General features: G+C 39.5%; 6 protein-coding genes and 1 long non-coding RNA gene across 16 annotated transcripts; 4 read left to right on the forward strand and 3 right to left on the reverse strand.

The window, feature by feature from the left end:
• Window positions 1–6,786: 6,786 nt before the first annotated feature.
• SAP18 (Sin3A associated protein 18) lies at window positions 6,787–9,932 on the forward strand. Its single transcript, XM_056501335.1, has 4 exons — window positions 6,787–6,988; window positions 7,206–7,315; window positions 8,667–8,789; window positions 9,458–9,932. Exons 1-4 carry the CDS (start codon window positions 6,875–6,877, stop codon window positions 9,612–9,614), a joined length of 504 nt encoding a protein of 167 aa, XP_056357310.1. The 5' UTR covers window positions 6,787–6,874; the 3' UTR covers window positions 9,615–9,932.
• Window positions 9,933–17,827: 7,895 nt separating this feature from the next.
• Window positions 17,828–27,304, reverse strand: SKA3 (spindle and kinetochore associated complex subunit 3). Of its 3 annotated transcripts, none has more exons than XM_056501347.1 (9): window positions 27,102–27,304; window positions 25,564–25,628; window positions 24,699–24,864; window positions 22,409–22,817; window positions 20,626–20,729; window positions 19,749–19,936; window positions 19,337–19,552; window positions 19,078–19,199; window positions 17,828–18,211 (listed from the first exon to the last, which is right to left on the reverse strand). In XM_056501347.1, exons 1-9 carry the CDS (start codon window positions 27,202–27,204, stop codon window positions 18,178–18,180), a joined length of 1,407 nt encoding a protein of 468 aa, XP_056357322.1. In that variant the 5' UTR covers window positions 27,205–27,304; the 3' UTR covers window positions 17,828–18,177. The 3 variants fall into 3 exon arrangements, with proteins under 3 accessions (XP_056357322.1, XP_056357341.1, XP_056357332.1); XM_056501366.1 differs by having other exon boundaries at window positions 22,409–22,814; window positions 27,102–27,301; XM_056501357.1 differs by having other exon boundaries at window positions 19,749–19,933; window positions 27,102–27,301.
• Window positions 27,305–27,322: 18 nt separating this feature from the next.
• On the forward strand, window positions 27,323–28,852 carry MRPL57 (mitochondrial ribosomal protein L57). Of its 2 annotated transcripts, none has more exons than XM_056501433.1 (2): window positions 27,323–27,402; window positions 28,384–28,852. In XM_056501433.1, exon 2 carries the CDS (start codon window positions 28,389–28,391, stop codon window positions 28,698–28,700), a length of 312 nt encoding a protein of 103 aa, XP_056357408.1. In that variant the 5' UTR covers window positions 27,323–27,402; window positions 28,384–28,388; the 3' UTR covers window positions 28,701–28,852. The 2 variants fall into 2 exon arrangements, with proteins under 2 accessions (XP_056357408.1, XP_056357399.1); XM_056501424.1 differs by lacking the exon at window positions 27,323–27,402 and adding an exon at window positions 27,534–27,917.
• An 838-nt stretch (window positions 28,853–29,690) lies between these two features.
• On the reverse strand, window positions 29,691–78,561 carry ZDHHC20 (zinc finger DHHC-type palmitoyltransferase 20). 5 transcript variants are annotated; one of them, XM_056501377.1, is made up of 13 exons: window positions 78,349–78,555; window positions 60,794–60,820; window positions 55,974–56,068; window positions 51,734–51,854; window positions 50,376–50,445; window positions 49,230–49,262; window positions 48,272–48,392; window positions 41,858–41,990; window positions 40,126–40,252; window positions 38,828–38,917; window positions 37,622–37,737; window positions 37,126–37,203; window positions 35,018–35,038 (listed from the first exon to the last, which is right to left on the reverse strand). In XM_056501377.1, the coding sequence occupies exons 1-12, from the start codon at window positions 78,464–78,466 to the stop codon at window positions 37,166–37,168; spliced, it is 1,089 nt and encodes a 362-aa protein (XP_056357352.1). In that variant the 5' UTR covers window positions 78,467–78,555; the 3' UTR covers window positions 35,018–35,038; window positions 37,126–37,165. The 5 variants fall into 5 exon arrangements, with proteins under 5 accessions (XP_056357360.1, XP_056357352.1, XP_056357369.1 ...); XM_056501385.1 differs by lacking the exon at window positions 37,126–37,203 and having other exon boundaries at window positions 29,691–35,038; window positions 78,349–78,561; XM_056501394.1 differs by lacking the exon at window positions 60,794–60,820.
• Window positions 78,562–83,918: 5,357 nt separating this feature from the next.
• Window positions 83,919–222,619, reverse strand: MICU2 (mitochondrial calcium uptake 2). The gene is made up of 12 exons (XM_056486588.1): window positions 222,369–222,619; window positions 148,413–148,560; window positions 123,720–123,751; window positions 123,534–123,609; window positions 118,807–118,854; window positions 114,862–114,944; window positions 108,819–108,881; window positions 100,223–100,320; window positions 92,271–92,442; window positions 91,878–91,986; window positions 89,368–89,525; window positions 83,919–89,085 (listed from the first exon to the last, which is right to left on the reverse strand). Exons 1-12 carry the CDS (start codon window positions 222,597–222,599, stop codon window positions 88,981–88,983), a joined length of 1,323 nt encoding a protein of 440 aa, XP_056342563.1. The 5' UTR covers window positions 222,600–222,619; the 3' UTR covers window positions 83,919–88,980.
• A 20-nt stretch (window positions 222,620–222,639) lies between these two features.
• On the forward strand, window positions 222,640–228,989 carry LOC130250685 (uncharacterized). 2 transcript variants are annotated; one of them, XR_008840029.1, is made up of 3 exons: window positions 222,640–222,729; window positions 224,934–225,200; window positions 226,034–228,989. It is a non-coding gene; the product is annotated as an uncharacterized LOC130250685 (long non-coding RNA). The 2 variants fall into 2 exon arrangements; XR_008840030.1 differs by lacking the exon at window positions 222,640–222,729 and adding an exon at window positions 223,205–223,404 and having other exon boundaries at window positions 224,934–228,989.
• A 17,030-nt stretch (window positions 228,990–246,019) lies between these two features.
• Window positions 246,020–274,582, forward strand: FGF9 (fibroblast growth factor 9). 2 transcript variants are annotated; one of them, XM_056499317.1, is made up of 3 exons: window positions 246,020–247,476; window positions 253,815–253,918; window positions 271,769–274,582. In XM_056499317.1, the coding sequence occupies exons 1-3, from the start codon at window positions 247,200–247,202 to the stop codon at window positions 272,012–272,014; spliced, it is 627 nt and encodes a 208-aa protein (XP_056355292.1). In that variant the 5' UTR covers window positions 246,020–247,199; the 3' UTR covers window positions 272,015–274,582. The 2 variants fall into 2 exon arrangements, with proteins under 2 accessions (XP_056355292.1, XP_056355301.1); XM_056499326.1 differs by lacking the exon at window positions 246,020–247,476 and adding an exon at window positions 250,147–250,486.
• Window positions 274,583–288,358: the final 13,776 nt, after the last annotated feature.

The following is a 288,358-nucleotide window of genomic DNA, read 5'->3' on the forward strand; positions in this document are numbered from 1 at the left end:
ATGCACAAATTTTCTAGGACCTACTGAAGCTACTGTTTGTGGGAGCCAAAGTGATTCTGCCTCGCATTGTGCCTATAGCACATTCTGTTTTACTGGCACTATTCTGACACTACCATTAGGATTATTTCAGTGTTTCCACTAAGCACCGTGTCTCTGAAGAGCCAATGGTAACCAAGCTATCAGAATTCATTCTGGACTCAATCAACACATACTGTAAATTCCCAGCGATGGTCAATTCCCTTCTTTGAAAAAGATTGTTAGAGTTAATTGATATTGCATAGCATTCAGTAAAGAATTTGGATTTATATTGAATTATTCAAAATGTTGTGGATAATTTATCACAGCCAGAGCATTTTTGTCATTCAGAAAAAGAAGACAAAAGAGACCAAAAAGAGAAAGAGAATTGTGCTTCTTGACCTTCTTGTTGAGCAACAAAAGCTATTTCTGCAAGGCAGGTGAGTTGTCTCAGGGTGCTGAGGCTTTGCTTTGTGCTTGATAAAGCCAGCCACGTGGAACTACTTATTCTGGAGAAAAGTTTTCCCTGACTCTTTATGATGGAGCTTCTTGAGGCAGGACACATGTAATGGCTTGCACGATATCATCCCTTCCTATGAAGGATGCACTGCTCCCATAAACCTTTTGTGGGACTCTGTGAGCCCCAGAAGGAAGTCAGAAAAAACATGCCTCTTACTGGGGCTGCCAGAGAGGATTTACTTGTCAACAGTTCCCTCACCATTGCAGAATCAGTGTGAAATCCCACAGATATGGGAGGTTCTTTCTGTTAAGATCCGTCATAGTGGGGCAGAAAACAGAGAGGGAAATACCTGTTCTTGGCATGCAGGATGCATCTTTATCCATTTACTATTTTCATAGGTTCAGTGTGTGCCACAGACTGGAAACTTCTAGGAGTGTATGGCAAGATAAAGAGAAGTGTAGCCAGTGAGCTGCATATAAAATATGTGTATGTTGGTACACTCAGTTGGATTTTTCTTTTTAGGAGAAAAAGTTTAAGTACTTTAATATGATTCTTCCATGGGAAGGGAAAATAAGGGAATGTGTCTATCTGATGGAGACACTCACCCCTTCCTCTTCTCAGACTTTTGTGTCCTGTTCAAGGATAGCATCACATTAATCCAGGAAGCATGCATGGAAGGGATTTATCTGCACAGGAAATGTGGAAGACAATATTAAGGACATCTCTTCCAGCTGCTGATGTTGGGAGGGAACACGCTGGCTTTGCCATGGAGGGCACTTGGAAGACAGTGCTGTTGCCTCAGAGCAGCTAGCACAGGGGTGGTGGGTCAGACAGTCTCTGTGTCCCCAGGGAAAAATCGGTTCACTCAGTGGATAGCAGCAGCATCTGCAGCTGGGGAAAGCATCGGCAATGAAAGTAACCTTCACACTGGCTTGGTTTCTCACCACTGCTTCCAGCAGGAGCTGACCCAGTGAAGGAGAACCAGGAAACACAGCTCCCAGGGAGCGCAGGCAGGGACCCATGCTGCTGACCCAACTATCTGCAGTGAATTACAGACTGACCAACTTCCAGTGTTGGTTGTCTTCTCTATAAAACACATCTCTTACACAATTTTAAAAATTTCCACTTATTGAAATGACAACCCATTTGTTCCTTCCTCACAATGTACGGACGTTTTTGTACTGAGGTAATTTCAGACAAACAGTAGGGGGCAAATCAGGAATCTATGGTAGAGTATTACCGAAGTTATAAAAGCAGTTTATTACTCTATTGTGTGTCTAAAATTTCTGGAATATTGTAACAGATGTATTTTATAGAGAAATGACAACACGTTTTAATGAAATCCAGGTTTAAATTCTGGCAACATTTCCTCCTTAATTTTATATTTTGTAACCAAGTCTACAACTCCACCAGGAAAAATCAATAGAATATTTAGCACACCTCACCATCTCACCTTTACGGGTATTTGTACAGAGAAGAAAATATCTCTATGTGTTAGACCAGGAGATACTTTTTCTTTACTTGAAACTGAAGTCTGTTTTCCTCTGCTGAGAACTCCAGTTTGTTCTGACTCCCTCCAGATGAAATTCAAGCAGTCATTACAATTTCTTTGCTGGATCTCTCTTGCATGAGCTGTACTCTCTAGCTGATTTAGATTGTGAGCAGTTTTGCACCGGATCAGCGTGAAGTGCTGTGGCTCTCCAGCTCCCTCCCTCACACTGCTCAGGGGGTGCAGGCAGGGTCACATCCTGCATCCTTTATCACTGCCCACTGCAGGCAGCAGCACCATAAGGAAAAGAAGACAGATCCCCACTGTTCCCATCTCCTGTTCTACAGGCCTGTGGCAGAGCTCAGAAGCAGTGTGGACATCCTTCTGAATTCCTCACACTCCCAGGTATGAGGGATATTAGTCTCAGCTGACTTCAGATAAATCACAGATGTAGGGTTTTTTTGTTGTTGTTTGGGGTTTTTTGTTTGTTTGTTTGTTTTTAAAATATTACTGTTCAATCCAATGTATTTGAATATTTCTAACAAGAGTAAGCATATCTGATAAATTTTATTTCTTTCTCAAAAGTATGTGGATGCTGCAGGTTTCTGACAAACTACTGTTGATATCCAAAATGAACAGAAGTAACAAAAATGTGAATGATAACGCTTATCTGTCTAATACATTATTCTTTGAATAGTTCTTTCTGAAACAAAAAAAAAGCATCCTGAAGATACTCTTTTAGGAAACACCTGATGTGGAATAATTCCAGCAGAATGGCAAGATCATAACATTTGGCAATGAACCACTTTCAACTTTAATCAAGTTCTTACACAGGCAGGTATGAGACAGCTTGTTTAAAAGGCACAGCAGTGGCTCTGCCTCTGTGTGCCTGGAGCAAGCACAAGCCTGCACATTCTGACTGCTGCTACTGCCACATTAGCAATTAAACCATTTCTCAATGTTGTAGAGCAGTTAATCGCCCTGAAAGCATTTTTATTAACTTTTGGTCCTTCTGATGACTTTACAGAAAAAAATTAAAATAGGAGAAAAACATATATGCAATTATATAAAAGTATATATTCCTCCCAGGTAGCTAAGTCTTGGTGCTCCTTAATCAGGATGCTGCCTCGGGGGTCTCTGTAGACTTTACACCTCCAGTGCCAAAGTCCTTTTCTACATCCCAGCCCCACCAGTCTGTCCTGCATTTTGTGAGCCCAAATCATCTAAATTCAAAACAGGGAACAGAAACTGAAGCTTGTATGAAAACAGTGTAATTGTCTAGAAGTACTATGGGCTTCTTGAAATTCACACTAACTTTGGTACAAAACACAGGAAATTAAAACACTGTAGTGAAATTACTGCACACAGAGCATCCTGAACATAAAAGCACACCTATGACATAAACATGACATAAAATGTAGGAAATACTCGTGATTGCATTTGCAAAGAGGTGGTGCTTGTGTTCTTCCTCCACCAGTTAAAGCTGGTTTGCAGTAGAAACTCCATCAAATTTGAGACTTTGGTCTCTCAATTGATTGTAAAGATGTTTGAAAGTTGATTGTCCTGTTGTCAGAATAGGGTAGTTGAACTTTCCACAATCAAGATAAAGACTAAGTCCTCTATCAAACAGGCTTTATGGGTTACACATGCAACCAAGAAAAATTAAGGGGCTGTATGTAGTCCTGGTTAGAAACAACTCAGAAACACAGCCAATTAGCCAGAAGTCCTGTGAGCCTTGAGAACCTGGAGGTAGTATGCTGCTGAGGTTAATTCAGCTTCCTTGATCTCAGAATCGACACACTCATAGGTCTAAAATGTTTGGAGTGCCTTATTCTGGTCATGCTACAATTTTTCTAGTTCCTGGGAAGTTTGTCTTGATGGTTGATATTCCAGACACAGCTATGCCATGACTTTCTGTATCTTCCCAAGGACATTTGTTATTTGCTACAATCCTTCTGTTCTTCCTAGAAAGTTTCAAGTTACCCCATACCAATTGCTCCTTCTGTTTTTCCCTTTCAGTCACAAGTTACTCACAGTGAGTGTTTTGTAGGCCAACGGGCTCCTTGAACCACAGTGCTCCTCTCTAAAGGGCTGTGGCAGCTTTGCCCAGTCCCATATCCATCTCATTCATGCCTGTCCTCGATGCCCCAACAAACAATTCACAGTTTGCTATTGAAATAACCACTTCCTAAAGAACGTGTGTTAACAGTACTAAAAGGGGCAATTCACGCTTCCAAACCACTTGTCTCCTGCTTTACAGGCATTCACAAAAAAAAGTTCGAGTGATATTTTGGGCCTTCACAACAACAAAGGCTGGAGACTTGCTCCTATGCAGTCTTACCCTGCCTCACCACCACCGAGGATCTTTCATTTTCCTTACTGCGTGCCCTATATATACATATGTGTGTTTACATGTACAGACATTTTTTGCATGGCACACAGGGCCCCCGAACAAGCAGAAGAAACCTCTCGCCCCCCAAAAACCTAAAAAGGGAAGGTGAAGCAATAAACCATCCTGCTACCACCAAAGGGACACACCTCCTTCAGTCTTATTCTCTCCCTCCGCCTCCCAGCTGCTCCTGGACATGCACTTCCCACCACTCACCTTGCGCCAGGTTAGGCAATCGTGGAATCAGTTTAGAAAGTGTCGAGTGAAATTAACTGTCAGAGAACCAACCCCCACTAGATAGTTTTCTCTTAAATTGTGGAACTTAACTTATTTTTGGAAGCATCTAGTGAGAGTCATGCCTGGCAGAAGGGAGGGAAAATCCCGTCACGTCCTCTGGCAAAAGCAAGGACCAATTGGACCAACCCCAGTACACCTCAGCCTAAACCTGTGGGAACCCAGCTTATGGTGTTATGCCTTGTTTAAACAGACAGCCCCATCCCTAGTAAAACCTGCACCCTGCAGCCACATCACTGCAGTTACATTTTCATTTCCAAATAATTTTCAACCTTTGCTTCCAAACACGTGACACAAGAATCTAAGATTTTAGACCGAAAATGAATTGTGTTGATACAGTTAATGCATAATAAATTAATGCTTTGGTTTACTTAAAACTCAAGCCCACTAGGATATTTTTCACATAAATAATGTACTCCAAAATTTCTATCAGAAGGGACTACTCAGATTGGTAACAGAAATGTGCTTTATTTGTTACAGCTGTTCCCTTACAATATTTGATATAAATTCCTTTGTTTCAGAAATGGTAGCTCACACACAGAGCCCAAAGTGAATATTATCATGGCAGATATAATTAATTTCAGCAGAGTGATAAACTGAATTGTTTCCTGGGAAATCAAATTCCACAAATGGTGGCAAGGCGGAGTCATTGCCTATGGTAACAAAATGATGATATGCTATAATTTAATGTAGATTAAAAACTCTATAACACTATCCAGACTACTACAAAAAGGAGTTAATAAAAACTGAGGGTCAACTGTAGTAAGTTGCTGGTTCTCTCACCTTGTATTTGGTGAGCAATAAATCAACATTTTAAACCAAATACTGTTGGTTATATTAGAGTGAAATGCAAAAGCTTTTTTTTTGGTAATACGGACTCATAAGTCTTTTTCTTCTTTATGATGTACACAGAAACACAGTAATTTAATATATTTTTATAATATTTATCTCGCTTTATATTTTTATAATATTTTTCTCCCCTAAAATTTTTTCAGTAAATAATACCTTTGAAACATGCATCTACAGAGTTCGGAAGAGTGAAATCAAACATCACCCTCAGAGCACAGGTATTCAACACCTACAACACCTTAACAAGCACTTGCTTTTTGCAGGTGCAGAACTTAGAGTACTTACTTCTGGTGCTAGGCTTACACTCGGGACAGCAGCCCAAAGGCGCCGTGAGCCCTCTGAGTCCGGGACGTACAGTGCACAGCGGGACCCTGAGGCACAGCTCCGGCGGCACACGGGCTGCTCTCTGCTGAAAGCACCAACAGGGAACTGTGTGAGGAGTGCGGGCACACCGCAGTAACAGAGCATCAAACACGGCTTGAGGGATGGCAGATGGGAGAATGTGCGGTGTGAGGACAGGCTGGGAGAGCTGGGATTGCTCACGGAGACGGCTCTCTGTGTGGGAATGCCTGGCGGGCAGGAGCAAAGACTGACAGCCAGGCTTCCCAGCGATGCGCCGCCACAGAATCAGAGATAAAGGGCACAAAATGACATAAGAAATGAGCTTTTTTTTTTTTTTTTTTTTTTTTTCTCTCTCTTCTTTAACTGCAAAGGCGACTGAGCACCGGAGCAGGATACTCAGAGCCCAGGCAGCCCTTGCCGATCCTGCTTTGGGCAGGGCTTTGGAACGGGCAGCCTCCTCCAGAGCTCCCTTCCAGCCTCAGCAAATCTCTGAGCCCCTGATATGTGATTATTTTGCACCTGCAAGCGCGCTTCTGCTTAATTTTACGGAGAAACTTAATTTTGTTTTACTCTTAAAATGAGAAATAAATTCCGAGCGAAATAATCCAAGCGTCAGCTCTGTGATAACAACTGAGCCCATCTCCCCCCACCACTTTGAGTAACAAGCAACTCTGGACATTTGAAAAAAGCTATCAAAAAAACACGTATTCTGTATCCTTTTATAGATATTATATATTCTCGCTTATTTTGTAAGACACAACCGCGGACTCAAATTTACCCTAATAAAAGATTCCACTTGTGGGAAAAAGAAAAAAACGTAAACGGGAAGCGTATGCATTTGGCCTTTTCCTGAATGCAATATGAAGGGAAACTAGATTCCGAGTAACTTCCCGCTAGCTCCTATCAGCGTGCTGTTACTCACAGCGGCGCACTGAGCAGCGCGGCCCGGAGGGAGAGCCGCGGCTCGCTGAGGGAAGGGCGGTGCTCGGGCCTGGGGAGGAGCGCGCCGGGGCCGCCCCGCCCCTGCTCTCGCGAGATGGGCGGTGCGCGGCGCGACATCCGGGAGCGGCGCGGCAAGATGGCGGTGGAGTCGCGGGTGACGCAGGAGGAGATCAAGAAGGAGCCGGAGAAGCCGATCGACCGCGAGAAGGTGTCCAGAGTGCGGCGTGCTGGTGCCGCGCCGCTTCGTGGGCCTCTCCAGGGGGGACAGCGGGGGTGGGGTGTGCTGAGCGTCTAGTGACGATATGAGGCCTCCGGCGGAGGGGGGGGGGGGGGGCGTGGCGAACGGCTCCTCATCCTTAATCCCCATTCCTGCGGCTCCTCGCTCCTATCCCAGTCCTCATTCTCATCCCCGCCTCATCTCACAGACGTGCCCGCTGCTGCTTCGCGTCTTCACTACCAACAATGGGCGGCACCACCGCATGGACGAGTTCTCCCGCGGCAACGTGCCTTCCAGCGAGCTGCAGATCTACACCTGGTGAGTGGCACCTGCTCTGCGCCGGGCCCTAGGGGCCAGCGGGAGTTGTGCAGGAGCGGGACACGCTGGAGACTTTTAGCCGCCGCTGTGGAGCGGTTCTGGCTGCGCCCTGGCAGCTGCGAGGGGCTCTGGGAGCGCAGCTCTGCGCAGCAGTGAGCGCTCAGCCGCTGAGACTTAGTGCGGCTGAAGTGCCCAGTTACTGCCGCATGCAATCGGTGCCTTGTGCTGTGGCGATGCTTGTCGCAACACATCTACTCAACGCACAGGTTCCCCTTTAGTGCTGGTGTGTATTTTGTTCCAACAGCCCCATTTATCCAGTAGAAGTAGTTGTCCCAGAAGGCTTGAAATGTGTGAATGGTTTGCCAGACCCTTCTGAGAGTGGAATAATGAGTTTTGTTTTTGCATTGCCAGGTAGCAGTGCTTTAACCAGGGCTGCTTTTTATTGCTGCCAAATTTGTTTCGGAGAACTGCCTGAGTCTCCATTGCAAACACATTAGGTTTTGTTTATAGTATTTTGGAGAATGCCTTTGAAAAGGAATTATGCTGCTTTTTAAGCCCTTATGATGTTTGTCAAAGCTGTAACTCATACGTTGTGTAGTTGAAAAAATCCATTTTTGTGGCTACCAAGGCATGCAGTTCTAATTTACTTCTAAGTGGGATTTATGGACTCTAACCAGGCTGTTGGTGGTGTCTGAGTTGTTTCCCATCTGCAGAAGTCAGAATGGGCATTGTCTGTCAACACACTGCTCCTTGGTTGCCTGAAGCTTGGAATGAGTGCACAGTCTGTATGATTAGAGATACTATGCTTGTGATGACTGAATGCTTCTGTTCTTGAAATTCTAGACACGGAATTTAGCCCTGCTGTGGTTGAAGGCTGGGTAAAGGAGTGCTGCCTGCTAGGGCAGAAATGGCAAGCTATTTTATTTTTCTGCTTTTTTTGTATTTCCTCTAATAATCTTACTTTAATACAGATGTCAGCTTAGATGAGGAAACTCTTACACTATGCCTTGTATGACTGTATCAAAAATATAGGCTCCTGCTTTTTAAATGGTAATTCTTCAGAGAAACCTGGAAATGCAGATGTTGAAATGTGTACAGAGATGAAGTGGTTAATCTGAATATAGCAGTGAATCAGACATGTTTGCACTAGAGCATGTTGCCTCCAGTGTGCAGTAAGTGGTGAATTCTTCCAGGTGTTACGATCAGTGGCTGTGGACATAGACTATGCCAAGGCACAGAAACGTATGTTTAAGTTGTAGCAATATATTGATTCCATCTTAAATGTTTTCGGAAGTCTTTTTTACTGTTCCATTGAGAGTGTGAAGCACTTTGGTTTGTTTGTTTAATCTAGGATGGATGCAACTCTGAAAGAGCTGACCAGCTTAGTGAAAGAAGTTTACCCAGAAGCACGGAAGAAGGGCACACATTTCAACTTCGCAATTGTTTTTACAGATCTCAAGAGGCCTGGCTATAGGTAAATGACATTTCTTCTCTGAGTTAATAGGATACTTTGGGCACCAGAACTGTAAACTATTCTTCATTAACACTGATTTAAAGTTCAGAACCCACATACCAAACTTCTGAAGTTCTGTATGATGACTGCTACAGCCTCTCAATAGTGCTTGGTGACCATCCCTGTCAATGTGTTCCCAAAACTATGAACTTCTGTGCTTGAAGGCTTTGGTTGCTGTACTGGCAATTGGAACATAACCCTCTAACTTGAGCTAACACTTTTTTCCTAGTAGGTCTTGCACCTGAGTTATAGCAGTGATCTTGTTGCAAGTTTTTCTCTTCCAAAATGGCATGAGCTAATCTTTGTCAGCATCCAGTGGATGTACCCTGCTTTGGAATCTGGTGGGGTCTTGTGCTTTGTCTGTATGGCAGTGGGTAAGGGGTTCTCACTAGTATTTAACATAAAAGGGTAGAAGGCTCCTTGGTGCTGTCAGAAAGAGCATTTGGTGTGGCTTTCCTTGGTGCACCCAGGACTGCAGAGAAAAACCCCAGCATTTTGAGTACACAGCCACACATGTGCAGTGCAGGGAGTGGCATGGGAGGGAGTCATGAGCCAATGCAGTTAGTGTTTTGGACATTTGGAGAGATTGGCCCGTGATAACTAACTTGCCTTTCCTCTGATACTCGCAGGGTGAAGGAGATTGGCAGCACCATGTCGGGCAGGAAGGGCACAGATGACTCCATGACACTGCAGTCTCAGAAATTCCAGATAGGAGACTACTTGGATATAGCAATTACTCCTCCAAATCGTGCACCACCCCCATCAAGCCGCATGAGACCTTACTAAAGTCTTGCTTCTCTTTGTATGATTCCATATTCTGTTTACTCCTACTTGCTGTTCTAAAGCAGGCTTATTTTTTTGCTTTTGTTGCTAAGCACCTCAAGAGATAGCTGAGTGTTGTAGAAGAAAGTTAACTCTTAAACATTAACTTTAGTTTGTTTAGAAGAAACCCCTTCAGCAGCACCATCATCCTATCCCTGATTGTTATAGTTTGAATGGTAAGTTAGTGTGTCCAGTGTTTTAAAGGCTTCTGTGAAATACGACCAGGAGGGTTATGGTATTCTGTAGTTCTGTCTTGTTTGGAATAAAAACTGATGTTACTAATCTTTTGACTGTTCAGTGGTGTATCAATGCTCAAAGCTGCTCTGTATTAGAAGTTACTTATATTGCTGGGGGGTTTTGAGGGTGTTTAGCAGGCAGCTTCTAGAATCTGAAAATGGAGGAAGGGGTATCTCAGGGATCTCACTTGTCCATGGGTCAACTAGAAGACTGGTGTATGGCGTTGCCTGGTACCTTAAGGAGCAGGATGAAGAAGGGGTGACCTATGTCTCAGCAAAGTGGTGCAGGGCGGGACTTAGCTCAGTGCTTGCCAGCTTGACTCCCTCTGTCACTGCAGGAGGAGATGCTGAGATGTGCAGGTGCCTCTGGTCTTCCAGCAGGGTCCAGCTGTCCTTGGCTGATTGGGAGCATCCAGCTGGTCCAGGCAGGATCAGGTGCTTGGTTTCTGCACTTGAGCCCCTGTGTGCTCAGACCAAGGCAAGGGCAGGAGTAGAAGCAGTAACTGCTCATTAGAATCTCCACCTTCCTCACCTAAGGCCTGAGCAGAGACTAGGACTGAAGTAAATGTTCCTGTCTGCTGAGGACAAGGTGTGCTTTGTGTCATGAGCTGGGGTCTATATGTTTTTTTTCCTGTCTCAGGAGTCCCTTGGCTCAGTATATCTTGAGGGAATTCTGCCCATGGTTTAGCTCTCTTCTGACCACATTCTCTGGGTTCTAAGTTAGGGAGTTGCAATTTCAGCCTTCAGGAATGTCTCTCATTCGCAGAATCGCATCAATCTGAGTCACTTCTCTCCTAAGACTGAAAGGTTCTCCCCACGTTTTTTTAAAGAAAAGACCCTTATAAATGCTGCTTATTACTTATTGCTTATTCCTGAGCCTGGAAGTGGCAGTGGAGCCGATTTACTGTTGGCAGAGCTGGCATGGGTGGGATGTTTTTTTGTGGTGCAGTCACTTCTGGTGTGAGGCAGTGGTGCTCCAAATACTGCTGCTGTGGGAGACCCATGTGTGGGAACAGCCCAGGGACTTGTGCTACCAGGGACAGACTTGCTCAGGTTGGGGACACCGGACAGACAGAAAAGCAAAGACCACTGCTAAGTGGTCTCACTGATTGCCCTAGGGCATCATCTGTCCTGCAAAATGAGTGCGGTGAGTAACCAGCATATAGTTACAGAATTGCACAGCTCTCATGAAAGGGAGGGACAAACCTGCCATTAGAGGTAGACAGGGCATTTCCTCAGTTTTGTGTCCTGGTTTTTGCTTTAATTGCATTTAAGGATAATTCTTAAATGTAGTCACTATAAAAGGCAACAGCAGTAACTGAGCCTGTGTCTGTGACTCTCAGCTGCTCTGGGATGCAACTTGACTTTGCTGCTGGAATGGGAGACATGGCCAGGGAATGCTGGTGCCTGCCCAGCTGGCAGAGAAAAAACATCTACTGGCTTTATATGTGGTGGCCCATGAAGCAAAATCACCAGGAAATGAACATGCAGAACTGCCTTCAGTAGCAAATACTTCATTCAGCTTGTTTGGTTGAGGAGTTTACCTTCCCTTGACTGCCATGAATGTATAAATCTCAGTTGATGTCTTCCCTAGCTGTTTCAGCATAAACATCTCGAGATCTCTGGCCCTCAAATCATACAGAAAGGTAATGCAGAAGTACAGAACTTATTATGGGAAAAGACACTTGAGAGAAAAATGTAGTTCAGGTTAGGGGTTTCCTGTATCAATATATATCAGCTGGCAATCCAAGCTGATGGCAGCAGCTGTGGAAGCAGATAGCACCAGGGTGCAACCACCCAGCTGTGGCAAGAGGTGAAAGGAAAGTAAAAGCTGTCACCAGCTGAGCTAGTGAACAGGAGAGAATTCAGTCACAGTAACCTGGTTGTGTTTGTCTCTGAAAGCTACAATAAAAGTTGAGGAGGGATGTCTGTTCCTAAAAAGAGCAAAATATGTAGAGCACTGTGGTTTGGGGAAATTAAAACATGGTCATCACCAGTGAATAATCCTGTCAGGAAGTGGTGTAGACAGCACTGCATCCAGATTTGTCAATCCCCAGGATTTGCTTTGTAGGCAGCAATTTGATGAGGAATTTTTATTCCTCATTAAGGCAGCTGGATGAGGTATTTTCCTTTTAGTTTTTTGGATCCTTGAAAGTCTGTTACATATCTACAGTGTCAATAGCAACCACTTCTCCAAAGCTGATCTTCCAGCTGAGTAAGACCGAGTACTAGGATGACAGCTCTCCAGAAAAGGTTTCCTGACTGACATTTCTCAGAGGTAATCCCTCCCCTGCCCAGCCCAGACTGCTCTTGTCTCCTGCCCATGTCCTGCCAGGGATACCACACCTGCCCTCACCTCCTTTGCAGGTGTCTCTCCTCTTCTCCCTGTCCTTTCTCAGCGGCCATTTTTCTTTGCCTCTAACAAGTGACAAACATCCAGATCACTCCCGCAGGTCTCCAGCTTGTGTTCTCTGGCCTCTGGCTGCAGCAGCAAGCCCAGTGAGCTGGGCTCCCTGCCAGGGCCAGAAGCATTACACATCCTGCCAGTGGGGTGCAGCACAGTCAAACAGAACCAGCTACAGAACCAAATTAACTTCCCCTAATTTCTTTTTTACCTTCAGTAGCACCTACCAGAGGCTGCCCTGCTCCCATAGATTAGGCTTCTTCCTCTTTCTGTGTCCCTTCTGGTGTGTCTTTGCTGCCTGTCTAGGTTTGGCTTGTCATGAAGGACTCTCTGCTGTGGTTCCCCAAACAAATTTCACTCTTAGTTCTAATTTTTCCCTCTCACTTTATGCACCGAAATCAATGGGTTTTTTTCAATCTAATAAACAGAAAAGAAGGTATATATATAAAAAAAAAGAACAGCACTGCAAGTAATGCAACAGCTAAGGTTCAAGCTGCCAAAACCAAAGCAATCCAGTTATCTGCTGTTGTCTAAGGGTGTCTGGACTTTGTGCATGGGTTATAAAAAAAAGAGTATCAGTTCCTCCTGAGGAATGTGCCTTTCAAAACACCCACATGGTGTTGTGCACCTGGCACAAACACCTGTCAGTGATGAGGAGGTGCCTGGCTGGCATACTGGGGCAAGGTCCTAACTACCTAAGGGCTGGGTTCAGAGGGGCTGGGGTGTTTGGGACCCTCCCTGGGGTATTTCCAGTCTCACAGAGCTGACAGGCTTAAATAGAGACAGCCTGACACAAAAACTCAATTGACCCCCTCAACCTTGTGCAAATGAGAGCTTTGAGGGCTCGTGTGGGTAAGCTCCTCCAAGTGCTGGCTGAGCTGTCAATTCCCCATGCCATTTTTCAGGCAAACATGAGATGGTGTTTTCAGACTTAAAAAGACTTGGGGGTCTTTAACAGGGGCCTGAAACTGCCCAGGCTTTAGAAGATGTGAGGGGAAACCACAACAGTGGTTTCAGGGAGGGTATTTGAGGAAGATCACTAGGCACACAGCAGTCCCTGACCCCCAGGTGCCTGCTCAGCTGGGGCTGTGTAGAGTCCTGTTGGGGTCTGCTGGCAAAACATGCCTCACTCCTGCTGCCTTTGCCTTAACAGCTGCTCTGGAGAGGAGGAGGCTTGTGCTAGAAAAGGAGAAGGGAATCATGTGCTTCTATAAGTACTAAAGGTTTGAAATAAGTCCCACCAGCCACAGCAACATACATAGCCAGGAACAAACCACACCACTCTGCACCTATGGATAGGGCTCTCTTCCAAGCGTCAGCTCTGTTCTCTACAGCCAGATTCATGGACAGCCATCCAAGCAGGAAGAGGGGAGTTTCTGAGGAGTGCTGGTGCTGTGGTGAAGCAGTGGAATTTCTTCAGCTGCCACTGAAGTCATTATGGAGGAACAGCCTTAGGCACCTTACCAAAGCAGCCGGACAGACAGGATAGGATTCACCCAGCCAGGGAAGGAGGATGTCATGGCTCCCACACCCATCCTTTCCCTTCTCATGCCCAACAACTGCCAATGCCTTTGCAGGCAGGCAGTGTTTTGGGTCAGGGCAGAGTCTCTGAACAATTTAATCCTGGAAAACAGTAATTAGCTCCTGGTGGTTGGGCAAGCAGGTATGGATTTCCCTACAGCCACAACTGCAGTGACGCAACCAACAACCTATGGTGTGGGACATCCAGCTGGGGAAGGAAAGGTGAGAACATGCAGAAGGCCTCAGGTTGGTTTACTACTATTTCATAAGCAATCATTAGAGAATGTAACCCCAGGGCTTTAAGCCAGGAATACATTATACCAAAAATTATGAAAGTATCTGAACACCTTCCTGCCAGGTATTCTGCAGACTATGCTTTGCCTGGCCTCTCCTCAGGATAAATGTCTGTGTGACAGAGCATCTTATTCCATGGACATTTCCCATGCAGACACATTTGTGCTACTCTTAAAAAAAACTCTTACACTTGAGTTAGGCAAGACAAATTCAAAGAAATCCTGGATCTGATCAACTCCCTGCTGTGATGTCAACTGCCCCTTTGTAAAAGTAGGTATTAGTGCAAGAACAGCATAAGGTTTTACATTTAAGTTGATCTAGGCAGCTTCAGTCAATGTCTTCCTGGCAGAAAATTGTGCCGCTTTGGACATGTGATTCCATAGTGTGGCCACTGGATATTGTCTTTTCCCATGAGGAACAACAAGGTACTCCTGAAATAGAAGGCAGATCCAACACCAGCTACAGCTATTCAGTTATTGATGGAGAATGTGCAATCACCTTGAGTGTGGAACATTTGAATAGTGACAAAGCAAAGCAAATAGGACATTTTACAGGAAATTTAAAGCATCCACAGTGCTCTAAAAAAACAAGGAAGCCTGAACTCCAGTTATTGCTCCAGTGGTTAATAAAATCATCAATAAAAGCACAAGCGACACACTAGAAGTAATGCTTGTCAATTATCCGTTTGACAACCATCTGGGAAGTTTAATTTCACTGAGAGACCTATACTTGTGTTCAACCTCAGGCAAAGTATTTCCCAGATAAGAAAGCACTGACCACCTTATTAAGGGGCTTCCTGGGCAGAACAATTAAGATGCTCCTTTGACAACAAATGGGATTGGGGGAGGAACTTCTGTTAGCTGAAACATTTGATATACTTTAAAAAAAAATTAAGAAGCATAGCAAATGAAGGAAAAGTAAAAGCTATGCTTTTTTGGTTACTTCCCAGATGTTTTTAAATACTGAAAAGCAATTTATTCAATCTTTTCTGAGAGCAAGCACTGCAAGGATATGTGATTCCCTTCTCGTCCTTCCCTTACATATAATCCAGCACTCACATGGGCAAAAGCTGAGCTTGAGATTACTGTTGGGAAGGACAAACTAGAAGGGAAAACAAAATAATTAGCCTTTCAATGTCTTGGCAAATGAAGAAATCTGTTGTAAAACCATACAGCCCCTAGATTATGTGCAAGGGAATTGGTGAAACAGCTTCTAGTGGAAGCAGCCCCCAGTCAAACTAAATAAAGCACAAACAAAACCATACTCTGGCAACTTTGCTTGTTTTCAGGTGATGACTGTCTCTTACAGAACCACTGTGTTTGCTACTTCTGTAGCTACTGTTTATCCAAACTGCACTTCCTGACAGGCCAATGCTGTTGAAGAGATTCACCCCACAACAAACCAACATATAAAATTTAAGTTCTTTTGCATCATTCCCACTTTGATATGTTATTAACGATAGGCTCATCCAGCTGCACTCTTTCTCCAGCAGCAACACTGGCTTAAGAGTTTTACCCTCCTCTAGCCCCATGGCTACATCCTTGGTTATTCCAGTGTATCAGACAGCAACACAACCACCTGTCCCACCCCCCCCATGCTACAGCAGATTGCATAGGATTGCGTCCAGGTGGGTTTTGAATATTTCCAGAGAAGCAAACTCCACTGCCTCTCTGGACAGCCTTTTTCAGTGCTTACACTTTCACTTCTGTCATTTCCCTCTCTCACTCCCATTACTCAAACGACTGTTTAGGAACATCTTGAAACCTAAATGAATTTTAAAGGTGAAGTATGGCAAACTAAAACTAGTTTTTGTTTTGCTGCCGTATAATTATATCTACCTCAGAGCAACGCTTTGCCTATAAAAAAAAATACAAATACAAACAACAATATTATGTGTATTGAAGTAATATTGCAGGCAAGAAAAACTAAACCGACACATACAACTTAATTTCTTGATTCTGAAAACTCTCATCCATGTATCATGTCACAATAGCTTGAGTAGACCAGAAGATTTTAAGGTTTCAATTGTCATATTGAAGAGAATTTGTATCTCAAAATATTAATTGAATCCCTTTCATATTAGTTAATGATATGTAGCAGAAAATATTAATAGGCAAGCAAAATTATACAAGAGCCTTGCAGTGAGAACCCCAGCACTCCAAGGTACAGCTTCACAGTTCCCTAATGGAGGAAAGGACAGTAGAGTGCTGAGTTACTCTCAAATTTAGGGAAAAGACTTTGCTAAGCCCTTTTGTGAATTTCATTAGTTGAAAGCAGGGGGAATACAGCAAGGTCTGTGACAGTAGTGTTGCTTGTTTCATTTCATGTTAAAAGGATGTCTGGCTTGCTAACTAAAGTAGTCATCAAGTGCTGCAGAGTGAGACTTCAGGCTGTGAAATCCCTCTGTTTAGTGCTGGTAAATCTGTCTGGTTGAAACCTTCTTGCTCTGGAACAAGAATACTTTCTACCTTTTCAAGGCCATGAAATTCCAGAACCAGCATTCACCCCACCATGTGGTTTCAATCTATGAAGAAGGTGGAGGCAGGTTTGGCCTTCACTCTCTGAAGAGGATGAATAGAACAAATTAGTGTTCTTATAGGAGACACCATGCATTTGAGACAGATTTATGTAGTATTCAAAAGTGTTAATTAAGTTCACAGACTCACACATTAATACAGACATACTTTTAAACAGAAACTAGCATTTTCAATGACTGTGTGCTCAGGTCAGAGCTAGTAGAAAAATCACCTTCTCCAATTAATTTGATGTACACTTATCCTGGAAAATGACTGTAATAGCAGGAAAAAGGCACCTTTACTTGTTAAGATTTAACCAAGACAAGTCTAAGCTAATGAAGAAATGCTTGTGGACATCTCTAGATATTTGCATATCCTGAAGACTTAAAAAACATGTTGAGCTCACTTCAGAAAAACATCCACTTATCCCCATCTCCTGGGACAATCTCTCCCTTCTCATGTGTTGTAAGTTTGCCCTCATATAAATGACAGAATTTCAGTCATCAACTGGAAGACAAATGGTAAGAACAGTCCTGGAGTCACTTAGAGGAATAGCTGACACTGAAAACAGCAAACTGGCTCCAAACAAGGATATGGATCTGGGTTTTCTAGTGGAAAACAGTAAAAGTGCTGGTAGAAAAAAATCCTAATTGCTATGACTACCAAAAGAATGCCAAACAGCTCTGAGAACTTCAGCTTGGTCAGCTACTACAGGGTTAGGTGTGCACGTTTATAAGTGACACCAGCACTGAACAGAATACACATGGCAGCAGCAATTACTTAGAGGCCTGCCAGCAAATTCTTCCAAACAGCTGAAGATACATATAACCAGTAACAATGGTACATTTTCAAATTATTCACAGGGGAGCCAGAGTCACTTTCCAGGACTACAAATAAACCAGATGCATAGCGCTGATACTATGTTGATGTATAAAGAAAGAACCAGCATGGGAAATGCCTGTCTGCCAGAGAGATAACAGTCCTTCTGATGCAGGAAAGTGTCAGATACATCTTAGCACTGCAGAAAGAACTAAAAGCTCGGAAGTGCTTTAAACAGTAAAGCAGGAGTTACTCTTCCAATACAAAAAAATTTACTTGTTTCTGTTGAAGATACCAAATACTGTTGAAGTACCAGACTTCAGCCTCAGCCCTGAAACAAGGTAGAGTCACCAGACCAGCCAGAGAGCACCACTTTTTAAAGCAATATACTGGACTTTCCTTTTATTACAACTTAACTGCACTCTTTACAGCAAATGCAATCCTACACAACAAACAACTATCACCTTGTACATGGATCTCCATTCCTCTTTGAAATGCAGTATATTTAAAACCTCGCAATACATTTTGCCAATAATGTCAGTAGAAAATTAAGCACAAGGTGTTAGTTCAAACAAGTTTATCCACATAATGGATAAAGAACTTTTCTTCATTAAAAAAGCCTTTTCTCAGTATCGGTCTTTCTGCCCACCAGTATTTCCTTTTGCTTTTTGAACTTGTTATGATTTGGTGATAAGATCCATGAATGTGAAAGCTTCAACATGGCCTTCAGTTTGATTTCAGATGTTTGTCTTGAAAACTCGATGATATCCTCTGAAAATATACCCAGATGTATTCATGAACTTATTTAAATTGTATTTTGGATTAGCAGAAGACAGTAATATTAAAAACTTGTCTTTTTTATCTTGACAACAAAAAATGAAGGGTCAGCTAAAGTGAGATTACTCACTTGGAAATGGATTCCAACTGGCAAGTACAGTAAAATACTAACTTTTATCAGTCTCACTCTGGGTTGTTGTTCCTTACATGTTCCTTGTACCTCCTATTTAAATAATCTCTACAGACACTAAGTTTAACAGATAATCAACAAGCATAATAGATACTACATTGAATCAGGAATATGTACACTTTGATAAAGTTGCCATAAAAGTTTCTTTATATTCAAATTGATGGTGTTCTTTATAAAACTATAAATTAATTGTTCTAATTGTTAATTCAATTGTTCTAAGATTACTCATACTTGTTGCAGCTTTTCATTAAAAGAATTTTGTCTTTACCAAAACAAGTGTGAAATCAATTCTCACTTAGATACTTTTCACCAATTTTTTTTCATTTTATTGTCTAAATTTACTCAGAAAGCATTCATTGGTGCTTTGATGGCCAAAAAGCAAAGTATACCTACAGATAAACATACAGTAAAATTCTGCCTTCTCCCCCCACTTTTTTTTTTTTTTTTTTTTTAATTTGGGAGGATCCAAACAGACCATCAGCTATAAGATTTGTTCTTTACAAACAGGTAGTTATATACCATGCCAAAACCCAGTCATTTAGTCATCAAAATAAGAGCTGTTTTGATAGCTGAAGAGCAAGCATCTACATGAATTTCAAAGTGCATTAAAGCTGCTTTGTACCTCCTACAAATTAAATTACTTAACCACATTTGTAAAATGTAATCATACCTGTTCTCTTTGTTGCAGTAATCAGAGGAATCACTTTCATATCTTAGAGTATTTCCTGCCTTGTTTTCCATTTCCTTGGCTTTAGAAGAGGCATCTACCTTATGATTATATTGGGAAAGCATCTATAGGAAACATTAAACAGGAATAAAAATAATTACATAAGAACTCAAACCAGACGGATTACAGGGACAATTAAGCCCTTTTCATTCTAACATTGTGATATTAAAATTAGTTAGGGGAAAAAAGCATATTAGCTAACCTTCAGAACATCATCTGGTATCCTTGTTATTTCTGGAGGTGGAGGAGTATTGAGTAAATGGTCATACTGTTCCAGTTTGGGAGGGGAAGGGTCCCTAGAGTGTTTAAGATACTCATCAGAGCTTGCAGCAAAAGGAATTCTTTTTTCTTTGTATGGTGTATCTTTTGCATCATTCTTTGTCACTGACTCAATCTTCCTCCCTGGTGTTACCCGCTCCTGCAAAAGAAGTATTAAATGCCTTCAGTTAATTTACTTATGTTAGATATTTAGTAAATGTTCTTACTGAATTACTATTAGAAAGAACTTTTACAGTGACATAAGAAAAAATAGTATTGGAAAAGGATCCCAAACTGACATTTTAAATCTGCTTATGACAAAGTGTGTGAAAATGTACATAATTGCTATTTACTACCTTAGCTTCTGCTTTTAGCCATCTTGTTTGAAAATCTGGACACTGTGGTGTTGCTGTATTACTGGGAAGAGGCAGTTCCTTTGTCTCTGGTGACCTTGATGACATTGTATTATTTGTTTTGGAAGAGGACTTCACATCAGGAGTACAGAACACAAATACCATAGGAGAAGCCATCCAGTCAGCTGCTGCTATCAAGCATGATAGAAATAAAATTAAAAATATATATGTACACACACACATATAACTATTATTACCAGTTCCAGTTTAATTTTCTTAAACTTGTATCCTTGTAGTTGGTATTTTGCTTGTTCCATCCAAATCATAGTATTCCTTAAAAGCAGCAAAGTAGTTATTCTAGTCCCACTACTGAACATAACTGAAGAAGCCCAACTTAAATCAGCATTGCTTTACCTTCTCATTTACCCAATTGTCACTGTTTGCCTCAAGATTTTTAAAATAACCTATTTCTCCTCTCAAAGAAGTCTTAGCATTACTCTTGAAAGTCTTAAATTACTGTCTTGTTAGCCCCTTTCTTTCCTGTCTTTAAACAGATTCCATGGGTTTTCTCAGGAAAAAAAGGGCTAAGTTGGCAAAACAGTATTATTATTTCAAATATGGATAAGCTGTGGTTACAAAATGCTTGATTCCTCTGCATAATTCCAATTGGATATGAGTACAAGAATGAGGAAAAATTTATAGGGAGTGAGAAATCTTCCCATAGAAGCCATCAATATTTTTTAGACATTACTACTCATACAATGACTCACCCTGAATTAACCATATTTAACCAGGATCACAATTTAAGTTAACCATTGTGTTTACAATTGCATTCTGTCAAAATGCATATGTATATTAATTTCACAGATTTTTAACTTACCATTCTCAGCTCTCTTACTTGATTTTGATGCAGGAGTAACCATGACTTCCTTGACTGCCATCTCTGGCAAATTCCCTCTGTTTTGGTCTCCTCTTTTAAAGAAACTGAAAACCAAATCCCCAATTAGCTCTCAAGTATTTTGAAGAAGTCACAATTAAAGAAATATTGCCAGCTTAATAACTTTTCTAGTATTCATTTATGAATATGCATGTAAAAAATTAGTTCTCAAATATGAATTTTTTAGAGATTTTTTCATCTGTGATTCTACTGCAATTTGTGGTATGCAAATGTTCAGCCTAGCCACAAATGATCAAGTACACTGAGATTTCAACCTAAGGCATAAAGAAAAAACCAAACCCAAAGCAGATGTCCAAGGTCGGACAGATGCCACAGATGATCAATTCTGTGTTAGGGGCTTTACTCTAAACTGCCCGTTAATATGAACCTATGAAATTAAAGAGAAGAAGAGGAAATATTTTCTGCTTTTAAATTAATAAGGGTCTTGCAAACAAGAAAAGATTTTAAATTGAATTTTAAAGTTTAAATAAGATGGTTTATCTAAATCAAATACTATAGAGTTTCTAAGTAATTTTAGTAATTACATAAATATTTAAAAGCAGAAATACCAAAATTATTATAAAAGAAAAATTAGTGATTTCAAAGTGACAAGCTATTTAATATCTATTCCATAACACTGGAAACAGAAATTTTAAAAATTATTTTTTCATATCCAAGATATTCTAATGAAAAAATGGCATAAGCACTTAAGAGACAATACCAGGCAAAAAGTAGAAGCTTACCTAACCTACACACAAATCTGTGTCTTTAAAGAAAATTATTTTAAATGTTTAAAAAGTAATCTTAACTATTGTAACCAGATTTAGATCTTCTCTACAAAATGCCTAAGCTGAAAAAAAACCCCCAATAAATAGTATAGGTAGTATATGAGGTAGTATAAGATGCAGTATGTTTTACCTTGATAAACACATTTCAAACTTTGGGTTAAATAAGAAAGTAGCTTTTCAAGTTAGTTTTGTCTTCAAAGTCTCAGAGACAGTTGAAACCATATGATAGTTAGTTTTTACAATGAGTAGAACCAGTAGATATTTTTAAAGTGGTTTTCACACATGATCCTTGTTTTCCAAACAATTTCTCTAAATATCAAATATTTAGGTACTGTCAGCTTTTAAAATGGAACTTATTGCTAATACTAACTATAAAAACATGACCTATTAACTATACTCATGACCTCACAACTGCAAATATTTTTCTTTATAATTAGAAGAGTGAAAATCTAGAGAAGTCTTTTCAACAGAAGACTAGAGCAAAAGAAATAAACTGTAGGGTGGGGTTTATGTTAGAGTCAATACAGTGCTTCTATAAATTTACTGAATGCTTTACAAACTGTTTTCTGTTTATATTAATAAAGTTTCTGCAACCTTTACACTGGCTGTGCAATATCTATGGCAGACAAGCTCAGGCCCAAACCTTTGGTTAAGGAAAATGACAGATCACACTGTGTTTTTCTCTTTGTAAATACATTGTGTATGGAAGAGTCTTATGGTGCTAAGTAAGGAGCACAGCAGATATATTTCATGTCAGCATCTGGAACTGAAATGGGTACATGAAAAGATGTGTAGGGAGTTAAATGACACAGGACCCAGCACCTGAGAGATAACAATCACTCACCTGAAGACAAAGGCAATAGGAGTGAGAAATTAGTACAGCAAGAAGGAAATACAGAAAATTTAGTAGAGAAACAACCTGAACTCCAGTAACTTACTTTTTGATTGCCTGAGTTTTCTGAATAAGTGACATGGTATAATCTTCATTCATACACATGGTATATTCACTAATGCCAAAGTGTTCAAGTTCACACTCGTCATCCATCTTTAGCTTACATTTCGGTGTTTTGGGCAACGCCCGGGGCGTTGGCAATTTTAATGGAGTCTCACTCTTTGACTTTTGTTGACGTGCACTTGGTGTGTGTTGGGTTTTCACCACACTCCAAGGCCTGGAGAAAGCCAGTTGGGAAAGACCAAAATCAGAGAGCTGGGGGCTACGCAGTGGGTCCTTGGACAACAGTGGCTTCTCTGCAGAAGCAGATAGGTGAGGTATATCATTTGCTTTTTCTTCATCAGATTTATTCTCGACAGACATTGCTGATTCACTGTTAACTTCATCCTCCTCTTCTTTATAAAAACAAAAATTAAAAAAAAGTCAGAAGTTTCTGTTTTAAGAATTTGTAAAATAAATGGGGACATTTCCCCAGTATTAAAATTTTTCTACTTGTCGTAAACAATACATTCCTTCTTTCACTTCAAAGTACTGAACCTGAAGCTACAACAGATATCAAAAGCTCATATGGCTAAGCTATATTTATAAGTCACACATTTGCTGAAACTCATTCTGTAGGTAAATATTATTTCTAAGGAAAATGAAATTAAAAGATTTTTAAATAAGTGTATTTTTCTCCCTGCATGAAGATGGAAATATTTTTGGGGAAAGGGCAAAGGCAGCACACGGTACTAGAATGCTCATTCTTCAGAAAAACAGTATTGAGGAAAGGTTATGAAGCAGCAACTAAAAACTTACGAAAGGAGACAGCTTTTATGATAACAAGAGTCCACTGCAAAAATATGTAAATGTGTAATTTGTACAATTTTGGAGTTAGATAAACTAAAACACTTGAGAATTTCTGCATGATGTAGTAAGTAAAGGACAATGAATCTGGTGAACAGTCTGGAGCACAAGTGCTGTGAGGAGAGGAGCTGGGGGTGTTTAGCCTGGAGAAAAGGAGGCTTGGGGAAACATAATCACTGTCTGAAAGGAGGGGGTAGCTGGGAGGGGTCGGCCTCTCAGGTAACAAGTGACAAAACCAGAAAACACAGTCTTAAGCTGTACCAGGGGAGATTCAGGTTAGACATGAGCAAGAATTTTTTCACAGAAAGGATAATTAGACATTGGAACGACTTCCCAGGGAAGTGGTGGAGTCACTGTCCCTGGATGTGTTTAAGGAAAGGGTCTGGTTGACTTGGTGGTGTTCTGCCATAGGTTGAAATTGATGATTCAAAAGCCTTTTCCAACTTAATTGATTCTGTGAGGTGGGTAGGGGGAAGGAGGCTATTTAAAGTAATGTACCTTCTGGTGTGCAGTGGTATTATGTCTTCAGATACACTTAGCTTAAAAATACAACTTTAAAAATAATTTAACCTTGTAGCTCTGTTTGGAGACTTCTTTAAAGGCAAAAACAGCATAGGAAGGTATACTATAAGAAAACATCAGAGCTTTCTGCCCTTTCTGTGTAAAACAGCTACAGGAGCTTAACCTGGACATCAATATGGTTCACGACCATAGTTTTGTTTTGTGTAATGACTGGATAATGCTCAGAGATGGTTTAGACCCTGTCAAAGGCTTTTTGAAGCCTGATTGGGCCCTTGATACCCAAAGGAATAAGTGGAGTATTGACAGGTGTAGTACTTTAACTCATTTGGCGCATTGGGATTTTTCAGACAGCTGAAAAATGTGCATTTTCTGACTGGATAAAGGACCTCCTTATCCTCCAATGATCAAGATGCTACTGCTTGTCACATGCCACCTAATTCCCAAACATTCCTCCCTTGTCTCATTTGTGCTATGAAACAGACATTTTAAGACTTTCTCTAGGGTGATTTAATTTAATGAAACCATCACATGTGAATACAAACTGACTGAGGTGCATCTACAGTAGTGAATGAGAATAGTGAATATATGAGAAGCTGAAGCAGCGTAATCCTCAGGGTTATGAAAAGATGCTTATTAACACGTTTTCTGAATATAATTATTACTAAACAAGCCAACACACACTAACCTAAAGGCATGCCAGAAGATCTAATTCCAAGTGTTTGTGTTTTGGTTTATTCTTACTGCACAGCACCAATCACAACAAAATCTTTTACCCTCTGGATTATTATAAAGCAAATAACATGGATGTATTTGATCTCCTAATTAATAGAAATATACACATAGCTAAAGAGAAACATTTTATAAAAATGATACTTATCTTCACATACTGTAATGACAAGAAATATTACCTGTAGATTCTTTGACAAGTGGTTTGTAGCCATATTTCTGGAACAGCTCACTTATTTTTCCAAGATCTGCTGCATTTCTTTGCATCAAGATTTCACTTGCCTTCATAAACTCATTAATTGCTTTTTCCTCAGAGTAGCTTTTATCAAGACTGGCACAAACCTCTTCCTTTGGGGACAGAGAGGGGAACATAGAAATATTGGATTTCAAATAATCACATGGTAGTTGTTTACACATGAAGCATTTGGGGAGTAAGCATTCAACTGCAATTCAGATAAAGATAAGCAGTGAATTTAGGTCTTTTCTATACCTGAAAACCATCAGGTACCTACAGAATGCCAGGAATATATAGGGCATAAGTGTGTGGAAACTTTTAAAAGTAACTGTAATGATAGTTCACAATACAATAACTACTTACTGGTAACCTTGCAAATAAAATCATATGATTTTACTCCAGAAAAATACGAGGTAACAGCAATTAGTTAGGACTCTTACTCCATATGTACAAAGAATTAGAGCAGAGCAGACGGTAAACCTCGCTTTTATATCACTTAATTATTTTTATATTGCTCATTTCTATAACCCATTTTTTCTACTTCTGTATAAGAAATAGACAACATTTTTCTCAAGTTTAACTGAATGGCTGAAGGTACTGAAACTTCTGTGTAGATTGTTTTTTTTCTAAAGGCTGGTCATGGAAAACAAGCAAGCTTATCTTTTTTGTTGGGAGAAAGTGTGTAAAAATAAGGGTTATAACTGCTGACTAACAAAGCTGAATTGTGGCTTAATGGTCAAAACAGAACCATAAGTTTATGGAACATGTACACACATGCAATTTTTCAAGAAGGAAGCAAGTTAAGTTGTTACCTTGTGAGTCTCGATGTTGTGATGGAGGTCATGCAAGACTGCTAGTGGAGATTCATCTTCATAGTCTTCAAGACGCACGTTCACGTTAAAGAGTTTAGAAAGTAAAAGAGGTGTCACAGTGTTTTAGCATGAAAATAACATTCTACATGGGAATGCAATTTCCAATATTAGCAGCTGAGAGGCTGGACATGAGCTGTCAGTGTGCACTCTCAGCCCAGAAAGCCAAATGTGTCCTGGGCTGCATCCAAAGCAGCGTGGGGATTCTGCCCCTCTGCTCTGCTGAGACCCCCACCTGCAGTGCTGCTCTGGAGCACCTCTGCTATGAAAAAAGACTGAGACAATTAATTTGGATTGTTCAGCCTGGAAGAGGGGCTACTTCAGGATGAACTAACTGCAGCCTTCCAGTACCTGAAGGGAGCTCAAGAGAAAGGTGGAGAAGACTTTTTTACATGGAGTAGTGTGCACGTATTGACAGAACAACGGGGAATGGATTCAAACTAAGAGGGAGAAGATTTAGATTAGATATTAGGTGGAAGCTCTTTGCTGTGAGAATGATGAGGCTCTGCAACAGGCTGCCCAGAGAAGCTGTGGATGCCCCATCTCTGGAAGTGTCCAAGGCCAGGTTGGATGGGCCTCTGAGCAACTTGGTCTAGGGGAAGGTGTCCTTGCCCATAGCAGGGGGGTTGGAACTAGGGGATCTTTAAGGTCCATTCCAACTCAAACCATTCTATGTTTCTATAATATTAGAGATGTTGAATTCATACATTAGAGAGTCAATATAGTCAAAAGCAAAGGCTAGTTCCTGTCAGGTACCTCGCACAGCAAAACACTGCTCTTTGTACAGTATGATAAACTCCACAGAGAAACTGCCCAGGTTTCCACTTTAATGTTGCAGCTAAGACTGTGTATGACAGATATTGATAAAACAAGTAGGTCCCTGGGCTGTCAAGAATTACTTATGTTAAGATTTTATCCTTAAAGAGCTTGGATGAAAACAAAAAAAAAAATGTTCTAGAGATCAGTAAAAAACAAATCTCAGTAGAAAATTGAATTCTTTCATTGTATTTGCACGTAGGCAGATGCATTGCTCACTTACACAGGGCAGCAGTCATTACTTTTTTCACTGGGAACCAAGACTAATACAAATAGTATAAGAGGCCATCTGCTGAGTGACAAAACATAGCACAGAGATAAGCACAATTAAAAGCCCGAGCTATCTGTCCAGAGAGAGAACATGCCCTGCAAATGTTTTCCTATATCGGTCCACGAAAAGAAGGAGAAACTAGAAAGTGACTCCCATTTCAACCCAGTCATGCTGTTTTTCTCCGTGATAAAAACTCAGCCACACGCGCACAAAGGAGCTCAGAGAGACAAGGAGACGAGGAGGAGGCCGAACAACTCCCAGCCGAGCAGCTCCCAGGCTGACCTCCGGGCCCACCCGAGGCACTCCCAGAGGAGCACAGGGGGACAAATCGAGCGCGGGGCCCCGAGCAACAGCTGCGAAGCCACCAGGCCCAGCCGTGCCGTGCCGCTCTTACCCGCGTCCTCCCGGCGCATGGCCCGCTCCAGCTGCTTCACCTCCTTCTCCACCGTGAGGCCCAGCTCCCGCAGCTTGCCGAAGAAGCCTGCGGCCACGTCCATGGCTCCGGGCGGGGGAAGCGGCGCTGAGTGAAGCCGGGCCGGGCCGCGCGCGGCTGAGGGGATTCAAACCGCCGCCAGCGCGAGCGCCATTGGCGCGGCCGCGCCCCGCCCGCCGCCGCCTCCCGCGAGAGCCGCGCGCCCGCCCGCCCCGCCGCCGCCATCTTGGCTCCTGCGGGTCCGCAGCGCCGGGGCTCCGCGGTGAGTGAGGCCGGGATGGAGCTGGGGCGGCGGGGCCCCGCGCATCCCCGCCGCTTCGCTTCTGAATCGGGCAGCTGCACCGTGCGAACGGGGTGGGTTGGCCTCTGTTAGCGGCAGTGCTGGTGTGTGCCGCGGTAGAAGTGCGTGTGGCTTGGTCCCGGCACCGAGGCCGGCAGAGTTCAGGAGGGGTTTGAACAGCTCTGTCGGGCACATGGTGTGGCTCCGGGGGGGGTCGTGTGCAGGGCCGCTTGGACTCCGTGATCCTTGTGGGTCCTGTCCAACTCGCCTATTCTGTGATTCCCTAAAGCTGATGAAATGCGAAACCTGGGCATTAACGGGTTTGGGACTAATGAACAGGTTAACGAAGAGCACTTGTGTAAAGTCTAAACGTCACTGGGCCTTTCCTGCCCCTTACAGCCAGCGTGTTGGCGCTTTCCGCTTACGCACTTGGTCTAATTCAGGAGATTGTTTTGATCTACCAACCAGATTTCCTTTTGGTCAGGATACAAGACTAGGTAATTACACACTAATAAGCATATGGAGAGACTGTAGTTCAAAACCTAATGCTGAGGAAATGCCAGATTTGGATCCAGAAGACAGAGCTGGAAATAACTCTTGTTTTGACAACACAGCTATTTGAAGAAGGCAAAAGCAAAGTGAACCCTTCATTCTGGAGTATCTATGACTGGATTTTTCTTAAATAATTTATGGAGGATATGCTTTAATTGCAGTGAAAGGATAACTGAATAAATTCTTAAGCTACATAGATTTCATTTCCCCTTCTCGGGTTCTTAAGTTTCCAGTGTATCTGGCCTTGTGCTGCCTGCTGTGTGTGATGGTTTGTGAGTACCAGGTTCTGAGCTTGAGCCTTCAAACCAGTCAGCTAAAAGGCAGTAAAGTGCAGAGCTTCTGATCTTTCCTGTCAAAGTTTTATTTTTGTACCTAAGGTAATGACTATTTTATATTCCTCTTTGTTTTAAGGCAAAATGTTTTTAACAACAGTATTACTGCGGAAGAGAATTCCTGGAAAACAATGGATTGGGAAGTACAGGCGACCGAGAGAGGTTACCATTTCGATGAAGCAAGCAATGATCCGAAGGTTGGAAATCGAAGCAGAGAATGAATATTGGCTCAGCCAACCTTACCTGACACAGGAACAGGAATACAAACACAACGCAGAAGAGAGACGTGCCAAGTGGGAAGCTTTCAAAAGCCTGAAACAAGCCAGGTTTCCTGAGCACAGATACATCAGCGATCATTTAAACCACTTAAATGTGTCAAAGAAATGGACATGTTGAACAGTACAGCATATTTCTGTTTGGCACATGTCATGCACTACTCTGGGATCTGCTGTCATACCTATTATGGCAATTCACTGTAATTAGGGTGGGTGACAAATGAGACTGTGCTATGGTGTACGAAATACTACATTAAAAGTAGTTCTCTGGAACAGTGTATGTTTTCTTATTATTGCTTTGTTAGAGCTAAGTTCTTTGTGTGGCTCTCTACCATCTGCCCACCCTCTGTTCTTAAGGGCTTAAACAGCAAGTTACCAGGTGCAGTGGTGGTGATAGATAACCTAGTTTATAGCTTCAGTGATTGCCTTCTGAAAGCCTGGAGAACACTCCTGCTGTGTTGAAAGGACTCACCTGCTGGTACTAGCCACATGGCTTGGGCTCTCTCCCTTCCTCAGGGATTGTTCTGTGTACACCAGTATTTGAGACACAACTAGGACACTTGCCATCAGGCATGCAAGGACCAAGGGGAACTAGAACTGCAGAAACAGGGGGATGAGGGCCAGAATTCGTGTAATGTTATAAAATGTTCCATTTTTTAATAAACTTTCTGGAAAGAATTGTTGATTTTAACTGCCAGTGTCATTGTCATGTCAGTGTCACCTTGGGTCTTACAGCTCTCTTACAGAGATTGCTCCTGATCTAAAAGGAACATGGCTGATTCCTGTTTGAGCAATTGACTTCTAAGTCAGGCCCAGTGTCCTGAAGGAATAAGAGTTAGCCATAATTCAGGCTTTTTATTTCCCCACAAGACCCAGTGACCTGGAAGATGTGTCAAGAGTGAGTGTAATCTTAGGTTTGTTGCAGCTGGAGTGTAAAAACTGGAGCAATGGTGCAGTGTTTCCCATGTAGGCAGTTTTTCTCGCTGATCTAATACACAGATGCTACAGCTGAGCACTTTACAGATTCTTTCACATACTTTTATTAAGTTGATGTTGCATTCACTGATGAATTCAAGTGTCAAGTCCATTCATATCACTTTGGAAAAGAGGCTTAAAATGGTACTTTTTTATTAAACATGGATTATGCTTCAGAGAAGTATGAACAGGTCTGAACACTGATGTACAAAATATTGAATGCACTTTCATTGGTTATAAATGGCTTAAGAGAACTTTATGGAAAAGTATACATACAGGGAAATTGCAAATACAATTAAAACATGAAGGAACTTCCAGGCAAAGCAATGTGATTTTGTATTTAATTAATTTATAAAAGCCCGTTTCAAAAAGTTACTTCAAGTATTAAACTATAAATGGCAACGTTTTCTCTGTGCATAGGATGAGTCCTATCTGTAACGTACAAAAAAAACACAGTAAGTGCATCATTATTACAGGTATCTTTTACACGTCCTCGTAAACTTAAATACCGCTCATTACAAGTTTAGGCAGCACAATTAAAAATAACTTTGTGGAGTGAAACAGCTGGGACATTGTGATTAGTGCAAATGTTGATGACCCTTGCTGGCAAATACAAAAGGAAATGCAGAGATAACCCAGGGATGTTTTATTCATCTAAATTAAAAACAGAACAGACTTAACAGCAGGAATGCTGCCTCTTTCTGGGATAGCTTCATGATTGTAAATCATTGTTCAGGAAGATTTAAGTTTCCCACAATAAAGCTGATACCAGGATAAGGGACAGGAGAATTCAGAGTACCATGCTAAGTGTCTTGCCAGCTAAGCAGTATAAACAGAAGAGAATCAGCATGTCACCCCAATGCTTTGGTGACAATTAAAGTAATAAAAATACTTAATCTCTGATAGATCTGTCTGACTGCTGAGCATGAGCTCTCTGTTTCTTAGGACAGGGGCTAGGAAGAAAGATGGGGAAACCTCCCAAAACCAAAGAAAGTGATCCTGTAAACATTATCAGACTTCACTACCTAAGGGAAACAAATTCAAGTAATAGCGTCAGAAAACAAATGGCCAAACACCAGTTTTAATCTGCATTAAAACAAACCACAACTCATAGCTTCATGACATTTCATGATAGTTACATAATTAAAAATGTGTATAAAAAGCTCTATATACAAAATAAATTGATAGAAATGAGTGTAACAAATGTGCTCAGTACTAAATCACTTCATGTGCAGCTGCTCTCTTTGGTGCCATTTAGGGATAGCAGAGCCTCTGAAGCTGCTCACCTTGCTGTTTTTTTTTAGGTACTGCAAAAAGACATGTTTGTGAGCTAAAAGTAACTGCTGTTTGGAGCCTCTCTAAATGCACAATCATATCCCCCAGTCAGACACAATTTTAGAGGGTGTCCTTGGAGAACATACACTATGAAGCTCAAAGCTGTCATGGTTTTGTTGTTATTTAACTTTTAAATAAAATTCTGGTCAGTCAGTGCTCCAGATCAGGCAGATTTGGTCAATCTGTGTCAGAATCAGTGCATTTACTGCAGTAAATCTGCCAGACATTAACACTGCTGCAAATGCTGCAGTTTGCCTCCTCTTGGGGCTCTGCTTAGCTACAACTGGACCATACTTCAGCTAGATCATTAAGTCCTTGTGTTCATCCTCAGTGGTATTGAAATTTATCCCAACCCAAAAGATTTAAAATTAATAAAGAAGAATCACACAAGACCAAAGGAAAGAAACAGTACCTGAAAACTGTAAGTATTCAGCACTCTGGAGAACAGGACCAGTTTGTAAGAAGAGCATACCAAAAGTAGCTTGGTACTTGCAAATTCCACACTCAAGAGACAGCTTTAACAAAAAGGTTACCATGATTTCTATTCAAATCACTAAAAACAGAAGTGCCCAAACTTTCTCTAAAGTAACTCTCAGATTATTTAAAATGGAGGTTTTTAATCACATCCGACTTGTCTCAAAATAATACTGTAGGAAGTCAATTAACGACAGAAACCTACTCCTCTTCCTGCCCTCCTCCCATAATACGCTTTTGGTAGGCACAGCAATGACATATGTGTTGTACATTCTGTGACTAAATAACAGTAAAAAAAACCCCAGTATTGTGTAGTTTTAAGTAATTTCTATTTATGGATTTTCCTGCCTCATATTCACAGGGATTGGTTTGTTTCAAGACATTGCAGAAAAATGGAGGATAAATTGCACTGAAATCCTCCGTCAGGCTTCTGTCCTCAAACTGTGAATTTAAAGCCACTTTTTTTTATTTTTGAAATTATGTAGATTTTTTTAAAAGAGAAAAGCAGTAAGAAAAATGAAAGCATTTTCTAATTGCAGCCAATGCCAACTATCCTACAATAACTACTACACAGGGCTTATAGTAGTCATTACTTTAATGGATCTAAAAGCTTAAGGGCTGCTATTTTTAATGACAACCTAGGTATTTTCAAGACTCCCTGATACAGAGTAGGTTAAAGCACAAGGCCAGCATGTACAACATGGCCTAACACCCTAAACAGTTATTTTCTCAGGATCTACCCCCCTTCTGATCTCCTGACCATGGGCCAAAAGTGCCCCCTTGCTGCAGCCCCTGCCTCTGCTGGCAAGAACACAACAGCCAGAGAGCCATCCTGCTCCCTCATGGACTTTCTGGCACAGCACAGCCTAGGGAGCACTCAGGACAGAACCCAAAGACACAGGATGACATTCTGCTGCCTTAGCCATGATACCTCCCCCAAAGCCCAGGCATGCCTAGGTTAGGAAAACCTAACCCCCCCATCCCATTCACTGGCATGCCCTTAGGAGTTCAGCAGTACAGTTCCCTTAGAGAACCTAATTCCTTTAAATCAGCCTGGGGTTTCTTAGTCCCCAGGGGAAAATATAAAAGGGGTTGGGGGTGGTGAATGGGGAGAATCATCTTTGAATCATTTTACTATGTTTCATATTTGTCAAAGTAACTTTCGTAATACTTGTTTTTACACCAACAGTAACTCTGGCCTCGGAATTATCCTAAGGCCACTGCTAACTCTGGCCTCGGGATTATTCTAAAACCACTGCTCTGTTTACCTCAAATATGAAGAAAAATCTAGGACAAAATATTCCTGTGATCTGCATAAACTTGTCAGAAATATCAGTTCCTCATGAAAATGTCCATCAGATATACAAAGGAGTGGTTTCAGAAGAGAAGCACTCTCTAGAAAATGCACATGGAGATAGCCCAGACTGCTTACTTGCAGTTTTTCCTGTAGACTCACTATCCTGACTAAAGAAATCAAACAAGTTCCCCTGATGTTGGCCTACAGGGTACATATATTCATGGGGGGGGCGTATATGAAGCATTTTGGGGAGTGAGTGGGGGGAGCAGAGACCATATTGCTGACTCAGGAATACTTAGGACTCTGACATACATTTTGCTTATAGTTCTGCTAGATGATGTCTGTGCATGGATGAGTTATTTCAGTTATAATACATGGATGCAGAAAAGCCAGATGATATCCCAGGCCCTCCATGACAGTTCCACCAGTGTTTGGGGCTGCAAATTTTCGTATTCAGAACAATCCATTTGAATGTGCAGTCTTCCTTCTCTGTTACCTTCCCCAAGAAATTTTGCTGGTGCAATACTGCTGAGAGCTTATGTTAAGATGGGCACTTCTCACTTAACATTTGAGAAGAGAAAGCTAAACCTTTCAGATCAATGTGTAGCAAATGTTTTTCTATGTTTTGGAATTAGCAAATGCAAAATTTCTTGTACAAAGTTTGAAGAAACATTCTGCAACTTTTATAAAACATGCAAGTTTGGACCATTGCTTCTGTCTCAAGAACATCCAACAGTGAAATCATGTTCATAGGTTCTCAAAGAGTTCTTGTTCCAGAAGATTAATATTTAAGAAAAATTTATTATATCCAAAGACAAAAAATACTTATTTTAAACCTTACAGAATACTTAATACCTTAGTATTTTCATCATAAACATATTTAACTCAAGTAGCAATCAGTCTGGGAGGCAAACCAAATAGGTTATTTTGGATTTGATCATCAATTTGACTACTACCTTCAGTCTGTATCAAAAGGGCTCACATCTGTTTGCAATCAGCATCAGCTGAACATCAGAAAACTTACAGAAAGAAAAAGTCACTTTTTCCAGGTGCAAAATTCCAATACCACCCAAAGATGAGTTAGAAGTCTTCTCTGTAGAGGAGTGAGGAAAAAAAAGCAAACCATGTTGTTTGCTGTAGGTCTTGAGCTAAAGATGGGATGGACTTGATTCCTCACACAGGAAACACATTTTGCCTTTTTTTGAACAGGTACATTGCTGCACAAAGCCATTGGTCTTTAGCAATTTCAGTATCAATTGAAAGTGGGAGACTAATTTTTCAGTGTGCTAACACAGATCTATGATCCAACACTAATCTTCTTTTAAGTACCTGATATTTGTATTAGAACCAATAAAACATTATTAAAAAGATAAAACAAAAGTATAAACCAGTATTTATAAACCATCAAGAGTCCCATGGAAAAAGCAGTACTCTGCTGGTTCTGTTTTCTAGCAACACACAATTGCAAAATGATTTTTCTCAGGGGTACTTTACCATTTTGTTGCTGTCTCACACAGAACACAGCAAACAGAAAATGTAAGAACAGTTAATTCCTTTTTGGACTGCCTTTTCCTTGTATGCTGACTGACAATTGTTGGAAAACAATAATCTATGCTTTTTTCAACTAAAACCCAAGTTTTCCTCTTTGAGCTCTGTCCTTGGTATGGTTAAATAAATCAAGTTAAAATGATGATGAAGCTCAATCCTATAGCAAAAAAGCAACACCCAAGTTAAAGGCTTTTATGTTGTTGGCATTGCCTTGACCCAAAGCACAGCTAGTAAAAGGAACCCTCAGTCCCAAAAGACTTGGAGAGCTGTGATCATGGGGTAGACTGGTTAATAGGAAGAGAGGAGAAGACATCATCCAGTCCCTTCCCCATCACCTGGCATCTGAACTATGTATACTCCCACTTCAGACTTGCTGACCATGCTCTTGGCTGACTTTTTTTTTTTCTTCCTTTTCCTTTTTTTCTTTCCTTCTGTACTCTGGAGACCTGCTATGGAAGTGACTTCTGCAGTGCCTAAGGTATGAAGTTTGCCCGTGAGGAGGTAGGAGTCTCTGCAATCTACCCCCACCACTGCAGCATAAAAGAAATGCATAGTTCCCACTCTGGACCTTGTGCATCCAAGCAGGGCACTTCTGGATCTGGCCCTTTGATAGCAGTATATAATTCAGTGTTGCATAAATGCACATTAAGAATCTTAAGGCATCTGTCTTAACTTCCCTGCTCTGCAATAGTGCTTACAAGAATCCATTGTACTGTGCAGAAACTTGAATTTCTTGTCTCTTCCTAAAATGTTCATGTTCCATTTTGATCTGCTCAACTTTTTCCAAACAAAATTAAGTAATATTCAAGCTCAAAATGTGTTGCAGAAACCTAGTGAAACAAAAAAACATAATTAATGGAATTATCCAATTCGCTTTGAAAAAACACATCATAGTGCATTACACAAATGCACCTGGGTAAAATGATTTTCAGACTTCTGATTAAGGTAAGTAGTTAAGGCAACTTCAACTCAGATATAGCCTTCTGGGAGGTGTGGGTTTTTGTTTCACACTTCTTATGTTTTAGAAGCTTATCAGTGCTAAGAACATCAATCCATCACCACTGATCTGCATCTAAAGTATCCTGGTTCCCTGACTGGCAATTCAATTCTTCAATTAAATTGATAGATATGAGGACACAAATGTTAGTTGCCTAGGTGAGGCTGAGGAACTGGTTGCCTTCTCCAAGTCAAGCTCTGTACACTAGAATAAGCCATGACTTTGCTTCTGCTGTGTGTTATGGGCCCAAAATTTAAAAATACAACTATTGTCTTGTTACAGGGTATTATGGAAATGCATTGAACAGATGCTGGATCTCACAGCTAATGTATAGGTGCCTAGAAATGCAGGACTGGAATTAACCATCTTAGCCTAAACTGCAATCAAATCCCAGTGAACTCAGAATGGTTCAAACATTGTATTACTGAGATAATTTAAGGCAACACATACACAAATGCTTTTGCATTGGGTACAATTATCCACTTTTATTTATAAAATTTTTAAAACTAACGTAGTTTAGGCAAGTGTAACACAAAGTACAAATTTTTCCTTTATTAAATCTGGCCTCACTTTAGGAAGAGAGGGAGGATAAAAAAGAAATTAATCTGAAACTATTACCAATTAATTGTCTAGCTTAAAACAGTCATCTATGCTCCCTCTCTAGGTCAGTGGAAAGAGAGATTAAGATCTTTCTATAATACCCTATCAAAGGCTGCTGGGATGAGCTGCTCTCAGAAACTTCTATTCCACTCCAAGAAGAACAGAAAAGCCTTCGTAACCTATTTAGATCAGATTAGGTTTTATATAGCTGGAGGCTGAAAGGAACCCCTTACTTGCGATATTCTTTTGCACATTTATATAGCATTAAGAAAGGTTGGAAAGGGGAAACTCACCATTGGTGAGTTCTCATGGTTGAGTAGGTTTTTCAGAATTTGTAACTAACTAGTCTAATGTTGGTTTTGTATGAGTTTACACTGAGCAGTCTGACCAACATCAGCCCAAGCATCACACCATCACCCACAAGGACCTTTTAGAAAGATTTTTTTCCTTGAAAACAAACCAACCCCATCCCAAAACTGTAATTCTAGGCCAGAAGACTTTAAAAAAAAAAAGTAATCCTAAAATTACTGAGATTAGTAAATTCAAATGTAGTGCTTCATTTCTGATAAAAATGTGAATTACTAGCAAAAATATCCCCCCCCACCAAAAAACCCACAACAACAAGAAAAGAGGAAGGGGATAATGAGTCAGCTCTAGATTCTACAGCTGTTAGTTGACTGAATAGGATTTGTTTCTTTTACAGACAGAAAATCTTAATGGAAGCTTATAAGCTCACCACAGCAGAAAGTCAACACAAAAGAAGTCTAATTTAGTCATTGGAAATACACCAAGAGAAGGTTCATATATGCACCAGCACTCACTGCAAAAAACATTCCAGAAATCACTGTCAGTTCCAAATATGACAGAGCAGTCTGTATGTAGAGACCTTTATTCACTTACTGACTTTCCTTCCTTGTGCACATGCAGCTTCCTAAAGAGCAGAACATGGCTCACCAACATATGACTAAGAAAAAGACATTGAAGGAGCTCTTCCTCAAGACTGTGTTTCATCTCAGAATTGTATTTAGCATCAGATTCTTTTCCCTGGCCAGGTAACAAATCCAGCACTACCCACTTCAATCTAAATTACAGGATTAATCTGACTCATCCCAGGCCTAGCCAGCCTATGTTTCCTGCACTACAGCATAACTCCCATTCTTGCCTTCTCAACAGCCATTCTGAATTTTGTTTAGACTTTGCTATTACTCATCCAACATCAGAGGACTCCTCTGCATTCCATGACTAGTTGAGTTTTGACTTAAAGATGCCTGTTTTTATTCATACATGTACAGAAACAGCAATCAATTATGTTAGTCTTACCTGTTCCTCATTGAGATGGTTGGTTAGTAATTAGCTGAGATCAGCTTTCCAATGAAACTATAATATGCTTTTTTGCACCTAGAATGCGAGAGAATCTCAATTATGTGTTTTTGCAGATTTGCATAACAAATAGCAGAGATATCAAACTAGAAAGCACCTTGATCGTGTTGTGCCTATTTTACATAAATATTGTCCTCCCCTTAACCAAACATAAAAGATCCCAAATCTCAGAACTGAAGTGCAAAAGTGAGAATTATCCATCTTAACATAATAACTAAATCTGGAGCAGAGCATGGGATACAAGTTTCTTTAGTTCTAAACAAGATACTTTAGTTCTAAACATGCTGACTTGATTCCATGAAACATGTTTTCTTCTATACCACTCCAGCCGATTCCCAAGGCCTTTCTTGGCCTTAAAAAAGAAAAAAAAAAAAAAAAAAAAAAAAAGAAGAGAAAAGGTAAAAAAAAGAAACCCCACAACAAACAAAACCACTACCTGATTTCACATTTTCCTCTTCAGGGCCAGTTTCCACCCACTGACAATCACTGGATAGCAATCGATTTTGTGATTCACTGAGTGGTCGAGTAGGAAAGGACTGATTGGCTACAGAGCTGAAAAGTAAGCAAAGTCAACAGGAATTCCGTAATACCAGTAGCTGCTTCAGACATTTTTAGAATAGTGAAGTTACTTAAAAGCAAAGCAAATCCCTACAGTGCCAATTGGAAATGGCTGCCTGCCCCCAACCCTAATTCCTCTACAGGCTTGTTCCAGTCATCAGTCTAAAATAAACTCCTGACACAGGCCACTCACTTCTAATGGAAAAAACCCACGGATTGATACACAAGAAATGGCACCCTGACAATATCAGTGCCACACAGCTAAAAAGAAAACCTACGCAGTTCCATCTGGAAGAGCAACCAAATGCCATCTTATCCCATGCAAATGCCAGGGCCTTCTTCTGAACAATCTTCCAAAGGTAAAAGGATACTTTGTTGTTTGCACAAGGGTCCTGTTCTTGTGTAAATTCCACAGGTTATGTTGCATTGGATATTGCCTTTGAATCCTCTAATGTCTGGTAACTCAGGTGAGAGCTGTTGGCAACAACCTTCAGCTTACAAATTCACCAAACTATGCAGAAGACTTCTGAAGTGGCAAATGTAAACACCCCCAGAAACTGCACACAGAGACTCTTGTCTCTTTGAAAACACATTGAAGATACAAAACATGCAAATTTGGGAGGGATAAAAATGAGCTAAAAATCCCAGCATGAGAGATCTACTTCTCTTGCAAAGTGTCTCAGCATTATTTGTTTAAGCGTGCTCAAGGAGATGAAATACAAATAATACTTTGCCTTTCACAAAAAAACCAAACCCAAAACAAGCAAACAAACAAATGAACAAACAAACAAAATATTTTTTTCCACTGGACAATTATTCACTCTTCTCTAGGACTTTTTTTGATTGTTGTTAAGAGCCAGTAAGCTCTCTTAATTTCTGTATTACTGCTTCCTTAGAGCCTTATCCTCTGTTACAACAAAATCAAGACACTGTCAAGTTTTTAGTCTTAATCCAGTCTATCCTTCACTGAATACTTACAAACTTACTCTGAAGATAACAAGAAGCATAAAGAATTCAAAAGCTAATTTTTTCTCTAGATAAGTACTAAACAGTACAAAATCAGTATTTTAAGTGCTATAGTTACCTTTTGGCAGGTTCATTTTGGCTTGAGACTGCAAGTTGCTCTGGATCCATAATCACCAAACGAGTTGGGAAATTACATCCATCACCCAAACTAAATGAGAAACAAAGACTCAAATCACTGTTGGTAGTTGACTTAAATGAATTGAACAAGGACCCATGCAAAAGGCAAAGGCTGCAGGCCCAAGTCAACTACACCTGAGTGCAGTGTTGAACTCCAGACTTCAGCAAGGCAATTCTACCACTAAATCAGAAGTCAATTAATTAAATCTTGGAGCTCAATTGATTCCCACCCCATCACTGAGTATGGATTGCTGTGCACAGCACAAGATTTCAGAAACACAGATGTATTTCTGCAGATTGTAGCCCTAATCTTCCCCCAAACCAGCATGCACACATGGTAAGACTCTGGTATTTACAACCCCAGAATCTGTATCATAAATAACATTCTAGTGGCCATGCTTTTCCCTTCACCCATAATTTTGAAATTAGCTAAGCCTTCTTTTAAAGTTTATCAGGATAAAATATGGTAGCAAAACAGATCAAGCCATCTACAGTGGAGCTTCTGTCTTTAGACACATGGTAGTTGAGCATACAGCTGAGTCAAGCTGCTGTGCTGCTTGATAGCAGACCTCAGCTTCACAAACAGGTTCAGCAACATTTTTACCTGATACACAGCCCCTCAAGAGCAGTGTTGAAACACAGTTCCTACTTCATTCTGCTGAAATCTGGTACTGGTGGGAGTGGGCAGCACTTCAGTCTTGCTTCATCAAGCAAGCCAGCCTAATGCTGGCCCAGCTGACATTTTAAATCCAGCATTTTTCATCATATCAGATTTTTCTCCCTATCTGTTTTTTATTTACATGCACTTTCTTAGTCAGCTTCCGATTCCTGAAGTGTCATCTACAGCAAAAGGAAAGCTGTCAAGTTTTTCCAGGGGCAAGAAAGGGTGTTTTTAAACTGATGTTATTGTGATGCAGCTGTTTGATCTCCTCTGAGTTGCTGATTTCTGCTCTATAATCACTGACTACTACTAAAAGGTGTACAATTTTTGCAATATACTTCTCAAAGCTTTCAAAATTTCTGCATTTAAAAGGCTCTTGTCAAGAAGCTCCCTGTCTTTGAATGAAAACTCTGTGTAGAGTTTGATAATTTTCTCTTGCACATTTTCCCCGCACCAATATTTATTGTACCAGATATAAAAGTTGGCTTTTCAGCTGTGCTTTATTTTTTAGTAGAAAGGGAAGCAAGGTGGAAGTCATGGAATCAATTCCCTAATTCATTACTGTTCAGACTGAATACCTGGTAAAGATAGGCAGTAACCAATACTTCTTTTCATCACCAAAAACCTCCCTTAGATTTTTGCTGCATCCAAGAGAAAAGCCATTTTTATCAGGACCATTTCGAAATGTGGGTGCACGGAATGTTTCTGTAAAATAAAAACATGCAATTCCTTAAACCTGTAAGGAGTCAGGGAACATGAAGAAACAAACTCAAACTTCTCTGCTTTGCAAACAGTTTTGGGCAAGGTGAGGCAATCTTGATGTATATTTGAGGCGGGGGTGTTGGGGAGAAGAAAAAATAATCTCAAGTAATCAGAGAAAAAAAATCACAGGGTTAGTGAAAAATAAGAAAATCAGGTAAGCAGAACAGTTACCTTGTCAACTTTCTCTCTTTATATTTAAACAAAACAAAGCTAAGTACCATCAAAACTGAAACAAAGCTAAGGACCATCAGCATGCCAAAGAGAACCATATACATCCCTTATTCCTTGGTAACTTGCTCTTCTTCAGCCTTCTTTGAGCACAAGACTTTCCCTTTTAGGAGTAATTTACCATAAGCACTGCTGGACCTGAGCCCATACAGAAGAAGTTTTTCCACATCTGCCAAGTTAGGAAGCTGAATTAAGAGCATCCAGTGCTATCAGAGGAAGATGAAATCTATTACATTAGAAACAGACATACCATGAGCTATAACAAAACACCATCATTTTTCTACTTAGTCTAGTTATACCCTTGGCCAAGAACTGAGAGGACTCATTGCTCTCCCTCCATACCAATAGCTTGTCATTTTATGATCATGATCCAGAAAGCAGATGAAGTACTGTGTTGCCAATTATGACCACTGACTTTTGGGTAAGGAGTATGTTGAAGTTTTCTTCAAAGTTAAAAAGAAACTGAATATTCCTTATCTGTACATATGTTAAAAGAAAACCAATTCAAATAACTCTCCTGTCAACCAATCAGAAAAAATCTAGCAAAACTTTTCTAGTTGAAAATTATTTTACTTTTAATCAACCCACTTATTTTTGAGGTTAGAAATTTAAATTCCAGTGAAAGATAGAAGATTTTGACTTACTCAGTTGTAGAAATACTCATCAGTCCCTGCCCCCCAGACACTGCAAAAAACACTCTCAAGTGTTTCCTAGCAAGAACTTCAAATATTTTAATTAAATGCACATAGCTTGGTTATGCTGATCAATGCCATCTAAAATGTTTACGCATAAAATTGTGGAAATTTCTTATTATTTAGGAAATGTGCATCAGTGTTTTCATTTTTATCACACTTTTATATGCCACTTCCTAATAATAAGGCCAGTTTTCTTTCACAGGATTTAAGAACACTCATTTGTATCTAGTTCAAAATGTAGTACAGGGTCATGTACAGGAGAGCCCTTGGTAAGGGCTACCCAGCTACTCAAAGTATTAGAACAACAGAGTAGCAAGTAGCAATTGGGTTACATACTTCACATTTTAAAACCACAACAAAAATGCATGGTGCCTCAGAGGTCTCAAAAATACAAACAAAAGAAATGAACAGTCATTCTGAATCTGAATGCTTGGCTCCAGCAAAGGCTGCCCCCACAGGCTTCATTTTCCCATTTGTTTCACTCTTAATTACTTCCACCAAATATGCTTTTTATTGCACAGTATTGAAAAAATCCACTTATATGTGATGACATATCATGTAGGCCTCAAATTCTGAATTGTTGTTTTTCTGGACAAGGAAAAGCTCCATATCCCAATGAACTGACCTATAGTTGATCTGTTTTTGCCAACTAGCCAGCAGTGGTAGCTGAAGAGTGACAGTATGCTGATGAAGAACATGGCTGCCACAAAGAAAAGGAATAGTACGTGGAACTTTGCATGGGTATCTGGCAATTCATTCTGGGGAAAAAGAGAGAAAGAGATTAATATGTTAACATTTCCTAGCAACTAAGGCAGTATTGTTGCTGAACATTTCCTGCCACACCCAGACTGCTACAGGTCTTTTACCTCAGTTTTTGCCAAGAACGAAAAGCAGCAGCCCAGCTTTCCTTTGGTGTCATGTTAAACTGGAAAACAATAGCATTTGAATCTCATGGGTACCCCTACCCCATGTTCATTACTGTGAGTGCACATGTTCATCCGTGGTTTTCAAATGCACAGTAGGGGGCAAGGCAAAACATTTTCTAGACCAGAAAATTTTCACTGTGCAGCCACAGCCAAAGAGACATAGGGAAAATATGTCCAAAGTCACTTCCTCTAAAGGGGAAAAAGAAGTGTAACTCCTGCCACAAGGTAGTAATACTGAACCTAATTCTCAACTGGTATATTGAATGTAAAAGGTTGTCATGAACAAGTCCTAAACAAGACATGGGATAGGTTTTCAATTGATGACCTCTAATGTTTAATAAACCAGCATGTACCTAGCAAAACAAATTTGTCACGTCTGACCAGGTAGAAGTGAATCACCAGAAATCTATGTGATAAACAACAAATTCAGTATAATCACCATAAAGAAACCAACGCCCACCCACATCAGATTGTCGATTCCACCCTGAACTATTTTCAGACTTCCAATTTCAAAAGGCCAATGGGATTTGTTAGAATACTATTCCAGCTCTATGTTCTCAAAATCACAGCACTTTCAAGCAGTTGACCTTTAACAACATTATGAAAGCAGAAAGGCTATTTTTACTCAGCTGTTTACTTAGCATTACTGCCATTATTTTTTCCATTAGCGCATTCAGTACACCCATTTATCTACGGCTGGCTTTCTTTAAGCTAAAACACATTTCAATTAAGATCAAGTGCACGCAGGTATATCCATTTCCCTCTACATGGCTTACATTTATATAGGCAACAGATTACTAGTCTCCTTCCTTCTGTGATGATGTAAATACCTGCCATGAATTACTGGACTAGAAAAATTGTAGTAGTAACAATATTTAAATAATGACAGCAATATTAGATTTTACCTTTGGACAATTCTCTGCAGCTTTCCTGTGGCAAAGCTTTGCGCAAAGAAAGACAATTTATTAAACACTAGTATTAAGTTAAGACAGAGTGTTTGAAAACAGCACAGGCTTTGTTCAGAACAAAATGGTTGGTCTGCAAATGTGCTCTTGGATGTGCCAATTTCCACAGCACATCAGCATCTTTAGCCCCTGTTCTCCAAGAAAATGAAGAAGTACACAAGAGCCCGCTACTAACTTCCAAGGGCATGAAATTTTCTATTAAAGCATAGAAGTATTGGAATTCAGATTGTGACTGGATCACTTTCAAGTGGTTGCTCAGCTTGGACAGCATGACTCTACCAATTTCCTTCTTTGCCAATTGTTTCCATCACAAGTAAGGTTTATGTGATTATTCTATATGATGAAACCATTCACAAAAGTCTGAAAAGCTCAGAATACCCCTGAGGTATAAAGTAATGGTTTATTAATTACAAAATCTTTCTGACTTTGGAACAGATCCATTTATCATTAGATGTAGTTTCAGTCAAAACAATAAAAAATAAATTGCCATTCTTTGCACAATTTTCTTAATTAAAAAAAGATCAGATAACAAATCAACATAATTTTTCTTCTTCCTAATTTCCTTCAAAACTGAGCAGTTTGTAGAATGTATCTTTAGTGTAACACCTGAAATTGAACCAGTGCTTGAGAAAACAAAGGAAGAAACAGGAAAGCTGGATTCAAATTAGCTTTTAAATTCCAAACTTTATACCTAAAGAGTGGTATCTCGGCTAAGATGCTTGCACTTACCTAATCTGTTGTAGGCAAGATGTGTGGCTTTTAAATTACACTAATATGTGCAAAAAGCTTAGGGAGAGCCCAAGCATCTACATTAGAGTCAGGCAGATATACAGAGCATTTTCACAAGTGCTGGCTCTTAGGAGGAACAGATAATCCTACAGTAAGCACATGACAAGCAGAGTCCAGCTTTCTATACTGTCATTTAAGTTCAGCTTCCTTTTTACTGGCTGTTTTATTATTTACTGACAATTCATGCAACAGTCTCTCTTCCACCTGCAGTAAGGATATGCTGTGTTTTGTGATCCACTGAAATCCAGCCTAGTAAAATACTCCAGTTGCTGCTTATTCCTAAGCTTAGTGTTGAAGCAATAGTAACTCTTTCTACCTCAGAGCACACTGCAGTGTTCCCCAACTGCCCACATGACTTTTGTAACTTGAATTCCTATGACTCTTTTGAAATTACATATTTAAATTAAATAATTCTCTATAAGGAATTCTCAGGAGTTAATTTTGATACTAAAAAAGCAGCAGCAGCTTAATTTTTGTGTGTTCTGTGGGTCAGAAAATCTAAGTTTATTTCACTTGTATTTTCCTAGACTAGCAGCTCTGTAACCTGGAGGATTTTTTGACTTATGCATAATTAATCTGCATGATCCCCAGGGAGCATTTACCTCTTCTGACTACCCAGTTTCAGCTACTGGTTGTAACTTCTTGAATGACAGTTGCAGAACTGAAGCATCTTTCAAAAAAGACCAACTCTTTACTGGAGAGAAGCATCCAGTCATTGAGTGTGCATAACAAGCTTATTCACAGTGGAGTTCTAGCAGCAGTCCTCGTGCCCCCCACATGTGAAACGAGAGTGAAACTTCATACACTGGTTGTTTAAGATCATTATGCTCAGCAGCAGCACAGAAGCAGAGACTTGCAGGTGAGAGAGCTGCAGAGTTTACAAAAGGAAGCAATTTGCACAACACAATCTGGACTACTTAGCACAGTAGGCTGAAGCTAGTCACTATTCAAGAGTCCCCTAGAAACTCCTTCACAAACAGAGTAATTTGATTGGTCTCAGGTCACAAAACCCCTCAAACAAAAAAGTGCTGTCTCAGCTTGATTTGTTCCTCATTTTTCAGTAGATAGGTTTAACATAATCTTTGAAAAAAGCTCAGATCTGGTCTACATCCTTAGTATAGGCAAGAGGAATGAGTTGTAACTAATGATGCAGAACCACTCCTTTTTTTTTACTCCCCTGTTGTTAACACAACCAAAGTTTTGCAGAAGCACATGCTATCAACCCAGGACATGGATCACATCCTTTATTTAGCTATCTTTTATTTAGTTCAGGATTGAAAATTTATTTGGAGGACAGTGAAAGACACTGAAAATGACTGGAAAACAATGTTTTCAAGGAGGTGGCAGAGCAGCAAGAATAAGACTAGACATAAATATAAGCTGGGAAGCACCACCATACACTGTGTAAACAAAGGCATCAAGCACTGGGCGTCCAGCCAGTGCTGGTGTTTGTGTCAAATACATTTGGTTAAACTGACATTTTATCTTTAACAATCTCTGAGGTAGAAATAAAAATGTCATGAGTATAGAAAAAGCAGTTATGGGCATACATAAATAAATAAATCAATCACATTCCCCTGATCTACAAAACAGATTTTAACATCAGCATTGGGGTGCAAGCCTTTGATAAACATTTCCAGCCAGTGCAGTTGTTCCACTATTGTATGCACAGAATCTATTCCTTTCTCCAGCATTTCTGCATAGAGCATGAAATGTGCTGTGTAAAGGTCTTGCACGTGCAAGTGAGAAACACAAAGGCTTTCTTCAATAGAAGAATTTGGTAGGTGTGCATGTCTCACAATGCTTCCAAGTATCTGCATAGGAGCATTATGTCTCTATGGAAGTATTATCAACAGTCCAAAACAATGAATTGCTACATTTGTGTAGTTAGCATATACACCTCCACAACCTCATTCATTACAAGTTCTTCCCCCAGGCTACATTCCCCAAGAAGCAGTCCATACTTCTTTCCAATACTGGATATATCCAGCAGTTTGTTGCACAGTCTCCGAAAATCATCTGTGAGGAAGCAAAAAGTAAGCACTACTTTCTGAAGGTATACTGTAACATTTCCTATAGTCAAGCTTTGGGGAGAAAAAACAACATTGATTTGCCCAGTTTTAGAGCATGATGCTGATAATACCAAGCTTGTAGGTTTTTAATCCCCATACAGCCGTTTACTGAAGAGTTGGACTCAGTGATCCTTGAGGGTCCCTTCCAACTCAAAATACTCAGTGTTTCTGTGCACCTAGACAGCCTCAACAGAGAATGTCCGAACAGCAATCTGTCTGATGCTGTAGCAGACAAAGCTGAGCAGTAGCAATATACTGAAGCAGTCTACAGATAGCACATGTCAGCAGCATTCTGCTTTGGTTTGCATACAGATGTAGAGAGAACCCTGAAAGAGAGCATTTGCCTAAAAGCTAATGTACAAGAGACATACAAAACTTTGCAAGCCTACATGATTATGAAGCTGTCACCCCTTTCTGGCAATGTAAATCAGTTAGAAGATCAGGAGAGTCTTAGCTTTGTGAAGTGGGTGACTTAATATGAGTAAAGTGAGTCAGAGACCTACTCTACTGATAAGATCAGGGCATTACCAGATTCTGTCATGGAAGTATCCGGAATGGAAAGCAAGTACACAACTACATTGTCTATTGTTACATTTCAGAAGTAGCTCATTCTTGCAGGAAGCATTTTTAACAACTGAATCAATAATAAAAAAATAATCCCTCTTAAGTTTACTTCCTCTGCTCAAGAGTCCACTTCAACATTGTGTCCGATGAGCTTTGGAAGAGTCCTGCTGCAAATGTTTGTATTCAACATTGGTTCATTGTAGTTAGCTGTCCTGTGGCCTTTTTTGCTGCGCTAACAATTATAAAGTAAGGTAACAAAGCAAATTATTTTTGCTTTTTTTGCTCAAGCACTGACTGGTAAATGTGAAAGAGTGCATCTACAGTTTCCTTAGAAATTGCATACAAATCACTGGAAAGCAGCCAGGCAGATGTTTGGAAATGGCACATTCACAGATTGAAAATTTAACTATTTACAGCCAAGCAAGACTGAACAGTAAAATCAGACCGCTTAATTTGAAATATCTTTCAAGCTACAACTGATAAACACATTTATGGCTTTCATCTCACAGTAGTGACAGCTCAATTCCCACATGGCTCCTTGCTCTCCAGTAACAGGCTGCTATACAGAACTGACAAGTTAAGAGAAACACAGTACTTTGGCAGATCAGACCCACAAGTTGAGATGAAGACCAACTTTTTTGCACCATTTATCTTACCTAATGTCAGCTATCTCAAGGTACAGCAATTTTGAATACATGATCAAGCTTCTCTTACTCTGACATGGCAGCAGCCTTTTGCTCCAATAAAGCAAATATCAATATCTACTGTTGCAGATAATTACTACTTTTCCCAGTTACTCTGACAGTAGCCAGCATCTAAGAAATAAGTGGTGTTATTTACCCAATGATGTGATTAGAGACCCTTCTACTTGTGGTAATTTTTTGCACGCTCATTAAAGGAAACCGATTAAGGGAATTCTGCCACTAACACTTCAGCCTAGAGATAGGAAGGCACATTACAAGTTTCTGCAGATGAAAGGGAACAGCTACAGAAGGCACTCTATTCAGCCTGGAATGTGACTGGAGCAAAACTGATAGGAGCAATATAACTGACATACAAGGATGGTTGCCTTCACATAAATGTTATTAAACATACTGAGATGGATGTATGTGTATTAACCATTTGACAACTGATAACAGTTGCAAGGAAGATGTATAGTACTGTATATATCTTAGCATTCTACTTATACCAGATCACAAAAGCCACTAATATGAAGTTCAGACATGCCTATGTAGGGACTCCAAAATGGAGCTCAGACAGTTCCCAACAAATTAATCTGCCTTATCTGGCAGCAGATTATCCATAGACAAGTCTGAGAAGACAAAAATATTAGTATTTCACATTTGTCAGTATTTTTATCTATCTAATCATACATATATATATTTGATTGTTTGATATGGTCTGTTCCTTCTTTATATATATATCTGTATCACATAGTCTCATAAAAACCTGAGCTGTGCCACTCTATATTGATGAGGCAGAGAAATTGCACAGTGTCCTCATCAAAACTCATTCCCTCAGTTACCCTTCCTGGGCAGTGTAATACATTTACTTCATCAAAATTCAAAAGGTTCTCCTGCTTCAGTCACTTTGATTGATGTCATTAATGATAGTGAACCACAGAACAGAGTAAATGGTGAGTGACAACATGCTGATGCAGCCTCCAATAACACATGCAAGATTAAACAAATGAAAAACAACCAAAAAAAGCCTTAGAACTTACTGTCCAAAACTTTATGAAGTACTGCAAGACTGTAGCAGCAACAAACAAACAGTACAGTAAGGAATACATTAAAAACAGGAGGAAGAATTTGTAGTTAGAAAATCCCACACAATTATTCACCCTAGAAGGAGGGGAAAGAAAAAAAGGTTACTAAGGTATACAAAAAATAAAACAAACAAAACCCCACAATACATTCAGCTTTTGCAGAGCAAAATGTGTATGATGTCAGTGGTACGTCTAAAACATTCTGGCACCAGTGTTTCAGAAGCTTTTTAAGCCACTGTTTTGAAGGAAATTTCTTTTCTGAGGCTGAATGATTTGGGCCTCTCACAAATTTTGTCCCCCATGATTCTGTAGGACAGGACTTGAGCTGGCAAAGCATTACAATACAGATAGTCTGTACAGGAAGCAATTCTGACTACAAACTAACTGCAGTTACCACATAAAGTAACATGAACCTCACCATCAATTCAGTGGATGCTGCTTTGGTTAAAAAACCACCTCTAAGTCAACTACTGGTAGTAATGTTTTACAAAGTGATAGCAGATAACATTTTTACTGACTACCAGTGAAAAGAAATGCAGAAGAGTCTGAGTGGGTCATACATATCTAGAATCGAAAAATGAATCTCCCATTGCAGTGGGTATCTCCTCTCCTGCTAATGTAAATAGAGTGTGAACAAAGAAAAAGAAATGCAAAAATAACCAAAAAAAGAAAAACAAAAGAAAGAAATGCCTTTTCTCACAGGTCTAGTTAATGCCAAGGTTTCTCTATATAAGGAGAAACTGCACAGTTTGGATGACTGGGCTTCCAACTCTATGCTCCAACACACATTAGGAACAAGATTTATTCCCACATAATAAAGAACTGTGAGAATCAAGGTTTAATTCAGAAGTGCATTTTTGAAGCAGTATCTAATCCATCACTCTTATACTAATTTTTAAAAAAATAAACTTACCATGGACAGTGGTGGTCCATTTTTAATACACATCTGAAAGAGAGAATTTTCAGCAAGTTAAGACAAAAATACTTTTTCTAAGACACGTAACTTTAGCTTCTACAGTTTTAGGTGTTTTTTTTTATTGATTGATATTTTTTTCAAGTATTTTGCCCTACTGTATGTTTTTCAAGCTCTTCTCAATCATACCAATTCTCTATATTAGAGCAGCTGTATTTTCACCAAAAAGGACCAATTGAGATTCAGAAGAGTTATGAAGAGAATTTATTAAATTAGCATGGGGAGCATTACTGAGCAACACTGCGTATCAGTTCATTAAGCCACACTAGTTTTATGTGCACACAGAGAAAACAAATCCAAAGGATTTTTCAGGGTTGTGTGGATAAGGTGTGTTAGCCTGGCATTCACTTCAACTAAGTCTACCTTTGGGCTATTTTTGCTACCATTTTGTTTGCTGCTTGCCTTTTCTTTTTAAAGCTAATGGAGGAAAAGAACAGCACAAAGGGCAATTCGAATAGTTCACATGCCATTTTAATCCAGTTTTAATGTAAAGGAGGATATCAGACATTTTAGACACAGAAACAGTCACTGTATTTACTAACAAATTTGATTTTAGCCAAAAGATGTGTATTAGGTTCTTCAATTAACGAGATTTCCTCAAGCTCAGCCTACTGAAGTCTCACCCACAGCCTCAGCATTCAGTGCCTGTGCAGACTCCTCTGATGACTCACAATGAAAACAGGGAATAGCAGTGATGCATTTGAAATATTAAAGGCATGTGATTCTACTGTCAATTTCTGAGATAAATATTTTTAGCATTATTAGTAAACCACATGTTTCAAAGCTAGAGAAACAAGATACAATGAAACAGTTCAATAATAAGCTTTTGCTCGTGCTGGTATTTCAGACCTACCTTCCTTTACTTTCACTCCCTGATTTTTTACTTTTAAATTGATTTATTTTTTAATATAAACTCTGTTTTACACAGCTACAAGCAGGTTTCCTAGAAAGTTCTGCCACTTTAGACAATAGGGCTGCACCATAATATTGCACTAATGGAAGGAACTGACCCACTGAAGGCATGAACACACTAAAGTGATGATTGCAGGAAAGAGAAAATCTGTAATTCCAGATGCAGTCACTTACACGTCACATGCAGAACAGTGGTGGCAGCGGTCAGGTTTGATCAGCTGGCATCGATCACAGTATCTGATTGCTGTATTTAAGTGCAAGGGTCAGGTCAGTAGAACTCATTTGATTTTATGAAAGCTTTTCCCCCTTAACATGGAATGAATCTTTAAGGAGCTTCCTTCCCTCCCCTGCCACACCTGCTCTCACAGACTGTCATACACCTAATCTCATACGATGTGTAGTTTTTATTTTTTAAAGAAATGTAACATATGAAAGTATTCAAAAGAATCTCTTACTACTCTACTGAGTCCATTTTCATTTACTCTTTGATTCCCAAGTCTTCTCATCCTTCATCCTCTGGCACAGGGTACTAAGGCATCTCATTTTCAGCAAGTCAACCTTCTGCACTGGCTCTCTCTATCCACTTCACCAAACAATGATCTAGCAGACTGTTCAGTAAATCAATTCTTCCTCATCTTTCCTGGATATTTTTAAACAGACCTTCAGGTTTTTCCTCAAAGGAAATAAGACATCAGCACAGGCAGCTTGAAAACAGGAGAAAAGCCAACACATACAGCTAAACAGAATTTATAAGCTTCCCAGATCACTCCAGAACTTAAGACTGGGATTCTCTTAAATGGAAGCTTGAATTCAAAAGAACCAGGTGTCCTCAGACATTGTTTGGAAAAGTCACAGTAAATGTTGGCAATGGTCATTCCGAGTATTTTATGCTTTTGTAAAATCTCTAAAGGGTTGCTAGTTTCAAGAAAGAAAGATATAGACACATATAAAAGCTATAGATTTTTAAAGAACATGTATATGCATGAGACAGCACTTTCTTAAGTGTTATAGATCTATAAATTAAGATCCATAAAATTGAATAAAATGCCTACATATATTAAAAGCAAATCCAGAAATAGTCCATAACTAGATTTGTACTGAATTGCAGATGGGAATGAAATAACATTTGTTTTTAAATTTCTAAAGTATATTAAGATCTTAAGTAAGTTTCTCCTCCTGCTGAACCAAAACAGCCCAAAAAGAAAAGTTTAAATGGGGATAAAAGTGATTATAAAATTGAGCAACACATTTGAATTTCCCTATTTCAAGCTATCTTAGCTACATTTCTTTGCTGTGTTTATTTTTAATTGCCACAGCTGGAGATAACTGCTGTCATCTCTCTTCTTACTAGAAGATAATTTTTTTTTAATTTCAAGTAGTGGCTTTAGGAAAGGACTGCTGTTTCTGTCAGGGACAGAACAAATAACAAAACATCATGGCATTTGCAATATGTGCTTAACATATTGTTCATTCAATGGCAACAAATGAATAAAAAGCAACTTCAGGAGCATAGAACTATCTTTATATCTCACCTCTCGATGCTGTTGTCGTATAGATAGGCAAGTCTTTAGCAGCTCTTCTCAAAATCTCCTGCTGGGATTCTGGTCTCTCTTCTTTTTCATATTGTTCTTTATCAGCTTTTGACAAACAGAACTAAGAGGGATGGAAAAAATGGATAGGAGGGAAGAGATTAATTATTAGTTTGTTTTCCAAGAAAAAGACCCTTTGGGTGCTATCACCCACTGACCCAAAAGCACCATTTAAACAAAAAGAAGAGAATGCTTCAGGAATTACAGAAGAGCCTTAAAACTCCTTGTCTCTGGGTATATTTTCAAGAAAACAATCTTTATCTCTGTTCCATTATCTATAGTATTTTCTCTTCAACACAAGGGAACACAGAGACTCATGGTGAGCTTCAAGGTGCAAACTTTCCTTTAATTCCTGATAAGCACAAATTAAATAAACTGTGAACAAAAGGAAGGTGCAACAGTCCTTTGCTGCTACAAGGCACTGAAGTTCTTTTATTCCACTTCCTTTCTAATACAGAGAGGGGTACAAACCAGATGGGGGGGAAAAAAGGCAGGCAGGGGGTGTGATGGGCTTCACAGTTTCAGCACAGAAGCTGAAAGAGTTTAACTGGAATTTTAACGTAGGAATAGTGAACACTAGTCTCAAAATTCTTAAGTTGTATTGAAAGCAACTTCAGCAAAGCCTGTATAGTTTGAGAACATGCTACAATTCTGAGTAAAACCTGACAAGCATTCCTGTTGAAACCTCACTGAAATGTAAGCCTTTACCAGGAAAACCTGGAGAGCTTTTCCTCATTTGTGAAACACTTAGTTTGGTATCCGCTGAAGCAGTATTTACCAGTAAGCCTCACAAACCCCTGCATGCTGACAAGGCCCTGTGCACTGGGGGCTGAAATGACTATTTTCTTTGGTATTTTTCTGTTCCAAAGCACTTCTAAACTCTGAGCTTCCTGCATGGACAAGAGCCCTCTTTATAAGCACACACAGACAAAGCATTCATGGTAGAGAGTGGAAAATGCTATGTGTGCAGCTGGAACAAAAACTGGCTTAGTGTGGTTTAGTATGATCGTATTTTCCTACCAAAAACATATGCACGATTAGTTCACATGGATTTTCCTCTCATCCTGTACTTTTGCCTCTTTTGGATTACAGTCAGTTGGCAAGCAACAACGAAGACTCCACTTACAGCAAGGAGGAAGCTGTAAGACATTGCTGCAATTTCTCTGTGCTATTTCCTAACCCAGAATTCAAGCAAGATGCCTCACAGAATCTAGTTACGCCTCCTGTCACATGTAGTATCATCCCACTTATTGAGCCTACGCACCCTTCAAGGCTGAAACATGAAACATATTTAAATAATACCCTTTCAAACAACCAGACACTAGAATTAATCTACATGAAGGGTGAAATTAAAGTTTCACATTTCAGCTATCCCCAAGAGTTTGACCTCATTATTTAAATTTAATCGCTCAGATATTTATTCAAGCGTGAAGACTGGAAACAATCACATCAAAAGTTTAAGGCAGATGAGAAGCATCATTCCAGCAAGCAGTGGTGCAATACACCTTAATCCCTACTACCCTTGTGAGTCTGCTAGGTGATGCAGGTCTCTGTGACCAGCAATCAAGCAGAGGTTGCAAGAAACATGAGAACTCCCTCTAGATGACATTTCAAGGCAAAACATTAGTGCACAGAAAAGGAACCAAATAACAAGATTTAAAAATTTTAAAATTTGTCCAAGTAACATCATTATTACTCCAAAAAATCCTGGATAGGATTTTGGTTTTCCAAAAAGCTACATTTCTGTTTTAAGTTCAGAACTTAATAGGGCTGTGAGACCACAGTCTCTCAGACAATAGCAGGATATGTTCAAAGACATCAAAAGTTGTCTGTTACTACACAGCAAACAGAATTCCCAATGAGGTTCAGCAGTTCTTATTGAAAACAGAAAGAATCCCTTTGTTTCCTTCCTCTTTCTGGATCTTGTATAATGCTGATTGTTCTTTCTTAGGAAAAATGTACAGGGATTACCCTAAGACAACAGCAGCTGCAGAATATTTTTTTTAGTTCAGTAGTAAGATCGCAGGATGTTATTTGTTTTGCAAGTATGGCCAATTTGAACAACTAAAAATATATACATTTACACTCTCAAACAATGGAGAGATTCTGAAGTCATGTTTGTTTTTAAGTATAACCAGCATAAATTACTCACTGGTACATGAACAGAAGGGATTTGCCTAGAAACAGAAAAAGCAGTGCTGGGTTTTTAATTTGGTTGGTTTTTTGCTTTCTTAAAAAAAAAAATAACTGAGTGTGTTTTTTTGTTGTTCTGGTGGGAGAAGTTTTTTTGTCCTTTTTTTCATTTAAAACTAGCTGTAGAAGAAAATTTTATTAAATCTGATCTGTCTCCACAGTTAATATACAAAAAATCCATTATGTGCCATATGCCCAAGCCATCCCTTTCACTTGCTGAATACAAAAAGCCTGCTACATCATCACTGCAACTACAGGAAAAGTAGTGTCAGAATAAGTTTGGTATTGATGAAGAATTCAAGCATATAGTAAAAGTAACTAGGCATTAGAGTTAACAGCAGCTCTAGTTCATATATCTTTATAAAACTTAGAATAACACCATTTCGACCACATTTTAACTAGTTAATCTGCTTAACTTTACAATTTTCCTGCAAAACCATTCCAGAAAAAGAAAAACCAAATTACTCTGAAGCCAAGCCAAGAGTTTAGCAATTCATTGAATTATAGAATCATTTAGGTTGGAAAACATCTAAGGTCATCAAGCCCAGCCATAAACCCAGCACTGCCAAGTCCACCACTAAACCACATCCCCAAATGCCACATCTATACATGTTTTCAAACCTCCAGGGGTGGGGATAAAACCACTTATCTGGGCAGCCTGTTCCAGTGCTTGTAACAACAAGCCTTTCAGTGAAAAAAATTTTCCTCCAATCTAGACCACCCCTGGTGCAAGTTGAGGCCATTTCCTCTTATCCTGTCACTTGTTACCTGGGAGAAGAGGCTGACCCCTCCCCACTGTCAGGCAGCTGTAGAGTGATGGGTCCCCCCTGAACCTCCTTTTCTCCAGGCTAAACACCCCCAGCTCCCTCAGCTGCTCCTCACAGGATTTGTGCTCCAGACTCTTCATCAGATTCATTGTCCTCTACTTACTACATCATGCAGAAATTCACAAGTGTTTTGAGGTGTTTCGCTTTATCTAACTCCAAAAATGTACAAATTACACATTTACATATTTTTGCAGTGGACTCTTGTTACCATAAAAGTGTCTCCTTTCATAAGTTACACCCTTCAACAGCTACATTTAGACTTTTTGCTTAGTTAAACAGCAGAATAGTGTGTAGCTTTTTACACTTTATATTCTATAGCTTTAACATACAGATCTCTAAGCCATAATTAAGCACTACAGAGCAGTGTTTGCTTTTTCTTCCAAGCATGGGAATAACTCATCTCAAGAATGTATAAGATTGACATCAGCACTGAATGTCCATCTTGCTGAAAACAGAATAAAAATTCAGCCCCCACAGAGCAACCAACACCTCAAACAGTTTAGGCAGTTTAAAAGCTTTGTAAAAACAAGAAGGAGAAGAGCAATATTCTAAATGCAGTGCCAGTATTTAACCCTTACATATACACACATTAGAGAAAATAGAAAACAAGGTAATCCATCCCAGGCTTATTGGAATTAATATGGTTCTTTTTCAAAACAAAACTACTTCATGCATTCTTTTACTATTATATAAAGCTTCTTTAAGTAGTCCTATCTCAGTGTTCCTATACCTTAACCTGTGACTAATAAGTGGGTTCAGTACTCCAGGTCATAAATATACATTGCATTACTACCCTTTCTTACTCAAACAACAGTCAAAACTGCCTAAAAAGGAAACATAAAAATGCTGTCACTGTATTTAATTTGTCAGTTTAAAAATTCCAGGTTTCAAGCAAGCTACTTCATAGCATATCACTGTACAAGACTGCCAAACTTGTGATGATTTAAACACACACTTCGTATAAGGAAATGTCATTACATAAAGCATATGGTATTTTAAGAGTAACTTGATCATTTTCATTCATGATACACTGTCATGCTGTTCTATTTTAGACAATGTGAAGGGAAAGGTGAATCATGCAGTACTGCAAACAAATTTCATCACTGAAAACAGTTCAGCTATTTATGAAAAAGGCATTGACATTTTCCTAACATTATATTTACCTCATTAGAGGGGGTTGCAGGAGATGTGAAAATTGTCTTCCCATAGGACCATACAAACATGACGAATGACAGATGAAAAACTACAAGGTAGACAACTGCAATAAAATACAAATAAGAACTTGGTGAATATAGCTGAAAAGAACAATAAATAAACCCCCGATCTTTGAGGATGGCTAAACAACTACACTTAGCACTCTAAGACTGTTAACTTAAAAAAATTAAATAAACACCCACCCTCACACCCCAAACGTGATGGCTGCTCTTCCTCAAGGAAATAATGTTTTTATTATAGATTCACAAAATGACCTTGAACACTTCCAGGGATGGAGCATCTACAACTTCCCTGGGCAACTTTTGCTGCTGCCTCGCCAGTCCCACAATCAAAATTACTTCCTTAAACTTAATTTATACCTGCCCTCTTTCAGTTTGAAGTCATTCTCCCCATGTCTCTGTAACATGTCTTTCCCCAGGACTCCTGTAGTCCCTTTCAGGTAGTGGAAGGTGCTATAAGGTCTCTCTGGAGCCTTCTCTTCTCCAGGATAATAAGCTCCAGCTCCCTTAGCCTGTCTTCAGCTGGAGAGGTTTTCCACTCCTCTGATCATCTATGTAGCCTCCTCTGGACTTTCTCCAGCAGGTCCATGCTCTCCCTGTGCTGGCCCCCAGAGCTGATGCAGCACTGCAGGTGGGGTCTCAGCAGAGCAGAGCAGAGGGGCAGAATCCCCTCCCTCCCCTGTTGCCCACATTGCTTTGGATGCAGCCCAGGACATGTTTGGCTTTCTGAGCTGCAAGCACATACTGCTGAGCCACGTGGGACTTCTCATCAACCAACAGCCTCGTATCTTTCTCCCCAGAGCTGATTCTCAATCCATTCTCTGCCCAGCCTGTACTTGTGCTTGTCCTGACTCATGTGCCAGACCTTGCACTTGGCCTTGCTGAACCCCAAACCCCAGAACTGAACACAGCCTCACTTCTGGCATGTGACTAATCTTTTTGAATAAAGATGATGCTGTAATTCTATTCTAGATTATCACAAAGTAATTGATTACTTACTGACCTACATAACTCAATTTAATTTATACTTCTAACAGAAACAGCACAGTATTGTGCCATTACAGAAGGCACTGGTCATCAATGACAGTCAAAATTCCCAAACAGGGGTTTGGAGAGTACACATCCTCTTATGCCAGATGTGAATTAAAGATTTTAATAACTTTCTTCTTTCAAATCATCTGAGAAATACAAGCTGGAAAAGTCCTACTACAGTCACAATGGCAACAAAATGTAACTGGCTTTAGGAGGGAGCTCAATAAATATTCTAATGAGTCTGCATGATATCTTAAAGAGCAGAAATCCGGACCTTATGACCCAGGAAGCTCCTTCAAATCTTGTTTCCTCTAAAGTTTTCTTTTATCACTTGTCAAGAGGAAACAGATCAGTTGTGCCAGAACAGCAAGTCTTAGAGAAGTAATATTAAATATTTATATTATCTTCATTTATATTATCTTCAGTTGCAGTTAAGTAGAAAATTTGACCTACTTTCTCTACAAATAGAGTCTTCTAAGAACTTTAAGAAGCTGTATAATGTACTTCATGGATGGCAAAAAAGGCTCAAAATTTTGGGAGCCTCCAACAGCTCAGAAAATGCTTGTGCACAATCACATGGGTTTAATTTATCATCTTTCAGGATTTTTCATTGCAATGAAAACAAACAAACTGCACTTGAGCTTTCATTAGAGAATTATTCTTTTTACATTTGCCTCGACTCCTCCAATCTTAGAGGTAGATTTGGCAAATTTTCAGCTGTGGAGCTGACTGAAAATGCCAGAAACAAAACCCCTTTCTAAAGCCATCCTAAATCTGTGTCCTGATTGGAAAGAACTTGTGTATTACTGTAGTAGGCATTGCATTATTAGAAGTTGTCTGTTATTAAAAACATGCTCTACCTTCAAACAAGTGGTTAAGCAATTAAAGCATGAGAAAATTGTGTGGAAGAGAGGAGAGAAGGACATAAAACTAGTGGAATCAGTGGCACAGATCAGAACTTTGGTGGAGAAGAGGGTGGGAGAAATTGAATAGAAGGAAAGAGGAAACGAGATACAGGGGAGGGCAAGGCACAGCAGAACTAGCTTACACAGTAAAAAGTTCTACTCTGTCCATAAAAATCGTGCCAGAATTCAGATTCTTTTGAAGGATTATTTTTAGTGCACACACAATGCGTCAATCAGCAGGACCTCAAGGCTTTGTCACAGGTTGTAAATGCCCCTAAAACACAGAGAATAACAGGGACCATGGGCAGCTGCGTCAAGAGTACAGATCTGTGCCAGTGCTACCACTACTTATTAGGTAGAGGCAGCTATTAAAGAGCTCTTCATGTAACTGAGCTCTTGCAATCTGTCATCATCATTAAAAGCCAAGGGCTGGTACTCAGTAGCCAGTGATGGACACCACCCAGGGAAAGACCCTGCAATTGGCAGTCATGCTCTACTCTAGATAAATTCTTGCTTCTCTTCCTACTTCCCATGCTGCCATTCCTACTGTGATTACACGTAACTGTCCTGTCAGTGCTCCCCAGGAAATGAGAGGGAGGGAAGATACCATTTTTAACAGCTTTACTTTAGCAGTCCATCTACCCACCACTTTGGGTATCAGTAGCTCCTCTAGACATTACTCCCTGAAGCATCTTGCATCTGTCTCCAGTACAAACGTAAACCGGATTCTTTCCTAGTCAGCTCATTTTCTTGTAATTACAAGCTAGATGGAAAATACAACAAAAACCTCAAACTCCAGTATCTGCCAGTTTAGCCAGACTCAGAGTCACAAGGAAGTCCTGGCTAAACTAAGACCATCCAGGATTCGCGGTGCCATGCTGCAACTAAGTGAAGTTGGTTCTCTTTAAAGGCACTGATGTATACTATACCAAATTTATGGCCTCAGGAAGACAGTGTCTTAAGACATGCTTTCAGAATCCTCTTAAAATATGCTAAGCCCTCCTAAGATTTACCCTTAACATTCTTTTCTGAATCATTCTTAACACTACTTCCAAGACGGAGTCAGATTACAGAGGCAATAACATATAACAGTAGTATATTACACTGTTAACAGAAATTCAGAGTTGACTTTATTCCCCTATCCTAATGGATATAAAGCTAGACAAGAATATAAAATTACAAAATAAAAAATTAGCCTTAATGGGGTGAAGAAATCACCACTAATTTAATCAAAAGTTGCCATTATATTCAAATCATTTTACTGTAGTACTTATTACACTGAAATCTGGAGCAAAATACACTTGCTAAGATGCACATTATTGATTTGCATTGCAATGTTTCTGGTACCTTGGTCTTTCAACTCTTCTGATGTTGATTCCTGGATATTGTGAGCTGGCTTATAAGAACTTTAGAAAACTTATGCCAGCTTTCTTTTCAAATGAAAAAAGACTTTATGTGTATTTTTAAAATCAACTTTCATGGTTGACTAATTAATGCATATAGGATGCCTATGACATGATTCAGAATGGGAGGTGCAAACTTCATGCAGGTGACAGCTATTAAGAGCCTAACTGGTTCCACTGATGCTGTTACTCTCATTAATTAATCTTGCATTTTCCTTCTCTAGTAGATTTAGAAGAACCTGTTTCAGTCACATAGGCACTGCATTTGAAATAGAGATCTGACTATGTAACACAAATATTGCTCTGCCAGACTTCCTTAACTAATACATAGATCTTGCCTTTCCAGAAGAAATTAGAAAGTAAAACTTATTCATCTACAGGTCAACAGCAAGTGCAGCAGCAACTTGCAGAATTTTGTGAAGTCAAGGTAAAGCCCAGCTATAAAATGGGATGAAAAAGTCCAGTGTAACACAAGCTCACATCTTACATGGCTTACAGTTTATTCTGAAGATTTTCCTACTCTTTCAGTTCTCCATTAGAAATTGAAAAACAACAAATTCCATCAAGATTCCTTCTTTTTACAGTGTTCTGGTAGATGTTCACCAGGAAGAAAACTGCTAAGATTAGCTTCCAGTTCTGTGCTCTTCTGCAAAATATTTAAGAGATGAGAGCTTTTACCAGTCTGAACCAACCAGCCCTCTGTGGATAGTAAAGTGCAAATCTGTGCTTAGTCTACCACTCATGTTCCCCCATAAACTGGAATAAACTCCCAAACAAATATCCCTGCAACAATATGCTAGAATTTTTTTTTTGTTTGTTTGTATCTCTGTCACTGTGCACTACTACCCATTGTGGAATATACCTGCTAAAGCCAATATGAAGGTTAAAATTTCTCAAAACAAAACCTCAAACACTTGACCTGGAAATTTAAAATTATAATGTATAGTCTTTTATAATGTATACTTTTGAAATGGTTGTGCTTTACACAATTCTAACTACTCCTTAAGAATGGAGTTCTGAGAAATTTGGTAAGCTGTTTGGAAAATATTAAGCAGTACAACAACAATTCATCCAGACTTCTTCCAGAAGTCTTTCGGGTCACAGGCCTAAATAGAAAATGGAATTGTGGATGTGCTGCAGTTTCTTCTCTCCTCTCCTTTTTCTGTTTTTACTAGGTACCCATTTAAAAATAAATACAAACTTAAATCATAGTTGCATTACTTGCATTAGTCACAGGTCTTGTCATCATCCCAAGTTTGTGATTTTAGAAACAAAACAGACTCAACTGTACAATATTTACCTTGTTTCTTAGCACTCATCTATTCATTACACAGAGTTCACAAATAAAGGAGTACATTTAAACTCTAAGTCCCTTAGGACTGCATGCAAAGCAGCTATTCACATCTTCATAAAAACTTTTAAAAATTACCTTTTTCGGCAGTTGAAGAAATAGTAACTGGAAGAGAAAAAAAATATTGTTAGGTAAATTTGTACAGAATTAAATAATTGGCTAAAAAAGGTATTGACTTGTTCCAAAGCATACTTCAGGTGTTAGCAGAGCCTCCCCACCCAACACTGGAGTGAAACAGGAATCAATATTTCTCCTGCCAGCCCTGGATGCTTAGAGAATTACTGAAAGAGCTGAAGGGATGCAGTTCCCTGGGCTAATGAAGTGAGCACACTCCACAGACAATAAGACAGAATTTATGTATATTCCCCTTCCTATATGCAACTAACTTGTTCTTCTGAATCAAACAGGCCAACAGGTGTATCACTGGAAAGCAGAAAATGAAATTAAAAGTTTTGACAAAAATCCCTGTGAAACTGCTACACTTAACCCACTTCCTTAATTTCTCCCACCCTGACTTCTCTCTTCCTGTCACATACCATTATTTGCTTTTTTTCCCCCTGACCTGAATTCTTTGGGCATAGTTAAATCTCTCCACCTCCACATCTCCCACGGCCTCATCTCCTTTCATGCCAACAGCAAATTCCATTGTTCAAATCTACTTTGTATACTGCCTGACTAGTACATCTTCCTGCCCTCAGGCTTCTCCAAAACCTTCACATTCAGTTTATCAGTTCAGGGATGATGCTGAACAGAGAGCTGCAGTACTTGTTGGTTGCTGTGTTCATATCACTTCCTTTGCTGGAACTCTTCCTTGGACTGAATTACTGAAGTTCAATGAGGAAAGGATCCTTCCTGACTCCAACTTACATGGTAAATTTAAGCTTCTGGTTGTAAGCATGAGCAAAATCTTAACAGACCACACTGTGCCTCCTGCAGTTTACCTCATTACACACACACATTGCTTCCCCTCTCCCAGCTCTGACATTTCTACTGTCATTAACCTGGGTAACAATTCAAAAGAGCTTTCTCCAGATGCACACTAGACTCTTAAATCTGCATTGCAGACTTCCTTCTGAAGGGCTGCTTTGTTACAGAGGTGCCATTTGACACTTATCTGTAGATATCCACAGAGAAAGGGTCTACAACTGTATAATGCACCTGTGCCTCTTTTTATGGGCAACAAGAGGCATAATGAGATGGTATCTCAATGTGTAGATGACCTCTTTTTTTGTTCAGACATTTCTTGCCTCCATCCCTCTCCATTAAATATCTGTAGGCAGAAGCCTCTGCAGAGTTAATGGAAAAGGTTCTGGTTCCTTCCACCTAAAAATGAGGAAAAAATTACCATTTGGAATAGAACAATGTTGGTTTCAAACTCAAGGAGGTCAATCCTAAAGAAAAGCTTCATTTACTATTAGTTATGAATACTTGCACTGCCTGCTCCCATCTTTCTGCCTGAAACTCCACTGCATGCTTCAGAAGTCAAATTATTTTTAAAGCAAATCCCGTGAGTGTTTCTGCTTAAAATTTTACTAATGTATTATTTCTCCAGTTAACATGTTTCCAACAATACAAGGAGAAGATAAAAATTATTTTAAAAGTGAAAAGTAAAATAAGCTTGCAGAGTATGTTTGTTTTACTTAAAAATACTAACAGTACTTTAGATTTAACTTTAACTCATATCTTAAATAAACATCTTTGCACATATTCATTCATAAATATGTATTTCCTTGGACAAGAAATATTTAAAAGTTCTTAATTATCCTCTGTTGGGAGCAGGAGAACATGGTTATCTTTAAAACTTCAGGAAATCTGTTTGGAAGTAATTCTGGTTAAAGTACTCCTTAATTTTTAGCCTCATTTCTGCTCTCAGCACAAAACAAAGCTGTGAGACAAATCTGATGTTTGAAGACTCAAGACAATGAACCGTTTTACAAGCAAAAATAAGACAAAAAGAAAAAAAAAGAATGTTTTATCACAAGTGGTACTTCACTAAAAAGATCCCTAAATAGCATTCAAAAAATTAATTAAGCTTCACAGCACCAGGAAGATAATTTCTCTTTCATACATAGGTCCCTTAGGTTAGAATGCAGTTATTAGACTGTGTAGAACAATCTTCATTTGAGAATCTCCTGCAGTCTGAGGAAAAGTCCACATGGAAATACTTGTGATTTTTACCCTGTCTTAACATCCTCAGATGAAATAAAAGATGTCCTGATCTCTTCTGTCTCAGAGGGTCAAGCAAGTTAAATATTACTGTTTCTACCCTTTTCACTGTTCTAATGCCCACTGTCAAGCAGACTAAATGAACAATAACCCTAGTAGTCCAAATTCACTCAGCAGATGGAACATGAACAGTTTTACAGGATCTTTATACTACAAAGCAAAGCCTTTCTTCACATAAGTTAACAGTCAATCTTTATGTAAAAAAGACTTTCAAGTATTTGCTAGGCCGGTCATCTAATGAGAAGCTTTGTATCATCAAGAAATCAATTCTTGCTTTTGAACTCTTCTACATCACCGAAAAAAAAAACCTCACAGAACATGACATTGCCATTGTGGGCCCCATCCCTAGCTTGCAGTTCCAAGTTTGCTCACTATTATTTTTCTCCTCTGCTGCTTCTGATGTTTAGATATGGCTGCCAGCTCCTGTTAAATTAGTACCATTTTCACTTCAAACATTTTTGAAATATGGTTTCTTGTTTAGGGCATGGGATAGGGGAAAATCCCAAGGCAGCACTGACTTTTTGCTTATTGATTTTTTTTGAAAACCAAATAAACGCTGCTTATGATTTATATGTTAACCTCAGGATGCAAGAGCATTATACTCTAGACAGATGCATCAGCAAAAGTCAGTGCCTTAAGCACTGCAATCAACACAAACTGCCCATGATTCAGAAACATAAGTGGTGTAAAACAGCTGCTCTTTTGAGGATTTTAAAATATATTGCCATATCAGTCTACTGCTCAGCTATAAAAGGAAAAAATATTCTTTGGATTTGTTTCTTAGTATTAAGTTCCTGGTTTTGTTAGAAGACTTATGCAATTCTGGAAAGATATTGCCAGGGAAGGATAAAACATGACCAAGACAGTGAAAGCTGCAGTTTAGTTCAATGCAAAGAGCTCAGAAGCAGGCACTTGAATGCTCAGGCACATGGAGTTTCCCCTACGGCCTCAGAATTTCAGAGGATTCAACCTCTCAGTGCTACAGCACCAGGGGAGCTGAGCAAAGTGAACAAGCCCTGTCTGACTGACTGCAGTGCAGATACTGCAGTATCTCAGCTACTTCAGGGTTTCCAAAATCAGTCTGAGGAAGGAATGCAGCAAACCTGCTTGTAAAGAGAGGTAGACAGGCCTGCACTGAACTTCATGCTGCTGCAGCTTGCCCAGGGATGTACAGGTGCAACACACTGTTAGCTGGTCCACTGAGCAGCTTACCCTCTGGATCTCCCAACGTTTTGGTTGAACGATGAAGCACATTATTTGAAGCATGTGGGTTCACTCTCTACAGAATACTGCCTCCAAAATATACCATACAGCCCTTATTAGGCTGGATGCAAATGTACTTCATAACTCTGTCCACTTAGGGGACAAGCCAAAATTGCATGTTTGACTTTCACAGACTTTCTAAGTTGTCTTAGTTTTGATTTAGACACCTAGCATCACCCCTGGCAAAAAAAAGACACTTTTTCCTTTATGGCTCTAGTTGTTAGTTACACTTTCCTAGATATTCTTTCGCACATTATTGTCTGTTATCTTTCATCTCAACTATGTCATAAGAGGAAAGAGGCAGAAATTTTATCACAGTTTTATCACAGGAAACAATCCTGCAGACACAGGGACATTGTTAGCTGTATAACAAATGTAACTGGGGGAAAATGTCACTTGTTGGAAGTGTTCCTCTTGGAGTGTGAACTGATAGAAATGTCAACTTCAGAAGGCTTTGAAGCATTTTTTAAAGCTGCTTCAAGGAAACCTCTCAGAATATCTCATCTCTGAAAGAAAAATATGTTGGGGAGCTGGTGTGCTTTTAGTTTCAGGTTTATTTTCAGGATTGCTATGAAGTGTTCAAACATCTTCCAACTCACTGCTTAACAGGAAAAAACTAAATCTCTCTATTCTGAGGCAAAGAGGTGCTATGGTCTCCCAAGACCTTGCAAGAGGCATGCTAAAAGACATTTGCCTTCAAGCTTGGAATAAACTCCCTCCCCCCCAATCCATCTTCCTACTCCCCTAAAAGGCGTGTTCCAACCATAGCTAGATATGCTTCTTGCAGAGGAGGAAATTCAACTCCAACTAATATAGAAGTATAGAAAGGACAAGAACTGATCTTGTTACTGAAGTGCTATGCCTACTTCCCCATCCACGCCCACAGTGGCTCTTAGCAGGAGTCATACTTCAGTTATTCCAGCCTTTCCACAAATTTCAAAGTAATATTCACATTTTGGTTGATGTTCCTTAAGGGTGGGAAGAAGGAGTGCTAGAAATGCATTGCATCCCTTCACCAGATGCACAGCCTTAACTTTTCTCAGCTTCTAATGAAAAGAGTACAAATAAATAAATAAACACACACATATATATACATACCTATACATACACACACATATATATACACAGACACCCATATTTTCAGAAGTTACCAGTACTGAAATTCAACAGAAACCCTCCGCAGGCATTGCCCTGTTAGCAAAGGTAAGCACCACTAACATCACCTCAGCGTTTAATTTGTTCAGAAAATGGCATTTTATTGAAAGTGTAACTTAGGTATATGGTTACGTAATTTCCATTTGCAAACACAGACCTTAATCACTCACAAGAAGCCGACAGAAACACTACTTACTGATACAAGCAGCACAATGAGCAAATTTCCTTGAGCAAATACTCACTTGGCTTCTGTTACAGGGCAGCAACAGAACACAAAGACCTTAGCACTTCTCCACCGTTCTCTAAAAGCCTAATTCTGTGACCTTCCCACACCAGGATATTTCTCATTTCCCAACTGGCAGGCATTCACTAGGTGCTCTCCTCCCTTAACAGCTGGGAGTTGTTTTAGAAAAATGACTCAAGATGACTGAGTTGACAGTTTCCTGTAGCCAAAAGCCAACGCAGAAAGATGTTGCCAGGTCCCTGCTAAAAGGCTATGGGGCTCCAGGAATCACACACTCAATTGCCACCATGAATGTTCTTTGCAGAAATTTGAGTCATATGAACTTAGAATTACTTTATTTTCGTATGGTGCTAGATTGATGTATTTCAACTTCAAATGTCCAGAAAGAGGACACAGCTTTCCCCACTCCCAGTGCACTGCCAGGGGATTAAGAAAGCAACACTTTACAGAATGGTGCTGCAAGAGATGCGGCTCCACAGGCCTTTGTGCCATTGCCACACCACGTGCCTCAGCAGCAGCACTGCCTGGGACTGCTCTGCAGCACGGCTGAACCATCAGCCAGGTCTGACACGATGCCTGTCTCAGAGCTGCGGCCTGTGGTGGACAACTCTTGCTGCAAGGGTCTATAAAGTTACCCCTCCTAACCATCTACTCACTCCCCTTGGGCTGACAAACAGCAAGAGTGAGCACTCACCTCTGCAGACACTTGGGGCCATGTTTGAGCTACTGATGAATTTGGTGGCTGCTACACTACAAGCTTGTGTGACCACAAACAGCAGGGCATTGCAGGGGAGAAGGGGGATGGGCAGCGAGTGGCCTCTCACTGCCCTGGGTCATGCACAGTCATGAGAGGGGAAAGAAATGCTGTCAGGGCCTTAAAGCACATGAGCCAGAGCCCAAACTCCTCACACACCCTGTGCTCAGCAAGAGCACTCAGAGAGTTGCCTTGTGACTTCAAGTGATCACAAGATGATGCCTTCAAAGGCACTGCAGGTAGTGTGTATGTGTGAGAAATCTAGGGTGGGAGGAAACAGGAGGAAGAAATACAGCCAGGGAAGAGACACTGGTACAAAGGGGGATGCTGTTTAATGACCACATTTCCCATACTCATGATTGCCATGCCCATTGGTACAGGATTCAAACAAGCATTATCACAGGGACAGGCAAAATGAATTAATATTTCAAACAAGGCAGCTCAAGCTGCACTGCAGAATGCTTCTGTTACTTGTTACCAGCTATTGCTATGATTTGTTTTATGGTTTAAACAATATGAACATGATTCTTTCACTAGAACAGGTAATTTAGAGCAGCTAGAGGCTTGCTGCCTGGAAAATACTCTCTTATCACAATAATAAAGCAGCTTTTCATTTAGCCAAGGTCTTTTCAGCCTCAATGCAGAGAGTACATGCATAAATACAAACAGTCTACAGCAGAAATTAGCATAAGCAATGCAAGACACTTCTTGAGTACTGAGTTACATTTAGCAATGAATTTAGCTATGACAACTGGGAAGATTTCTGCCATGTATTGTGGGAACAGTAAATTCTGTGCTACAACTTCCACAGTTCAAAAGCATAGCTACAAAGGCAGCTGACTTCTGGAACCCACAAAATCCTCCAGATGGCTCATTACCTCTGCATCTACAAAATATTCTTGAAAATTATACCAAAGGTCTCCTGATGGTCTTTTCAGCAAGGGTGCCTGCACTTTTAAAATGACTTCAAAACCAAGAGTTACACTTGGTCAGCTCGCAGCAGGAATGTGGTCAGGTCTTAACCTCAGTCTTACACTTGTGTCCACACCAACTATAGTGTATTAAGAGATTTATCAGCCCAAATAACTAAAGAATTTTTCTAAATGTGAAGTTAGCATTCAGCTCCAGCAATGCACCTGGTCTGCTGTACCTGAAAAGCCCTATTCCCCAAGAAGCACTACTCACTTTTAATTTACCATACTTGCTGAAAAACGCCCTAATGTAACTTGACTTTCTTCAGCTATTTAATGACTATTGACACTGCTAATTCTATTTGCATTTTAATGGATTTTAAATCCTAGAATTACTTCTACACACTTGCTTCAGCTGGTTACTCATATTACTAGACTTCATTCAATTCTTTACCAAAAATTCTGCTTTATCATAACAGTAACAGCTTTATTGCACAGTAGCATGGAAGTGCTGTGCATAAATTGCTTCCTATATTGCCTTTAAGCTATCAGACAGAGCCAAAAGAAAGCCTGGTTTCTTCTTGAAAGACAAAGAGAGCTCTTACTTGCATCAGTCAGTGAGCTGTGCTCTCTCTGGCCCATCAGGGAATAGGAAAAAACAGAATTGACAGAAAGGCATGGAAACTCAGAAGCATCTGAGTGGAGCTAGCTAATGTCCACACCACTAATTATTTACATTTACATTTGAAGGAGGGGTATTTATCCTCAGGCTGGTCAGATCAAGCTCACAGTAACACTACACTCAAGTATCTGCACATGTGAAAATGCTTCTTGTATTAGGAATAACTCCAGTAGTTCTGCAGCTGACACTACTAGGACACTTGCAAGAGACAGCAGTGACAAAGAGGATAATCATCTGGTGTTGACAAACACTGTACTGTACAGAGCTGTCTTACACACCCTGCACAAGGTCAAGTGCTCTGCAGGAAACACCAGAAAATGTCAGTATACTTAGAGCAAAAACCAAAGCAAGCAAAAATGCCACCCAACCAACACACATCTTCATAACAGTATTTTTCAAGTAGTTAACAATTTACCAATTATTTTTGATAAAAAGAACATTAATTTGCAGTTTGTGACTGCCAGTCAATACCTGCCTTGAATATAAAGGTCACTTAAAGGTGACTGTCTTATGGCTCAGGACATTACTACTAAATCCATTTACTTCTACACCAGACAGATGAAAATAAGCAACAATCTTTATTTATCCATTCCACACAGCTGTGAGATTTGATGGCAGGAGAGCAGAGGTGCCAGTGTGCGGAGAACAAAAATTCTAGACACAGCTGCTGTGACCTGCAGACCTGAACCTTCATCCAGCAGTGAGAGCAGTCAGCAGCCAGAAGGGACCTGCTTTGCTAATCAGGCACCTTCATGTTTGGCTTCAGACTCTTCCAAAATCAATTGTTTCCTTGCTTACTTACTGGCCCAGCTGGCAACAAGTGTTTCCCCAACTGTGAGGATAAAATCCCCTCCCAAAACTCTGTGGATAAGGATCTTCTTGTAAATCTCCTTACAAAGTATTAGCCACTCTGTTTTCTGAGAGGAGGATTTGCTGTCACCAAGTTCACTGAGTAATGGAAGAAATCAAGCTGCCCATCAAGCTGACCTCCTCTCATGCATTATGTCACTGGATTCCCTAAATGAAGTTCCAAGTTTGCAATGTTAAATATGGAACTACCTATGATAAGAGCTAATTTTCAGCCAGCAGTACATTGACAACAGAGCAGTCAGTAACGTAATTTACATGAATTCTTACCAAGATCTTAATAAGCCAAGCTCCTGGACTCATCCCTTTAAGAAGGTTTTATTTTGAAAAACATGTAATTTAAAAACAAGTATTTTAGCTGTGGGAGATTAGTGACGGGGCACTCTTGTCTTCAACAAACTGGACTTGTAAATGCTAATAAATATTCAGTATTTTTTTTAATTATAAAAATATTTATGGATAAACAAAGGTTTAAAGACTTCCCATGGTGACTTAGGGAATCTGTTCATACATGGCTTATTAAGTTGATTGATAACAAATGCTGCCATCTTTTGACGCTGGAGGCTTTGCTGCTTGTTCTTTTTGTTAAAAAAAATGTTATACATTAAACCTTACTTAGACTGAAACATTCTGAGACAAAGCTAGACTGTAGGTAAATCGACACCCTCTAGTTTCTTTGCAAAAAGAAAGAAATAACAGCAACTCCCCAGGAACATAAAAAAAGATCCAGATACTGCAGAGGGAAAAAGACACTGGAAATAAAAACACTGAAAGTTTTGGACAGAGGACAAGGTCAGATGGCCACCATTTTGTTGTGGCAGGTCTCATTTAAGTATCAGATTACTTAGGAATATGAAAAGGTGACAGCACAAACACTGTACAAGACACTGCAAAGGGATTTTTGGATACTCCAGAACATCTAGACTAAATCATTGATAGTAGTCCAGAGTATCAGAGTAGGCAAGCACACAAAAGAGCAGAGCCTATCACCCAAGAGCTCTTATTCAGTAACTATTGCTTCCAGCAAATAAATAAAACCAAAATAATCCTCAGAGGTCATCTGCCTGCTGACAGTTCACCACATATTCTAGGAAAGTATAAACTCAGGACTCTAAGAACTGAAATACTGCAAATCCTAATGGAGTGTGTGCCAAGGGGAGAACAGTTCTGCCTACTGCCCCTCAGAGATACACTAGGGCTCCCATGGCAAAGCACTGGATGTAACACAGCAGGGCTGGCACACTGCCTAACGAGAAACAAGCAGGGCTTGATGCATGCATGGCTCCTACCAAGAGAATTAACTTCCGTCCTCTTCCTAGGCTTAACACAGTTGCAAGAACATCCTTGGTTGGAGGTGAAGTACTCCAGTGGGGCACTCTGGTGGGAACCAAGTTTGTGATGTCCAAGAAAGGACTGCTGCTGGTTTAACAAAAGTCAGTGATCACAGTGAGTTGTGGGAAGTTAGATCAGGGGAGTGATTGCTTCTAAACACCTTCCACTAGGTGTGAGCTGGCCCAGACCCTTGAACATGTTTTCTGCTGAGAGGATACACAGAAACATCATTTGGGATGGGACCAGGGTGTGCATCTGCTTGCCTAAAGACTCCAGAGAAGCTGTGCAGGAAGAAGAGAGCACTGTCACATGGTAGGAGACTACCACAAATCCTGGGGCAGGAAAGCACAGCTCCTGAGGCCCTGCATGTGCCTAAAAGCTTTCCCAGACCATTGTTTCTGCTCATAAACCGATTCCTGCTTCCACTCTTAACTTGGGTTCTGCAAGTGTGAGAAGTAGTGAGAAAGACAGGATATTTACAGCTTTGAGGATGTTAACAGAAAATAGCCACACAATAGAGAAAAAATAACTGAATCTAGTAGTCAATCGTCTTAAAGCTTTCCGTTGTCAAAATTTATAATTTGTCTAAATTATTAATTATTACAGAAGTTCAAGCCTACTCTCTGCACCACTTGCTGCTTTAGCTTTATCTCAGCAGGTATCTGCCATGGAACACAGCCATAATATCTCTGTATGCAATTACAAAGCTGAAGTCAAACTTTAAAAAAATACAATGATTTAACCCCCCCGACATGAAACTAAGGAGCAGCAGATTAAATAGATAAAAATACACACAGAGGGAACTTCCTCACAAAAATCCTATGCATACTTTGTATCCTTTTTCAGATACTGTAAAAAACCCACTTGAGTGTTAATCACAGGATTTTTCAAAACAGAACAGAAGCCAAAGTCAGCTCCAAGTTTTGGGCTCCTTTGCAATATTCAGAGTAAATCTGCAGGTCACAAACCAACAGACGTGAAAACCTTCAATCAACCGCAAATCAATATATGGAAAAACACTTCCTTTCTCTAATTTTTTAAAATCCAAACTTGACAAAATTAAAAGCAATGACTGTTTGTCATGAAGAATGGTACAATAACAGGTTCTCTGCATTCACACTCAATGACAAGGCATTTGATGAGGTGCTTGACCTAAGTTTTAAGTCTACCACACACAGCTGCAAACCCCCTTACACAACAACTCATCAGTTTATGATTTATTTTATCAGTTTAGGTCTCCTCAAATAATGTCTGTTTCTTTCAAGGTTACTTAAATTTAATCTAAACTTTGTTTCATTCTCTCTGCACTGGCATCTTGCCCAATTCCAGATGAAGTACTTCAAGCTCTAAATTTTTTTGTCACAAAAAAGTTTAAAAACAAGGAAAAAAAACCCCAACCAAACACAAACAGCTATCTCTGTTCTTAGCACTTCACAAGAGATGCATAAAAATCCCCCACACTGGAGACACACATGGAGATGCACAAGTGAAATACCACAAACCAAAAGCATGCTTCTTTGAAACTCTATGTAGATTATATGATTAAAATGGTTCCATGCTTCACATTTAAGACAATGCTGTACCATCTACAGCACCAGAGAGACTGCTGCAGAAACTGCAAAGGCAAAGCATACTGCCCTTGTGATCTACTTGTCTTTGACAACCTCACAAGACAATTTTAAGAGTCAAAAGAAAAGATTAAAAAGGGATAGATAAGCCATTTGGTCTTTTGGGAAAAAAGGAAAAGTAGAGGTTTAAAATGCTGCAGAGGGGGAACTTGACTTTTAGCACAGATAAGGGAAGATGGCCAGAGATTAGGTATTCCACTGAAGATTGTGGGGAGGAAGGAAAGCAGAAGAGTGGGAAAAATCTGGTTTGTTTGTTTCTTGATGTGGGATTGGAGAGTTAAGCATATCCTACAGAAAACAGTTTAGTGACAGCAGAAGGAGGTAATATTGGGCTAAAAGAACAAATGAATTTGTTGCAATCTCATTATCCCTTTTATACCTGATTCACACTTTGGTGGAGGCTCGGCTTACACAAAAAAGTGGTCTGTGCTTACTTCCAAATGTTTCTGTTACATTTTATACATTCTAATGAGAAAAAAATGGATACCTGTCCTATTACCGGAAGATTATGCACCAGCTGGAAGAAGTTAATGACTGAGATCAAAACTCCATAAATGCTGTTTCAGGAACCCACAGTTTGTAGCACTTGTAAGGAAAGTACATGTTAAACCAGCAGAAATTCTTACAGTTGTAGGAAACTGCTTAACAAACAGTGATGTACTCAATGGGTGAAAAATGAACAATTTTAGGCAGACAATTAGAATCTTACTTCCATTTTCCATTACAGTCTCGAGTTCCAGGAGTAAAAGCAGGTCCACTGCCATCCAAGTATTTAAACTATCACAGGTATATGAGAACTAAGCTCTGACACCCATCTTTAAACCCTGTAAATTCTTTGATTATAAAAAGCATATTACATTAACTCATAAAAATATAAGCCAGTAGAGAACAAAGTTTTGATTACTGAAATTTCAGCAAACAGAAGAACCTGAAGTTCACTGTATGTAGAGGGTCAATGACCTCAAAGCATCATCTAATGAAAATAGATGCTTGAAATTCTGGTCCTTTTAACCATAGTGTCTTGTAGGAAAACAGAGACTCATAAGTGATGCAGGAACATAAAACCCCTGATTAAAAATGAAAGTGACATTTAAATCACTGCTCTAACTCTAGAGGCATACAGAAATCTCCTACTGCTGTTACCAGAGAAAAATTGGACAGACATTATTTACCATAATACTATGCTATCCAAGACCTTTCAAAGCAAGAAGAAAAGCTTTATAGTCCACATCTAAAAGGCAATCAGGCAGCAATGAGTGATCATAGCTACAAGAAAATAAAACCACAGGAAAGTTCCTGCTTTAGCTCAGACACTTACCCTTGCTTTCCCTAAGTCCCTCCTCTACCCAACTCCAAAACCATCCTGCCCATGGGCCGGTTTCAGACAAGTGCTGAGGCTCAGGGTAGGTCTCACACAAAGTATGTACAATCAAAGCTGTACCATCAAAGTGAGTTTCATCAAACCTATTGGACAGTAGAAGAGACAAGCCCAAACTCCCTGTTAGCAGAGAGCTGCTGTGAGCTCAGCTGCTCATTTTCTGCCTAGTCCCCTGAGCAAGCTAAGCAACACCAAACTGGCCACTGCAACACACTGCTCTTTGACCAAATGGTAATTAGGGATCAAGGAAAGATGCCAACTACTGCAGAGCTGTCAGGAATGGTTTAGCAGATGCAGGGGCTGGGGCGGGCACTGCAGATCAAGGGCTGGGAGGGAGAAGAGGGATGGAGTCCTGATGACAGATGAAAGAGCAGACATGAGATAACTCCTCAAGAAACCAGGCTGTTGCACTTGGAACAATTTTTTCATTAGAGGACTGCCAAGAGAGCAGATTGTATTTTCATATAAAAGGCACATGCCCACCTGTCCCTAAAAACTAGTATGACCAATACAGTGCAAGGCACCATAGAAAATAATCTGCTCAGCTGAGTACTTAGTTTTCCAATTATCTGTAGCCAGTTTGAGTATCTCAACAGGAATTCTATTTATAATAACAGAAAAGGTTCTCATTTAAGATGATAATATGCATGCTTATGCTGAGAGATTACAACAAAATTAAGTGTATGCAGAGTGGTTACATTTCTGTATTTTTAAATTAATGAGAGGCACGTAAACATAGTTAACTAACTAATGATCTAACCTGTTTAATTTGCTTTCCTTTTCTTGACAGGAAACCCTCTTTTCCTACAGGAATGCCTTTCACATGTTTAACATGCAAATGTTGTACCTCAGTGCTGATACTTCAGGTTTTTCTGCAGTTTGAAATTAGAACTGCTGTTGGTATTACCTTGCCACTGCTTGAGTGATATAATGCATTAGCATTTTCTGTAGAGATTTATTTTGGAGGAGGCAGATAGAATTACCTTCTCTCTGTTTATGCAACAGACTTCAGATGGGAGCATTACAACAGATCACCATGTGCTTCTCATAAGGGCCATACTTTGGGGAAATCAGAGCTGGTTCCCTACTAACAAGAGACACTGCAGTCTTGTGGCACAGCAAGAAGTATAATTTGTACTACTAACATGAAGTTATTAATTCGAAATTACAAACTGCTTTGTTCGCCAGGATTTTAGATACCCTAGACAATACACTGTATCAAAAAAAGCAAACCTTCTTCAACTAGATGCTATGAAAAGAATACACAACTAGTTACTCCCATAGCTTTCAAAATCACAGTTTACCACACTTTGCAGACCCTGTAGCATGAAAACACTCATTCATTCACAAGCCTACTAAGTAAAACAAGCCATTATTCTGAAAACTCCTGGCTCAGGAGAAGAGTCAGGACTGTGATTTTCAGAAAAAGTAGTCTTCAGTATAGAAGTAAAAGGCTAACCTGATCAGGATTTTTAGTTATTTTTTTCTTTTTAATAACACCAGTCACTACACTTTAGCTAAGAACTGCAGACAGCTCAAAGTTAACTTCCACCTCTTTTTCTCAGTGCAAGACTGCACTACCAAAGCCTGCAAATGTTACAGCAAAAGGGTTGCCTGTAAGAAATGAACTGACTTCACCCACCAACTCCGACTACATGTGACAAAACAGTGTCTTGTGTGACCACTCTCTAATCAGTCTGCATTACAGACCACCACCTACAAAAATGTTTGGGATAGATAATAATATCCAAGTCAGCCGCAAATGAAAGCAAATCATGAGACAAGCGCTTCACTCTTTCTGAGCATCTGAGGGATGTGGTAAGCAAACACAATCAGTCCAATTCAGCAGCAGCATAATATAGCCATTGTTTACAAAAGCAATGTTAAAAGGAAAACATGTTTTGATAACACAAAGAACACATGAAATGGTTTTAAACTAACAAAAAGCCATTTTACAACATCCTTTATGTAGTGCTAGGTGTGTTCTCTTGCAAACAGAGCTCTGGCCAATTTATGCATGAAAAGAAATAATCCAGTAAGAAAGTGTTCATTGTGATTTTTCTACTTCAAAACACTTACAGCCCTCTGAATGAGACCTCACCTTCAATCTTTTGCAGTTCCTTCAGCTACACTGAATTTTTACACTGTGCTGATATTCCCTCAACTTAGACACATTTGGCTGTTTTTGCCTTTCCAATTAGCTTAATAGCTAATTTACTTGATGGGTCACAACTACACAAAAACAAGCCAGTGCTCAATATCTTCAGAGAAACAGAACACTGACACTTCCCATGGAAGAAAAACAATAGACAAGCTCACGAGTCTCCTTTTATTTCATCCACACCGGTCCTCCTTGGGGTTCACAGCCAGTGTGTAAGTAATATAATTTAGGGTTATAGAACAGGCATAACCCAGTAAATACATACTAGGAGTGAATTACAGGGAAGCCTGAGTCCATCAGGCACCAAAAGACATTGAGCAATATGCGAGCACCCCATCAGAGGAGGGTGGGGCAAGCAGCACAGAGAAGCAAAACTGAAAGGAAAAGGGTGAGGTGACAAAAGAAGCAGCCCCAACTTTACCATCTTCTACTTTATGATACCACACTAAGCCTGGCTTTCCACTTGATCTACTAACTGAGTATATCTTCAACCTTTAATAAATAAAGAAGGAGTACAAGAAAAAAAAAACAACAAAAAAACCAAACCAGGAAGAAGTAATATTTCGGGAAATGAAGGCTTCCCCTTTTCCTGTTTCCTTGTTAGCATCACATCTGAACAGTTCTTGGTTTTTTAAGAATAAACTTTGAAAAAAACCACTGGCGTCTGTGGGGCTTCAATTTCCCTTTTACCCAGTATTTACTCGAAGTTTTCTATTGTGTCTCCTCTTTTCTAAAGCTTCTGTTCCTCCATCTCTCTTTCCTTTACGAGGCACACACTAGTCCCTCACCAAAGCCACAAGCCCTGCTTCTGCACCCGCCCCATGTCAACATCAGCACAGGCCAGCCTCATTCATTAGCTGCGTGCTGGAGGCACATCCGTGCTCTTCTTCGTAGTACACAGTGCTGCCATTCCCAAAACAAACAGAACACAGGGAGCACCAGCAGAAAGAAATCAAACCTGCCAAGACAAACAGAAAATCCTGTATTTTGCTACAAATCCTCTCAATCCTGGTTTGAACTCAACCGCAGAGGAAAAACACGCAAAGTAAAAAAAAACCACAATACCAAAAAGACCCAAACACAAAATCCCTTTCCTCTCCTCTCCCTTGGTGAGATGAGTTTTTCTCAAGAGTGTAAACAAAATTCAACAGATGAAAAACAAACAACAAATACCTCCAAACTCACAACAGAAAAAAAACCTCACAAGACAAATAAAATTCTTGGTTATGAAGCATGATTTAGATAAGTAATCACTGAAAAATTCAGTGAGAGTGACAGAAGTCAGTAAATATTTTGCTTATTTAATGATGTTTTTTCTTAAAAGCCTGTATGTGCAGACATTAATAGAGCTGATTTGTAAGCAAAAAGTGCTTCCAGAAACCAGACCTAGAGATGTAAAAGCTTTCACATCAACAGGAGCCAATCCTCCCAATAATTTTCACACAAATGAAACCTTAATGAACTCACAAGAGCTCTTTGTAGCTTCTCTATGTCCACGACAGAGAAAACCTAGTCCTGATCTACTCTGTGATCAAGACACAAAGCTGGGACTCAGAGCTTGAGGCTCTGTTCTCAGTTCAAGCAGAGACCACCTGTGTGACCCTAGGCAAGTCTCTTAATCCCTGAGTTTTTGTTTTGTGTTTAAGAATAGCCCTAATCTGCCTTTTGTCATACTAATTAGACTGTAGTGGGTACAGAAAACTTGTAAAATGTGAGTCTATAACCTCACACAGTCCCTTTCAGGACTACTGTTACAGCTACCCATGCCCCAGACCTCCAGTACACTGACTCAAATTTGTTTCAAATGTTTACAGTTTTAAGCATGACTTCCCAGAAAACCTTTTTATTCACATAAACTGAACAATAGTAATTTTGCAAGTTTGGATACACTGACACATTTGCAACTATCTCATGTCAACACTTCACACAGTACCTCAACAAGCATTATTTTATAGCTATGTCTCTATTTTTTAAAGTTCAAATAACATTTTTGCCAGTGGTTCATGTTCCAGATCTCCAAATACAAAAGGCTGTGAAACAACATCAGCATACAGAAAAGTTATCCAAAATACAAAGTCATCACAGAAAAAACCGAACTGATTATTGCTAATGGAAGGCTGCTGATACCCAGATATAAAGTACATCCAAACATTTTTTTTCTAACTAGGGATATCAAAGCATGTAGTTTACATAAATATCAAGTAGTACCAGGACCTACAGGTACTAGATAGACCTATATGTTGCTTAAAATAGTTCTTAATACTTTTAAGGCTCTTCTTCATTTCAGCTTCCTTACTTAAACACGCCAAATGCTCAATAACCCGTTCCTTAGTTCTCTTACGCTGCTTCCAAGTTTCAGCAAGTCTGATGAACACTGCACATCACAGTTCCCCTCCATTTACCCTGACCAGAGAAAGCCAACATCCTCCTGAACGGAACTTTCCCCCTAAAGACAGTAAAGGGTAAATATCTCCCTGACCGACATCGGCTGCAAGTCAGATTTATATAAAGACGAGTCCAGAAAGCCTGGATTCGGCCTGACAAAACCCCGTAAGCCCTAAATCCTTTCCCCAGCCCGCTTAAGTTGGATATTCCCAGCCTCATAAAGCTTCAACTGCACCGGGCTTCTCAATGAAAAGGAGGGAGGGGAACCCCCTATACACCCTTAAGGAGTTATGTGATACATCAGATGGATGAACCACAGTAAAATAGAGGGGAAACTCCTCACGACGAGACACGAGGGGCTGAGCCCTGGAGAAGTCCCCGTCCCCACACGAAGCACCCTGGGCCTCCTCCTCTGCCCCAACCCGCTCCCCGCATCTCCACAGGCGGCCCCGGGCCGGGACCCGCCGCCATGAGGCACCTGAGGGCGGGAGGACAACAGGTAAACCCGGCCCGGAGGGAGGGAGGGAGGGAGGCAGGGCTCAGGGAGAAGCGAGCCCGCCGGGGCGCAGGGGAGGAGGCGGCCGGCGGAGGGTCCTGCCCGCCCGGCCGGCAGCTCCCGGCGCCCGCGACCCTCCCGGTGCACTCACACACACACAGCTCCACCACGTAGGCGTAGTAGGACCAGGCCACGACCAGGGCGATGAAGGCCACGGGCACCCAGGCCAGCACCTTCTGGCAGCACTTGAGGACGTGGGACGGCGCCATCTTCCCTGCCGGGCACCGCGGCAGCGCCGGCGCTGCGACGGGCGGGCGGCGGCTGCAGCTCCGGCCGCCGCTGCGGAGCCGGCCCCGGGCGGGCCCTGGGCGGGCCGCAGTGGGCGGAGAGGGGCGGCCCCAGCGCCGCCGCCGCCTCCCTCCCGGGGCGCCGGAACGCCTGGCTGCATCACGGGCTAGGGACGGGAGGGACCTTGGGGATCGTCCCGTCCAACCCCCCTCGCCAAAGCACGGTCACCTAGGGAAGGTGGCCCAGGAACGCGTCCAGTGGGTTTGGAATGTTTTGGTTACTCTGTGACCTGCCTGGGCAGCCTGTTCCAGTGCTCTGCCCGCTCTCCAAGGAAAGTTCTTCCTCATGTTGAGGTGAAACTTCTTGTGTTTTAGTTCATGGCCACTGCTCCTCGTCCTGTCATTGCCTGGCACCATCCCTTTGGCACCTGCCTTGGAGATATTTATATGCATTGACGAGATTTCCACTCAGTTCTTCTCTAGGCTAAAGAGGCCCAGCTCCTGGAGTCTCTCCTCATAAAAGAGATGCTCCAGACCCTTAATCATCCTTGTGGCCCTCCACTGGACCCTCTCCAGTAGCAACTTGTCTTTCTTGTGCCGAGGGGCCCAGAAGGGGACAGGGGGAGGATCCCTCCCTCGGCCTGCTGGCCACGTTCTTCCCGGCGCATCCTTCGCCATGGCCCTCGGGGGCCCGCAGCCCCCCGCCTCCCTCAGCTCGCACCGCCGGGGCCATCTCGGGGCGAGAGCCTCCTCCCGCCGTAAAACCTGCTCTTAAACCTCCAGGCTCGGCTCTTTTCCGCGCTCCTGGCCGGTCGGTGCCGGGACAGCTCCGGGCAGCGCTGCTGCCTGCCCCTGCTCGCCGAGCATTTACACTGCTCAAACAGCCTGTTGGCTGGCGTTAAACGAACCTATACATGACTATTGCTATTTGTTTTATCAGCTGATTTATTTATTTCCTGAACGGCGGTCAGCGCCTGACAGCTGCGGCCTCACCGCGAAGTCGGGCGGGCACCGTCGCCGGCGCTGTCTTGCGGGGCTCAGCCTCTAGAGTGCCTGAAATCTTTAGCCTTAGTCTGGCACTGCTGTGAGTGGGATGCCGGGGTCGGAACGACCCGCGCCATGGCAAAAAATCCCGTCTCCCTGCCGAGCCAGGAGGTGTTCGAGCCGGGAGCGCGTCCCGACCCACAGGCCGCTCCCGCGGCGCGCCCGCGCCACCTGGCGGCCAAGGCAGGGGCCGCCCGAGCCGAGGGAAACGGAACGGACCATCCATAGGGAACGGACAGCATCCATAGGGAACGGACAGCAACCATAGGGAACGGACAGCATCCGTAGGGAACGGACAGCATCCATGGGGAACGGCAGCATCCATAGGGAACGGCAGCATCCATAGGGAACAGACAGCATCCATGGGGAACGGACAGCATCCATGGGGAACGAACAGCAACCATAGGGAACGGACAGCATCCGTAGGGAACGGACAGCATCCGTAGGGAACGGACAGCATCCATGGGGAACGGCAGCATCCATAGGGAACGGCAGCATCCATAGGGAACGGACAGCATCCATGGGGAACGGACAGCAACCATAGGGAACGGACAGCATCCATAGGGAACAGACAGCATCTCATCCATAGGGAACATACAGCATCCATAGGGTAAAGACAGCATTCCATCCATAGGAAACAGACAGCATCTCATCCACAGGGAACAGACAGCATCCATAGGGAACATACAGCATCCATAGGGAACAGACAGCGTCTCATCCATAGGGAACATACAGCATCCATAGGGTAAAGACAGCATTCCATCCATAGAGAACATACAGCATCCATAGGAAACAGACAGCGTCTCATCCATAGGGAACATACAGCATCCATAGAGAACAGACAGCATCCATAGGGAACATACAGCATCCATAGGGTACAGACAGCATCCCATCCATAGGGTACAGACAGCATCCATAAGGTGAGGGGTGAGGCTGGAAGAGTTCAGAAGAGTGCCCTGAAAAAGGCCTGGACACAACAGGGCTGGGGGCAGCCCCTGGAGCTGGTGCGGTGGGTGGTGGCAGGGAGATTGCCTTTGAGGGACAGGGGCAGTTGCTGTGGCCTTGCCTGATCACAGAATCACCGAGGTTGGAAGAGACTTTCAACATAACAACTGTCAACCCAGCACCACCATAATCACCCCTAAACCATATCCCCAAGTGCCACATCCAGACTACCCTTGAACACTTCCAGAGATAGTGACCCCACCACCTTCCTGGTCAACTTATTCCATTGCCTGACTACTCTTCGAGTGGAAAAAAATGTTGTTCTAGTATATAATTGGAACCTTCCCTGGTGCAACTTAAGGCCATTTCCCCTCACCCTCACCTGCCAGTGACAAAACAAACACTAAGGAGAGTGATCAGGAATTCAGAAGCCTGTGAGCCTTTTACAGCCCCATCCCTGGAAGAGCCCAAGGGCAGACAGGATTGGACCATGAGCAACATGATCTAGTGGAAGAGGATTTGAAATTAAATGGCAGAGGGGTTGAAATTAAATGATCTTTAAGGTCCCTTCCAACAAAGCACTCCATGATCCTCTGAACAGCTAACAGGGAGAGGACATCCCGGCCAAATGACCAAGCCACAGCCTCTGTATGTGTGGGAATGTGTGTGTGTTCATATGGGTATCAGAACAGACAAATGAAACAGCAACCTGTGGCCCTGATGTACACACTAGTTATGGAGCAAGGACATGTGCCCAGGGATCATGGAAAGATGAAGATCAGTCTGGGATCAACTCTGGGTATGAGCATGCTTGTGCATGCTGTGTGTATAAGAGCAGGATCAGACAGCAGGGAAGGGGATTACAGATTGTATGCAGTAATGCAAGGGCTGCAAAAGAAAGGGACTGCAGCAGAGGGAGAGAGCTGGTGTAAGAACTTGGTGTGGCCCATTCTTAAAACAGAGCTGTACGGTTACATGGACGGCATCTTGGTTTACAATGTCTAGCCACTCTGACAAGAAGTACTGACAAGGATGGAGCAGTTTGGGTCTTGGTCTGATGTGCAGGTTAGCACATCAGGAATATAGTTAAAATATTCCAATTCCTCTAACCTTCAGTAATAGTAGCACATGGGACATGCTTGAGTGGTGAAGATGGCAGTGCTGGGTTAGCAATCGGATCTGAGGAACTTAGAGGTCTTTTCCAACCTTAATGATTCCATGATTTTGTTTCTTAAGGGTATCAAAACATGCCACAAATGCTGGAATGTGCTTTACCTCAAGATCTCACAGGACTGTTAACACTTGGCCTCAAGACAACGGGAAAGGATTTAAATTCTTGGTGTTGAAATACTTGTTAATGATGCTTTTAGAAGTACCTGATTTTATCTTAGTTTGATACTTCTATGTGCTTTTAATCATTTATTTGCTGTATTAGTTTCTTAATAGTGCATTCAGTGAAGAGACATTGTACTTCCAAGCCTTCAGAAATCTAAGAAGGGACCTGGACCTGGGAAGCAAAGTTCCTAACAACTTTTACCAAGCACATGCTATGTGTAGCAGGCTGTTACTGTTCATTGACCATCCTCTTGGTTGTGCTTCCACCAACTTTCCTGACGAAATCCCATGACCCTTCAAAATAAGCACAAATCCTGACATGAACACGAAGGAGCACAGCCATGAATAAAAAAGCTTGGCCAGCAAATAGTTCACTATGCTAGGGAAGATGTGAGGGAATCCAACATGATCCTCCCTATCTCCCTGCTGATGCTGACTCCAGCCTCCCCCACAGAGGTATCAGTGGAGCCATGTGCATGTTGACATTCCCCCCTTTTAGCAGGTCCATGCTGAGCTGCAGGAGCAGCCATTGCATGTGGTTTGGATGGAGTCTGATGCTGGCAAAGCTGGAAGCTGACATGGCCAGTATTTCAGTTCTGGGCAGACACATGCCTTGGGTAGGATGAAAAGCCAGGGGCTGCACCATAAACCTTTGACAAACTATTTCTGACCAGCTACTATCCAGAAACATTTCCGTGCAGCATTTCCATAATGTCAGGAAGTGAAGTGAGACTGAAGTAAACAAGGATAACACCAAGGTTGTGAGGTGTCAGAGAGGGACTATTTATCCCCAGACAGTGCCCCCCACTGAGGAGTTTTACTGCACAAGAAGCCCCTTGGCACAGCTGGCAGGAACTATCATCTTCTCTACCAGGACTTCTTGAGAAGAAATCAGCTCCTTGAATAGAAGCTAAGTATGATGGAAGGAAGCTCTGCTAGGAATTGCAGAGCACCTGTTTGGCTTGAAATGGCTGCAGTGCAGCTTGTGCAAACTTTGCTGCCTCATTTGTCGGGGGTGGGTGGGGGGGGAACAAGAAATGGCATTTGGAACAGACTCTGGGAAGCAGAATAGCAACTCAGAATGCCATGTTGTGGGAATACCTGCTGACCACACACTGGATCCCACAACTGTCAAATATTGGAAAAAAAAGAGGCATCTCCTGTCCATTTTCATATCACACCTCCACTTCTGGCTGCCCACCTGCTTTAGCCACATTAAAAATGTGTAAGAGAAGTTAAAGATTTCCCTTTGCAGTCTCAGCACCAGTTAGGGTCTGTTGCAGTCTTCCAGATGTTTGTTGGCTCCAGAGCAAAGCACTGCAAACACTCCTGTTACTCACAATTTCTCTTGTTACTATTTACAGCTTATAATTTCCAACAATTTAATCTCCATTTTGCTTCTGTATTCTTTCCCTCTCAAAGTAGCTCATCTTAAATTCCAGGATCATGAAATCCCCAGGCAGAAGGAACCCAACCTCTTAGACGGAGACTGACGCAAAATCATAATTTGTCTCATTTATTCTTTGTAATATGAGACAAATCAATTTAGTGGAGGCTTTGCATTTCTGATGTACACATAAAGACAACTGAGATTTGTATTTGCTTTTCACATTCCAGTACAGGTCATATAATCTTGTACACAACAACTACCATTGATCGCCCTTGTCTGCATTATAAATTATGAGGCTTTTGGTCATTTTGGCATTTTGGCCTGACAGCATTTAAAAAAATCCCTAATTTCAGCCATATTGATTTAATCCTTGCTTGCCTAGCACCCTCTTGTTCAGTGATATTCATGTTTTCTAATTTACTCTAACAGCTGTTTCTTCTAGTAACATTTCTTTTAATGTTAGGACTTAATTAGTCTCCTTTTCTAAAGATTAGCATTGTATTTTGGTATCCTTTCTTTTCAATGGTAAAGGTAATCTTCTACCCTGTGATTCATCTGCCATTGCTCTAGAAATTAACCTGCTGTGCATTATTGAAGCGAGGTACACAATATTTTCAGTAATGTTTGCTTGTTCCAGTAGTATCAATTTCAAAGTAGATTAAAACACAGTTAGAGGTCACATAATTTAAAACAAAAAAATCTGTATCCTGAAAAAAGAAGAAAATTTTAAAACACTTTATTGAAAATTCTTACATTAAACCAACTGGTTTTCTTTGGGAGGATTTAGAGCTACCAGTTGCTCTATGGGCTAAAATTAAAACTGGCAAATTTCCCCTGAAGCAGGTGACCTGAGGCATAGTGTTGTGGCAGAACATCTTTGCAGAACATCCTTTCTCCAGGAAAGTGCTAGTGGAAGGTTTAGTCCAGCGAGGCTCATCTTCTGTGCTTCCTCCGCAGCCCATGGAGACAGCCCAGGCCCTTCAAGGCTATTTCAGAGCAGTGAGCTAGCATCTGAAATCCCAAAAGAAAAACTCCCACACATTCCTCTGAATGACCCATGGAATACTCCTCCTCCCAGCTTTTCAAATCAGCCTGTCTGAAATCTGGCCAAATAAACCCAGCCATAACCAGTGTTCTGCAAGGTGTTGTGTCCATTCTCCCACACCTTGATGCCATCCATTTGGTCAGCCTGGAAAGGCAGGCCAGCCTTCTGCCAGAGGCAGAAGAGAATCACAGAATCATTTAAAAAAGATTTCCAAGACCATCAGCTCCAGCCATTAACCCAGCATTGCCATGTCTACCACCACTAAACCATGTCCCCAAGGGCCACATCTGCACATCTTTTCAACACCTGGGATAATAACACAAGCGCCTCCCTGGGCAGCCCTTCAGTGCTTGACAACCCTTTATCTGAGTATCCAATCTAAACTCAGAGTGGGCACACAGGTGAGGAAAAACACGGCATTTGACTCCTCAAAGGAGGTGCTGTGGCTAAGCCCATGCAGGTAGGGCAGTGCTGAGCAGGCTCCCTGTGGTGCCAGAGTGCAGGAGCAGCAGCGGGCTGCCGAGGACAGCAAGCAGAACTCTGCACTAGGGCACTCCAGTTAATGAACTGGAAATACTATTAACTAAGCCAACACCAGCCTAATGGGAAATCTGTCTACACATATGTTGTATGATTTTTTTTTTTTTAATATTACTGAATCAACTAGGAAGTGTTTAATAAACAAAGGCAACAGGAAACATTCAAATAAATGAATGAAGAGACATGCACTTTTTTGCTGATTAATTCTGTGCATGCTTAAGTCTCTCAGGTTTTCTGTTCTGCAAAGGGCTTTTGGCTTCTTGTTGGATGACATCAGCTTCTGTAGCCAGCTGGGCACTAGAAGAGTGTGTCTACATCTGCCAGGCTCATCTTCATGCTTCCCTTGACCAACTGCATTACAGGAGCTGTTGGGGCAACTTCGATCTCAGTAATAACGACCACAACATCATTTGGGCATGTATTTTCTGTTTAGAGTGACTGAAGGTTTTTTTCTGCATTGGACTACTTTCCTGACCCAGCTGTGACTATTTTACAGGAAAAATTAAAACTGAAGGTATGAGGCATGCTTGCCCTCTCCTGTGTGAACTCCAGCATGAGAAGAAAACTGTATTTTTAAAGTTTGATGTACACTTATCAATCCATTTCTATGTTTTAGTTGAAGTATGGTCAATATACTGAATTTTATATTTCCTCTAAGCAACAGGGTTGTTCCCATTCTTGCCCTTTATTGGGCACTGATTCTTTTTTCATTCTATGCACTGAACATGTGAAGTGCCATGAAACCACAGTCCATGGCCTGGCTGTTTGTCTGCTATGCAGAACATGTACTCCTCATTGTTGCCTGTTTTGTTAAAACCTGCCAACTTGGTTGGAATCCAGAGGGACTTTTACATTTAGAAAGGGACTTGTACAAACTGAGACACCAGAATTAATTTCTAGAAACAATCAATGAGTTTCTGTTACTTCTAGTATACTACACTATATTTTTGCCCTTGCTTCCTTTGGAAATGAAGAATAAATGGTTCTTCGACATTATCTTAAAGTAAACAAAGAAATGTAAAAAAGTCCTATTATGAGGATACAACAACTAAAATTCTGTAATGGAGTTATATGCTGTGACTACACTTACTTTTGTGCATTCTTTTGATATGTTTTATCAATTTTTGAGACTTCTGCAATGTGCAATGTCTTCATCTTTATTCCATGTAAAATTCAGATGCAATGTGGTAGATTAAAAAAAAATCAATTTTATTTAGCTTTTCTGTATATTTCTGTTCAGAGGAAGAATTCTTAATGTTAAAACAAGTCACAATTGTTATGTTTAGACTGGTAGCTGGTAAAAGCCTTAACTAAATTGTGTTTAGTATGCTCACAGACAGGCTGCAAATATCATACAGTGACTAAAAGGAACTAAAACATCAAACACTTAAACTATAAAAAATTTCTTAAAAACCAGGGTTTATCTAAATACATAAATATCTCCTTCAATCTAAGATACTAAAAATGAGAAATTATTTTAAGACTGTTTTATAAAGCATTTGAGTTGACAAATAAAAATAAACTTACAAATTAAACACATAGTCTGATTCTTCAAGCCTGATGGACAAGTCATCTCTGGCCTTTAAAGGAGTTCCTTCCTGGCTGCACTTTCAGGATAACCTCTGAAAATGATTCATTAGCCTATTTTAATTTCCAATCAAATTTTTTTTTTTTTTTTTTTTTTTTTACTGTAGACACAAAATTCGTAAAAAGCCCAAGCATATCTCTTTGCTTTTCCTCTGAACTTTACACCAAAGCTTTTGCTGAAAGATAAAACTTGAAATCCCTGAAAGCAGATACTGCTGATTGCACAAACCCAGATAGAAATAAGCACTGAGGAATTAAACTTCTAGATACACTAAAGATAAATGAGTTGATTTTTCCAAGAGAAATCCAAACAGCTTGTAAGAAGGAAATAATTAGTAAACAAAAGAAACCACAAAAGCAATAAAAAACACAACTTCACACAGAATAAAATATTAGGGAGTAATTTCCACTCCAGAGTAAAAATGATTTGCCAAAATATTAACAGCAACAAATAAAAGGCAGCCTTGCATTAAAGCAGAGCTGGCACAAAGCACACTTTGGGTGCACACACACACTTTTGTGCCATGGAAGCTCTTTTTCAATAGTGCCATTTTTTCTGATAATTTGGTGAAGTGCAGCTGGCTGTGGTACTGTGGTGCCAGTCCTACTGCCCCACCTTTGCTCCCACCACCAGAAGCAACAAACAATTTCCACACACACAAAGTAAACCAGCCACCTGCTATCCTGCTGCACACATAGCACTGCATGAGCTCAGTTTCAGGGGACGAGGCTGAGGTGTTTACTGCATTTGGATTCTCCCAACATGGTTAATTCCATTTGGATTTTTTCCTGGGGGAAAAGGGATCCTTGATGGTCACTGGTACCTGATCCTCCACACAGTCTCAGGACATCCCCACAGCCATGGTCTTGTTCTGGGTACATGTCCATGACAGGACTACAAGCATTTTCTCTTTAACAATTTTTTTTAACTTTAGATGAAAGCTCCAAGCTGAGGCCATGAGGAAGAGTTGCTTTGCTGGCCTCTCACTGTGTTCCCTAGGAGAGGTCACCATGCCAAGGCTTGGGCACTTGGACTTGTCCTCAGCACAAATGTGACAGCTACCAACACATCAAACAGATTCTCAGTAATCTCAGTATTCCTTAGGCAGGACCTTTACGGTTTCCCAGTGCATTCTCTCCTGTCCCTGCACTGAGTGAGAGCTGCCCCAATATCTTACCTACCATGGAAATTTCCCCTCTTCTCACAAAACCCAAAGAAATGACCTCCAAGCACCACACGTTGAGCTTATTTAAACTTTGAGGAAAACATCTTTGTTGTAATGCTAAACAGATGGATATTAGCTCACTGAGTGGTGAGATTTCTTGGTTATTTTTCTTGAGACATCTCCCTAGTCCACCTTTTGAGTCTATTATCTCTGTTATCACAAACCTGTCCTGAAAGGTTATGCTTTCACCCAGCCAAGACCAGTCAGACAACTGAGAGGGACAAAGAGAAAGGACCTTTTACAGCTTTACAGATAAGTCTATCTCCTATATACTGTGGCCAGCCAGGAAGAGTGATCTGGACCTGGCTACTGGCTCCTGGGATTGTAAAAAAGACAACATGTAATGTGCACACCTGTGTACACAGAGATGCACCTTATGCTATTGCTAAAAAATGTTCATCTGTAATTTCTAATTGTTAGTATTGATTTGTTCTTCCTTTTAGTGTCTAAGATCTTAGGTCTAACTTTGCATTTGGAGTAATAAACATTTGTATTTGGTTTTTTATTGGACATATTACCTCAACAATGGCTTATTATAACCTTGAATTCCTGAGATACTTCAGGTTTCCCTGTCACAACCTTTAGTGAGATAAAACAACAACTTGTTATGCATTCATCTTCTGTAATACAATTAAAGCATAATAATCATGAGTCAAACTGTAGCTACCACTGTGTTTGACAGAATTAAGATTTTTTTCTTCTCATTTATACTATGTGGAAGAGGTCTGAGACACTCAATGCACACTCACTGATCAATCACAGCTTTTAAAACCTGCATCGAGCCTATCAGTCTTGTATTTCCAGTTTAATATTAACACCCTGAAGCAGATATACCAGACATCCACATAGGAACTGGTGGAATCCAGCACCAGGAACCAGCCCATGAGCAGACTGCCATAATGAGGTGTGAAATTTACTTTTTGATTTAGGATATCTTGGTTTAAAATGCATTGTGCCCTGTGGACCTCTGCCCTTGCTGAAGAAGGAGAGCTGCTGTGTTAGTGGCTGAGATGATGCTCACTCCTTCTACAGGAGATGATACTGCTGTGACTCCTTGCCTGGGGCCATTTTCAATCCTGTGCATCCTGTATCCTACAGTGCAGGGTCAGACTCCACAGAGTAGTAAACACCACTATTCCCCAGAACAAGAGTACTTCTCTTTGGAGGTCAAAAGTGGTACCAGTTCTGTAAACCAAACTGATTGCACTGGAACAATTGTAAAATTATTGCATTAGAGTCTGTGTTAATTAAACTTTAACTATAGCTAAAAAAAAAAAAAAAAAAAAAAAAAGAAGAAGAGCATTTTTGATTTAGTTATTATGTAAACAGGAAAGACAAACTCCCTTAGAGAAAAACCACTTAAGCAAAAGAAAAATGGACTGCTTTAAAAAGGACTTTTCCCAGTTTGCTTCCACAGTTCTTTGACTTCTTTAATGCTTTCTTTTTTCACACACTTCCAGAAACCTTGCATGCCTTGCTGCTGTGGTACCTGTTGATAAAGTTAAAATGTGTTTAGCATTTACACAAAAATATTTCTTTCCCCAGACTGCCTAAATACAACATACAATGTTGTGCTGCTGCTTCCATAGTTCATATGTGTAATATCAAGTTCTTAGTGGCAGCACTCCTCCCAGATTCATATGCAGTAAGAACTACCCAGTTTAAAACAGTATCTTTTTCTATTCATTAACTCTAACTGTGTTTCTACAGACATTTACAAGACAGTAGCAATCATCTGTGGAATTTACAAACAATTGTATCAGCTTGTTACCCTCAAACCTCGATGAATTCGGTTCCTCAGGACTCCAAGAAACTCGCTGTGGCTGAGGCAGTCATCTCCATCTAGATCAAAAATCTTGAAGATGGTATCCAAAACATTATCTGACAGATCCTGTCCTGTTGCCACCTTCACTGCTCTCTTGAACTCAGCTAATAAAGACATAATATTACATCACAGGTGACTGAAATTGCAAAGAAAATGGAAAGCTTATAAATAGTAGGATTCTGTCCAATTTACAATGGCTCATGGGTATCCTAACTGGAGAATTTGGGATGTGTCAACTAGTAAACTATTAGGAGGCCTCAGTTCATGTGTTCCTGAGCTTGCTTCTTCCTTTGTAATGCTATCTTTGTTAATTTTATTATAAGCTTTAGCAATGCACTACTTCTCAAGAAACAGTACAAGTAATAATTTTTGTTAGATAAAAAAGAGAAGTTACATACTTTTGGCTGTTACCTGTTCATAGGAATGGTGTTTGACTCACTATCCTCTCATAAAAAACCTTACCATTCTATCTCAAGCTAGTTTCATGACAATTCATTCTGCAAGAACACTTCTCCTCAGAGAACAGGTTATGATATGCTCCACCTCAATGAACAATCTCCTCAGCAACTCTGCAGAAACACAGACCATCAAATGGTCAATGCACTGCTTACAGCTTACATGGTTTTATGTACCTGTAGTTCTGGTTTTGAGAGAAGTTGGCTATCTCCTCTTAACTGATGTTGAAGAGTTACAGAGGATTTATGCCAGAAGAAGCTGCTGTACCTCTCTGGAGATGTACTTTCCTCTTCAGCTCCTTTTTCTTCTCTCTTTACACCACCATGTGTAGTATAGAAACACCCACTATCCCCACTTTTGGTCCTGTGGTGCACAGAATTGGGATTTTTGACTCAAGGAAGATGAGGAAGTGTGTGGGGCTGCCACAAAACAGCAGCTCATCAGAGTGAAAGGATTATTGTTTACTACAGCAAGCACAATCACAGCACATGAATTGGACGTGTTTTAGAAGGCTTCATGGAAGTGTGAATTTCAAAAGGGAACTGTAGGTTATTGAAGTATAGCAGTATTGTAGATTATTACAGCAAGTTGTCCAATGAAGTCATAAATGTAATATTAACGTGGTTCTGCTTTCATAAAAAATGCTATTTATAAATATGTGCTATAAATATGATTAGTTCTGAAGCTTATTAGAGGGAATAGAATTCCTGACATAGCTCTCATCTTTGTGTCTTTCAACAATTCAGTATAAATGTAGTTGATTATTTTACAGTTGGTTGAAACAGACTTAAGTTTAAAATCCTTCTGTAAAAGAATACATCACAACTTGAAAAAAACGTAAAACATGAGATGTTTACAGTCATCTTAATTTTGCCTTTGAAAAGATGTTAACTGTTTCCTCTCTTGAAGCTGAATTTAAATCCAGACATGGCACTGTAGTTTCTTTAACATAACACGAATAAAAGAAGATCTTCTACAACAGTGGGGCACAACAATCTTCAAACAAAGAAGGGCCACCTTATTAGAGAAAAGATGAGTTGCGAACTCAGAAGAAAAAGAAGTCTAGAATAAAAAGAAGGACTAGAAGTCTTATTTTTAGATAAATGTCCACTGTTCTTTGCAAACAGCAAGACAAAGAAGGAGAGATTCAGCCAGATTCAGGAGAGAATTAGACACATAGGCATGTAACATCCATGAGTAACCTCAGCAGCTGACTGCTTTTAATAACAGGGGAAGGAAGCCACTCCACTCCTCAAAATCTTTATTTTAAATCCCTCTTTAGAACATTGTTTCTTTTTGATGGACACAATTGCATAACACATCCTCCTCAGCATATGGAGGACATGGAGTGAGTCCAGAGGGGGTCCACAAAAATTATGTGGTAATTTTTGGGATGGAGCACCTCTTCAGTGAAGAAAGGCCAAGAGAGTTGGGGTTGTTCAGCCTGGAGAAGAGACATCTCAGGGCAGACTTTATTGTGGACTTTCACTATATCAAGAGGGTTTACAAGAAAAGGCCTGTAGTGGCAGGACAAGCAAAATGCTTTTAATCTGAAAAAGGGTAGATTAAGACTGTAAGAAAATAAGGAAGGATAAGGAAGAAACTGTACTAAGTTGTGGCTGTCACACCACTGAAAGTGTTCAAGGTCTGACTGGGTGGGGATTTGATCCAGTGAAAGAGTTCCTTGCCTACAGCAGAGGGTTTGGAAAAATGACGTTTAAATGTCCCTTTCAACCCAAACCATTTCATGATTTTGCTTTAGTCTGCTGTGATTAACCCATGACATCCATATGACAGCACATTAGAAGTTTTTAATGAAAACATTTTGGAAACTTAATATTACTATTTTTTCATGAAATAGAACCGAGTCCAAATATAGAGCAGTGTAATATTTTTGGAGTTCACTGTGGTACTTTGAGTAACTCATTTACATTGATTCCATAATTAAAATGAATTTTTTTCCTTTGAAAAACCCCATATGAAAGGTGTACAGCACTTACCCCGCTTGACAGGACGATTGGCTACAGTAAACATCTGCATGGCGATAGAAAAATCTTCCAGATTATTTGTAAACTTGCAAAAAGTCTTGAATTCTTCCAAACTGATGTTCTAGAGTATCACAAAATTCAGATGATATATAAAGAATATGCATTCAAATCCCAATTAATCTATGTCATTATATCTGGTCAGACTTAGTGTTTAGCTGTGACAGCCTACTCATTGTTGGTATTTGTAGTTCTCAGCTGGCCAAGTATCATTGCTCTTACTTGTATAAAATTCAAGGGCTGCAATAACTCATTTGGCAACTGGTTATCTCATTAGATAACCACATTCAAATGAAAACCTGTGCATACAAAGGAGGAAGCAAAACAAAGCATGCTTTGGGTACCAACCTCTCCTGCTTCGATTCTGTCTTTCACATTCTGCCAGTAAATTTCATTGTTTTCCTCATCAGTGAAGTACAGCAACCATGCTGCAAAGTCTTCTTTTCTCATGAAGCTCATACCCTTTGAAAACTTGATGAATTCCATTTCTTGGACTTCCGTTTGCAGATTTTCCATGAATCTAAGTGTAAACAGATATTATCCACCACTTGATACTTCCATCCCTGTATCACCACTACTACCTTAGCTACGAAGTGCAGCAGACACCAGCTGTGAGCCACAGACACTTTGGATACTGCTGTTTAAAATCCCCCCACTGGTTTGATTTTCCCGGGGCTCGCGGATGTTTCCAGGGCTGCATTTCCACAAGGACACCAGCAGGACGCGCTCTCGGCCTGCACAGGTGGCTGCTGCCAGCAGCACTTGGGGACGCCTTGGACATCTCGGTTTTACTCGGGTTTAAAAACGAGCAGATAAGGAGATAAAAGAATCAGTAAGGCAGCAGCATAATGAATGAATGATTGAAAAAGGACACGGTAACTGAAGGCCTGACACATGATTTATGAGGTTTCATATTAATAAGAGAGGAATGACAAGACTGCAAAGTGCCTAAAAAGATGAGGCCATAATAATCACAAAGGTGGAAAAGGAAATTTGAAATCATTGCTGTAGGAGAAGATGACTGAAACTATCACAGATTATAACTACATAAAAAGGTTTCGTGAATCAGTTCTGTGCTCACTAGAGAATAGATTAGAGAGGATTACAACTGACTTGTGCAGAGTTCAGAAGAGCACAGAAAATGTTGCAGGGGTTTGGGAAGGTAAGAAGTGAGCTGTCTGAAAAAGGAAAGAGTCAACATCAATGCTTTTATGAGACACCCATTATTTTGGGAAAGAAAGAAAAAAGTATTACCAGAAGCAAGTAATAACAGGTACAGAGTGTAATTATGAGTTGTAGCTTCAAGTTTCCTCAGTTTGGACTACATGGCTAGTATTAATTTTGAAAAAGTTAACACAGACAATACAGCGTGATGCATTTGGTATTTTCCACTTCAGAAATAGGGAAATCCAAAAACAAGAGGTGATTTTAAAATAAAGGCTAAAACCAGTGGTGCTTACCAGAATCCCCTCCATATTTCTAAAGAACCCTGCTGCTTTATTGAGTTGCAGAAGTTATTGACAGGAGAGAATTAAACACTCCTATATTGGGACAAAGCAATTAATTGGAGGACAGCTAAGGGTCTGTGTAGCCAATATCAGCAGAGGCTCATTTGCTCATCAGTGTTTGCCTGGCCTCACTGGGTTTGAATTCTTCCCTTGAAATTACAGCATTTGAGTCCACACAGCTATCTTTAGTTCTTTAATGAGATCACTTGGACAATTAGTAGCTTGAAGCTCTGTGAAGTCTATAAGGGGTTAGCTAAAGACTGCTGTTGCAGCATATGCTCTCCTGTATTTTTCCGTCTAACAGGTAGAGCTGCACATACAAATAAAGGGCCAACTAAGACTTCACAGCTCAGGACATGCAGGTAAATGAAAGCCTGATGGTGGAGGTGAATTTAAGTTTCAGGCTAGGGCTGAATTAGGTTAATACTGATGAGGGGTACAAAGTGCTGCCACATTTTATATGTGCCTTTTTCTGGTCTAGTCAAGGGGATTCTACAGTACAGCCAAACACTAAGGTGTTCCTCCACAGTCCACCTTCAGACCTGACACACTTTCAATTCCCCCAGCTCTCCCCCTCAGAAGTGGATGAAACACCAAAGGACCAGGCAGTGCAACCAGAGTGACTGGGTAGCCCTTTGTCTTGCAGAGTGGTGAGAGCTGCCTTGCACAGCTTGCAAACCACTCTTCTGTTTCAGGCCCAGCTCCTGTCTTTGTAACTCACGAGGAGACCGCTGCCTCTGGCCAGCAGCACAGGCAGTGTGTGCCAGGCACACGGGCTCCATGGGCTAGCACAAGCAGCCCTGCTGCACCCACAGCTCCCAAGAGTCTCCCCAGGTCTTGGGAAGGGAGGTGCAGAGGGAGAGAACAGCATGGACCTGGCATGTAGACCAGGCATGGAGTCAGCCCAGCAGACTGAGTAGGGCCACTTGGCTGCATTTTGAGACTGGCCAGTCAAGGCTGTGCAGAACAATTTCTTTGACTGTAGTTTCTAACTTGTGTAAAGTCTAGTCTGGAGGAGGAGAAGTTACTGAAAATGAGGTCACTTAGAGAAATATGCCCAAAACTTGGATGCAGGGAAATGAGACAGCATGTTTTATTTTCTTGGATTTTTATCTATGAAAGGTGGACATACATTGCAATAGACTTAAGGTCTTGAGAACTGAGCTATTTTTCTTGGGGAGCAACTCTCAGTCATTTGCTTTACTGGTTGCTAGTCACAGGCAATGACATAGAAACAGTTTCTTCCACCTTTTCTGAATATTGCATTTCCTTAAGCAGACAACCCTTGGTGACCTGGCCTCTAGCTGCACCCAGTAAAGGCAGGAAAGCTGAAAGATGAATCATTCCTACATGATGAGGAAGGAGCCCACCAAGCACACATCAGCCTGCTCAAAGGGGCAGCAAAGTGCAGCTTCTGCACCCTCTTCTAATTGAAGTTCATTTCAACTTATAGGCTTGCTCCTGGCAAGCCAGAGTGGGAAGCTTTCTTGCCATATCAAATCCTACTTGGAGAAGTAGCTGAAATGTGCAATTTAAAATTTATGTGATAGTTTCCCATATTACAAAAATTAAAATACTATGAATCATCGCATCAGCATTCTAGGTCACTCTTATTCCCAGATGTGAGAGTTAAAAATCCTAATGAGGTTTTTTTTTAAGTGAAAGTTATTAAAAGTTATTAAAAATAACTTTCTGGTTAGGAAGTAAAACTTAATACATAAATGTCAAGACACCACTAGGGATACTTGCTTTTGTATCTTCTGGATCACAGTGCAAGGAGTTTCAGCTGTGAAGTCCTCAAAATGTATCCAGATATTAGAAAAAAAGCACAGAAATTAAATTCCTGCTCTCCCAAAGTCAGTAGGATCTTGGCTGGGGACTTTGTAGGGAGTCAGAATTCAAGTACAGGAACAGGATTCTGATTGTACATATGCTATACCATTAAATAAATTATTATATTGGGAATACTCTTATGCTATAGTAAGTTGAAAATAAACGAAAGCTCTAAGTTTCCAAGTAACAAAAAGGAGAGGTAAACCATAAATTATTAAGATGGGGAAAAGGCCAGGAACAGAGAGCACTTTCTTTAAGACAGCCCACTTCATCCACACTCTCTAAAACACCCACGTTGAAGGCCAATGGCCAAATTCGTTATCGTGTTACAACGGCATCCAGAAACCTTATCAGGATTTATCCCTCATTTTGTAATGGGCTCCACTATAGAAAGAGGGAGTCTCCTAAGGCTTTTGGCAACTCAGCTTTAATAGTGTTAATCCACCACAAATAGAAGCGAAAATGTAATAGAAGAGGGGAGTCCTCAGGAATGCAGCTATTCCCCCTCCACGTAGAGAAGTGCTAGCATTGTATTCTTTATGGCACACAAAGAAGTAGATTTGAACACTAAATGAAATGTTAAGGAAAGTTTTTTCTCCACCTCTTGACTCGAACTGTCTGTGCAGAGCTTTAACACTCTTAATACAGAACTGACCAGTTCCTGTCACACTGAAGGGAATCTAACAACAAAGAGAGTGGTGGATTTACCACCCCAGCATTTGTACCATGCTTTGGTTCCTCTTAGGACACCAAAGTCCTTCTGAAGAATTGATAACCCTCTCTGCACTGTGGCAAACCAGTGCAGGTTGCCTTTTTTGCAATCTGACTTTTAAACCTGAATGTCTAGAAAATCTAAAAAAGGCTTGACCATTAACCTTCAGAGAACATTTAGATCTATGCTTGTAAATTCAGGTTCGCAAGCGTTAAGACAGTTAATCAATCTCACCATTTTCAGAATTGCAAGCAAAACTCTCTTTGATTTACTGTCCTTAGTATTTCCAAACCAAACAATTCACTTTCATTTCTAAGTGTTCTGTGGAAACTAACCAAGCCACTCTCTTGCTAAGCTCACAGGAAAGGAGGAAAAATATTTTTCTCAAGCTCTTTACTAAGTATTTGGGAAATAATCAGATTGAGTTATGACAGAAGTATCATGAAGCCAGATTTTGTTGCTGTTCTTCCCTTTCTCATTGCCTGATCTTGCTGTAACTGAAATAATCTCTTATGTATTATGGCTCTCTCTATAGATATCTATCACATAGATAAAACTGTAGGAACAGAAACATGTAAGAAGGCAATCATACTCTATTTCTGCAAAGCAGTTCTAAATCCCCAGATGAAAATCACTGAAAATGTACAGGCTGTCATCACAGCAGAAGCACAGAATGCTGGCTGATGATGATACCTGAAAGAGATCCTGCATCCATGCACTGGCACACACACAACAGTCCCCCAGAACTGCCTGCAGTGGAGTCCAGCCTGGATCATTCTGGCTTCTTAAATGAAAGCTTCCAAATAAAATGTATCAAGGAATTCAAAATACTGAAGGAAAGAAACAGGACAGATAGGGGAAAGGCATAGTTTTACAATTTGTGACCTTTAATCTAAAGCACAAATTAAAAAGAACCATAATTAAATAATATTTCTGGTACAAAATTCTATTAACTAATGAAAAGTTTGGAAGCAAGAAATCAAGTAAGAAAATGACATAAACTGGATTGAAACGTTAATTTTCCTCATATGATTAAAAGATGCCCATTGTTTACCTATACTGGGAAGTACTTTTGTGGTAAGACATCCCAGAAAAAATACAACAATCAGAGAGTTTTTTGAATATTCTTTCCATACTCTCTGCACTTTCTTTTTTCATTCAAGCAGAATGTGAGAGATTTAAGCTTGCTTGGGGACAGATTACAGAAAAAAAATCACAGCAGTCGTAAACTGTTTAGGGAGTGAAATACTGTCTCCTCTTTTATTTGGGATTAGACATACTTAAACAGGATCAGTAAGGGACTTTCTCCAGGGGGAAAAAAACCCCAGTGTCTGTCAGGAAGAAATATTTCCTATACCTAGAAAACGAAATAGTTTTCTACACAGAAAAAAAAAAAATAGTACATTTGATATAGTTGGAAATTAAAAGCACAAGTTAAATTTTTTTTTGGAAGGAAAAGACCAAAAAATTATTTCTGTATTAAAAACCAGGAGAAATCCACACAAAAGAATAAAAAAGCCTTGAATTCTGGGCACATTCTCTAAGACAGGACCTGGGATTAGAAGATGACATTATTGTTGAGGTGTAACACCTGAGTGTTATCACCTGAAATAGAAACTTGTTCAGATCTTCTGAGAAGAAAGATGGATTCCTGTATTAAATCTACCTTTTTTGTTACATGATTTTAGGCTTAATGCATATTCTTCTACGTTTTCTTAAAATATTACAGGAGAATACTTTTCCATCTGTATTTGACTAAGAGGCCACACCTTTAGTAGTGATATACATAAACATACTCCAGAAATGTGTATTTCCTAACATTTTCCAGGGAAACATTTGCTTTTGAAATCGTAAATTCTTATTAATAATTACTATAATGTCCTTATGTGAAGTACAATACAACTAATAAGAACTCATCCAGCAGTCTGGAGCTGAGCATGTGTTCCTTGAGTCCCACCTTAAGAAGCCTGAAGATCTCTGCAAGTACCTTTACATCTGATGAAAACACTTCCTGAGGATTGTCTCTGTGTATCAATACTTGTGATTTCCCCAGAAGCAAGCAGCAGCTGGAGACAAATGCCTAACCATTTTCCCTCCCTATTCTCAGCGTGCCTCCTGTGTTCAGGGCAGTAGAAAAAGAGGCACAAGAACTGGTTTACATGAGCCTCACATTGCCCCAAGAGATGAAGACAGCTTCCATTTTCTTTGTGCCATCTGAATGCAAAGAAAGGAGAACAGGGTAAATTAATTGCCCTGGTATATCGACTGTGGCTGTCAGACATTTTTAAAATGTTTGGACTGTGGGCTAAATGTTTGGACTGTAATGCTGGTATACATGTACATACAGATGGTTGCACACTTACAAAAGGATTTTTTAATGCCAGACAAACTGAAAAGAGGGGGAATGAGGAAAATGTAAGTAATTAATGAGATGAGAACAGTAGTCTCAGCTTTCAGAATTCCCATGTAAATACAGTGAAATTTCAGAATCAAAACATTCCCATTTTTTGGGGGGATTATTTTTATATTTTTTTGTGGTTTTTCTTTTTTTCTTTTGGGAGGCTTGGTGGTTTTTTTGTTTTGTTTTGTTTTTTAGTTTTAAGGACTCTGCGGCACACCAATATCTGTGTATTTAACTAATGTGACAAGTTTTAGTGCGTCCTAATCAAACATAATCACCTCTACTTTCTACTAGGTACTACACTGATCAATGGAAAAGCTTTCTAGGCAAGAACTTGGAAAATGATAAAAGCATTTACCATCATTATTTTCTGCTTTTGACAATGATCTATGTCTGTACAGCTCATCAGTCATCTCTTGTAAAAACAGTGTGGCACTTTGATCAAACAGCCAACAATAGCTTCCCGCAGAAGGTAAATTGTTATGAGAGGCCATCAGATAGAAATCACATTTTCTCTGAACAATAGGAACCCAGAAATGATGTGCTTGATTTACTTGCAAATAAAATCATGTGAAAGGTGATATCCTTGCAGAGGTTAAAAAGACAGCGATCCTTTTATTCACCTTTCTGCGTGTTAAACAAACTCCACTGTCACGTTGCAGCTGAGATGGAGTGTCTACGTAGTGATAAAGAGGCACATTCCAGCCCCACGAAACATAACTGCCACTGGTGAAAAATTACCTGCATTAAACCTTACACTTATCCCACAAATTTTAAGAGCAAGATGTGGGAGTTTGATTTTGATTACAGGCCTCTATCTGTGTGGCAGGCAAAGGTCTTTAACCTATGCGTTCTGAATGTACAAGGTACATAGTTTCATCAATGTCATGCCTCATTGGGTCAATGTAGGATTTTATCTAAAACCTGAGGCTTTTCAGTTTACACTGTATATGCAAACACAACCTTTTACTGGTGCTCTCTGCCTTTTGTTTCATTGAGAGGATCTATGGTATTTATAGAAAAGGGAGCTGGAGACATCTTAAACTTATTTTACTCACTTAGATTCCTATTGAGCTGAGGTCTTCAAAAGGGAAAGGTTGTTTATTTGAAGACTGGTATGTAACAGAGCCACTGGAGCCAAACACTTTTTAGTCTACTGATTGCAAAAACATTCATTTTTAAGAGGGCTGCCACACATTCTTCACTTCTGAATACAAACTGAAGCAAAACACATTATTCTACTTTATTTTTGCAGTCAGTAAATGACTGATTATTTTTGTAGAAAAGGTAATACTGATGTAGATAGCTTCTCATAATTCCATGCTACATACAATGTGTGTGCTATGTCTGCATAGTCCCATTGCAAAAGTAGTTCAAAGGGTAGAGGAAAAGGCACTGGGAAAGTTTCAACAGAAGCTGGAATTTGAATCAAGTGGAGAAGTTGCCCATAGCTTACCATAACAGTTGCAATGGGAAAGGAGGTATCTCAGCTCAGAAAATACTTTTTAATTGATCAGAAGTCACTTTTTTGGTGATTTGGTCACAAAAAATACTCATGAATCACACTGTTTTAAGGTATGCCACCACCCAGCTGCCAAGAAGGGGAGTCTCAACCCTCCTGACCCACTGCTGCTAGGAGTTATCATAGTGCTCAGCTCCTGCAGACAGCAGACTCTAGGAGCTAAATGGGGGGTTCAGTCATCCAACATCATAAATGATCTCCACCCCATTGCTCAGTTTTCTGAATCAGCTCAGTGTGATGTCAGATAAACGCCAGAGTTGGGGTAAAGCACAGGGGGTAGCAACAAGACCAGCTCCTGTTAGGCTTGCCTAGCTGAAAAAATACCTGAAAAACTCGGAAAAGCGAAGTTTGTCCTTTCCTTGTTTTCCAAAGAAATGCACCAGCAACACGGTATTAACACCACAGCTGTCCAGTTCTGTGTCCTATAATAAAAACAAAACTATGTGACTGTTACGCATTGCATGATCATTAATATTCACCTGAATCTAAAAATATTTATTTGAACTAGAATTTCCCAAGAGATACTTGAAATTTAATAACTGTTCCCAAAGCTATCACACAGGATATTTCAGAGTTGAACAACTCTTCCACATTGACTGCTAATAGCATATTACAAGCTCTGCTTCTAAATACTCTGTATGAACCACCATCAGTGCATTTTATTATAATATTTTATCATATTTATTATTAAAATTGAGAAGGTTGCAAGTTGAATCTTTTAGAACTTTTATTCTTAGGTGAATAGAAGGCTTAAATGAAGTTAATATCTGTAAGGAACTTCTTAGTTATGCATTTTTAACATGTTACAGCCATTTAAAAACATTCATTATAGTCTTACAAATGAAGCTAGGAAAATGCCAACACTGACAATGCCCTATTATAATACAGCCTTGAAAGGATTCTTGGAAATTTTTAGGGTTAGTGACTTTTCTATAAATATTTTTAAAATCTGAAGAAGAAATTCCTGCAGAGAAGGGATACACACTATTTCAACTCAATCTTTAATAAGCCTAAACCCACACATAATGCTAAATATCTGTTCTATTCTTCTTTCAGCACCAACATACTGGCATTTCTTTGAACACAACAAAACACTAAGCAACATGAAGAGAGAATTTTTTTAAAAGTCTGTAGGGATTTCAGCAAAATATTCTTATGACATCTAAATAGCCTCTGTGTCTTTTATCTGGTTGAAGAGGTAAGATGAAAGACAAGAGTCTATTCATAAGATTTAATACTAATGGTTATTTAGCTTTCAGCATCATCAATAACAAGTCCCATTAGTCCCCCATGTTTCATGCTTACTGCATACATGACACAGTTATTTTGTAGTTAAAGCAGTAACATTTATCATTTCTACTACAAGCTACAGTTCACCAAATGCCAGTGATATGAGTTATGTATGAGTGAACCGAGAAAAAAAACACTTTTCAAGCCATATGCAAACTGTACTTACTGAACTTTTATCATTTAATTGCAGGCAAAGAATATTTAAAACCCACAAGATCCCTCCTTCTGAAGTTTAAACACTTCAGATTACTGTGAAGACTGATGCATAAACATTGGTATATGCTTTTTTGAAAGCCAAAAGTCAAACATTCATGTATGCTTATTTGAAATTCAAACTCAAACTATTTATATCAGAATGCAAAGTTTTCTAAAAAGAAACAAAGAAGAATCCACATATCCCTCACCGAAGCCAGATTGTAATCTGGTTTTTGTGGGATTTGCTTACATGTTTAAAGGAGACTTGAAAAATGCAAGGAATAAATTTGCTAATGTAATTTAAAGAACTGAATTAATGATTACACCATTTAATGCTTCTAATTTAATTACTCCATATTATAATCAGTGTTGTATTGAAAACAAACTGTTTAAAATAACCTTTTCAAAACTAAATCTGTGGCAGCGAAAGTTTTTTCTCTATTAATGTTTCTCTAGTTACAAGCTAGAAGGAGGCATACAAACAATACTTACCTCATCTTATCTAAGATGACAAAGCCTATCCCAGGATTTATAACAAATATGCATCTACTTGCTGGCTACCTTCTTTATCAGTTGAAATTCCACAGTGGAACTGGCAGATGTCCAAACACTATGTTAGTGAGAGTTAAATATATTTTGAAACTACAGAACAGTACAGTTCTTTAAAGCATAAAATGCAACAGGAGACCACAGAGACTACACCTTAAGGGTAAAATTAAAAAAAATTGCTTTTCCTAGAGTTAATGCTATTAAATTAAAGTACATGTTAGTACATAATTCCTTTTTGTCCACAGAATCATTAGGAGCTTTTGCTGCTGATCTGTATAAATTAGTACCGACATGACAAATCCTTGTTAGAAGATAATGAGAATTCTATTAATATTTCCAACACCTTGCCCTTGTGAGCTTGGGTAAAAGAATAGCTTTCACTTGGAATGTCTCTCTTGGCAATTAGAATGAAATGGTAACCCAATCCCAGGCTGCAGAGCAGACCAGACTGGTAGATTTGAGTCACTATCTAAACTGAGTGAAAGTTTGTATTCTGGTGTATCTGGCTGCTTCAGGCCCTGGGATGGTGCACCATAGAACTCTTTTGATCTGTGCATTTTACAGAAAGCTGAGGCACAGAGTGGAAAAAGAAACCCAGTGATCTGAGTTTCATCTTGATACAAGTACAGGATGGGGCAGAGACATGTATCACAACTGGGGAACTCAGACATGTTCCAGGGTCCATTGGTTCAGACAAAGAATCCCAAAGACCACACAATCTGATGCCACACAAGTCTATGAACTAATGAACATGTGTGTACATATTACAAACATAGGCTAATTTTCCTGGAGAAATGTTAACGCCTCCTACACTTTTCAAAAGTATCATGAACTGCTGAATTATGCAATTATTCCTTTTTAAGCAAGATCAGATAACACAAGTTATTTCCTTATTACATTACACAGGCTGTTAACATAAGAGGCCTGATGCTGCAAACACTGAGTCATGGGCAAAGACCTACCTAATCCTGTAGCTCCCCACTGAGCTTTTGACATTTAGGACCTGATACTGCAGCAAGTACCAACAAGTGCCAAGAAGAAACTTATCACACAGTGAGATGGGATTTTCAGAATAATGTATCTAACTGATTTTCAAAACTCATCTGAAATGTTAATAGACTTTCTGTCTCTAGATTCTCACCACCTTTCCTTGCAGAATTTGCCTGAGGCATTACTGGAAAGCATTCATTATGATTAAAATCTGCAGTGCTTTTCTTGTTCTCTTGCTTGCTTCCTGAGAAATGGTATTTGCTGTGCAATGTCTTATTTCACCAGAAATTGTAAAAATAGTATGTACTTTGGATTTCATATTTTTTTTTTAAGTTAAGACAGAAGGAGAGTGAGTAGATGGAAGAATGGCCAGAGAAGGGAGGTGTCTGCTAGTGATGTCCCAAATCTTTCCAAAGGTAAGACTGCATCTTTGCAATTTTTTCTGACTACACTTCTCTGAAATCATCTTTGTTTTAAAGGTGCTATCTCAGTCAATTCACCAGGTCAGGCTTCTATTCCAGCCTAGCTTCACACATTGCTGAAGAATATTCAAGCTTTCTGCTGTTTTGAGAGTCTCCCAGATGCTGGGATATATGCTACCACTCAGTTCTGGTAAGAAGGTTTAAAAGATGTGTCTATTAACTAATCCTAACAGTTACAGTCAGTCAAAAGAATTGTAAGCAGGCCAGCGAGTGGGACCAGGAGATCCAGATCTCCAAAAGCAGTCCTTTTTGGCAAAGCCCAGACAGTCTCAAGTGGGCCCCAGAATGAAACTATGTATTTTATGATAAATCAACTTTCATCCTAATGTAAATCCACACTGAAGTTCTTTCAAGTTTTGCAATGCACATTCTTACTAGGTAGGATTCAAGAATACCTTAGGTCTGATGCAGAAGGGCTGAAATGTTCACAGATTATTCTACAGATGTAACAAACAATCTTTGAGAAGTCTGACGGAACATCTTCTAAACAACAAACAGCATCCAATAACACCCATAATTCCTATTAATGGAAGGATCAGTTGTTTTCTTACTGACAACTAATGCCATGGAATCACTCTGCTGTATACTTAGGGCCTTTAGTAATGAAGAACATGTGACTTCATGAACATCCTCAGGTTTCAGTGCATCACCCAAAGCTGTGCATCAATTCATAAGGAGGTACAGAATAAAAACAGCTTCCAGCCAACCAGGCTAAAACTATCTGAGAGTAGATACTGTAGGAGATACTTTAAGCCCCAGATAGAAACAGGTTGAAACTTGTTGTGAGCAGGCTGACTGTGCCAAGCAGTCAGGGAATGGCACTGCAAAGCCCGAGGTGCCTGACCCATGCCCTGCTGGCAGCCCAGGAAAGCAGCTCCTACACACAGCTGGAGACAGCTCCTCACAAGAACTCAGGCCCTGCCTCTCTGTTGTGACATATTTAAAAAATATAACTTTGCACCAAAAGAAGAGACTCCACTACAAGGACCCTCCTTGGGAGGTGTGATGTGCTATGAAGTTCATTCTTTTGATCAAGGCAGACTTGATCCATCCTCAGTATATGTGCAAACCCTCCTGCTCTTGGTGCTGAAAAGGGCTCAGGTGTCCTGTCACCAGCCAGCCCCCATTCAAATATGTTTCTTTCTCTCTCTTGAGGTTACAATGTCATCAGACCATATGGAGAAATAAAATAATTTCCTTGTCCATGAGGCAAAAAATGATCCAGCACTTTTTTAATAGCCTAATATTTTGGTGCCAGACAGTTTCATTCTTTAGGGGGTTTACCTGTCTGGAGAGCTTTCTTTAAAGCATAACATCACACTGCTCCTTCGTTTACAGTATCTAAAAGCTTTTCAACAGAATTCAATGTTAAATTGCTGACACAAAACATACATATTTATGTTGGAGAAGATAGGTGAAGAAAAAATGTGCACTCCATCTGAACTGAGAGGTTACAAGATTAATGACACTCTTTGGGGAGGGATATTAATTTTAGTCTTGGACTAGATTCTTGTAAAATTTGATGTGTTGCACCCCTGTTACAGAGTTCTGCTGCACTAGAAAGAGCATAGCTCCCAACCACCATCTCCCTTCAGTTTTAGGCAGTCTTTAGTTATACTGAGCTATGCAGACTTAGAAGCACTGGGTAGAAAACATTAAACCAGTCAGAGATTCTAGGGAGCAGATAGGCAAGTTATGACGACCTGCACAGTTCCTGTGGTTGAGGAGATGCATCACAATTCTGCAGTGTCCAAAAGTCCAAGTGTAAAACCTTGTCTTGACCAGGTAAGCAGAGAGAAACATGTGAGTGACTATTGTAATTTACTTCTTTTAGAACCGCAGGACAAAAAAAAAAAAAAAAAAAAAAAAGGAAAGTAGACAGGCTAAAACAAGTTAAACTCAAATAACAGGAAATTGTTCATGTGTGAGTCTCAAAGTACACTGCATATAGTCAAACTCAATTTCAGTTCATAAGCTTTCTGTTTAAAATAGATGAGTAGCTGTGTCTCCAACTACTAGTTAAATGTTAAAAAAAATCCCCAATCATACTTTATATGAAAATGTATTTACTAGGGAACCCAGAAGCATATCTTTAATCATTTGGAAATGAGACAATGCACGTCTTTCACAACATTAATTTCATTTCAAGAATGAATATAGAACTGTATTGTCATTCCTTTCCCAACAGCAGCCGTAAGTAATTTATAAGTTTACCCATTACATGAAGCATATTAAATGAAAGGTATTAAAAGTACTTGATAACTCATTAATCTAAATTGAAGGGCACGAGAACAAAGTCTCTGACCTAGACAACTGGTCTATCCTGTAGATATTAGCACTGTTGTCACAGCCAGGACACTAAAGCACTTTACACTGTTAGAGTATCCTTTTAAGGAACTCAGGGCAGTAACACAAAAGAAACAGGTGCTGTTCACCAGGCAACACCTTTTCAAAATAAACCAAATCTTCTAGTCATGCACTTTCCTACTGTAATCTAGATCACTTCCAGGCAGGGAGCTTGGCTCTCCTCTTCCATGAACCATGGTCATGTGTTCAGCTGGATGTTCCATATGAAGAACAGTTCTGCCAGGAAGCCAGATGGAGCATTTCCTCTGGCCTATGGGAGGCTGTTTGAGCTGAGGCAGCACTGCCTCTGCTGACTTCTGCACCATCTCCTCCAGTCTGATTAGGAAGAACCAGGTTCCAGTGTTTTAAGTCTGCCTGCAGCTCTCCTTCACTGTGTGCACCTCTGCTATGAGACTGCCAGATTGCTTGCTCCGCAAAATTCAGCATGAAACTTCCCAAAAGATGGAGCCAGTTAAAGCTGGGCAAATGTTATTTTTTTTTTTTTATTTTGCTTTTCTTCCAGCATTAATTGTAATACTGGAAAAAGAAAAGTCCTCAACTGAAGTATATGTATCTGGGTGGATAGCCAATTCCACCGTAATCCCATACAAGGGGCACTACTATGTGCTGAAAATTTGATTTTTAGGCATGTAAGTCAAAGTTTCTGTAAAAAGGAAGAGATAAAAGCACCCTGGGAAAACAGCAAATTGATTTTTATTTTCCTTATATAGCAACTCGGTGAGTATTAAATGGTCTCACCATAAAGTAAATAAATGACTGAGACCTTTGTCTACACACTGTACAGGGAAGACACCTGGATATACCTGCTGGTTAAACAAAGCTGCAGACTACCATTTAAACTGTATTTTCCTAGGTTGGTGACATTTTCCATCTGGTGTCAGAGACTGAGTTTACTCTGAAAAAACCAGCAAACTCATATGCAAATTGAGAAAAGTGTCGTGGAAATAAAGAATCATCCCAAACACCAAAATTCTTTCAAAAAACATTGTCAACTTAAACCCCATATTTTTGTGCTTCATCTGTTTTGCTTAAAGGCAATACTATGACTGCCATAATTATAAAAAATAAAGGGCAAAAACATATCCCACAACTAATCAGATTCACTGCTTACAAAGATAATAAATTTTTTTATAAGAAACCAAGACAGGAAGGAAAATAATAATTAAGAGAGAAATGTGATAATTTAGATTTTGCCATGTAGAAATACAGAGACCAGAATAATTTCAAGTAAGCTGTATTCCCCAAAGCTATTTAACCCTTCCTTCATACTAGAATTCCATTTATAATCCTCTAAGAAACTGTATTAAGTAACATTTTCTGGTTACAATAACTTCAGATTTTTCTCAATGAAGAACTCTGAAGACAAATTCTGAAGCAAGACAAAAACAAAATAGAGACATTCCAGCTCAGGTATTTAATTAGCTCACAAGAAGCTTATGTGTTTATAACTAATCTGTCCAACTGTATCAAGGTTTCTCTGGAAATTTTATACTACAGCTGTGCATTCATGCAGAATAAAGATCCTTTTTCTTTCACTGTCATGGCAGTTAAGTCTCAATTGAAATAGGTTTTGAGGAGCAGACAACCCTATTAATCCTAGCTATTTTAATCTGGTGACTGATGAAAAGATTCAAGAAAGGAGATGGTTGTTTGTCAATCAAACAATTTTTAACTGAACTTTGAATATACACTGAGGAAGGAAAACTTTTGTGAATCAGTTTATGCCTAATAAATTTTAAGGGTGTCAGCAAAAGCCACTTCCACTATTTCCCCAGGTATGTGAAAAAGGAAAGAACATGAGTAACTCTTTGTAGAAACTGGTGATGCATAATTTACAATGCAGAGTCCTGTATAAATTTCTTATTGAATGCTTCCAACATGAGCAGCAGCTGCCTCATGCCCAGTGTAAACTAGAAGTTTACAGCTGAAATCAAGTTACTGATGTAAGCAGCATCTTTTAGTAGCAGATGGAGACAATCCAGCTGTACTCTCCCCTTCTTTAGAATCACAGAATAATTTAGATTGAAAAAGATCTTCAAGATTATTGAGTCCAACCATTAACCAGTACTGCCAAGTCCATCACTAAACTATCTCTCTCTGCACCACATCCACATGTGCTTTGAACACTTTTAGGGATGGTGATCCCACCACTTCCCTGGGCAGCCTGTTCCAGTGAATTTTTTTTCCTAATATCCAATCTAAACCTCCCCTGGTGCAACATTTTTGCTTGTCTCATCACTTGTTACATGCTTCATCAGCTTCATCTGAGGTGTTTTCAGTATGCTCAGGAGTCCCCTTCTCTGTTCCCAGTCTCAGTCAAGTTCACCCAGGCTACAAAATATCCTGTCTCTGTGCTGACTACAGACTCAAGAAGAGACTCTACGTGAGAAGAAGGGAGATTGCAGGTGGCTAGATTCAGGGGAAAACAGAAGAGAGCAGGATTTCACCTGCCCCTTTCATTGATGAGATATATTTACCATTTGCTAGTGGTCTACAAACAGTGAAACTTCTTTCCCAGCTGGACAATCCTACTCTAGGATTGTTTCTTCTGGCCTGCCTCTATACTGTCTCTTTCTGGAAGTGGACTTAACTAAAGTAATTTTTGCCTTTGTCACCTCAGTGACAATACCCACATTTCAAACCAACTCAGAATGAACTGATATCATTGCAACAGCAGCACTTAGGTAAGCTTAAGCTATTGATTTCTGCTTGGAAAGCCTTCTATTCTCATATGGCAATATGGAGTTCTTCCTGAGATTTTCATAAACAGAAAAGAATTATTTTGAAAGAGAGGCTCATGGAAACCACCCAACCAAGTGAGTACACAGTCATGAAACACACTGATTGCATCCATTTCATTAGAAGGCTCAGAAATGACAAACGTTTTTCTTCCCCAGTTAGAAAGCAGTTGACAAATCACACCCTTTCATTTAATTAAAGCACTAATACTTAGGCTTATATACTTATCTAAAAACTCTGAAAAAATAACAAAGTTCATGGGAAACATGATGCTGTTTTTGTAAGGAAAATGTATTTTTGTTTCATACCCGAAGAATAGTTTCGTCTCCAGCTGCTTTCAAGTCATCTTCCTTCCCAATGATTCTCTGTAGCTGTGTTTGTTGAAACATGAGAAAAGAACAGGAAAATTACAAATTTCATCGCATAAGAGTCTTCTTTTTCTGAATCTTGATTTAATTGCACCTTTTCTTAATTATACATTTCTGCAAGGTTCTCTAGTCATGACAAAGTATTTGCATACTTGAGGGTATTTTGATATTTAGACACCCTTTTTCCTAGGAATGTCTTATTTAATGTGGTTAATATACCCAAACATGAATCTATCTCTTGCAACCCAGTGCTTACTCTATTTTTAGAGGAGATTTTCTTGCACCAGAAGCTTAGTTTTCACTTCAGAAGATTTTGAAAGTCTGGGGTATAACATCAAGGATCATTCCAGAAATAAAAATTATCCTGATTTTCATGCTGTCATTCTAGATAGTTTTACACAGTTCTGTTATAAACATGATTTTCTGGACATGAAAAACATAACTGTTCAAATGAGGTACTACACAACTAACAATAAAGAGTAATTTAATTAAATAAGAAAACATTTTTTTCAGAACTGGCATTAGGCAGAATGTGGGTTGAGTTTTCCCCTTCACCCCCAGAAAAAATTAATCTTGAATGTATTAGCTAAGAAGGTTTTTAGAATTACTGAAATACATAACTTCCACTGTCTCAAATAAAGCTTTAAGTTAAGATAAACAGTGCATTAATTTGTAGTACTTAAAGTATATCAGAGCTGCAAGGTTTCTTTGCCTGTATTTCAGCTTCAGAGATGTACACTGCCACAAGAATGAGTGATTTAATACAGCACAAAGTACACTTACCTTTTAGACATCAGCATGAATCCTCAAAGGACAGCAGAAATGAAAAAACAAGGGACTTAATATATTTCAGCTAGAGATATGGAATTAAACTAATCACTCTGGATTTGGTCACTTTAAAAAATGCTTTTAAAGTTCAAGGATTTCAAAACTGTTGGTTTGCTTCTCAGACATTTCTGAGTGATTCCTCAACTTGCTCATTAAAACTGGAAAAAAGTTCATTACCAATTTTCCAGTCATTATTCGGGGGAGGTTTTAAATCTCTCCTTTATTTTTTTTTTTATTTTTTTTTTTTAATTTGGTGTATTCGTTTTTGGGGTTTTTTTAGATTTTTTTGTTTCTCAGAGAAGCAGTATGGGCTTGTAAATAGTAAGAAAAACATGCTATCTATTTGTGTTGCCAAAGGTCATCCCTTGGACTTCAAATTTTGAGTAATTCATCTATTCTGGGTTTGTTCCGGTTTTTTGTCCTCAATTTTTTGGTTTCTCAGGATGCTTACTTTCTGTTATTAGTTTTAAATTGCATGTCTTGATAGTATTTGCCAAAAGAAATGCCATAAAACAAGGCAATTAAACACAACTTGTTCCTCCAAATTATCTTAATTTTTGATCATTTACAAAACAAACAACTAGTACAGTAAAAGCATTATGAATTTCTACACAGCTAAATAGCATTACAGAGCTCTGGGTAAAACCACAACTGCTTGTCCATATTCTCACTGAGAAATCACATTTTTTCTTAACTGAAAAATCAATCATTTGATACATAAGGAATAAAACTGCAAATATTTTCCAAAAGGAGAAAAAGATTTTTTGCTCTTGTTTGGATTTTATTTCTAAAGGACTCTTACAAAAAGAGCACAGACACACAGTATAATTATTTTCACAAGTATCCTGAAAATTTTCACTTATTGTTTTCTTGCATGGTGTGTAAATTCTTAGAGTGCTTGAAACTATTTCCACAAGTTTGTTGATTTTTTTTCCAGCACAGTGCAGCAACTACTCACATAAGATGAATTCTGCCCTCAAGAAATGGACTCCTCCATGTAACATTCATTGGTATTTAATATTTATATCTGCTTACCACTCACTATAATAACAGCTAATTTAAAGATAATGAGACATATTATGCACAAGTGAAGCCTCTACTAAAGACAGAAGTAATCTGTTGTTAACAAGCCTTTCTGGCAAAAAGACTATGTCAATCTTAAAAAAAAAAAAAAAAAAAAGGTGTTTTTGCATCTTCCAGTTGCTGGAGAGACATGAGTGCTTGTGGATGCTCTAAGACTACAGAAGTGCTCTGTGTCACAACTGCTGAGTGTTGAGTGCTGGCTCATTCAGCCCTAGATGAAGCTCTACAATTATTTTGTGGTATCTGCTCTCCAGCAGAAATGTACAAGACAGTCTGCTTAGAAAGTCTAAGTCATATAGCTCTTGCATGTGCCATCAGAGCCACTCTACCTTTACTCCCAACAGTTTTGAACTGTCATTAATTTTACTTAGATATCTTTAATCAGGACAGATTTAGAGAGTTAGGGAAATTCCTTAATTGCTGGGGATTTTGGGAACTTTGGTAGCCTTATTCTTGGTGTGAGGTCTCAGATTAATGTGCATGGGTTATTATGTGTCTGGAAATCCCCCTCACCGAGTCTTAAGTGGATGTCTTGGAAGAGCAGAGTTCACAGAAGTATCTTATTGTCCTCACAGAGATGCAGATAACGTGGCTGTGAGAAATGAATTCTGCACTCTGGCAGGGGCTGATTAAAGGGTGGCAACTAGCATCTGTGAACATGCCATTTCTGCCTTGTCTTTTTCACCCTGGAGTTGCAGGGCAAAGCAACAAAACCTTCTTGGCCCTAATACTGCAATGTCTCTTGTACTGTGACTGTTTACCACTGAAACAAGGATAAAGCAGAATTACAACACAAAGAGAACAAGAGTATCCATAAGAAGGGAGTGACTTTTACTGGAAATGAGGAAGATGTGCAATGAAATGGAAAGGCTATGGAGGACAAGATAAACTCCCTTGTTGAAAACATTGGATTCAAGATCTTTCCCGAACATCCATTTTTGTTAGCAGAGAACACGGGGAACTCTGCATGTCACACTCCTGAAGTACCTGATCCATACATGTTTGAACAGCCTGTATTCCATCACATAAGGCAGGCACTGAGGACTGGGGTTGGAGTTTCTTATCACCCGTCCCCCTTTCCTGAATGACCTGCTCAACACATCTCGTGCCTGTTCATCCAGGAACATGCGATAATTGAAATACATACAATTCAAAGAATGATGGAACACCGAAAGGGAAGTTCTTATCTCAAAGACTTTACAGTCTAGACCAGCAGTCAGACTCTACAGTCAGACAACACACACATACATAGATGTCTAATCAGTAAGATAACGATGGGAAGTGTGGAGCACAAGAGGAGACAAAGCAAGAGAATGAACTAGCAATGAAATTTCTTTTCCCATTGCACCTTGCCTACAGACACTGCTTCCTCACTATCCTTTTCCACTGCATTTCCCTTACATATATTTCCTGATGTTATTGTCAAATATAGTGTGAAAATCACTATCAAATAGTTCAGATATATTTTCCTAGGATGCCAACTGGGACAAGACAAATGACAGATTAGCCACACAATTTACTGATTTATTAGCTATCCAGAAACTTTCTAAGATGCAGACAGAACTAGAGGATGGATACAGATTAACACACGTACTTATTTCCACATTCTTATATTGCAAAAATTTTATTTTTAAACCTAATCTATAAAGTTTTCTTGAAAATAGTCTCCTTTGTAAATGTTAAGAGAACAGTCAAGGGAGAAAACTCATCTTCTGACTAACTTGCATCCTGTTGGACTTCTTAGAATTTAATGATTCTTTAGAGTTGACAGAGTAATTTATATATTTTTTTTACCACTCTATGTTATTTTATCAATACAGCCCAAAGAGGAAATGCAAAATAACAATCCATCTAACTAGAATAATTTTCATTTTACTTGATTGCCTCTACAGAAATAAAATTATTTTTCATGATTTATATAATGTTTTCACCTCTACATTTGATGACTTTCTATTATTTATACTGGCTGATTCAATTAGAATTACCTGAAATGGCTAATGATATTAAATATATAACATACTGCACATCTCCCCAAGAGAGCAGTGCTGTGTTTCTCTAAGAATCTCCTTTTTGCTTAACTGACAGTACCTTTTTAAAGAAAGCACTGCTAACATAGCATTTTGGTGCAGAGGCACTACAAGCTGAACATGTTCACTTGTGTTCATGGAGTTACTTTCACTTGTAACATACTGTTTTGCAGATGAATAATACAGCTATAACAGACTTACTTTGGTAAACAGGGCACTGCTAGTGTGGTAACAATTCACTATGACTGTAATTGGTTTAGTAGGTTAAAAATACAGGCTTTACTAGAATTTTATTTCTTTTTAATCAGCAGAATAATTAACACGTTAACAGAACAAATTCTGCAAAACTTAAAGATCTGGTGTAGCAACAAATGGGTGTAGGGCTGTGCTGCTTTTGGCTGGGATAGAGTTAATTTCCTTCATAGTGGCTGATGTGGGACTGTGTTTTTTATTTGTGCTGAGCAGTGCTGATAACACAGAGATGTTTTTGTTATTGCTGAGCAGGTCTTACACAGAGCCAAGGCCTTTCTGCTTTTGTACTGCCATGCTGGGGAGGGGGCTTGGGGTGCATCAGAGGCTGGGAGAGGACACAGCCAGGACAGGTGACCCCAACCAAAGGGACATTCCAGACCATCTGACATCATGCTCTGTGTATAAACTGGGGGGAAGGAGGAAGAGGAGGACATTTGCAGTGATGGCTTTTGTTTTCCCAAGTTGCCATTACACATGGTGGGTCCCTGCTCTCTTGTCAATGGTTGAACACTTGCCTGCCCATGGGAAGCAGTGAATTAATTCCTTGTTTTGTTTTGCTTGTGTGCATGGCTTTTGCTTTTCCTATTAATCTGTCTATATCTCAATCCATGAGTTTTCCATGTCTTACCCTTCTGATTCTCTCCATGATCCAGCTGGTGGGGGAAAGAACAAGCAGCTGCCTGAGGCTTGGTTGCTGCCTGAGGTTACATCAAGACAAGGGTATCTGCAGGTTCAGTTAGGGGCTTCTGGGAACATAGCTCTTGGAAAACTTGGTCTAATTTCAAGTATTATTTTCAAATAGTACTACTAAGTCTAGAAGTATTTTTGCAGCATTTAAAATGACTCATCAATTGTAACCCTGCTAAGAGACAATTCACTGAAAAAAAGGTGTTCAGTGCAAAACATGTGAACATCTATTCTATCCTTAATTCAGAGTTTAAGGCTATGAAATTCACCTAAATAAATTTTTGCTAATTTCTGTATCAACAGGTCCATCTTTAAAAGTTTTAGATTTTAAGGCTCTCTAGAGATGCGAGTTCATGATCAGCTTTAAAGTCATGCTCGTGACAGAAAATAATTTGAATTGTAGTAGCCATGTCAGCTTTCTAGGAAATTGTCTCTCCACTCACCTCCAATACAAATTAAGGATCTGAAATAAGATGAGGGATTCTATTAAAAATTATGATTATTAATTCTGCATTCAACTTTTGACAAGAAGTACTTATTTAGTCTCCTCTTAAATATTTAAAAGTTGATTAAGCTATATAATTAAGCCTATTGTTCTTAATAACATCAGAGCAAGGCTTTCTTAGTTTTTGAAGTATTTACCTTTCTCCCCCATAGTTTGGATATATAGTGTTTCTCTTCAAAGTGTGAATTGATAAAAACCTTTCTGCAACAGCAAGCAAAATTAATAAAGACCAAAACATGATGGTGAATTAAAGAAATTATTTAACATATTTAGAAAACAAAAGACTCTTCCAGATGATTATTTAAATTAGCTTATGGGATTAAGGGATATAGACTAATTCCTACCTTCCCAGTAGCAGATATTTCCTTACAACTCTAAGGAACATTTATAAACATTTATAAAAGTGGATTCAATTATGGTAAGTACTTCTATCACAATACTTCAATATGTGCTCCTTGCATATAAAATATTTTAGTAAGCATGTGATCATAGACTGGACTGAAAAATAGGCTTGATGATTTTAATGAATCTTCATGGAGCAACTATAACCCATGGATCTATTTAAATGCTTTAAAATTAAAACATATGTAAATACACTTACCTTAAAGAATTCTTTCTTTTCAACTTGTTCATTGCCATCTGCATCCAACATTTTAAAGGCAATCTGAAGTCCAGTCCGGGGCTCTGCAACAAATTGCAGAAGAACTTTATTGAAAGTATCACACACTTACACTGGTACTCAAATACCAAATGTAAAATGAGTATTGACTCTTTCAGTTCTCCATTATGTTGTACATACATGGTATTTCCAGTGAACCATACACACCCCTTCCAATATGAATGAACTGTTTAAACACCTTTTTACTATAATTTCAAGAGATAATTAATGCAATGGCTAAGTAAGAAATGCCAGCAGTGTCTATGTACAAGCCATGAATGTCCATCTGACCCCAACAAAAATACTGTATCTCTTACTGGATATTCCCAAAGGATGTCTCTATAATCCCATGTCACTTCTGCAGTCTAGCTCTGCCTTGTTTATAAGAGCTCCTTTTCTGGTGAGAAGAGTGGAAAACTCTTTCTGGCTGTTTTTGACAAAAGAAGGCTTTGCTTGACTCCCATCAAGATGATTTTTTTTCTGGAATTCTACACAATTTTACTCTGCATTTCCTTCACTGAATGGATGTTTCTTTTCAACACAAACATGTACTGAGTTATGAATCCTGATGACGCTATAGAAGCATGGTGTGTTTTGAGCTCCTTCCCACAATTTCCTGATCTGACTTCACTTACAGGAGGTGGCCTTGATTGCTAGCAAGCCCACACAGGAGCAGCATGCTGCTGAAATGTAGCTACAGTTCACTGTGGTAGCAAACCCTTATCCCAGAAATCTCTAGGGCAGGTGAATTAATGCCACAACACAGCCAAGTCAGGCATTAATTGAAAGCCCAGGACTTACTGTCTATTGAATATATTGATGTTTTCAAGAACAATGCTGGACTCATGAGGGCAGTGAAGCAGTATCTCTAAATCTAGTGTCTTCACAATTTTGCTTCTGGAAATATATTCTTCTAGTTGCATTCTGCAAAGTTTTAACCCTTGCTTTGTTTTTTTTTTTGAGAATCTTTTTGCAAAGGGAACAAGTTAAAGAAATATTCCATTCCTTTTAAGTCATAATAAGATGGTTAAAGAAAGTACTATTTTTACATCTTAGAAATAACTATATCTTCAGCAGTCAACTAATATTCTATGTGAAGCAATCTTGTGATGCAGGGGTATTTTATAAATACCATTGAAGTCTGCACAACAGAGCTGTCCCCAGCAACTGGGTTGATTTAATACTCAAAACTGGCTTCTTCTCCATGGAAATGCCACATGCTAAATTTGCGTTTCTAGTACAAAAGCAAGAAAAGGCTATCCAATAACATATTTAGAGAATAAAAGTAATTGATGTATTTAATAGCAATTCATACCATCTGTGTTTCAGTTTTCAGATAAGAGAGCTGTTAGTGAAAATATAGACCTAAAGCTGCTTATACTGTTCAGAGATGACATACTTATCTGATATGATGTAACCCCAAAGGTATGTGTTCGTAAAATAAGCACAGTTCAAAGACTACCACAGATATATTTGTATTTAATTAGAATCAGGCAAAATTCCAAAATCTGAACAGAGGAGCTTCATCCTGGCTGTGAGGGCAGGTTAGACCTAGGTGCTTCCTCTCCTAATATTCCTGCATTGACCAAGCTGTCAACTTGTGTGACTGGGTAATTGAAACAAAGCTCTAAGTAAAGATGACAACTTCAGTTCCTGGGCTTCTTCACCAGGCAGGGCTTCATTAACCTATTGCTAGAAATGAAATTCAGTACAGCATTGGAAGAAAAAAGATAGTGATGACACAAGGCACAGAGAAAAGAGAAAAGAAGGTCATGGGGGAAAAAATAAAACCTTTGTCTGTCACAAAATTACATTTTCAAGTTCAGTGTTTTTACAGACTCTGATTTTGTACGACAGGCAGCATGGTCTGGTCAACAGTGTCCTGGAACCAGGAATCTGATGACTCTTTTTACATTTCCCTATTGCTCAGTTGGTGACTTGGAAGTAATTTAAATATTGATGCCTGCTTTAAGAAATCTCATATTAATTCTCACATGTGGGAGAGACAGGTTGTGTAACTCGGGGCTGACTGACAGGGGATACTTGTTAGGCAAAGATAGAGGCACTAAAATTTGTTGACATTTGCTTTCAAAGTGATCAGTATGAAAACCTTCTGTGTAACCAAAGCAGCAACATTACCACTGCATTTTTATCCTGCATCAAAGGACCTTTGTTTTTGTGGTTCAATACATTCCTATATAAATTCTGTGAAAAACAATGTTACTTGATTGTCTGGAGAAGTGGAACAACTTGCTCTGATACTGTTTCAATTTTCTAACTGTTTTAGCCAATAATTCAGCATGAATTCACTTCCATAAATTTCTAAAGACAGAGAATCTTTGGCACCTATTTCTGCAACTTCAAGATATTCTTCTGAAGTTATAATTTGGTTGTCACAGTTGTCCTTTTTTAACACAAATTCATCTTTTTCGAGTTGCAACAAATTTTTAAAAACCAGTATCCTACCTGGCTAAACTTCTGTCTCTGATTTTAAAAGCCCCTTAAACACATGGTATAACTCATGTTCAAGCAGTGTAACACAATCACCACTGCTGAAGCAGTGTATTTGTATGTTAAACCTTAATGCATATCTATATATAAATAATTTAATACTGTGTACTAGCTGAAGTTGCCAGAGAGATTACCCACCCTTCATCCTGTGCATCAGGAACTAATGCAGTTCTGCTGAGAAAGGAGGTAAGCTGCAGAAGGGCCATTTGAATTGTGCAAAATGTGCATAATGATGGAAGGCTGGATATACTGTCTCCACTCTCTGGAGATCAACAGTACTTGTTCATACTACACCATGAGAGAGTGGATTTCCAGAGCAAGGGAAATTTGTCAGTTTATTTAAGGCACAGCCATGGATCTTGCAGCCATAGAAGTGATGAGTGTCACATAGTCCGTCAGGAAAGAAGTGACTGCTTCCTTCTCTCCTTTCCCCATGCACTGATACAATAAATCCATTATGCCTGGCTTTGTCCCTTGCTGAAAATGTTAGATCTGTATAAGTCAGTCAAGCAAGACTGCATGTGGATTATTCTGTGGGCTATTCCATGGACATGCACATGGACTACTTCACTCCTGCTCCAGGGGGTCAATATGTAATTCTCACTGACACATCAAAATTTCGCTAACCTACACGTCAGAACAAACCAGGGGGGTGGCAAGCATGGCACAGAGTAAGTACCAGTCTATCCCAGATCACTTCCACACACAGAACAAAAAAATGCCTGTTTCTTGCAAATAAAGCAAGTACCAAACAAAAGCTGTATTTTAAAAAAAAAATTGTCTGAGAGGAAAAGGAAGGAATCAAAGTAGGAGCGCAGAAATACATGCACAATACTTGGAGGAAATAAAGTCAAAAGGAACAGAGGATAAAGAAAAAGGAGTTAAAAGTCAGACAAAAAGATCCTGAAGAATTCTGCTGTTTATGTATTGCATCCATTGCAAATCTGAACACAATAAAAATGAGCAACAACCTTTGAGACACTACAACAGTTTTTCACACCCCTGCATGAGCTATACTAATGTCTCATTGTCCAAAATTACTAAAACAACTATCCAGAAGAAAAATTATTTCTCTTCCCATCCAGTTCTTCTTCCCCTTATTAAGTGGTTCTGTAACCAATGTCTCTCCCCTCTCAGAGGATTTTAAAAGACTTTTCTGATCCCATGGAGTACCATGATTTTTGAAGTATTACTATAGGCCAATGATGACACTGATGTCCATTTATATTAATGCATTGTCACTCTATATACAATAGTTTTTTATGTTTTACCATAATGCAGAAATTTAGAAGCTAAAAAATATCAGAAGAAAAGTTCCTGGTAAACTGTTAGTAGCTGAGTATTTGTGTCTATATATTGTAAATATATAATACTTACTTGTGAGAATTGTCAGCAAAAACAGATACTCTGCATAAGATATCAACCCTGAAAAAAAAGTTAAAAAATTACTTGTGGAAAATCCAAAAACTTACAGCAAAATTTGAAAGATTAAATCTTACAAATATAAAAAATGTAGTTTGACATTGTATTAAATATGTGTATTAAAATAAGCCAAGTTACTAAATTTTTCACTTCTGTTTGTAGTATTCTGAAGGTAAAATTCCCTAACCCGAGACTCATCAATGTTCATGTCTAACCAAGAAAGTAAGGTTTATTTAGTATTAACAAAAGCCTACACTAAATCTTTGGATTCTCACTGAAAACATTCAATGTTTATATAAAAGGCAAATAAATTAAATGTGCTTTGTCACATTTAGTACCTGGGAGGAGAACTACTCTAACATTACCCTGAAGGATCAAAGTCCTCCATCCTTTGGCAGGCTCGCAAAAGGCGGAGAACAGCTTCCCTCTAATTCTCAAGAGAACATGGCAACACGCAAAGCTGCCAAGCTGCTAGATTGTGCTGATAGTACTGCTGGGCCCTGTGCCAAGAGGAGCCTTCTTATTTTTTTTTTAAATAGGAACATGTCCTTTCTACAAGGTGAAAGTATTTCCCCCCCTTTTGAAGGAAAATTCCAGTGTTTTCTTTTGAAATACCGCCTTAAGTGAAAAGCCTGAACAAACACAAAGATGTGATAGCGTCAAAATAGAGTGTGCAAGCTAAAGATAGAGAGTGCAGAATGAGGGTGGCTAAACAACAGAATCTGAACCATCTGCCCTGCAATAATGTTTGGGGAAAAAAATGTAAAGGGCTTTTTTATAAATCACTTTTCAAAATAACCAAGCTACTTTTAACTTGTGAGCTAAACATTGTATAATGCTCAAGCTGCTTAAAATAATGAAGTTCAAACATGCCTATCTCTGCAAAGATAAACTATTTTTGTAATTTATATTTAGTTAATTGATAGATAAGGAACCCATTTAAGCTTCAGTGATAAACAATTAACTTCTGATAAACTACTATGCAGAAGCAACAGCATTTGTATTTGACCTCAGATAGTGACTTAACACTTCTAAATACCAGAGCTCAGAAACACTAAATTGCTAAATGCAAGAGTCTGAAAACCCGAGAACAAGTCTTAGTTAACGGGAGGTCTAATGCTGATCCTGTTGCCAACACTCTGGTTCCATACCTCAGCTTTCCTCTCTGTCAAAACAGGACTGTTTACCCATCATCCCACATGAATTGTGTAAATCAGCACAGTCTACAATCATGTAATACACTGTGGAAATAAAACACCACTTTCATATCAAAGACTTAGTCTTGCTTACAAGTTTTAGCATTTCTGTCATTGCAAGAATGCAAATTATTATTTTCATTGCTGCAAAACTTGGAATTGTATTCTTAGATTAAACATCTAGGTTTCTACAAGTTCAAAACCAAATAAAGAGAGAAAGAACTCCCGTACCACTTTTTTAGCTTAAGACAAGATTAAAAACAAAAAAGGGATAGAAACAAATAGGGGGTCAAAAGAATTCAAGCAAATAGTGTAGTAAGTAGTGATCAAGATTCCTAATTATGTATTGTGTGTGACACAGCAAAATAATGTTCAAGGGAAGAACATAAAGGAAGACAAGGAGGCAATTTCTAAGAGCTGTATAGAAAACATCTCCAAGCCAAGGATTGCCGTGGTGTCAGTTCAAAGACCCCTGACTGAAAATGCAACCACCAAGCAATGAAGGACAGCATTACTGGTCAAAGAGAAGTGGGAGTCTGCCCCTCAGCTATCTTGAGATGTTCTGCATGGGGATGGTCTAAGGAAGACCTGGAAGCTGAACACATGCAGCTTATGCTAGGTAAAACTGAACAAGGAGAGCCCAGTGTAGGGATACAAAATGAGAGATGAGACACTCAAAGAAGTTGTGAAAGAAAACGTGTTTATCAAAGCTTTTGAAAGGATATTAACACGGCAGATTATGGTTGTAAAAGTCTGAGAAAAAATAAAGTTGTAATAATTGAGATACAAAGTATTGAGCCCTTAGAGAGTTTTAGCTTTATAGCTAGACAGGGATCATTATACCTCATAAAATTTTGCAGAAAGAATTTGCATAATTTTTACAGAAACGGTAAGATATGAAGAAAAGATCAATTTAAAGACAACACTTTGCTGATGGGCTCAAGGGAAAAGCACCTGAATTGAAGAGGGCTGGAAAGAGAAGCCTTGCAAGAAATGGCAGGAGTAAGATACAGGCTCTGTTTTCATCATCTTACTGTAAACTAATTGAAAAGTTGATATAGTGAAATTGGTAAAAAGGCAAATATAATAAAAATATGTAGAAATATTCTGGATTGTTCTCTAAAACCTGACTCAATGCTTTAAAGAAAATTCATAGCCTGCCTGATATTTTCTGGAAGACTGATTGCACTAAAATAATTTATCTTAAGATTTTTAGATTTGTGGACTAATCGCCATAAAAAATTTTATTTTAATTTTATTGTCCTTTTACTACATGCAGTGATTGGCCAACTTACCTCATCCATGAAGTAAATGAAATATTTTGGTAATTTTCTTTTTTATTCTACAATAATCATTACAGAGGTACTCAAATTAAAAGATGTAATGTGGGACACTTTAAAAACCCTAAATAAAACAACTCACTGAAAATTAAATTAATATCCAAGCAAAATTTATAAGATAAAAGCTTCACACACTGTTGAATGAGTCAGCATACTTGCAGCCAAGAATGTGAAGTGTGCATTGGCAAAATACTGTCATTTTCTAAAGCTAAAGGAACCTTCCTTAACCCTCCCTAGAAATATCTGTCCTCAAACTTAGTAGCAAATGCTGACAGTACAATATTCTTATTGCTGAATAAATCATAAGTTTACTTAAAAAATATGACACACATTTTAAAACTGCCCACTAGAAGGCAGAATCCCCTAGCGTTACATTTTTCAAACCAGACTGATGGCAGTTTTCCCTCTCCTTGACATTTAAATAACAATTTGAAGGCAGTTAAAATAACCTCAGCTAAACAGCTGGACAGGGGTAGATTCATTATTCTGGTACTTGTAAAAGCGTAAATATTTTCTTTTAAAAGAAAATTAACATTTTTAAACAGTAATAATAATACTGCATCTCAAAGCAAAAGCATCCAAGTCACTAAACAGGCATCATGACCAAAAATTGTAAAAACTCTGTTGTGGGGACATATGGATGACTGCACTGAATGTTTCTGCATCATCTCAGACTCCTAACTGACCTTTGAAGGACAGAGATTCAAACACACAGTGCTAAGCAAGGGCAGATCTTTGCTAGAATGCAGAAGACACCAACTCTGAGCATATCACTGAGCCCACTTTCTGCCAAGCACTCAGCTGGGAGAGGTGCAGTAAGAGAAGGCTGCACTGATTTGCGGTTTCCAGTAAATTTCTCTTGGTGGATTCCTGGTTTTCCCAGGCAGCATGCTCTGGGGATTTGCAGCGCCCATCACTAAAAAAAGAAAGGCTCTAAAACGGCAGGCAAAGAGAGAGAATATCCAAAAATTCAAGACTGAGAATACTTTAAGCCAAATCCTGGGAAAGCATATGATGATTGGAAAAGGCAGGGAATGATTATTTAGTCATTTAGAATCCAGCCTTTCCCAGGATAGGAAAGAATTGTTAATTTGTTCAGAGATGTTTCAGGACTTTTGGGGCATGCTGGGGCTTTCAGGAGCATACTGAGAATCAAGGCACCCAGATGGAGACCCTTGCAGGTCTGCACAAGGATTCAAGAAATGAACTGCAGGCAGAAGAGGCTGTGAGGCTGAAGGGTAGGAGAAAGGCTACAAGCTGAGATTGAGGGCTGCTCTCTTGGCACAAGCTTCCATCTGTGTCTGAGAATCTGCTGTGCATGGAGAGAGCATGGCTCATGTCTGCCAAGGAACTGCAGCAGTGCAACAGCAGCTTTACTTTCCAGAAACATCCACAGGATAAAGGGCTCAGGCTGAACTGTACGATGCAGAAAGTTTGTGAATAGGCACTGTCGGTCTTTCTCATTAGTTTGGGAATTTTGGTCTTTTGTTACTGTGAAATGGTTAATTGCTCATCTATTTGGTTTTCTTGATCCTCTTGCTTGTTTTCTCTCTTCAATTAATTTATGTTAATGAGATGTTTATTTGGTGTTCTTTAATCCCCTGTTGTTACATTAACAATATCCCAGCTTTTAGTTTTTTCTTTATGTAGTCCAACACAAAGTGGAAATGCTGGGTGAAAAGAAAACAAAGCACATCAACACTGTGAAGGGTCACAGAGCTGCTGAAGAGGGAAAAATAAGTTCAACTGCTCTTGGAATCAGGGATACCACTTAATGTAACTAGATACAAATTCTATTTTTATTCTAAGTTGCCATGCATTTAAGTTATATAGATGAACAGTCAGGTAATTAACAAAAACTCTTAAAAGTCCATTTTGCATTCAAGTCATTCCTTTAGCCCTTTTCTCTTCCAAGTAGGCTTTTCAGTTTCTTTCATGTCTCCTCCTGCACCTCAGAAGGGTTTAGATTCCCAGCCTCTTTACTCTCTCTTGCGTAACTGAGAGATTTGCCAAGGAGGCAGCTACTGGCTAGATAGGGATGAAGCAAAATCCATGAAAACGTCTTTGAAAATACATTCAACTAACTCATACCATATAATGAGATAAAAAGCAAGATGTATTTTTCAGTATCAAAAGTGTTCATTACCTTTATCACCAAGCTCTCTAAAAAAGTTCGGTCCTGGTTTAGCTTTGGCAACATACACCAGTGCAGCATCTACCTCCTTTAAAGACACAAACAAGAAAATATAAAGCCAGTTTTGAAAGAGACAATCACTTCAGTAACAGAAAGAATGCAAGTTCTTTTGAAGAAGGAAAGGAACATTTTGCTTACCTTTTTTGTCAGTTTCTTGGCTGAGGCTTTGCCTATAATAAAAAAAAATCGTCATTATTCAATAACAAACTGACTTTGAACTTTGATCAGGTTCTGTGGCATTTCTTCAGATTTTAATGGGGAAATGCTAAGCAATATGAAACAGAATATTTCGCAACAGACAGTTTGTTTCTAATTCCCATAATGATCATGAAAGGACAAGATTTAAAAATAATATGAGCAGTCTGTTCAGATGTTCTCTCTGCCTAGATTAAACCACAGCCCACTTTCATCTCGATGTCCAGCTTACTAGTATGAATTTGCATAATGCGAGCGACAAATGTCGCACAGATTCCAAAGCAAGACTATACAGCAAGAAACAGCTGTAGTATTTACAAAGGGATTTCCATGCACACATGATAGTCCTTGAAGTGCAGGTTGAGTATGTGAAATCTAAGAAACACTAAAAAAAGAAAAAAGAAAAAATAATGAAACTGTTGATGTTTCTATAAAGCAGAAGTAAATTGAACAACACTGCTTTCTGAAAGAGTATCAGATGAAAATCATGCAAACTCCTAAGTGCTTCTTAGCAGGTTCAAGTATATACACTGGAACAGGGGAGCCACTGGCAGTACATGTTATACTCCTGTGTAAATCACATTTAAGAAGCTGCAATGTATCAAGACTGGAACATTTCAGCTGGTTAGGCAGGGATCACAGAAACCAAATGGTCTTGGACCTGCAGGAGCTGTGCATGTCCCTATCTCCTATCTCTAAGCCTATCTCCTCACACCGTTCTCCAGGCCCTGTTGTCCTTCACTGTTACCACTCTCAGCTCATCATGCTCTTCCTTCATCACCCTCATCACCTCTGGATTCCAGCCAGCCTTTCCCTCCTATTTATTCACACTGAGTAAGCACAAACTGAGCCACTTGGACATGCTCTGTGGACTGGTGCCCCTGTGTGCAGCAGCCTGCTTTGCATCACACTCAGTCTCCAAGGTTACTTTGCTGCTTCACAGGCATTTTGCATCCAAAGGGTCACCAGTATCTGGAAATGGGTATGATGGAGGCAGCCTGGTGGGCAGCTGTCAACGAACATCTACCAAGCATTTTCACAGGCCCATAATTTGGCCACAGATGGAGGTGCTTTGTCAGTAAAATAGCAAATTTCCATAGTGCTGGCAAATGGCACGCCCAGCTGCAAGGAGTCTCCACTGGCAAATTTTGGCTTGGAACACCTCAACCAGCACTAGCTCATTTTTTAGCACAGGCAAACCAGTACCCTGGCCTCTGCTCCCTGAACTAGCAGTAACAGTTTTGCTGATAAATTCCTCTCCCCGCATCCCCTCCCCCAAATCAGCCTAAGGCAGACACCTGGCACATAACATTTCAACACAAATGTTTAAGTTTGACAAAAGTTATAAGCAACTAAAATTAGGGTTTTAATGCTGGAGTGTTGAGTGACCCCAACAACAGGTGTTGCCAGTGCCACCTGTTACTGTGGATGAATACATTTTTGTGCAATGCCTGTACATACATTTACACCCATACACACACACACACACACATATATAAAACTCCATAGGTAGACACCTTCTAAGTAAAGCAACATGTGAAATCCTCTACTTTGCCTCACTTGAGACAAAAGAAGTCAGACTAATAGCAGACTGGGAGAAGCAGCAGAGTCCTGAGCAGTATGATGTAACACCACAGTTAATTTAACCCCAGTTCCTGCTGCAGAGCATTTCCATGAATGGCTGTTTAGCAAATTAAGTGATTTAGATCTCAGCTTTGAAATGTCACTGCTTCTGTACAGCACATTTCAATGTGAAACTGAACTTCATCTGTTTTTTTGGCCCTGGCAGACGCACCTAGAGATCAGTCTTACAGAAGGGAATGAGTCAGGCTGTAGGTCTATGAAAAACAGTATCTGAAAGAGAATAGGGAAAACCACCCTGCAATGTTCTTCACTGTATGTGCTCCTTGTACTTGCTGTCTGCACTGAAGCCAGCCATATACCCTTATCAGGTTAACAAGAACTCCATTCATTTAATTCTCCTGGTTAACCCAAGAACTTCACATTTGGATTGGCACCTGCTATCAAAGCACTGTACTGGGGAGTAGCCTTTTGCCAGCATCCAGGAGGATGATGAACTCTGCAAGCTGGAACAGCAAAGGCATTGATAAGTGGTGCAAGGTAAGGAGAAAACACTGGGAACTACAGCTGAGACAACAGTTGGCCAAGTTTGTGAGGCTCTACACTTGACTGAGCCTGTGTTTCTCTTCTTTGTGTTGCATTCAGCACAACACTGAAACTCTTCAGCTACAAGGTTTCGGGGAACAACATATCCTTACTGAGAATTACTGTATCATGACAAAAATTAAGAAAGGAAAAGGAAGGGAAGTCTATTGTAGACCTATGGAATCTTTTCACCAGCCAGCAGTTATAAATGCAACTGCCTAGAGCTCACAGAAATGGCTGTGGCAGCCATCAACATCTGCCCTCTTGCATCCAGCAACAGCCACCCTCTGGAAGATATTTAAGATGCTGACGTGTTGACTGACCTCTTTCAGAGGTGAAAAGACAGCAACAACAATGATACAGAGATGCTCATGCTACCCTTGCATGGGTGAAAGGACTGGTAGAGGAAAAGAAGTCTTTGCTGAGTGGCAGAAGAGAGAGAGAAGAGTCATAATCACCCCAAGACATGGTGAGAGGCAGCACCAGGTGGGTCAGAATTGGTTCCTGCAGCGACTGGACGAGAGGCAGCTGCTACAGTAAGACAGGAAAAAAGGCAGGAGAAAAAGGGACAGATTGGGAGAGACACAAAGAGATTTTTACTTTCAAAGCAGTAAACACAGCAAAGTAATAAATATGAAGTTTTCTAATGGTGCTCTTCCCACATAGACATATGTCAGCAAGCATGTGTACTGGAGGGTAGGAATTCTTTGGAAAAAGTACCCTGACACTAGGGACATTAGTGTTATCTTTCATACTGGGATTTCTGTAAGATATTAGAATACAATCTTATAATAATATAATAATTTAAACTGCAGCAATAATTGTTTAATGTTTTCTAAGAATTACATCCAGTTCTATTTTATCGGTACTGTCACAATATAAAATCATGGGTGAAGACTCAAATCTCTGTTTTCACTAGGAAACATACTTCTTGAATGCTATTTTAGCTCTTGGTGCTTACTTCCTCAATTTATTTACTTCCTAACAGTGAGATCCCTTTAAACACCAACAAGGAAAGCTCTATTATTATCAAATGTGCAGCCCTCTGAGGAATCAGGTTTATAAGACTTTGTGTAAAATAATTAGAAGGTTAATTTCTCTCTGTAGAAGATACACTGCAAAGGTTTGAACAGTTTTCTTAGCCAGTTTGTACACTGAAGAAAAAAAGTGCCCCTTTCTTCCTATGATTTAAATATTGGTGCTATCATTCCTCACACATGACTACAAATATATCAGGATCTAAGTCTCTGAGGACTACAGGCAATAGATATAATTATTAGGGACTATTTAATCTAATAAATAAAAGATCTGTATGATTCAATTTTCTTTAGTTATATTCCTTTACCTTACTAGACTCTTACTAATTGGAAAATTAACGACACAATATAAAACTTGCAGTAGTTAGAGTCTTACTTGGATATGAAAAAAAGAAACTTGGAATTTTTTATTGTTTTGAACTTGAATAAATGAGAACACCTTTTAATATTTTTCCTATAGACCTGCCACAACTATGATGGCTTAAAGGACAGTGAGTATTTTCAAAGGTCTCTACATATTTTACAGATGCAATCACCTAATTTTCACCACCTACAGCATATCCATGAAACAAAGAGGTACAGAGACACTTTTCATGGACAAAAAGGCATTTTAGTTTTTTAAGTTGCATGAATACTGAATCTACTTACAAACACACAAGTTCTGTGCTGTTAGTCAAGAAAGTTAGTTGACAACTGTAATTAAGGAAACACTGCCAAGAGCAGCTCCATCAGTCTTAATTTGCCCTCGGCAAACCTCGGTGTTTTGTCACTTATGTTTCCTACAATAGAAGTGTTTCCATCATGTATCGTTTTTTTTACACTAAGACCTAGAACGGACCTGACATCAATGTTAGGATTACTGTTAGGACAGGGCTAAATTAAACAAGGCTGAACTTGCACATACAGTAACACCCTTTTACCCCTGTAGAGCTAAGGAAAGGCTTAGATCTGACAAAATATGTTTAGATTCAAAGAATGAGCAAAAACATGAAGATCGACAACTGTAACAACAATAATCAAAGGACAAAGCAAAAGTAGTTACCACTATTTGCCAGAAAACATAATTTTACATGTCTGCAATATTGCTCTCTTTTTTGTAATATGGAAATTTAAATCAAATTTTGAATCAAACTCTCTCCACAGCCTGAAATCCAAATGTGAACAGTTAAAAGACAGGTATCTTTTCCTAGAAGAACCAACTCCTGTCCTTTTTATCAGGAAAGTCACTAAAATGGTTTGACCTGAATCTCTTTTTAGCTCAATTTCAAACAGACAAAATTACAAACAAAAATAAAAGAAAAAATGACCTCCCAGCTTTTTCATTTTGGATGGCATTCATTGCTATCTTTGCTGAATATTGTCAGGTTCAAGGTCATGCTGAAGTACTATAAAACAATCTGGGTTTTTTTAAGAAAAATTAGGATAAGAATAACATTAAGTAAACACACAATTGAAACTCTCATTCTGCAAAATGATGAGTGAAACAAACTTTTAAACTAGATGGGATTTCAGCACAGTCCTAATCTGAGGATCAGGGCATTTTAAAAACCACACCCACTGCATGCAGCTCATGCAGTGGCCTTTACAGCAGAGCCCATCCTGCAGCCTTGCCTGCCATGGGAACAAGAATTTGTATTTCTTCCTTATAACTGGCTGCCAGATTTCATGCAAGCTGAACTCTGAGAATCCTGCACCAGTGAGCTGGGTTAGATAAGAATTGTATATGCTGATTTCCTTGGGGAGATGCTGTTAAAATTTCTGTTTAAATTAGCCTGAAATAGAAGATGTTTGAAACTCAATAGCTTGTACTTAATTCTCAGCTCTCTTAGATAATTTTAATGTTACTGGACAAACATGTTATATTAACAAAGTGTGCCTTTTTAACCTACCTTATTTTTGTTCTCATTCTTTAAAGCTCTTATATGCATTTATAAAGTACTTACTACTAATGAAACCAATAAAGGACAAAATTTCAGTCAGAAATTAGTTCTTTAAGGCCTCCTTTTGAAATACTGGTGATACTGGAGATAAATTAAGGATAGCAAAAAAATCTAAGTATTTTTGAAAGCATGACAAACCAAGAGGTCAGATTGCTAGGCTAGCTCCTGGCAAACCAATATCTGAATAATAAATGAGCATGCAATTTAAGTGAATTAAGAATCTACTTCAGCTAGAAAGCTTTTACTGAACTACCGCATTGCAATTATGGAAAGATAATTGATAAAAGTAATTTCAGTCACATGAATTAGTAAATTGAACCACCTGAATTGAATGCAAGTATACCCAGTGGAAAAGGCAATTTGCAATAATAGAAGCTTCTGCTATGCTTTACAAAACAAGCTTTGCATCTGTCCTTCTTTATTTAAAGCAATTGCTCCTCTGAGGAAACAAGAAATACAGAGTGCTGGGATGGGGCCAGCACTGGCAAATCTCCATTTCAGAAGAGCAGTTGCAAGTCAATACCAGGAGGTTTCTCAATGAGTCAGGCAGCCCCGGGTAAAAAGGGTGGGATGCTGATGGATGCAGGGAGGAAACATCAAAGGATGACACAGTCTTTTAGGAAACTGAAACAGACAAAAGAATTAAGCAAGTTTTCAAAACCTCTTAAAGAGACCATGGCACCAAGTCACCAGGAGTTCCAAAATAACCAAAGGCATCAGGGTAAAAGCAGATGCTGTGGTGCCCACTGCAGTGCTTGCAAACAGCTCAGTCCTCACTGGGACTGTAGCAGGGATCTGTGGGAATGGCAAGGAGAGCAGGGAAAAGCCTTCTCCTTAGATATTATCTAGGGAAAATGACATACTTCCGGATCTGCTGTCTCTAATAACACACCCAAGGCTGCAGGTAAGGAAAAGCTGAGAATATGTTCAAACTTCCAAGCTTACCACAAAATTTGTACTGCAAGGACACACAGGATACAGAAACAACTCCCGAACAACTGGAGCAGTCTCACAGGCCTGTAAGGGCAGCCCTGCAAAGGGAGTATGTGAAGCCAGCTAACACTTCATGTGAAACACACAAGCAACAAGAAGCCAAGCAGAGAGCAGAATTGCAGCTGAGCATTTCCCCACCAGGAGAGGCTGCCAGTCCTCTGGGCAGGCAGAGCTCAGCACTGGAGGGAGCATCCAGAAAAAAAAAAGTGTCATGTGAAATGCAAGTCCTCCAACTCCCAAATAAGCACCACATGCTTGGTTCCTCTGGCTTCATTTAGATGTCTAAAAATTAGGTGCCTAAATCTGAGTGAGTGATCTTTGTGGTGCTTTGCTGTAACTATGATGGTGTGAGGAGTTACACAGAAAAAGGTTTATAATTAACTTTGAAATCTGCTGCTCCTATTTCAGATCTGAAGAAGAGCTCATATGCCCAAAAGCTTGTCTAATTTTTCCAACTTAGAGCAGCAACTGGTCTAATAAAAGATATTATCTCTGCAAACTTCATCCTGACTAACGACCCTAGGCTCCCTTTATAGTCAAGACAGAGACACAGACAGAGAAAGAACAGTTTATTCCAAATTGAGACAGGTGTCCAATCCAGGTTTTGCACTTATCTGTTTCCTTCTTTTAAAGAAATGCTACAATTACTTCCTCTGACCTGACATTCAGCTTTAATATATTAAGTTGAGCAGGTGAGTCCTCCTGCAACCAGATAACCCACACTGTGACTGCTTTCTGTATTTGTTACACCTGTAACTTGTTTTTCCAACCTCCTATCTAGCAGCTCAATGTTAGCAGAGCTAAGGGCATGTATTCTCTGTTTTAATAAGAACTTAATCAGATGCAAGGACAAAGTTTACACCAGTTCAAGAGATGGAATGGCTTCATAATTGCAGCAATAAAGCCTTATAAAGGACAACTAAGGTTACCTGGAAAGAGCTGTATCCATAATACATGCTTCTGAGACCAGAAGGGTGGAGAACAATTCCTGCAACTTACAGAGAACACAATGTCTGCAGTTCAGACTTCTAGGATACATGGCATTTCCTGACTGCACAAAACCATGGACCTTCCCACAAAGAGCAGGCAAGCAGAGCCACAACTCCCAAAAATTCCTGCTACAACGTTCGAGATTGTAGTCAGTCTTATCTAGCAAAGAAAACAGTATAAGCTAGACTACACCTTCAAGAAGATTTAACTAAAGAACTTTGATCCAACTCTGAAATAAAGAAGTTAAAATTCATGTATCACTCTCTTTTAAGTCTTCATCTCATATTGTTAACAAAACCTAGTTCTTAAATACTACAGATTCAGAGCACATGCTAGGTTAGGATACTAACATCAGATGAAGGTAAACTATTATGACAGCCTCCTAGCACTAGAGGCTTAATTCTGTTCCTCTACTAGGCAGTGTTAGAAGTCATGATCCCTGGCCTAAGAGTTCTGCAATCTACTTTATGGCTAGAGAAGATTATTATAGAAGAACAAATAAAGAGGAGTAATGCGGGAGACTCCTGGATTTCATCTTCCCCAACAGAGTAAGGAGAACAACAATGAAATGACACAGTTAAAAGTATGACTGCATACACAACTTGAACAAGTTGCATCTTAATTATAAACAGAGATTAATTTGGATTCAGAATGAAAATGTGTGCAAATCCTTCCACAATCAAAATGAAGGAGGAAAAGGTCAACATCTTAACAAAGCCAGAAACTTATCTTACTATGCAACATTTGATTTATGCTTATGTACTCAATATAAAGCACCCATTACCACAGTAGCACCACTCCTTTTGCCTCATCCAGCCACCACTTCCTTGACAACATGTATTCTGAAGATCTTCCCTGTTGATAAACTGTTACTTTTCATATACACCTTACAAAATGCAAAAAAAACCCCCCAAACCTCTTAAAGACTAAGCATAAGAATATTAAAGACTGCTTATTACAAATTGGATTCTCTTGCTGGCAAATATAACTGAGGTACCAGGTGGAGAATTCACCTGTTGTGTGGGAATTTATTGTTAGGATAAAGCTACTTTACTAACCCTGGAATAAAGAAAAAGAGGACATGTCAGAGAGGACCATCTTTTTCACCTTTTTGCTCTGATACAATTTATCCCCTAAGGAGGAACTGCAAATCATTTCAAACTGCATCAAATTATATGAAGTAAGTGTATGGTTTATTACTCTTTGTGATGTACTGAATACTCCAACATGAAAGAATTATAGATAATGCCAGAAATAACCACATGGATCAAGTACTTTGTCCTACTGCTCCCAGCAGACTTTGGCTCATGCATTGTCTCATTAGTTCAGATGCACACAAATACATATTCACACATTTGAAAGATAGTATAAATACTAAAGTTAGTTTGGACAATGGTTCCATGATTTGGTTTCAAAAGACAATCAAATCATTAAGGTTAGAAAAGACCTCTAAGATCACTGAGTCCAGCTATTAATGCAGCACTGCCAGGTCTACCAGTAAACTGTGTCCTCAAGTGTCACAAAACTTTTGATCACTTTTAGGGATTGTGATTTCCCTGCTTTCCTGGGCAGCCTGTTCCAATGTCTGACCACCCACTCAATGACGAATTTTTCCCTAGTACCCAGCCTGAACCTTCCTTGGTGCAATCTGAGGCCATTTCCTCTTGTCACTTTTTACCTGGGGGAAGAACCTGACCCCCTGCTGGCTCCCCCCTCCTGTCAGGCAGCTGCAGAGTGATGGGTCCCCCCTGAGCCTCCTTTTCTCCAGGCTAAACACCCCCAGCTCCCTCAGCTGCTCCTCACAGCACTTGTGCTCCAGAGCCTTCCCCAGCTCCGTGTCCCTTCTCTGGACACGCTCCAGCCCCTCAATGTCTTTCTTGCAGTGAGGGGCCCAGAACTGAGCACAGGATTGGAGCTGTGGCCTCAGCAGTGCCCAGTGCAGGGGGACGGTCACTGCCCTGCTCCTGCTGCCACACCACTGCTGCTCCAGGCCAGGATGCCATTGGCCTTCTTGGACACCTGGGCACACCTGGATCATGTTCAGCTGCTGTTTGCAGCACCCCCAGGTCCTTTTCTGCCAGGCAGCTTTCCAGCCACTGCCCCCAGCCTGCAGTGCTGCCTGGGGCTGTGACCCCAGTGCAGGACCTGGCACCTGGCCTTGGTGAACATCATTCAATTGGCCCTGGCCCTTTGATCCAGCCTGTCCAGATCCCTCTGCAGAGTCTCCCTGCTCTCCAGCAGATCAACACTCCCATCCAACTTGGTATCAGCTGCAAACTGACTGAGAATGCACTAGGTCCTCTCATCCAGATCATCTATAAAGATATTAAACAGAACTGGTCCCAAACTGATCCCTGGGGAATGCCACTAGTGACCAGCCCCCAGCTGGTCAGCACCACTCTCTGGGCTTGGCCATACAGACAGTTTTTTACCCAGTGAAGAGTGCAGCCCCCAAGCCATGAGCAGCCAGCTTCTCCAGGAGAATGCTGAGGGAAACAGTGTCAAAGGCTTTTCCAAAGTTTAGGTAGAACAACATCCATAGCCTTTCCCTCATCCACTGGGCAGGTCAAAATTGGTGAAATTAATTCAACTCCTTTGTTTATGAAATAGTTTGCTTCTTAAACTTATTCATCCAAGCACAAACTTCAAACTGTTGAAATTGGTTATTCCTAGTGGAACAGAAAGAAAAAAAATCTAATGATTTGAAGTAATTTAAACTTGTAAAATTAAAACTGGAATATTAAGTGAAAAAATTGTATTTATTAATGGTATCAGCACGAAAAATGCAATGGTTACTGTAATTCTCTTCAGATATAGGACATTTATTGTGCTTGTGTCCAAGCAGTAAATAGCTGACATATCGGTGCATCTAGGCAATTTAAATTACTGCAGTGGGTAAGCAACCAGGAGCATTGACATTTCACATAAATTGCATGGGTTCTCAAGAGTACTGTAAATAAAAATAGCTACTTAGATCCAGTTTATGTAGTAGCTCACTTTTTTTTTTACTGGTTTTCCTGTTTCACCCTATCACATATCAAAATTATTTACACCATCATTAATGCTTTCTCTTTTGTTATGTTTTGGGGTTTTTTTAAAGATTTACTTCCATTACAGCAACATGCAGTAAAAGGTCTTAGAAATATTGCCAAAAATATTCAAAGAGGTGACAGCTGATTGCAAAAGTACAATGGAATTTTACTAGAAACATCAGTTAGGGAAACTGTCATTCATCATATCACAGTACTCCCTACTCAGAAAGAAAAAAAAAACAGAAAGAAAGAGGTGGCTGATGTTTTTCTGTACTACTATTACAAAATTTGGAAATCTCAACAGCATGATGTCTGATTTCTATTGTTGAACCATTCTAATGATGGCAGTAATCATGTTTCATTCTCCTAGTGGCTTGTCCTTCCATCAAATATCTAGAAATTAAGGCCTTCAGGGCTCAATCCCTCACAGAGCAAACACATCATTTCAAGCATCTTATTGTTCTTCTTTCCTTCCCAGTGGCAACATTCTAAGAAACATATCACAAACAGCACCTTTTTTGTGATTGTGAAAGATGGTTCCAGGAGTTTCAGAGAAACCTGTGGGAAAACCCATGAAGTGGGGTTCCCCTATGGTTAAAGGAAATTGCCTCACTCACAGAATAGCTGAAGTTGGAAGGGAGCTCTGGAGGTTATTACAGTAATTAGAAAGTCCTTATCTGATCATGATGACAACAGGAAAAAGCTCAAAGCAAGGTCAGTCAGGATCTGCTCCCCAAGACCATGTTCAGTTGGATTTAGCACGTTATGTTGGGTTGATGTGGCCAGAAATGTGTATTCTATCACCATCTGTTAAAGCCAGGTGGGGTAGTGACCCGTATCTACATGGTACCCATCACAACCTATCCACAACCTATCCACAACCTATCCACAACCCATCCTCCCTGCAGGAAGATATCATCTGCTGCTGGGCCATTCAGTCCCACTGTATGACTGATAAAATTACATCATCCCACTGGGAGATGCTCCAGCCAGGGGGGGAGCCAAGCATTTCCTACCCAGATAAAAACTGAGATTTTGGACAACAAGGTACCTTCTTTCCACTGGATTCCAGAGGAAAACTGGACCTTTCCACATCATCCCTGGACCTTCAGAGGAAAACTGCACCTTCTACAGGAGCACTGCTCCAGCTGAACCACATCTGTCACTGCAGGAGGATGCAGCCACCATTTAATGGGACTGCTGCCAACACCCTGACTGACAGGGTGTCAGGGTGTATTCTGACTCTGTCAGTGTTTTGGGATTGTTCTTTGTAATACTGTATTTCTATTTTAATTTTCCTAGTAAAGAACTGTTATTCCTAATTCCCATATCTTTGCCTGAGAGCCCCTTAATTTCAAAATTATAATAATAATTTGGAGGGAGGGGGTTTACATTCTCCATTTCAAAGAGAAGCTTCTGCCTTTATTGGCAGAACCTGTCTTTCAAACCAGGACACATGTGTTTGCAGACATTTGTTTCTAGAAGTGTTATGAATACAATACATCTCTCTAATTTAATACAGTTACCTGACCAATCCTCCCAAAAAGAAAATATCCATTTATGTGCTTCTGTAACATACACTAACACCAAATACATGCAATACTTGGTAGGTTTCATAGGCAGTTTTTGGCTTTTGCTCCCTTGCTTATACTAATGGCAACAACAATCTCATGCAGTTGGAGGCTGTAGCCTGGCTTCAATTCTCACTGACAACCTACAATATAATTTTTGCCTTATTTGTTGAGGCATGAGAGTACTAAGCACTGGATTTACCAGTGAATTGGGGCATTTTACTGAAAGGATTCCATATTGGTAATTTCATTAATGTGAAATGTGTGTTTAAGCTCAAGGCCTGGGACATTTTGTCATACTGTTCAGAGCACAATAAACACCACAAATTCAAACCCTCATTATGCTTCCCTTCCAGAACAAAAGCCCCATTCATGAACATGAATTTACAGTGACTAGCTGTCCGAAGGCGTTGCTTTTGAGTTTAGAGAACAATTACTTTGTAAATTATAACCAATATAGATTCTGTTTAGGAATTAAAGGATTAAGTGAACACCCACTAGATGGTGTTCAACTACTGCAAGGGGTGACTGGGCTAGTTACACCTCCTATTCACCTCTGCGCAGACTTTTTTTGAAGAAACAAAAAATATATTTGTATTAGAGGACAAAAAGGAGATGAAATAATTCTCTTGACTAAAAATTTGAAAACGCTTTAGTAAATTATTTACCATCTCTGTTGAATGTCAGTAAGAGGAACTTCTAAAAGACATGACGAATACAAGCAAAAGAAAACACACAAGGTTATTTTGGGTCCACTTGTTACTAGTCTACAGTTTTACTCCAAAAACCTTGTATTTTTACAACTGATGATAATATTAATCCAATCTTCACCTTCCCAAATTCTGCTGACATCGTCCACTGAAAGATACAGGTTCACAAACACCCACCATGGAAACACATCCATTTTGAAATTAAAAGGATGAACTGAATTATTGGATGCCTACTCTAGGAGAACCTAATGCATCACTTTCTTTTTCAGCAAAAGCTTAATAATTGCAACTAATCTCCATTAATGTTAATAAAACTGCTATTGTAGCACTTCAGATGTTTTAGATTCCTGAAGATGACAAGGATGATAGTGATAAAGGGAACTGCTATGTAGAGCTGAATTAAGATAATACTGTCATTGCAGAATTTCCAGAAGGAATCTTTTCCTTTATAAGGCTCTGAAGTGCAACCTTACATGAAAATTTTAGGAAGGCCATTTTAGTGTAGATGACTTTTAGTATGATGACATTACTTTTTCCAACTGCCCTTATGAAAGACAAGGACATTCTAATAACCATGTTTAGGAATTTTCATACAGAAGAACTGTTTACAGCCTTGAGTATTTACTGACCCTGCACTGACCCATTTCATTATTTCCATAGCTCTCCAGGTTTTAGCACTATTGCAATCTCTACTTTTTCTTTCCTTCTTCCTTCTATTGTTTAATTCCTTAGTTCCTTTCAGAGGCAGACTTGCTTTCCTTCAGTTGATGGTCCACATCATTCTCACCTTTATCTTTAAATTAGCCTGAAGTTTCTTTCCACTTCTAAGATTATCTCATTCTGTTATTAGCACAGAGAGAAGCTCTAAGCAAACCAGTTACAGCCCCTGCTGAGTCTGACTTGTTTATACATCATTAACATCTGCCACATAGCAATTAACAGATGTTTGGAAAGCTTTCCTACAGCAGGGGCTCCAAGGGTATGTAAATGATAACAAGATGCTCCTGTTTTTTAAGCTATGAAAGGTTTAACCTATTTTTGCCATTCAATCAGAAGAGCTTAAAAACTGTGTTATTATTGCACTGGTCAAAATAGCTTGGTCAATTTGCAACTTAAAAAATTACTGCTGCTAATAGTATGTTTAAAAATTATTGACATGACGTTCATCAGCCTTTTATAGCAGTAAAAACAAAAAGTCTTGTGCATCAACTAGAGCACCTTCTCTACTAAAGAATGAACTTTGCAGATTGAATAAGAAAAGATAAGCTACCACTTGACCCTTTGACTTCAAACTCCTCATGATAAAGAAAAAAATCTGTCAGAAAGAAGAAAAAAGTATAGACAAAGAAGATCACGAGCTTCTTTCAAAAAAGAAGTTGTTCTTTTCTAGAATTGTCTTATTTTCTCAGAAAAAAAATTTTCTCCCCCTGAATTCAAATAATCTGATGAAGCAAAACCCTCAGAAACACATTTGGCTTTACCCCGGCTTTTATTTTTCAGTCAGGTTTTCTGAAGAATTCTGACCCTATTAAGCACCAGAGGAAACACTGTAATAGGTCACGACAGAAATAGAACATAAATATTTATTCAGTAAATATAATTAAGAAGGCAAATCCAAATGCAGAAGTACACTTTACATCAAAATTCCCACTAATGTCTCATTTAACTTGCAGCAGGCTTCAGTATACTGGGCTTCTGTGCTCACCTGTTTCAATTATTCTTGTGTTGTCTCTTTCCTGCCATTCTCAGCTTCTCTGATAAAAAAACTAGTTTCTCCTCCAAGAGCAGTTGTGGACTAAAAAATGGACAATTTTTTCCTTTCCCTCAGCAAAAGGGTATTTTACCTGGGGGCATCAAGCCCTTGGCTGTACATGACCTCCTAAGAGAATGTTTTCCAGATCTCTCTTTTTCTGCTTTAATCACAATACAATGATAATGTCAACAATTTTGTCACCTGAGGATGCAGAAAATAATTTGCTCTACCCCAGCATCCTCAGCTTGGCAGACACATGGAGGACCAAATGAGGACGAAAGCACCTTTGGTGCTGGAAGCTGCTCTGCACGTAGTGACTGCGAGTGGAGCACAGGCTACACGTATTTCAGCCTTTTGCTCAAGTGAGCATTGCTTTGAACCATTTTTCTCCTTTCCTAAAGCTGCAGTCTGACATTCAGAAGTTTCAGCAACAGTCTTAATTTAAGAAGTTCCTGACCTTCATCCTTGTTCCATTTCTCAGACCACAGTGATTGCTAGTGATTGTGCTGTGAGCCAGGGAATGACACTGGCTTTACACAGATAAAGCACACTCAGAAAAACATGGAATAAAGACACCTACATGAAGCTGTGGAATGGATGGCCTCATCCAGACAGAGGAGATAAAAATAAACTCAGGTTTGCTAAACTAAAAAGACCAGTGCTGAGTGGTAGCTTAATTATCTATAATGTAATACAGAGCTAAGCTTCAAAAGAAGAAAATCCATTATTTTAGAAAATGGGAAATGTTAGCATATGAGCCACAGGGTTTATACAGTGAATACCTATAGGGTGGATATCAGCAGAGGTTTTAAGGAACAGAGATATTGCGTCACTGTTTTCCAATATAATCAGTGGTTAAAAATGATTTTAAATTGAGTATGAAAAAATGTATGAGGTCTATATTTTAAGTTTGTTTTATTTTGAACTACGGAACTGGGAGCTTACTTAGAGAACATATATGATAAATTCTGAAATGCTTAAGACAAGTACTAAGCTGTGAAGTATTCCCCTAAAAGAGGATACAAATCCATAAAAATATGAGATATTACATACTAACTTAGGTAAGCAGTGGCAATAAATATGAGTGTTCTTACAATGGTTGACTAAGCAGATATCCTCTGTCCTTTTTATAGAAATACTGGACATAAACATTAACAACTGTCCTCTTGAAATGAGCATTTATTTTAGCTGCAGACAAAAGAGATTGAAACGACACATGAAGCAAATTTTAAATGGGCTTTTTATAATTCTCACAGTTGGTACAAATGAAAAGCAAACAATGGACAGCTTTCTTCTATTGAAAGTGTAGAGTAATTTATGTTGCCCAGTGTACTTTTAAAATGACCATACTGGTTTAAAAGACCCTCTCAATTTTTCAGCAGTAGAGACTGCCTTTACCACAGCTGGCAAAAAATGTTTCTCCTTAGCCAATCCAAAGAAAGGCAGAGAAGCAGATGAAATTTTTGAGCATTAGATTTTATAGTTTCTCCCAAGAAACTGACAGTGAAACAAATGGAAGCTCTCACATTCTATGTCACCAACAAATCCACACTCAAGAAATAAATGGTACTGTCAGGGTGTGAGTGACACACAAACACATGCACACCCCTTCCCCAGGAGAAACAAGAATGAAAAAAACCCACCCAACATCTGGAGAGGAACAAAAAAGGAGAAAAGTCCTCTGTTTTCTGGAACTGGCAGTTTCTCTAGTGGGATACGTGACTTACTACGCGCTTGCCAATACTGATGCAGCAGCAAGATTTCACTGTCTCAGTAGTTCCAGAAGTATTAGAGGTATTGGCACAGAGCTCACGCATTCAAGACTTGAAAAGAAGGCTGGTGTCTGGGAAAATGAGCTGCATTGTTCTGAAGACTTCAAACATCAGTCCTGAAAGACAACTGGAATAAACTGAATAACATCAAAAGGTAGCTGTCTTGGCCACGTCTTCTATTTAAATTCCATGCAAGGAGCCCATTTAAAAATTTTTATTAAGCCAAGTATGACTGCAGCTTTTAGTGAACAAAGCCCCTGGATACTGGCATTTTATACATACTGATCATCTGAAAAAAGCAGCTAGAAAAACCAAGGATGGCCAGGTAGGATGGATTTGGACCTACTAGCAATGCTGAACTCCTTTTTGTCTGGTAACAACCACAGCAGGATTTGTTAGAAAATGTAGTATTTTTTTGTTAGCTGTGTCTGTAAAATCCTTTCACTTTCAGGCTTTTCCAGGTCTGAAAGGAAAGATATTTAAAAAAAGATGTACCAGCAGAATGACCAGGTGCTTGCCAGAAATATGGATGATGGTGTGAAGACCTGAGCTCTCTGAGGGACAACACTGGAAGGCTGATTTGATTACTAAGAATTGTGTCTTGTCTGCATTCTACCCTGCAGTAACGAAGCTGGTAACCCAAGGGAGGGCACTGCCACATAAGCAGGTGGCTCTAACAAGAGGAATCTGTGTGTTTTACACATGGAAAAAAAAAGTCTTTGAACTATGTATTTGCTTTTGTTTCACAGCAGATGAGGAAGGCTACTGAGCACAATTGGTGCTATAACCCACTACAGGTGCAAGGCTGTGGAGTGAGAAACAAAGCATAACCTGGCCAGTTTCTCCCTTAGGGAATCAGTGCCAGTGTTTTCCAAACAGGGAGCAATGGAACTTCTCAAAGGTGCCCCTGGAGACACCAGCTGTTTGGCAAGTATGGACAGCTCCTCTCACCTACCAAAGCAGGCTGCACACCTTGCCTGCTGCTACTGCCTAGAAGCAAAGTGATTGATGCTCTGTGGTTCTACCCTAGGCATTTTTTAAAAACTCATAATGTAACATTTCTTATGAGAACAAGCAGGGGAAAAATAGTAGTTTGTATCAAAGTTACTCAAAAAAGGATAAATCATATGACTAATACAATAAAACTTCAGCATTGGCTTAAGGAAAAGCACAGAACCATCAGTACCAAAAGAGTTACAAACAACTGAAAATAGGAGGCTAGAATGCGTGCTAGATTTTGGCAGGAGCCTGACCTGCACTCCTGGCACCTGCTATCATCCACCAGTGGTCTGCAGATCCTCATCAGTTCTTAAATAACTGAATGCAAGCCAAGGAATTTTAAAATCTGATTGTACTTCTTTGGTATAAACCGATACCTGTCTATGTTGAGGACATATGTTGCAAGAAATTAAAATACACTTAAGAGTGAAAAAAATAATTGAATCTGATTTTCACGCTACATCTGTTAAGACTTAATTGTCAGTTAAGCAGGATGTTTCAGAACTGATTAAGTTCCATTGAATTATTAAAAAAATACTGAAGTAATCTGTCAAAAGTATTTGGAACCTGTGGGAGATATCAGAGATATTTTCTGTGGTATGTTGACAGTATGTTATAAAAGTAGTTGAAAGTGTGTGGTGTTCTAAAAACACAAAAAAATCTTTAAAGATAGGAAAAATATTCAGAGACCAAGAATGATTGTATAAGCTCTTGAAATATGCCCATATGTATAAAAAAAGTGACTTCTCTGTTAGGTATTTTAAATATCACATTAGCATGTCACAAAACTGGAATACTTGACTACAGCAGAAACTGTTGCAAGATTTCTGAAATTCTAAGGCAGACGATGTTTATACAACAAGCAGACTCCTGTTATTAATAACCAGATCTTTCCATTACTTGCACTACAAGTATTCTGTATGAGCACAATACATTTTCATTCATTTCAGGGAATCTGTTTTCCATTCAGATGCCATTAAATAACCAATAACTTTCACACTTTAAATAACCAAATCCTTCAAGATGTGCACTGAGACCACTTGCCTCTTGCTCACAACTCTGCTGAAGCCTGATCGCTTTTATTATTGGTACTATTTTTGTGCTGAGTTTTTAAAAATTGCTTTCATTCATTAAGAAGCTGTAATTTATCTTCTCATTGAACTGTTTTTCAGAAGGCTAAATGGCTAGCAATATATTTGCAAATCATCTTGCCCAAGTTTTTACCTAATCAGTAAACATTGGAGTCAAATGAGGTAAGAACTCTCAAACTGCATCACTCTTCAGCCAGTCATCAATGCCATGAAGGGAAAAATAGGAATCAACCACAACAGAGACACGAACTCAGTATAACCTTACTGCTGTCTCACACAGACATACCTGCAAACATACAAATGTAATTAATATAATTAATATAAATTCAAAGATCAAAAAAAAATTTCCTATTTGACTGTACAAGGAATGTATCTCAGATATCTTCAACATGGTTGAAGGCATGAAAATAGAACTGAAGGGGGAAAAAAAGACATTTTCCTTGTGCAATGATATGCTAAAACATGCTCCTTTTTAAGTGATTTTGCTCCATGGCTCCCTTTCCTCCTGCTCTCCCATCTGACTGTGCACAATTCCTCGCTGCTGCAGCCGCAGGGCTACAGTGCTGGAAGCCAGCACTCACCTAACACCTCTGCTCCCAGAGCTGCTCCCCTTCAGCTGCTTTTCAGACTCTCCATCAAATATACTCTTCTGAAAAATGAGGGCAAAGAAGTAAGTTGATGCAGAGGCCAGTGGTTAATACCCCTAAAAAAGAAGCCTGGCCAACAGAGCAGATTTGAATGGTGCAGCAGGAAACACTGCATTTCTCCTCAAGAATCCCATCTTTGATTCCGTTGTGTAGTATCTTGTGATGTAGCCATTATGAAAGTGCATTAGTGTTTATTTGAGTTCACAACAAAACATATGTCCAGACATAAATATATATTATCAAGATGATAGGAATTTCAGCCATATTTGTAAACAAAGAACTATTTACTGTCAAATTAGTTTTTTGATAAACACACAGCCTACGTATGTTACTTATCAGAGTTAACATCTAATTAATGAGGACAAATGAAAAAACAAAAAATTCCCTTAATTAGCTTATATAATTACCAACAATTGGCTGAGTCACAACATTAGGTTCAAAACAATATAGTATTTTATGCACAACACCAATTTTTTATGTTCTACTTGGACACTTAAGGGTAAATGAAAGTAAGTTAGTTTGAAGACTTTGATAGGTTTGTGGTAGGATTTCCTAATGCTTTTAGGGTAATTAAGGATAGCTGAGGATGAAAAATCCACAGTATGGAAGACATTTTCAGCAATCAATGTTTATTTTTGCTTTTGTGTTCAGTTCCTTAACAGGAATAGTATTTTTCTTTACTTACAACCCCACTTTAAGAAATGAGTAAACAATGATGACTAAGAACCTTTGGCTAGAATTGGCTGATTTTGTTTCATTTTCTAAAATTCAGAAGAGATTAATCTAATGACCTTAAACCACCATGTTATTTCTTTGGATTTATCTTCATTTTAGCTTCCATCTAGCACTGGGAAAGCGGTCATCTTTGTCATGCATCCTCAGCTTGCAGAGTTCTCTATTGTGTTTGGAGGATTTGAGCAACAATGACATATCTGTACTAAAAAACACTAAATACAGAGACAGAGAGAAAACTATTTCTTTGTTAACGCATTAGAAATTTGATAGGACTGAAGTCAGTTCCCAGCTGCACAACACTTCAATCCCTACTTCCCATATGAAGCTTCTCCACTTTGACAAGCTTCGATCTTATTCTTTTACTCTGCATCCTAGATTTTAGATCTGACACTGATGCATGAGTCACATCAGTCTGGTTAGTTATTGCATATGAAATTCAGGTCAAAATGAAGACACTAAAGCAGAGGTTCCTGAACTTCTGCCAAAGGCAAAAAACTCAAGACCCAAAAATAAAAAGACTGACTCAGGTCATTCCACAGTGCTCATCTACTGACTCTCCCTTTTGGCTCTCCTAACACCACTGACTGCACCAGCACTGACCTCAACTAAGGACAATGGAGAATTTAATTTTTTAGCCACCAGAGCCTTGCACTGTGTCCTTTCCTCAGATTCCCTCACAGCCATGACCAGGCTGATGCTGTGACAGGAAGCCACACATCATAGCAAGCCTGCAAACACACCACAACTTTCCACCAACTGTGTTCCCATAGAAAGCTCAACCAACTTGAACAACTTCTCCAAGGAAACTCAGAACGTACTAATCCTCATTGACAGACAGGACTCTACCATGGAAATACTGCCTCTGGTACCAGAACACAGGAAAATCTCTTTTACAGCAGCTGAATGAATGAAGATGCTACACCACATAAAATCTGGACTGCGTAGATACAGAAAGATCAAGATCTTTATTTAGTAAGTGTCAATTGTTATCAGATAAGGTAACCTGAAGGTTTGTCTTCTACCTGGAAGAGGAATAGAATAATCTTCTCCAGAAAAAGATGCACATAAGCATAGTTCAGATTCAATGAATTGCAAAATTTTTGTTTCCTGAAGGAAGATTCTTGCAGTCCTTTTCAAAAATTAATACAGATTTTCTTATATGTTTTGCAATAGCACATCAGAGATGGTATTTCCATGGAGCTCTAACACAGTATTAGATGTCTAATCTGGAATATGAGCTTATGTACAACTGTTTAAGATACAAATTTTACATGAAGGGTGTCTCGAAAATGCACCTGCATTGCAATGAAAATTCAGTGTAAATCAGCAGAACTTTATCCTTCTCATACCTGTGATCTTAAAAGTGATAGAATTTCTGACGCAACACAGCAAGTTCATATTACTTGTATTAGATATTACTAGACATTGTGAAGTATTTTTACATCACAATAAGAACAGTAACAGAGAATACTTTTTCACTAAACTATCATTTCATCAGGTGTGAGGATTTACATGAACATCCCGCAGATTACCCAGAAGAACTTGGCTGGTTTTGCAATGGTTTGCCACAGATCCCTGTGGTGACATAGTTTTAACACAAGATTACATGGCACATAACCATAAATCCAAAATCCCCAATGGGGCATTTAGTATGCAGTGCACTAACTGGTAGAAAAAAATGCTGTCATGTTAGTTTTGCACTGGCACAAATGCTGTGCCATGCTACCACATCTCATTTACTGTTGGCCACTGTTTATAAAGAAGTGGCTGCTTCCTTTCATAAAATAACTAACAGCAATAAAACTAGGCACATATTTACAGAGTAACTTGGTGTGAAGCACTGCCTCTAAAAGCAAGCAAAGTTTTTTTGGATGGTGTCTTTATTCCTTTATAGAGCTCTTTGCTTTGTCAATATGCAGAACAAAAAGTCTGTCAGGAAACTCTGCATTTGTTATCAGCTTATTCTCCTTACATGGTAGTACTGTAAATATTTTTCTTCATTACCACCGTGCCAATAAATAACTTTGAAGGTGTGACTTAATTAACAGGAATGCCAATATTTCACAACTTTTGCCTACTTTAAAGAAAATGAGTAACAGAGAAACCCATGTACCAGGAAACAAATGACCAGAGGTAGTGAACTAAGGTCTACCAGGCAGGGTTCAAGATCACTTAGGCTGGATGACAGCTGATACATTTGCAGTACAGTTCATCTGTTTTCTTATCTGGTAAAGTGTTCCATAATAAATCATAATTTATTGCATCTTTTGCAATCCTGTCAAAGGGCACACCTAAGATTTTTGCTTCAATAATAAATTCCACCCAACTGTGTAAAGGAATTCACTTGACAATTTGTACATAGCTAAAATATTTTGGTATTTTTTAATGCTGGCACCAACAACTCATCTGGTTTATACAACACCACATTTACTTTCTACTGAATTTGACTATGTTTAAAAACTAATAGGAGATTTCAAAGCAATTCTCCAGGGACAACCACCCATGAGCAAAAAACCCTAAGGCTGGCTGGCCAAGGTCTTCTATTCTCAAATCATTAATGTTTCTCATCCTTTGCTTGCCTTTTTCCCTTGTGGGAGTATTTATCTCTGAATAGGGACAGATCAACCTCAGCAATATTTCGTGATGTACACAACTAAATTGCACATGAGGCTAGTCAGAAGTTTCTGCATATTGTCTGTAAAAAGTACAGCAGAAACAAAACTTTAGAACAGCCTTAAGTCTTCCATATTACTATAAAAAGCATCCAATTGGAAAGCACCAAGCAAATATTTATGAAGATGAATGATTACTGCCAGGGTGCTACAGATTTTACTGAGAGGTTTGGGTTTTTTCACTTATTAGTAATTAAAAAAAAATAGATAGAGAATAACCAAATCATTACAGCTCGGAGTTCAGCATTGTAAGACTCACCATTTGGATGCAGGATCACATGTTAAAATTGCATCTAAATATGCAGTAAGTGAAGGGTATCACTTTCTAAGATAAGTGTTGTTATATCTTTTTCCTGTCTAAAGACAATGTTCAGGGTGAAAGAGAATTATTTCATTATATAAGTGGAAAGCTTCCAAAATAATTGCTGCTTTGCTATGGTCACTATCTTGACTGACTCTGAATATACCAGGACAGATATTTGAGAGAGGTCTGCTTATTTTCATCATATGAAACTCTTCTAAACACAATGAATAAAACAACTGCCTTTAAAATACTTCAAGTGCCATATTTCTCTGCTATTAAATTCTGTGTCTGTTTGTGGTCACATAAAAATGTAAAATCCCAAGCAAGAGAAGTCAAGAGAATTGCTTACCACTGTGTTTATGCTACTGGTCAAAGAATCCATACCAATGATAGTTTAAAAAAATATTTCGGAACATTAGATTAAAGTGTCAACATTTTTCTATTAAGCGTCTATGATGCTACTGCTGCAAGCCTGACCTCAATTTGAAATGCTAAATACGCATTAGAGCAAAGATTCTTTTTCTTGTCATTATTTATTCCTTTCTGTTTAATGCTATTTCCTACTCATATTAGCAAAGCAACTGAAATTAACTTGGCTGCATTACAAACAGATATCACCACATACCATTTCATTAAAAATCTGCATGTGTACTATTATACTTGGAGTAACCAATTAATATGTATGAATGGCTAGGACTGAGAAACATCTCTCTAACCTTGTCTTCAGAGACAACTGTCTGAAAACCACATCTTCAAAACTAAAAGTTTCTGTATTCTCTGTCTTTCAGGCAGGAAAACCTCAAAATAAGTTCCCTTTTAGGTTTTTAACTTAATGACTCAAGTTTTGAGGGGGAATAAAGTCTAACACTCATATATTAAAAACATTAAAAATATACATTAAAAGTATTTTAAAAATCTCCATGATTCTCAAGGTCATAAAGTCCTTCTAAGGATTTATATTCAGCTTTGTGTAATATTAGAAGCTGTGTGTCAGCAGTGAATTCATGTATCCTTATCACCTATAGATTTTTGGCAGATACTGGAAAACTTTTTTATTATAGATACAGATACTTGAGTCCTATTCTTTGACCACCTGCAGCTCTTTTAAACTGCTTTCTGCCCTAGGCTTGAATCAAAGTGCATTCTGGTCTCCTTCTTCCTCCCTGTCTCTCAAACCCTTCCACAGGACCTTGAATTCCCTTCTGGATTTCAAGTTCAATATTCCCAAGTCACTACAGCACTTACTGGTATGTGGGCAGAGAATCCGAGGCTTTGAATGGCTTTTGCTAGACAACATGCTCTCCTGGTCAGATGTGCAGATTGCAGCAAACAACTACTAAAGCTGGGAATTTTCCCTCTTTCTCTCAGCAGATGAACTAACAGAGTATTTGTCCTCTAAGTGTTAATCCCCTCTGGAAACTGGAAAAACTTAACCTTTCAAAATCAAAAAAAACAAAACAAAATAAAAAAATCCTAGGAAAACTGTAAAACCTTTTTTTTTTTCTTTTTGAGGAAAAAAGCATATATCTTTTAAAAAATTACTGTATCATGGAAATAACAGAAGAAGATACAAAGACAAAAGAAGCTTAAGTAATGGGGTATAATTAATTAAGCCAGAAAACCTCCAGTAAAGGACAATGACATATGCACTTTTTATTTGTGTGCTGTTTCTATCTTCTGCTCAGAAACCACACTTTTGAAAATACTTCTTGAAAAGACACTTGTGATTTTGATTTGCTCTTAACTAGGTTATGTAAAAATCAAAGAAGATTTAAAACCAAAAATGTAGAACTCAACTCTGGGTTTTATTATTCTTATTCAACTCACTCCCATCACTGACTCCTCTAAGAAAAAAGGTCACAGTATTACTCACTGGTGAAGTGAATAGAAGATGACAGGACCAGGAATGGTATGAACACTATTATAATACACTCATTCTATTTATTGTGGCATGTAAGCAATTGAGGAACTACATACTGATCAGACATGTAAATTATGCAGATGTCATCAGCAAGTCACCAGATTTCTAAATCATCAGCCTCACCTCATTTCTGTAAAGGGTCACAGTGTCTGTGAGAATCCATATGGGCAACATTTAAAAACTGGCTTCTGCTGATTTATGTAACATTAAAGGATCTTATCCCAGTGATTTGCAAATGACATCTCTAAGGGGACCAGCAAGTTTCTTTTCCTTCACAAACACAATAACAAGAAAACAACTTACGTTCAACTTGATCAAACATTACTGAGAACAAGAAATCTCTTGGTGTCATGTAATACTCTCCTTCATATTCCAGTGATGCAAAATGCATGAAGCGGTGCTTTCGAAGAGACAGTCTTTCATCCACATCTGCATGAATGACATCTTCTTTCTAAAAAAGAAAAAGAGTCCACTGCATTTGTAGACCAAAGATGTAATCAGAAAAAATCCTATACCCTATCTTGATCAACCTCAGTATTTTGTGGGTAGCCACAACAAAAAGCTACCAGCAATTAGAGCTTTTATGGCACAGTCTTAAGGAATGACATGCTTATATGACAGTCCAAGTATTTTTTGGCTTCATTTAGAGCATGCTTTAACAACACAGGTGAGCCAAATCAATGGCTGGATGTCACCAAAGGCTCCTGCTTCCCACTCCCCTGCTCTTGGCTATGTGGTCCTGCACATCCTTGTTTGCCAGCTCTGCTACTTGTCAGGCTCTTGCTGAGCCAAATTCAGCTTGCTAATTCAGCAAAAGACCTAAACCCACCAAACAGTCAATAGTGTTTCACCAGGTTAGTAGCTGGCTCAGCAAAGGCTGAAATGTGCTGCATATCCATGCAAATGACCCATTCCTGAAGTTTATTATTAAATTGTGGAGCAACTCCTAAGATGGGAGAATAATGATATTCTAGTTTAAGTATGGGCCTGTCAGAAAAATGGGAAAAGCAATGAAAACACCAACAAAAGAGTCAGAGACCATACCACCAAACCCAGATTCAACTAGTCAAGCAAACAAAAAATCTCCAACTTCACCCTCTCCTCATAAATATTGAGCGACTCAGGATCAAAACCATACAGGTTGACAAATACTCTGATGAGTAGCACCAGCACTTACTGGCAGCAAAAGAGGACACAGAGATATTCACACTTTAGGATTTCAGAGATGGTAAGTGACAAGAGGAAAATGAGAAACTCTAAAATTCAGAACCCACACTGTGTATTTGAACATTAATTATGGAACAATTACCATCATATACTATATTATGCACTATTATATTTCTAAATGGAAAGCTATAACTTGCCATTTAATCCTGCACCTTGCACCCCTCTGTTAGCATTAAGGACTTGTCATAATGTTTCACTGAATGATAGGCTGCAAGCACCTGTTATAGTCAATTTTAACTTTCCCTTGTAGCATGTTTGTTTGCCTCAAACCTCAGGTTTCAATGAAGGGTGGGAGGGAACCAACAACAAGAAATAAACCAAAATACTCATAACCTAGATTTAAAACAGTCATATTCTGATATCCAAGGAACATATGGGCTACCTCTAAGTATCTGAAGCCAAGACTTGCTTTGGTTTAGAAAGAACTGCTTTAAGCTTCTCACAGTACAGAGCTCTATCGTGGCCTACAACACAAATGCACTGCTGCTGTTCAGACCTGCATGTTCTGGAAAATACTGCTTAAACACAAATCCAGTGTAGCAACAAATGTACCTTTATACTCTTTAAAACTTTAGGGGACAAGTGACTCTATATTGCTTAGCTAACAAGACTCAACAAACCGTAAATCTAAAATGAATATTTCACGGTTGCTGGGTATTAACATGCTGCATGCTTATTAAAGTCACATCCTTCTCACAGTAATGTAAGCAATTTTTCCCCAACAGCAAATTTCTTTAAAAAGTGGAAAATGGTTTCACAGTTGTCCTTTAACCAAAATTATGTAATGAAAAGAAATCTTTCTGCATAAATACAAAATTAAAAAGTTTAGACGAGAAGTAAAAAGTGAATTCTACAATATGTTCAAACCAACTGGATTTTCAAGTTTCTTAAGTCTCGCAGTATTTATTTGAATTCTGTCTAAAGTTAAATTTGTTACTGATAGCAGAATACTGGATTTCAGCAGTCCACAATTTTAACTGAAATACCAGTACCAGTTTTGGTCATCACCATGTAAGAAAGATATTAACCTGTTAAGAGTGTCCAAAGGAGGAAAACAAGATGGAGAAGGGCCTTGAGGAAAAGTCCTCTGTGGAGTGGCTGAGGTCACTTGGTGTGTTCAGCCTGGAGGAGACTGAGGGAAGACCCCATTTCAGTTACAGCTTCCTTGTGAGGGGAAGAGGAGGGGCAGATGATGCCATAAGTGCCTAGAACAGAACCTAGACACTTTAATATTTTCCAGATTCTGTATTGAATTAGTAGATAACTCTGAACTTCATATAAAGTATTAGCAAGTTCTCTTCATGGTTTAGTTAGCCAAAACAAGGCATCACAGACACTGATCTCTTCTCTGTGGTGACAGTGACAGGACCTGAAGGAATGGCCTGAGCTGTGTCAGGGGAGGTTGGAGGTTAGGCAAAGGTTCTTCACACAGAGGGTGTTTGGGCACTGGAACAGGCTGCCCAGGGAAGTGTGCACCAGCCTGGCAGAGCTCAAGGAACATTTGGACAGTGTGCTCAGGCACATGTGTGGTTCTTGGGGTGTGCAGGAGCTGGACTTGATGATCCTGATGGATCCCTTCAAATTCAGGATATTCTGTGATTATGTGTTCACATGTTCACATATTAACTCTGAAGAGTGCCTTGTATTTGGAAAGGAACCTATTCCCATCAGAATTACAATAACATGTGATTATGGACTCATGAAACCCCTTTCTTTTTGTGAAACTGGCATCCTTGATTTGCAAAACAGCTTTGGCTAACTTCTTATGAACTCCAGCTTAAAAACTAGCACAAATGAGGATGAAACAGGATGAAATAAATCAGCTGTACCATTGCCTACTTTTTTTTCTAAACTTTTGCAAAATTCCTGACATCTTGTCACTATTAAAGAAATTCATCATCTGCGAAGAACACCCTCCAGGACATGATCATGAGCTCAGTGAGAGCAGCTACCACCTCATTTAAAAGCTGTATCCCTCCCTCCCATGCACTATTATTTTCTTCACCAATATGTATTTCTCCAAGTCTTCAATCAGCAGGGATGCCAGACCCACCAAAGACAGCTGGTAAGGGGTGAAAATACATGGGAAGAAGTGGAAAGCTCTTATTTTTTGTAAAAAATCTTAAAAGCATAACACCCATTTTGTACTTAGATTAGACAAATGTTTGAATAAGTATTCTAATCATTATTCCAAGTGCCTAACCAAAGATTAAATTAAAATTAAGTTTTGAAGAAAAGGCTGATTCAATTACTTAACATTAAGATTGATCTTCTTTTGAAGTACCAATCTAAAGAGTGCAGAGGGGAGTAAACTTGCTCTCCAAAATTCAGTATCCTTCCCACTTCAATTAAATCCTGACTAAATTCCAAATAGTTTTTCCTGAGTCATCCAGGGAGTCCTTCAGATAGAAAAGATTTGACATTCCTGACATTTTTAAAAACACTGTGAAAGTTCATTTTGCTCATAAAAATGCATGTATCGGGAAAGAGCAGAGCTTTCCTCTTTGATTCTATTCCACAAAATGAGTTTCAAGTAAAGACAGGTAATACTGTAAGAAATAATTATGAATTTAAGGCTGAACCTCAGATATTAAGGTATCTGTAATCTAACACCTCAGCAGTTTCCAACAGCGCACTCAAGACAAGCTGGATACAGAAATTCAAATTTCAGAGGCACAATGGGTGAGAAGAATCTATTACTAATACCACAACACTCTTGTAAGCATAGTTTAAAATAACTCTGGGATTGACTTGGGTTTATTTCTGCCTCTAACGGTGCCATATAGGAGAAATCAAACCACAAAGAGCTGCGTGGCATTAACGGTAAGGCTTGGGCTGAAATTCCACTCTCAGCTTGTTCTGTGTGTGGGTCCAGCTGGGGCATCAAACATTGGCTGCTCCCACATGCTCCACAGCACCCCCACCACCAGGAGAACTGAGAATGCAATTTCAGCTCTAACTTGGAATTTTGTTGGCTTTGTGGCTTTATGTCAAGCCTCCAGTGCCGATTTCAGAATGTGCATGGTAAAGATATGGTAAATCCGAATTGAATGACATGAAAAGGGCTCCAGGAGGATTATGTGCAGTTGATATGGCAATGGATCAGGAGCTAACCAGTTACTGGCATCTACTAGCATTACCAAAGACTGTGGTTTCCTTCCTGACTTCCTGCAACAACATTAGTTCATACAATTAATTTTCACGTTTATATAATTCATCTGTTTATTATTCAGTCTCCTAATTTTAAGATGCTATTAAAAAATTCATCATGTTCGATCTTTGGCTTTGTTTTTTTGGGGTTTTTTTTTTGGCATGAAAAATAGCAAGCTTAAATCAAAGAAACCCCTTATGTTTACCGTAACTTTGAATTTTTTGTAAATTAAATAAAAATGAAGGGTTGCATAAATAAAACTTTGATAACCCTTACCTCTGTTTTTAGTAAGACTGCTCATCACTGTGATGTGTTTTTTGGTAACACTAATTCTGTATCCACTAAAAATCTAAGTCTTTCTTAAATACAAACTCAAATATATGCTGCTGATTATTAGAGAGAAATTATTTTAAAATATCACATGCACTTATCTCTTCCTTCAATTTAAATTTATGTCTTCCCCTTTCATTAAGTTTACTTTTTGTCCCCTTGCACAGAATTTGGTGTTTTAATATGCCTGTGCCTTTCAAGTTTTCTATTTTAAATTTTTCTGCTTATAAAATAAAATACACTTTCCAGTTAATTTTTTGCAACATAATTTTCTTTCTTTACTCCTTTCCATAGAATCTACTTATTTTGTCTCTTTGTATCCTTTCATTGTCTTTCTTTTTTCTATTATCTACATACCTTCCTTCCTTTTTGCTTGGGAAAAAATAAAATTAAGACATTTTAAACCTTTTTTTCCCCCTCATCTGAAAAGAGGATCAATACTTCTTTTTTCTCTTCTAATCTGAAAGAATTAACTTGTAACACTCATTTTACCTGCTACAAGAATAACTAAACCAATGTGTGAGATGTAATTAAAATCCAGTTGGTGCCAGCCGGATCTCTGGGAGCCTCAGGTTTGGATCCATTAATTCACACTAGATCTACAGAAGGATTTAGCAACTCTGCATCAAATTTCTGTAGGACCAATGGAAACATTGCAGTTAACTACTGTCATTACTGCAGTTTTGAAATGATCCAAATACCAGAAAATGTAACTCAACCTCCAACTCTGTTAACATACCCAGCACGCATGCTGAATGCACAGAGGAATAATCCTCAGAGCTGAATGTTTCAAAGTTTCATAAGATAAAGTAATTGATAGATGAAAATCTATCAATCCATTTGACAGAAATATGTGACTTACAGAAAGCTCAACATCATAATATTTAAGAAAGCTTGTATAAGTATGTGCAAAAGTAGTTCGTACTTTTACAATCAAGAATGTGAGCCATGTCTTGATCAAATGCATCAGTTACCAAAACCAATATCAAGTTAAAGAAATGAGATCAGAACCAAAATGTTCTGATGATGTGAATTGATCTGTATTGCTTTTTTCAACATTATATTTTCTGAGCTTGCAAATAAAACTGCTGGTGGGGGGGGAAACAACAAACAAATACTCTCTCATACAGAGATCATATTTCTCTGGAAATCAATTCTAAGTATTTGAGTGACTGAAACTAACAAACAACTACATTGCTAAAAGCTCTAACAGTCTTGAAATCCCTAAACATGAAAAGGACAAGAGATTAAAAATACCTTCTCAGGACCTACTTCTGAGACACAGAACAGATAGCTAAAATAAGGACAAGAGAAGAACGAGAATGCAAAATCTTGTGTCTGGCTGCTCTTAATGGCTGAATATAAACACTTGAAAATTAGATTAAGCCCTTTCTATGCACTAACAGGTGCCACTCCCCTCCTTTCTTCCAAATAGCTGCTCAGTCATTTCTGCTGTGCTGGTACTAATTAGTGACGGTTATGTTTGAAACAGCAGCTGAGTTTATTTGCATCTAAACCCTTGCCGCTCTTGGTTTTATTTTTTCTCTCCCTCCCTTTGCATTTCTCTGAGATCAGACTAAATTGTGCACAGAGAGCAGATCTACTGTTTCGAGCACCCATACCAAATGGAGAATTAATTCAAACATGAGGATAATACAGAAATCAGTTATAAGGGTTTTTAATTTCAGCATTTAATTCTAGATTTTCTTCCTTACCAGAGCTCATTTTTAAACATAAGCTTAAAACAAAGTAGGAAACTAACACATTTCCCCTAATAGAATATAAGAAAGGAAGATAAGGTACCCAAGCTCTAACAAGCCAGGGAATCAGTTAATTAATTTAACAAACCATACATTTTCACCTCTACTTGCAAGTTATCACACCAGCCTAGTAACACATTCCCCTACTGAGGCTGACACACCACTCAAACACACTGGTGCAGAAGTACTAAATACATACAGAGTGGCAGGGGGACCACTCCGATGCCTCAAAGACAACACACCCAGGAAACGTGTCCATACAACTTTCTGGGAGAGCTCATTACACTGTATTTGACAGTAGACTTGGGTGAAAAATGTGTTATATCTACTTCTCACTGATCTTTCTCAGTCAATCACTTCACATTAAAGTGCAGTTAAAATGTGAAGACACAAATACATTTATCTTTAAAAATGAAAGGAGTTAGGTATTTTTGAAAGATACTATGCGTGAATGTGTAACAATACACAGTACTTAACTATGTGCCTTTAAAATCATAGAACAGATTGAGTGGGAAGGGACCATATAATCTTCTAGTCATGGGCAGGGACACCTCCCACTAGAACAGGTTGCTCCAAGCCTCATCCAGCCCAGCCATGAAGACTTCCAGTGAAGGAACACCACAACTTCTCTGTGCAGAACAACCTGTGCTGGTGCTTCACCACCGTCATAGTAAAGAATTTCCTCCTAATATCTAATCTAAGCCTGTCCTCTTTCTTCTTAGAACCATCACTCCTTGTCACATGCCCTTGTAAAAAGTTCAGCTGCTTCATAGGAGAGATGCTCCAGTGCTTCGATCATCTTTGTACCCCTCCCCTGGAGTCACTCCAGCAGGTCCATGTCCTTCTTACAGCCCCAGAGCTGAATGCAACTCTCCACATGGGGTCTCATGAGAGAGCAGAGGGACAGAAATCCTTGACCTGCTGATTAAGCTTGTTTTGAAATGCTGTAATACCTTTACTTCATCTCCTCCTTCTCAATTCAAATGATGTATGGAGTGTCTCTCTGCCCACCTTCTCAGGAGGAGCTGGGAAAGCCTCTAAGCCATCTGATTTTGCTTACCCTGAGCTTGGAGATCTTTAGGATTTTCAAACTGATAGGACTTCACCTCTTAAGCGTACTTTTGCTGCAAAAGGAAACCATATGCCCCTTCAAATAACTGCTTGCTTTGATTGGGTAACTCAGACAGAGGCTCTATTTCATCTATTCTGAATTATATCAAGAGATAATTCATTAATTACGTGAGTTTCAGTTTTGACTGCACACCCTTAAAAACAGGACTATATATGCCTGAGTTTGAGAAGTGCAGCTTCAAACTGTGGGAAGTTTTGCAGTCCAACTCATGCCAGCTCCATGGTGCCATATATTTACCTGATGATTTATAGATTTAAAAGGTTTTTACTGTCATAGTGCCTGGTCCTGCAACAACTGTACAGATAGGAAAAAAAAAGTTAACTGCTTTAATAGTAGGTGGTTGAATGCTAGACAGCTTCTGAACAAGACAAATTCTGGACTCACTGCTCATATGGAAGAATTTAAAGGAGTAAATACTTAGTGCTGGACATACTGACCTAAGCAGAACCTAAGGGAAGGCATGTTTAAAACCTAGACTGGGGGAAGATGACAAAAAAAGGAGGCAACTTTCCAGTAAGTAAACTAAGCAATATAGACTCAAGTTTAAAGAGATGAATCTCTGAGGATAAAAGGGTGCTAGATTTGATGCAGCAGGCAGTCAAATTACATAGTAAAAAGCAAAGTGGTGAGATCTGCAAGTTTTGGGTTTTTTTTGTAATTAAACAAACGTATTGAACTAGCATGTAATTGTTGTGCATATTTAAATATATCCATGTTCATGTATGAATAAAAGGGACTAGAATGGCTACTACTAAAATGAAGATGGCTACTCTAATTAGTGAAATGGCTGAGCAGGAAGTGGTAAATACAACGGAATGGGAACTAAGATAGTAGGAAGTTTAGTGATAATTGGAGGGGGAAAAAAAAGGAACCAAAACATACCAGAATTTGTCTCACAAGCTTTTTAAAACAACTTCAAAGTGCCTCTGTCTATGGTTACATACACTTTCAAGAGTTCTGTATACCTAGGTTTGCAACAATGTGCCAAAACTATTCCCTCAAAGTCATTACACCAGTATATTTTGCACACAATGTATGTGCTTCAAGGGAAGCACTGTGAAAGAAGCTGCCTCACTGTCATCAGAGAACGCTGTCACTCCTGTGTTTTTGAAACACATTTCAGAATATCCATCTTGTTTAAGTACCACTTGTAACATGTTTGCACATTCAAAATGTTTTAAACAGTGGTTGATGGCACGGTGCCGCCAACAAGAGTACATGTAGAAGAGCCTTGGATTGCTGTATCACTCCCTGAAACAGGCTGTGTGCCAAATATAATTACGCAAATCCCGTTAAATTTTTAACCTGGGTACTTTGTACTTGCTCTGCCAGGGAATTTTCATCATGACACTGAGACAGCGTTACAAGAAATACACCCAATGCTGCAGCTGCCAGCCAGGCTACCACAGTACTGATCAAAACCAGCCATACAGCAGCAGAACTTACGGATTTAAAACCATTTCCCTACCAAAGACAAGCACCCCCCAAGTGGAAATAATCTGTGACTTCATCTTCCTGGACTAAGAACTATGTTTCTGTATAGAAGAGTAAACAGAACTCAAACCAAGTTGAAGATGCACATAAGGCCTAAAACTACACAAGTATTTGTTATAACTATTCTAAAATTTAGAAAAAAAACAAAAAAACCCCACTGTCAAAATAAAGAAGATTCCAAATAGTAGGCAATACTCAAAACATACGATTCCCTGAAGAAAAAATATCTAAGAATCCTAGATTTGGAAGATAGCTGGAAAGACAAGAAAACTGTGTTCAGAAAGTGTCAGAATCCCCTTCTATGATAATGTGAACATTACAGAGCTAATCAAATTACTCTTTCCCCCAGAAGGTTGAAAACTTCCTGGAAGTGTGTGATTGAGAATTTAAGTTTTCCAAGCCTTTCTCCTTTCATAACAAATCTTTCAAGATAAAGACACGCACAAATTGAAGAGGAAAAAAGAAGGACAGATATATACACTCCAGGTTCTTTCACATAAACAACCAAATTGAAAACAAAAGGAATCCCTAACTGAAAATCATAATATACTTTTTACTCTACAAGAATTCTATCAGATTTTAACCCCCATTATTAGCCATGTTATACCAAGATATTTTCTCAGTTCTCAGAGAGCCTGGTACTTAAAAAGGTGCCATAAGTGAAGGGAAGCTAACTGATTAGGTTGCCATAGAAAAGACTACCACCAACAACCAACCCTACTAAAGCATTCAACAGCAGCTGGGAAGTGTGAAATTCTTCACTTTATTTCAGTGAACTAACACTATTAGATAAAACTTCCAGAGTAGCAAATTAATCAGAGAATAACAACTTGTAAAAAAAAAAGAAAATAGAATATCTTTAAAGCTTTTCTGTCTTTTTTCCCCCTTTCCCCCGCTTTATTTATTAAACATTTAGTCACACAATTGAAAAATGGCTAACAAATTAGGCTCTCTAGAAGAGTGGTCAGACCTATGCTCAGAGGATTTAACAGGTCCCAGGAGGTACCAAAACAAATATCCATATGTCCTGTAAGATTAATACAACAATAACAACAAAGTCATTGCATCCACAAGAAATGTTTATACTGTAATTAAGTTGTAAAATTATATTTATTTCTCCATAAAGCTGCTGACTTCCCTTCTAAACAAATGATTTGTTTTCTGTAGGAGTCACTGATCTTGTGACAATGTCACATGTAAAACCTGAATGTCTTAAAACACACTATATTTGCCAATGGCCAGGCATATTTTTCCTAGACTTGTTTATTTTTTTAAACTTTCTACCTATGCAGAATTTTTCTTCTACAGCATTTACATTTGACACAGAAATGACATATGGAAACACTGGATGAAGAGAGACAGCTGAAACAGTTCCTCTGTGCCACTTGTCCAGAAAAACAGAAGCGACAGTAAAAGTTTTATCTAAAGTCTGGTATTCATATTTACTAATGAAATATTTTCATCAATATGATTTTGCAAAAAGTTCACAATAAAGTCAAAATATTTGAAAAAATAATTCAGAAATTGAGAATTTCTCCCATTCAAAAGAATGTATTTACTTTGAACTAAGCACATATTATTTAATCAAAGAATTTGTGCAATATTTGAAGTTTCCAATAGGTTGCAAAATGCATCACACACAAAACTGGCAAGGATAATCTCCAAAGTTCCAGCACATTGCTGTGTAGATGAGAATGTTTAAAATCAGTTTTTGACAGCCCCTAATAGAAAATGCACAGAAAACTGAACAGATGAGATATAGTTAAGGGCACCAGCAGAAGGCAATGGAAGTTTGAATCGTTAAATTAATTAAATTTACACACAGACTGTATTTGCAAAGAGGTCTTACTACCTTTAAACTGGACATCAAGGAGATGCTGTTCAGCTTTTTAGATTTACATCAGAGAAATTCATAAGGTCACTTTTCCATTTAGAATTTTCAAGAGTTATCCGAAAAGTTGAATTCGGTATCAAACTCTGTGAACAGAGTAACTCTGACAAGTATTCATTTTAATTGGAGTTATTAGAGTGTAAAATCACTGTATTCCTGATAACAGTAGAGTTGTATTGACCATTTTTTACCAGTGTTTATAAATTCCATTCTCTATTTTTTTACTTTTCTTCCATAATGAAAGTTCAAGTATGTTTTCTCAATCCTCCCTTCAAAGCCCATCACTGCTGCACCTTCAGTGAGACTGCAAGGTCACAACCAGGAACAGAATTTTCTTCTCTGTAGCATGTGAATCTTGGAAAACTCTGTACCTAGTAGGTATCCACTTCTCTGTGGTACATTCCTCTGTACCAGAGATAAAGCTGTTTTCAGCCACCCTGGCTGCACCTTAAACAGCTTTTACAGAGGTTGTAGTACCATTTAAGCAGGTCATCAAGCATGTGCTGATTTTCTTTTTCAAGACCTCCACAGTTATCAGCATTGCTTCATTTATCAAATCTGCCATATTCTTGGAAGCAGATTGTGCCATTAGCATAAACCTTACATTTCTCTGGGAGGTCCAAAACTCTATCTGATGCAATTCTCTCTTCTCTTCTTCAAAGTTTTTAAGATTATCTTTATCTCAGACTTCTCTAGTGAAACAGTTTGTGACATTTAATTCAAGAAGGATGAAATTATGTAAAATCCTGACTCAGTCAAATTAATGCTTTCTTTGTCCAAACTCTTTTCTCTCAACAAAAAATGACTTCTCAGACATCCTAAGACCTCAGGTATGTGAATGTTTTTTCAAGACAGAATGTCTATTTGTAAATGTTTACAATACTAACTGAAACTACTGCATATTAGTTTTCTCCCGCTCTGCTGAAGAAGGTTCACTAGCCACCAGAATAATTTAAGGTTTGAAAGCACAAATGGATGACTTGATTTCTAAGTACTAATCATCAACCACAAACCTCAGGTTCATTCTGGGGGTAGCAGTGATGGTCAGAAACCAGTTACAGGGTAGTTCTCACTGTGCTTAGGAAAAACCTTGTTCATTTTGAAGGACAATGACAGAGAAATGGACACTTCTTAGTCAAGCTCAAACTCTCCTTGCATCATGTCCATTGCAGCCTTTCGGAAACCCCTGCAGTGAAAAACGGGGGCCCCAGGGCACCCCTTACTGCAGAGAGACATATTCATTTAAGGCAACTACACTGATACCCTGCTTCTAACTGTGGAAAAAGTGCTTTAGCACCCCTTTGCCCAAGGCTCCATAGCCTTGACTTGGCAGTCAATTTTGTGACCTGTTAGCAGATATACAGATTTCAAAAGCACTTCTATTCAGAAAAAAATAAAAATGCACACATACACTGTAAGACTCAAGCTCATGTTCAAAACTGAACTCATGTATGTGTCTAGTCCTAACTTGAAAGTATTCAGAAAACATTTAAGGTTGAATTAGGTCATAGATGATCTCAGAAGAAAGGAAGAATGACTGTGCTGGGTCAGACCAAAGGTCTGCCTCATCCAACATGCTTCCTCTTTCCTTATGATGTGTGGCTGCAAGGTTAGAGCATCTCAGTGAGCTGGACACAGTACGTGAAAACCAATTACACTGTGTATGCATCAATTCAAGCATTGGTCAGAAGCAAATGGTTAGGAAGGAATAAAAATATTCTCTCAGTATTAATTTATTTTGAGCTTGGGGACATCCTGAGCTGGATGTGGTTTCTATGTATTTAACAACCCTTGGCTATGTAAGTGCCCTTGGCACTTACCCAACATCTCCTTGAGTCCATGCAAACTTCTAGTGCTTTAATGACTTTTGGCATGGAGTTTCACACATCTATTGCCTGTTCTGAAGAACTGCACAATGGATATTAGACCCTGGGCATATTAAGGTCATGTCAAACTGTATGCTAGTTTTGTGACTGAGGCAAACTTGAATATAATTGATTATTTCTCTCTCTTGTACAGATATTTAACACACTTTAGTCTCACAGTAGAGGTGAAAAAAAATATCCTAAGTACAGTTTCCATATCAGTTAATAAACTGCATTAAATAATAAGATGATATCACCACAATCTTTTTCATTAATGACTTATCCAGGGATATAAAACTTTACTTCTAGGAGAAAATGCTATTTCTTTATTTCACTAACCAGCCCTTTAAAAATTCTTTCACAGGCCACCTCCTAAGTCCTTTCTTATCCATTTTAATAAACATTACTTAATAGCTCTACACACTGCCAAAATCCATTATCTTAAGCTGTAAATTGATAGCTGGAAAAAAATGCCTTAACTTCAGGCTGAATATAAGCATTGTGCCTGGTATATATTTTGTTTTCTGCAAAACTACAGCTGCACATTTCAAATTAAACTATACATAGTTTTTTACTCAAGACTGATCTACTTTCTCACACTTCACTGATCTCATCAATACAACTAGAACAGTTCCATTATTGCCAAACTGGTTTTAAGGTAACATCTGAAGCTCTTTGACCTAGGTCTAATGATTATGCATGTCACTCTCTAGCTCTTGGAAGCAATTTGAAATTATGTTATCAAAAGTGGGTCAAAAGCAATATGGTTGAAAATGAGATTTTATTTAATTAGTAAAGATTAACATTTTAAAATACATCTTAGGGATGTATTTTTTTCGAACAGAATTCGAACACTAATTAGGAGGGGTATTAATAACAGAATCCATTTCTGGTATCTAAACTGCAGAGATTCCACTGACTGTAGAGTGACTTAAAGATCAGGTTCTTCAGTGAGGTGACTTTGATGATGGAAACAAAAAGAGAAGTAAAACTGAAAGTAATAGGTATGTACAGCAACCATGATCTATGAGGAGAAACCAAAGAGAGATGCAGATATTAAGGCTGCTATTTAATTTCCTTCAATTCTGCTTCTGAATGCTGTCAGGAGCCACCTAAATCTGCCTTGCCACAGGCAAAGCAGTGTCTGTCCTATGTCGTTGCTCCACCCCAGCTGAGTGAAGAGGCACTGTCACACTCCAGCAATCAGAGCAGCACCCAGTCAGATTGCTGCTGACACACAGACCCTCCCAAGATCTCTTTTAACATACATACCCACTGATTAATACTGATTATTCTGGTGGTCTGGAAGTCACTGGGAGCTGACTAAAAAGGGTCAGCTGCCCTTTACACAAAAATGATACTATCAAACACTCAACAACTGGCTTTGACGAGAGGCTACTTTCCAGCTTGCACTAAATTGCCATTCAGAGTTAACAACAAAAGCAGTACTGCCATTCATGCTGGTTCCATTTTGCTATCTACAAAGCTCCCAGGTTTCAAAACTCCCTTTTGGAGTTCCTCCACTCCCTTGGTAATGTACATGTAATGTATATGGAATTTGGGTGCCTGCCTCAGAGGTAGTCTGTTGCAGTCTCATGAATATCTACCAAAAAAAGTAAAATCACAACTGGGCTCTGTTGCATACCTCCTCAGAAGTCCTGAGAGAGAAATGGCCCCAGCACATCAGATACAAAGCCTACAGGAGAACTGTCCTCATTTCTGCAACTATCTGACAACAGAGAAGAAGCAGTCAGGACCAAGTAACTCCAAAATTTTCAGAGCAGGGTATGGAAAAGGTTTCCTGGCAAAGTTAGCAATTTACACCAAGTTTGATAAATTACTTTCTCAAACTTCAGTCTAGTGACCCACTGCATTTGGTTTAGATCCAAAGAAGCAGACAGCTACTTTTCTCCACAGAATTGAAGCCCACGGAGTTATCTCTCATTTATTCACATGCTGTCTTACTGCTCCTGCAGCAGCTAGCTAGATATTAAGGACTAATCATCCCACCCAGCCAAGTGCTGAATCCTGAAAAAAAGGGAGTTTTATTACTTTAAATAGTTTAATTGCTTTAGAACATTTTTCATCTTAACTATAATTTTGCCACTTACACAAACTCTAAATCGCACATTCGTTAACAAGCTTTGCCTTTCTCCCTCCATTTTTTTTAATGGAAGAACCAGGATTGATGAAACTATAAATTCTCTAAAACATTTCCAAACCTGTGGCAAACTGTATGTGCATCATTATCCTGACATGGCACTACAGAAGCACTAGACAGGCAGTCTTATATTCTAGTTGCAGGTCTCTGAAATACAGAAAAGCGCTGGCAGAATGAACACATTATTCCTAATACACAACATGAAGAATCTGTGTGCTCCTCAATGTACTTGAAACTAGTTTTAGCAGACAAAAAAAAAGCATAATTCATAGGTAAAAACTATGTGCCCTCCTCACTACAAACTGTAGATAAGTCTGGAAACTGATCATTCAAGTTACAAACCTTTAAGATGGATGGAAAGGGAAACATCTTAATCTGCCTGCCTTCAAATTTAAAAACCTCAATTACAAATTTATCTCATTTGTCATTCCCTTTCATTCTATTCATGAAGTCTACAGAATTTATGTCTATTTTGTATTCCAACAGACTTTCTGAAATAATAATTTATTCCAGATCCTTCCTACTCTTTAGATGTAGTTCTATTTCCTCATTTTTAAGATTACTCCCAGTTTTCAATCTTGGACAAAGAAAAAGATATATAGATATATATCTGTTTTCCTACATCATCTTCCCTAATCTTGACACATAAAATATTTATCTCTGTTACTGCCTTTTCACTCTTTCCCAGACATTATATTTCTTGTGTGGCACATTGACCAATACTCTATACAGTATTCCAGATGGAGCCTAACACTCCTGTAACTGTATCGCCTCTTATTTTGTATTTTATCCCTCTGATACAACCTAGTAACTTACTTTCTTGCAGCTGTGCATAAGCCCCATGGTTTCAATGATTTTTCCACAATAACCTTCAAATCCTTTTCCTAGTCAGTGTGCTGAATGATTGTTCCATTGCAGCACACACTGTGTTTCCTTTGGTTTCTTGCTCCCAGACTAATTATTTTACATTTTTCCACAGTGAACCACGTTTGCCAGCTGCTGGCCCAGTCACCTAAACAGTTCTAAATCCTTTTATATCTGATTGTATCGCTCCTAATTCACTGCTCTGAATTTTACTACAAAAAGGGTGGTGGGGAGGATAAATCTCTGCACACAAATATACATTAGTTATATGGGGGCCATATGCATGTGATCAGTATAATTAATCATATGGTTTTGCAATCTATCAGGCAGCTTTGCCCACCTCACTTGCATTTTTCCAATAATCCATCTCTGCTGGGACTACTTCGATCACTCCACACTTCTGAGCAGCTTCATACAGCTGCCATTAAAAAAAAACCTGCCACAAAACCCCCTTTTACTTTCCCAAATGTAATCCTGCCACTTCAAATCACACTTACCTGAAGTCCAATATTCAGCCTTGAATAGCCAGCAATATTCTGTCTAGGATCTGGGACAGGTTGATGGCTTCTTTCTGCAAACCCTTGAAGATGGAGGTGGGAACCAGGTTCACCAAACATTCACAAACTCTACCTATCTAAGCATGAAGCCAACAGCTGTTTCCAGATAATATTTGTAAGAAAACTACCAGTACTTAAAATAATAGCACTGTGTTTTGCAAGACAATTTTTAGTAATATTTCAAATATTTTCATCTTTCTTCCTAATTACTGATGCAATATTAAAGGAGTCTCTGCTCATCTCATGTCAACAGCAAATCAAGGACATTGGCCACTCAGTGTGCAAATGAGGGGTGGGCAGATACATCATGTAAGTTGCTACCACTCATACAGCCTGGTCTTTACTTACAGTTGCTCCTTCTTTAAAGGAAGTAAAAAATTGCCACTTCCCTGTGAATTTTTAAACACTGAAAGCTTGATGCAGATTTTTTCAGTGTATTAATGCAACAAATATTTCCATTTCCAAGCTTGAGCAGTTACAACTCATAGTTTAAATGATACCCTACCACTTCTTACCTCAATGGGCAAGTTACTCAACTCATCTAGTAGCTGAAAGCCTCCAGCATCACCATATAATCATGCTCTTCTTTCACTGTAAAAGAACAAAGTTAAAGCATTTACTGACTCTTCAGGCTATTGAGTCAGAAAACATTTTAGCACTGGCTAACAGTGCTAAGGCACTGGCTACTCTCTGTGCTAGTCAGAGTATGCTTTAACAGAACTTGCAGGTTTCCAGGATCTCTTCCATGTAATCCTTATTCTCTGCATACAATTCCTCTTTCATAAAAAAATATCACTGTTGAGACTATCAAAGACCTGTTTCAAAGAACCATAAAATGAATGTTTGTGATGCCACTCCTGTGGCATTACAAGAAAATTACTTGAAAAGAATAAATACCAGTCAAATCTAAATCCTGAAATAAACTTGTACTGATTTGCTGACAAAAATGGTGTGGGATATGAATTAGCTTTTAAGACTGCATGCAGTGGAGCACCAGCACTTGGCAACATGCTAGTTCTACCCACGCTACAGAAATCCTGCAGAATAATCACCAACTCTGAAATTAAATGTGCTCTGCTTTTTATTTATAAAAATTTGAAACGGTAGGCTGTGCTTAAACAGACCAAAATAAATGACTTCAGGGTTTTAGTTTAATTATTACTTCTAGCTTCTGCCAGAAGTCTGTTAAGGCTACAGAATCTAATTATTGTCAATTGTCTGATATTTCATGAAGCAGCTTTCTGCTGCATTTTTATTAATTTCAGGCAGGTTTTGGTTAGTTGTTTTTAATTTTCTTTTAACACAGGAAAACATGAACCAACACTTCAATGTTTTATTAGAAACCACTAAGTATAAGTTATCTTCAAACAGAAGAAGTTCAACCAATGAACAGAGCTGTTCATTGACTTGTTGACTTCCCCTTCCCCTTCTGTAAACTCTCAGTTTACAAACTGCAAAGACCATTTCCTCTGGCAGGGGCACAGAAGTGTGACATTGGTGCTACCTTTTAAAGTACAAGAATTTCCCAAAAGCAGTTGGGAGCCATACTGAGGCAAAAGTCCCACTAGTGAAAGATAAATAAAAATTAATTTCTCAGAAAATGAAGTAAAAGGAAAGGAGATAGAGTCACTAACTTCTGGCCACTGCAGCAAACAAGAAGAAATGAGTTTATCTGAAATGAGCTTAAATTTCCATTTGAATGTCAAACAATAGTTAAGCAAGGTCACCTCAGATGACAGACAGGTCATTGCTCAAAGCCCACAGAGTATTGTTCACTGCTCACTGTCTAGGTGCTTGTGACAAATCCCCAGATTTAGAATCAAAAGTTACCCCTGACTTCTCCTAGCTGCAATAAAGAATGATGGGTGTCTCACTCCTCATAGTATTTGGACACCTAAAATTTGATCTATCTTTTGACAAAACTATGTCTGCCTTAACTCCTTCCTACCCAAGTGTTGTAAGAAATGACACACAGCACGGAAATCGGCAATAAAATACATAATGCATAAGCTGTGGCTCCCATTAATAACTCCAACTGCCTGGGAAAGGCAGGAAATCTTTGTTGATGAAAATGAAAATACCAAGCATTATCACTTTTCTTGCCATAACCCAGGAAAAAGAATAGACAACAGCTAATATCCAAACCACAACAACTACAGCAGTTGTAGCTCTGCAGACAGAGAAGAAAATGGGAATGCCTATTCCAACTTGCTCCTGTATTAAAAATTAGTTCTGTTATTCTTTATGGAAGTGTGAGAATATATGCTAGAAGCAAGCACTACTTAGTTTTAGATAAATTTGGTCAAAACCCAAAGGAACTGTTTCAAGAATTGATATTGTCCTCTACCTTTCTAATCCCAAAGTTATATGAAACACCAGAAAATCCTGCATGAACTCCTACTTTCATTATTCAGAAAAAGATATTTTTGATGTTTCTGAATTTTTTAAAACTTATTTTTAAGGATTTATACTTGCTGTATTTTCTAAAAGTCCAAATACAGAAAACCCATACGTTGACCACTGTGGTTATTTTGGTTAAAATTAAATAGAAAGTCATTCTTTCTTTTGTAATTCAGATGCTGGATCATAAATATAACCTATGTCTCTGACTAGAAGGCTGCCTTCATTTTCATTATTTGACACAATTTGTCTGGAACTCAGCATAAATACAACTCTATAATGGCAATCAGCTGCAACTCCATGCAATGTGCTGGATGACTAAATGTTCCATTTTTGACTGCACTGCTGGAAGAGTGAACATGAGCCACCAAACACCTCAGCAGAATAAGCAGAGGATGGTTGTCCTTCCAAATGTGGATATGTGAGTGGACTAACACAACTGCAGCCTGCTGTTGCACACAAAAGCACTGCTGAGCACCCCCAGGGACCTGGGCAATGAAATAAGGTGACACACACTGACAGATGTGTGGTGCCACTGCCCTCTGTCCCATGGGAGATAGCCCAGTCTTAGCTGCAGGAGAATCCATGCACAATGCAAGACACTGGGTTGCACCAGCCCACAGACATTTTGTAACCAGGAACAAAGGAGCAGTACAGACTTCAAGCTTCGTGTATGACTGACTTAAAGGATTTTTTTTGGTTATTGGGAAGAGCACTCCAATGGTATCTGCAAATGCAGTGAAAATATTTTGCTCTTGCACCTATGCCAATATCAAAAAAGATGCACTTACAGGCTATTTGGTAAGGGAATTAAGTGCTTTAAATAGGACGCTTCTGAAAGCAAGAAAACTGTCTTTGAAACACCTCACTTGCCAGAACACTAAGGTAGCTTCTACCAAGCCCCTAAAAGTACACCAAACTTCATCAAAGCATTGAAGCATACTCACTGGAGAGTATTAGGATGTACCATTATTGTGAATAGCATATTTTACGTTTTAGCTCGTCTTAGACAATGACAATGCATTTTCAAATTTCAGAATCTGCCAGAAAGCGTGCCTTTCTCCAAGGTCCCAAGAGACAAGGCTAAGATTGACTTGTTTATTGTCTTTAAATTCCTTTCTGCAGCCAGAAATGGTTGAAAAACTGAATAGGAACTCCTGCATCTAGTATAATACATTGCAAGCACACCTCTGTCTTAAAAACCTCAACACAGTACAAAAAACTTCACACAGAACCAAATGAGACCAGTTATAGTAGATCATGGAGGTGGTGGGGGAAGGGGGGGGAGAAGAGATATCTCCATATATCTCCATTCCACCTTCTGAAGCACTTTTAGCAAAAAGAGAAAAAGAACAAAAATTAAACAGTGGATAGCAATAGAAAAATTAGAAACATTAACTAATAGGATTGGTAAGGACCTCTAAGACCTTTGCTTATCTTTCTCATGAGCTACTAGGTGCATCTGAAGAAAACACGGACAACGGGGTGAGTTTACATGTGTTCAAAGCACAATTATCTTGTCAGATCAAGCCTAGGGCTCCTGGGGACTTCACAACGAAAAATCATCTGAGTCATTATTGGACTTGCACTCTCCCTACTTCCTTTGATCAGCAAGCACATACTTATCACCCACACTTACATGCTCAGCATTCAGCACTTCATTTAAATGACTAAAAGAGACCAACCATTCTTGGAGGTATATGCTTTCAGAAAATCTAGAAAAATGAAAGATAAGCACAGCACTGCTTATGTTTATATTTGGATACCTTCTTCACAGTCATAGGAGATGCAAATGAATTGCACAGAGTTTCTGCATTACCCATGAAAAAATGCTGACTCTTCAGCTGAAAAGACAGACGTGGTGTTATACTGCATCTTTTGCAATAAATTTCTATGAAAAATGCAATAAACATTTCACTATCTGAACACATTACCTAGCCATGACACAGTAGCTTTCAAACTTTATTTAAAATAATCTTATCTGGAGGAGTAAACAATACTTTACAAACTCTAACAGTATTGAAACTTGAAAATAAATCTCAGATAACCTTGGCAAGATGTGATGTAAGAAGTGACTCGGGTAAAGGAAACATGCTGAGGAGGGAAGAAAGATCAGCTACCAGAAGTGGTATTGGGACATTTTCAGAAAGAGGTGTGCTGCAAGCCTCTCTGCATCAACACACAACTTACAGCAATGCTAGGGAATCAAGATGTTTTAACACAAAGTGATAAGCTGCATATTCTCAATTTGTTGGCTTCAAGGTAGAACATTTAAATGCTGAATTAACTCAATCAACATAATATTGAAGGGCCCAACCTGACATATGTAAACCATTTCGACCATCTGAAGGGTGTAGTCAAAGCTTTTTTCACACTGCCAGGTACAACCCACCAATAAGTCAGGCTAAGTACGGGTGTGTAAGCTCGTAGTTCTGAATTTGAAGGGTAGGATGTGATGGGATGGAGTAACAAGTCCCTCCTGCAGATGTCCACAGAGTAGTACAAATGCAGACATGAATCCTAAATCCATTAGTACCTGCATTTTCATTGACATGAATTTTGGGAACCTTTCACATAGCACAGTATGTATCTTACAGGACACTGGTAGGTTGCTACTTGAATATTTTCATGCAGCAAAAAGGAAAGCAAATGTTTCTCATACGCTGAACAAAGAATTTCACTCTGTGATAGGAAAAGTAACAGCAGACTGTGATAGATGCAATCCCAATTGTTGAATGTGAAAATCAATTTTGTTGAGTTTTACCAGTAACAGTTTGAGAACAGACATAAAATATGTCAGACAATGGAGAGATTCTCCTACAATCCCAGTTTTATATTACATTTATCTAAGAACAGTTACTTTATTAAACTGTTATGCAAGCAAAGCAAAACTCCATAAATTTTATGCCAGCAAAGAGTTAAGTCTTCAAATACAAAACTGACAATGCAGTAACAATGCAGAAAGTCTGAAATAAGCAAGCACAATTTGGAAGTAAATTTGAAGCTAATCCCTTCTCTGAGCATCTGTTAGCTAGAAGAGCTGAGATCCTGCCTCAAAAGGTGGTCCACTCTGGAATGCCAAGAAGATCAAAGTCCCTTTTGTCCCAATTATACCTGATGGCTATCATGATGCTATACTGTGTGCAAGCAAAACTTCAAAGCAGTCTTAAGGGCTTTCACTATTTTTTTCCCCTAATAAATTTAACAAAACTCATTGTGTTAACTAGTTTTGATTACCTCTGGACTTCTGTGAGAATACAGATTAAACAGCTGCACATCACACATTATCTGCACAATCCTTTACAATGCCCAAACTCTGCACTATGCTGATTTTTTTCTCTGTCCATCTCCCTGCTTAGGAAATGAAGGGAACTATCCTGTCATCTGACTTCTCAAAGCAGGGTTTCTCTGGATGCTTTCTAAAACTTTGCCACAACTTTCCTATTAGATAAAGCCTTACCTATGTAATACTTAGAAATATCAGAACCCAACACAAGTTGCCATTTTTAAAAATAGAGCACATACAGCCAAAGTGCCTCATTTTTCCTTTCTAGTTGCAAACATTCAAGCTAAGAGAAAGCAAATTGTTATTTTCTGGATTGGCCAAGTGAACAAGCTGACATGTAAAGGTCTGAACTTCTGCTTACTAGCTGATTTTAATTTTTTAACATGAAAACAAGAATGTATTTCATTTCATCACAATAATCTTATAGGTATGTTCAAAACTATGTTCAAACTGGAACAGGTGTTTTACTTATAAGTAGAAAATAGCTAGACAGAGAAGAAAATTTTGGAGGGAGGGGATGAAATCCTGGAAAAATAGCAGGATGAGAAGAAAAACGTACATGCTAAATACAACAGCATAGTTTAACCAGCACTAGAAAAGCATATTGCATGAATTTTACAAATATAGACAGACTGATAATATGACATCAGACTGAAATGATATTCAGTAAAACAATTTACTTGTCTTCCATTTATCACAAAACCATTTGTGTTTTTTTGAATATAGATCTTTTTTGAATATAGAAATGTTGTTTGTTTCTGTTGCTGAAAAGAGTCAAGATTTGTGGCTTCCCTGTGAAGCATTGCTTCATTCAGCTTCAAGGCAAAGCTCAAGCTGAACCCAGGCAAGGTTGGTTCACTGCTGTTTATCCTGAATGATCTGAAATTTCCAGTATTTCTAAGTGGCAAGCGATTTACATTAGTTATGGAAAAGATGCTGTACCTTTTTTTTTGACCTGGTATAAAAACAGGAACGTACTGTCTTTGGATACTAAAATCAGTTCCCTTTACTCAAGAGAAAAGGAAATAATGTTATAAATATCTACTATATGGAATATAGAATATTTCTGTATGTCTTATATGTTAAATATAATGAAAAATGAAAATGCATTTTTCCAGATTAATTGAGTTTCCATTACTAGCAGTTACATTATAAAAAAGCCAGCATGTTTTACCAGCTTCTAAGGCCCCAGACACCAACCATAAATTACTATCCAAATGACTGTATAGTTTGGCTAATTAAAATTTGAGTGATTTAGGAAAACCCTTATCAAACCAGCATAATATTCTGCCTGAAGAGTACAGGAAGCTAAGCATGAGTGAAGAACAATACCTCTTTTTCAAACACACTACAGAAGGAAAATTGACAGGCAGATAAAGATCTAGCTTGGAAAATTAAAAAAATAAATAAAATTACCAGTCAGACCTACGTCCCTGATAGACACCACTGTGCTCCAAGCAGTTAATATCCTCTCCTCTCTTCCTGGAAAATAATTTTCTACCTGGAAATTGTTAGCACTGCATTCACACACTACCATTAATTAAAAGAATAATGTGAACATTATGCTCTAGCAGGATAAAAGTCAAACTCAACTAAAAAACCTGGCAAATAATCAACTGCATTTGTGATATATTCTTTGGTAAAGCAGAGAAAAATATTTCACTGGTCATCAACATTAAGATGATTTTCCACACTGATGAATCACTTCACACTTCAATATCAAAAGCTGCCTTTCTGAATGTCTGATAGGAGGCATTTAATTTAAATATTAAAGTGTAAACTTGGCACTGCATTAACTTGAAAAAGAGAATATGTCAACGTTAATGATACAATACACTTGAAGGAATTGAAAATCTTTAAGAATTGGGATGAAATACACCTCATCACAGCAGAAGCTATTCTGTAGTTTGACATTTCAGAACAGCAGCCTGTAAAAAATGGATGGAAATGTTCTACAAACATAGCATATAATTTAAAATGAAACAAAATGGGACACCAGTTAAAATCTACATCCGTAAGTAGATTTGTGATTTAGCACATCTTAGCAGGAGTCATCTAAAGACCAGAAGCCAATTGTGCAAGCCCACACAACTTGTTCTCAAAAGACAAATTTCAGGCAAAAGCCACAGATCTGTCTTTATAACTCACCCAAATTGCTAATGGGATATTACAGCTTTCCTTATTTTCAGTACCCTAAAGCAACACAGTTACTTGAGTTACATGGCAAGTTAAAAACTTAAAGATCCCTCCGCTAAGAGTAATTTTTAATACATCAAAGCACATCTTCAACCATAGACACTATTTCTGCACAGAGGGAATAAAGCTGCAGGTGACAAATAACGTACCTCCCTTTCCTCAAAGCACTGTTCTCCAGTACAGACATCAACTAGAGAACAAACTAGAGAAACCACAACATTTGTTTTTGTGACTACGAAGGTGTACAAGACTTCTTTCTCTGGCTAAGACAAGGAGAACCAATTTAAATGTACAACATAAAATATCTAAAATGTATGCTATAAAAGCCTTTTACTTATACTAACATTTATGTCTGTATCATGTTTTATTTTTAAATAAAATTGTCAGTAAAGTCCTTTGATCCTTCTGTTATTAAGAGTTAAAACTTTTGGGCTGGTGCCTTGCATATATTTCAAGCATGTTACGACTACTGCGCTATTTAAATACACAGGGATTATATGGGAATTATTAGAGGAAGTTTGATCTTTAAAGAAAAAGCAAATACTCAATCATCTTTGTAGAACTGATTTTCAAGGTTCATGTGGATTTATTTTCTTTAGACAATTTTCAACATATTGATCGTAACAGATTCACAGTAATGATCTGGCAAAACGAACTTTTATTCAAGTTAGTTCAGACTGAGGTACAGTGAAAATTGCATTGTAGACTTTTGTTTAAAACTAAACTAAAAATTATGATGCATGACTAAAGGGAGTATCAACATACAAATCTGTAATATGAAATATTTTACATTTTGGCTTACAGTTACAGCTACACTAGAAAATAGTCCTTTTTTTTGTTTATGGTGGAAGAGCAGTTACAACACACTATTTAAAGTACTATTTATTGTGATTTTACAGTATGTGGATGGTTCAGTTTCTGCTACCACGTTGCAAAAATTAGTGGAAGGAACATGAATGCTATTTATTTATTTTACCTTTAAGACAATGTTTGGCTAATTATCATCTGTAAGCAAAAAAGGAAACAATAATTTTAAAAAAAGGACACGTGCATTTAAATTTACGAATAAAAAAGCTCTTAAAACCAAATTCTTGTATACCACAGTCCAATTTACGAGAGATTGGTTCATAATAAATTTTTTTTGCAACCATTGATCACTTACTCCATCCATTGCATTAACATAATGTAAGAATGATGGGATTATGTAAAAGGAACCCCTGGCCCCAGCTAGAGGTTAAGTAGTCAAGTCACACTCTCTATCCTGCCACCTTGAAAAGTATTTCAAAGCCACTGTAAATCCATGCTAGGGTTTTAAATACAGAGAGCTTTCAAAAGCCACCTGCAATAGAAACCATGCTAGAAATAAGCTGGCTAGCCATTTAAAAATTTTTTGTGGTTAATAATCTTTAGACACTCACAAAATGCTTCAGAAAAACTTAACTCTATCAGCTATTTACAAAATTATTTTAACAAAAAATCAGTACTTAATCTAAAACCATAAGCACAAATCCAATTTAGATGAAAAAGGTAAAATAACAGTTAACAATGTTCACCTGTTCTGAGTTCATCAGTATTTATATATTTATTAGAAATTACTTCATGGCTGAAACCACGGTAGCAGAATTAGTGCCTGTAATTTTTTTTAATACTAATTAATTGGAAAGCAAGCCAAGAAGTATAAAAAGCCTTGCAACTTAACCCAGTCTTCCCTGAATAGAGAAGGAAAAAAGGTAGATCCTTAAGTTATCAAGAAAGAAATGATGTTGAAGATATTTAAACCAAGAATAGAGTACGTGCCAGTGGAAAATACATTGCAGCTTAATAATAATTTTTTCTTTGTTATTTCAGATTTTAATAAAATGAACTGCTACACAGCTTACCACCAGCAAAGTTCAGAAAATAAGAGCTATTTTATGGTTTCCACTGCCCTAATACATGAATGCAACTCACGGATGGGAATCACCTAAGATTTACCACCAAGCATTTCTTCTCTTCAATAATCAAATCTGTCAAAGCCAGTTTTGACACACCCTAAGGCACAGAAATCAGGAGTCCAAAGATTAACAACCAAGTTTCTTCAAAACACAGACCAGAACAAGCACGCAGTACTCCATTTCTTGGTGGACCACCTCAAGAATGACTTTCTAGCTAAGTGCGATAGCAAAATTACACTGGAAGCAGACACACAAAACTATTCTTTCCAACATCTGAATCAAACCTAAAAACTTCCTCATTGATTTCCATGACAAAGAGAGCAACCTCCTCTCTTCACCAAACCACCCCTTAATACAATCCTGCTCTAAGGTCAGCTCCCTAGGCACTGCAACAGACATGCAAAATACATCACCTTGCTAGCACAAGCAAAGAGCCCACAGGCCAACACACTTAACTACATAAAACCAGCAACTCTAGCACTTCTGCTCTCAGTAGAGCCACTCATCACACCCTCATCAGCCTAAGGATAAGCCTTGCCCAAGAAAAATACTTCCAGCAGGAAAAGATCTTCTCTTCCAAGAGAACACAGATATTGCACAGTAACTTCCCGCAGTACAAAAATGAAAAAGTGGACAAAACACAGGTATACCATCACCTAATGCACCTACTATCATAGTCAAAATAATATTTAGTAATAAAAACAGTAAAATCCTCCTCTCATAGTTACTTACTTGTCAACAGAAAAGCTAACTGTCCATTGTATTAACCATGTAAGACAAAACACTGCTGTAATGAAGAATCTATATCCCTGGCACAGAATATGTTCATGAGAGGAAAGTATGCCTAAGGATAAAGAAATCAATCTACAATCAGGGTGAAAAAACAACAAGATTGTGAATTGTGCTAAATGTTTTGTCTAGTGTCACCTTCTCAACTCTTCAGCAATTTTTAAAAAAACCAACCCACCATCTACCACAGTTAATTCAAGCTTTGTCTTTCATTTCTGGTATCTTCATGGGTCATGTCTCTACTCACTACATTTTATTCTGTAGTATAAATGCTGTATTGAACATTATGGCCTCAAAATCAAGGACTTAGAAAACTACCCTAATTATAACTACTTGTTCTGTCATAACATAGCCTTCCTTCTCACATTTAAGATGCAGTGATATGATTCCAAGGTGCCCATACCTTCCATACCTTCACTGAACAGTTTCAGAAAAATCCAGCTAAGGCTGACTCCCAGCACAGAGAATTTCAGAGTGAGCAATTACATTTTTACACTTGTGAATAACTGGAAACAGGCTTGAGTAAGGTTGAGTAACCTTATCTACCAGCAAAGCCACTGGAGCTACCTGGAAGCTGTAAGCATCTGTGAGTTCAGAAACCCTTTCATTTTAATGATGCCCTACAGAAGTGTCAGGACACAATTGTTGCAGCAGCACTTAAAAGTAGGCATATGTGTGTAATTAAATGCCTATGTGCATGCAGACACATAAATGTCACAAGTTATCTGTTCTTTGTATTAGCTAAATATTTATCTGCAAAAAATGTCAGGTACTTTACCACACTGTATCAGAACACCAGGCATTAAACCAAATCTCCACTGCCTTTTCTGTTGGGAGTGATATAAAACAAAATCATTAAATCACCAGTAAATAGTTATTAGCAGATGATAATACAGCACTTTCACAAACTAATGTACTTCAGTAAAACACAGTTTAGGAAGGCAAACATTTCTTTATAGTGGAGATGTTCAAACATAATGGTGAGTATTTCAGGATGTGTTAAGAGCTGTTCACAAGGATCCAAACTTTAATGTCTGCCAGTACACGACCTAAGTGGCTGTAACCATCTCCTTCATAAATCCCTGAAGAGCACTGTAAATATAATGATCTGAAAGTCCATATAACACTGCCTGTCTTAGCCACCTTGCTCAATTAGTTGCTAGTACAAGTATTGCTAACAGTGGCTTAATGAAATAACTTTGAGGGTTTATGACTAAACAAAGGTCAGTGAAGATCATGCCTTTCAGAAATATTTGCTTGTCCTTGCTGTTCCCCTTGCTGCTGCTTAGACTGCTGCTGTGCACAGAGACATATGGCTGTTTCAGAAACATCAGTGATAAAGAGGCAGTTTCAAACTGAAACAGTCAAAACCCAGCCTGTCTGCTTGGTCCAGCAAATACATTTATTTGTAAAATGCAGTATGCTGCAAATAAGCATGACTTTTACTCCTGCCTCTGAGGGGAGTGTCTCTTCTGGGAGACCAAAAGTCATCTGCAGCCACTCTAGTTTTGACAGGTGAAGGCTACACCACAAAAGGGTGTCCAAAATACCTCTTTTGTGGTGCACATAGCACGCAATGGCTCAGCACTGCCACAGGGTGTCACAAGTTTAATAAAGTTTAACAGAATTCAAAACGTTGCAAAGGAGGATGCAGGGAGAGTCCAATTACAGCTTAACAGAGGCTATTACCCTGGTTAACAGCATCAGCAGCTGGGAAATTCGTTATAAATTTTAATGATCAACAGCAGCTACAGGCAGGTCTGGTGGCAGTGAAATGACTACACTTCATAATAGCTATCCACTTGAATCTGTTACTTCTAAATAAAATATTCAAAATGTCTTGCTCCTAACCCAACTTTTGTGTCTATTTAGTCTGGAAATTGTTACCACTAAAAATAGTAAGGATTTACTATAGAAATATAGAAGAATTCAGAATAACCACAATTTCTTATTTTCAGAGGTCAAAAGTAAATTAATAACTCATTTATTCATCAAATTATTAATACTTTTGGTAGCTATGTTATTTCTGCAAAGGGATCATTGTTTTTGATACTGATCCTTTCTTGGAACAGATACATTTCATTTGGTAATATGGAAGCAAGAAAATATTGAGGGAAGGACACTGGGAGAAGAAGAAGGAGATGAAATGTACTCAAATGGGAGAATTTTAACTACTGGAACAAAACATCCCACATACCCAGATTTTCATATATATGTGCATGTGCACACAAACACATACAGACACAGTCTACACTGTGTGTACTGCATTTTATGTCTGTAAATATACACAAACACACAGAGAGCAGGAACATTCAATAAAGGTATCATTTTATCACTTTATTATTTAAATGAATAGTATGATTACATATCAAATCATTCAAGCTTCTTGTGAATGTGCTCCCAACTCCATGCCAACTCTTCACCCCATTTTTCCAAGCAATTCAGTGGGACTGTGTGCTTACATCGAGCTTCACCAGCTACTCTAATGCTTGTGTGCAATCACAGCTCCCTAAATTTTAGAAAAGTGTTTAAATGTCAAAGAAGCTGAAAACGGATATTAAATTCTTTTATTTTCACTCATTAACTTATTTTGTATTTAGCTCTGTAAACATTGGTGTTTGACAGAGACATTTCAATTGAGAAGACTTGAGGGCAGCAGTTTATAGGAATACCACACACTTTGTCAGGATTCCATTTCTGTTTTTTAATACTGCAAAGACAAGCTATTGCTATGGAATGTGAAGAGAACATAAGAACTTAAAGCCAAACACCTTTGACCCTGCATCTCCAACCTAACAGACTGGTCTTTACTAAACTCAGAATACAGGTACTCAGCAGATCAGAACACTTAAACACATGCAAAACTTGTTTAAGTCTCTATTTGACAAAACACTTAAGTCTCTGTTCAGCCCTACAGACACACTTACACTCACTTAAAAGAATTTAAGCTCACCAGAATTTAAGCAGACTGGGATTAAGCATTATTTGAAGATCTCTTTTTCAAAAAAAGCCTTTTAGTGCTTTCTTAGCTGAGTTGTTTTACCAAATTTGAAAATTAAGTATAAAAATGATGTGCTGTGTATGCACACAGATTGGTCTCTCTCAATGACCCATATTCTGTATTCCTAAGTTAGGTCAGGGAGCATGGTTTCCTGATTTGGCTTTCTGCTTTTTTATATTCGATCTTCAAAGTGGCTGTAGAACATTTAAATTTGGTCCCACCTGCCTTATCCCATTTTTTGCTAGCTAGTCTCTGCTAAATTTTTCTCTTTTGTAAACCAGGTGAAGCTAGTATAATTCAGAAAACTCAGATGAAGTCAGTGGATTTATCCTGGTTAGAGATCAGAGAACCTATTTAATTTTTATTAAAGTATAAAAAAATTACAAGCCTGGCTGATTTTGAAGTAGTGCTCTGAGACTACTAAGCACCAGTCTAAGCTGCAACACACACATTTGGATAAGCAATAATGCTTTAATTTTTAAATATATATACACATCCACACACATATATACACACTATTAATAAAAGACAGAAACATAATCCTAATATTCTTAAAAATTGAACACACAGTAAACTGATTTAGGATTTTTAAATAAATACTGTAAGCCATAATTTGATTTAAGGAAAAGGTTTTTACTTACATATTCTACAATTACATTAATGAATTACCATTCTGAATTACAAACTTGTTTCTCACTAATGTCAACAATATGTAAGTAAGAATTTCAAAACTTTTCATAGCTGCAAGCCATAGGTTTTTGTCACTCTATGACAGCTTTCTGCTGATGAGGCAAGCTATTTTACTTTGTGAAGTTACAACTAAATCCTCTTCCTTTAGTGCAGTTTTGAACAAGCCAGTGATGTGATCGCAGTTGTGTCACTAAGGTTTTCCTATAAAATACATGACGGTTTTCTTTTTTTCCTTTCGTTTAAAACAGATTTAGGACAAGTACTGCACATTCCTGGAGCAAGAAAAACACTTGTTACGCAGTAAAGCACTTCTATCCTTCACTATCCTAGGAGTAAGAAAAGTAACAAAATGAGAAACTCCCCCAATGCCCAGAAATGTAGCAAACCTGTGTGTAACACAGACAGACTTTATATCTACTGTCAGAAACACTGTATCACTGTCTTTTTGTTTTAGTTCTCAAGGGGGGTTGAAAAATCACGACAGGAAAATGGTTTAACAAAAGCTGTTAGCAGTACAGTCAGAAGAGAATAGATTCCCTCCTCCCTAACAATAAATAATCTCTTCCTCCAAATCATAACCTTAATCCAAATATTGGACCAACAGCTTCCACAAAGAAGGAAGACAATATATACAAAAATGAATTTCTAATCTCCTAAGGAAGCACAATACAAGTGAAGAAAGCAAAAAAATAGAAAGTCAGGCCATCAAGGTACCACCAGAGGTGGTTATAGTTCACATATACAGTGATCTTTCCCCAGATTCTGTAAAGACCTGAAGTTAATGGAACATTACCAATGGCCTATTAGAAATATCTGAATGAGAAAGGATCTAGTGACTTGCATGGCCAAAGTAAAAGCATCATTTGGGGAAATCTATTTTACTTCCTTCAGATCTACAATTCCTAGAGACAGCTTATATTCTATGTTTCTAATTTTTTCTCAACTTTAAGGCTGTAATTTTTCATGCCCATTGAAAAGCGTCTATAATTTGAACCACCTATAGGCAGACATCAGAAGGCATATATTGGGCTTTTATTCCTTCCTTTGCTGAGAATTGCCACTTTCCATGACAAGGAGAATGCAATTACATTATTATCATTGTCTAATTAGCATTATGGTATCTAAAGCTTTAATAATCAAGTTGATACAGAAATGCTCACAGAAAGGAAATAAACAGCAAATGAGAAACAGTAATATGATCATAAGTTCTACTTCAAATCAGAAAAAAAGCTTTGGCATTCACTTAAAAGGAAAGCATAATAAATCAAAAAACCCTCTTACTCCATTAGTTCATCTAAACAAAATATGTGAAATTAAGAATGTGTATTAAGTGTTCTTTTGAATTCAACATTTACTTCAAACTGGAACACCATCCATGAAACAGCACAAACAATTCAATAATTGTTTACGTGACATTTGTAAGAGAGAAAGTCATGCTATTAAGTCTTTTATGACAGCAAAGATTTCATGAAGTTCCTTCTAAAAACTATTTTTAAAAACAAAATAAGAGCATAAATAAGAAAACTCTGGCAAATAAACCACTGAAGGGATTTCAGCTTCCCCCCCCCAAAACATTCTTGCTGTCGAGTCAGACAGCATTTTACAGAGAAGATACAGAGCTTCCCTTTGAGGAAAAAAGGAAGGAATGCCAATAATTAGCCACCCAAGAGGCATTTGTTTCACAATATTTTTGTTACTCCTTGGCTTCCATTGTGATAGGATTTGTGAAGACTTACAAGCAGCCTTGGAATATAGCTACTACTTCATCAACTTGCCATAAGTAACCCTCATTTGTTTGTCAGAAATCATCAAGGTCATTATGTTTTGCTTTCAACGGGCACAGAAAAGCTAGGATTTTACTTGCAGTACCGTCTGAGAATTCGAGCTAAACCCAGCAATTATATAATGCTGTTCTCACTTCCATTTAAAGGGACAAATTTGTTATTGTTTTAAAAAGCAGAATAGAATACTGACATCTGATTTAAAACTTGCAGATACAAGGAACTGCGCAAAACAAGAATTCTGAAAGCTGATTTTTAAAAGATCTAAATATATAAGCCCAGATGTAAAAATGTCGTAAGAATTCACCATGATTCTATCCAAAGACAGTATAAAATGTCAATAACAGAATTACAGAACATTTGAAGTTACAGAGATTAATAGAGGTGCTTTCTTTCTGATACAATGAAAAACATCTTCTCATAACCAAAACAAATAAAAGATGCTCTGAAAAGACTATTATCAGTACATTTTTACAGTATCTAGAATCAGTCTGGAAACAAAACACTGACATCGAAGCATGAGAAAGCCAAGTTAGAGCCTACTGGAAAAATCACAGAGCAATTTCCACACAAAAGTTTATGCTTCTAAAACAGGACAAGATTTTAATTTAAACAAAGAAAACCTAACCCTTTTCTTAATGATCTCAACAGGAAAGGCAGAGACAGAGCAGGTAAGACAACCACACCAATCTATCCATAATTAGTTAGGTGTTTCCTCCATGGTGTGCATATTACTGGGACAATGCACAACAGACATGGGAAGCTTCCTGCCTTTTTTTCTTAGCAAGTTCCTGTGTGAAAGTATACACACATACACATAGATTGTATACATATTTATGTTTCTTGATTTTGCTGGATTATCTATATAGTACTCTAACACCTCAGTGTATGAATATTCTAAAATAAATCACACTGTGGTTTTGCACAATTTCATTTCAAATCTTTAATTTTATTTTTAAAAAATTAAAACTGTGACACATTTTAGAAGAATCCTTCACGTAACTCAAAATTCTCCATTGTATCTTCTAGATAGTTTCAACTTACCTGCTCATCTGCTCTAGAACAAGTATTTTGACTTTTAAAAAAATTAGTACACTTAAGAGAAATCAAACTATATCTCAAATGTAAAATTTCATACCTAGAACTTTAAGAAGATCAAATGAATCTTTACTCAAATCAACTTTTATTGCACTTTCTCTACTACTTCATCTGTAATTCAAATAGACACGTATAATTACAGAAAAATACAGTAAAAAGAAAAAGCACAAAATTTGAATGTAATTAGTATACATTTAATTTTTGTTCATCAAATCCACAACTATGGATTACTACTGAGCCACAACTAGTAAGCTGCCACACTTCTTGAGTTCCTGCTAGCCCCCTAAGTACACACCTGTTCCTGGGCCTAAAACATTTAAGGTTTCCCTGGCAAAGAATAGCTTCCACTGATCCAGGGACTGCAGCAGTCTTCATCTAACTGATATGATGTTCCAAGTTGATCTGATTCAGAGCAGCCATTATCATTTGCAGCCACTGGCCTAACCATACTCTCAAAGTACCAGTTAGAAGGAAAGTCATTATTTGAAGCAAAAGTGCCTTAGAGAGCACAAATATTCTATCATTTCTAGATGAAAGCATCCCCATCTCAAATAGAGATGTTATTACATTTTAAGCAAACACAGGGCTTTGACAACCAATCAAATTAATGACTCAAAAAAACCACACTAACAAAAAGAGGCAAAGAACTCCAGAACTAGTATAGGCTTCAAGAGAAAGAGCAGAAAGAAAATTTCTCCTATCTATAAATCTAACATAATTGCAGTTAAATGTTTGAAAAAAGGATCATTTATTACTATTCTAGTTCTAGTCTATGCACACTTCTTCCGATCATTATAAAAAACTTTGTAAACAGGCATCTAGATGAGTTTTACAATTATTAAAAATGAAAATTAAGTCTCTAAGCAAAGTTACAATTCTGCAGACAAGAACTTCAATTCTTCCTTCACCTCAAGGCATCTTCCCAGTTTTTAACAAGTAGCAGCACCTCAACAGTCAGAGGACAATGGAAATAATGAGTTTTAATAGAGAACATTACTATCATACTGTGTATAAACCAATTTAGAAGAAACCATACAAAAATTTCATGGCTGTCAAACACTTCAGATTTACAGGGTAGCGTTTCTTCCAAACACCGGAAATCTTATTAAAGTATACTTCTCAGTTTCTACTCCACACTCTCTATTCAGAATTAACTATGCTTTAATTTGAAATGGTTCCACGCAAAACCAAGAAAAAAGTTCTGGTTCACATACTGGAATTAAAAAGAACTTCCACAAGCTCATTCACCTCAGTCTAAAAATCCAGAAAAAAGAATTTTCAGATTTTTTTTCCCTCAACATGGTGATTTAAGGCAATTAATTGACAGGCAAATCAAATTGTCTACAGCATGACTACTTGGAAGTCCCAAATCAATTATTAACCACTCCTCCAAAGCTGAGTCTGAGCTGAAGAAATGCTGAGGGTATGGTGTCTGGCTAGGAAACCACATTCTGCACTTCTGTCCTTCAATTCACACCACCTTGCCACAAAGGTGGCACCTGGCACAACTGGCAGGGTCACGGCTTTGCTCAGCCACAGAGGAGGTCCAGGAACTGTGTGCCTCATATTCCCACCTCTGTTGGGTGGTGTGGGAAAAGGTTCAGGAGAAAACTGAACTTGGCTTAGAATAGTCAGAGTGTGAGAACCTCCATTTTGACAGATCTGGAGAGTTGAGAGTCATGAAAGAAGTTTACAATTAATTGAGGAGAAAGGGTAAGCAAAAGAGGGAAAAAAAAGAATCATCAGAAACACAGAGGGAAATAATGAGATTAAATAAGGATATACTTTTATGGCTAAAGATTGTGGGCTTAAGAAAACATCAGGTGCCATCTGGTTAGGAGAGAAAACTGTCAGTGGGACTGGAATTGTGATAATTTTCAACAAGCACTAGCACTTCAAGAATAGCAGTGATTTTGAGCAGGTATGTGGGCCCAAGAAACAGATTAAAATCAGTCTGTCCAGGAGAGCTTAACTCACAACGTTAGCTGGAGAAAAGACAATGCACAGAGCCATTTGATTTGGAGCACACAGCTCTACCACTTAGGAGAGAAGTACAGGTCATATCTTTTCATTCCACTGCAGCTGGAAAATGCCACTCAAAAGCTAGGCAAAATTCAAAGGTGGATCTCAATGGTGTGGAAAGGAGACAAACAAAAATCTTTAAGTAACTGATCAGCATAAACCACACTTAACAGAACCCTCCCAGAGATCAGCATTTCCTCACTTCTGAGATGGTAAGAGAAATATTCATTAATGGGTCACTAATAATGTCACATTTACTTGAAAAGAAAAAACAAATAACGATCAGCACACATTTAAGAGACAGAGTGGTTTTACAGATAAGGCAAAAAAATGTGCACCTTTGGTACTTGTTGAACACACACAGTATGCAAGCTTTTCTAAATTTTTCCTGAAGATTTAAGGCTGCAGAAATACTATGGTGCTGGGAAAAATCAGTTAAAAACCTGTCTACAGGCATCTACTTTTATAACTACTAAATCACAGGACTGTTGTTCAATTTCTATCAGAAGTTCTGCTCTCATCACAGCCCACAGGGGTTTGAAATTCTACTGAATTGCACTTCTCAACAGAAAAGATGAAGTTGCTTCAGTAGCATCTTATTCCTATACTATGACTTTTCACTTAAATCTTCTGAAGATATTTTAAAGTATTGGCAGCATGGGCAGAACTTGAAACACTCTTTGAGGATTTGCACTTTTAAAATTTTATTTAATATCTCATGTAGGCGTTCAGAAATTTTAACCAACCTTTTTAGCCTACCAAAATGTGACCTCTGAAATGAAACACTTACATAACTGGTTTTATAATAATGAGATTATTCCTTTAATAGCAGAAGAAAGTACAGCCTTGCCAAATCCTTTTCCCCAACATAGCCATAGCAGTTCCAGAGCAAGGCATGACATCAGTACAAAGAGAGGCATATAACAGGTCAAGAGTAACACTGGAGTGGGAGGAGGGAATCCCTCAGCCTTGAATTAGCACAGACCCCTAGAAAGGGAATTTGCAGCCCCCCAGCCCAAACAGAATGGAAATGTCTGAATCATCAGAGAGCCTTCCCAGGAGGGAGTTTGTTCTTGAGGGCAGAATTAATGACAAAGACTTCATGAACTGGAAAAACAATTTGGAAAAAAGTGGTAGATTTCTGCACTGCAGGACAAGCAAATACGCTTTCATAATTCAGAAGGATACCAGCAAGAAGCAGAGGGCCACCTCATGCCATGGAACCATGAACATTGCCATGGAACCATGCTGCAGCATTTACAGAAATCACTTGAACTTCTGAATGTCAGACTCAACTTTCAAATTTAAAAAGAAAAGTGAAAGAAAAGATATATTTAGGTCAAGATAAGAAGGAATTATACTAATTTTTTTCATTTTGTTTCACACATTTTTATGTTTAAGAGTACTACAAGCTTCACCAGGTGGCTTTGCAGTGCAGGAGCAGCCAATTCTTGCACTGCATTTCATGGACTCACAACATTAGACATGTAATGCAGCTCAGTGAAAGATGCTCTGTGAGACTACTTCATATGAGGGTATTCTCATCAAATGAGAGCTGTGACCTTCACATCAGAGATCAAAACCGCACATCACTTGCACTAATGCAAACCTTGCAGTAATTTCATAAAGACACAGAGAATGCAGCATGTCTAAAAATACAGTAACTATTCCTGAACTGTAAAGTTTAAAACCTGATACCTGTACAGAAATATACAGCTTTTAGTAAAATCTGTTGTTTTCTCCCTGAATCAAGACTTTTTCTGTTTCTTTGCAACACAGAAAGAAAGATTTGCTATAAATTTTCACAGTTCGTGGCAGCAAGAGTTGATTGTAAAAGAGGGTTCAGCACTGAAAATTTGAAGTCTCATGCAGCGATACCATAAAACAAAGACAGGAATCAATTAAATTAAATTATTTAATTAACAGCAATTTGTTCTACAACAGTTTAAAATATGGATGAGACAACCAGCTGCTAAACAGAACAACTCATTAAATAATTTAATTGGGTTAATTATTTTCTAGTTTTGATGTAATTTACTTGTATGACACATAAGTCTGTGATTTTTATTCAAGGTATAAATTAATTTTGTCATTTGGTTCCATTTTTTTCTAAAATCATTGCTTTGTTTCATAAATACTCAGCTTATGACTATTTTCAAGTACTAGGAAAGAAAAACTGACTATAGTGCTCTCAGAAGGGGATCAGTATATACAGTGTGATCAAATACTTACTGAAAAAAAATCCTAGGGAGGTTTTAAGTGGGATGTGCCCATACTGCAATTCTATTATACAGGGACAAGAAAACATAAGACAGCCTCTCATTCATGCAGGACAAATAGTGCACCAAAAGCACAAATTATACCTAATTACAGGGTATAACTCTGTCATCTTTCTTTTTATAACCTAGCCATTTACACACTTTGATTTTTACTTCCATTTGGGTTTATTAACATCAAAGCTTTGTCATCACTTATCTGTTTCTACAGACTTTTTAACCTGAGGCAATAAATAAAAACTTCTTTGCATTTCAGCTTTTCGGATGCAAGGAAGGTTTAGTCTACATTGTTCTTATGATGCTTCATGCTTATTAAACTTTTGTATGTTGTTATAAAGTTTATTGCCCTTGGCATACCAGTCTCAAATGTACTATAATTAAACTGACTCTTATAGCACATAAATGCATTAACATTATCCTATGATAAATTTTATTCTTACTGCTAGGACTTTTTTTCATGTAATTACACTGTCTTGCATAAAAGTGTAACAGGCAATTTAGTCTAATGCATTGTTTAGCTTTTTATCAAACATAAAATGGCAATGAATTTTTAATTAACCTATATGGGGCTTCTTCTCTATAGAGATTACAGTAAAAAAACCCACACAAAGACCATCCTTGAAGAAATGGAGAAAGTAAAGTTCGTTGAAAAGGCTAAAATAGTCTGGACAGTCATACTGAAGATACTTCTCAAATTCAAATCAGAGAAAGATGAGGGACAGATGAAAGCTGCACAAATGTATTGTTTAAAACTCGTCTGAAGATAACAATTGCTAGAATTCAAATTCCTGCTCAAGCATTAAAGGGATATTTCAAAACAAATGTCTCTTGAGTCAAATATATTGTGTTTGATTATATTATCACTTTCACTCTTCAATATGAGTAAGATCTCCACAGCCTAGAGCAATCTTTTAAAGTTATTTTTACTCCTCTCCCCATTACAATGAAAAAAAGGTTTCCTCACTTTTCCTCTTAAAGATGAATTCAAGTAGGGTGTTGTAAATGTAAGTGCTGATGCTACCTCACTTCAACCTGTATACTTCTGTTCCGGGCAGTCATTCAATCAGAAACTTCTAGAAAAACACAGGCTAAAGAAACAATGTCTTTTTTAAAAAATAATACCCAATTTACTCTCAAAGGTGAAGAAATCTATAGCTACACATCTTTAACCAGCTCTTCAAAGCCTAGCAATGACAAAAATTCAAAGCCTTCTCATGTAATCTACTTAATTATTTCATTAATTTCAGTTCAGAAAGATTTCTCTAATATCTCCTTTGAGTTCTTCTTGATAGAGTTTTGACTGATGTTACTTATCAAAAGCCACCATCAACACAAGCAACTATTTCTTTATTTCTACAGAAACAGCCTTTTACATACTAGAAAACCACACTCTTGTCTTTTTCACTGTCTTTCCTTGCACAAGCTAAACAAATGAAGCATCCTCTAAGGGATTCCTCCTATCTTCTGATCACCTGTGATGCCTCTGATCAGACTCAATGTAGTTCAAGTTTTCCTTGCAACATCTCTCCCCAAGAAGAAAACAGTGTTCCAGCAGAGACTTCAATAAAAGTTGAACTTTGCTCATTTTACTGGCTGCACTTCTACCCATACATCCCAGTGGCAGGATTCTCTCTTGATACAGTATAGTGCTACCAAACGAAAAATCCTATAAAACCCTTTTCTGAAGGATTGCTATGATTTATTCACGGGTAAGTGTTGTGTCTTCTCAACTTCTGGATTTTCATCTACTCATGAGCAGATTAATTTTTTTTCAGTTTACCAAAATCTTTTTGAAATATGGTCTTGTTCTCCAGTCTTTCTCAAGTTTTGTGTCATCTGAGGAGTGATTCCAGCTACCATGAAGTACATCAGGTAAAAAAACATAAAGAGAACCAGACTCCAGGCAGGTCTATAGAAAATTCCTGCTCAATATACCTTTTAATTTTGAGAGCAATCCTTTGACAATAATAAACAGAAATATTAATCCAATCAATTTTGCACTTACTGTATGTACACTAATTTCTCCTAGATCACATTTTTCTGCAATATTTATAAAAATGTTGCAAAAGACAGACTTATGAAGGGCTTTAAACAAAGTAAAAATATAAGACAGCTACTGCTTTGCTTCTATTGACAGGTTTCGGTTTTAGCAAACAGAAAAATTAAACTAATTTAAGATTATTTATTTTTGGTAAACCCATGTTAGCAATTGTTCATCTCTTCATTACCTTTCACATAAATAAAAACAGTTTAACATACCTTTTTTTTAGTACATCAGTATTAGGATAAGATGAACCCTCTCTCCTTGACTCCTCTCTTCCCTTTGACAATTGGTACATTTATTCTTCCCAGTCCTCCCGTATTTAATCCACCCTGCACTATATTTCAGAGATAAGGCTGCTTTAAGATCAGGAGATGATCTGTTAATGCAAATAGAAAACATTGGCAGCTCTGCCCCACAAGAGGATATAGTTTTACCCTCCCTTCTCATATTTTGTATGTAGGCACCAACTGGAAGAAAAAAAAAACTAAAGAAAAGCAACCTGGAAGTCAGAACTTTTCCAAGAAGCAGCCTATTTGCCTCCATACCCTCAAGAAAACTACTGTAAAAATATTTGAAGTTACCTAAACTTAGTAATCCCCTTGTCTTTTGTCATGCATCTCACCTGCATCCATATTATTAGTAATTTTTTGTTTCACTTAAGTATCTTCTGGAAATCATAAACTGGTGAGGTAAATCCAATGGGATTACAACCCACCTTTCCCCCTTCAGTTGCAGCACTAGTGGCCTACAGCCACATGGCAGGGGCATTTGGATACACACAATTCTGGTAGGAGCATATCAATATCTGAACTTTGCTTCCACTTTGAAGGTGTTAACACATATAGAAACCTTCTGCCTTTTCTATTCTGTAATAGTGTACTTTCCTAATCTAAAATTGAGACAAAAGCTTTCACTTCCATTTTAGTCAACTGTTTATTTTAAGCTTTATAAATATCAAACACCATGCTTTTCATTACTTTCAGATAGGAGGTTCTTTGAATGCTTTTCATAATGCTTACTTTGCTTGACTTCTAGCATGTCTCACTATCCCCTTTACTTTTTATCTACTCAAGCTCCTGGTTATAGTCTTCCTTTTTTTAAGGTGCTTATTTTTCCCTTATGTTCAGAGTCATAGAATAGTTTTAGTTGGAAGGGATCTTTTAAAGGTCACCTCCTAGTCCAACTCTGCTGCCATAAGCAGTGACACCTTTAACTACATAAGGTTGCTCAGAGCCCCACCCAGCCTGACCTTGATTGAATGTTTGCAGAGATGGGCCAACTTTAGACCTCTGGGCAACCTGTTCCAGTGTTTTACCTCTCTCTCTGTAAATAACTTCTTATATTCAAAATAATTCAAACCTTGCCCAGTTTAAAACCATAAGCCCTTGTCCTGCTGCTACAGGCCTGCTAAAAATGTTTCTTCCCATTACTCCTATAAGCCTCTAAAAGACTCAGCCTTCCTGAGAAGTTTCTTTTTAGTTCAGTGTTGAAACTCCAATTATTTTCTATGCTTAATAACTGAGCTCCTGTGCTCTTAAAATCACTGCGTTATTTAATTTTTCAATGTTTGTGCTTAAATTTGAAACTAAATCAAATCAAAACTCCTTTGCAGTTTAAAATTTTATTATTGTTCTACATTCAAATTTATTTTAATTCTTATATACCATTAGTCATGCTTCTTCAACATCCTCACTGAAAAAGATTCAGTCAATAAGTAGTATATTCCCTTGAAGGCACACAGCTATGCTGTGAAAATACATGGCTGCTGCTACACCCAGAACCGTACAGGCTTTGCCACTATTATTAGCACTTGTTTGCCAGTTAGTAACTGGGGAAATGATGCTATGATTAGTCAACTTTGTATGAAGCTGGATGGGGAATGTTCACACAGTTTGGCTGCAGGGAGAGCAGTAGCTCTTCATGATGGTGAAAAAAATCATAGAGGCAGTCACATTTTCAGCACACTTAGTACAAAAGAGAAACTCTGCCCATAAAGTAAATCTCACCTACTTATTGCTTTCTGCCACTTGTGTCCTACTCTCATCTCTTCCTTTATAGCCATATTCTCATTTAACTTTTTCCTCCATGGTAAAAATACGAGGCAAAGAAACTTCTATGCCATTATCTGAAACTTGCAACTTCTTCCTTACTCTTAGTTTATATAGCCTATATTGGACCTTCTGTCCCAGAATCCAGAAGCAATTTGTCCCAGGGATTTAGTTGGGATACATCAGTGTAATCTTTTTCCAACTGCTTTCCAGCAACTGAAGGGCCCCAAATGTCCACCACTATCATCAATGACTTCCTGATTATGCTGCATCTTGACCTTCCTTCTCTAAGATGTAGGAAAGTCATCAGAACATCAACATCTGGCTCCAACCATTGTCCACAACTTGCACTAACTTGCTTCATCACTTCAGCAGAAAACTGGCAATGTCATTTGTTGCCACAAAAGGCAACTCAAAGACTTCCACCCCACACACACAGCAAAATGCTTTTCTTTCAGTTTGTGTCCACATATGATTCTCATTCTGCAAAAATCCTATCCCTTTATGATTTTAAGTTTTAGATCCATTAACTTCTTCATGTTGCACATTGAAAATTTATTGGCCAGGAGCTGACATTTTGATCCAGGACTTATTATAGACATTTTGCTAAATATTATAAATTTAATACTTCTGTCATTGGGAACTAAACAAGAAAAATCCTAGAGTATTGATATCATGTTGCCTTCCCACATGAGCTCATGACACCACAAATACTTATAACTTAATTTTGCAACTCATTAAGAAAAACAAACAAGGCAGCAGATAAAGTTCAAAGATGAGCTACAATAATGATTCAATCTTGTAAAACACATCTAGAGCTGCATCTATTTTTAATATCTAAAAAGAACAGAGAGCAATTTATTTTAGTGCTGTTGTTACCTAGAAAAATATTAAAGTTTCTTTGTTTTGACATGTATAATCTACAGTCCTAACAAGATTAAACAACAAGAAGATGCAAGTTTCAGATCAGGGAGGGAGCATAAACAACAACAGCAAATTGGTGAACTGATGATACCTGTAAGAATAGCAATGAAGCTTTCTTAAGCCATACAACAAGCCAGCAATAAAAAACAACTAAGTGTTTAAGATAGAAGTATATACCTTGCTCTTTCATGCCTTGTAAAAATAATTTAAGACAGGTAGCACTGGAAAAGACTATCACTGCAACTTGTTGAAGTACTAAAATTCTTATAAATCTAAAGGCCAATGCACACTATCTGCCCAGGGCTGGGAGCACGAGCCCCCTGCCACACATGCCCACACACAGCTGGAACCACACCAGGCAGCTGCCTTAAGCCATGAACTACCTTACCTGAAGCATGCCTCCTCCCTCTCACATACAGTGCACAAGAGATTCTTTTTGTGAGAAAAATCACAGTTATCTTATTTTTGAGGAATTAAATACAGTCAGATACTCTGTATCTTTGTGTGTAAATGCACAAACAGCTTTATATTAACAGCTGTACTCAGCATCCTATTAACTGGAAAATAATGGCACTGGAATAAACAATTTATGAAGTACACAATATTAAATATTTTTTGTGCATTTTTTTCTCAATATTATTGAAAATAAAACCCATGATCTTTAAAAATATATACCTGCTTTCCAATTATCCTTGAAACAGAGTAGAAAAATTTTATTAGAAATAAAAACTGTAGAATAAAGTTCAGAAACTTCAGAGGTCATGTTGATACTATGTCTAAATAACATTTGGCAAAACATCATTAGACTTTTAAGTGGGTTATATATATATTACTTTGGTATACATAGACAGGTTGCATAATGTTTTTCAAGGAAACCAGCAATTTTTTACTCTCAGACAATCTGCACTTCAGAATACTTCAATCTTAAGGAGCAAAGTATCTTCAAGTACCATCAAACACCCTAAGCCACAGAAACCATTAACTTGGGGATCTGCTTATAGAATTTATCTGTTCTGTCTTCTCCACTTCACTGTAGGGCCAGGCAACTGTGAGAGACTGGCAAGTCTCAGACAATAGACCATTTGCAAAAGCAGCGGATGCTTTGCTGACAATGCCCAAAGTACCAGCCCAGGTGCAGAAGGGGTGCACACCCACCACTGGAGGTTATATTGTTACACTTCTAGGGGTAATAACAGCAATCAAACCAGCCACGTTTAAAAATTCACCAAGTACTTTATTCTACCTTAATGTTCTAAGTGTGCACATAAAAGTTTCTTATTGAATCTCCAGAGAATTTTGTTGTTTCTGCCCTGAACCACCCAGAATAATTCACACAACCCCCTAAAGCCCCTACAAGAACAACACACTTTCAGCTGCTACAGAACTGCTGTAACCTTACATTCTAAACCACATTTACACGTAATTTTCTCCAAAGATACATACACTAAAAAGAGTAAATGCACAAGAAAATACTTTACTTTTATTGAGTCATTTGCTCTCAGCTGATGAGGGTCTGGGAAACAACCATAGGTAGAATGACAGACTAAATGTAGTTAAGCATAAAAAATTAAATGAAAATATGAAAATGTTCTACCTTGATTTCTAACAATGGGAGTGCACCTCCCATTAAACTTATCTGCTCTAATTTGATTGAACCATTGTAATTGTTGAGAGAGAACTGCTGAAGCACAAAATTAACAACAGCAGTTTCAGTTCCAAAAGCTATAAAGAAAAGCAGTAAATTAGACAATATTAGAAAGGGAAGACAACTGGAAAAAATAGAAGCAATTCACAACCAAAATATATCAAAAGATGAGAACACATCTTAGAAATTCTAGGACAGTTTCACAGAGAAACAGAAGAAATTAATTAATTAGACGTCTGAAATAATGTAAGTAGTAAGTGAACAGCAAGATTCTATACAGATAGAAAACTAGTAGAGAAATGTATGAATACAAATCCACATTTTTTCCATAAAAATTTTAAAAGAAGTTCAATATGATAAATAGAAACCACAACTACAACAAAAAAGTTCATGGCACAAGAAGGATATCAGAAAAATAGAATTAGGTGGTCAACAGTCATGGTTAAAAAATGTGACATGTATGGCCTGACATTTCCCAGGCCATAACACTTACCTGCAATGTTGAAGTTCAGCCAGGTTGTTCAACTCAGATAGTTTTGGAAAAATTGTGCTCCACAGGAGACAGCAGTAAGGACAAGGGAGTTTGAGACACAAATTTTTTAATGCTCCTACAAGGCAGGGCTAACTGCACATTGAACAAAAAAAAAAAAATGTTTTTAACAGCTGAAATTCAATATATATAAGCTGAATGTAAATTAATGAAGGGGGATGATGGGACATAATGCATAAAACCAGACAGAAATACATAAAAACTAGCAAAGGAAAGGAAATGCTAAGTGATGTGAAAGAACGAAGAGAAGATGCAGTAATGGTCACAAATAATACAAATTGCTAAACAATGGACAGGTAGAAAATGCAATCCTTTTGCTTAAGAATAAAGAGTGATGCATCATGAAAGTAGTACACTACCAAGTAATCAGGACCCACAGTGGCACACTTTTCTCAAACTGACTAGAACTACTGCAGCACAGCCAAGCAGACCTCATGAGAGGATGAAAAGATCTCCTGGTATTCCAAGACATATCTGGTTTTGAAGAGTCTCAGGTTTTATTCACCAACAAACTGTAGCTTAGCAGCAGCCACATAACTTTGATATTCAACAAAACAGTGCAAGCAATGGCCTGCCTTCAAATACCACTGACAAAAGCAAAGGAAAAAAAAGGCCAGTCAAATTAAAGGGAAGAAGAAATTGTACAGAATCATGCACTGTCCTAAGTTTAAGCATATTTCCTTCCCTTCACAAGTTATGCCTTGGAAAGTGACCAATAATCAGCAAATACCAGACCAAGGAATGCCATTCAAAGGGAAAAAAACAGTGTAAAAAACATCGCTCTGAACACAAAAGAGATGTTTACAAAATGAAAGAAATTATGCATAGGCTAAAAATAAAAGTATTCTGCAGAAGTACTAATGCTGAGTATGAAGAAAGGGTAGGTAAGCTTATACATGAGTCTATAAAAAATGACAAATAAGTTTTTTAAGCAGAAAAACTCTTTAAAGGGTTAAACAGGGACATTCTTTCATTAATATTGTTTTCTAGCATACTGATGACCCTAGCCCCTATGATTTGGTGTTTTTAAGTGTAGATGGTTACAAAATGGGAATAAGGAAATCCTACTGGCAGAATATCACTTTCAGCATTAAAGAACATTAATTTCTTAGTAGAGAAAATTGCTCACAAAAACTAACACTGAAAGACCATTTATACAACAACATAAATCTATTACTGAAATAAGAACTGGCAGCCATTACCAACATAAAAACACTATATCAAACAGAGAAAGCTCAAATTCTAAGACACTCCCTTAAGAATGTATTACCTGAAGTGCAGCACAGTTTGACAGACTAAATCACTGCACTCACTGCAGTATGCTCACTGCTGTTCCTTTTCCTAAGGATCCCTCAGAGGCAGTAAGCAAATCCTGGACCACATATGGTTTCAAAATAAGATTAGAATTTATAAAATATCCTTGTTCACCTGACAAGACAGGAATGACATTTTTTGCTTCCCTTATAGATGCAGACATATTAGCAAGGCTTTAACTTAGCTGAGAAAGAGAACTGTTCAGGTTTGGTTCAGCTGACTTTAACAAAGGACTATGCAAAATGCGCTGTTCTGCAGGTAACTGCAATCCTTCCTGGCTTTGAAATTCCTACCAAATGTAACTATTTGAGCATTTCTGTAGAAATTGCAACAGAAATTAAGCACAATACTCACACTGATAGAACCTACAAGATTCCTGGTTAAGTAAGGCCTAACTTACACCTATTGCTTGCTTTTAATAAGGTAACATGTTGGTGAATGTACTTTTGGTATTTATGGCTGGATCCAGAATTGGCAACTGCTGCCTGGAGTTTACAGATGGACAAAGGAACTTTTAAACCATATAAAGAAAGAGAAAAAAAGATTTTCAGCACAGTATTCTCTAACTCCAATGCAGCTGTTTCTTCATTTGATGAATGCTATTAAAGACAATTCAGACTTTCCCCAAGTTTATCTTCTGCTGAAAGTTTTCAGTGGGACCAAACAGTCTTGCTGTGGTGATAAACAAGCTTACAAGCTCCAAGCTGGTTCTGGGCCACCAGCATGCCAGTTAAAGCACCACTTCTGCATCCCTTGATTAGATTACAGTTTTGGGATCACAATGTAGACCAACTGCAAGAAATCTGTAACTTTCTCTATGATGATTAAGGAACATGCTACCCTTATCTTGTGAAGGCATTTGTGTTATTTTTTGCTTTAAGAGAACTACTGAAGACAGGATGAAGAAATGCACATCATTATGTTCATCCAACCTGGATAGAACAAGTATATTCACAAACAGAAAGGAATGTTGCATAAATATCTGCTGCTACATATTTCTGAATTCAGATGTGTTAGATTTCTGGAACATTCCTGTATTGACAATTCCGTTATTTATTACAAATAGGATTCATTATGAAAGAGAACCTTCTTGTTAAAAAGCAGCTTTTAATTTAACTTTTTACCTGTTAATTATACACTTGAGAGCTACCTGAAACAAAAAAAGACAGCTGTCTTGGACACCAAATGCTCAAAACCAGAAGGAGATGGTTCATGGCATAATTAGCTGTTAGATGCTGCCGTTTTATGCTGCAGGCACTAAAACTTTTTTGCATTCAAGTAAAATCTGGAAATGTTCACCAAAAAGAGAAAAAAAGCCAAAAGCCTGAAGGCTAGTAAATCCACAGTAAAAAGTAAATTCACAGAGTAAAAGACAATTCCTCCTTAGGCTGCCAACCTCAAATGGCCAGCATACTACAACAGTGCCTTACACACTTGTCAATTCCTCAGTTCTTCCTTGGCTGAACCTGGATGTCTGTTCTTATGTTTTTCTGAGAAAAGAATCACTTCTCAATCATGAAATGAGAAATATGAGGGAGTTCAGTAAGCAGAGCACAAACTACAAAACACTGAGCTACATGAGTCACTTTCTTAAAATTATTGATAAAAAAAAGTCTTAAAGAGAATATCAGGTGATATACTTTTTGTAAGGCAAGCAAGAACAACAGTGAAACCTTTTAAATTCAAGCTCAGTAAATGAGGGCTACAATCTTGTACAACTATCATCAGAGGTTAGGAGAGCTTCCTCAGGAGGCTCAATCATACAGTACTGAATTTCAACTGAAAAAATATGTTTTGAGGATAACAGAGGACAAGTTAAGACTCTTCAGACAACAGCAAGTTTCACTAATAGTCTGAAAAAAGTTCCTATATTAAATGAAACACTAAATATTATGTGATTTTCCACAACAAATAAAGGTAGGGCTTCTGTGTGTATTTGACGTCTCCAAGCTACTTACTGAGATTTAATGATATTTTCCATCTCTCCATTTATGCTTATACTTTTGCAAGTCTGGAAGTGCCTGAAAGGAATTGTTTTTACCTATACATATTTTCTGTTAAGATTGTTTTCACATCTGTATTCATAATACTCTTTATAAATTTGTTTTCTGAATAGCTGGACCATTAACACTGAAATAATGACTACCTGTGGATTCCATAATCCTAAAGGTTATTACTTTGCATCAAGACAGATAAGTTGCAAAAACCAAACCCAAAAACCACAGAGCCAGGTACAGTCCAACAAATACTATTAGACTGTACATCATGAGCAACATTCTTACTCAAGTTCTGTGGAATGCATATACCATCTAATTGGAACAGCAACAGCCCAAAACATTCCTAACTTTTCCTAGTAGCCATTCCTTTTATTTAGGAAATACAACGGCAAAAGAATGTTAGAATTACCATGTCAATCAGTTCAAAGTTAAAGAGGCCAAAAATTCAACATTAATTCAAGAGTCATAAAGTCCTACTGCGCACCTCCACCAAACTTATTTTTAAATCCATCTAGATCCTCTTTATTTCAATTCATACCCATTGTGTCTTGTCATCTCCACCATTCACCACTGTGAACCATCTGGCTCTGTCTTCTTGATGACCTCCTGGGCACTGGAAGGATGCTATTAGGTCCTTCTTCTCCAGGTTTAACAAGTGCAGATACCTCTATCTTTCTTCACTCGGCAAGTGTTTCAGTCCCCAACCACCTTAGTGACTTTCTATGAACTCAGTCCAGTTGGTTAGTACTTTTCTTGTACCTGGGAGTCTACGACTAGAAGTATCTTGGACTATGTATGTCTAAAAAATGCCAAGTTAAGAAGGATAATCCTTTTCCTTCCCTCAATATACTACTGATACAACCCAGGATACTTTGCTCTCATTCCAGCCAGGGCACACTGCTAACTAATGTTCAGGATGCTGTACAGCAAAACCCTGATTCTTTTCCATAGAACTCTCCTCAAGATAGTATTGCTCAAGGAATTCTTTCTTTGTGGGTGTAGAACTCCGGATTTTTTAGAATTTCATAAGGTTCTTGTCCCATTCCTCCAGTCTATCTAAGTCTCTCCAAACAGCAGATCCGTTTCTATCAACTGGCTCTCTTCAATTTGGCATTGCCTGCAAACATGCAAAGTGAACCCTGTCATCTTGTCTGTCAACCATGGCTGGTTGGTAAAGATATTAAAAGGATTGGTACAAGGACAGACTCCAGCACTCCACTTCCACCTTTACCCTCTGAGGCTGATCCTTTCTTTCACTCATTTTGTCCACCATCCAGACTGTGTTACCTTAGCATGGAGGCAAGAATATTGTGAGAGACTGCTAAATGCCTCACAAACATTTGAAGTAAGTACCTCCCACTGTTCTTCCCTTATCCACACAAAAACCAACAGGTCTGTACCCACAGCACTCTCCAAGTATAGAATTAAGAGCAGTACCGTAAACCATGTGAACAAGAGTTTATATAACAGTACTCACTAATGAAAACTGCAGAAATATTGAAAGCAGGAAAACAACTACTCAGAAACTGAAATCTCTCACTGTTAGATGGGTAAATACAACACAACTGTGAGAACTGTAGCATTTTAGACAGCAAAATTACTCTGTAAGCTGTCATAAAAATTAGAAACCCCTTCTGATGCAGGAGCACACAGTTCACAATGCCAGTTACATCCTGAATCAAGAGCCACTAATCATAACTGTAATACACTCATATTAAATCTGCTTGAAATAAAGTTTGTTATAAAATTAAATTTCACCAAAGTAAGCAACATAAAAATGAAGAGGCTATTTAAAAGAAGTGCCTCAGAGTGTAAATGCTTGCACGTGAGAGGGATCATCCATCAAAGCAACCAGAATGGTTAAACACACACCATTCATTAAAAACAAGAAAGCAAGAATAACAAAAAAAAAGCCCTGGAAAAACCAGCTTGATTAAAAACAACATTGCAGAATGTTATTTTAGGTAGAAAAGCCTCATTTTAAAAACGGATGTTGCTCCTTAACAATGAAAACAGGATGGGGGAGGATTTTCCGTAAACTTGTGCCGGTTAACTATAAACTGTAAAAAAGGAAAGCAAAATAAGTATTAAAACAAACTTTCAAATAACTTCCTCATTTCACAGTTAAAACCAATTGTTCCAAGAACAAACACTAAGATAAGAAAGAATCAGTAAGGCAAATAAGTAATTGAAACAAGAAAGAAGAGCTCAAAGAAAAGCACCAAAAAAGCTAAGTGGATTTTTTTTCTCCCTGATGCTCACTATAGAAGAGCAAATGGAATTTGCCACAACAGTCTTTCTCCAGAGGGCTAGGAGAGAGACAGCCTTTTATGCAATCATTATAAGTTAATCTAGATAAAACCATTAACAAGTCATCAAGATCAGACAGTATTCACCCATAATTCCCAGAAAAAGTAAAATATTAAACAGTTGATCTAACAACAGTGGTGTGAAATTTATTCCCTAAAAGTGCTCTATAAGACTGCAACAATACTCAAATAGTGTACCATTTAAACAGATAAATAAGCTTTCTGGGAGCAGCTAGGGAAGTTTGGAACAGATAAGCAAGGCCTGCACCAAAGAAAGCAATTTAAGCTGCAGGAAAACCAGCAAGACTAAGCATATGGATAAATATATGGGAAAAGCTAGCAGCTTTTGTAGCAGTCACTACAACTAGCAGACATTTTTGTAGAAGTCACTACTAGTAGCAGCTGAAGAATTGCTAAGCAGCTGCATTTAATTTCAGTGTCAGGACACATCTGAATTTTCTAGAAGTTTGGACAAGCTACCCAACAAAAGGTAAGAAACCTCCCAAACAAACTGTGCTAACACAAGACAAAAGGGAGGATCCAAACAGAATTAGATAACCTGTTAAAATAATTGCAAGCAAAAGTCAAACTTTATTTTATTTCATTTTTCATATGAGAGATTTTGCCAGCGGAACTCCTAGAGCCAGTGTGATTCAGCACACCTAAGGTCTAGAAAGCCAGTTTAAAAAAAAAAAGTAAAAGGCTCACTAATTATACAAAATTATTTGGCATGACCAAAAAAAAAATCTAATCAAGAGGTATAAATGACTGAAGGATAAAATTCCATGTAAATGAAAAGGAAAGAACATAGAAAAAGAAATTACACATGATCATAGAATAGAATCATATAATCATTGGCTGATAAATACCTCCAAGACCATCAAGTCCAACCTTTTGCCAAATATGACCATGCCCACTATACCAACCATATCACGAAGTGCCACTTCTACTTGTTTTTTGAACACTTCCAGGGACAGCGACTTCACTACTTCCCTGGACAGCCCCTCCGGTACTTAACTAATCTTTCAGTGAATAAGGTCTTCCTAATATAAAACCTGAACTTCTCTTGGTGCAACTTGAGGCCATTTCCCCTTGTTCTATTGTTTGTTATGTGGAAGAAGACTTCCACCACAACAAAACTGTAGAATGTTTCTTCTCAAGTTACTGACAAGAAAGTTTAACAAACAACAGGCTCTAAACACAGAAGACTGTTAAGAAGGACCATTTTCTAATACAGACAACCTGAAAAAAAATTTGAATACTGATATTTAATAAAGATATACAAGAAAAAATTGCAATTCTAATGAAAATAGCAACATCAGGCAGCCAAGTAACTACAAGAAATTAAGTGTATTTGCAACTTCTGCTCAAAGTGCAAGTCTTTCACATTTTCTACTGCTTATATACTAATACATCTCAAAAACAGTTCTTGTAGCTGGAATGTCGATATCTTTATTGCTACACAGCAAGGTACCAGTCTCTTGCAAAGGCAGACTTCCAGTAAATAGCTGTCAGCAAGTCTATGCGTGACTGAAGTCAAATTACAAATAGTAAAGGAACAGGTTTTTGAACTTAATGCCAGCAAAATATCATGTATCTAATCCATGAAAGAATTACAGACCTTAAGTCTGCTATTATTTTACTATCCACATCACTTCCTTTTCAGTCTGCTCCACAGTTCTGTTTAAGCTTACTAATCAATGGTATTTACCACTGGTACCTTATCATTAAGTTTCTATATTTACATAACAGGAAATATTTGTATTTTAAAATATACAAATATTTTTACATCTGCAAAATTTATAAATATCTAACAATTACTAGTAAAATTAAATATGCCTTTAGTAACAAGCAATTTGGTTAAGGCCCCTGAAATCTTCCCTATCTAAGTTTTACAGTTACTTATCAAATGCAGATCGTTCTTGCCAGTAAGAAAAGGTTTTAATAACTAGAACTGCTTCTTAAGAGAAAAACAAAGGAAAAGCCACTACATTAAAAAAAACCACAGTAGAAGAAACCCAGCAGCACACCACACAAACACTAACTCATCCCTCACTTGAATTCCAGAACACAAGTACAATGCCCCTTTAATTTTCTATGCTCATTGCAAGAAAGACCATGCTGACCACCAAGCACACACGACACAATAGCATCAATGCTTCTGCTTGTTTTCTGGAATGACATGCCACACCAGTTTTGGCCAGCTTTCTGACAGACCAGTTAAAAGCACTCTAATTTTACTCATAATTAAAATAAAAGCACTTATGTATTAATCTGTATTTAAATTACATGAGCTTCTAACAGCTTAAGAAAACAATCTACACAGTTATTGAAAGGTACTGAAAGAGGCATGTGCTACAATGAAAACTAGTCTCTTAATAAATTAATTATTACAAATAAAATAATTTCTGGTCTAACACAGTAAGAGCACAGATAATTATTACAAAACGCTTCACACTTTCCAGTTAAACTCACTGAGAGTGAAGCAGAATAAGTGATTGTAAAAACAACATAGGTTTGGGGATTTTTAAATATACAAAAACCTGATAAGAACCACTATACTTTGATGCATAATTTTATAGGTGATGTCAGGTAAGTCTGCAATTATTAGTGAATTCATGTGAAAAACCAGAAAACAGAATTTGACAGTCTGGTCTAAAAAGTGAATCAATTACTAACATGAAAACCCAGATCAAGAAGAACCAAGACTCCTGTGTTAATCCTTCCTGGGCATCACATTACTCACAAATTCCACATTCTGTATATTTAAATATGGATTTAAAGAAAAGAATGATCACAGGCAGAAGATTTGACACAGAAGATTAATGATAAGTAATGAAGACTATGTGAATGGTCTGTGAATGGCCCAGCATAACACAGGATTAGCATGTCAGAGAACTGTGTCTTCTCTCACAACTGCTACATGCCATCACATCACATAACAATGCTAATAAAATGTTAGTCATCATCAAGCCTCATCCTTTTTAAGATGCAGGCATCACGTACGGACACACATATGGACACAGTAATTCAAGAAAGGCAAGAAATTCTAGTTTATTCCTGAAGCAAAAAAAATGCATGACATAGTAAAAACTCACTCATTTTTTAGAAGCAAGACAATATTTAAAAGATTTTTTAAAAATCTCTTGCCATTTAATACATTTATATATAGAAACTAAAAATATTCTACAAATGAAGCAACTTCAAATGATCAATACATCTTTAGGGCTGGGAAAGAGGTGTCCCAAACAAACATTCAAGACCCTGCCACACCCAACAATATTCACACCTGATAACCAAAACACCTCACTCAGACAGGTAGCACAAAACTCACTTCTCTGGTGAAACACCCGTGTGTGACAGCTCCTACTACACAATGTTGGCCATTACTAGGTCATAGTTTTGTTTTCTCTTTGATTAGAAGTATAGAAAAGAAGGCAATTAGCTGGGCTGAGCAATAACTGGAGCAATTCACTAATAAAATACAGATTGTTATAGTTTCTAGCTGGGCTTTAGATAAAATAGTGATTTTGATTACAATCTGTATGTATGATAGCATCTGAAAGCATTATTTAAATAAAGCATTGCCTCGTCCTTTCACTGTAGTGTCGATGTCTGACATCTCTTAACTTTATAGGTCACAAGTCAATTTAGCAACCACCTATTAAATCCATTTTTCTTCAAGTAATCTTCAATCAAGTTTTTCTAAGCTATTATTTTTTCCACTTCAAAATATTTAACACTAGAGATCAGAAGCTATGGGATGCCACTCCCACATCAGTTAGTAATGTCCATTTCTAATAATGATTTGAAGGCTTGAAAGGAACCTCCTAAAAGCAATCATGAGTTTGGAGGAATACCAAACAAGTTTGGTAAAATGTGCATTCTTGTAATGTGTGATGTGCTTCTAGTTTTTCTCAGATATCAAGGTTATCAACTTAGTTCAATTTGAACATCAGTGAAGTGTGCCAGCCTAGGTGCAATCATGAAATATGTTGTGTCTCAGTTAAAGAGCTTTTTTCCACCCTTAAGGAAATGGTTTTGGCACAAAACTGAACTCAAAAGCCCACCCAATAGCCCATCTCTCTCTCCTTCCTCTTCTCTCCACCAATACACGCTATAAAGCATTTATTCCTTATAAAACCAAGCAACTCTAACAAAAATAAAATGAAACTTCTGAGGTATTAAAATAAGCAATACCAAATGAGATTTTTTGAGTGTCTGGTGTGTTTTCCCAGTTAATCCAGGATTGATTTCATGAAGAGTCAAGTCTAATGGAGCTTACAAAGAAATTACAGCAAAATTTTTCCATGTTCGTGAAATAAAATCAATTTAGCATTTTAATTAGAGAAAACCTTTAAAGAAATCTTTAACAGTTTATATTAAGCAATGCAATTTACAGTCTTTGAAATTTTATTAATTATTCTAAACCTGTTAATTACCCCCATAGCTAATATTATGTCTAAATACTAATTCCTTGAAAGAAAATGGCTTCAAGCCAGTCATTTAAGCTTCTATTGAAGGAAGTTCAAACTATCTTTAACTCAGTAGCTTAAAAGCCCGAATGAATTACAGAAAGCAACTAAATAGAATGTATGCAATTACTTTCAGTGTCAACAGAAAGTAACTCTTAAAAAATAACATTCCTTTCCAAATTGAGTCTCGTGTGTCTTTTTATCAGTTATATTTAACATTTTGCACCTATCTGCTAAGACATATGTGCTCATTATTCATTACAACATAAAAAGTCTGCAGTTTAGGAATCTGTATATTTTACTATGCAAATCACATAATGCTACATTCTGGTTGGTACAGCAGTATGTGTACAAATCAGGTGTAAGAATTTTCTAAAAGTTGATTGCTTTTCTTGTGCATGGGCACCTTGAAGCACACATTTTGGATCTTTAAGCTATACTACTTACTGCAGAAAGAAAATTATTAGATTATCTCTAAATCATTTTTCACAGGTATTTTTTAGTTTCAAAATAGGATACAGCTCTTCTTTCTCAAACAGATGCTTGTTAAATTCAAAATGCACCAAGAGAGACTGGAAGCTCAAAGTGGGAATAAGGTGGCTGAGAATGCTCTTTAGAAGAAAGTGGAAGATGATATAAAAGTGAACTGGAAGAAAAATTACAAAATTCTTACCTGGGAAGACAGAATCACAGAAAAAGCTGAGTTGAAAGGGACCCACAAGACTCATCACCTCCAGATCCTGGTCCTGCACAGCACCATTCCCACAAGTCACACTATGTGCCTGAGAGGGCTGTCCAACAGTGGGTCAGAAGTAACAGTGGGGCAGTTTCCCATGCTACTCTACACAAGAGCATGAACACAAGATGTGGGTATTTATTTTCTTATCTTTATTTTGATAGGACTATGAATGAACAGATAACAGAGTTGAGAAAGAAATGATAAGCTATTTCTCAGTGTTATATTTTTTTTTCGTTTTAATGTAAACGCTACTGCCTTTAGTTCAGCTTCATATCAAATTCTGTTTAGACACCCAACATACTGAATGCTTGGGAAAGCTCAGTAAAATTTACTAAAAAAGGACAGCCATGCAGCTTAGACAAAGCAGTTCAACTACAGTTTTAAAAAATGTCCCTTTTTAGAATCAGAGTAATTTGCCAAAAATGAAGCACGACTCTCCTGCTGGCACAACAGACTATCTGTTCTAAGGCCTATCTGATACCATTTCACACTACCATTGCTCAACTATATCTAGTTGTTCTTAAAGACTCTTTGTCTTCTCCAGTGCTTATGGCTCCCTATATTTAACACAGATGATCTTAATGTCAGTTCTCCTAAATGTGTGAAACATGAACAGGTTTAGACAAGGGCTCTAACCAAGAAACACCATGTTCTTCAAATAATGTGTCTAAAAGAAGTCTTTCCAGTGTGAGGATGAGGAGCTATAAAGACCAGTAGGGTATAAGCTGGTAGCAGCTGTGAATGACTATTTAGGTCCCACACATAAATAGCTTTGTTCCAGAACCACAGAGAATGTTAGATGACAGCATCAAATTAAACACAAGCTTTTTGGACTTTGGCTTCATTTATAAGAAAGGCTGTGGGAGTGGAGGAGGACAGACAGTGTACTTCATTCCCAGTGCTAGAGAAGGGAAGTGCCATCCCTTCCTTTATACTTTCCACTGTCCGGTATTTCTAGTTCATGCATCCAGAGTTACAAACAATATTATGCAGCACTCAAAGTAAGAAGATTTTCTAAGAAGGCAGGAGAGGTGAAAGGCAGCTCAGTTTAATTTAACAAGCTTAACTTATTAGAGTACATCTTTAAATAAGGATTAATTGCTATCAACACATCAGAAAAACAAGTTATTTTTAAAATAGATTTTGGTCACTAAGCTTTTATAAAGTGAATATAAATACTCATGCTGGAAATGCAGGTCATTTTATATTTTCAAGGCATGGTACCTCACCAAAGTCTAGGTCACAGTTACCTTGGGCATAATGATATCTTTAGATAATCTCAACCCAGCTGGACATAAAATATTTATCTGAAAGGTCTTGTTACAAAAGAACTAGTCAATAACAATGAAAAGTAATCATAGCAGTTAGTAAGAAAAGTCAAAATTAAAAGCTATAACATTATAAGTATTTATATTTCGTTAGATGCTTTCATAACACATCTTTTTTGTTAAGAGGTTGCACACAATCAAACATCCAAAGCTATAGTCTATACTTTCAGGTTCTCTCTGGTCATTCCATAAAACAAATGGGCAAATAATCCCCATAGTCAAAGACAATCTTGGAGGAATTTACTTCACAAACTGGTGTATGTTCGTCATCAGGAGATCTGAGAATAGGAAGAAGAAAGAGGCCAGCTCTGCAAACATTTCCAGGTGTATTTAAAGTTTGTACTTAAGGAGACATAACACAAAATTTTATGGCTAATTCATCTTGCTTTTAACTGGCCAAGAAAACGTGAAAAAGTGGAAAACTAGGTTGGTGAAGAAAGTGGGAATGATGTCAAAGGCTGGAGGATGTAAATTCCCATTGTGGACACGTTTAGGGTGTGAGTTTTATTGCAGGGTTTCATTACTTGTTGAAATATACAGGTGCCTTTCACTGATGGATAATGCCTTTTTCCTTCTGTTCTTCCTCTCTGTGTTTAGAAAAATGCACCATGCAGTTTTTCCTCTAGTGTCACTATAAAGTAGAAAACAGCTTTTATTATCAGAGTAAGTTACTGACATGACAAAAAGGAAAAAGGCAATCCCACCACCACTTAATTTTGCAACTAACCCCAATAGCACCTATAAAACATTGATTAAAAAGCCATCTTCTTAAGATCTTGACTTGCCTATAACCAGAGACTGGGTGCAGAGACAAGATGCAATACCCCACTCAAAGCAGCAGCAAGATGAAAGATGTGCCTGCACAGCAGATTCAAATGGAGCTCTCCACCCGTGTCCAAGCATTCAGAAAACAAACACTGCCCTGAACTGAGAAAGTGACGACCAACAAGTCACACTGGTAATGAAATTACCTCCACTGAGTGCCCGGCCCCTGGCAGAGTGGACCACGGGGAAGATGAATTACACAGAGGGCTCAGCACACTCAGGGATTGCTCTTAATGCCCTGGAATGTGCCTCAGCAGAATGCCAGTGTCCGGCACCACTGGCTGGAATCCAAGCAGATCCATTACCTCCCCTTTATACAACAGCTTACCACATGCCTCTCTGACACCAGAGATACGCCTTTCCTCCTCCTCTTTATTTTTAACTTTAGTATCTTTAACACAACTGAGATGCATACTTTAGGCTATACCATTAAGGAGAATTTTAAATCCAATTTAGCACTTGGTAAACTATTGTGCTATCTTCCCAATGCTAATCTAACACTGTTTTAAAAACAGCAACAGTTTACACAGTTGCTGACATGAGTTATGCTGAATTACCTGTAATTTGAATACCAAGTTATCTGCATAAGAATCCTCTAAACGTCCCTAAAAACAATCCTTTTGGACTCAAATACATTTATCTTGACAGTCTCAGAAAAAAACAACAGTCCTTATCAAGAAGTTCTTAGTAAATAGAGGATTGAAAATAGAGAATGATACATTCCCTTTCAAAACTGATTTGCTTTTTCTTCAGTTGAGGGTATCTGCTGTACCCAGTTGTACCCAAATCTGGTTGAGAAATAGTGTTCCTTTGAAATTTTGCATCTGTCTTTTACTCTGGCCTCCAAAGAATCATATTTCTATCCCAGACTAACAGTACCACAAGAACCTAAATATTTTACTTGGGGAAAAAAATAGAAAACTCTCCAGAAAGTATATATTTTTTTTCTTTTTTAATAAATCAGTACACAGAGTAAGTTAGTTGATAGCACACTTATCTGATCTGAAAGATGAAGACTGAATTTTGTGTTTTGCTGCATCCAGATCATAGGTTTGAGACTAAATAGTTTGTATCCCAACTTTCAAACTCCTCTTACTCTGAAAAATTACTTGTACTCTCAATTCCTCTTGTATGCAATAGATGTCTTCCTAATATTGTCAAAACTACTGTATTCCTACTTCACAGACTACAACCACCTGCTTTGTTTTCAATGGCAAAAAAAAAAAAAAAAAAACAATTGAAAAAACCCTCCAGTCCATTCTGCAGCAAACTTCCTACTCCTGAGGAGTCTGAGGCTTTCCTTACAGAAACTCGGATGCCCAGGACTTACTAGCACAGTTATCATTTTGCTGAAGTGCTCATAACAAGGCCACTAAAACTCCACACCAAGCCTGGCAATATGAACATAGCTGTTCATCTCTATGCTATTAAGGAGAAGAATTAGAAAAAAACTGAATTGCAACACTACACTCCCACACCACCACAAAAAAAAAAACCAAAAAAAACAAGGGGGTGCTTTTTTTCCCAGAGCAAAACCTCAGTTCATAGATTCATAGCTCAGGTATCCTAAGTTTATATATGTTTTGCTACAGTACATGAGAACCCTGTAATTAACAATTATCTCAACATACCAGACACTACAAAAACAACTGACATAAAGGCAATCTAAGTTTATGTTTCTAAACTATTTCCACATAACAAAATTTCCCTCTCACTTTTTTTTTTTTTCTCAAACTCAAGATCTGCTCAAGCTGCTTCTGCACAGGAAGTGATCTCTCCCCCTTTCTCTCTGAAGGTCATCAGCCCGCAACAAAGCAAGAAAATAAGTCACATGGAGCAAACCCATACTATTAGGAATGAAGCAGGATATTAAATTAATAGCCAACTAGGAATTCCACAAGATTACAGTAGTTGCCAATTTTTACAGCCTTTCTTCTATTACTACAGGCTTCTTTTTCACAATTCAGTAGTGCATCTTGGCACTTCAGTGAAGTTTCTCCCTTGGTGATGCAACAAACACCACCAATGAACTCATCAAGGCTACACTTGACTTTAAAGCCTAAACTCTAAAGTAAAGTGTATTTATACATCAATCCCTCCATTTAGTTTCATTATGAATACCAGCAAAGCATTTGATATCAATGAAGCATTAAAGAGCATCATTAAAAACAGCCCTGTGGACAAGGACTTGAGGTATGGTTGATGAAAAACTCAATGAGCTGTAAATGTACATTTGCATCCCAAGAAGCCAACTGCATCCTGCATTCAAAGCAGCATGGCCAGAAGGATGAGGGAGGGCATCCTGTCCCTCTCTGCTCTGCTCTGGTGAGATCAGCACACTAATGGTGCTTCCAACATAAGAAGGGCATGGAATTGATGGACTAAGTCCAGAGGAGGCCACGTAGCTGGGAAGATGACTGGAGCACCTCCCCTGTGAAGACAGGATGAGAAAGTCGGGGCTGCTGAGCCTGCAGAAGAGAAGGTTGTGTGGAGACCTTGCAGCAACCTTCCAGTGTCTTAAAGGGGTCTACAGGGAAGCTGGAGAGGGACTCCTTCTCAGGAGCTGCAGTGATAGGACACGGAGTAATGGGCACAGACTGAGAGAAGATTTAGGCTGGATACTAGGAAGAAATTCTTTACTGTGAGGGTGGTGAGATACTGCAGCTGGTTGCTCAGAGAAGCTGTGGATGCCCCATCCCAGGTAGTGCACAAGGCCAGGCTGGATAAGGCCTTCAGCGACCGGCTCCAGCGGGACGTGTCCCTGTCCACGGCAGGGGGCTGGGACTAGATGATCTTTAAGGTCCGTTCCAACTCTTAACATTTTACAGTTCTATGAAAATCATGTAATTGTTCACAATGCTGAGAAATTATCTCATTCTTCATTTTAAATCTTCTAGCCCTTATGATTCAGAAGTTTCAAGCTTGGAGGTTCAAAGCCAATAAAAAGAATCCACATGACCTTAAATAAAAACACTACATTTTCATCCAGTTTAATTTTAAGGCTTGATTTATTATTTCTGAAAACTTATGACAACTAAAACACCCAACCATGAAGTTCCACTTACTCTCTTGTCAAAGCACAATTTTACCATTGCTATGTGGTATGCAAATTGCTTATGAATATATATAACTGCATTATAATTTATTTTAATGTCAGACATTTCATGGATACCTATTTTATGAATAACAGAAAATGAATTATGCTATTTTATACATTTATTGCACAAAATAATATTTTTTGAGACAACTGCAACAACACAGGGTGCTTTCTTCAATGCCTTTTGCGTAGATCAGTTCCAAAAATAAAGTATAGAGAAGCCCCTGGAGAAGAAAAGATCCACTTTCTCATTCCCTGCTTCCTCTACTATACACTAAATAGGAATATTGCAGGACCAATATTATAAAGGAATAAAATAAATTTTTGCTGCAAAAGCAGAACAACTGCTTTTATGAACTGCCTATAGAAGTTTCACACAGCAAAATATTTCAGCAAAATATCTCAATAGAAAAATTTTTCAACTGATGCATAGGCACGCATAGTGCTGCTAGCATGCTACCTTCAAATTCTTAGAAAAACTATTAATGGTCTCTGCTCCTTGCAAATTATGGCCTGAAGGACCAATATCCTATCCACAATTAAAAGCATGACCTCCAGAATGGCAAGGAACACCGTATGCATGAAGTTCTAAACACTATGAAGAAGTGCCAGCCTCAGATCAGCTGGGTATCTGTGATGGCCAGGACTGCATGTAGGTAACACGAATTCACCGAGGCGATACGCAGTAACACACACACTACTGAACCATATGGAAAGGTCTCATTCCATCCTATTAATACCACATCCAGAATCTAATCCCCACGCCATCTGGCCCAGAGCCACTGTGTCTGCTTTCCATTACTCATCACCTTCTAACTCTGCATTCAAAGCTGAGCCCAGAGCAGTCCCTTTGCTTCAACAACGAAAGGAGCCTTGCTTCCTGGTGGCAGAGCAGCCCCTCACATGGAGTCTGCTGCCCCTGGAAGTTATGGAGGGAGAGTGACCTAACCCACAGGCTACAGGATGAAGAAGGAATAAAGATGCCTCATGACTCACACAACTACAGTCTCACAAATCCTACCCACAAAAGATTCAGCCATGGGATGACTCCTGGAATAACCACTCCTTGTTTGCTGTCAGTACCAGTACTCTAAGATTTTGGAAGTGGTACCTCCTGCCACTGCTAGACACAATGAGTGTACGCTGCAAGGAAAAATCTATCAATCCTAGAACACCATATAGTCCTTTAAGAGTTTTACAGCAAGGAATCTGACTATGATTCCATGATTTCTGACAATACATCTTTATTGCTTTGCTGTCATTTCAAGAAGCAGTACTGACAAGGGTCTCAGCACTGCAGATTATGAAGTGAGGCACCCATGAAAAACATTCAGTAAATAAATGGGGTATTATCAGTGCAAGTGCATTATTTTTCATATGGCTGTTAATGTAAAGAATCCAGTAGCAATTGCTACACAAAGTCTGTTCAACACATCCAACACTTGGTGCATCTAATTTTTTTTTCTCAATTTTGAGTTTGAAGAGAAACTAGAACGCTCATCTTAAAATTAAAAAATAACAATACAACACCATTCGGCCATATGACATTGTCAGTTTTCCAAATTTACCAGCACTTGGGAAAAAAGTATGTCAGAAATTTCCCAATGTATTTTTCTGGAAGATTGAGTAGTAACATTACAAACAATTGGCACATTGAGAAAAAACACTGTGTTGTAGGAAAAGTAATTTTATACCCTTTACACTGTTTATCATTCATGATGGTTCTTCAACTAAATTAAAATTTAAAGTTTTAATGGATTTTTTTAAAATCCAGAAACAGAAGACTTGCTTTAGTTTTTGCCATTTTTGTTTTCCATGTTGAGTCCTTTCCACAGGTCACATTTTAAATGCTGCTACTTATGACTTTTTAGATCTTTAGTACTCTTTTTCAAGAAATTTCCTGGAAAGAGCTCAAAAAGACAAGCACACATTTCTTTAAGTGCTTAACTACAGCTCTATGTGAAAAAAAAATAAACCATTTTTTTTTTCCCAGAAGAAGAAATACTGCAACAATAATACACACATACAATAACAACCAAACCATAAAAACAAACTACAGCTCTGATATAATACAGAAGTTGATTTAAATGGAATGATAAATTACCATATACGTTTTAACCATATATGACAAAATAGGGCATGTTTCAGTATTATAAATTAATCCCAACATATTTTAAGATTTTGTTGAGAAGTTTCCATACAGGAATGTCTGGCTACATCCAGCTCAAATAAGAAGAGTTCACAGAGCTTAAAAAATTCTCTCTTAACTAAAGAATAAATAGCAGCATGCACTGCAGATAGTCTGGTGGAGGGTTAGAAGAAAATAAAGGCAGATAAAACAACTCAAAGCTTAGAAAAAGCACCTACACGTTGCAGAGCTGTGGTGAAAAACATCCCATTTTGCTTTGCTTGCACTCACAGCTTTTGCGTTACCTGTTACACTGTCTGTATTGTAATCCACAAGTTTTCTCCTCCTCACTCTTCTGACTCTCTCCCCCAAGGAGTGAGGCAATGAGAGGCTCTGAGATGCGTAGTTGCCAACTGGGGCTATACCACAACAGAAAAGTAGAAAGGCTTCTCTTGAATAGAGATGGATCTCATGAAGAACATCCAAGAACCACAGGACCAAGCCTGAATGAATTCAAGAAGTGTTTGGACAGTATTTTCAGGCACATGATGTGACTCTTGGGGATGGTCGTGTGCAGGGGCCAGGAGCTGGATTTGATGATCTTTCAGGGTCCCTTTCAACTGCGCTTATTCTGTTATTCTGTAATGTGAACAACTAAGTCAAGAATCAGTTCTCCTCATTTGTTCTACAATGAACAGTACAGATTTAGTATTAATGCTTTACAATAGATAAAATCGTCTAAAGTGATCTGGGAAATGCTGGTTTTAAATTGATGCATGTTGTATATTGTGCTTTTCATCTTTTGGAGATTACAGTGTTTATTCCTGCTGTTTCGCATCTTCAGCAGAAGCCTGTAACTGTTTACTTATTCCCAAACACAGAAGTGATATTACTTTATTCCCTGATGCCTAAGACCATCAAGTGTATTTTTCAGTAAAAAAGGTGACAGATGTTTTATCCATCAGCTTTACTGCATTTCCAAGTAAGAACTATAACCTGAGGAAAAGTCATTAGAATGTAATGAGCAAGGGAAAACATTTCATTGTGACAATCCCAGGCTACTAAGACCACTGTCTCTATGCATTTAAATAATATAAGGCTATAAAGTAAAAAGCACTTTCTTAGTCTCCATGCCAGTATAATTTTGATTTGCATTGCCATTAAAAATACCAAATTACTAGACAAGTCCACAGTTGCTTCTAAAACAAGCCTAGAGAGGACTGGTCCAGAAGCTGTACTATATCTCCAAACCAATCACTCTCTCAGCTAAGAGCTACTAAGGTTTGTTATCTTCTAATTTTTGAAGTTTTATAAAAGGAAAAGCAGACTGTCAGATAATGTGGTCAATACGTAAGTATTAAGACTTTTCTCTACTGAAAAATAAAGTTCATTTTGGCAAATTTGTGTGATCATCAAATATAATTATTAAGTCCATTTCACCACAGTGAACAGAATTTTGTGCTTTTCTCCTAGGCAAGATCTCACATCAGCAAGCCTGTGCAGTCAAGTTTAAAGCCCAGCCAAATCTGGCAACACACAGACCTCTGCCTCTTACAGGGCCACCAGGAGCTTTTGGTAGAACTTCAAGCAGATTTCATCCTTTAAATTCTGAGCATATCCAGCAGTTTAGACTGGAAACTTTCAAAATAAATCCCATAATTTCTCTATTAGCGCATTCTTATATTTATTTTTTATTATTGTACTTACACAGCCTGTATTTACGTATATTTTATACATATGCATACATATCCTTACTAATATATAAAAAGTATAAATTTACATTACAAATATACATGCACATAGCTTTATATGCAGCTTGGTATACGTTGTTTTAATATTACAGCATTATGTGTTAACAGATTATTGCAATATGGCAGTATCGCCCATAAAAGGCATTATCAAAGAAAATGCCTACTTTTAAAAAAAAGAAAGATTAAGAAAAAAGTCATTTGAAACACCAATTTTCTTAATTTCATGTAACTTTTCTATCTGTGTTAGAGTTTGTGCAGTTTTTGGAGGCAGATGAAGGAGTTTCTCTGATGATTTGGCAAAGGAGCAGGGACGTATCAGTACCGATAATATTTATTAGCTACATCTGCTATAAGTGCTTTTTATAGACTACATGAGTGCAAGACAGTCATTCTTGAAATTTCTCCTACCCTAAAGGGGACACAAACCTTGAGGAACTACTTGAATGACGTCTGGTGTTTAAAGCTGACAAGACTCCCTTCTCTTTCAGCTGCACATGTAATAAAATTCTTGGTAAGTAGCAGCAAGGAGCTATAGCCTACTACACATGTTCCTAATGAGCATTTCACATAGTTCCATCTCTCATTTATCTTGGATGATTACTTAAACTAGATTCTGAGTTATTTGTTCTTTCTGGCTAGATTATGTTTCCAAAATGCTGAGCCACTTGCCAAGAATAACCATATTCAGTCAACCACAATGTTACACAAAAGTCTACAAGTAAGTGCAACACACAGCTCTCATGCTAACCCAGCAAATGCATTTGGAAAACATGTACAGAACATTTGCTTGTACACAACAGAGCACTTCTTAAAAAAATAAAAAAAGAAAGAAAAGGCAATAAGCTCAAAGTTTCCTGGGGACCAAAGCAAATAGAGCTTCCATCTAAGAAACCAAATAAAAAAGAAACTTTGTAGTATCTATGTTAAAACATCTACTATATTTACTGGAGAAAAAGTTTTGTATAACCAGTAAATAAATGCTAGTTTCTTCTTGAGGTTCTTAGTTAAAAAATCGGAATATTATTTTGTGCAATTCTTTCTAATCAATCAATTTTTTGTTTTCAGGCAGGCCTTTTTCTTATCTGTTTATGTTTGTCCATTAACATAAACAGGCAAAGACTCTCAAGCACTAACCTTTTACTACATTAGCTAAAAGCACAAAACCATGCAGCTTAACTCACCCCATCTGTCCACATGTATCAAAGTGCCTAGAAGGAATGTTAGATTTTATTTCATCACTGAAGTCATACAGCAAGAGTGAATTCAAGGAAAAGGTGACAGATCAGATGAAAGATAGTTAAATTTTAACCTTGACCTCTAAGATTACATTTGACATTGTGTTGTTTTAGTATCAATGAAGACACCTGCACAAAGAATCTCCATGCACAAAGAGAAGGGAATAAATGTAAATATTTTCAAAGCCGGGAACTTAAAGATATAAATATTTCACATTCAAAAAGTTGAAAAGGATACCATATATTTAACATTGTAAAACAAATGCACATACATAAGTAATATTTAAGGGTACAATTAATTATAACAACATGCTCCTAGAGATTCCACACTCTCTATACCACATTCTATTTTAGGCACATAACATGACAATGTCTGCATGTCACTAATGCTGAGAATTATGTTTGTGATATATTTAATATGCCAGTTATTGATTTAGACTGCTTGATGGATACCTGATACATACAGTATTTCCATAACACAGTGAAATACAGAATTAAACAAGAGGTAGCTAAGGTTACCCTCAGTGGTTGCACAAAGGAAGTTTCAGAAATCCTGAAGCATATTTAAGGAAAAGAAGAAAGACTAGGATAATCTGAGCTAGCAATCTAATTGCAGGGGAGATGCCTATTTATCAATGCTTAAAAAATGGAGGAATGCAGTTTTAAAATGTTTTGAGCACACAGTATTTTCAGAATATTTTGAGATTAGTATCCAAAACTGATTCATTGCACATGAATTTGGAGGCAACAATGTTACAAGTAATTTAAAGTCAAAACCAAATCTATTGTAGTACTTCAGCCTACTTCTAGATGCACAGTAGAGGAAAAAAATTAATAGGAATATATTCACATGATATACCTGAGTTAGAAGGCACATGCATAAATTATGTTAAACCGTCTCTTTCATAGCCATAGACTACAGTTATCTGAATAATTCAATACAAAAATGACTATCCATTTCCTGTTCAGTGACAGGCAGTATTGAATGCATTTACTCCCTGAGCTGACAGCCTTGTCATGATCTATGACAACTTCTTCTATGGTGATATTTACTGAGATAGTAAATATAGCAGTAAAGATACAGTGGAAAATAAACCATGAAGCTGGCAGAGGGATGGATGCTACCACATGCCAGCAAGAGCACTGCCTGCAGCTTGCCACAGCTGAATAAGGAGCCTCTTCAGTGCTGGGCACTGCTGGAAAGGAACACCAGGAATTCAAAGCACCTTGAATCCAACTGGGGCCTCCTCCAAAGGCTGTGAATCTTGCACATCCTTCAGCAGGAAGATTTAAAGGCACTATCTTGTAGATGGTTCAAGGACACAACCTGAAGATGCAGTAAGAATACTCTAACACCTTTTCAACCATGCTAGCAGAACAGAAATCTAAGGCTATGCAGGGAACCTCTGCCTGGCCGTGTGTTGTGTACTGCCATGCAGAACAGCATAAGACAGCAAGGAGAACAATAACCAGCAGCAAGGTAAGATGTAAAAAGACAGAAGGACAACATTTGGAGGAAGCTTTCCCTTCCTTTAAGGAAGCTGTCAAGCAGGAGATTTAAAAACCCAAAGAAATAAACAAACAATCCTTGCTTAAAGATGCTCCAACCCACAAAAGCAATAGTAATTTTCCTTATTTCTACACAGATCTTGTTTTGCTACACAGATTTTAACAACTAATAATGTAACCATGTGGTCAGGTTCACATTCCACTGTGAGGCTTTTCTGAGGCCTGTGAGCCATCACTGAGCAGCTTGTTTGATGTGGATTACAAACATTTGCATTAAGCTTCAGAAGCATGTTAAAATTATGATGCAGACTTATTTTATACATGCTTAATTTTATTTAGTGAGCAACCCAGTAAATGTCTATGTGAATCTACATTCTCAATTTCTAACAGAATGAAGACTTGAAGATAAATGCTTTAAAATATTACTTAGGAGAAAAGAACCTATCCTGGGATTTTTGCTCCAACAAAAGCAGGCAACTTTTTTCTTTTGCTGACAGAGTAAACACAAGAATCTTCTTGTATGTTTCTTGGATTAGACTGCACATACCCCTTCTGGTTCTATTTTAGAACCACGTTCCTCCCTCCAAGCGATTCTATACATCATTACAAATCCTTATGCAATTTTATCCAAGGTTCTGTATTTATCAAGACACCTCATCCTAACAGCAATGTTCTTTCCTCAGCATGAACCAGGCAAAGATACCCTCACAAAAATTCCCATTCTAACACGATTCATCAATGTCTCACAATTCAAAGCACTGACATATAACTTTGTAGGAATCATTATCAATGTGTAAGAAATACACTCTTTTTTTCTATTTGGTGACTGAATTCAAACACCACATGTATATTTTTATCTGGCCAAAAATGCACTTACTATGCACAGCTTCCTACAAAACACTATCTATTACAAAGAAAAAAAAAAAATCATAAATACAGTGAGTAAGTATGGCCTACAAGCAGTATAAGCATAACTTAAGTCACAAAGCGATGCGCAAAAAACCAGTTAAAATCCCAGAGCTATGCACTTCTGCCTTCCACTGCTCTGCAGAAATTATTTCAGATGATTTAAACAAAATGCTGTTTTGACCTGCATGCAACTGATTACAATTGTTTTGGGAGCACAAGAAGTTTACATGTTTTTGCCAAAAGTGACCAATCCAGCAAATATACACCAGACACCTAACATGCTTATAGCAGACATTATTTTGAAAATTTTCCATTGATCTGGGTTGGAAATTTTACCATGAGAAGAAAAACCATTCACAAAATATTGGAACTTGCCTAAACCAACTATATTTGGGCACTCAATCTCTCTGGAGACACTGTGAATATCTCAAAGTGTCACCAAAAAACACAGGTAGGATTACAAAACTTTTAAAATCTTTTTTTATCAGCTTCCAAGTCTGGAAGTCCAGAGATTTCTACTAAACCCCTGATAAAGACAAGTTATATTTAATATATGCACTCTCCCTAGATTATCCTATGAGCTATGGTACTGAGTTCTGCATAGCCCTAGGATTTGCTTATATACTATTTTGCCTTTCCACACTAGCAGATCCAAGGGAGTGTCCCCTGAACTAACTAGTACATGGAGAATCTTTACAGTATTCTGGTTTCTTTAAAAAGTATAAAGCAATAGGTCCAAAATAATTTTTTGTGGTGAGTACACATAAAGACCTGAAAAACAAATCTAAGCTCTAGTTTTAATCACTCAAAGTTTTTTACTCCCAGTTGCTCAGAATAATAGTTTTCATATTGTGACATAAAAAGCTGCCACTCCCATATATGTGATGTGAAAGTCACCACTCCCTGCAGTGTGCGGGTAGTATGACACACAGAGTCACCACTCTTAAGAATCATTGACACTCGAAAAATGATGAAACATTCAAAATAGTTTTAAGTGAAATAAAAAATTAATGTAGTCCGAAATAGAATTGTTTCAATAAATGTATTTTAAATAAAATTAGAATTTCAGACACTTAAAAATATTTTACAAATTACCACAAATTGTTTGTTTACTGTTATAAGCACTAACTGAATAGTTTCAGTATGATCAAATACAACATACATATTTAAGACCTCCAGGACACAAATTGTGTCACATCTGATCCGGAATAATTGAAGAAGATTGCTGATGCAAGACAGCAGTAGTAGAAAAGGCAAGATAAAGAGAACCAATTAGACTATAATCATGTAACAGACAGTATTAACAAGAACAGACCCCAAAAAATTGCTGTTAGTAAGTCATGTTTTCCTCTTTACCTCAGGTAAGCAGTATCAAATATTTAAGTACCAGCTAAAAAAAGAAAATTCTGAAACATGGTAATATTTATCAGCAGACAAGCCTCTGCACATTTAAAGCTTCATGTATGTGCTAGTAACAACTTCAGTCAATCTCATTTAGAAAACAGCAACTTCAACTCGGCACAAATTGTGACACGCTGCAGGGATCGCAACTTTTCAAGGGCAAATCAAATTATATTCTTTCTGAAGCTGATGATCTAAACATGGCCATAAAAAACTCAGCAGGGGCAGAATATACTGCCTCTGGCAGCCTGCTGCTTCTCAGCATTTTCTTATCGTTTGCAGTTTGCAAACGATCGAACTTGCAGTCCGTTAGAAAGTTCCTAATTTAGTTGGAGTGGGCCACGTCAGTATTGCAAACTGCACGCTCTGAGAGAATAAAGGCACAAGAGACAATACTGCAAGTCTGATCAAGGTTACAAACCATATACCATTGTGCCATTTGTATTCCACTACTGAAAAAGAAAAGCAGCCTGTATAACATCAATGCAGCGTACAGCGCAGTGCGAACATTTTTGACTCGGTTGTGTTGGTTAGGATGATAGAAGAAACACTTCAATGAATTAAGCATAATTCCCCATTCTGAGTTACATTGGTAGAACAAAAGCTCTTACCCCCTCTCATCTTTTTTTCTCCTCTTGATACAAGCTGAATTTCAATTTTATTAAAAAATGAAAATTGATCTAATTTTTTCCAACAAAGGTTATTATCTGATTTGGATATTGTCAGTGTAGCTTCAGTGGCAAATAACAAGTGTAGACAGAACCAAAACCTAGTATTCATAAAGGAGAAGTTTCAAAAATGTTGTGTTGATTTTGCTATAATAATCTTTTGTAGAGTTTTACAATCAACACTAAGGACTTAGTCCAACATTTATTAGTTATATGTTTCTAAACAGTAGATCCGCAAATGATGATAGAGAACGAAAACAACTTCATAAATCATGAATGATTACATATGAGGTATTATTACATTAAATATATAATGTTTTATTACTGAGATGTTAAACACTTAATGTACATTGTAAGAACAGGTAAGTGGCAGTGAAAATGGTGACAAAAAAACCTGGGCCAAAATTTAAAAAAAACCCTGAAATGAAAACTCATTGCCAGAATAAAAAATTTTATTAAAACACAGTAACCAAACATATGCCACTACAAAAGAGAACAGAAAAAAGAAAACAGATTATCTGACCTACAGGACCTTTGATTCTGCAAAGACTCATACACAGAAAGGATTTAATTTAATCTGAACAGAATTCAGAAGTGCCTCTAACCAATATGAGCAGGATTGAACCCACTCCAGCAGGAAGAAAGAACAGGAATTAAAAAGAGATTTAAGAAACTAGGTGCCAAAGATACCAGTCTTTGATTTTAGAATATTCAAAAACTCTAGAAGGAAAAAAAGTACTAAATGTATAGAACTTTACCTTTGGCATGCTGTTTGCCAGTTTCACTAGAAATTGTATGCCTGAATTGCCTAAAACAAGGAAAAACTGAAAAATGTCTGACTACTTCGACAGAGACTAGTTTTAGCGAGAAAACCAGAAAATCTAAATAGTTATCAACTTCAACCACTTAACCTAAACAAACAGGAAGTATTTAGAGTGAACTCTTGGCCTGTGCAAAGAAGTTACCAATGATAACCTAGGACAACAATGAAAATTACTCAGTGGCTCGAATTATGCTTACACCAGTCACACACAGACATGACATTAGTCTTAATGATAGAACTTTTTAAACATAATGTAATGCTGCTGAAAAGCATAAAATCTTATTATATTGGTTCTTTACAGCATGGAGACAGACTGCCACTTTGTCAGCTTCACTTTGTCAAATATTTTAAATATTTATGACCTATTTTGCAGCAATTCAACAGTCAAGACTATATTACAAAGGAAAACTGGGAATCACTGTAGCATAATCTCACTGCATTCTCTAAGAGCAAACAGTAAGCCTTGTTGATGATACAGAAGTATAAATATTTCCACTAAGTATTCCTTTATAACAAAGATAATGAAAATTATGCTGTTTAAATTCAAACACTTGTCTTAACCTGTAATATTCCACACACCATACTGCCAACATTCCCACTACACAGGATACTACAACAAACAGTTTGATATTGTTTGTCAGCACAAGCTCAAGCAAGACTGGTTATGATTAGTTACAATGAAAAGGAATAATAACAGAAAATAAGGTTATCCACTACAAGAATGTGTAAAGATATTTTCATTGCTCAGGATTCCACAATCTCTGAATTGAGAAAAAGATGGCTTCAAAACATGTAATAAAAGTGACTCCTTGTTTCAACACTCTTGTTTAATTTGGACTATTTCCTATCAATCAGAAGCCACAAGTAGCATCTAAACTGCTCAAAAGTATTGCAGTGTGCCTCTTTGGCTCTATTACTGTTGCTCATAGCTTTCACAATCCACTTGCAGCATTATGCTCTGCATAGTCATTTCTTAAGCTTTAAAAAGCTCAACCTGTAGCAATCTGGAGTACAATACGCATGGAAAATTAGCTTCTTGAACAATTATTTTACTGGAAAACTGGAAAAGTTCTAATTGAATAAACATTGGAAGAATCCAGCAATTTACCGTTTCCAAAACCAAATCAGTTAAGTAAGTCCTAGACTTTTGGACTTCCTCCTGATAATTATTAAAAGTGTACTTGTAGGATGGTCCATGAATTACATGGAAGCTATTCCTTGAGAGCACATTAGCACCAGAGCGAGATTCCTTCACTCCATACCTTTTAAAAGTGGTCACTTCCCACATTCAACACTACATGCATATATGAAATTGGTCTCAATTACAGGACTTCTAAAAAATAATGCAATGTTGCTTAAAAACTTCACATAATTAAACATAAGAACAACAAGGAGATACATTTTCAGTAGGATATCTGCTGAGTACTGGATAATTTCCTCCCTAGGAGATGGATACAATAAATTAAAGTTGAACATGTGCTGTCCAAGGAATCAGGACTACTAGATAATCTACTCAGAAAAATGCTTATCTAATAAAATTTAGTTTTCTAAGAAGATGTAGCTTAGGTATTTTCCAAAATGAAGATGACAATATTAAAAAAAAAGTACTAAAAAAGTAATTATTTGTTCTTGACTCAGGAATAAAGGTTGTCCTCAAGAATAAACATTGTCCTCAAGAATAAAGGTTGCTATTTATCTGCTTGTAGTTCAGCCTGTTTAATCACTGTTAAGAGATAAGGCATCAAGGCATACAAAGTGTTGAATACTTCCAAAAATTCTTAGATATGAGTAAATGAATGGCACTGCAAGCATAGACTGACCTCTTCCCCCATCACGCCTAACCCCTCTGGCCTTCAAAGCATTCAGGTCTTCCAGCTTCGAAATAACAAACCAACTCTAATTGACAGTAAGTTATTATCTGAAGGAAGAACAGGAAAAAGCTCACTGCCTCCATGAAAAGCATAAAGTTAACAAAGATTATGTTATAAACAATAACGATCTGTCCGTGAGCACCCTGAGTGTGCCCTGATGCTCCAAGGCAAATCGCATTTTAGCATCCAGTGCACATCTTTTGGACATAGTAAGAGAAACTCATTCTGTGTGATGCATTTCAGACAAAGTATGAACTACAAAAGTAATACTTCCGTGAATTTTTTTTTTAAAGACAGACTGTATGACTGTTATACAAATGTGTACGACTGTCTAACAGCACCTGAGGAAGCATCGCGGAAGTTTCACCTGAAAGTTACCAGCAGAACGCGGAGCTCACTACAGGCCGTGTGTCTGTGCAAACCACACAGGTCCATCGCTCTGCACGACCAGGGCTGTCAAGGGGAGAGGGAAGCGCTCCGTGCTAAGGTAAACCCTGCCTTCTCCCGCTGTGAGAACGGAGGAGTCCCCATCCGTGAGGCGAGGCTGCCCAGCCCGAGTGTCACGCCGCTGTGCCAAGGGGGCCGGCGACGCGCGTTACCTGCCAGAGCACCGCGGCCAGGAGGGCTCCCGCAGCCAACCCCGCCTCACGACGGGCTCTGACCACCGCGGACCCCGACCCGCCCGCCGGCCGCCGACAGCCGCCCCGGCCCGGCTCCCCGCCCAGCCCTGCCCGCCGCCGGCAGCGGGGATGCTGCTGCCTTACCTGAGCCAGGACCGTGGGGAACATGCGCCCGCCGTAACACGCCGCCAGGCAGCCTCCCCCGGCCAGAGCGGCGGCGGCGGCGGCTCCCCACGCGGGCGGACGGCGCTGGCTGCGCGGGGGCCGCATCCCGGCGAGCCGCCCCCGCAGCGGGGCTCGGGCGGCCGCCGCCAGCGCCGCTCTCCACGCCACCGACATCTTCCCGGAAAGCGCCGCCGCGGCCGCGGCGCGCATGCGCAGCGCCGGGCCCGAGGCCGCGGGGCGGGGGCGGCTCCGGCCCGGTCCCGCCGGGATCGCCCCGGCCCCGCTCCGCCGGCGGGGGCGAGCCGCCCGCGCAACCGGAGGGGACGGAGCTGGCAGAGAGGTAACCTGGAAGGAGGGTGTAGCCAGGCGGGGGTCGGCCTCTTCTCCCAGGCAGCAAGCGACAGGACGAGAGGACATAGTCTCAAGCTGTGCCCGGGGAGGTTTAGGTTGGGTATTAGGAGGAATTTCTTCGCAGCACGGGTGGTTAGACATTGGAATAGACTCCCCAGGGAGGTGGTGGAGTCAGCGTCCCTGGACGTGTTTAAGGAAAGACTAGACATGGCACTCAGTGCCATGGTCTGGTTGACATGGCAGTGTTGGGCCACAGGTTGAATTCCATGATCCCAGAAGTCATTCCATCCTAGCTGATGCCCTGTTTCTGCCCGCTCCCTCCGCGCCAGGCCCAGGTGAGGGCAGGCGGCAGGGCCCCTCCGAGGCTGCCGTGGGGAGACAGGGGTTCCTCCTGGTGGGGAGGGGAGGCGGCCAGGGCAGGGCCGGGTGTTGGGTTGTGTCAGGGGAGGGGGCACGGAAAGCCCGGCCTGTGCTGTAGGGAGTGAAAAGTGGCGACTCTTGAAGCGGGCCTGCTGCCCCAGGGGTGCCCCGGCCACCTCCCTGTGTATCTCAGAGAACTCAGCTTCACCTCCTTCCCTGATGTGACTTCTCCCAGAGCAGACTCGCACTGCTAAGACGTGAGGAGCAATGGATCACGACCGGGGTACCGAGTGAGGCAGGTTAGGTGAGCTTCCACAAGCGGGGCTGACTGACCCGCTGCTGATATTTGAAGGCGTTGATGGCCCATATGAATATGTTGCTCAGTGTGTGACCCGGATCCAAAACAACAAAAGCATGAGCAACTTTAGAATATCCTTTCAAGGAGCAGAGTTTCTCATACAAATACAGATGACAAAAGATGAGTTTACAGAAATTGTTGTGGCAGAGGTGTTAACTGAGAAGCATTACAGAATGACTTGGTTGGCAATAACACTGGTGCCAAAAGATTACTACTCACTGTGAATGCTTCAGAGTGGCTTTTTTGTTTTCTCACTGCCATACTATTACCAAAGCTCTCTAGGTCTCGATTGGTTACACTCAAACGTTAGTTAGTCGATCACATTCAAAACTTGGGACATCTAGGAATTAATGCTAAGGTCATTATAAAGTAAAGCAGAGAGTAAGTTAAATGTCATTTGTATGTTGGTATCCATATTATGAGAGTAGCTCACCTAGTAACTCCATGTGAGTGTGGAGGAAAACTGCTGAGAGAACAGCTGCAATTTTCTATTACTTTGGTTGAGGGCCTTCAGAAAGTACTCAGTCTGTTTTAGCAAACTGTATCTGCCACCTCTTTCTGATCCGCCAGCCAGTACTGTGTTGTCAACATTACAAATGTTCTGGTACAGGCTCTGAAACATGGAAATGCTTTTTTGCCCTCTATCCACTGACAAAAGGTGATCAGCCATCAGTGCCACTAAAGTAATTTTTTTTCACTCTCCTTCCCTGGCGTGAATTGAGTAATTAATTCAGTTCATTCATAGAGCATAATTTCAGATGCCATTTAACTAATGGCATCTCAGAATTTATCCAGTTGTCTTTTAGCTTGTGTTGTTCACTGAGTGTCATTCTGTGAAGTGTTTGAGACATCTTCAGGAATCTCAGGACCCAAATCCTTAGCAGGATACAAACCCTTCAAAAACACCCTCTCTGAGGCACACAAATGACTGCTCATTTCAAAATCACCCAGGAGTGCAACGTGCAGGGTGAATGGTTTCCGTCTCTGCGTGGTAACGTACATCGCAAAAGCTTTTTCCTATTCCCAGAGGCCTAGAAACTAACTCATATGGGAAACGCTTTTTTAATCCCAATATAAAACATAGAAGCGAAATCTGTGAATTATTCTACTCAAGCACACTGCAAAATCCCACTTCTTCTGTAAAACTTGTAGGAAATTCCTATTGCCTATTTCTGTTTCCCCGTAGACAAAATATTTTCCATCCCAATCTTATAGTTTGACACATAGTATTTGTACAAACACCTTAAAAGTACTTTACTTTCTGTGTAAACCAATAGCAAGCACTTCATGAGTGCTGGCAGCATCTTAGAAACATCTTGTAAAGGATGGCTGAGAGATTTGATTTCTGAATGCCAAATCCCTTGATCTTGAACACACGACCACATCACAGGCAAGGAGGTTTAATTCCTTGTTCAGACAGGCATCTTCAGTTTTTCTTTAAGTAAAAACAAACTAGATCATTTGTCTTTCCTCAGATGACATTCCTGCCTGGAACAGATACAACTGCAGTGTGGAGAGCTATCCTCATATGGCTGCAAGCACGCAATGCTGATGGGCGAGTTAAGTGTCCTCAGCCACCCCTTCTCTCTCTGCAGTAAATTCACCTCGTGGGCGCAGGGTCCCGGAATACGAAGCTGCCACTGCACTTGTGCTGCTCACAGCTCTGCTGCTGTCACCGTGCTGGTACAGGTGTGAGTGCTAGAGCACACACCTTAAACACCTCTTTAAAGAGAAAACTCTTGGTGAGTCAGGCACAGTTCTGTTGCACCCCATGCAGGATCACTGCAGGGTAGTTTATGACAGAAAGCAAAGATCTCTGTGGTCTGTAGAAATGACGCTGACAGTCTGCTAGATATAAGACAAGTTTCACCAGACAAATTGAGTTATGTGGTGACAAATGTCATCAGCTGCAACACTAAAATGTTACCTCAGTTTGCTCTTCCTTGCTCTTATAAGCATAAATTATTACATTTAGCAAGATGTCATACCTGCTTTTTAAAAAAATGCTTTCTGTGTGGTGACATCAGACTTTGTACTAGAGGTGTTTGCATTGCTGAAAATTTGGAAAAGGAAATGAAAATGCTAACAAAATGTTTTCTGAAATGTTTAAAATGTAGTTTTTCTTTAAAATTCAGTGTCCCATTGAATAGTTATGTAACAATGCTTAAATGCAGTCTTTTCTTAGTCTTTCATTTGGCATAATGAAAATAATGTAAAGTCACATCAAAATACAAAAACAACTACCATGAAACAAAATCCTTATGAATCCTGTCATTCTTAAGAAATCATGTTTGGCAGAAACTTACATCTTTTAAGTTTTGTTATAAAGTAAAAAAAAAAAAAAAAAAAAAAATAAAAATTAAAAAGCAAAGTAAACATATATCTCCTCATGCCTGAAAGTCCACTTCCACTTCTCAGTGTCTTTTTAGAGCGTTAGGCCAAGTTCCAAGAGGGATTCACTCTCTACTAGAGCTCCAATCCCCTCAAGAGCATTAGGCTTAGTGCCAGCATTCATTTACTCTTGGAACAGCTTAAATTAACTCCTGTTACATTCTGTCTAAACCCTTTCTTACAGAGTAAGAGTTGAGAGCTGGATTCAGTCAGTTAGGCTGAAGGCCACCCATCATGCTTGTCTGTCTTCCTCGACCTGAAATGCTGCATAAACTGGATTGGGGAAGGCAGTGATCAGCTGTGTGTAAGTTGAAGGGGGAAGCTGGCAAGCCATCTTTTGTATACATGTCCCCATTTCACAAGAAACAGCGTGGGGGTTGGTCTGACTTATTTAACATAAGTACATATGACAGTAAGCTCCAACCAAATGTGAGATTTTAGTAGGCTGTGCAGTGTTCTAACAGTATTTTGATACTTTCCTGGCAGAGCTGAACAGACAAGCTAATCAAAAGACAACAAACATCACTGCTTGATTTTGTAAGAACTGGATTGTAAGATTATATTTTGCCAAATGTCAGACAGAAGATTGAAATGGAAGGTCTCACAAAGAAAGCCAGACCTTCTTTAGCCCCTTCAAACTTATATGGTCTCTTAAAAATATCACTTTTATTTTACTTTAGCAAACATGAGAACAATTGGTTTGCCTATTATTACACGGCAAACGCTCTGAAGCAGCTGAGGACGTAAGCACAGGGAAGACAAGTTTTCCAAAAAGCAGTAACACAAAATGTTCTTAGCAAACTTAAAAAAGTACAGGGTAATTGGACAGAACTGGGCAGTCATTAAAGTTGACCAGCTGATACTTTGGTCTCTATCCAGAGGCTCAAAAGTCCTGTACCAAGGTCTTCATGGTGAAGGCTAGAAGTTGACTTCAGGGATTTCCAAAGCTGCTTTGTATGACTGTTATTTATAGAATAGTTACAACCTTTCAAGGTCATCTAGTCCACCTCCTTCCAATGAGCAGAATCATCTTCAGCTAGGTCAGGTGGCTCAGAGCCCTGTTCAACCTTAACCATTTTCATAATTTCTACCCATCCCTCCTCCACAAGAAAAAAAACCAAAACAAACAAACAACAAATAGACGAGAGATTAGTTTCAAGGAATCTGAATTACCTTCCTTGGATGAAGAATCTTTTAAGCTGTTAGTTTACAAAAAGTTCAGTTGTTTTGTATGCTATGAAGATGATGGAAATGGAAGTAGTTACCAGACAGTCAGCATTCATCTACTAGTAAAACTGAAAATAAATGTGAGCATTTTGTGGCTAGATAACACTATTCAGTTCATAAATAAGAGTTCACAACAATCTTTGTAATTAGGAGCTACACTATAAATATAGCTTATCTTCAAATATTTTCAACTTGCTAAAGTTACTTGAAAGCTTATCATGATAGAGTGCATTTAAAAGGAAAAGAATTAAAATTTATCTAAGATATGTGTCCCCAAATACCTCTCATAGCATTCATTTATATAGACCTTTCTAACACGCTGCCTTCCCACACTCTTTGTATGTAGTTAGCTGAAAAACATTACTGGCATGTAAGTTCCCTCAAACTTCAGAATAACTTTTTTTAAGTTAACTTGAAAATCAGAGAAAAAAGTTGAAAGCAAAATTCTTACTTTAAAAAAAATTAATTTGAAAAGATAGCAGTAATGGAATTGGAAAGATTTTAAAATATGGTTTCTAAGTTGGCAGTGACCTTTTTGGGATAAATATTTCATTTATTAAAGAAATGGTACACAGACTGCTTAAACGCTAATGTGAATACAAAAAGCAGATCAAAAGTGGTTCTCTTGTGAAGGAATATTTATTTTTAAAATTTGAATAGTATATTTGCTGTTACTTTCTAAGTAAGGCTGTAGATCTCAATTCTGTGACAAGTTGCATATATTCTGCCTAATTTTAAGCATTTTGAAAAATTCTGTGGTCTGAACCAAGACTACTTTGACTGCATAAAATTAACTGTATACATAAATCTTTGAAGACTGGGGACTTTCTTGCAATTAGATGAGAACTGTAGTTCAACTGCTGTTATATCTTTTAATGATAAGATCCCACAGCACTTTTGCAACAATAATAGAGGTCCCCTGAAAGCATTTTAAGTAATGGAATTACAGCACTTGTTTTAGTGGTTATATTTTCCTCAGGTTTCCAACTGAATAAGTTATCCTTCATTTTTTCTTCCCTTTCAAACATTCTCCTGTAGTGCTGCTAGCACTGATTAAAAAGAGAGACCTATATCTGAAATCCTATCATTTTGATATTTAACCTGTATTTTTATATACATACAAATATATGCACATTTATATATCTATTTTGCCTATAAAATATTATTCATAGGATTTCCTGAAATCTTATTCCCAGTGCTTCCTATATAAATATGTAATTGTGTTGCTGGGATCATGCTGTATTTCAGGGAGTGTTTCTTCTCTTTTCCTTCATTCTCTGAAATCAGTGTGAGCATTGCAATCAATTTTAATTATACTAGTATTTCACTCTGAGTTTTATAGGAAGAGTTGGCAGCAATAACTATAGTTAAGATTGCCTAAGACTTTCTGCAGTATAGATTCTGTACTTAAAAAGAGAGAGGGATAGAAATTGTACATAAGGGTACAATAAAACATGTCAAGATTAGCAAAGTTAATTTTATCTGTGTTACTTGAAAAACCAGAAGGCTTTATTAGGGACTCTGACTTTAAATTTTTAAGTGCAATGTGACTGAGACTGATATAATTTAAAATTATTATTATTATGTAGTTCAAAAAATACTATAAAGATGGCAAGGCATTACTTCACAGTATTACCAAAGAAACAATTATAGAATTATCAGTATTGTAACCTGTAAAATATTTTTAAAATATATGTTTTCTGGAAATGTTGAAGTAGAAGCAGCATCATATATTTATTTCTTGTTTCTTTTCCCAGACTGCTCTAAAGCAACTATTAATAACATGTTGTACTGCTACTGTGATTTATTAATGAAAGTTACTTTAGTTATCACATCCTTAATACTACTGAACATGGTGGAGTGTATATAATTATTTCTGTAAAAAATAAAGGAATAATAAAACTCTAAATTACTGTTTTCTGTAATGTATTCCATTATTTCAAACAGTGTTTTCTTCTTTTGCTCGGAATTCTGTTTATGAGCTGTGATTGCACCTATTTTTTATATATGTGGGGGAAAGGCATGATTATTTTCAATATATGTGTTTAGTTGTTTAGTATTATCTAACCTAATAGAACAAGTGTAAGGTAGACACAGCATCACTGTAAAAGATTCTGCAATCTAGAAAAAAGTTGGAAGTCCTAATATGAAATTCATTGTAGTCAGCAGAATTTTTTCCATAGGTGTCTGCATTTGGCACTTGCATAGCTGAAAAACAGCTTTGCTATTTTTGTGAGTATTGTGGGCAGTCTTGGTATATTCACTGGTGAGGGATCCTCAGTCTGTAGCTGCATCAAAAGCTATTGTTAGATCCACTCAAAAAGACACAGTAATAATGGCTCTTAATAAAAATCCCTGACAAAGCTATGGATAAAGTTGACAGTTCCCATTTGGTACAAGTCACACAGGAGCTGTTTTGCTGAGTACACCCAGAGAGGATTTCCAAGTCATAACATAACCTTTTTCTAGAGAAGGGAAAGGTCTTGAGGGAACTTGAGGGAGTTGATATTCTGGAATACCTGAATTGCGTGTGTCCAAGAATGCATAAGCTATACCAAGAGCTAAAAGTTGAGATACACAGACTGTCTCATGTTCACAAGGCTTAGGGAATCTCCTGCTCACATGGCATTTATATTGTTTATGGGTCTCATGTCCTGCAGCTTAGGTGTAGTCTCTCTGTGGCTGGTCTATAATGGAGAAACTTAGTTAAAGTAGTCCAGAGGATGCACAGCAAATCAGCCATAACTTAATTTCTGAGGAAGAGAGGAGACTGGTGGGACTAAAGCGTGCACAGGGAGGTTTGTGTAAAAGGGCAGAGGTGAGTAAGACAGGGGTAAGGTTCATCCCACTAAAAATGAATGTCTGCGTATAGGAGGCTGTATCTGAATGTATCACATTATGCTCTTGTTAATGGGGTAAGTATTAATCTCTAGCATGATATGTCTTATCCCAAGATAAATGTTGAAGTGGCTCAGTTGAATCTCAAGCAAAGAAATACCCATATCAGTCTTTCTGACTGTGAGGAGAACAGAGAGAATTTTTGTGCAGCAATAAATGTCTACACTGTATACTGCTTTTCTTTATTGTGTCTAGCTGCTGCAGAGATTCTTGGAAAGGAGCTGCATATCAAATTTCCTGGGCACATATGCTAGCAGAGTTGGCAACAAAGGAGATAGTCAGAGTTTGATTATGGGGTGCCACCCTGATGACAGATGAAAGCAGGGATGTGTTACTTCAAGGTGTAACTGGGAAGAATGTTGCATGGGAGAAGTTGGGATATCCTCACTTCTTCCCTGTGTACTAACTTTTTACAAGGCTTATGAACATCTGCATTTGGGAGCACTGCAATTTATGTCTTTCTTTGTGTCTTGACTTCCATGAAAAAAATTAATATTTTCTGTCAGTTCAGAGTGCTGCAGAGAGACTTTGTAGAGAGCTCACAAAAGCAGATTATCCGGTGTTCCAGAGGATACCTGCCTACTTGCCTGTGGTAATTGAAGGCATTTAGGAATGCTCAGCATATCATGCTAGATTGCCCCTGAGTTTAGGTGGGTGGGGTTCTGTGAGAAGGGAAGGGGTGACTGATGACAGCAAGCTATTTATTGTTCTCCACAGCAGCAAGAGAAACTGCCATTTTCACTCAGAGGACCTTAGGTCAGTCAGTCAGGAGCATCCCACTCCATAAGCCCTGAGAAGCTCCAGAAGCTGGCACCAGTGAATCACTGAGGACCAGAAGAGTCTGTGGGTAACCTGCAGGGACTATCCATGGTGGGACTTTACCCCAAATCTACCCATGGCAATGGTCTGTCACTGCTGATAACATCTCAGCACCCAAAGAGCCCAATCCTCTTGTCAGACTTGGATGGACGAAGTGGAAGGCAAGTTTGAGGAATAAGTATTGCATTATTATGTTATGAATAAATTGTAGGCTAACCTTTTTTTTTACAGATTAAGTAGGATCTAAATGACTTAATACCCATGGAATTCCTTTTGTCTTCTCCTTTTAGTGTGCTCTCCTCCTCAATCTCTTTTTATATAATCTCTGTTTTATTATATGTAATACTAGTATATTCAGCAGCTAGGTTTTACTTGCTGATGGCCAGAAACTCAACTGCTATTGGTAGTTGGGATGATACCAGAATCCCTGCAGGGAGAGCAACAGGGGGCTCTGCTGCTCTGAAGGGTCAGAGTACCTTATCAAGAACTAGGTATTACAGCATCTGTGGAGGGTCACTAGAGGTTGATTACCTTCTTTTTTTGAGCCATGGAACACATTAGGCTGGAATGACTTGCCTAAGGTCTTAAAACAAGGCAGTGACAGAGCTGGAAATAATCCCTGGAGGCAAGCGCTATTTGTAACATATTTTCTGCAAATATTGCTTTATTTGGACAGTTTTTGGATGATTATTGCAAATTTTGAAAAATAAAATAAAAATTTCTGCATTACCAAACTTTTGACATTCACATTTGATTTTAAGTCTAAGGATGTCTGTCAGTCTGATGCTACTATTCATCACTTTCTTACATCCACCTTACATGTAGTTTTTAAATTTTCCCAGCTATAACTCTACTGATTCTAATTTGTTGTAACTTACATTCTGAAGAGATAGGACAGACTATGGTCCAATAAAAGCAAGTAACAAGAAGATGCAAGAAAAAATGTCAAAATTTATATTTTGTACTTCTACATACACTTGATGGCCTAAAACTTAATCTGCCTTATTCATCATCTTCATCCCCTACCCTTACAAACAGGTTAGCCAGAACAAATAGTTCTACAGAAGTGGGTTTGGATGTTAAAGTCATCTATCCTACCTTCTGTGCATCCTGTACAGTACTGACACTATACAAAACACAACTCTAGTGTAATAAATAATAGTGTTAGGCTTGTGAATACAAACTGAGGGTTTATACTGTCCTCTGTCAAATCAGAGAATGGCAAGATGTTTACTCACAAAAAGTGTCTTGTCTCATTTCTCCATACCTAGTCTTACATCAGCAATTAAGAAAGTAAAAATTACTGCTGTGGTTTTACACAAAAAGAGAAATTCTAAAAGAGGAAATGTAATGGAATTTTGACCACTTTGTAGTCTTTAGAATCTACCACATTTTCTCCACTGCTCAAATGATTATAAATTATAAGTAGTTTTGCAGAGCTGTTAGCATTATTTTCTCAGCTCACCCAAAGTTTTTGCAAGACTTATTGTCTGTGATGAGTCACATCTTTTATTCATACAGTTATAAATATATTAAAGCTGTCAGGTATAATTTGCTGCTTTATCTTCTTTAGATTCAGCATGGTTTCTGAAAATAAGCTAATTTAATAACTAGAGAATCTAAGTTATAATCAAATTTATTATATTTACCAGACTTGAATTTCAGATGGGATAACATTAAAAATGTGTTTGAAGAGGAAAGAGCAGAATTGCCTGTGGGCATTGAATTAGCAGCCTGAAAAATATCTAAGAATGTTGTGATAAAGAGTGTTATGAGGATGAGAGGAGGAAGAGGAATTCTGTTTGTCTTTATCTGCAGCTTTTACATGTCACAAACTGAAATGAGGGTTAGAATCCCAGGCCAAAGCTTCAATTCAGTGTTCTCTTTTTAGATTTTTCAGAGACTTACAGTGTGATTTTATAATGTAGCATTGCAACTCTAAATGGTAATTTGTCTACAAATCTCCAAATTTCTGTTAGAAAGGACATGCTGCTCTTTATGTGCATGTATGAGCACTTGCCTCTGTCCACGACGTACTAGACATAATCCCATGAGTTCTGCATCCACCAAATTTCTGCTGAATTCTGGATGAGATTTGTGCTTGGAAGGCTTCTGGATCAAGGTTTCATGTCAGGAAGTGCTGAATAAAAGGCCTGTTCAAAACCAATCCAACAGAAACCCAAAAAATAAAGTCTCTTTCTTTTCTTGTAGCTCATATTAAGTCTCCTCTGAAAGACTGTTAGTCTCCTCTGAGTTGGTGCCCCAACTCTCTTAACCAAGTTTGTGGCACAGATTGTGTTTTATTTATCAATATATGGTAAGACAGCCTGTTATTTTGGGATTACATTAGTTGCATTTGTATTGTGGAGATTATTAATTCCCAAAAGTGCTGTCTTTTGTCTTTGTGTATGCAGTTTATATTGAAGCAGAGTTTTTGTTTTTCCCAGGGACTTCTACAGACTTTCAGATATTTAAAATCTGAAGTTATATTTCTTTTTGGTCCATCATCTGTTAAAGACTGCTGGCTGTACTAAAACCAGCAAAGGGATAAACAAGGACAAAAAAGAAGTTTATTCCAGAGAACCGATATATCATAGAGGATTCCTTTCCTGAAGGTACCCAGCTACTTAGAAATCACTGAGAATAATGGTCACACAAATACAAAGAAGGAAATTTTTTTATAATGACTGAAATTTTACTTAATATTGAAAAGCTTAATTAAAGGAAGAGCTTGAGGTTTGAGCATTTCTAGTGACAACTTTGTGCTATGGGGGTTGTCTCTGTGTGGTACATCACTGACAGGACACAGTAAGTCAGCTGTTCTTCTGGCTCTGTTGTAGCTCTAACCCTCCACAGCTGAGAATGCTCATTTCATGAGTGGAAGGAGGAGGATTTTAGCCCCTGGAATTTCAGAAGATGTCTGTGCTACAATTCAGAGCCCTTGGTGCTGAAGGTAGTTTTGATAAAGAGGTTATGGCACAGGGGCTGTATGATACAGGGTCTCGCTCTAGAATTCCATATTCTTTTAGTCTCTGTTTTACAGACAGTTCTTTGAGGAATCTCATAGTTTGAGGATGACAAATTTAGTAAAAAAAGTTGAAAAGGATCTTACTGTTACAGAAGAAGAGCTTTAGTAGATAGGTAGAAACACAAAATGTCATAATACCCACTGAAAAGTCTCTGGGTATTAAGAGCAAAACGCTAGAATTTTGTGCTAAATGCTCAATGATTCAGAGCTTGAGGACACAGTACATGAGTAAGTATTTCTTGCTTTAGTCATCAAACAGCTACATTAAAGCATGACTAAGAAGAAAGGCAAGGCAGCAGTGTAATGTGGAGCTGATGAGATAGCTCCATACCGAGAGCAGAACTGGAAATGAGATCAAAGATGATTGAATTGAGTTGACTGCACCTTGCTCAAAAAGTAAAGGAGCAGGGAAGGGTAAGAACCTTTCAATAATTATAAGGAATGAGCAAGAAAACAAATGCCAGAAGACAAGAGGTAAAAACAGTTCACATGACACTGTAATCTCATAGCTTATGCTGTCAGCAAAAAAGGGTTGGATGAGTTTCTGCAGACTCAACAGTAATTGCCACGCAGCAGCAGTCAGTACTATTGAAATGCTGGAACTGATGGGAACCAACTAGGCTGTCGTGACCGGGAACAGACGTCCTCCGAAGAGCATGAGACAGCATTCTGCAGCGTGAGAAATCCTTGCCTGTCAGTCTAAACTGGTGGTTTTTTGGTGGACTGGGACCTGTATCTCTGATAAGATAGGAATTTTGCCTTTTTCTTGTTTAGTTTGGTTCTCAGTGAAGATGGAACAGTCTTCTTTTTTGTAAATGCAACCTAATGGATATTAATTTTCAGCACCTACATGTGTTCTAAGTATCAGCATTAGAAGGAGCAAGAATGCCTATGTTTGTAAATATATTCAAGGAGTACAATGTCAGCAGCTTTTCCTCTCAGCTCAGTGTGAATTAATGTTTTGTAATGTTTTGAGCATAACTGACCTTGAGTTGAGCCGTTTATATTCTCCCTTGGAGAAAGACTGCTTAAGCTCATGCAGTTCTATACCATCAAGCAGTTGAAACTGGAGCTGCTTGTGTGAATCTTGACTCAGGAGGTTTGAGGTTGCTGCTGAGTATTTTTGGCCAGTGGACAGAAGTAGGATTTGCATTTTCATCCTCACAAGGGTGGCTGAAGTCTTGAGAGTCAAAGCAGCCACAGTTAGCCCTAAGTCCCTAAACACACAATAGCTACAAGCTTTTGCCCACCTAAAAAGTGTAGGGGAGGAGTCAGACTGCTCTGTGTTTAATGGGAAAAGGAGGAAAATCTGTGATCTCTGTTCTTAAATGCTGTTTAAAGATGTAAAAACGATATAATTTTAGCTTCTACTCAGGAATGGCTTATCTAAGGGCTACTCTTGAAAGGAATTGCTGGGCAGGCCAGTTACAGGCAGAATTTAGTATTGAACTTTGGTTCTTTGTCTCGTGGTGTATATTGCATGCTGTCGTGTTGCATGCACTAGCTTTTCTTCTCAGTTTGCTTAAGAATTGTGAATAAAAAGGTACCATAAATTAAAAAGCGGTACGCTTATTGGCCTTCTTGGCAGCTCGTGTCTGCTCTCCATAACCTATCGAGAGTTACCCCTGTGACTGCCCAAATACTCTGAAACAAAGATCATAGCTGTTTTTTCATGAAATAGGAAGTCTTTAGTGATGTCTGTGTATCCTATGAAATAGGAAACCTGTAGTGATTAGTCTGAGTTGACATCATTTTCAGAAGGGCTGAGGAGGTATGAAGTGGTGTAAAGTGAGTATTTTAAATTTTCATATGAAAAAAGTGCCACAAATCAATGGAAGTATAGTCTCACTACAAAAAGATGAGGCCAGGAATTTTAAACAGTGGGAGCTTAACCTCAGGCACTGAAATACTTATTCTTACTTAGGACATAAATGATTAAATAGTTAAAGACATTGAGGAGTCACAACAACTCTGTGCAGCACTAGGGGCACAGTACCTAGGGGCAGAGTACCTAGAAACCTGCCTATTGGAAAAGGACCTGGCAAACAGCAGCTGAACATGATCCAGGTGTGGCCAGGTGGCCAAGAAGGCCGATGGCATCCTGGCCTGGAGCAGCAGTGCTGTGGCAGCAGGAGCAGGGCAGTGACCGTCCCCCTGCACTGGGCACTGCTGAGGCCACAGCTCCAATCCTGTGCTCAGTTCTGGGCCCCTCACTGCAAGAAAGACATTGAGGGGCTGGAGCGTGTCCAGAGAAGGGACACGGAGCTGGGGAAGGCTCTGGAGCACAAGTGCTGTGAGGAGCAGCTGAGGGAGCTGGGGGTGTTTAGCCTGGAGAAAAGGAGGCTCAGGGGGGACCCAGCACTCTGCAGCTGCCTGAAAGGAGGGGGGAGCTAGGGGGGGTCAGCCTCTTCTGCCAGGTAACAAGTGATAGGATGAAAGAAAACAGCCTCAAGTTGTTCTGGAGTAGGTTTAGCCTGGATATTAGAAAAAATTTCTTTTTGGAAAGGGTTGTCAGTCATTGGAATAGACTGCCCTTGAAGTTGTGGAGTCACCATCCCTGGAGGTACTTAAAAGTCATGTAGATGTGGTGCTTAGGGACATGGTTTAGTGGCGGTGGACATGGCAGTGCTGGGTTAATGGTTGGATTCAATGATCTTGGGGTTCTTTTCCAATCTAAACAATTCTATGATTCTATGAAGAGATCTTAATGAACCTAATTTTCTCCAAGTATTTCCTGCAGTTCATTTGCTGAGCACTCATGTAAGGCATCTTCAGAGGTTTTGAATGTAATTGGCCAAAAAGAGGCACTAGTGAATAGCTTTGAGAATCTAAGCCTTTCAGTCTTAATTTAGGCTCTGTTTTTTGAATATTTGCTCTTATAAATGCATAATTTAAAGTAATTTCAGTAATGGAAGTTTTTTGATTCTCTGTTCTTGAAGAGAGACTCCTTATTATAAGGCTGACTCTTTTGAAAGCATGTTAGCAGTATATTTTTTGAGTGTGACATTTGTATGTGTAATGAACGAGCGCTAAATATCACTTTTAAAATCACTTTAAAAATTGCTTAAAAGTCTTAAATAGAAAAAGATTTATTTTTACCTTTCAGGAATGTTAAAAAATAAGCTTTATTCTCACTGTTCATAGACAACTCTAACGCCTCAACTTTTGAGTAGTGTTGAAATAATTTTTGAAGTGTTTCATAGACTCTGCACTATATAGCCTTTGCTTAAACCCAAGGAAAATGGAAAATATAATAATAATAATAACAATCCCCAAGATTTGCTCTTGTCTGAGTACTGTGCAAAGATGCTTTAAATGACTAGACAAAAAATTATGAAAGCAGCATATGACCTAAATTATAAATAAAATATGGGGACTACTGGACCAAAATCTGCATGTGAGAAAAATTTAGTGACAATCAAATCTACAGAGAGGACTATTCAAGATCATTTACTAAGACCTCAGTCCTCACACTTTTACAGCTGAGAGTCAAGTATTTTGAGCACTGCGAACAGTCTTTCCAGAAATTCACTGCATGACTCTGTAAATGTTTAAGCAGTTCTTGGATCTTTGACTCATCTCCCAGTGCTTTGTGTACCTGGGTTTTGCTTTCATTTGTCCTTCTATGGTGACTTCCACAGCTTCCTAATTATGTAAGCTATGACTGAGAATGGCCCACAAATTCTGAGTGTTTGCAGTGATGAACTATAAAAGGATTTTTTACCTGAGGGAATAAAATACTCAAATTTGCTTGGTTTTGCATTTATATAAATTGTCAAAGCTCTAGCAATGGAGTCGTGCTGTGGTACCTTGCCTAAGGTGGGAGTTTGCTCCATTTTTTTTTTTTTTTAAGAGCAGGGTTTGCAGTGTCATCACCATCACTCCACTGGAAGACACAACCAGAGAACATCTAATCTAGAGAAGGGAACAAGCTTACAAGGTTGGTGTATCAGAGCTCTCCTTAGCAGCCCCCAGCAGTGGGGGCTGTAGGAACCAAGTTCCTATGTACAGAGCTGGAACACTCAGATGATTACAGGAATACAAGGTATGAATTCCAGAAAGTTCAAGCAAATTCTTTCTGCTTGTTCATACCAAGATTTATACAAATAGCATAACATGAGGCTTGGCAAGTTTTGCCATGTATTTCTTCACAAGCCTGTGCCCCATTAAAAAAAAAAAAAAAGCAGGACACTTAATACTAGATGTCTGCCTGCTGTCTCAACATTTGCAAGCTTAGTTCTGTTGGCTGCAGTGTTACTGCAGTAAAGGCAAGGTAGTCACAGCCAATTTGTCCATATCTGCAGAAGTGAGTGCTCAATGCTTAGTTGTGCTATAAAGTCAGTCCCTGAGAATTCCTCACAGTAATTGCCATTCTCCTCCTCAAACTTAGAGCAATATTTAATGCAGAGGAAGCACAGGAACCTCCCAAACAGTTTATTTTCCCATTGCCTGTCAGTGATTTCACTGCAATGCCTAGAAAAAGCAAAGTAGTTCAGGCAGCATCTATTTCTGGCGTGAAATCCTAGTTGTGGATTCCCAGTGCTGATGTGTTTTTCAGACCCTCTGATGAATTTCTAATCTCTCTTGGAATAACAGCTTCTAGGAGGGGACTGAAATTCCTATGGCAGATTTCAGGTTTGCAGACTTTGATGAAGTCTAAACAGGGTGGGAAAGCTGTTTTTTGTCAAGAGCAGCTATGAAGGCAGAGAAGCAAATTCTTGTAGTAGAGAGCTTTTCATCTCCTTGACAATTTTTTTCTGAGAAATGAAGGGTAGGATGTGGGAACCAGTATGAATTTTAAGCAGTGGGGGCAAAGGACTGGAGACTCTTTTCTGTTCTGCTCCTCCACAGGGAGGAGATATTCCAGCTAGGGATAAAGATACTGCCTGTACTCAGAAGCGTGTTGGTGACCTTCATAAAAGCAGTGCCTTGAGATCCAGAGCCAGGGAGAGTCACATTGAGGGCTGTATAGTAGCTCAGAGCCACTGTTGTTAATTTTTTTTCTTTTTATGGAAAGCCTGAATTCACTTATTTTAAACCTAGAAGAGACAGCTATTACCATTAACTCCCTGCGTAACAGCAAATATGGGTTGTAGCTGTCATGGCAAAGATCTGGAATAGAAAACTCCTTATCTGAAATACCTTAGATACACATCACAGGCATTTCCAATTCTTCCCCAGCAAATGGGACACTATATAAAATATTTTTGGTATTCACAACAGTATATGCTGATGGCAGTTTGTACAGTGAGGTCCCTTTTCTTCCCTCTCTGCCTTTTGCCCAGTTCCTTTGTAAAGTTACTCAGGCTGGGCAAACAGGAATGGCTTTAACAAAAGATGGCAGTCCTCTGTGGGGAATGGCTTAGGAATCTTGCAGTCCCTTGGCTCCCCACAGCCACTGATTTCTCCAGAGCTTCTCCCTCTTTCCTCCCTGTCAAAGAGGGAAGGGTCTCCAGTCTTACTGTCAAAGCCGTAAGTTCAGGAGAAACAAGATTCTAGTCAGAGATACTTTTGTCTTGGCCAACCAAAAGCAAAGCATTAGTAAGTTATTTAAAGCAAATGGTTATATTATTTTCTGTTCCTTCACATTACTGAATCAGAGTGCAGTTACATACTGTTGAGTTATTGGTGAAACAGCAACAGAATGATTAAGAAAATCATCAGGCAAAGCCACGCAAAATATGTTAGTTATCAACAAATTAATTGGATAGCGTTTAAGCAAATGAAACAGACACAGGCATGCAAAGGATTATAATAACTGTAGCAGAGAGTGGAGGTTTCCAAGTGACTGCATTCCAAGTGACCCAGCTATATTCACTACCAGCAAACAGAAAACTTTCTCATCGCTAGCCTACCTCAGGAAATCACAAGAGGGAATGATCACCCCAGGGGTATCAGTGATTCCCCAAAAATGGGAAATTACAAGTGAGAGTGAGAGTTGGAAAGCTTTAGAGAGGAAGAAAAATCCTGAATTCTGTTAGATGGCTAACAAGCTATATTTCATGAAAAGGATAACTTTTAAGCCTGTTGTGGTTTAGTGGTTACAACAACAGTCAGAGTAAAAATGCAATATATAATACTGAAGATAGTTTTTAAATTGGGGAGGGAGAAAAAGTATAAAATTTATTTGCATAATGGGAAAAGTGATGAAGTCAAGCTGAAGTCTACACGAAGAAAGTCAGTCACTGCCAGTTTTAAAAAGATAAATGTATTTTCTAGAACATTGGTAAAGCAAGAATTCCTAGCGATAATGTAAGAACTTCTATTAGATGGAGATAGTACACCTAAGGTAATGTAGGAAAGGACTAAGTTTTTATTCATTTGAAACTGTGAAGGAAGAAGATGATGGAGATGGCAATACTGAAATATTTTCTAAACCATCAGAAAAGGAGAATTCTTGGTAAACACAGGCTAGACAACTTAAAGAACTTATGATGTGTCAGAACACCCCTCATGAGCACAGATGTCCTTCCTTTCCCAAGCAACCATCCAGCACCACTTCCAGGCCACTGAGCTGTGGGCTGGTGCGGGGCTGCCTCCAGGTCTCTGCGCGGCAGAGGGAGAGTCATTAGCGACTGCTCCCTTCAGCAGCAGCAGCAGCAGCAGCAGCAGCGGGCACACGCTGCCTGCCCAGCAGCTGGGCTGCACAGCCCCCGCTCCCCTGTGCCTCCCAGTCCGTAGGGGTGGCAGCAGCTGCGGGGTCACGGCCAGACACCATAGCGGCTGAAGGGATGGCAAAGGGAACGGTGTCTGACCGCCCCGTTATGGTCCCAGCTCTCCGCGCTGCTGGTCGGGGCCATGGCGCCGGGTCGCTCTCGCCGCGCTCCCCTGCTCCAGCCGCGCTGCCCAGCCAGGCTGCCGCAGCACAGCCCGGCCCCAGCGCCCGGCCCGCCCGGCCGCGCTGCCGGCCCGTGCGGCGGGGCTGGCCCGGGGCGGGAGCAGCGCTCCGGCCGAGCGGGCCGCGGGCTCCGGCCTGGCACGGCAGCGCCGGCCGGGGGCACGGCGGGGCCGCCCCGCTGCCTTCGCCCGCTAGAGGGCAAGAGAGCCCCGCACAAGCGCGGCTGCCCCTGCCCCGCCGCGCCCGGCCCCTCTGCCCGTGGGAGCAGCCCGGGCGGCCGCTGCGGGCCCGGCCTCAGGGCCGCTGGGCGTGGAGTGTCCCGGGTGGCCACGCTGCCGTGGAGGGACAGGTAATCCTTTCCATCGGGAAAGCTCTCAAGGCCTTTCCAGAAGGCGTGTATGGAGCCATCGTGGAGCTGGCACGGACCTGATCCGTGGGGCAGGGCAGCCCGGGCTGGTGCTGTGCCTGCCGCAGCGCGCATGGAGCGGTAAGTGGGGCACGCACCCACCCGAGCGGCACCTTCTCCCTGCCCCGCAGGCTGGCCAGGAGTTGGCTGCTGGCTGCTTCTGGTAAGCAGCATCCAGCTGGTGCTCAAGCTGTGTGCCTTGGTTGGTGCACGGAGGCCGCCTCATCTTTCAGCCAGTGAACTATCCACAGAGGAAGAGTATGAGCCAAAGGAAGAGCCTCCGGGATGCCCTGAGACTGCTGGCAAACCCTACCGAGACTGCAGCTACAACCGAGCACCGGGAGCATGGAGGAGGCAGAAACCTCTGATGAGGTTTGGGCAGGGAAGGTGCACAAAGCAAAGCACTGGCCTTGGCAGAGTTTCTCACAATGTTCTGTGAGCCTTGCCACACAAATCGCTTGCCATGGGGAGGCCTCTGCGGTCACCTGCACACGTGGCAACCGTGATTTCCTCCCCTTTTCTCCTTCCAGTGAGTGGAACTTCGGCTCTTGAGCTGGAGGGACTTGCAACGTAGTGGACCATCAATTAATTGCTAAAATCAGCAGATACAAGTTAAATACAAATAAACACATCACAGAAATTTCAAACATATCTGTCAGCTTTCATACTTACATCACCCTATCTGCCTTCAAGTGTCACCAACAAGGACACACATTCAAAAAGATTGTGTTGACACCTGTGTCAATACTCTTGACTTTATCTGACTGGTAGCAGTGTATTACTTTTGTGCTCAAATTAAGATATCTTGAAAACATGGAACCTAATAACCCCCTCACTAGGATGATCACAAAGATCATATTCTAACCGTATTTGTGTGAATCCACTAATTCCTGTACACTGCAAAATACCCTAACACCATGAAGAATCCATGTCAGATATCCCACTGTTGCTGTGTATTGCATGGTGACACTGACACTGGTATTTTCTTGGAATTTTCCATCTAAACTGCATGTTTTACACCACTCTAGTGTGAAAATTTGATGAACTGGGAATACACCCTTTCCTGCTGAATTCTGGAATTCTTATAGGAATCTTTTTGGTCATAAATACTGCTATTTTTTCTACAGTCTCTAAAGTGAGAAAGCAAATACATTCCTCTAGTTTAAATTTTCTAAATTGGTAGACATTTATTTTATTAATCCAGGTAACCTGAATCACATGGCTTTGTGTTTTGTTTTGTTTTGACAAATGTTTTCTTTATTTCTAGTCAATCCAATGTTTGATAATCATGACTTTCAGTCATTTTTCACTGCTGAGATCACACGAGTTTTCTTTGGAGTGTTAATTTGTGTAACTGTATTAATAGTTTAGTGCCCTCACCAGCCATTCTGGGGAAGTGCTCAATCACATGTATAAGGCAGCAGGTGGGATCCATGCAGTCCTATCTAGACCTCTGTCATGTAAAAGTCTGCATCTAATATAGGCTCCCTCCATACACGAGGAAGAATTAAGCATCTTTAACACATGAGTCATGTCATCCTAAAGTAGATGCCTAGAATAGGTCAGATGATTTGTGCCCTAAAATTGCTCCTATTTCTCTGTGTTAAAGAACAAGTCATTTATATCTTGATGTTTCAATTCTAGCAGCCTCAAGTGAGATGAGATTAATTAATAGTCTTTTATCCAGGTTTATATCATGCTTTAAAATACCCTAAAAATTCTTATTTGTCAAGAAAGCAGGAAGTAGCATTACTTTTTGTATTATTTTTCATTCATTTAACAAAAAAAAAAAAAAAAAAAAAAAAAAGCTTTTAAAAGTTTTCTGCCTCAAGACATTTTAGTAAAAATGGCAAATGCCATGTATTTCTTGGGAAAGTCATAACACCTCTCTTTTTAATAACTAGGTCTTTCAGTTCTCTGTCTGCAAGGCTGGGAAATAAATGAGTTAGATATGTTAAAGGCCCAGAATAAGAACTTCCTCTTGGTGAAATTATACAATATAGGGGGAATTAAAAAACAAAACAAAGCAAAACAAAAAACAAAACAAGAAAAAAATGTTTGGGCAGGCTGAATTGTCTTTTTAATGACCTTCAAAAAATGGTATGGGAAAAGATCTTTTAAAACTAAACTAGTTGGCAAAGTGCAGGTGAAACAGTTTTCTTTTTAAAGTGCCATAATATTTAAAACCTGACAGAGGTGTTACATTAGTGTGGTACTTGTGAGGAGAATGTGTGCCAGGAACTCCTCAAGAAGTACAGGATCCCTCTGACCAGTTCTGCTCTCAGGAGTTAAAATCCTGCATAAAGCTGATGAGTAAGCTCTTGATGACTCACTGTGGCAGATGCAGTCTTTAATTCCAGGAGGGTATAAGGGAAGTGGGTGTGAATCTCGAGTAGAGGGGAGCTAGGGATGTTCCTGCCTCAGTGGCTTGGGGATAAAGGTGTAGGTTTTTAATACAGCCCTAGCTATCAGCAATGCCAAACTTCTGTAAGGGGTAAGTTTGACATTACACATCACACATAGATTTTATGTGAAGCAAGGTTGGAACACCACCTACTCACAGATGGGTATAATTTTGGGGATGTCCTGCATAATTCATGTGTGGCTTTGATACTTATGAGTAATTCAGACATCAAAGCCCCAACTTAGATAACACTTTTATAACACTAAACTTCCTATAGCAAATAACCTGTGGGCTTTCATTTAAGTCCCTTAAAAAAAAAATAAAAAGGCAACTGTACCAATACTTTCTTCTTTACCTTCAGATATTTTTCATAAGGTAAGCTGGTGTGAAGTACAAGATAGAAAATACTAAAGCCTGAAGTAGAGGAAAAAATTCCATGTAATACTCTTAACTGGGACTAGAAGTGTAAATTTAAAGCACTAGAAAGGAGCTGGGAACCTCTTTCCTGAGAGCACACCAGATACCAGGCCCTTATGCTCAGTCAGCAATATTCCCCTCTGCTTTGCTGGTGGCACAAACCTTCACTTTTCCACAGTCCAATTTTTTAACAAGCAATTTTATGTTCTCTTCCAAGTTAGCCATTATACATGGAAAAATCTCCCCATTAATAACCGTAAAGCTCCTTTATTGTTCTCCTTCAAATCTCCTTAAAACTTCCTTCTGACACCAAACACTTGTCACTGGCTGGGCCTGTTGCTTTTTATTCTCAAGGCTGTTTTTCCCTTATCCTTCCCCCATGGGTTTGTACTATACACCTGTTGTCTTTCATCATGGGTTAAGATCATAAGCTCTTTGGGCATAGACCATCTCTCTTATTACATGTGTCTACAGTATCCGACACAATGGAACTGTGAGCCCTGAATGGGGCCTCTGGGTACTGCCATGATCCACTTGATAAAGAATGATGATTTTTGACATGGTGAGTTCTGCAGTTTTTCCCAAGTCATTCTGCAGTTGTTCATGCTGATATAACCGGTGTGTGAGAGCAGCGTCCTTAAATCCTAAAAAAAAAACACCAAAAAAAACCAAAAAAAAGGGGTAAATGCTTTGAAACTATTTGCCAGAGAGCAAGGAATTTACTACTTTGGTGTTGTTTTTTTTTTCCTGTTTCTGCATATTGAAATGCATGGGCTGACATGCAGCAACTGTATCTTTTTGTGGGTTTGTACAGAACTAGAGTGATGTGACCCTGCTCTGAAGCTTCTGCATCCTGTCCTTCAATTGCAATAAAGACTGTTGGAGTCAAATAAAAGAGGGGTAGCTCATGCACCACTGGTGTGAGTCAGTTCCCTAAAGGTCCTTGTGGATTCAGGACACAGCTTTTCCCTGCTGCAGTTTCCCCGCTAGACATGGAAACTAGTTTCTCTCCCGCCTCTCGTGTTTAGTCACATTGGCAAGCCGGAGGGATGCAGGAAATCTGCACCAGTCAGAGCTGGACTGCTGGCTTTTGTGGTGGGGAAGGCAAGGAGAGCCACCCCCTCCACCACATGCCCATCGAGCAGGAGGACATACAGAGTCGATTATTTTTAATTAACCCCCTTGCAAAATTCTCCTTCTCTAGAGCTCTCTTTCCAGGCTCCACCGATGACCTTCCCGGACCCTGCTACCTCAGCGGTGCACATCATCATTCACACCATGCAATCTCTTCCCCCAGCCCCCAAGATATTATGTTTCTCCTCCTTTTCTCCCTGCCTCTCTCTTCCCCCCCCCCCCAATTCCCAAAAGTGCCTGCCTTTAGGTTTTGTGCTTAATTCAAGGAGCTGCCGGAGTGTCCTCTCTCTCGTGCAAGGCTCCGCATCGTGTGCCCAGTCCTTGAGCTCTGCTCAAGAACACTTCTGCAGATGCAGGAGACCCTCTGTCCCTTTGCTGATTCACACAGCTCTTTTCGAAGGGCAAAACCACAATAACACACGTTCTGGGCATCATAAGAAGAAACAGAAACCCTCTCTCCGCTCGCCGAGTCTCTTCCTACAGTTTTGAATAAGTTCATTTTGAGGAGCGCGGGGGAGGGGTTGGGGGCCTAGAGAACACGCACTTCGCACCGCACCCCTATTTCCCCCCATACCACCTCCTGCTCGCTTCTTCCTGCCCTGCACCGCGCTCTCACACGCTGGGGCCGAGGAGGAGCCGCGGCTGGCCCGCGGGGCGTCCCGGGCGGCGGCCGGGCCCGGCGCTGCCCGCAGCGGCAGCGGCATCCCCGGAGCCGCTCCCCGGCAGCGCAGGGGCAGAGCGGGAGGGCTGCGGGCTGCCGGGGCGGGGGGCCGGAGCGGAGAAGGCGAAAACTGCGCCGTAGGCAATAACGACCCCCACCACCCCCGCCAGCTCCCGAACTTGCTGCCGGTGTGCCCGCCGGAGTGAGCTGGAACCCCGCCTGGGACGGCGGCAGCCCGGTTACCTGCGGCAGAGCGGGCCGGGGCCGGGCTGCGGAGCGGTGCGGGGCGGGCTCGCCTCCGCCTCCCCTGCGGCGGGGCCGGGCCCGGGGCCGAGCTCGGGCTGGGCGGGCAGGGCGCTGCCCGCCCCGCTCCCCCCGCCAATGTCAGGGGGGACTCGGGCTATGCGGGCATCTCCCGAGGAGCCCGCTTCCCGCAGCGGGCGGGCGCGGTATATTTAGCATCGCGTCGCTTTATTCCTCCCCCAAAGTTTCGCCCTCTTATTTATTTATTTGCCGGCGAGCGCCGCGCTGCCGCAGAGCAGCAAGAGCCGCTCCGCGCCGTGCCGAGCGCTGGAAGCGGCTCGGTATTGCAGCAGGTAGGGCTGAGCGCTAGGACCTCGGAGAATCCTTCCAGCAGCAATCAGGACTACCTTAAACCCAGCCCAATGCCTCTTCCTGCGCCACTCTGCGTGCTGGATGGAGATCCACAGTCAAGAGCTGCAGCTCAGTGCTGGAGTACAACATTTCACAGGGAGCCCTGCAGAAGCAACACCTGTTTCGAGCCAGCCAAGAAAGACACAAGCACTTGTATGTTGCTGCTTTGCTTGTGGATCGTCAATAATCCTAAACCAGTGGACATCTGCTGAACCTCCTGAGAATTCTGGATAATAGATTTGGACGTCAAAAGTTTTTTTTTTCCTTTTTCTTTTTTCCTTTTTTTTTTTTTTTTTGGATTTATCTCAGCCAACAACGTGAGATTTCCCCCCTCCCCCTTTGCAGGATTCATGCTGATGTATGCAGTCTGTTATAGAGTAAAAACAGCGCATGCCTTTCTGGAGTCAGAATCCATAAATCCTGACGTAGCCTGTGCATCTTAAAAAAAAAAAAATCCCTATAACGCCTAGGTATTTAAGTTGCTATGGTCATTCTTATCTTAAACCAAATGGAGAAACTACGGATTTTTTTCTTTATTACAGTTGGATGGGCTGAAGACCGTATTGCTTGCTAAGAGCTGGGGATATATGCATTTATATAGATATACACATCTATATGTTTATAAATATGTCAGTGTGTGAGTATAAAGTGGTGGTTTCTTAGACTAACTGGTTTGACCTTGAACCTGTACCAGTCAAAACAGAATATTACTTTTATTTATGCATTTAATGGATTGAAGAAAGAACATTTTCTCTGTAACTGCGCTAGGGAGGGGAGAGGAGTGGAATATACCTAATCTTATATCTCCTGGGTTTGGCACCATCATTATTGTTTATTCTCATTCTCTAAAAGCAGAATCTTCTGATGGCTCCCTTAGGTGAAGTTGGGAACTATTTCGGTGTGCAGGATGCAGTACCCTTTGGGAATGTGCCCGTTTTGCCGGTGGATAGTCCGGTTTTGTTAAGTGACCACCTGGGTCAGTCTGAGGCAGGTGGGCTACCCAGGGGGCCTGCGGTCACGGACTTGGACCATTTAAAGGGGATCCTCAGGCGGAGGCAGCTATACTGCAGGACTGGATTTCATTTAGAAATCTTCCCCAATGGTACTATCCAGGGAACCAGGCAAGACCACAGCAGATTTGGTAGGTATTATCCTTAACCCTTTAGTGGTCATGTGATGAAATAATGGGGCAGAACTGCGGGCGGGGGGACGGTGGGGGGTGCGAGGCGGGCGGGGAGGGGGGTTTGTGTTGGTGGCTGATCCGCCGAGGGGAAAAATGAATTTGTCCGGGGGTGCAGATGTACACGAGCAGCACCACCGCGGCGGAGCAGGAGCCCCTGCCGAAGTCGCCGGGTGTTGGGTAGCGATGTTTGTGTAGCCCCAAGTTCTGCTCTAGAGCAGACGCGAACTGGGAGGTGGTGGTGGCGGTGGTGGAATTTCTGCTTGGGACGTTTCTGCTGTATGATTTGATTTCGCGAGTTTAAAGGGTTTTTAATCATTAACCACCACAATTTAAAATTCACCGAGTTTCCTGGAGGGAGTGGCTCTCGTCCTATACGCAAATTGACGAGGGCTTTTCTTTCGTTTTCTCTGCCGATTACCTGCCCTAGTAACTGCCCGAATTGCACACCCTGCCTGGCTCGCTGCTCGGCGAGGATTTACCGGCAGCGCACCCGACCCGCAGCCGGGCTCTCCGCCCGCCCGCACCCGCAGCCGTGCGGCAGTGCCGGTGACAGGAGCCCCGGGAAAGAGGGAGCGCAGGTGGGGTCCGGAACCTGACGCAGGGAATCCTGCGCCAAAACCTGCCTTTCTCGCGCTGTGTGGCGTGTCAGGCTGGCAGCGAATTTGAAAAGAGCATTCTCTGGGTTTCTTTTCCAGGGGACAGTATTTGTGAGTCAGCAGCAAGGGCTGGAGGGCTGCTGGCCCCGGCCGCTCCGGAGAGCCTGTGCATGCACACACGCACACATGCACATGCACACGCGAGTCCGGTGGGCCCGGAGCTTCTGGGCTGCCCGGGAGTCTGTTAAAGGCTCGGCAGATTAAATGTATGAAAGTGACTAAAACAGCCTGGCTGAGCTGATTCTGTGGGGGTTTTTTTAAGGAGGGGTGCGGAAAATATGCCAGGTTAGCTCGCCACGCTCCCAGCTGTTGGAAGGAGTTAACTTGTGAGTGAACCAACCTGACAGCACTTAAATTCGGTCGTAAAAACAAAGTCCTGTGTTGATTTTTTTTTTCTCTCTTTGTATTTTAATGCCAGATGTTGAACGATATCTAAGCTGTATTTTATTGCTTTGTGAAGCTATTTAGATAATGCCGGTGTTGTAGGAGACAATCTCCAAAGGGCTCATAAGGGAAGCGGGGAGGGAGGGACTGGGGAGGAGAGGACTGAAGCTCTCGCATGGTCGCAGGTTCATCCTCCATCTCCCTCCATCCGCTGCTCCCTGACACTCTCACGCTGCTTACAGGCTCTTCCTCCCTTCCACGCCACCCGCCCGGGGTCTCCGGGGCTGGCTGCGGGGTGGGAGCAGCGTCGCGGCTCTCCCGGGGGCGCGACATTCGCGCTCGCTGGCGAGAAAAAGTGCGGAAAGTGTTCAAGGCAGGCGCGTAGCGAGGGGCGGGGGGGGGTGTGTGTTGCAGCGAGGCGTTTTCCTTGGCACGGGCAGACGCCGCGCGTAGCTGCCGAGCCGCCGCCGCAGGTTCCCCTGCCCGCCGCGGTGCGGGCGCGGCGCTGCGCTGCGCGGGCCGGCGGGGGAGGCGCAGCGGGGCCGCAGCAGGTGTAGGGCGCTGCGCGCACCGGCAGCCGCGGCGGCGGGGGGCCGGCGGCCCGCGGGGCCCCGCCGCCCCCGGAGGAGGGCCGCCAGCTGTTCCCTGCGAGAGGCGGCCGTGACCACATTATTCGTGGCGTCTATTTTTAAAAATGGCTCTCCAGCCGCAGTTGTAGGAAGATGACAATTCCGAGGGGCAGTTCTTCCACCCCTTGCAGCCCCTTGGCTTTAAATAGAGAGATTTCTTTTTTGTCCTTGTCGGTTTGATCTCCCTCTTCCCCCCAACGGTGATAACTCTTCTCCCCATGCAGCGCGCCGGTGATGCCCCTGCTCGCTCCGGGGTTGGGAAGACCGGGCACGGCAAACCCGTGGGATGCCTTGGGGCTCCCGGCTTCTTTGCGAGAGGGAATGGGATCTCGGTACTTCTGTGTCAGTGCCGTGACATTGCTGTTGTGTTTGCCGGAAGGTCACAGAATAGCTGATGCTATTTGAGTTTTGGAGATTGTAAAGTCTTCTGGTGATCCTGGGGAGGTCCGCATCCCAACTGGGCTCACATGGTCTCCTGCGAGCGTGTGCGGGAAACCTGCGCGCGCGTGTGTGGATGCGGGGGTACGCGTCAGAAGGAAGTTTTTCTCCAGGAATAAGGAGGACAAAGAGAAAACCCCGGGGGCTGCGCGTAAACTCCTCTCTGGGCTCTGCCCTGTGGGAATCCCCCTCCCCGCACACACCTCTGGAGAGACATCAGATAAGAGTAATTCTTTTGTGATGCTATGTTGGATGTGTGCCTATTGCGTACAATAAACCGAGCCATATTGTGTGTCTATACTCGCCCGGTTCTGGGAGCCCTGGCATTTCGCAATTCCTGCATCAAGATGTCCATCTCTAAAAGAAAAGCTCCCCGGGACAACCCGGCTGGGTCCCCCCCGTAATGTGATCTCAGGTGATCAAAGCCTTATCTCTCCCGGGTCACAAAAGAAATTTTTTTGATGCAGTCTCCTTTAGTGTAGGGCATTGGCTAGACAGTAGAGTCATTGTAAATTCAGGAACTCTGTAACAGCGGAGAGGCGTGCCTCTGTGCGTCAGCACAAGTACTGCATGCACAGCATTAAAAAAATAGGAGCATGCAGGAAAAGGAAAAAAAAAAAAGCTTGTCAGCAGGTGACCTCCGCTCCCCGGGACCTGCTGCTACAAGGAACCGCTGCGTTCATCATCTGCGGGAGCCGCGCAGCCGCCCGCCCTCCGCCTGGCCGGCCCGCCCTGCGCTCGGCTGGGCTGCGGCGGCTCCCGGGGCGGCTCCGGCGGTCCCCGGTGCCCGCCCCGCTGCGGGCCTGCCCCGCCCCGCGCTGTCTCCGGGGAGAGCCGGCAGCCCGGGCGGGGCGGGGGAAGGTGATGCGTGCGGGGAAGGCTCTGGCCCCCGGGACTGGGAATCGTGGGCCAGGTTTTAGGGGGAGGGAGAGGCGCCGAGCAGGCCCGACAGTCTCCTCCGCTATTGAGCGTTGCGGAGGGGAGGGGATGGGGGGGGGCGGGCAAGGGCGCTGTGAAAGCCTGAAACTGAAGCAGGGCCCGGCTGCCTGGGGGTGCTGTGTCTGTCTGCGCTCCCGTCTTTTAATTGGCATCATGTGGGGGAGCGGGCGGGGTGGTGACAGCTGCGACAGGCGGGACGCATCCCGGCGGAGCGCTCATCCCCGCACCGCAGCCTCGGCCGGGATGGGGGTGCCGGGGGAGGAGGGCGCAGGGAGAGCCCCTTCCTTCGCCCCATCACTGCCCTGACCTCCCCGCGGCGTCTTGGCCACCGAGGGCCCCGCTTCCCTCGCCCCGCTGCTCTCCGCAGCCCTGGGAGCTCTCCCCGCGCTCCCCTTCCCCTGGAAGCCGTACAAAGAGGTGGCTGGCGGAGATACTTGTTCACCGTCCTCGTTGTTGTAGATGATGGTCTGTTGCAGTGCTAAGGGAAAGCTAAACTGCTCCGATCCATTGATACAATGAAAGCCAACGTGTAGCCAGAGACGAAAATGGGCAGAGGGCGAACCAGCAACAAATTAAAACTGCATTTACAGAGGTGTTCATTACCTAAAAGCCAAGGAAAATGTTTCTATAGGCCTGCTCTTCACCAGAGCTAAGACATGTAATGAAAATTAAATTTAATTTAATGAAAATTGAAATGTCGCTTTTAAGAACAACACACCTCTTCTCACCTATGAGTGTGTCAGGAGAGCAGGACCAGCATTTATATCAGGCTGGTGTCCTGCAGCATTCAGCATGGTCTGAGTTGGATCATGTAGAAGGGCTGATGTGGACATGTAAGGTATAAATAGCTTCCCTGAAACTTTCTTCCTATCCTTATGAAGGAATGGATCTTTGCACTGAAGTGGTTTCGTTAAAGAAAATACTCAGTGAAAAGAAATTTAGCACTCCATGCACTGAGTTATTTCCTCTACTTCCCTTCCACATTTTTAGCAATAAATAGGGCCATAGCTTTCAAAGTTTGACGTTGTCCTGATTTTCATTTGATACAGCCTCATTTTGAAGAGGATTATCTATTTTAATATCTAGTCCAGGTCGAAGTACTATCTGTGCATTCTAGAAACTATACAGTGAAAATGTGCACAGAACTGTGGGGCAAATGCAATCCTTAAACTGATAAGACTTCTGTAAGGCTGTATGCTTGGCCCCAGATAATCTCTTGAAGGATTTAACATGGCACATAAAACTTGCTGTGAGTGGGCTTTTGAGTATTTCAAATGAAGAGGTCTCTATTCTGATCTCAAATATGTGGATGCTCTTTGCCAAGTACCTTAAATTAATTTTCTGCACTTACGATAGGACGTGACAGTGCCTTTTGTGTTCTTTTGATGTGCTAAGCAGCATGCATCCAAATATTTGAAATTATGACAGCAATTAAAGACTACGTTTGGACTGATATGAAAAATGCCAGACTCACTAACTTAGCTATAGTGGAGCCTAATACACACTTAACATAAGATTTAACCTCAGTTAAAATTGCTTGGTAACATGTATCAAGTAATATGATATTTTGGTAAAAGCTTTAGAGAAAAAGCCTTACTAAGAAACCTGAAAGTATTGCATGTCCAGATATAATGAGAATTTTAAAATAGTTTCAATGGATCAATTGTATCTGAGATACTTCACATACCAGATAAACGGCATGCTGCCACTTTATATTACTTAAATAATTGCATAATTGCAAAATATTTCCTCCCAGTATTTTTTATTTGTGCATATGTAGAGAATAATTTAAAATGCCCAGGCCTTGAAAAAGGTTATCAAAATAATAATACTGTGGTGTTTGTAGTGCTGAATAATATATAAGGTAATGATCAATACTCCCTTACAGGGAATACTTTTCATCTTTACATTAGCTTGGCTATAAATTTTCCCTATTGGCTTCAACTTGTGCTATGTTAGATGTATGTGATTCATGCCTGCTATTGATTAATGCACAACTATTTTGTGGAAGATGCCAAATTAATTGTTAAAAAAGCCACAAAAGTGCTTTTTTATTGGCCACATGAGGCTCAACACACCCTATACTGTTATTTCATTATTTCATGTACATATAATTTCCAATAAGCTTTAAAAAATAGTTATGCAGTGTGCATAGCCATGAACATTCACCTAATATATTGAAAATGCTATCCTGTGCAGGGGACACACTATTTTGTGACTCAGAAAGTAGCGTAACACAGCAGCCAGCATGTTTCTGAATGTTGCTGGATAACTTCTTGTGAGATCATTACAGTCTTAGATGAGCACTCCCAAACAGGAAGAAATTTCCATTTTTTAACACAAGATTCCTAGGCTTATGCCAGGTTTGGCCAGTAGCATCCTCATTGAAGAGGTAAGCAATTTGCAGGGAAGGCTGCCAGAAAATCCCCCAGCCCTCAGAACCAAATGAGCCAATACTTGTTACAGATACTTGTACTGTGCACATGGGTGCTGAACCTTTGAAGATTTGGAGAAGCACTGCTTCTCTGCAAAGTGTTCTTACTCTTAATTGAACAAATGTCTGTGTAAGCTTGCTGTTATGGGAAAATTTAATCATGTACACGCTATTGCACTTAGGTGTAGGATGTTTTAATGTCTGAATTTTAGATGAGTAAATAATAACACATCAGAGAGAATGGTTACTATCTAAACAGAAATACATGACTCTGGACTATGCTAAGGATTTTCATTTCTCAAGCCTCTGGAAGATCATACTGTGAGTAAATCTTTCCCTGTATTCCTGCTTCATTGATGTCTGAAAGGAGATCTTTTGGTTCCATGTGTAACATCGCTTTATTTCACAATTCTGATTAAAATGTATTTTTTCAGAATTTATTTTCAAGATGAGTTTCACAGGCTCCTCATTTCTGCTATTTTTTGCAATCTAAAAACTTTTTTTTCCTCTGAATGTATCATCTATACATGTATAACTGAGCTTAAGACATGTGTTTAGGAATGATGAGAAAGATTGAGAGCAATCTTTTAATTTGATACATTAATGCTTTCTGCAGTGCATCAATCTAATAAAGACCCAAAGTACTTGAAATATTGTATATTAATTTTGCCCTCATCTTCTTCCAAACAACTCAGAAAATGGGAAAAAGCCTTGAAAATAGCTGCTTGACACTCAGGGATAAGTAATATCTGGAATAAAAAAAGTCTTTCAGTGGAAACAATATGTACATTGTTTGTTTTTTCCTTCATTTCACAGGTATACTGGAATTTATCAGTATAGCAGTGGGCTTGGTCAGCATCCGAGGAGTCGACAGTGGACTTTACCTTGGAATGAATGAGAAGGGGGAACTGTATGGCTCGGTGAGTTCCTGCTAGCCTTGGGCATTGTGATCCTTACATTCTGTGGGGGAAACCCTTGCTAGCTCCTCCAAGCTCCCATTGCAGTGTGTGCTGTATGAGCACTCCTTCTGCTCTGAGTGTCTTGCAATCTAATTCAAAACAAGACCCCGTGGGTGACATAATGAATGTGGGAGAGGGAAAAGGTGACAAAATCAGGAATGAGTAATAATGCAGATGAGTGGCAATTTAGATGCAAACAATAGAGACTGATGGCCAGAGCTGGTCACTGAAGACTAAAGGACATACTGTAAGATTTGTAAATGTCTCCTGCCAGTAGAAACCTAAATCAAGACAAAGTGGATTCCTTTTGTGTGTAGGCAGAGAGCTTTCTAGGAATTGACAAAATAAGATAGAGGGGGTGGGAAAGGGTGGCATATGTGCATGAGAGAATGAGAAACAGGAGTGTGACAGAAGTTATAAAAAGTGTAGGAATGAGGGCAAAAGGCTTGGTGGTCTTGTCCTGAAAGTTTCACTGGTGCTCCCTGAGGGGTGGCAGCAGGAGTGAGTAACGGGTGTGAGGGAGGAGTAAAACTTGGAATTTCAGATGTGGGAGTTTGCCAGCCTACCTGCAGCTGATGGGTGACTGTTCTTGGCAATATGGGCTGTCTTCCAGCAGAGCAGAGAAAGAGTATATGTGTGTGTGTGTGTGTGTGTGTGTGCATGTGTCTGTATGACATGGCTCTTACCTGGGAATATTTGAGACATCTGATGTACAACCAGCTTCATACCCTGGGTAGATTGTGGGCAGGTTTGTCTGAAATTTGGCAGATAACTTCCCAGATGGTAGAAGGCAACCTCTTCCAGCAGTAAAATATCAACCTCCAAAGGTCCTTACAAGGACTAGGGAAGCAGTTGTATTTGAGGAAGAGGATAGCAGAATTGATGGGTAAGCGAATATCTGAAGTGAAGTGGAGCTGTGCATCCACAGGGCTTCATTAGAAGCAGAGGAGAAGGTTACAATGGTCCATTGACAGTGTAAATGTTGCAGAGAAACATTCAAAAAGAAGTTAAAGTGATAGAGAAGGGCTTTGAATGTAGTTGAAGATACCTGTGTCACAGAGGACTAACAGTAACAGGGAAAAGCCTGGGGATGTCAGTGAGAGTTGAAAACATGAGATGATGGTGATGAATGGACAGGTGAAAACAGAAGGGATAAGAGAGAAGTCCAGCTTCCAGGTATATTATCCATGTAGGAATGTGAGCAAGTGAAATCAGGAAAGACCAGCAGAAGTGTTTCCATAAGTATATCCAGGCTCACTGATCTCTTTCTAGTGAAATTTTTTGTGAGAGAGATGAAGAGGATTGTCTTCTAAGTAAAGAGCAAGCTAGGTGAGGAAGATACAGATAATGACAGTGTAAGTGGGAGGCAGAGAAAGGGGTGGCAAAATGAGGGGCAAGCCTGGGACAGAGGATGAGTGGACATGGGAGAAGGGGAGATGCAGAGATGGTGAGAGCCTGTGAGTTGGAAAGGCCAAAGAAAAGGGATTTAGCATAAATGTCAGTATGGAGGAGGTAAAGTTTGGAAGGGTGGAGAAGGAGTGAGAAAAGGAATGGATGCAATGACAGATGTTAACCAGTTGCCTGCAAGGAGTAAGTTGTCATAAGTCACAATACTTGTGCAGCTGATGAATGTGATAAAGAACTAGCAAAGTACATGAGTACCTCAGGTTCAGTTAGGCAGCAAAAAGGCAGCAATAATATGAATCAGTAATGTTGATAATCATCAGTAAGAGTAATCGTTTAAACATATAAACATAGTGAATCAGTTACTCTGCATTTCAGATATTCTGAGAAAGGAAATGTGGTTATTGATAGAGGTTAAATGCATAGACTTGGGAAAGCAAATGTTACATCACTTTCCTGTGCAATTTATGTTTTGTATTTGCAATATGTTTGACTGTCAGAGTGAATTACTCAAGACATTCTTTGCTGAAGAATTATGCACAAGAAATTCTTTGTAAATTAGTAAGCTCACTGCATTTATAAAATAGTTGTTACATGAACAGCAGTTCTAAAGGAGCCTGCTTTCCTAAGGAGGACTGGGTGTCTCTGACATTCTGTCCCTGCAGTAGCACAAATTCCTCAGCCTTTTGTGTTTTTTGTATGGAGAAAGAGACAGTATTAGCTGTCTATGCTCACCAGACTGCCAGTTTGCAGGGATTACATAGCTCACCACTCCCAAGTGGGACGTGCAAACAATTTCTTTTCTTTACCCTGCCTCTGATTAGTTGCAAAACTGATAGGAACTTAATTTGCCTCCTGATTGAAAACAGTTGACAGGCTGAGGAAAGAGAGACAAGCAGGCAAATGGATGTACAGTATAATTGGATAACCTCTTTTTCCTAAGAAATGGCACTAAAAATATGAAGCCATTCATAATGGAGAACTGGCCATCTCTGAGGCTAGAATGCAAAGTTCAGGTTAAAATCTGATGGATGATATGGCTTATTGTCAGCCTCCAGAGATGGGACATACTAAAGAGTGATGGTAATTGAATTACATTACTTCCAATGAAATATAACCTCTAATGGCTACTCAGTGTGATGATGCTTTAAAGACTTGTCAACACTAGCAATCCTAGTGCCTATATTTCAGCAACTGTCAGCTCTCTTAGAAACACTGAGATAAGCAGGCCTCAGAGCAGATTTTTGTATAGAATTGGCTGGACATTTTCAAGTGACAGTGTTTTGCTTTTGGTTTTGGTCAAAAAATGCAATTAATTGAAAGTGAAGTTCTCTGATGGGAATAAATTTGCAGCTTGAACCAGAAGCAAGGCACAATCTAGCAGAGAATTCTCTCTCTGGCAAAGTAGAAGATCAGGTTGAATGAGATTAGTTTTGAGACTGATACGTGGTAGACTGTGAAAAACTTAAATCAGTTTTTCACCTGCATTAAGCAGAGCAATCTCTTTAGCTGAACTGTTCTGTAGCCCCAGTAAGCTGTGCTTGTGCTGCTGTGCTGTGAGGTGTATCACTCTGTCTTGGTTTCTTCCCTAAGGGCTGTGAATAGCATCAGTTTTGTCATGGAGCAGGTGCACTTATGACACTGTGGCTGTGTTTCCTAAGGTGAGAAACCCACACAACTGAGTAGCAGCCTAAGAAATACTTGGTCTTGCTCTGCATCAGTGTTGTGGATCTGAGTAGGTGCTTAGATTCACAGCTTGTGAGGCATTCAGTACTTGACACTATTGGAATAGATGCCCTGTGTCTGACACTATCATATTTATATTCTAATTACTGCATGAAAAATACATCAGGCATGAAAATCAGTGACCTAAAAGACTTCTATCCTTCTATATTTGTGTTTGAAACATTTGACACAGGAAGATTTTTTTTCCCAGCATAATTGTGGTGCCACTGGAGATGGGACATATGGCAAAGCAGAGCAGCCAGGGTGGGTGATTGCTGCCAGTTTTCATGAAAGACAACAGTAAAGGTGGTTTCAGCATATCTTGATCCAGACACATTCCTTTTGGCCTTCTCAGAGTTCTTTCCTCATAGATTAGCTGCCTGACAAACTCTTCCCACCTCCCCACTCTCACAGGGGGCAGTTGCTGCTGCATTTTCTGCTCAGAAGAGCACAGTGCCTCTCATGCTGCTTTCAGGCAGATGTGTAACATAATGTGGCTGTTCTCAAATTCCTCCTCATGCCAGGGAAAGTTGAAAATACGTGCACATGGTGCTGCAGAGAAACCAGCGGTGTCTATGTAACAATGACTCAGAGATTGGTTAGTGACAGCAGCTTTTCCTCCTGTCTCATCTGTCCCTGCTTTCCCTTTACCTTGCCTTTCCCTGGCAGCCTGCAGCTATGACTCATCATGTTTCACAGCAGCTTGTGCTTGTCCCTGGAAAGGAGGAAAAATGCAAACTACAGATAGAACCCAAAGGGTGTTATGACAAGGCATGAAGACCTTTTCCTTCCCAAGTGACAAACAGCTCTTGCCAACATGTCTGGCAAGAACATTAGCAAATGTGTCTTAGCTGTGTTCCTCAGGCCCATGCCATGGAGGGAGGGAGGTCTTTCTGATGAGTCCCACAACCTTCATGCTTTTGTAGGCTGTCCCCTGGGGGATATTACCAGCTGCCACCTGTGTCCCCACACCATGGGGTGCCCATCATGCCCACTGCAGGCTGTCCTCTGAGGGAATTCTGTGCTACATCAAGCACAGACCAAGCCGGAGCCTGGGACGCCCTTGCCTCAGCTGCCCTGGTTGTCCTGGGCTTTTCTGCAGCAGAGAGCTGTGCTGCATCTGACTGCATCCCCACCTCACTGATCTCCCACAGACAAGCACCTGCCCCATTCCTCTCGATACAAAGAAAAATTTTTTTTAGTGGCAGGTGTGGTGAGGCACAAGAGCCCCATTGCTAAAAACTTTCAAAGTCAGGGTGGACAGGACGCTGAGCAACCTGATGTAGTTGAAGATGTGTGTTGCAGGAGGGTTGGACTAAGTGAGATTTAAAGGTCCTTTTCAACCCAAACCATTCTGTGAAATGCTGGTGTCTCCACTGCTCCTTGTGCCCTTGGCAGGTGGCAAAAGACAGCTCAGGTTGGTGCTCAGGAGGAATACTGGTAGTTGGAAGATCTGGAGCAGCTACCAGGAAAGCTCTGCAGGTGGGCAGAGGAAGGCAGGAATGGAGATGGTGCAGCTGTTGGGGAAAGGGAAAAGAGTGCTTGGCAGGAGAGCTGAGGAATCATACAAAGAGAAGCTTCATTTATTCACAGAGCAGCTGGGAGAGAGCTGAAGAGCCCAGACCAGGAGCCAGGGAGGGAAGCTCCAACCTCTGGGGTTCCAGGCTTACAGGGTGTGTGCTGCAAGGTGAGATGTAGGAACGCTTTTAACAGGGTCATAAATTGCTGTCCTTCAAAAAGTGAACTGAAAGCTTGATCTGGGAGACTAAACTTGCCTTTTGCTTCTAAAACATTGGGGAGAGGGTGGAGGAGGAGGTGGGGAGAGAGAGAGAGTGTAGTGTCCTTGAAGAAACATGTTTTCCCAGTAAGTGTGCAGGGAGGTGACTATATGCCTCTTTATTGTCCCAGCAGGGCTGCACCTGCAGTGTTTTGTGCTTTTGTTTGAGTCCCTACAGTCCTGGAAGGGCTATGAAGCTACAAAGACTGGTGAACAGAAATTTTTCTGGCAAAAAAGGGACAATTTGTCATAGTTTACTGAAAATTGCTTGGTGCAGGCACGGATTTCTTTGGCTGCATTCTAAAAATATCTTTTATGTTCCTGTGCAAATAAAGGAAGGGAACTGTTCAGCCCTTCAAATGGTAGGTCAAGGTGCACGGAAACAACATGAAGAAAAAAGCAGGTTGAAAGTGCATGTTGGTAACAGCATTTGGGCCAAGTATATAATTACTACAGGTATCTAAGAACTGGATAAATAAATAAATTATCCTCCAGTACCATCACACTTTCCTTTTAAATACCTCTGCTCTAAAATGATTCCATATGTTTTAGATTTTTTTTTTGTAATGATAATCTGCATTACCTGTTCCCAGTCTCCAGGTACCATGGTTGATGTGAGCCTGGAAACAGGACAGTTTCAGTGCACAATTTTTGGTAGGAGAATTAAATGCAATTTCCTTCAGTGAAGGCAGAGACTTCTACACTGAGAGTGGTCAAATACCAGGAGGCATAATGACTGTGGCACCTGGTTTAAAGGCCTTCTGCTTCTCTTATTATTATTATTTACAGCAATAAAGTGCCTTCTTATAAATGGTATAAACGGAGAGATAGAGGGCAATTCCTCTGGCAGCTGACTTGCAAGGAGTGGTCAGGCTTCCTGCACGAGTAGCTTTGCTCAGGAAAACCTGGCACTCCCATGATCAAAAACCCAGTGATGTCTTTTACTGATGACAGTGGCTCCTGTCTCCCTGGATAAATGTGCTTTAAGCAAAAGACTGGAAGAAGCAGGCCTGTAGTTAATTTGATGGGCAACTCTGCAGCTCAAAAAGGTGATTATGGCTCTGAATCTGAAGGAAACTTGAAACTTTGTCAGAGATGCAGAAATCCTGTGGAAATGGTATCCCAGCAAGGGTGAAACTTCATGTAGGGGTTTAAAGATTGTGAGCACTTGGCAGAGGGTCTGCAGAGCATGGGACAAGGGCAGGTTGCAGAAAAGATTGTGTCTTAGGGATGTAGGAGCATGGGGATAAAATGGAAATTGTTGTGATAAAGCTGATTTGGGCCCTGAAATGTGTACTAAAACTTTTATAAGTTGAAAAGTTTTTAAGCTATATACCTAGGAAGGAACAGAAGTCTTTACCAGCACAGTGTATCCAAGCAGGAGTGTAAATGCAATACAGTCAGAATGAGGATGCTACCTGGGCTAGCCCTGTTTCTGATAAATTCCTCTGGGTGGTAACATGGGTCTGGGAAGCTCCCTGTTGTGGGATGAACAAAGGGAGCAGGGGCAGCCAATACTGCTGCTGAAAGGAGTGGCTATTTTCCCTCCAGCCACCCATCCCCTCCCTTTTGCTGGCCCAAGTGTTTCTTTGCTGCCTGGGGAATTGAAGCAGGAAACTGGAAAACAAATCTGGCAAAGCAGAAGGGCCTCAGTCACAGTGGTTCCCTCCCAGGTCGCTGGAAGGTGCAGCAGAAAGGTGGGAGCAAGCCCTGGGTGAGGGAGTGTTTGCTTCCCTCTGAGGAAATGCAGATGTTTTCCAGCCTCGAGTGTGTGTGTGCCTCGGGCTGTGTGGTTGTGTTTGGCTGGAGGGCTATCAGTCTGGCTTGGGATGTGCTTGGAATGTTAGGAACATCCTTTTAAATGAAGGAGTAGAGGAGGACCTGGAAGTACATGCATGAGTTTACTGAAGCAGGATAAATAGTTTCAGGCAAGTGCAGTGTTTTATTTTTGGTAGGAATATGTTTTTCTAGAAATGGAAAATTGTGCTAATATGCAGGGCTGTGTTAGATATGACCCACAGAACAGAGTGTTTGCTACAGAAGGTAGAATGAATGTTAGTAGAAGAGTTGCATGATAGATGATGAAAACTCTGAAGAGAAGACAGCAATGCAGAGTGATGAAATGTATTAGACCAGAGTGAAGCTATTAGTGGAGTTTTTATGGATTGGTCCCTGGACTGATTTTATTCCCTGGTTTTATTAGGGACATTAAACATCTTGTCATGAAGAGGTTGTGGTGTGTTACTGCAATTTTTTGCTAAGCTGGGAAGCATTTCCAGCACAGGAGGCAACCTTACAGAAGGGCCTTGGTGACCTAAAGTGCCTAAAATGTTTACATGTGAGGTTCAGAGAGAGCTCTATCAGGGTCACTCCATAAAACACTAGGAGGATCCAGTCTAAATGCAAAATGCAGTTGGTCACTGTGTTGAAGAAGATGGATTGAAATTAAAACAGATGCAGGAAGGACATACTGGGATGATCAGAGGGATGAAAAGACTATCAAATTATAGACTCTAAAGATCTTTACTGACTTAGCCTGCAGAATGAAAACTGAGACGGTGTGCTCTTGCTCTGTAAATACTTTGAGGTGTAACACCAGGGAGGAAAAAAAGTCCTTGAAATAGAATGAATTGGTTTGAATGAGTCACAGTAAAGCTTAGGCTGCACAACGAGGAAGATTCAGGCTGTGAGGAAATGGGATTTTGAGCTGGCCAGAGGGATTTTTGCAGGGAGGTGGAGATGAGACATAAATGCTTTCTCTGCACTGTACAGTAGGATACAGCTTTGTGACTGTGGACATTTCCTTTGTGGGGGATATAGGTCTGAGAAAAGTCCATATACTTGAGTTACCTTGTCTACTTCACCCCTGCAGATAACCCCTCTTAGAATTTGGATGTGCAGTTTTGCTGAAAGCTGGGTACTGTTAGATGGTGCTCCCCACAAGTACCAGCAAGGGAAATGGGGCAGAAACTGCAACCTGCTCAGCAAGGTAGGAAGGACTGTAGAAATAAAAGGTCTTTTGAGATATAGGTACTGGTGTAGGAAAAATGGATAGGTGAGTATAATTGACACAGGTAATATGGGAGAAAGCTTTGTGAGAAACTGCAACTAATGTGCTTTAAAACTATGACTTCAGTCTTTTTAAAATCAGAATTTCATCCACTACAGCACTGTCACCAAAGAGGGACACTTACTAGTAGTGTTCTGTGAGATACATACTACACTTTTCTCAAGTCTTTGGTCTTCCAAAGGACTTCAGAGGACTTAATTTCAAATGCTTACTAGGTCTGAAGATTAAATTTTTGTGGGAGAAAACCTTCAGTGATCTCCTTGCCTTGGTCTGCAATTCTATGTTGATCTTGGATTCTCACTACATGCCTGGGACAGGAAAGCATGAGTAACTTCTAAATAAATTATGTATGTGTGTGTATGTTTGTGTATATATGTATATGTATATATATATATATAAATATAATATAGCTAAGCTTTGGTAAACTAAGATCCTACTCAAACCTCTGTTTAATGATTTGGCTTCCCCTAACTGAAGATGTCTGAAATTTTGTGTTCTCATGAAAACAGGAGACTAGAGGTGCTGCTTGAGGAGGCAGCCAGTGTAACCTTGCAGGAAGCCCCTTCCAAAAAGGGCAATTCTGATTTCCTGCTAGTGCTGCAAGCTTCTGCTTTCTTCCATGCTCCAACATTGGCACTCATCTGACCTGTCAGAAGATCAGTTTAGGGATATAAAGCCACAGAAAAATGCTCAGCTTCCTGAACTGGCTTGCATTAGGGCTCAGTGGGAGAATCAGGTGCAGTGTGGGATGGTTGAAGGGTTGAGCACCATGCTTTCAACAACAGGGAGTTGCTAAAGTGGCTTAACTGCATTGCAGACCCAAATCATAGCCAGCAAGCAAGAGTGGGACATCTTCAGATTCTTTTCTTTGCAGTTGTGTAGCTCTCCTCACTGCAGCCCTGAGAGTTTTTGGAGCTGGCTGTGTAATGATACAGAGGTGTGAAAAGGTTCCGTGTCTTTGGCTGATCTGAGAATACTGTGTTGAAGTGACATGCTAAAAGCATCAGCAGCAGTGACACACTGAGATGTGCTTGGGGATTATTCACTGCATCAGATAAAGATCTGATGTGCTCTGTTTCTGATTCAGGAGCCAGTGGGATGTGAATGTGGTACTCTCTCCCACTTTGCCATTCATCCTTTTCAAAGAGAGAGTAGAAAAAGTCTGCCCTGTGGGGACTTCATTAGGGATTTTGACTAGGTGGAGATTTGCTTTGCAGTTTGAATGTGCTTAGGCTGATTTGGTGATGTGCAGTAGTGTGGTTCATTTGTGTCACATTCAAAAAGATTAAGAAATAAAGCTTGTTATAGTGCAAAACCATATTTTCCCCTTCTATAAAGCCCTTTTGTTTCTTTTTCATTCATTTTATACTGGCAGATATTTGCAGCTACTTTTGATTTGAAGATAAGATTTTAGATTTGTGTTCCACAAGCTGCTGCTGAGGTAAAACTTCTGTTCTAGTGTGGATGCTGAATACTTTTGAGGTCTGGCCCAGGCTGTGCATCTTTAATGTGCTAAACTTTGCTCTTCAAATTTAACCCAATTATAGAGGCAATTGTGACTCGAGATATTTTGACTTGATTCTATTATGGTTGGAATACCATTGCCTTCAATGGAATCAGGATTGGACCTGCTCCTGTAAAACCACCAATTAGTTTTATGGTTGTGTCAGCAGATCCCAATCAAGATAAGAGCTGTATGGTATTCATCATTTTAAAAACCTAAATCTAGACAGGGTTCCTGCCTATGAGAGTCTGCGATCTAGAGGCAATCTTCTAACATTACTTTTTCATAACGAGGGGGATTTTGTCCCACTGATGCCTTTGTTAGGACATCACATAGTGTATAATTTGAGCTCAGATTAGGAAAGTTATTGGGGAAGGCTTCAGTAAAATATTTTGCTTAATTTTAGAATACACAAATGTTGTAAAGTTTAAACAAAAAAATCTTTTTTTTTTAAACTTTAAAAATCTGATTTCTTTGAAAGATACATGTTTGCAGGAGATTAACAACCTGGTCTTTGAGCTCTTCAGTCACTAGCTCTGTTGAAGTTGCTGCTATATATCTTTTGGGTTTTTCAGACAGAATGACAACTTCTTTCATCAAAGCTGAAATTAACTGCATGACTGAAGTTTTCCCCATTGAAAGACAGGCCCACTGGTGTGCATGTGAGGAGTAGGGGTCTCATGAAGGAGCAGAGCCACCTGACTTCCTCCAGCATTTCCCAAAGACTGGGTCAGCTGTGTCACTATCAGCATAAGTCATGGCATAGCAAAGATGTGTGGATTTTCTGAGAAATATTTAGGAAATGCTCTTTATTCTACTCAGAAAGCAAGATACTAAAATTTTGTAACTAAATCCATGACTTTGTGGCAGGATTGCCCCTGGGAAAAGTAATGGGGAAAGTGTCCAAAAAGTCATCCCTGGAGAGACTGTTTATGAGAAGTGTTTGCCAAGGGATGGGGCACTGCTGTCTGAAAAGGGAAGCATGACATCTTTTCCTCAGCAGCTGCTCTTTGAAACGCTGGTCTTCCTTCCCATCCAAAAAAGGTGGGAAATTAAAAGGCCTCATTTTTAACAATTTAAACTGAATAATCAATTGAAGCCTGCTAGGTAAATATCATAGTGTGCCAATCCTTTTCTGTAGTGCCTACCAAAGCACGTAGTTTTTGAAATTTCTCTGTGAAGCTTGTTGCTTTTCAAGACCCCAGTGGATATGTGGCATTTCAGTGACATTCTTTCCAAAATGTGATAGCTTGTGGTGCTGTGTTTGTCTGATGACCCCCTTCCAGAATGGCAATGTGATCAGTAATTGTCCTTTGAGCTAGTACCCAACTGGTAGCTCTGCATTAAATTAACAGCAAAATATAGAGACCGGCTCTTATTCATCAGTCCTTGACCAAATCATCTTGCTGAAAGAATAAAACATGAATTACTTTTATAATGTACATTTATATCACTACATATGAATAATAATTATTTGGTTCCCGTGGCTAAGTGTTTCATGAAAGCTCCTGAGCATTCTCTTTTTATGATGGCACCTGGTAGCTGAGAGATGATGTGCTTTAATGGTGGGTAAATCCATTTTGTGGGGTACTCACTGAATGTAGAGGCCCATGCAGATTAAGAACTTTTTATCCCTCACATTACAATGTTTTTCTGCGTGTGAGTTTAGCTTACTTAAACACCACTTTCTGCTGAATGATGTCTATCTTTCCTTTAAGCCTGTGTTCTGTGCTTAGAGAACCACAAAACAAGGCAAAAATACTGACAAAACACTTCCATCTTAGTTGGATTTAAGGAAAGCATGTTTTATTTAAAAATCTCTGTCTGGTATTCAGGATAAAGAGTGTCTAGCTGTAGGGTGGCAGCCCTGCTTTGACATACAGGTTGTCTTTTGATAGAAGAGAATTTGTGGAGTGGGGAGCTGGGGGAGGTCAAGTTTCAGCTTTCAGTAAATCTGAGCGTGCCTGAAATGGTTCTTTTAATGTCTTAAAATATTTGTTGCCTTTTTATCATTGCAAGGCTGATCCATGTTCCATTTAAGCTGACGGGAACCCTTCTCCCATCTTCTTTAAAAACTGGCTCTGGCCCCTGTATCAGATTGCATACCACCTTGCTTTCTGATTCTTGGAAGGGTTCAGCCAAGCGTTATGAATTAGATGCTTAGATAACATTGATGACTGCAGTTCTTTATTGTGCCAAGGGAATCAAAAATAAAATAGAGGTCAGAAGTGTGACTAGTAAATGACACTGTGTGAGCCTGGTCCTGCTGGCGTGGAAGGGAGGGGAACAGACCTGCTTGTTTATTTATTTTCTGAGTCGACTTTGTCCTGCTCCTGTTGTGGTGTGGAGAAGGAAGCTCGTCAGCTTCCAGAGAAAAGACACTGTGACAGCTTATGTAGCATGAGATCTGTCCCTGGAGTTTTGTCAAGACTTCCAACAGCATCATGAGCAGATCTTGGGTGTTTAGGTGAAAATGAGTTTTCATCTCATGCGCTTGGCTGAGCAGATATAAACCAAGCCTTTATGAACTTGAACCATGGCTGTTGATGGGCAGTCTATCCTCAGGCACAGTGGGGTTGCTCATCCCATAATGATTTCATGTCCAGGGAGGGCATGCTTAAAGCTTGACAGATGCTGCAAACTTGAAATCTCACAGGAGAGGATATCAGCAAAACCAAGAGCTGAGGAGCTGGCAGTGGCAAAAATGGATGGAGGTCTAATTGGCACCTCATCCTCCTGCAGCTCATGTCACAAGAGCTGTGTAAACAGCCCTGGGGTAGCACAGTGCTCTGTGCCAGCCTGGTCTCTCCAGAGGAGCTTCTTTATAGTGTGCAGAGCAAGGGAGTGGGAGAAGAGCAGCAACGGGACAAAGGGGTGAAGCACTGAAATCCCTCCCAGTGTCCCAGGATTTTACTGTTGGTGCTGGAGTCTGCTTACTTGTTCAGGAAGTGCTGCTTTTCTGTTGTCTGCATCAGGGCATGGAAGTACCACAGTGTCTGCATCTATGTAGGTATTGTGACTTTTGGCAATCATGATCCCAAGGGGTTCAAGTTCTGCTGGGTCTTGGGATCTTTACAAACCTTTTGTATGAAAGATGTTGATCTTTAGGCACTGTCATAATGGTTGCATGGCAGCAGCACAGAACAGTCACACTTGATTTTTATTTTGTAAGTGGGGATTGATGTATAATATAGGATGTATACTGGATCTAATCTGTGAGAGTATAACGTGACATCAGGTAGGGAGAATGCAGTTGCCTAACTGTGGTTTTGCCAGGGACACCTTGCCTGATTTCCCTCATCTTATTTAATGTGCCATGGAATGTGAAATGTGTATGAGTGGCAGCATTGGTGCCTGATTGTTTGCTTGTCTCTCCTCTGGCCCTGAAGGGTTTCCTGCTGTCTGTCTAAAAGGCTTTTGGAGAACTACTGACACAAACACAAAAAAACAGTCAGCTAGTCCCTTTGGCAGATTTTCTTTATCCCCCATTTGTTTTCATGTTTTGTCAAATTATCAAGCAAAGCATTTTGAAAAGAGGCTGCTTGGAGAAACTCATCACAGAAAGCTCTGTGACACTTAGCAAGTCAGACACACAGGGTGCAGGGCTTGACTCACACTGTGGTCTAATTTGGAAAAGAAAGTGGCGCTGCTTGGACACTGGTACTTGGCTTCTCATTGTGGCTGGAGGTGGTTCACCCAGGCAGAAACTAACAGACATAGCATGAGAGTATGGAAAACACAGTAAATGCTAAACTAGACCTTTATTTATGACAGCTCTGGATGAGTGTTAATTATTAGCTGAACATAGTATGTTCTAGAGGCTGTTTGCATTACAGCATGGGAAGGGCCAATGGCATGTGAAATGTGTGTGTTGGTAGGCAGAACAGCAAAGCAAACTGCTTCAGAGGAGAATAGGGCTTTTCTTTGTTTCCCTTCACTACATATGCTGTTACTAGTAATGCTATGTAGCCATAACCAGGGATTTGAATGAAATTACTTGGGAGATTATATATATAAACATGACTTTTATTAAGACAGGGTGGATTAACAAGGTGTTAGTGTGCAGCAGGTATAAAGGAAGTGTTGACTACGTCAGAATATTTCTTGTTAATAATTGTTTGGACTTCTGGATCAGGTGTTTTCTTGTCTCTACTGGATCAGTGTAGCAGTTTGCAAAAGGGAAAACTATACATGACATAAAACAAAATAGTTTGCTTGGCATGAAAGGTACTTGCTGTGATTTTAGGAATGATGGTCTGAAGGGGCTTTCTTTTGTTAGGTTACAAGATAAATTGGAGTTTTAGCTCCACAGGGTTATTTAAAGAAAGAAAGAAAGAAAAAGTATTGATGTGTTTTATATAGGACCCTGTACTGTTCTTTCAACTACCAAGAAGCAAAAATATCTTACATTCTTAACCATTCTGAGCAGTGTACATGTGTTTTACACGTTTCTACTTATTTACAATTAACTACTTCCCATGGATAGCTATTTTAAAACAAGCTAGCAGAACTTTCCTTGTGATGCCTGTAACCATGTGCTTTATTAACTTAGAAGCTGACTTTTAATCAATCTGCCTGGAAATAGGATAATGTAATTATTTTCTTCCCTTGTTAGGTGGTGGAGAATGTAGAAAGGGAAAGGGGTCCTGGGCTTGCTAATGCTGACCAGCCATTAGCAGTTTTCTGAATTAAATATTTCTGGGGGTTTTGTCTTTGTGATATGTGCATCTTCGTACAATTCAATTATTTGAACATTCTGAGTTAAATAACAGTTAAAAAACCAAACAGGTGAACCGTGGAAATGTAACAAAATGAAAATCAATCACTTTGTAGTTGAATACTCTAGGAACAGTCCTCACAGAAAAACATGTGGAATGTGGTACAACATCTGATTTATATAATTTTAAGGTCACCTCCTTATTTGGCCCTGAATTAAATGATTTGAGCAAGGCAGGCAGCCTCCCCTTTCACAGGAATGCAGGTTACTTTCCATAGCTGTTCCAGTTGGGTATGTTTGGTATTTGTGTCAGCTTTCGACAAAGATGTCCAGCAACTTTAAGTATGGTGCAAGGAAATATTTGCACTGGAAAATTGATAGAGAAGTGAGTTACTGGAATAAAAGCATGTAAAAATTGCTGTATTGTAGGGCTAAATCTTGCTTTTCAAATGTGCATAGAGGGACTTTCTAAAAGTTATAGCCAGAAGGAGAAACGTGATCAGGAAACACCATATCCTTTCCATACTGGGAGGGTTGTTTTTCAGCAAGACTTTCCCTTTCCAAGATGGTGAGACAAGAGGGTGGTCTTGGCAGGATGGACCAGCCTGTGTTATGCCCATTTCTAGCTGGAATAATGACATGCATACTTAAAATGTGAGCATAAGGAATTAATGTTATGTAGGGCTGTGGTGGTACATGGTTTAGGGCTGGGCTTGTATTAGGTTAATGGTTGGGTTCAGTGATCTTCAAGGTCCTTTACAACCCAAAGGATTCTATGATTCTACATAAATTACTATCCTGATGGATGTTGATTTCTGTCTCTCTTGGTACTAGATGAGATGTTATTGTAAGAATTTCCCAGGGCATGGGGAGAAGGATATGATGGGATTTTAGTGTCCTACATTACTTACAAGATCTGATCCAAAGCCACCAACACTGATTTACTCCAATGGTGCCTGACCACAACCAGAATTTCTAAGCCTTCTGGAAGGATAAGATTTGACTGTATAAAGAAATTAATTTCTTTTAAAGGGTAATTGTTAATGTCCCTACCTGTCTGATGCAATCCTTATTGCTCTGTCATGTTAATGTTGAACTATTTGGCTCATGTTTGTACATTAATTTCTGAGAATTTTGAAGAAGGACAAAAGAGATGTAGCTGTGTCATAATTGAATAGAAAGTTAAAATAGGATAAGCTTGTAAAATGAAGATTGAATTTGTGAGGATGAAATCCATTTAACTCATCCAGAGTGCAGCACAATGCAAACTCCCTGATTCAGGGTCTGCTAGTTACGAGTACCACAGCACTGTCATGATCCATCAAACCTGCCAGATAAAGAGAGGCTATTTTAAAGTTTCTCCTTCAGGGCATGGGGAAATAGTTCTTGCAAAGATAGAAATTTATGATGATGCTAAAAAAAAATGCAGATGAAGTGAATAATTAATGAATTCACGACAGGACTGAAATATCTTCCTAAAATGCTGCTATTTTTAGCAGGGAGTTCTTCTGCAGTGCTTGTCATGTGATTCTATTGCCTTCTGAGAGCAGGAAAACAATTTGAATTAGTTTCTCTTTCCCCATGGACTTACATAAGCCCAGCACATAATACCCCTTAGCATCTGATTCTGCCTTAAAACAAACACAGATGACTTTAAACCTCATGCAAAATAAAACACTAATGAAATCTAGACTTACAGATAATCTTCTCTGCAGCTGAATACCTTTTATAATAGTTTGTACTTTTGAGGCTGTGCAAGGGGAATACTGCAATGGGTGTAACTGGCAGCTGCTGCTGGTCTGGTGATGCTCAATGCAGCTGCAGCTTCAAGCTGGCAAAAAACAGAGGCAATTATCAATAGGAGACTGCAGAGTATAGCCCACAGATAAGGGTTTAGTGTGAACAGATTTGTATGTCTTTTGCCTATAACCAGCATAGACTATTGCTGTGTTTGAACTACTTTGAACTAAAAATGTCATAGTCAGAAATGTCTCTAAAAAAAACAGCTGTCACATCCACAAAGGGATACAGTCACTGCCATAGTGAATTTCAGGTGCTGAACATGTGAAACTAGGTCCTGTTTTCTCCTTCCTGAGTGGTGATGAGGTACCCAGTGTCCATTAAAGGGGAAGCCAGGAGTAGCTTACTTGCTACCTTTCTTGCCTACTGGAGTTGCCACAAATTTAATTTAGAAGAACCCTGCAAATCCCAAACCTTTAGGTGTTTGGGTGGGCCTGAGGAGGACTCTGTCTTTGCAGCTCAATACCTAGTTTGTACAGGTGCAGAGGGGTGTTGTCTCCCTTTCCCCATTTCCATGGGGTTTGTTTCCCCCACATGGGATAGTTCCTGAGTGGCTTCTGTAAGCTGCAGGCTTTGGTGATGGTAGACCTTGGGAAGCTCCTGGGTTAAGCCATGGCAGGTGGTTTCATGAGCTGTGGCTCCTTAGTTGTGTTCAAGCACAAGTTTATGGCTTAGGTGCCATACTTACTTTGCTGCATCTGGGCCTTAGTGTCTGTTTTCCTTTCTCTGTGGTCCTATCTAAAAGGATTGTTTTGAGATTTAATGTCTGTAAAATACATGCATTGTATAGAGCTTTGTAATAATTAGAAATAGATCCTCAGCTGGAAGCTGGGTGTGGTTGATGTGAGTGGTATTGAATGATCTCTTTTTTTTTTTATGCCTGGTGAAAAGACTATTTTCAGGGTTATTTTTCTCATCTTTCCATTAGCTCTCCCATGCTACAGCTCATCACCTTTTTTCCCAGTGTTCTTGCTCAGTAGTTTAAAATTAATCTGGTTATCAGGTGGCTGCGTTTCAAGCACTCTATTAAACAAATTTTTAAAAGCAATTTTAAGCAATCTTAAGGATGTGGAAGGCACACAGACTGAAGTGAGTCAACTGGAAGGAGTGGGATTCTGTGGTGGCAGGGGATCTGATGAATGGTTAATATCCTCAGTGGCTCCTGTCCTCAGTAGGTTGGGACACAAGGACAACCTGATAATGCAGACCTGGAGGGCTTTTCCTTGCCTACTTTGTCTCAGCACACAGGGTTCATGTTCCTGTTTGAAGCTCTGTTGGTTTGTGCCTTTGTGATACAAATAATAAATAAACAAAGGGTAGAAAATTGCATGTTTTTAAACTAATGAAATTCATCAAGTTCTCCATGCATGGAAACAACATAGAGGTGTTAAGACTGTAAATTTTATTACAGCCCTGCAAATCAGTTCTAGCTTCCTTTATTTATATATCTTTGTTTGAATGCCTGCATTCACCATTGAAACAATTAGTTATAGGAACCCAGTAAGGTCTGATGAGCTGCTTGGGAGCTATCAGAAATTAAAAGTATCTGTTTTCATCTTTGTTGTTGCTGTACTGATTTGGGCAATGAGGCTTTGAGAGTAATTTTTGCTTCACGTAGGGTTATCTACCCTTCTGTCTGCCTCCAGAAACACCCAGCAATAAAGCTTTACATAGCTAAAACTGGGAGTATAGAAATATTTTATTCTGCAATTTAGCAAGGAGATACCAGTTTCAAGCCATAAAAATAGGAATTCTTTAAGAAGAAGCTTATTTTAGTGGCTGTCTCCTTACTGCTGTTTCTTTTCTTTCCACAGGAAAAATTAACCCAGGAGTGTGTATTCAGAGAGCAATTTGAAGAAAACTGGTATAACACATATTCATCAAATCTATATAAACATGTGGACACTGGAAGACGATACTACGTTGCGTTAAATAAAGATGGGACTCCACGGGAAGGGACTAGGACTAAACGGCATCAAAAATTTACACATTTTTTACCTAGACCAGTGGACCCTGAGAAAGTACCAGAACTATATAAGGATATTTTAAGCCAAAGTTGACAAAGACAATTCCTTCACTTGAGCCCTTAAAAAGTAACCACTATAAAGGTTTCATGCGGTGGGTTCTTATTGATTAGCTGTGTCATCACATCAGCTCCACTGTTGCCAAACTTTGTCGCATGCATAATGTATGATGGAGGCTTGGATGGAACATGCTGATTTTGTTCTGCACTTAAAGGTTTGTCCTCCTGGAGGAGAGCCTATGCCCACTCGCTTGATTTAGTACGAGAGGGAGCGCGAGAGAGTGAGTGCGAGAGAGAGAGAAAGGGAGAGGATGAATGGGAGTGCGAGAGCGAGAGAGGAGCCGAGGGGAGGAGGAGGGTGAGGAGGAGGAGGAGGAGGAGGAGGAAGGCCTGATGCATGCTGGGGAATAGACACGCTTTTAAATTTTTGATCAGTTGTACTTCGTCATATATCAGCATAGCTGCCATACTTCGATTCATCAGGATTTTTGGCTGGTGGCCTGCTCAAGTGTACGCTGCATTTACAAAGGCATGGAGGGTGCAGTCTTACTTAAACAAGAGACTTTTCAGTTAATCGCTCTCTGGGTCTCACCCCACTGAGTTTAAAGCAAAGACCTCTTAGTAAAAAAAAAATAAAAATAAAAAGTTAAAATTTATTTATAGAAATTCCAAAGGCAACATTTTATTTATTTTATATATTTATTTATTATATAGAGTTTATTTTTAATGAAATATGTACAGGCCAGATAGGCATTTTGGAAGCTTTAGGCTCTGTAAGCATTGAAATGGCAAAGGCCACTATGAACCTGTGGTAAATTCATGCAAGTAAATATAAAGGTGCATGGATAAAAAAAAAAGCCAACAATAAAAAGGTAATAATAATAAATTCTAGTGACCCTCATGTACTAAAGGCGACAATCTCTTTTGTGCCCGTATTATTGTACAAGTATGCACACCACTCATGACACTGAGTCCTCACTCTTCTGACTGCTTGTTTCATAGCTTACCCCAGAGGATTAAAGAGAAAACTGGGTCTTCAACTTTTTTTTATGTGTCTGTAATATTTCCTCTCTGATAAAGTGACTTCTTACATCATTGTAAATCTCACAGTTGTGGAAAATATAGGAGTTGGAATATATTCTACTTGTTAAAACCTATTGCAGATTATACCAAAGCTAAATGATAAATATGCTATTTTTTTTCCTAAAGAGAATGCCAGAAACAACATAAATAATACCAACAACAATTATACTAATTTTAAGATTCCACAAAGAACACATAAATATTTCAGAGGGCAAGAGCCAGGTTAACAGGATCACTCTTGTAAACATGTTTATTTGTGCACTTGACTATCTACTATGAAATTATACAAGTTCCATAGGGGTCATTGTAATACCTTTTATGGAAAATTGCTTTCAGTGTGAACTGTCATAATACATGATATTAGCACCCTTCCTAAAGTAAAACTTGCAAAATGAAACTAATAAATCTCTATCAATAATGACAATGAGGGGGACAGTATTAGACTTATTTTTATTGTTTTTCCTAAAGTATGTTCAAATATTCATGAACTCTAAGTGAGGAAACAGTATGTAATATTTAAGGGTATGTAGCATTTTATGATAAGCACACAAACACATTGATTAGCAGCTACCATTTGGAAATTAACCCTCAGGAAGAGGCATTTTTTACCTAATACTCTGAAGAAAAGGAAAAAAAAAAGAGACAAAATCCATATGGCAAATGCATTTTGTAGTATCCCTAAGGATTTGAATCCAGTGCCACTAAGCTGAGTGTAGCCTTCACCTTTGGATATGTTGGGAGCAGGGCTGGTCCATACACCCTGTGTATGCACGCGGGCTCCTTTGGAGGAGTGATGTAAAAGGTTGTAGCCTACTTGTAACTAAGAAATTTTTGCTCTAAAGCACTCTTGTTCATCTGATTGATATGATTTGAAACTTATTTCTGTTCTGGAACAACCTGTGGCTCAGTGTCCTGAGCACACAGGAGCAGGTAGGAGGAGCCGTGTCTCAACCGGCGGTATGGGTAACCTGAAATGTAACGTGGCCCTTTGTTGTAATTGATTATGAAAGATAAAGGTACGTACATTGCATTAGTTGATTTCTAGGACACTTGTCTAGGGACTGTTGTTTCCTTGGAATTTCCAGCCTCGGGGCTGCGGATGGTTTGGCTGCTGTGGGTCAGTCGATCATTGGCGTGGGCGATGCAAAGAGCGTGGGGGAAGAAAAGGCACCTCTGGGCAGGACTAGGGCTCATTGCTCCCTGTTAAATGGATCAACCCCACCACAAGGAAGGGAGGTTGCAACTCTCTGCTGTTTCAGTAACTCTGACATACACCAGGGAATTATCTGCAAAGGTTAAAATTACTCTGAGTTGAGGCCGCAATACTAGGCCACAGTTAAAGTCTTAATGTTAAATTGACTTGGATTTTTAGTCATAGGCTAATCATTACTACTAGTTAACATGTTTTATTTAATTTTTTTTTTTTTTTTGTATTTTTCTAAAGAAAGGATTAAACTCGAGAAAAATGTTATGAGTTTATGGCAGTCCTTCTAAATAAACTGTAACCGATTTACTTGAATAACCCGTAATGGTGTGTAAATACTGACTTTATGTAAATACAGAAACATGTAATTTAACTTAGGCATTATTGCAAGACTGGAAGGCCCGGGAGCTGGCAGTTTGCCACTCCCTGCAGGTTCACTGGGTCAAATTTGGCCTGTTTCGGGTAGCAAACACCAGATTCTGTTCAGTCCCTTGTGTAAAACGAGCTATTTCTGTTTGTTTTCTGGAGGGGGATGGGTGAAGCCATTGTCACCTGGGTGCTGCTGAGCTCCTTGGCCAAGGTGTGAAGGGGCACGGATGCCTTCCTGCTCCTTATGTGATCCTGCTAAAATAGGGCTGCAGAGAGCTGACATGGCAAAGCAGGGAGGCTTGCAGTGCCTCTCCCCCCATGCTGGGGACAAACAGAACGCTTCACTTTCTGGTGCTGTCCATCTGGCACCTCTCTCGAGCACTAAAATTGGCTTGAAGAAAAATCTGAGGGAAAAAGAAGAGAAAAATTGGTGTTATTGACTTGATATTCTGTAATGGTGTGTAAATACATACAGAATTCTGTAATTTGTATAAATATATTGATATAGAATTTTGAAAATTGGTATTATTTGCTTGATGTCCCTTCAGAGCATTTTCTTATAACAATGCACATGTATAATAATGGGATGGCAAAGAGATGTTCTTGCTATTCCTAGAAAGAGTGTGAGAATATTCCAGGAAGACAAAAATCATCAATAATGTTTTTTATGCCTTTTTGCAAATTTGAAAAAAGCAGGGAGATGTTTTTTTTGCAAGAATTGTATTAGCAATTCACCTGAAGCAGATCTGTCTGGGCAAGCAGCATGGCCCAAAAGATGATGGAGATCCAAACCAGTGTTATAGTATGGACTGGTGTGGAGCTGCATTTGATAATGTGTAAGGCAGCAGTCCCAAATTAAGTGGGGTGAATTAAACCTAGCAGAGCTGGGCAGTGCAGAGTGGAAAGATGAAAATCTTAGGAAAATTGCCTTGAGTTTCTACCAATCAGTGCAGGACTCAAACTCCCTGCCGGCTTGATGGAAGCAAAAAAAAGGGTGTCTTTCAAAAATGAAAGGGTGTAAGATGTGGAGGCTGGAGATGAGACTCTGGCCTAAAAAAATCAAGCATTTCTGTTGTCCCCTGAAAATGAGATAAATGTGAGTTTAATAAATGTGCAAATAGGAGGGAGTTGAAAAGATGCTTCTGAGGCAGTTTCTTTGTATACAGAACATTGCAGGAGGTGAGAGAAGATGCTTCTGCAGCATGACTTTCACAGTCCCTAGCTCATGCTCTGCTCTGCCTCTTTGCCAAGTAAAGAAGTGACTGTAAGGTTCAGCTCTGTTCCTCATGATTATAGGAGTAGAAATGGATGGGCTGTGAGCCATGCTGAATGTCTTTTTGTATGAGCTCCTGTCCCACCCAGTGAATTCTCACAAGGTCCCCATGAGGTACACTAGCAAACCTCAAGATGTGACCAGGCTGGCTCCTTACAACTGCAGTTTGTATTGCAGAAATTGAGAGGTCCCAGATTCTTTGAAGTTTTGATGCAGATCTTGGAAACTCAGCCCTCTACTCATGTAGCTGTGCATGTGCAGGCAGTTGTATTTGTAGGTAAACTGGGGAAGAAGTAACCAATCATGTAATCCTCAGTATTTTATTCCTTGTGGTCCATTGTTTACTGATCTGAGAATAACCAGAAGACTTCTGTTTTCCAGAATTTTATCTCTGCTCTTAAACTGTTACAGCTCTCCATGGGTTGTTCACAAGTCAGTTCTGTCCTGCCTTTTTGTTATCTTTCACCTTTCCATAACATTACAAGGAGGTTTTCCCGTCTGGCCCCTAAGCAAGTACCAGCAGTAAAACCTCCCCTCCTCTCGTCAAGAAGCTGCTGGAACAGTCTGCCCTAGAGTTTGTTGCTGAACACTTTGGCATTGAAGTGTGCAGGTCATGGATCTTAAATCTAGGTCTCAAAAAATTTATCCATATCAAAGAGAAGAAAGACAACTAGTGATTAGAAACAAAAAATGCTATTACAAAGGTATCTTGCCAGGTCAGATGTCAGAAGCCTGAAAGCAGAAAATATTTATTGGTGATCTGGAAATTTTAAGTGAAAATAATATCAAGTTCCACCTGCAAAGGTTATAAGGTTATAAAACCCAGTCTTTTTTCTTTTTTCTCATCATATTTTTCTATAGCTTGTGTGTGTTTTCTTCTACCCAATGATATTGAAAATGATTCTTTTATTTTTGTCATTCACGATTTCTGAAATCCAGCTGCCTTTATATAATTTTTCAGAGTTATTCTGGTCTGAACCCCGGGGCAGGAAAATTGCCATGTGATTCTGGGTTAGGATAGAGGACCACATGCATTGTAAAGATGCTGCTCTTGTGCTCAGAGTAGCTCTTACAGTCCATAGGATGACCTTTTCTTACCATATCTATTACATGAAGGGCAATGACAGCAATTGTACTTTAATACTTTGTACGTTGTTGTTATCATGGGAGAAATCTTTCCAAATGATTCTCAAGTCATGCCAGGTTTATTAAATTGCCTCTGTTGCTTGAACAGCCTCTCAGAAATATCCTGTCACAGAGAGCTGTATATAAAATAAATTTTAGCTCTATATTGTTTAGTGATGCAAAAGGGATTTCACTTCATAGTGAAAAAAAACTCATCCCAAAAACCCAACCTCCTTTTTCTTTAGGTTGAGGGAAATTATTTTTAAGTGGACCACTCACAGGTAGCAACTGCATAGTCAAAAGAATTCTGGAATTAGACTGAACTGTCAGAATGTTTCTCATATTTCTGTTTTCTTGAGAAATCACAGATGGTCAAATTATGGTGATATGCAAAATATGCTCTGTAGGTTTTTTTCCATGTCCAGAGGGTCTGGATTTATGTATATCTTACAGTTGGAGGCAGTCAGTCTAGGTGAAAAGAGCATTTCTGTAATGTTGGAACTCATTCATTTTATTGACAACCTCCCCCCTGCCCCTGCAAAAAGTGGCTTTAGTTAAAATTATTATTGTTATTTCTACCCTTGTTGAGAGAGTAGATGTAAACATTGAAGCAGTGTCTTGAAATACTCCCTCACAGCTGTGCTCTTGAATGCATACTTCTTTCTTTTATATTTCTTATGTAGTATGATTTCTATTGCTTTTTAGAAATATTTGTGCTTGTTATGAATGCCCACAGACTGAAGCAGTTGCAGTCAAATACTGTATCTCTGAGTTTGCTTAAGCCAGTCTTCTTTTTCTAAATCTCTAATGTTTTGGCAGGTGAGAAAGTAACTTCTCTCATTTTTCCTTTTCTTCCTGCCACAATTAATCTTTTTTATTCTTGGTCTGTAGTTAGTTTCACAAACCTTCACAAAGAATGGTATGTCCATCTTCATTCCTAGGAAGCAGAGGACTTGCTGCATTTTCATCTTCCATGCATTGTTTGGTTTGATGCCAGATGAAAGCAGTGCCTACATCTTCCTGTTCAGGATGGTTTGGGTCTCTATCATGCTGTGTCCCTGGTATGATCAGTAGAAGGGTGTTCAATATATAATGTCAGTTTATTTGGATATGGTGTATCCATTCCATTTCTCCTTTCACTAAGTGTTCTGTGCAAGCTTTTTTTAATTATCCATTAAGAACATTTAACATCTAAAGTACATTGTAGAAATCACCTTATTAACTTGAGATCTCTTGATCAGCCACTTTGTATTACTTCATGTTGGCAACTCACTGAATTAGAAGGACTTGACATGCATGTTAAAGATGCACATTTGCTTGTCCATCCCTTTTATTGCAAGACCTGAACTGTTCTTTGAAGAATGAAAGTCAGGTACACATTCCCAGTTCCATTAAGGATATTTTCCTCGCTGGCTCCAGTCCACCCCACTGTCCTTCAGAGGAAAGCAATTATTTTGGCCTCCTCAATGTGCATCACTCCCAAATGGCCTGCTGTACTATGTGCTTTTCTATATTAGCTCTCTTCCTTCTAATAAAACCCACACCCTTCCAGTATTTTTTAAGCTGCTTCTTCCTATCACCTCAATCTTCCTAATATAATTTTGTGGTATTTGGGTACTGAGGCCAATACTATCAATGAAACTTATATTTTGTAATTGTGATTGAGTCCAGTGTAATCTCATTACTAATCAAGTCAGTCTTTACCCAGTAAAAAAATTAGGAAGAAACAGAGAAGGAAAAGAAAACTGCATGTTATTCCTTATCTCAAGTGGGTTTGAAGGAGGCTAATGTGAACTTGCTTATGGTAAGATCACTCTCAACAGATTTCCATACTCTTATCTGTCTTTCTGGGATTCTGTAATGTCCCATTACTTTCCAGTTGATATTATTGATATTATTGATATTATTGATATTATTGATATTATTGATATTATTGATATTATTGATATTATTGATATTATTGATATTATTGATATTATTGATATTTCTTAGCAGAAGCTTTTGTCAGTGTCTGTGAAGCTGATGCACAGTGAACTCCATGAGTGCTCTGCTAAGGAGATGGTGTTACACACTGCTGTAGTCACTGACATCTCCTGTTGCTTGAGATCAGCCTGCTCTCTTCCAAGTGGAATGTCCCCTGCTTGTGCCAGTCCTGTATCAATGTGCCTGCCAGGCTGCTGCTTGGTACAGAAAGGAAGCTGTTGTCTTTTGGTTTATTGTACTGCACAAGCAGTTCCCTCAGCAAGAGACTACCTTCCTTGCTCCAGGACCACATGAACGAGTTCATGCTTGACTTCAGTAGAATTTGCACCTCTTATCTTTCCCACCTCAGCCCATATTCCATGCACCTAATTAATGTTTCCATTTTATGGCCTTATTATCTATCTGAAAAATGCACTGTTGGTGTATGCCAGAGGGCTGTTCTGAGCAGACTGGTGTTTTCCTTCTGGGCTGTCTATGAGTTGGTACATACACACAGGTACTCTGCTAGAAGCATCTCACAGCCTTCCTTCTCTTTAAGACAAACAGGCTTGCTTGGTTAGATTAAGGATCACAAGAGTATCCCCACTCTTCTGTAGCAGTGTCATGGAAAACAAAGCTCTCATCTCAGTTGTCAATAACTGTCTTTTATATAAATTTGGTGGCTGTGACATCTTAAAACCTCCCCTGAACAACAGGCTTGACAGTACATGTGTAAATTGTTTATTTCCAGTTCCTCTCTTGAATTGCTTAAATAAACAATTAAAAATCAGCCAATACTCCTGAGTTGAAATATTGAAATCAAAGCTGTAGTTAATTTTAGTAATATTTTCAGTTGTGATATAGGTAAGTGTTCCACAGCTCATGAAGTAGTGTGCAGCTGAGCATCCATTTCTTTGTTAATGGAAAATGTGATTTGTTCACAGAAATGTGGTCTTGGGGACCACGTTTGGCTGTTACAGGGGCATGCAAGGTCTCTAATGCACAGTGGAGGTGTTTACCTCCCCACCTGCTGCAGATGCCCCTTAAACCTCCCCTCAGCTGCTGCTGCCCAGCTCCAGGGTTAACTTCCACCAAGGCAGGCTGGGGAACTTGTCTGTGCTGCAGGGAAAGTCTCTGAAACAGGGGAGTCCCTGTGGAGAGGAGGGAGAGGCAGCAAAGAGACGTGTAGAAAACAGGGCTCATCTAAGCAGGAGGACAAGGAAGTTCCTGGGTTTGCCAGGGGGAAATTAGCAGTCTGAATATGTAGTAAAACAAAAATACAGATGTTTCTGTTTCTTCTCCCTGCTTTGCCTGTGTGCTACCCTTTCTCCCCAAGCACACTCTCTCCACTTTCCAGCTAACTGAGGCTTCTTAGCAACTTTAGTAGACCAGGTGTTGCCCACCTTTAATGAGCAATCCCTCTCAGGGGTTTGTTCCATAATGTAAGTGGTGCTAAAAGGATTCAGAGTGGAGAAGAGGGTCTGGTTTGGGGCTGGGGAACTTCCTGCATGTACTGAGGACTGGAACAGCCTTACTGTTGATATGAGTGGGTGCTGCAGAGCCTGATCTGCCAGGATGTGTGCTGGGCTATGATGCTGACAACAAAGGTGTCTGCTGAGCAAGGGCCGTGTCTGGCACCAGGAGATGTCTATATCCTTCTTTGCAAAATTCCCAGCTGACCACAGTTAGCTACTTAAGATCCAGGCAATTTGTTCCTAACTGGTCTTCACATGAATGAGTGTAGGGCTAAGCCCTGGCTTGGAGGAAATCAATATCTGCATGATCAGTACAACTGATGCAGGCTTACTGTGAGAGGAGGTAGGATAGGCTTGAAGATTTCCTCTCTTCCACAGTTCTCCTCATCACAGACATGAATTAATTTTTGCAGAGATGTTCCTCTTGCTAGGGTCATGCTTATTCACTGCTTTGTCTCCAACAGCCAGTTAGGATGTGTTACTGGAGCTATAGCCTTCTGTAGGTATAAATAGGATGAAACACCACAGAGAGTGAAAATAACAGGAAAATAAGATATTTTTACTTCTAGATTAGCCTGAACCAAAGTCAAACATCACAAGTAGGATGGCTTGGTGACCTTGGGCTTCTTGCACCACTGCTGGCGCTGAGACCTGCTGATTGTCTCTGTGGGCAGCAGCAGGCAGTGCCTGATGGGGGAATCTCCCTACCCTTGACTCACCCCTCCTGGGGTGTTGGGGGTAAGGGCTGGTACAGGAGGGATGTAAGGGCCCACTGATTCAGAGGAGCAAGGAAGGACCAGCTCTCCCAGCCTCCATACACTCAAAGGCACTGGTGGGCAGGACCAAAGCCATTCCAATGCTGGCATCAATCCCTGACCTCCCTCTCTCAGCAAAAGCTCCCTGAATTTCAGAATTAACATCTGGATTAAAAAAGAGGTTTTCTCCTAGAGGTATTGTTTGATCAAGATAAATGAACAAATTTATATCTTAATGTTATTTTCTCAGGCCAGCTATCAGTCAAGTCCACAGATCAATGAGTTTTTTTCTCTTTTCTCTGTATTTTACACTTCCAAGTAAAAAACAAAGGCAACTGCCCCTTTTTCCCTCCTTGAGGAGGTCATTGGTTTTGGGAAGATGTGTGTTACAGAACAATTTGGGAAATTAAGCTGCACAAAATTTATCATTGCAAGGGGACTACTAGCAGTCGATGAGCCAATACTTGAATTCATGTTGTAATTTTTGTACACACAGCCCTCAAGCCTCTTGCTTCTGAAGTCTCTAAGTCACAGGAAAAATGACTTTAACAAGAAGAAATAAAATAAATAGCTATTTGGTAGGGAGCTAGAGCAGAACAGCAGTGACTCTGCCACTTGAACCCTCCCACTTCAGCTCACTAAGAAATTATTTATCTACACAGTCTTGGAAGGCCATTGTCTTTCCCTAGATTTATTTTCTGCTCCTATTTTGACTCAGGTCTCATCATCCCTGTCCTTTAGGCAGCAGTAGGGTCTTCATCTGCCCTTGCAGGTCATTTGTTGTGGATATCTAGGTAATTGTCTAGGTTAGACCTCTGTTTCATGCTTCCCTTTTGTTCTGTGCGTGGTGCAAAACTGGGCACAGCATTTCCCATTTTTTACACACTGCAGACTTGCCCCATCTCCTTTATCAAAAATAAAGGGGTTCCAATGAGCAAAGTTCCTTTCATACCATGAGATGCAATTGTTGAACCCTCATCCTCTTTCTTGCCCTGCTTTAAAGTATTGGAGCATCATGTCCAATTATTTAAGCACATCAAAAGGAAAAGAAAGTCTGCTAGAAGTGCTTGACAGGACTAAATCTCTGCATTTGCTGCAGAGTGTGTTGCAGCAGAGTGTGCTCTTTTTGGCTCCTTCAGAAGAAAGTGACCTTCAGAAGCAAAATCCTCTCTCTGAAAGCAAAACCCCATTTGGTATGTTAATTATTCTGCAGCTATCAGGCTTAGTTTTAATTTATGTTCATGATAACACATATTTGAGAAGAAGGAGTTGAAAAATGGTCCATACTTACCGTGGAAACTGTACCAGGGGAATTTTAGGGGATGTTTTCCTATTTTTTTTCATATGCCTTGATTTTACTGAAGTTTTTGAGCTGCTAGTGTTTGGACTGACTTGTCTGAATTGCATGAAAAGGTGGCTAAAAAGCAAAGTACAGGGAAATAGGCCAAAATATAATTTCCTTTCATGTGACTTTTACTGCTTTAGTGCAACAGAAACTTGCTCACTTCACTTTGCAGGCAGTGGGGAGGCAGAAGCTGTGAGCCTGAGCTGTGGCACTGAGGTGGGCAGTGCTGCAGCCCATAAAGGTGTTCAAGGCTGCTTGGATCCCTGAGTCAGAGCCAATAGCTCCAGCAGTGACAATGCTGCTGGGGCACCTCAAGGACACTGGAAAGGGCTTGGAGGTTGGCTCCAGTGCAGCCTCTGCTTAGGGCACCCTTTGCTTGCCTTTCCTTTTTGCCAAAATATACCTACCTAGGCTGATGTTTTGGTCCCAAAAATCAAACATTATGACAGCTGCCAGGCATAACACTGGGTCTTGTCTAATGTGCCAGCTTTGATTTTCTTTGCTGCTGCAGTGAATAAGCAAAAGCAGAGCTCCTGACCCCAGGAAAGATGAGCAGCATGAGTCAGGATTCAGCTAAGCAAATTCCCTGTGGCTAGGGTAGCTGCCATTCTGGAAACTCATCCTGATCTTCTGCTGGGACAGAAGAGAAGGCAAATTAAGGGAGCTGTACAGTTCTGCTGCTGTAGATACCATGTTCTGTCAGCATTTGTCATCCTTCCTGAAGAGATTTTTCTTTTCTCTATTTCCTGGTGTCCTAATTAAGACAGATAAAGATACACAATGGGCAGAACTGCTCCTGACCAGGCACAGCTTATCAAGCAACCTGAGCAAGCTCAGCCTGTGTTTAGTTTTGTTGATTAGGCATGGCTGGGACTGCCATAATTGTCTGTCTCAGACAGCAGCGACCACCCGACCAGGCTTTAGCAAATAAAATACCACAAATACATTCTGAAAAATGTGAACATAATACCCATGAAGGACTATTAATGTGTACAGAAACTATGCAGGCTGCAAATACACCTTCGTCCTGACCTTCAGCATTCCTCTTGGTTTAGTCCTGATGGAGATGGCCAATTATGGTTTTATGATACAGATTACGGGCAAGCGCCTGTTGCTGTTTGTGCCAATCAGAGTCTTGTTGTTGGCTTCAGCAAGGTCTGAGTTTCTCTTCTTTTGTATCTAAAGAAAGGGAAGCTGTACAATTTACTCTACAAGCTAGTTGAATTATAAATATACACAAAGGTCATTGGTATTTCAAAGTGGTGTGTATTTCTTTTAACTTGACACACTACATCCAAAACCACCAACTGCAGATGTAAAAAAGCCCCAGTGAAATACTTCTAAGGACACTGTGTAACAACTAGGATTATTTCTCACTAGATTTTTTTAATATTTTAAACCCTCTGAAACGAAAAGACACCATCTCAGAGGCATGGGTGTCATCATTTGCTGTCAGTGGAAGAGCAATAGTAATCAAAATCTTCAGTGAGAAAACTTCAGCTCAACTAGACAGCTCAAGACAAAAGTCCTGTCTAAAAAAATATTTTGGATATGTAAAATTCAGACAATATTTAAGTTAGACATTTTCAGTAAGACAAGACTGAGCTCATGGAAGGTCATGCATGCAAGTTTCGTTTTTCATAACTTTTTCTTCCATGAGGGAATTGCAAGATGGAGAAACTCAAAAGGAGATTTTGGAAGTTCCTGCAATCCACACGGAGGTCTAAAGGCCTGAGTCACACAACATTGAATTGTTTTGTTATTCTTGTTATGGCAGACCAGCAAGAACAAATTTGTGAGTACTGTCTGATGTGACATTACTTTAAAACTGAAGGGAACAGGAGGTGGCATTTCTTCCTTACAGGCTGAGCAGTTATGTTAAGGTGAAAATCTTCTGAATGTGGCTGCAGTGTATCTGATGTGCCCTACTTTGAAATTATTTCAGTTGCAAAAAAGGCAATGCAGGGAGCTGATACTTGCATGTCTGTAGTGCAAGTGACATGAAGGGCTCAGTGCTACAAACAGTTCATTCCTGCCAGCTCCATATAAAGTCTGTTTCTCATATTTTCCATTTGATAGTATCTTCTTATTGTTGGTATAGATACTAAAGGTATCTTGATAGATACTAAAGGTATTTCCTTCATAAGATCTTTAGGTTTTACCCCTGTTCCCCTACAGCCTCGAGCTAGATGGACAAAAAGATGGACTTCTGGGGACATCCCCATATGAGTGATCCTGCATCCAAACCTATGCTAACAACACTGAGATATCCCCCAGGGGAAGAGCAAGACGACTGCTCTCCTGAATCTATTCACCCCTAGCTTGTTTGACCTTTCCAGTGCAAGTGAATATCTGTCCCCAAACCACTAGCAGGGCTTATGCTTTCAGCAGAAGTGGCTGCAGGTCACTGTTTCTAAGAACACCACACTTGCAAATTCCTAGAACACTTTTGCCCTGTGTAAGTAAGCTGGGAACATTGTTTTGCTAGACAGAGTATGCGAATGACCACCCAGTGCCCATTTACTCAAGTCCTCTGGAATGTGAATAGATTTGCAGCACAGGGCTGAGTACTTCTGTTTGTTAACTTAGTGGAAACCACTTGGCATAGGAACATGTTCGAATCATGATGCAGGCTTTTGAAATTCACACTGGCAGGGGATCCAGCTGAAAGGAACTGTGTGAAACCAAGCTTGGTTTTTTCAGATTAGTTCACTAGAAAAGATTCTGGAAAATCAGTGCTGCAAGTTTTCCATTTCTGCTCTAACAGAACTGATCCTGAAATTACCTGTCCTGATGTACCAAAATATTTCTAGCCCAGATAGGTCATGAAATGCCAAGACACAAAGTGCAAGAGATCCCTAATTAATCAAAATAACTTGTCAACATATTTGTCATATTACATTGTCTCAAATGTCAATAATTCTCTGGAATTTAGAGATGAATATTCAGAAAACTGCTATGTTTCTTCTCCCTCCAAACCCATGTGGCTTCACTGAGACCCTGCTGCTGGTGGAACCTGTCTGTGCAAATGATCATTGAAGTGCAGGCAAGGTTCATGGTTACCTGTGTTTTGGGTTCAGCTGGCTTAGGGACACAAAACAGGACAATTAGGAACCTTTGTAATTACAGTTTTGTGAACTGTCAGTTTTTATAAGGCTAAAATTCAGCACCAAGTAAAATCTACTTCCATGTATTCCCTTCCTTTGTTAAGAGTATGCACTTTAAAGTAGGACTATTCTCAGCTCACTTAATACTCTCAGCTCCAATTCTGGGTTTAACCCAGTTTTAGCTGCCACAGCAGATACTGAAGCTGATGACTGATCATGGTGCTCCTAGTGCTCAGAGTTTCAGAGTGTAGCTTTGAAAATATATAAAGACCTGAAGGAGGAGAAAGTATGGTGATGCTGGAGCAGCATGAGGGTAAAATCTATCAGTTCAGGAACTGCTGGCTAAAGAGAATTCATTTCATCCCCTTAAGGAAAAGGATTTGACTTTGTATTAATGTACTTAAAATGGAGATCTCCAGAGTTTCCCAAGATCTGAGTTTTTGCTTTAAATTTCAGATAATAGTGCATGTAATTCTGTAAACTTCTAGGTAATCAATAGAATTTTTTATATTAGCTTAATTACTATGAATCACAGTCTTTGACTAAGCTGATTTTTAGAAAATGTAGCTATAAAGAACTTCTACAGATGGATTTTTACTTTTTTTGTAACTAGATCTAAAAATAACTTCATACATAAGAGAATTGATTTTATTATAATTTAAAAAGGAAAGGAAAGTCCAGTGCAGCAATGGTGAGATGGTGGGGCTGGCCAGTTGAGAAACTAATGGGTACAGAACTAGGAGCAAGAAAAATATCTGCTACTTCCTATTTCTCACTGCCTAACTCTTTGCCTGCATGAGACATGGGATAAAATAAGAAACCTGTTAATCTGCAGGGTGTCCTGTACCAAACATTGGTTAAGACTAAAGAATGCTATCTGCAGTGCTGAATGAACTGAGTGGGATGATAAGGGTAAGAAAATAAGAACATTTTCTACCTTGCTTTTCCCCAGAAATGGACTTCAGTAAAAATTTTGGGAAAGCCTTTGTGGCCAAGCATATCAGAAGGTATTGCACTGGCATTTTGACATTTTGAAAGAAGTGTTTCTAAGCAGCTGCATAAAGGAACAGAGCAACAAATTGTCTTGAGAAGGCAAGGGGTAGGGGTCCCTTGGCAGCTGTGAGTTTGGACAATCCCTATGGATAAAAGTGGCTCAGCTGAGCGACCTCTATGCTGCTGGTGCTCTTCTTTGGACATGTTTTACCCTATCTCCCCAGCACCCTTTCATAAATAATTACAGAGAGGAAACTAAGACAAGTGTGTGCTTCTGCAGGCTCAGCTCAGTATGGTGTTATACATCATTCCCTTCTTGCTTATGTGCTGAACTGTCAGTGTAAGCAGTAGGTTGTTTTTATATTTAGAAATTAAAGTATTAGCTGAGTGGCAATTTGTGTAGCACGTGGTTTGCTATCTTTCTTTGTCCAGCTTTATGCAGTATAATTTTAGGAGGCAGCATTTTCCACCTTCAAAAGAACGTCTTGGCAATGGTTTTTTCAATTCCCATTTGTCAGAGGTTATTATTGAAGAAAATGTTCCTGCTCATTGTGCACAGCTTGCCTAGTACAAGCTTCTTTCATTGCCTTAAAAATGTCAGATTGACTCCAGGGGAGCTGACACAGCATCCAGTGTGCTGGGCTCTACCCAGCCATGGTAACACTGTCCCTGCTGCCATCAGTACTGACAACTTCATTGCAGGTCCACTAAAGACAGAGAGGTGAGAACTAAAATACAGAGAACATTTTAAAAATTGATAACCTGGGAGATACCTCATTGCCCCTGATGGATATAATTCAAGCTTAATGTGAGACTGAAGTAGTGTGAAAACACTGGGAGCTTTAAGGAAGCTTGACATCCCAGCTGGACTGGTGGGAAGAGGCTTTCCAGGAAGCCTGTGTGGGCAAACCTCTGTGGTGGTAGCTGCCTGTATGGGACAAGGAATGGAAACTGGAGGGGAGCTAGTGGGGAAAGGGTCAAGGTCTGTTTGTGAGTGGGAAAGCTTTTGAGGGGGTGGGGCAAGGCATGCTTTGAGGAGCCTAGGGGGACTGGATAATCACTGGGCCAGTGAGAAAAGAAACCATCTCCTGAGGTTTGCTGGGTTCAGGGCAGAAGGACTTTATGTAAAGTCCCTAAATAAAGAGGACTGCAGCAAAAAATAAAATAAATTCTTGCTTGCGTCATTTTCTTCCCAACATGTAGGGCTCTGAAATCTGGTTACTTACTCAGGTTGCAAAAAGTCTGGGTATTAAGGAACAGTGGAGGGAAAGGGGATATTCATAGAAAGCAAATTACTTAGAAATGTGGTGTGAAGCAGAAATAATTGGTGAAACTACAGAAGAGGAAGGGGGAATTTTTTCCAGTAACTGTTAACCATAAAGTAACACTGAAAATTATTCCTCTGTCTTTGGTACACAGAAGAGGATTGGGAACAAGCATGGCACAGAAAATATTTCAGTGAGGCAATTTTCAAACCAGAGGTACAATTATTGGAAGACATTGGTAAGTTTGAAACAAGACATGGTGTCCAACCTTCAATCCCAGCATGTTCATTTCCAAAATTAAATATGTGACCTGCCACAGTGAGACCTGAGCTGTTGACGTCATCAGGAGAAAAATGGGGCTTTTGGAAATAACTTTCTCACATTTATGCAGGTGCAGGTCCTGAGGATGGACACCTCAAAGCAGC

This window comes from Oenanthe melanoleuca, chromosome 1 (assembly GCF_029582105.1).
Source record: "Oenanthe melanoleuca isolate GR-GAL-2019-014 chromosome 1, OMel1.0, whole genome shotgun sequence".
Taxonomy (NCBI): Eukaryota; Metazoa; Chordata; class Aves; order Passeriformes; family Muscicapidae; genus Oenanthe; species Oenanthe melanoleuca.

Coding starts and splice junctions, on each gene's coding strand:
- SAP18 (XM_056501335.1), top strand. CDS start 6,875: ATGGGCGGTGCGCGGCGCGACATCCGGGAGCGGCGCGGCAAGATGGCG. Junction 6,989..7,205: donor AGCCGATCGACCGCGAGAAG/GTGTCCAGAGTG, acceptor CTCATCTCACAG/ACGTGCCCGCTGCTGCTTCG. Junction 7,316..8,666: donor GAGCTGCAGATCTACACCTG/GTGAGTGGCACC, acceptor TGTTTAATCTAG/GATGGATGCAACTCTGAAAG.
- SKA3 (XM_056501347.1), bottom strand. CDS start 27,204: ATGGACGTGGCCGCAGGCTTCTTCGGCAAGCTGCGGGAGCTGGGCCTC. Junction 22,818..24,698: donor ACTTGTCAAAGAATCTACAG/GTAATATTTCTT, acceptor GTTTTTATAAAG/AAGAGGAGGATGAAGTTAAC. Junction 20,730..22,408: donor AAAACTCAGGCAATCAAAAA/GTAAGTTACTGG, acceptor TTTGGTTTTCAG/TTTCTTTAAAAGAGGAGACC.
- MRPL57 (XM_056501424.1), top strand. CDS start 27,614: ATGGTGTGGCTCCGGGGGGGGTCGTGTGCAGGGCCGCTTGGACTCCGT. Junction 27,918..28,383: donor TGGTCAGGATACAAGACTAG/GTAATTACACAC, acceptor CTTTGTTTTAAG/GCAAAATGTTTTTAACAACA.
- ZDHHC20 (XM_056501377.1), bottom strand. CDS start 78,466: ATGGCGCCGTCCCACGTCCTCAAGTGCTGCCAGAAGGTGCTGGCCTGG. Junction 50,446..51,733: donor TACGACAACAGCATCGAGAG/GTGAGATATAAA, acceptor ACTTAAATACAG/CAATCAGATACTGTGATCGA. Junction 49,263..50,375: donor CACTGTTCTGCATGTGACGT/GTAAGTGACTGC, acceptor TCTCTCTTTCAG/ATGTGTATTAAAAATGGACC.
- MICU2 (XM_056486588.1), bottom strand. CDS start 222,599: ATGCGCGCCGCGGCCGCGGCGGCGCTTTCCGGGAAGATGTCGGTGGCG. Junction 114,945..118,806: donor TTTGCTGACAATTCTCACAA/GTAAGTATTATA, acceptor AATTTGTTGCAG/AGCCCCGGACTGGACTTCAG. Junction 89,086..89,367: donor GAATTCATCGAGGTTTGAGG/GTAACAAGCTGA, acceptor CTTTATCAACAG/GTACCACAGCAGCAAGGCAT.
- FGF9 (XM_056499317.1), top strand. CDS start 247,200: ATGGCTCCCTTAGGTGAAGTTGGGAACTATTTCGGTGTGCAGGATGCA. Junction 247,477..253,814: donor GCAAGACCACAGCAGATTTG/GTAGGTATTATC, acceptor TTCATTTCACAG/GTATACTGGAATTTATCAGT. Junction 253,919..271,768: donor AGGGGGAACTGTATGGCTCG/GTGAGTTCCTGC, acceptor TTCTTTCCACAG/GAAAAATTAACCCAGGAGTG.